The 224499-nt window shown below is 49.2% G+C and overlaps 3 protein-coding genes, 1 long non-coding RNA gene and 2 pseudogenes across 12 annotated transcripts; 3 read left to right on the plus strand and 3 right to left on the minus strand.

Annotated features, from left to right (window-relative positions):
- The first annotated feature begins 12663 nt into the window (after window positions 1-12663).
- ASAP2 (ArfGAP with SH3 domain, ankyrin repeat and PH domain 2) lies at window positions 12664-173571 on the plus strand. Of its 6 annotated transcripts, XM_066385986.1 has the most exons (29): window positions 13017-13140; window positions 51034-51155; window positions 72776-72848; window positions 90227-90372; window positions 105782-105856; window positions 107369-107418; window positions 109757-109886; window positions 114732-114817; window positions 119658-119733; window positions 120039-120125; window positions 128293-128396; window positions 128494-128563; window positions 133456-133543; window positions 137915-137963; window positions 138049-138215; window positions 141152-141285; window positions 149970-150064; window positions 151219-151408; window positions 152345-152430; window positions 153378-153493; window positions 154441-154508; window positions 155727-155840; window positions 157918-158155; window positions 161365-161499; window positions 163199-163370; window positions 168647-168696; window positions 169107-169195; window positions 169663-169785; window positions 171131-173571. In XM_066385986.1, exons 3-29 carry the CDS (start codon window positions 72794-72796, stop codon window positions 171203-171205), a joined length of 2868 nt encoding a protein of 955 aa, XP_066242083.1. In that variant the 5' UTR covers window positions 13017-13140; window positions 51034-51155; window positions 72776-72793; the 3' UTR covers window positions 171206-173571. The 6 variants fall into 6 exon arrangements, with proteins under 6 accessions (XP_066242079.1, XP_066242080.1, XP_066242082.1 ...); XM_066385982.1 differs by lacking the exon at window positions 51034-51155 and having other exon boundaries at window positions 12664-13140; XM_066385983.1 differs by lacking the exon at window positions 51034-51155 and having other exon boundaries at window positions 12664-13140; window positions 169125-169195.
- LOC136405627 (nucleolin-like) lies at window positions 19059-21267 on the minus strand (annotated as a pseudogene).
- Window positions 24694-26199, plus strand: LOC136405444 (protein LTV1 homolog pseudogene; annotated as a pseudogene).
- Window positions 173572-174648: 1077 nt separating the features above from the next.
- On the minus strand, window positions 174649-185995 carry ITGB1BP1 (integrin subunit beta 1 binding protein 1). Of its 3 annotated transcripts, none has more exons than XM_066386006.1 (7): window positions 185858-185994; window positions 181324-181427; window positions 180355-180433; window positions 178645-178781; window positions 176511-176603; window positions 175824-175973; window positions 174649-174917 (listed from the first exon to the last, which is right to left on the minus strand). In XM_066386006.1, the coding sequence occupies exons 2-7, from the start codon at window positions 181393-181395 to the stop codon at window positions 174846-174848; spliced, it is 603 nt and encodes a 200-aa protein (XP_066242103.1). In that variant the 5' UTR covers window positions 181396-181427; window positions 185858-185994; the 3' UTR covers window positions 174649-174845. The 3 variants fall into 3 exon arrangements, with proteins under 3 accessions (XP_066242103.1, XP_066242104.1, XP_066242105.1); XM_066386007.1 differs by lacking the exon at window positions 185858-185994 and adding an exon at window positions 182120-182187; XM_066386008.1 differs by lacking the exon at window positions 175824-175973 and having other exon boundaries at window positions 185858-185995.
- Window positions 185996-186104: 109 nt separating this feature from the next.
- On the plus strand, window positions 186105-219460 carry CPSF3 (cleavage and polyadenylation specific factor 3). Of its 2 annotated transcripts, XM_066385992.1 has the most exons (18): window positions 186105-186294; window positions 188247-188310; window positions 189762-189859; window positions 191854-191982; window positions 193488-193665; window positions 194351-194440; window positions 195792-195942; window positions 197146-197321; window positions 199848-200006; window positions 201615-201761; window positions 205868-206020; window positions 208463-208571; window positions 209875-209973; window positions 211879-211973; window positions 213584-213671; window positions 215658-215727; window positions 218216-218312; window positions 219092-219460. In XM_066385992.1, exons 1-18 carry the CDS (start codon window positions 186245-186247, stop codon window positions 219191-219193), a joined length of 2055 nt encoding a protein of 684 aa, XP_066242089.1. In that variant the 5' UTR covers window positions 186105-186244; the 3' UTR covers window positions 219194-219460. The 2 variants fall into 2 exon arrangements, with proteins under 2 accessions (XP_066242089.1, XP_066242090.1); XM_066385993.1 differs by lacking the exons at window positions 211879-211973; window positions 213584-213671.
- LOC136406157 (uncharacterized) lies at window positions 202477-210990 on the minus strand. Its single transcript, XR_010751632.1, has 3 exons — window positions 210817-210990; window positions 203662-203762; window positions 202477-202730 (listed from the first exon to the last, which is right to left on the minus strand). It is a non-coding gene; the product is annotated as an uncharacterized lncRNA (long non-coding RNA).
- Window positions 219461-224499: the final 5039 nt, after the last annotated feature.

Genomic DNA, 224499 nt, shown 5'->3' on the forward strand with positions numbered 1-224499 from the left:
GAACCACTTGTTCAGGGTGCACATCGGGTGGGCTCTGAGACCCCACTCAACTCAGGTGAGGCAACGTTCTCCTGTGGAAACCGGCAGCATTCCACCTGACCTGAGGCCTGGGGTCATGCTCCCTGTTTCTCGTCGCTCGAGGCTGGGCTGCCATGTCATGGTTTGAAGCAGGGCACAAAGGAGGCATTGACTGGCTGGCTCTCCTCCTGCCACATCCCCTGGTCACTCCTCTGCTGTGTCCTGTCTCCAGAATACTGGGCTGACCCAGTATGCCCAACCTGCCATTCCCACAGGTCTGGCCCAACCTTCTCGCCACATTCTGGGTGCTGCCCAGTGCAGGTTCAAGATGGGACACTGGTGGAGACTGGAAGCACAGGCCCGGCATTGTTGCGCTTGGAGCCCAATGGAAAATTTGAACAGGGCCTGAGCAAACAGCACAGCACACTTCTTGGCGTCCGTAAGAGGGACTCAGCAAAATGTGATGCAGTGACAGCGAGTGAGGTCAGCTGGGCTGAAAACCTCAAACAGAGGGGGAGAGTGCAGGAGGGGACAGAAAGGGACACTGAAGCAATACAATGGGGGAGGGGGTGGTAAGGGAAAGGGGAATTGCCCTGGTTTAAAAACAATAACAGAGCCTGACCAGGCGGTGGCGCAGTGGATGGAGCGTTGGACTGGGATGCGGAGGACCCAGGTTCGAGACCCCGAGGTCACCAGCTTGAGTGCAGGCTCATCTGGTTTGAGCAAAGCTCACCAGCTTGGACCCAAGGTTGCTGGCTCAACCAGGGGGTTACTCGGTCTGCTGTAGCCCCACAGGCAGGGCACATATGAGAGAGCAATCAATGAACAGCTAGGGTGTCGCAACGAAAGACTAATGACTGATGCTTCTCATCTCTCCGTTCCTGTCTGTTTATCCCTCTCTCTGACTCTCTCTCTCTCTCTCTCTGTAAAAAAAATAAAAATAAAAAAAATAACAGAAAAAGTAACCCTTGGAGGGAAAGTGCCTGATTTGAGCTGCCTGAAGCAGGTCTCTACATGCTGCTCCCCCAGTCAAGTTCAAAGATCTTAGAAAATAGGCCCCACTGGATAGCTCACTTGGTTAGAGCATTGTCCCAATACGCCAAGGTTGCAGGTTGGATCCCTGGTCAGGGCATATGCAAGAATCAATCAATTCATGCATAAATAAGTGAAACAACAAATTAATGTTTCTCTCTCTCTCACACACACACACACTCTTCTTCTCTCTCTAAATTAACCAAAACAACAAAAAAAGATCTTAGAAAACAACTCACAAGCCCTTTCCAAAGAGAGTCACAGATATGGCCTTGCAGACCCTGGGAATTCCACCGAACTGAGAAAATGAAGTCTCTGTGTAAAGCCACGATTCAGTCTCTGCTATGACTAAGGGTGATCACTTTTTTTTTTTTTTTTTTTTTGTATTTTTCTGAAGCTGGAAACGGGGAGAGACAGTCAGACAGACTCCCACATGCGCCCGACCGGGATCCACCTGGCACTCCCATCAGGGGGCTATGCTCTGCCCACCAGGGGGCGATGCTCTGCCCCTCCAGTGCGTTGCTCTGTTGCGACCAGAACCACTCTAGCACCTGGGGCAGAGGCCAAGGAGCCATCCCCAGCGCCCGGGCCATCTTTGCTCCAATGGAGTCTCGCTGCGGGAGGGGAAGAGAGAGACAGAGAGGAAGGAGAGGGGGAAGGGTGGAGAAGCAGATGGGCACTTCCCCTGTGTGCCCTGCCTGGGAATCAAACCCGGGACTTCTGCACGCCAGGCTGACGCTCTACCACTGAGCCAACCGGCCAGGGCCAAGGGTGATCACTTTTGAAGCTAGAAATACCCACAGCTCCAAATCCTACTGGCACACCAACCACTCCCTGGGTAGCAGCTAAGCAAGCACTTTCAGAATGACTGTTGGACACTCTCAGATCCCTTGGCAACCTTTCTGCTTTAAGACCATAATTGTTTCAATGGTTCCCTGGGGACCTGAAGGAGTTAATGTTCTATAGGAGAGGCTTGCTCACTTATATGCTGACTCACCTCTACAACTGGACGCCCCCCAGCACATTCTTAGAAAGAAATCCCAAAGTCAGACACTTGTAAGTGTCTGAGATGTCAGATAAACTTCCCAAACTTGTTTTATCTATGACCTCCTGGGGCACATATTGAAAATCCAGACTTCCAGGCCCCTCCGCATTGGGCTCCCCAGACTCTGGATTTTAAAAGAGTCTCTCGGGAAATTCTGATGACTAGGCAAGTAACAGCAATGCTTTCAAACCACAGGGGACGGCAGAGGGGATGGGTGGGCTGGCCCGTGGTCATTCCCGCCACACCCCAGCAGGAACGCAGTGACTCAGTGGGAAGCAGACCATGCTGGCCTGGGTGACCGCAGGGACTGGGTACTAGGGGACGCCAGCGCTGGGCATGAGGACAGTGGGGAGGAACGCTCCCAGGGAAGAACAGCACTCAGAACAGTGTTGGGAGGTGGCGGGGTTGCCAACCATTCTGCATTTCCTCAAAGTTTCTAAGAGATCATCCTTCAATCAGGAGTTCTACGTAAGGCCACTGAGACTGGGGCTCTGAGTCACCCACGGGAGTGTTTGGACAGGACCCATTCGGGGCTCAGTGGAAGGATGAAGTAGATTACACTGTGCAGAGAGTTAGGAGACAATGTAACTTTCAGGGAAGCTTGCCCAGCCCTTGATCCTTGGGTCATTATGGCACTGGGTCTCGCAGGTGCTCCCATGTGGCTCCGTGACCGTGCGCTCCTGTCCTGCGGACTGAAGGACACCTTGCTGAAGGGCACTAGCTAGTTTCTCAGAGTCCAGCACAAGGCCTGGAACCCATGAATGCCACCAGATGGCTTTGAATCTCATCCCTTTATACGATTAGACCTCTGGGCCTCCAGGCATTGTGATGGAGATGTCCAACTCACAACCAGAGCGGTGCTTCAGCCTTAGGTCGTGCGCATTAGCCTATGGCAGCACCCACCAGCTCTGTGTCTCAGTGACTTAGTCTCAGGGTGTCGGCGTTCACTTCACTCCTGACACACACAATGACGCAGGCCTGTCCCTCCACATGGATGAGCTGGAAAATGTGCCTGCACACAGATAGAATAACCCAAGAGCCCAGGCGCCCAAGTCCCCCGCTGCCACCGAGGGTGTGGACTCCTTCCTGAGGGGGGGGCAGCCTCTCTCTCTTTCTCTCTCTCTGTCTCCAGCTCAGCAACCTGCTCTTTAGTCTCAGCTGGAGTTCGTCAATGATACACAGAGCCAGCAGCTGAGCCTTCCCTGACAGCTTCAGTGATCAGCTCAAGGAACAAAAACAAAAGTCGGGGGAGAAAATGTCAGAGGCAGAAAAGCAGCCCAGAGTCAGGTCTTCCTGTGGAATGGATCATGTGCGAGATATGCTTTTCTTCTAAGGTTTAGCTCCATGGGGAGAGTGTACTTCCTGAGAGGCATGGCAAAGGCCTTATTTGACCACTTTAAAAAACTAAATACATGACACAAGGAAAGGTTTACCTGTGATAGACTTACCCTAGGTTTTCAAGAGAGAAATAGAAAATGTATGACTAGTAATTGCTTTTATTGAGCAACTATTATGTGCCAGGTATTTTTACCTAAATATCTCCACTTTTTTTTTTTTTTTGTATTTTTCTGAAGTTGGAAATGGGGAGGCAGTCAGACAGACTCCTGCATGCGCCCGACCGGGATCCACCAGGCATGCCCACCAGGGGGCGATGCTCTGCCCATCTGGGGTGTCGCTCTGTCGCAACCAGAGCCATTCTAGTGCCTGAGGCAGAGGCCACAGAGCCATCCTCAGCGCCCAGGTCAACTTTGCTCCAATGGAGCCTTGTCTGTGGGAGGGGAAGAGAGAGACAGAGAGGAAGGAGAGGGGGAGTGGTGGAGAAGCAGATGGGCGCTTCTCCTGTATGCCCTGGCTGGGAATTGAATCCGGGACTCCCGCACGCCAGGCCGACGCTCTACCACTGAGCCAACCGGCCAGGGCCATCTCTACTTCTTATAACAGCCCTACTAGATCAGGGGCCAGCCCTCCCTCCCTCCCTGCCTCCCTCCTTCCCTCCCTATCTATCTATCCCTCCTTCCCCTCTTTCCAATGGAGAAGCTGATGTGCCCAGGGCAATTTCCTCAAGGTAACAGTCAGAAGGTTGCAGAATCAGGGTCTGAGCTTTGGACTCTAGCACCTAGATGTCACATTTGTTTTTGTTTTTTTCTAGTCTTTAAAACTTTGATAACATTGCCCTGGCCGGTTGGCTCAGTGGTAGAGCATCGGCCTGGCGTGCAGAGGTCCCGGGTTCGATTCCCGGCCAGGGCACACAGGAGAGGCGCCCATCTGCTTCTCCACCCCTCCCCCTCTCCTTCCTCTCTGTCTCTCTCTTCCCCTCCTGCAGCCGAGGCTCCACTGGAGCAAAGATGGCCCGGGCGCTGGGGATGGCTCCTCGGCCTCTGCCCCAGGTGCTGGAGTGGCTCTGGTCGCAATGGAGCGATGCCCCGGAGGGGCAGAGCATCACCCCCTGGTGGGCTGAGCATCGCCCCCTGGTGGGCAGAGCGTCGCCCCCTGGTGGGCTTGCCGGGTGGATCCCGATCAGGCGCATGCGGGAGTCTGTCTGACTGTCTCTCCCGGTTTCCGGCTTCAAGAAAAATACAGGAAAAAAAAGAAAAAAAAAACTTTGATAACACTAATTCCTGTTTTGTTTTGGTAACAGCTTGATTGAGATATAATTCACATACCACACCATTCAATCATTTACTAATTCACATACCATGTAATTCAACTACTTAACTGTATAATTCAATGTGTTTTTGCTTTGTTTTTAGCCTGTTCAGAGTTGTGCAACTATCACCACAGTCAATTTTAGAATATTACCCAAAAAAGAAAACCCCATATCCTTTAATTATCACTGCCCTATTCCCTCCCCGGCCCTAAGCAACCAACAATCTACTTTCTGTCTTTATACAGTTGCACATTCTGGGTAGTTCATATAAATGGAGTCACACACTGTGGTCTTTTCGGCCTGGCTTCTCTCACTTAGCACAATGTTTCCAAGGTTCACCAATGTTGCAGCTTGCCTGTGTCAAGACTTCCTTCATTTTAATGGCTGAATAATATTGTAGTTTTATGGATGGAATTGTGTGTGTCCCTCCCCCCAACTCCCAAATTTATATGTTGAGATCCTAACCCCTAATATCTCAGAATGTACCTTTTTTGGAAAGAGAACATTACAGATATAATTAGTTAAAGTGAGGTCAGACTAGCGTAGGTGGACTCCTACTCCAGTATGACCAACGTCCATCATTATCAAAAGGGGAACTTTGGACACAGACACAGGCACACAGGATGAACACCAAGTGGATGAGAGAGATGAGAGGGTGATGCTTCTATAAGCCAAGAAATGCCAAAGATTGCCAGCAAGCCACCAGCAGCTAGGAGAGAGGCATGATAGAGATCCCCCTCAGAGCCTCAGATGGGACCCCTTCTGCCAACCCCCTGACCTTTGACTTCCAGCCTCCAGGACTGTGAGACAGTACACTTCTGCTGAAGCCACCAGTCTGCCCTCGCAAACAAGTACATGTTGTATAAATTGAGCACGTTTTGTGATTCATTGATTGAGTTGTTGAACTCCTGAGTCATTTCCACCCTTTGGCTATTATACATAATATCGCCGTAAACATTTGTAAATAAGTTTGTGTGTGGGCATGTGCTCTCATTTCTCTGGGTTTATATTCCTAGATGTGGAATTCCTGGGTCATAGGGGAGACTTAGGGTTGATCCTGAAAGGTGACTAACACTTGTCAGATGGGCCAAAAAAAAGAATGCTCCAAGCTGGGGGGGGGGGGTGTCTTGCAATGAGGAAATGTTGGGGAAAGGGTCATTGGGGTGGAGTGGGGCTGGAGCCCAGGGAAGCTTGGGAAGGGCCTTGGGGACCACTGGGACTTGTCCTCTCGGACACAGAGATTGAGGCAGAGCACTGTACTCAACGCACTTGATACAGAGAGTTGGGAAAAACAAGAAGTTTTGTGTGGTTAGAGTGGACACAACAAAGGATTCTGTAAAGGGACCGGTAACACACGTGTCAGGGACATGGGCTGCCAAATGTCTGTCGCAACCACTCAACTCTACCATCACAGGAAACAAAGGAACGAATGGGTGCGACTGTGAGCTAATAGAACCTTATGAACACTCACATTCAAATTTCATGTCATGTTAACGTGTCACAAAATAGATAGTCGCCTCCTGATTTTCTTCAACCATTAAAAAAAAAATGCCAAAACTGTTCTTAATACACAGTGAGGCCATCTTTGGCTTCCAGGCCACAGTTCGCTGACCCTGGCTCAGAGCGAGGCTGGGAGAAGGTTACAGTCGAGGAAGTTGGGGGAGAGCCTGGGACAGATGTGACTGAGGAGTTTAAACTTTCTTCTGAGGCCAATGGGGTGCCACTGGGGTTCTTTAGAAGGGGGATAGCCATTCAGGTGAGGCACAGGTGAAATGCTGTGTCACCTACCAGGGCTCCTACGAAATCAAAGGATGGGTCTAAATCCAGGAGAAGACAGAGAGTGTTTGACTCAAGAAAATAAATTATTGCAAGCTTTAGCAGAATCTATTTACACACAGAGTGCTAAACTGTATTTTTTCCCCATTAAAACCGACTATAGCTTCTGTCGGCACTTTTGTGTTGTCCTAAGTACTTGAAAAGAACAAGTTGCATTTTCTTAATTAGTCTAAGACTATTTTTATTAACATAAGTTGCCTTTGTGTGTGTAGTCCCACGGATTGAGGTTTAATTCTATATAGGCCTTCCCCCATCAGCATGACTCACAGTGGTCAGGTCAACACTCTGCCTCTTGGCAGGGAAGGTCCAATTACACTCAGCAGTGAGCTGGCAAATGTTTAACAACCTGTTCTCTGAAAAAAAAATGTGTGTGTGTGTGTGTGTGTGTATATATATATATATATATATATATATATATATATATATATTTCTTTTAAGTTAACTTCATTCTATAAAAAATGTTATAGTACCCCACTTATAAATAATAGCAAATTACACACGCTGCTATATTGTAAATTTCATATGGCTAATTGACTTTCACAGGATGCTCTCACTGATTTTTGCTGGGCTCTTAGATTCATTGCCGGTTGGGGTTTGCGATTCAATTATGATCTGACAAAATAAGACTACGAATAAGTGCTTGGTTATTACTTAATTCATCAAAGAAGTTGCTGGTGCCATTGACAAGTAAGGTTAGTCCCAACATCAATGTTTGGTTGATGTTTTTGTTTGTGCTAATGATTAAGATAAAAGGGAAGTCACGCCTGACCTGTGGTGGCGCAGTGGATCAAGCATCGACCTGGAATGCTGAGGTCACCGGTTCAAAACCCTGGGCTTGCCCGGTCAAGGCACATATGGGAGTTGATATTTCCTGCTCCTCCCTCCCTTCTCTTTCTCTGTGTCTCACTTCTCTGAAATGAATAAATAAAAATAATTTTTTAGCCTGACCAGGTGGTGGCGCAGTGGATAGAGCGTCGGACTGGGATGCGGAAGGACCCAGGTTCGAGACCCCGAGGTCGCCAGCTTGAGCGCGGGCTCATCTGGCTTGAGCAAAGAGCTCACCAGCTTGGACCCAAGGTCGCTGGCTCCAGCAGGGGGTTACTCGGTCTGCTGAAGGCCCGCGGTCAAGGCACATGTGAGAAAGCAATCAGTGAACAACTAAGAAGTCGCAACGCGCAATGAGAAACTGATGATTGATGCTTCTCATCTCTCTCCGTTCCTGTCTGTCCCTGTCTATCTCTGCCTCTGTTAAAAAAAAAAAAAAAAAAAAAATTTTAAAAAAAGGGAAGTCATGAAGATGCATGCTGCAAACTTCAGTCATCTATCAATAACACCAGCGACTTTGGTCCTGAATTACATGAGTTTGCAAACACTGGAAGGCTCTTACCTCAGATGTTTTCACTATTCCCAATAGGAAGGCGACAGACATGGGCACTTTTAGTTTAATCTGCACTAACATTTTCTCTTATCACTTTATTCAATTTAGACAATCAACAAAACAATAAAATGAAGTCCTGGTTTTTAGCATTTGCCAATTTCTCTAGTGTATATACTTCGCCCTTGGACAAGGTCAAGCTCCCAGAATGCGGTGTTAGGAAGTAATGTGCATAGCACACCATGAGAGTAGCATTGTGACCATACGGAAGCAATCAACAGTTTGCAAAATTCCTGAAACTCTAACAAGTCAGTTTCTTGGAGTCAGCTTGAGCTAGCTCCAGCACCGTATAGATTATACATCATCTTTTTAGAACTGAGAGGGACACCTGTAGAAATTGCTTTGTTAAAACAAACAAACAAACAAAACTATCAAATATCTTATTATGCAGTTAGCTATAAATAAATCAGTGTGTCATCTAAATATACCAGCTTAACAAAATGACAACATTCTCAAAATTAGCTTTAAATGTCATCTAAAACATGCTCATTCTCAAGCAGCTAAGCCCAATGATGAAATTCTCAGGAGCAATATGACCTTTGTAGCGGTTTTACCTCTGTGTCCAAACTAACATAAAACTTGGACCATGGAGTCACAGGGTGCCAGTGCAGGAAGGAACCTTTGAAATTAGCTAGTCCATTTTCTTTCGTTTTCAAATGAGTTGAGTCCAGAGAGGTTAATTTCCTTATTCAATGTCACAGTTTTAATTTGTAAAGTAGTTTCTGCAGGTGCTAGTCTCCCGCCCCCCTTGAAAGTGCTACGGTGAGATCACTGTGATAAATGTATTCAAACTTGTCTCAGTTTGGGGATAAATGAGTCCCTTCAGCCACACTCTTTTGTGTAGTTCAGCTGTGGAAAAGAACCTTCTGGTTATGCTTACATGTTTGCCCCATTAGGGTCGTTCATTATTGTTGCTGTTTTCTAGTTCCTTACACTGTTTACCACAGTTCTTTCAAGGCATAGATCTGTTCAGTGCAAGAATAATTATTTACAAATTAATAGCAAGTGAACTGGATAAGTCTTGTGTTAAACTAGCCAACCCCTGAGCAAATTTCGGAGTAGAACATATTTTACACTTTGATCTGAGAGTAAAAAAACTCAGGTTCTTGGGAACTACTGAGGGGAGGAAATTCCTTTGGAAAATGGGCGGTTCACCAACCTCACTGAGCTGCTGAAAATTTCATTTTTGAGAGTCGCCCCCCCTTCCCTGGAAATGACAAGTCTGAAACTCCCTGTTTCTTTTCTTTCACTTTTTTTTTTGTTTCTCAAAAAATAATACAAAACTACAACCTCTTTCTTATCTGAAAGCCCTGAGGCCAGATGTGTGTGGAATTCAAAATCTTTTAGATTTTTAAATAGGTAATATAGCAAAAATACTAATCTGTCACCCCCAGTAGGCCCTGGAGCAATCAATACTCCAAAATCAAGCACATCTATACTTTATAGCAAAATATAAATATTCATAAGAGGTGGGATAAACAAGACTATAAATAGCCTCATGTCAGTTCCTTTCCTGTTAATTTTACCACTACAAGAATTCATTTTTTTATTCAAATTGCATCAATGGTTTTTATTAAAATATAATTTCTGATACAAGAAATAATTTTAAAACTTTAGCTTATTACAGCTATTTAGATATTAATGTTCTGGATAAGGGAGTATAGGCATTATCAACATAGTTTTATCTTTATGCATTAAAAAATGTGTGTGTGGCCTGACCTGTGGTGGCGCAGTGGATGGGGCGTCGACCTGGAACGCTGTGGTCTCCCGTTCAAAAAACCCTGGGCTTGCCTGGTCAGGGCACGTGTGGGAGTTGATGCTTCCTGCTCCACCCTCCCCCTTCTCTCTCTCTCTCTCCTCTCTAAAAATTAATAAAAGAAAAAAAATGTGTGTGTGTTTATGTATAATGTTTTCCTTTCTTTTCTTTTTCTTTTTGAGAGTAGGGGAAGATAGTGAGACAGACTCCCACACGTACCCTGACCAGGATCCACCCGGCAACCCCATCTGGGACCAATTCTAGAATCAACTGAGCTTATTTTTAGCATCTGAGGTTGAGGGCTCAGACTGGCCAGCAAAGCCATCCTCAGCACCTGGGGGCTGACATTTGAACCAATTGAGCCACTGCCTACGGAATGGGATGAGAGAGAAAAGGGGAGCGGTAAAGGAAGAGAAGCAGATGGTCACTTCTCATGTATGTCCTGACCGGGAATCGAACCTGGGACATCCAGACGCCAGGTCAACACTCTATCCACTGAGCAACTGGCCAGGGCTGTAATGTTTTCTTGATCCACATTCAACTTTAATTTTATTATTATTTGTTGGAAACTACTCAGTCTCATTATACTGTCAGAGATGCATTGGCTATGTTTTGCTCTGGCCTTGATTTTGGCTTTTTCACTGGGCAGGAGTTTCTGAGATTGTCAGGGATAACAGGAGGACCACTTTGCTTTAGTTTTCTATCCCAGATGTCCTCTTTGTACTACCAATGCCAGGGACTTGGTAATAAATTACTTTCCACCAGCTTCTCATCCACTTGTAAAACAGCATGCAGCTTTGCATGTTTATTGTTGTGGCTACTAAAGGGAGCCATTTTTAGTACCTGAAAAGTTACATTAAACAAGAAACAAGAACAGGAGTCGCATATGAAGAGAGAATGGGAGAGAACAACACCAAGGTTTTGTCCTTGTAGAAGTTTTGATCAATCTGGTTGATGCTGCACTAGATGCCAAGGAAAAAACACTCCTTTCTCATCTCAAAGCCTCATAGCCTGATATATACCAGTCGTCCAAAAAACAAGGCTTGAAAAGACACCCAGGGTCTTTGCAATGTCAATGAACAAACAAAAAAACCTGTAGCTGCAAATGAGCTAGGAGGGACCAGAATTGGCCTGGTGTAGGAGGGGACGTATTAATGTAAATGATACATATAACACTTGAATTGTAAGCAAGTTGCAAATAGGAAACCACCAAAGATACTAAAAGGGTAAATAAATAAATAAATAAATGGGGGAATAGAAGAGGAAACGCTACAGTTTTTAAAATGGTAACTTATTGCTTAATGTAGCAACAAAAGATAGCCACTCATACAGCTATTTCAGAAAGCTTCACTTCACATGCAATGCTACTAAAATACCAAAGGCCATACATAACGTCTGACCCAAGCTGCCACCTCATATAGCAAATTCTTACATGGGAGCTTAAAAAAAGATTGTTTGACTGGTCCACTGTCCTGCAGTGTCAGGAGACTGCTTTGTCTGACATATTGAATTTCCAGTGTCTCTAACACTTCCTCCTTTTCAGATGCACAAAAGGTTTTTGTCAAGTTTCTCTTGGTTGTATCACTGGCAGCTACAGACACCATGCCCCAGGCCTGGTGTGGAGTTATAGGGTGTGATTTTGTTGGACCAGTGTCTTCAGAGCTTCTGGATTTTTATTTATTTATTTATTTATTTATTTATTTATTTATTTATTTATAATTTTTTTTACAGGGACTGAGAGAGGGATAGACAGACAGGAACAGAGAGAGAGATGAGAAGCATCAATCATCAGTTTTTCGTTGGGAAACCTTAGTTGTTCATTGATTGCTTTCTCATATATGCCTTGACCGGGGGGCTTCAGCAGACGGAATAACCCCCTGCTCGAGCCAGCGACCTTGGGTCCAAGCTGGGGAGCTGTTTTTCTTTTTGCTCAAGCCAGAGGAGCCTGAGCTCAAGCTGGCCTCGGGGTCTCGAACCTCTGTCCTCTGCATCCCAGTCCGACGCTCTATCCACTGCGCCAACGCCTGGTCAGGCGCTTCTGGATTTTTTTTAGAAATAACTATGAGAGTTTCCTGAAGAGCTGTTCTATGAGAAGCTGTGCTGATGCAAAGTCTTCACTGAGTCCGTTACGCATGAGATTTGCCCCCTGTTGACGTTCTCTCGGAAACCACGTGAAAAAGCTCCGTGACTCACTTATCTTCCCAGGGTGGGTATGCCCACCTCAGTACCTGCCCCGTACAGTGGTGAGGACTAGGAGAGTGTAGGTAGGTAGAGCCGAGATGCACTCATCTGCGGTCATTTCTTGTTACGGTCACAGAACCCGAGCCTGGCGGCCGGCTGCTGCCCGGTAGCGCGCAGGAGGCGTGTGTCACGCCAAGTGCGCGCCTTGGGCGCAGTGCACCGTCCGGTAGAGGGCGAGCTCCTCTCGCGTCCTCCTTCGCCCAGATGGGCAGGCCCCGCGGCTTCGGGGAACCCCCGAGCAAGATCCACAGACCAGCTGCGGTGGCGCAGGGTCGGGGACGTGGGCAGTGAGTGGCTGGGCAAGGGGGAGGGTACAAGCGCACTGTGCGCGCGCGTTCGCGGAGCCGGGATGGGATTGCGGCCTGGGACCGGCCCGGGAGAGCCCGCCGCGGCTGTGCCGGCGCCCGCTGGCCCCGCGTGGCGCGCCGTGGAACCCCAGCGCGGCGCGGGGTCCGAAGGCCGGGACAATGCGGCGCGCGGCGGAGGGCCAGCGGCTCCGCGGCCCGAGCGCGCGCCGCCTTCCTTCCTGCTGGCTCAGCGTCCCCGCGGCAGAGGCGGCGAGCGCGCCGATTGGTGGCCCGGCGCCAGCCCCGCCCCGCCCCTGCGGGCCCCGCCCCCGCCGGCCCCGCCCCTCCCCGCGGGACTCGCTGGGGGCCAGCGGCTGGGTGGCGGGCATTCCCGCCGACTCCGCGCGTCCGCCTCGGGTCTCGCTGGGGAGCGCAGGCGGCGCGGCGCTTGGCGCGGCGGGCGGCGGGCCAGGCCCGAGCTGCGCGGGGCTGCACGCGGCGCCCCTGATCCCGCTGCCCCAGTCCGCGGCCGTTCCACCCGCGTCCGGCAGCCACTCCCGCGGCGGCGGCCCGCGCCCCGGGCGCTGCTGCTCTTTGTCCGCGCGCGGGCCGGGCGAGCGGCGGCGGAGGAGGAGGCGGCGTCCGGGCGGCTGCAGGGGGCCCCGAGGCGGCGGAGGCGGCGGCTCCCCGGCGGCCGGCCGCGCGCGCGCCGCGGCGATGCCGGACCAGATCTCCGTGTCGGAATTCGTGGCCGAGACCCATGAGGACTACAAGGCGCCCACGGCCTCTAGCTTCACCACGCGCACGGCGCAGTGCCGGAACACGGTGGCGGCCATCGAGGAGGTGAGGGCGCGCGCGGCCTCCCCGGCGCGGGGCGGGCGGCCCGGCCGCAGGTAGCTCGGCGTCCGGCCCGCCGGCCCGCCGGCCCCCGCCTCGTCTCCGGCATCCCGGGAAAAGTTTCTCATCCTCCAGATCCGGACGGGGCTGGGCTCCCCCGGCCCGAAACACAAGCCCTTTGTTCCGTGGAGGTGGCTCAGAGGACATGGCTGATGGCTACCTTGGGCCTTTTTAAGACCCCCACCTCCCCCCATTTCCCTCGCGAGGCCCGGGCCGGCCGGTTCTCTCCGCGCACCTAACTTTGGCCCGAAAGTCGGGGTGGCCGATGAGCGGGGCCGGGGTCCTGGCCCGCAGACCCTCCCCGGGCGCCTGCCTCCCGACTTGTTGGAGAGAAGTGCCCCTGCCTGGAGCCTGTTCCGTGGGGCAAGTGTGCGCCACGGAGCCCTTTTCCCGGCTCCGGGTCCGTCCAGGGGAACCGGCTGCGCGAGAAGGGTGTGCACACCTTGTCCAGAAAGGCCCGAGGGGATTCCCACGGCGCTGGGGCGAGGAGTCGGGAGGGTGTGGGGAGGGCCCGGCTTCTGATCCAGAGGCCTTTGATAGCCGCCCGGGTTACCCGTGTCTTACCTGTGACTCCTGACCACCTCCCTTCCCACCAGTCTGGAAAAGGCCTGGTTTTGGTCAAGGTGCAAAGTCATCACGCCTGGTGCTCACTAGTGAGAACACTTAAGGGAACGAACGAGAGAGGCAGGCAGTGTCGGAAAAACAGAGTTTCTGAGTCCAGGGCCACGGCTGAATGGTTTGGGGCAGCTCCTTACTATCTGTCTGCCGTCATTTTCCTTACCTATCAGAAGGGACTCCTAATGCATCCTTTCCAGGGTTGTGATGCAAGTCAGAGACACTGTGTGTAAAAGAGCTTAGCCCTCTGTTTGGCTTGTAACAGGTAACTGGTTTACAAGCCGGACGTGTGCCAGTCTTGAACAGATGATTCAATTTCTCTTGGCCAGAATGTCAAGTTATAGCCTTAAAATGGGAGTATTGTAGGTGTTTTAGACTATGACTGGGCTAGAGTGAGTGAGGGGAGGTCACCAGAGAGCTTTGAATTAAGCAATGGCATTCCCCCCCCCACACTCGAACAAAGCATCTGCTGTTAAGAATTGCTTGGGAAAAAAAATCCAGAATGTTTCTCTTAATGGAAATTTTTTTTTTGTAGACACAAATAGTCAATAATAGGCTAAATCAAAAGTAACAGATTCAGCATTATGACTGTTTTAAGTGTAGTTGGGGCATCCTTCCTGCCTTCTCCCCCCCACCCCCAGTCTGGCAGCAGAGAGCTGCATGTAAACCTTTTATAGTGAGTTCTGTGATCCCACTTCACTTAATTCTACTTGTATCAGCAAAGCTTAAAAATAATGTCTTCAAATGAGGCAGATGGCAGGGCCGCAAGCAGTTTTTTTCATAAGTGCTGGGCAAGAGAAAAATTTCATAATGTTTTGAAAATACACCATTAGTAATGTGTATGGAATGATTGCAACCAAAAAGGTAGCTAGCTGATTATTTCTTAGGGGAAGGAAGCTTTGTACCCGACGCCTTTAAAAAAAACAAGCTTGATTATGTTGTTTAAAGTTCTGTTTCTTTTCCCCACTACAGTTTGTCAGTTAAATATTATTAACATTGCCAGATGTTGGAAAGCTAGGCAAATAGGAACAGCTCGTAAAGTTGGCATACCCTTCCTCTGATTAATTTTAGTTTCCAGTGCGTAATTCCAAAGCTCTGTTTGTGTGCTGCCCTGGAGCTTACCCTAGAGCTCGATTACTGAGCAGATTAAAGAGACTGGGTTTGGTCATTTTATTAAAGCGCAAGCCTGCTCCGAGTTACCCTCCCAACACAGGATTGATTAATGTCTCAAATATGAAAAAACGGAAATCCTTACAGGTCTGTCATCTCACTCGAAGCAAATCCAGTGCACATACTAGGGTGGCAGTATTTGTGAGCGTGGATTGATGAGAAGCGAATTTGAAAGTCCTTTCTGAAAGGAATCACTGTGGCTTCATTTAGGTAATGCTCTTTCCGCGGTGTTCAATGTTCATCCTCATTACCAAAACTTGTTCATTGACTGGTGATGCCCACATATTTTAGTTTTACACAAGCATCTGCTTTTCATACTGCAAAGAGGCGTGAGAATGGGTCTGGTGGCATGAAGTTACTGATTAAGCAGAAAAAATAAAATTTGCAAGCCCTTGGCCCTATGTTTAAACAGATGAGTCATGGAATTACTAAACTAATTTTAAACTGATAAACCTTCGTGAACTTATCTGCTAAAACTCGTTTTACAACTGAAATGTACTATGTGTATATATACGCACACCTGTAGCTGGACTGTTAGTAGCTGATGGATTCCTCCCCTCTGCTGTGACTTTCACATCTGTTGTGTTTATTCCCCATCCCTGCTTTCCATGATAAAATTGAGGATCAGAGAGGTTAGTTTGCTCACAATTACAGAGCTGATCAATTGAAGAGCTGGAATTTGAACTTGGCTCGATGCTCTTTTGAGAAAACTGATGCTGCTTTCTGTTACCATGTAATGCTGGATTCTCTAAATTACTTTCAAGTTCAGAGTCCACCACTTGGCCAGGTATGTGAACTGGGGTGAGCTACCTGGCCGTTTTCGCATTTCCTCAGCTTTCCAGCCTGGATGACAGCCCCTCTTTACGTCAGAAGGCCGGGGTGAGAGTCTAATGTGGAAATGCACGCAGCACAGTACCTGACAGACAACTGGTGTCGTAAATGCTAACTGCTTATCAGATGGTAGGTAGTTGATTCCCAGAACCTGGTGCTGGTGGGGTTGGGCCCCCAAATGGGATTTGCTCCAACCGGTAGGAACATAGGGAACATGAATGGTTCCATGAGCAAGAGAATGAAAAGCTACTCTGTATCTATTAGCCCATGCTTGTTTAACCAGTTTATTCTCTTGACTACAGGTCAGCACATAGCTGTGTTTTAATTTTTTTTCCCTTGATCACTTTCTCTGGGTGAAATCATTATTTTGCATAATTTTAGCATCGTCTAGTGCTGCCCTATGGAATACATCCTGTGTTTTTGGAAATAACGGAAAAAATAAGTAGTGGTGGGTATGAATCTGAAAAGTGAGCTCCCCCCCAGCCACCTTTTCAGGGGGGCTAATTTCTGTCTTTGTTTCTTTGAATCTCTGTTCACTTTTTGAAATAGCCTCAAAATAAGGAAAAAGTCTTTATATACTGAGATTTTTTTTTAAAGACAGAGTTTTATTTTTTACAGAGACAGAGAGAGAGTCAGAGAGAAGGATAGATAGGGACAGTCAGGAACAGAGAGATGAGAAGCATCAATCATTAGTTTCTCAGTGCGCATTGCGACACCTTAGTTGTTCATTGATTGCTTTTTCATATGTGCCTTGACCGAAGGCCTTCAGCAGACCGAGTAACCCCTTGCTCGAGCCAGCGACCTTGGGTCCAAGCTGGTGAGCTTTTGCTCAAACCATATGAGCCTGCGCTCATGCTGGCGACCTCAGGGTCTCGAACCTGGGTCCTCGGCATCCCAGTCCGACGCTCTATACACTACGCCACCGCCTGGTCAGGCTATACTGAGAATTTTTGTGTGTAACGTTAACCTCTCCTTCGGAGCACCATTCGGCTTGCTTATTTGGCTTGGGTACAGATAGTGTTTTAAAAATAAATTTGATGTTGACTCGTAAGTATTAAAATTTAATCTGCTTCCTTCCGGGGCCATAATTCTCGACTCGGTTGTCCTTGGTTACCTTGGAAATCTCAGTGCTAACACAAGCCCAGGGTTCTCACTGTAGGAGTGGACTGAGCATCTCGGCCACCCACAATCCCAGGGGCCTGGCTCTCCTTAGAGCCAGACGCCCCTCCCAGCGGTTAGAGTGGGAACCAGGCCTGTGGGCTTTTTAGGCAAGAATGTGGTTCTGAATCTTAGCCCTTTGTGACTTGTTTAAAAAAAACGGCTCTTCCAAATCCCAGACTAGCAGACTTTGAATCTGTTGTCAGAGGGACGTGCCCTCTTTGCCCATGTGTGTGTTTGCAAATGAGGTTCCGCAGTCAGACAGGGTCGCACTATATGATGCTGTGCTCTGAAATCTGGATTTCTGTGTTTGGAAATTTTTGAGTCACTTGAGGAAGAAAAGGTCTCTTATGCGGGTCCCACCCATTCAGTTTCTTTCTTGTGATTAACAGCAAAAGGACTAATGCTCCTGGTGGGTTCCCAGCCCTGTCATTCATCCTGTGTTTAGAGAGTCCTGCTGTGCTAGGTGATGAGATTAGAATACCAGGAGGAATGAAAGAACCTACAGCTTAGTAGAAGAGACAGACGTCCTATAAACAAGTCAGTGCAGTCAAATACTGTGAGGGTTGTGGCTACATGATTGCCCAGAGACGTGCCTAGAGATGAGAGTGCTCAGGCGTGCCTGGGGCTGTAGTTAGGAGGGCCTTGTACTGTGGTGGTGGCATGCCATTGGCTTCTGAAGTCAAGGTAGAGTCATCACATGCTTTAGTCACTAAGGTGGCTCCCTGTACTCTTCCCTGCATGCCTCCCTGCCTTAGGTAAACATTAGTCCACTCCCAGAGTGGTGGCCAGAGAGGCCTCTGGTTGGATTTTCCCGGCCACCCACTCCACAGAGCTCTGTACAGGCCAAGAATTTGGAGCAATCCTCGCTTCTTCTCGTACAGGCTACATACATTACTAGGTGCTGGTGCCGTTCTCTGTGGAGCATAAACGTGCCAGGTCTGCCTGGTCCAGTGTGGTAGCCTAAGATGAACAGTCCAGTTTCTTGGCTGCACGAACCACGATTCCAGTAGTCAGTAGCTGCACATGTGTTGGATAGTGTGGATTTAGAACACTTTCATCCCTGTAGAGGGTTCTGATGTGCGGTGCTGGGTCAGACTCTTGCAGTTTAAAGTAGGCTCCATCGACCTGGGAGCTTATGGGAAATGCAGACCCTCAGACTCACCTTAGACCTGCTGAGTCAGACCCTGTAGTTTAATAACATCCCCAGATGCCTTATATGTACATTAAAATTTGAGAAGCACATTCTAGACTGTGAGTAAACCCTGGATGCACAGGAGAATCACTTGGGGCATTTTGTAGAAAGAGATACATGGTCTCCTCCCTGAAATTCTGACTTAATCAATTTGGGTGGGGCTTGGAGCACTGCCATTTTTTTCTCCCAGCACCGGAGTTCAGGACTTTCACTTTGTCCCAAAGTTGCTGAAGCAAAATCACAATAAAATATTATTCTTTCCTTTATACGCCCCCCCCCCCAATACACACACCCAAGAACTATTTGTAGAAAAAGTATGGTTTTGTTCATGAGAAGAAACAATATAAATTCAGAACTTACAGCCTGACCTGTGGTGGCGCAGTGGATAAAGCGCCAACCTGGAAACACTGAGGTCGCTGGTTCAAAAAAAACCCTGGGCTTGCCTGGTCAAGGCACATATGGGAGTTGATGCTTCCTGCTCCTCCCCCCTTCTCTCTCTCTCTCCTCTCTCTATAATGAATAAATTTTAAAAAAAAATCTAAAAAAAACAAAAAAACTTACAGGTAAGGGTTAGTTGTATCACTCCTCTCTTTAAAAAGTCTATATGGATACCCAGTCAAAAAAACCAACAGGGTGTTCCCTTTGAAACGTTATCTATACAGGTTTTCAGGTAGACCCTAGGACTGCATGCTGTCTTGGGATGTCCTTGAAGGCTCTGTCATCAGTCAGGTAATGGAGGAAAACCCCAGAGTCCTTTCTTGCAAACAGAAGAGAGAAGGACAGGATAGAAGAAACTGTTCAAACTTCCTCTTCTTTCCTGGAGCTTGTGGTCTCATCCTCCTCAGAAGCCTCCTCAGCTTCCAAAACTTCCCTGTCCTCTGCCACCAAAGCCACCTCAGACTAAAAAGCTACCTTGACCCTTAAGCTTGGCCCAACCCAAAGTGGATTTGTTTTGTCCATTTCACCATCTTCCATGGCCTCCTTGGCGGCTTTGGTGGCTTCCTCACTGTTGATTCTACAAAACCAACCCTTTGGAAGATCCATTCTCCTGGTCGTTGACTGTCCTTGCCCGAACAGATCCATCAAATGACCCCTTCAGTGTCTCTTCTGTAGTTTCCTTAGACAGACCTTTGACAGTGTTTTTGGATGGCTGGCTTCTTGAATTAGGTGATTCCCTGGGTCCTTTCCTTTCCAGACTGATTGCTCTGCCCCTCAATTTCTCTTTGATTACAGGACTTGGAAGCTTCTTTAGCATCCTCAAAGGAAGCAAATTCTATAAATGCATACATACATACCCTTTGGATTTGCCAGGTTGGTTCTGGGGCACTTTGATAACAGTTGCCTTCTCAGCTAACTTCCTGAAGAGTTTCTTCCGTTGCTGCAGAGAGGTTGCTCAGAAGCTGAGTGTTGGATTCACAATTCCAAGTGCTATTCTTCCCATCCTCTGTAGTCTTGGCTTGGACCTTTCTCTCTGTATGACATGGAGCAAGGATCGCCCATTTATCTATCTCTGTTCCCTGCTTTGCTTCCAAGGTTTTCTCTGCATCAGCTTGTCTTTTTTTTTTTTTTTTTTAAATACTTTATTTATTGATTTTACAGAGACAGGAGAGAAAGGGGAGCATGGATTGGGAAGTATCAACTCATAGGTGCTTCATATTAGTTGTTCATTGCTCGCTTGTTGTATGTGCCTTGGCCAGGGCAGCCCAGGGTTTCGAACCGGCAACCTTGGCATTCCAGGCCGAAGGTTTATCCACTGCGCCACCACAGGCCAGGCATGCATCAGCTTGTCTTGAATTCCATATAAACCTTCCCTTTACTCTCTCCATCCTTGCTGATGAATCTGGTCTCCTTCACATCTTCAAACCCTTCTTGTAATCCATCCTGAGTAAATTTATAAGGCAGATATTTTTAGCCAAAAGGGTTCTCGCCTCTCGGTCCTTTTTACTTCCTTTTTCCTTTGGTTTTTCTATTTGAATTTCATTGCCAAAGACTTTTAAACCAGTGAGTTTCAAGACTTTTTTCCTGGTCTTCAGCAGATTCAAAATCCACGTAGCCAAACTTCCTAGACACACCAGCTCTGGCATCCGTAGCTGCAAGATCATTTTTAACAAACATGTCACTGCTGCCCGTTTTGAACTGAGAGGCCGATTTGAGAAGTTCATGCTTCCAAAGTTCTGCAGCATCCACTTTCTGTTTCTAGGCTTCAGGAACAGCTTTCTGTTTGGCTGGCCATTTCCTGCCTTTATTTCCCAGGTGCTTCTTGGACAGATTCTTCATCTTCCTCCTCCTCTTCCACTGCCTCCTCTTCTTTATCATCATCCTCTTCCTCTTCATCCTCAGCTGTGCTCTTGACCTTCACAGGAACAGCTTTGGCAGGAGCTTTCTTTCCTTTGACTGGTATAATCTCCATAGGTTCTTCTTTGGAGTCATCCCCATCTTCATCGTCATTCCCTTCCTCCTCCTCCTCCTCCTCCTCCTCCTCCTCCTCCTCCTCCTCCTCTTCCTCCTCTTCCTCCTCTCCGTCTTCCTCCTCCTTCTCCTCCTCTTCTTCCTCTTCTTCCTCTTCTTCCTCTTCTTCCTCCTCCTTCTCTTCCTCTTCTTTGTCTTCTTCCTCCTTCTTTTTCTCCTTCTCCTCCATCTTCCTCCTCCTCCTCCTCCTCCTCCTCCTCTCTCTCTTCACTGTCGTCATCACCTTCCGCATTACTGTCTTCCTTCTTGGCATCCTTGCCGCTTGGCTCCCTTGGCAGGGGCGGGTGCTGCCTGTCACCAGGGCTTGCTGCAGTGCTTTTCCCGGTGTGTCTCCCTTCTTGCCAGGTATGGCTACTGCCTTGGCTGGTATGACTGCTGCCCCTTTGCCAGGGGCAACAGCAGCTTTCTTGGCTGGTCTGGGAACCGCAGTCTTTTTGTGTTGGGAAAGCCATGGCCTTCTTCGCTGGAGTTCTGGGAGCCTTCCTGCCTTTTCTCAGAGGAAGGATAACCTCTTCTCTACTGCTTTCATCTTCTGACATTTCACATCTTCACTGTCTTCTTCTACCTGCTTGGGAGGGGGAGCCATTTTCTTGGGGTCACCTTGATTTTTTACCAGCCTTTGCGAGTTTTACCATGATAGCGGCTTACGAGGGCAGAATACATGGTGGGTGCGTGGTGCCAATGACCCAGAGGAACGGAATGCTATTGATGGTGGCCGCTGGTACCAAAGGTGTTGGTGTTTTTTAGAGCCTCTCTCTGAATAGCATTGATAATCACGGCAGTAAGTGGATAATTATGCAATGTAGTGTTAGGTAGTGATAAGTACTTTGAAGAAACGTTAGGCAAAATATGGGGATAGAAAGTGACTTTGGACATCACACAACTGGAATTAGGAAAGGTCTCTCTGAAGAGGCAACGTGAGAGCAGGGACTGGGGAGCCAACCAGGGGAGAGCTGGGATCCGAGCACGGCCCGTGGCCAGGCCCTGAGACCAGAACAGGCTGGGCATTCAGGGACAGAACGAAGACCGGGGTTCCCAGGGAGGAGGAGGAGGGGCAGGCAGGGCCCTGTCACACAGGGCCTTGTCCTGGGAGGGAACTGGATTGTGTTCCAATGTGATGGGAAGCTGTTGGAGGGTTTAGGGAATAAATTTGATCTGATGTACATTTTAAAACTTCTTGGTGGTGCCTGACCTGTGGTGGCACAGTGGATAAAGCATCAACCTGGAAATGCTGAGGTCGCCGGTTCAAAACCCTGGGCTTGCCTGGTCAAGGCACATATGGGAGTTGATGCTTCCAGCTCCTCCCCCCTTCTCTCTCTCTGTCTCTCCTCTCTCTCTCTCTCTCTCTCTCTCTCTCTCTCTCTCTCTGTCTCCCTCTCCTCTCAAAAATGAATAAATAAAAAAAAAACATTTAAAACTTCTTGGTGGTTGTTAACTTCTAGGGAGAATACGCAAGCAGGGCACGAGCTTCTGAGGAGAGGCCTCGCCGTCTGCGTTGTTTTCCGGGAGGTCGCGTGTTTGAAATGGTGCCGTTGTCCTGCGAGTGTGTCTGGGATTTCCAGAGCGTGGTTGAAGTGCTGTCAGTCACGGTGGGCTTTTCCCCTCTTGTCTTTTCTCTCTAGCATTTACCTGGCGCTTGCTGTGTGGCAGGCCGGCTATGCTTTCAGGTCTTTACGTCTATTAACTGTTAACTTGTTTAATTATTACAAACACACCCTAAGGTCCAGAGAGCCTAAGGCGCTGGACCCAGATCACAGAGCTGGGACATAGTGGAGGCAGGATTCAAAGGTGAGCGCTTTGAAAACCTGAGTCCTTTTGGAGACCTGGCCGATGGACTCTGCGGAGCCTGGGCCTGGAGAGGCCCTCCATGCAGCTGCTTCGGCCACTGGTCACCAGCATGCTCTTCTGTGTTAGCATTCTAAGTTGCATTTGTTGCATTTCTTGAGTGGACGCTTCTGGAAAATCTCACTGCTACCCTGTCTCCTCTCTGCCGCCTTGGTCCTCGTCCCTGCAGAAATGGCCCCTGCTCACTGTCTTCTCTGCTCTGCGGGCGTGTCCAGCCCCACAGAGCTGGTGGCCCTGGGCACTGTTCACAGCCTGGCAGGAGGCCTGCCATACTAACAAGATTATTAGTGATGTCATCGCTCTGCTCATGCTGAAGATGGCTTTGTCAGTGTGCTCTTTTATACACAGACGGTTGTCAATCAGATGGATGACAAAAGATAGGCCCCTCTTGTGATGAATTCCCTTGTCTTTCAGGATTCTAGCCAGGTGATCAGAATTTGGGGTGCCTCTTTTCCTAGAGTCCTAGAAATAGTCACATTCTGATTTTGTTCTGTGTTGTTCTTAAACGCCAGCCACAATGGCTGACGTTTCTTTGAGCCTTCATTCTGTGTGAAGGGCGGTGTGGTGTTTTAAATGGATTATGGCATCCTCTCGCCAGTCCTCTGAGGTCAGGCCTGGAGTTCTCTGTTTTCTAGTGAAAGAAGCCAGGCTCAGCCAAGATACATGGCTGCGAGTCCCCCTCCCATAAGTAGTAGCCACCTGAGGTCAGCGTCCTCATTGTCGTGTCCTTGGGGGTCTTACACCTGTTGGTCCTTGACTGTGCCACCTGGCCAGCTCCCGCTGGGCTCACGTTGCCTGTGAAGATTCCTCGCTGGGTGTTTCCGTGGGTCTCTCCAGTGCGGGCCCGTCTCCACTATGGCTGAGATTGTGTGCCGGCGGAGTCGGCAGACACTAACCCATGGCGGGGAGGTATTTGGTATCAGAGGTGCTTTATTAAGTGACCTAAACTGCCTAGAAGTAAGTTAAAAGGACATACTTGAGCCTTACAGAACACTGTCCCCGCTGTGGTAAAGGACCCCAAGGCCAGATGGACAGTGGTAAGATCCACGCCATCCCTCTGTGTCAGCAAGTTCATGGTGTGAGCAGCGGCCCCTGAAAGGTGAATCGCAGATGAGGCGTGTCTAAGGCAGCTCTGGACCAAGAGGTCAGTGCCCTGTTGGCAGTTAGGGAACTTTGGGGAGATGGTGAAAGGAAGAGAGAATAGTAAGTCCTAGTCTTTTCTTCATTTCTCTGACGGCCCTGACTGGTTACTAACTAGCCCTTGGGCCGTGGGCATGTGGTTTCCCTGGTCCAGCCTCTGTAGCTGTGACAAACTGCAAAGCCTTCCAGCTCATAACACTCTGTATCTTGACTTTTCCTGACAGTCTCCTCTTCTTTCTCCGGGCTATTCATAGTCATGCTTTTGAAGAGTTAGAGTGAACATCAATTTTACCTCTTTTATTCCTCCCTTTAGGGCCCCTCCCCCCCAAATGTCAGTGTGGTGTTGGCCCTGAGCTGGGATTTCACTGGGTGCACCGCTAGTCCAAGTTTGGGAGACATGGGGCTGTTTGCACCCATGTCACCTTGAAGCAGCTTTTGTAGCCTTTGCTGGATCCCTGGGTCTTGATTACTTCTTAGCTGTGCTTTGCATCTTAGAAATGAAGACTGTTAATGAGCACAGGGTTTTGTGGTCATTAAATAATGTGGACGGTTGAACTCTTAAGTAAATACTGATTTTCTTATATTAAGGTTCTAAGAGCTTTTCCCCAGGGATTGGGGGGAGCCAGTGTGTTCTCAGCATTGGAAGAGAGAGTTCTCTATTATGAAGCTGTGGTTTTCATATTTACTCTGTGGATTTGGTTGTATTTTTATGGTAAAGTGCAAAGGTCACTAGTCAAGGAGTTACTAGAGTGATTCCGGTTTTAACTGGGTCTCCACCTTGCTCTGTGACCTTGAGCAAGTCACCGCCCTGAATGTCTGGTCTCTAAAGACCATCTGTCTCGTTGATCTCTGACTGCCCACCCCAACCCCCACCTGAAAATCCCTGGTTCTTTGATTTGTAAAGGCTCTGGAGTGAGTGGTGGTAAGAAAATCAAGCAAGCAATGGTTACTTTGTAGTTTTGGAAAGAAAGTGTAGTTCTGCATTGTCTCTCTCTGCAAGTGGAGTTTAAAAAAATTTCCCTGCTGAGGCCTAAGAACGCTGCTGGGAACCGGGCGGGAGCCAGGCCGTGGGGAAGCCTGGAAGTGTTTGTCATCTCTCCCGTGCGCCTCAGAGAGTGTTGTGGCCACTCTTTGGTGTGAGTGCAGTGGGGCTGTAGCATGCCTCACAGGAAGAAAAAGCCCTTTATAGAAAAGAAGAAAGCTGTGTCTTTTCACGTGGTCCATCGGAACCAACGAGATCCTTTGGCAGCAGATGAGACTGCACCCCAGAGGGTTCTGTTGCCTACACAGAAAATAAATGATGAAGAGAGACGAGCAGAACAGAGGAAGTATGGTGTATTCTTTGATGACGACTACGACTACCTACAGCACCTGAGAGAACCATCTGGGCCCTCGAAGCTGATTCCTGCAAGTACCAGCAGTGTACCCAACAGCAGGAATGAAAACGAAACATCAATAACTTTGACCACTGGAATTAAGTTGCCTTCATCAGTGTTTGTGTCAGAGTTTGAGGAAGATGTTGGATTGTTAAATAAAGCAGCTCCTATTTCAGGACCTCAACTGGATTTTGATCCTGACATTGTCACAGCTCTTGATGGTGACTTTGACTTTGATAATCCAGCTAATTTGCTTGAAGATGATTTTGTTCTTCAGGCCAATAAGCCAACAGAAGAGGAACAGGGGATGGATGTATGGAAATCTGAGGCTGAAGATGGCAGCGAGTGGGAAGACGTGAATGATGAGAAGGAAGAAGGCCGTGATGACAATAGCTGTGACTGCAGGCTCATTGTCGGATGAGGCTTTGTCTGCCCCTGGGAAGCCTTTCAAGGTTCTAGAAAATCACTTGTTCTGGGAGGAGGAAACGAAAAGTCGCTTTACTGAATATTCTATGACGTCCTCAGTCATGAAGAGAAATGAACAGCTGACCCTACATGATGAAAGATTTGAGAAGTTTTATGAGCAGTATGATGATGACGAAATTGGAGCTCTGGATAATGCTGAACTGGAAGGTTTTATTCAAGTGGACAGTGGTTGCTTAGAGGAAGTCTTGAATGACTACTATAAAGAGAAGGCAGAGAATTGTGTAAAACTGAGCACTCTTGAACCCTTCGAGGATCAGGACTTGACAGGGAGTGAACCTGACGGGTCTGAGGAGGAGGAGATTGTCTCTGTAGTTCTTGAAGAAGTCAAAGAGAGGTGGGATTGTGAATCCATCTGTAGTACATACTCAAATTTATATAACCATCCGCAACTTATCAAGTATGAACCAAAGCCCAAACAAATCCGAATATCTTGTAAAACAGGAATACTTCTCAATGTCTTACCTAAGAAAGAATTCACAGCAAAGCAAGTTGAACTAACGCAGATGATTAATGATAGTGACCTGCCCAAAGTGTCAGCCCAGCCATGCTCTGAAACTGAAAGCAGAGAAGAGAAGAGCAAGAAAGCAAGCTGTAAGAGAAGAGTGCAAGGAACGGAGAGTAGAGAAGAAAGCTAACAAATTAGCCTTCAAACTGGAGAAAAGAAGGCAGGAAAAAGCACTGCTGAACCTGAAGAAGAATGTTGAGGGTCTGAAGCTGTGACAGTGGAACATTTAGGGTAAGGCGCATTCTCCAGAGAGGCTCCTTTTTGAGTTCAAGAATGAACGAGGATCTTCATAGACAAGACTGACCTGCCGTTTTTGTGGCAGTTATTGAAAAGAAAAGTGCGATGTTTGTATTTATACCAGCAAGCTTGTACATATTGTATTGTTCTTAAATTTAATGTGATAGCCTTAGATTTGCTCTGAACTGAATGACTTCATGGATGTGAAATGTGTGGATAAATTAAAGAAAATTGTCTTCATAAAAAAAAAAAATTCCGTGGTTTCCTTATTTTTGTTGTTGTTTTTTTTTAAAAAAATTGAGATACAATTTCTGTATCATAAAATTTACTGTTCTTACAGTGTCTATCTAATTCAGTGGTTCTTTTATAGTCACAAAATTGTTCAGCTATCACCAGAATAGGTTTATCACCCCAGGAGAAATATCACCCCTTAGCACTCACTCCCTATTCCCCTTTCCCTCAGCCCCTGACAGATACTGATCTACTTTCTGTCTCTGTAGATTTGCCTAGTCTGGGCATTTTATACAACAGAATTCATGTAATAGAATCATACAATATGTGGTCTCAGGTATCTGGCTTCGTTTACTGAGCATAATGTTTTCAGGGTTCATCTATGTTTGTGTGAATCTGTGCATTCCTTATTCTGTCTGAATAATGTTGCCTAGTGTGGATGTGTGATGTTTTGTTTCTCATTTATCAGATGATGGACATTTGTGTTGTTTCCTGTTTTGGGCCACTATGAATAGTACTGCCGGAACATTCTTATCCACGTTCTTGGTCAGCCACATGCTTTTGTTTCCATTGGGTGTATACCCAGGAGTGGAATTGCTGGGTCATGTGGTTACCCTGTGTTTATTGTCCAAATTGCCTGCACCACTTTACATTATCAGTAGCAGTGGGCAGGGTTCCATTTCTCCACATCACTGTCAACATTTGTTATTGTCTGCCCTTTTGAGTGTAGCCATCCTAGTAGGTGTGAAGCAATATCTCAGGGACTTGGTATATATTTCCTTGATGGATGACTGATGGTTCTGAGCATCATTTCATGTGTCTGCAGCCATTTGTGTATCTTCTTTGGTGGAATGCCTATTCAGTCCCTTTGCTCATTTTAAATTATATTTATTTGTCTTTTTTTTTTTTTCTTGTGGGAGAGACAGAGAGAGGAACAGATAGGGACAGACCAACAGGAAGGGAGAGAGATGAGAAACATCAATTCTTCGTTGTGATTCCTTAGTTGTTCATTGATTGATTTCTCATATGTGCCTTGACGGGGGGGGGGGGGGGGGGCTACAGCAGACTGAGTGACCCCTTGCTCGAGCCAGTGACCTTGGGCTCAAGCTGGTGAACCCTGCTAAAGCCAAATGAGCTTGCACTGAAGCTGGTGACCTCGGGGTCTTGAACCTGGGTCCTCCACATCCCAGTCAGATGCTCTATCCACTGCGCCACCGCCTGGTCAGGCTATTTGTCTTTTTAATGTTCAGTTGAAAGAGTGCTTCACAGATTCTAGAAACTAGAGACTCTCCTTAGATATACAGTTTGCAAGTATTTTTTCCCATTATTGGATAATCTTTTCACCTACCTGGTGTCCTTTGAAGAACAGAAGTTTTTAATTTTGTTTAAGTCCAGAATATCTCTTTTGGTTTCTTGTGCTTTTGGTGTCGTATCTAAGAAACTATTGCCAGATATAAAGTCACAAAGTTTTACACCTGCCTGACCAGGTGGTGGCGCAGTGGATAGAGCGTCGGACTGGGATGCAGAGGACCCAGGTTCGAGACCCCGGGGTCGCCAGCTTGAGCGTTGGCTCATCTGGTTAGAGCAAGAGCCCACCAGCTTGAACCCAATGTCACTGGGTCCAGCAAGGGGTTACTCGGTCTGCTGGAGGCCCACGGTCAAGGCACATATGAGAGAGCAATCAATGAACAGCTAAGGTGTTGCAACACACAATGAAAAACTAATGATTGATGCTTCTCATCTCTCTCCGTTCCTGTCTGTCTGTGTCCCTGTTTATCCCTCTCTCTGACTCTCTCTCTGTCTCTGTAAAAAATAAATAAATAAATAAAATTAAAAAAAAAAAGATTTATACCTGTATTTCCTTCTAAGAGTTTTATAGTTTTAGCCCTTCCATTAAAGTTTTTGATCCACTGAGTTAATTTTTTAAATTTATTTATTTATTTTTATTTTATTTTTTTACAGAGACAGAGAGTGAGTCAGATAGAGGGATAAACAGGGATGGATAGAGATGAGAAGCATCAATCATTAGTTTTTCGTTGCAATCATTAGTTTTTAGTTGTTCATTGATTGCTTTTTTTTTTTTTAATTCATTTTAGAGAGGAAGGGAGAGACAGAGGAGAGACAGAGGAGAGACAGAAGGGGGGGAGGAGCTGGAAGCATCAACTCCCATATGTGCCTTGACCAGGCAAGCCCAGGGTTTCGAACCAGTGACCTCAGCATTTCCAGGTCAACACTTTATCCACTGCGCCACCACAGGTCAGGCTAATTGCTTTCTCATATGTGCCTTGACCGCAGGCCTTCAGCAGACCAAGTAACACCTTGCTGGAGCCAGCGACCTTGGGTTCAAGTTGGTGGGCTTTTGCTCAAACCAGATGAGCCCACGCTCAAGTTGGTGACCTCGAGGTCTTGAACCTGGGTCCTCTGCATCTCAGTCCAATGCTCTATCCACTGCGCCACCGCCTGGTCAGGAGAGTTAATTTTTAATATGATGTGAGGCAGGGATCTAACGTCATTCTTTTGCACGTGAATATCCAGCTGTCCCAACACTGTTTGTTGAAAATGTATTCTTTTCCTACTGAATTCTCTTGGTACTCTTTCAAAAATCAATTGATCTTTGAAGTAAAGGTTTATTTCTAGAATTCCAACTCAAATCCACTGTTTTTTATGTCTATCCTATGCCAGCACAGTCCGGATTACTACTGTAAGTTTATAGTAATTTTTGAAATTGGAATCTGTGAGTTCTCCATCTTTGTTCTTCTTTTCCATAGGGTTTCCTGTGTTATATGAATTTTAGGATTGACTTGTCAATTTCTGCAAATAAAAATGTCAGCTGGGAGTTTGATGGGGGGAGGTATTGAATCTGTAGATCAACTTGCAAAGTATAGACATCTTAACATCTTTTTATCTGTGAACTTGGATTGTTTTCCCATTTATATAAACTTTCGTTTCTCTTGAGCATTTTGTAGTTTTCAGTGTAGAAGTCTTGGACTTCTTTTGTTAAATCTATTTCTAAGTATTTTATTATTTTTGATGCTATTGTAGATGGAACTGGTTTTTTAAAATTATTTTTATTTATTTATTCATGTTTGAGAAGAGAGAGAGAGAGAGAGAGAGAGAGAGAAGGGGGGAGGAGCAGGAAGCATCAACTCCCATATGTGCCTTGACCAGGCCAGCCCAGGGTTTCAAACTGGAGACCTCAGCATTCCAGGTCAACACTTTATCCACTGTGCCACCACAGGTCAGGCGGAACTGTTTTCTTAATTTCTGAATTGTTTATTGCTACTACATAGAAATACAATTAGTTTTTGTATATTGATCTTGTAGTCTGTAACCTTTGAACTTGTTTATTAGCTCTAGTAGGTATGGGTGTGTGTGTGTGTGTACATATGCGTATTCCTTAGGATTCTTTTATACACAGGGTCATGTTATCTGCAAACAGACATAGGTTTCCTAGAAAGCCGGCGGTCATACAAAATGACCGCTGTTCTAGATATTATAAATTGTAATTAAAATGATTTGTGCAAAGGTGTCTGCTAATTCAAACTGAATTACCCAGGGCAGGCGGCGAGGACGCCCCTTTGCTTAGTGCCCCACGGGGTTTCCCCCTTCTACTTGCTTAATTGCTTAAAGTAGAGTGCAATGAAGGAAACCACTGGCAGTACATTTCTTAAGAGCCACCGCTAGCTCAATAAATAAAGGTGATTTAAATAATAAAATGTTAATTCACATGTCAAAGATCTCTTTGTACACAACATTTCTTGTGTAGCCTTCCCCCTGACCTGCTCAATTTGCGTTCAGCTGTGGCAACTTCACCCCATTAGCTAGTACAGTTACGCAAGCAACCAATAAGCTATCGGCGACAGACACTTAAGCCGCATATAATAAAGATTTCTTCTTAAGAATCTTATTTATTTTGCCTGACCAGGTGGTGGCGCAGTGGATAGAGCATTGGACTGGTATGTGGAAGACCCAGGTTCGAGACTCTGACCCAGGTTGCTAGCTTGAGCATGGGCTCATCTGGTTTGAGCAAAAGCTCACCAGCTTGGACCCAAGGTTGCTGGCTTGAGCAAGGGATTATTCGGTCTGCTGAAGGCCCATGGTCAATGCACATATGAGAAAGCAATCAATGAGCAACTAAGGCGTCACAACGAAAAACTGATGATTGATGCCTCTCACCTCTCTCCGTTCCTGTCTGTTTGTCCCTATCTATCCCTCTCTCTGACTCTCTCTCTTGTCTCTGGGGGAAAAAAAAATCTTATTTCTTTTTATTGCTTAATTGCTGGACCAGTTCTTAATCGTCTATAAATGCCCAGTGGGTTGCACAGTCCCAAGGTTCAATGACTTTGTTGAATAATGGACTTTGGTGTTAAGAAAACAGTTTGTACCTGACTATTGGTGGCTCGGGATAGAAACATGGAACAACTCAAGTGATGCAGTTATGAGTTGATGCTCTCATCTCTCTCCCTGCCCCCTTTGCTCAAGAAGAAGAAGGAGGAGGAGGAGGAGGAGGAAACGGAAACAGTTTGTATGTACAGCTAAAATTTCTTATAATTTGTTTTGTTTCTTCTCCTTCAGGCTCTGAATCTCCTGAGAAAATGAAAGATATACCTATCTGGTCTTTAGTTGCAAAGTTAAGTTAGTGGAAATGTCACTTGCGTTGGTAGATAGGTTTCAGACATTTGCGTCACAGCCAGGTGTTTGATGGAACCTGAGAGGTGTCCAGGCAGGAGCCAGGCCTCTTCAGTCTCTGCAACAACAGCAAACTATGAGCAGCCCGTTGTTTTTGCTGGTTAGGGTGGCTTTTTGGTTGCTTCTTTCTGTAAGCACCACGTTAATTGGCTCAGCCTGGAGACCACTCAACTCTTGGCAAAAGGTCGATGTTGAGATGCCTGGTTTTCTTCTCAACTTGTAAATTCCCGTTTGCTTTTCTTTTTTTGGCAAGTGGGAATGAGGTGTGTGTACTCCGTAGGCTGTGGGCTGTCAGAACCTGTACCTCAGTTTTCCGTGGTTATAGCTTGCCAGATCATGGGCTTTTGACTTGGAAGAGGTGCCTGCGGGATGGGTCTGCCGGCAGGGAGAGGGCACAGAGACCCAAGGTAGACAAGATGGCTCTTCACCTTCTCCGCTTTCCTCCTCTCCCTTCCTGCACACTGCTGTGTCAGTCTTTTCCTCAGGGAGTAGGTTGCTTATGCTACAACCCAGGCAGTGTTCAAAGCTTAACATCCTCACCCCCCTCCCTTCCCGTGCCTCCCCTCTTCTCTTCATCCTTGGGTTGTATCTCAGGGTCCTCGGGCCTTGCGCTTTCTTTTCAAAGTAGGATATTCTGGAGGCGACTGGAGGGAGGGAGCTTGACCCTGGGGTGTCAGGCCAACCTGCCTTCCTGCCTCTCTCATCCGTCTATCACACGTCACACTTGAAACTGCAGTTTCTTTGAGGACAGTTAACGGGGGACTTTCCTGCCACATGGCCTTCCTCGGTTTTCCAGGACTGGGTTGATTGTCTATCTTTAAATAATGATTTATTATCTTCTGGAGCTTAATTTTTGAAGTACAATTTTCTTCCTTTGTGGTCAGAGCAAAAGAAAGGAGGTTTGATGGATCTTGTGACAGCACTGCTTTAGTTGGAGCTGGTAGGAAGTCTCTTAGGGCTCCTTGCTTTACTGCTATTTTCATTCACCAGCCTCCTTACATCCCTCCCGACTAGAATCCCTGCGGAGGAAGCCCGTGGCCCTGACATTGCATTCAGGGTCTTATTCCTGCTCCTCATGCGCCACCAGCTGCGGTAGGGTTCAGACACTGGGTTAGAGTTTTGGTTTGAATTAAGGAGTAGCAGTGCCAGCAAACGAGTGTTTCAGACATTTGTTATTGTCCCCCTTTCCCAGATGTAACTGTTCAGTTGAATCATTAGGGCCACTGGGCCTAGGGCAGGGTGAGGACCTGGGAGTAAACAAAAAGAGACTCTTGGAAGAAAGCAGCTCTTGAGGAGTCCATTTTGGTTCTCTGTCGTGTCAGGTCAGCCTTGGGGTCTCAGAAGAGACCATGCAGTGAGGTTGAAATAGCAAGGACCCAGTGCTCCGGCTTAGGCCTCTCTGCCCGGGGAGGGAGGAAGAGAGAGAATGAGAGCCCGCGGGCTGCACGAAGCCACAGCAGAGCTTGTTTCTTGATGTCTAAGTTGGTCCTTAATTGGGGCCAGCATCAGTGCCTTCTGCTGTCGAGTCTGTCGTCCCCCCCGGGAGAACTTTTCATGAAAATAGATTTTGAGTTTTCCTCTGTCATTTTGAAGAGCTTTAGTTCACCGGGAAAATTCATTTGTGTGGAACAACGACTCCTTCCTTCAGTATTGGCCCAAATGTCGCTCAGGATGGGGTCGGGCCATGGCAGAGTGCATCAGTACCCAGGACACACAGACTTGCATGAGGACAGCCCTGGGTCCTCAGTTAGCTGTGAAGGGGTGTGAAGACAGGTGGAATTAGCCGTGTGATTTCTCGTCTGACCTCAGAATATTCTGCCAGCTTCCTTTTTTGGAGTTAAGACGCTTCCACTTTCAGTGTCCCCCTGTTTACCATTGTCAACTGAGTGGACCCCATGCTGGGGGGTGAGGATTAAGTGTCACTGCTCTTCCAGTTCTCAGAGCCCAGCCTGGTGCCCAGCATGTGGTGCTCAGAAAATGTTGAATGTCAAGGTCCTGGTAATCTTTTTAATTCTCTGGATTTTCTGCCTTTTCCTTCAAAGGTCTTGCCGTATGTTTAGAAATAAATGTGTTTGATTTGCAAAATCCAGGTTGTCATGTCATCCTTTGAAACGATTAGAGGAACAGGAAAATCTTTTTTCAGAATTATCAAGCCCTGGCCAGATAGCTCGGTTGGTTAGAGGTTCACTTTGAAGTACAGAGGTTGCTAGTTCCATCCCTGGTCAGGCACATACAGGAACAGATCAGTGGTCCTGTCTCTTTGTCTCTCTCTCTCTTTCCCTTGCTCTCTATAAAATCAATAAAATAAACATTAAAAAGTATCAAAATCTCTGCTCTGTAAAGCATTTTAACTGAAGTATAATTTCTTTGTTGAAGAATATATATATATATATATATATATATTTTTTTTTTTTTTTTAGTGAGAGGAGGGGAGGCAGAGACAGATTCCCACATGTGCCCCAACGGGGATCGACCCGGCATGCCCACGAGGGGGCAATGCTCTGCCCACCTGGCAGATTGCTCCATTGCAACCTGAGCCATTTTTTAGCGCTTGAGACCAAAGCCATGGAGCCATCCTCAGCGCCCGGGCCAACTTTGCTCCAATGGAGCCTTGTCTGTGGGAGGGGAAGAAAGAGAGAGAGAGAGAGGAAGGAGAGGGAGAAGGGTAGAGAAACAGATGGGCACTTCTCCTGTGTGCCCTGGCCGAGAATTGAACCCAGGACTGCCACACGCAGGCCCATGCTCTACCACTGATCCAACCAGCCAGGGCCTTGAAGAATATATTAATCATGTCTTTTCTCCTGTAACACCTTCCTTAACATGCCCAGTCTGTCAGAATTGCTTTCTTTCCTAATGTCTTAAAGTAATTAGCGTCTGACTTAGTTTGTTCATCTCTTTCTAATCCATCTGTCCATTGAGCCTTCAGTCTATTGATGGATTGATTCATCTGTCTGTTTATCTGTCCATCCATCCATCCATCCATCCATCCGTCCGTCCGTCTGTCCGTCCGTCCATTCATCCATCCATCACTGGGATGTCTGCACCCTCCAGTCCTTCATTATAAGGGCACACGCCGGCTGAAGGCAGGGACGCAGGGGACATGCACCTTAAATTCCACAGTGCGTGACCCGGAGGCCCTCCCTCCCCAAGTGTCACGCAGTGATTAATCTCTCCTGAGGCCAGCGCACCATCCGCGCCATCCCCCTCTTCCTGTGTTTGTGTTCTTACTTCCTGAAACCAGGCTGCAAACTCCTAAGAGCAGGAGCTCTTTTGTTAAAATAAGCTATTATTTTTATTTACAATCAGCTCCTTTCAAAATACTGTTGGGTGGGAAGGGCCTGATGCACGTTTACAGCTGAGGAAACAGCCTGCCAGAGGCTGAGTGGCTTTGCAGAATAAGATAGTGGTCACCCTGAAACAGAAACCAGGAGTTTATAGCTCTTGCCAATGAGTAAACTTTCTGTTGCCCAGAACCATCTGAGCATGTGAGTGCCAGTCAATAATCATTTCACTGAGGGTTTTTTTTTTATTTTATTTATTGATTTTACAGAGAGAGAGAGAAGGGGAGAGAACAAGAAGTATCAAGTCTTAGTTGCTTCACTTTAGCTGTTCATTGATTGCTTGTTGTATGTGCCTTGACCGGGCAAGCCCAGGGGTTTGAACTGGCACCCTCAGCGTTCCAAGTCAATGCTTTATCCACCGCGCCACCACAGGTCAGGCTCAGTGAGTTTTTAAAAGACGTGTGGGTGTGGTATTTATGAGTCCATGTGCATATGCACAGGTTCTATGTGCTTTGAGATTTCTTTGTGCAGTGTCTTCATTTTAAGAGATATTTGAAATGTTTTGCTTATGTTGTTACTACGTTACTGTCTTTAGAAAGTACTGCTAAGGACAGATAATTTAGAAATATTTGCACATTATGTTAGAAGAGAGTTAATAGTTCCCGTTACTATTAATACTGGTGGTATTAGCTGTTCCGGGAAAAGGGACTGTTTATTCATAATAACCAGATAATAGCAGAGAGCTGGGAGAGGAAAGCCCAGATGGCATTACGAGTGCCGGTGTAATTATAATTTAAATGCAATGGGGAATCTTTAAATATCAGGTTTTTAGAGCTCCTGAATCTCAGAGTGAGGAGTAAACCTCATGTCATGTCTGTGATGGGAAGTGCTCTGTGGCTGTGTAACCTTGGAGGAGTCAATCTTGAATTATTTATCATTGGAAGGGAGTATCCTTTTGAGAGAGTCATAGCTGCCTTCAGTGTTAAAAATATGTTTCTTTCGTGTGTCATAGTGAGTATTCTAATTATACTGCATATATTTTTTTTACACCTCCTGCCCACGCACTTGGTTAACCTTGAGGAGAAGAGAAAGGTGTTTCAAGTGGTAGCGAAGTTTCTCCTCATACTCCCCATTTTTATGCAATTTCCTCATTCCTTTGGTTGCTGTGTTTTGATACTTGATTTCAGATCTCTTCTTTGGGGAAGGGTGATGGCATGGCTTCAGGGGAACTGAGCCCCTTTGGGGGCCAATAGACATTGTATCCATGTTACGCTGGACAAAGTCAAGGACCCTTTCTCCTGAGCAGAGTGCATCTGTGATTGACGATGGTGTCTTTCCATCTGGCCATCACCTAGACAGGTGGAAATCCATGGTGCCATTTGAACGTGGAATGTCTCAGAATCCCAAGGGACAACAGAATGTGTGTGTGTGTGTGTGTGTGTGTGTGTGTGTGTGCCAGCACACCCAAATGCAGATTATTTCTGTTGCTGCCTGATACATGGAGGATGTATGCTGCTCAGTGGAGAAGACAGTGTGCACTCTCTATATAGTGAGTGCGGTGTAACTGGGATCTTAGTTCCATTGTTACAGCCATGAAGTGTGTCGTTAGTCCTACTTCCTGCTGCATTTCCATGACATTTCCAGCAGCTCCCAAGTCCCTCCCTGGCTCCAGCAGCAGAGGTGGAAGATTCAGCATCTTCTGCAGAGAGCACAGCCCACTCCCCACTGAAGCCCTGGCCTGTCTCCTTCCGTCGTGGGGATGCCCCAGTGGAGGGCAGGTGGGAAGTGGACGGTGGGGACAGCAGGTGACTGGGAGAGAGGAGGAGTTTCAGGACAGATTTCAGGAGTGAAACAAGGAACGGAGCACTTCGGGAGGAAAGTTATCTTTGCCGTTTCAAAGTTGTGTCCCTCTCTTCCCTTTGGGTCATTACGTTTCAGATTCAGGGACAAACAGTCCACGCAGGTTCAAAGATGGGGGAGTCTCATCAATCGAGTGGGTCGGGGGTTGGCAGCGTGTGCTGCCTCCTACGCTGTGCTTCATGGTTGCGCTGGGCGTGGTGGCAGCGGCCCAGACTTTGCCCGTGGCCATGATGGGGGTGAGCGTTAGCCCCTCCTGTGTTGTCTGCACCCTCTGCAGTCCCTTGGGCCTGGATAGAGGGCCCTGCCCATCTGTTGGTTAATCAACCTGAGAACTGTGTGTCCAGCCCTTCCTGAGCTGGGCCCTGGGGTCAGCTGTGAAGGAGAAGGAGAGGTGAGACTGCCCTCCTGGGTGGGCTGCTAGCCTGGCAGGAGGGGTCCAGCTCATGTCTGGAGAGGGCGGTGGGACCAGTGTGGCCAAGCGTGGTTCCTGCCGGAGCCCGAATCATTGTTGGACCTGGAAGGGCAGTCAAGGTCTGGGCACAGAAGACCATCAGGGCTCTTTGTTGAGTAAGTGATGGATCAGTGAGAGCAGATGGGCATGATAGAGAGCGTTCTAGAACAGGGACACATAACAGCCTGGGCAGTGCTTGGTGAAAGCTAAGACAGTGTGGGGTCGTGAGGGGCTGTCCCACCTCCAGAGGGCTGTGTTCACCTCTAGGTGGGGGCAGGGGCAGTGTTGGGCCCTGTGGGTGTGTGGAGTGAGGGGGGGCTCGCCCTGCTCAGAGGAAGGTGTTGGTTGAGAACAGCTCTGTGATGTCTGCAGGGGTAGATGGTTCTGTTTGCTCGTTCCGCAACATCCATTGGAGGCCTGCCTGTTGTGTGCAGGCACCGCGCTGTTTATCAATGTGAACAGAGCCCTGCATTGCTAGTTCACACTCTCACGGTGTAAACAGATGCGTAAACCAGCAATTACACATGGTTTGATAAATGCAGTAAGGTACAGAGGCAGTTGCTATGGCAACACCGAGTCACTCCTAACAGCCTGTGGGAGTGAACAGACTTGCTCGCCCGTGGCACCAATGAGCCTGCCACGATGCAGGAGTCTGACAGTGACCGTGGGCTGAGCCCTGGGCCCGCACACTCTCTGGAACCAGCTTCTCCACGGGTTCCCTGGAGGGCGATCCGACCACCACATTGCAGATGGAGCTTTCCCTGGGTGGATGGAGGGTGGGCAGAGGGCCAGGAGCTGCTTCTGCATGTGGCCCTGGGCCTTGCGGAGAGCCGGGATGCCAGACGCCTTCCCTGTGTCTCCTGAGCTACATGGAGAGGATGCTCTGATTCCCATCTGGGCTGGGTGCGGGGACTGGTGTGGGCAAAGCAGGCAACAGTGTCCCCAGTAGAAGGAAGATTCTTGGGAAACGTCTGTATTTTCTCATCGCAGGAGAAGCCCTTGCGATCTGTGGTGATGGGCTCTGTGAAGGGTGTGCACTGGAGGCAGATGCAGGGCCAGGCTCTTGGGGTCCTGGGGATTGTGGTATGTCAGGGAGGCCTATGGCACGGTCCATGTGGTAGGGGACAGAGCAACTTCTTGCCTCCTGACAGCACGAAGACCTGCCTGTTTCCAGGGTGTAGATCACTGCCCAGGCCGGGTGGTCTGTGGTTACTGTCCGTCACTTTCCCTGACCACTTCCCTTTTCTTCCACCCCAGCCCTGGCCAGAGGATTTCTTCTTCCCGCCAGCAGGCTAGGCGGTGGGCATTTCTTTCTGTTGAAAGGGCTTCTGGTGGGATTCTGCCCCTCCCACCCCTCTAGCCAGGACTGGTCACCTGCAGGGGGCAGGTGACAGTCTCCCTTGGCCCCTCACTGGGTTTTTAGGATCTCTGTCTTCCTCTCCCTGAGTTCCTGGCCTCAGTCCAGGGGATGTGCTCTGGGCTTATGTGAGGCCACACCTAATTGCAAGTCCCCATTTCAATGGGCATCTAGTGTGGTGGAAGTCACCTGGGCTTTGTACAGACCTGGGTGTCAGTCAAGAGTCAGCAGATCCCAGCAAGTGGTGGTGCTGTTTTACAAAGCTGCCTCCTCCTTGAAGCCCAGGTTCTACCTGGTGCCCATTTAGAGGGCATCTGTCCCTGCTACCCACCTCTGCCCTGTTCTCACTGCCTCCTGCCTGTCTGAGGGCCACGTTCTGGGTAGTAGGGACCCCTGGAGCAGCGGACTGGCTGTCCGCCTGGCTGTGGATGTCCCCTGTGTATGCCTTCTGTACCCCCATGCTGGCTCTGCTGACTGGTCTCCCCTCCCCCATGCTGTGTGTCCCCTTTGCAGACTTCCCACTTTAACGTCTCTCTGGCCACCGTGGGTGCCAGGGCAGGGCTGGTTTTAGTCCGCTTTCCGGCAGCCTTGACCTTTCCTGCTGCAGGTAAGTCAGGGATGCTGCATCCAGCCCCGACTGAGCTGTCCCCCTGCTAGACCCTGGCTCCCTTTGGGGAGTGGCATCTGTGAGTCAGCATGGCTCAGGTTGGTGAGCTAGTGCTCTGAATCTCTCTGGCTCTGACGCCTTCTCTCCATTCTTACAGCCACACTGTAGATCCCCGTCATGTATCAACCAAATTACCCAACAGCCTCTGCACCTGCAGCAGGGTGACTGTCCTAAAATACAGCTTTGGCCTCAGTCTTCGGGGCTTTAAACTCATTGGTGTCTCCCCTTACCTGTTTTTTTTTTTTGTTTTTCTTTTTTTTGTTTAGTTTTTTTTTTGTGACAGAGACAGAGAGAGGGACAGATAGGGACAGACAGACAGGAAGGGAGAGAGATGAGAAGTATCAATTCTTCGTTGTGGCTCCTTAATTTCCTTAGTTGTTCATTGATTGCTTTCTCGTATGTGCCTTGACCGGGGGACTACAGCAGAGCGAGTGACCCCTTGCTCAAGCCAACGACCTTAGGCTAAGCCAGCAACCTTGGGCTCAAGCTAGTGACCTTGGGGCTTCAAACCTGGGTCCTCTGCATCCCAGTTCGATGCTCTATCCACGGCGCCACCACCTGGTCAGTCTGCCTGGTGCCCATTTAGAGGGCGTCTGTCCCTGCTACCCACCTCTGCCCTGCTCTCACAGGTAAGTCCCTTACCTTTTAGTTAATGACCGGACTCTGAGCTCGCAGAGCCTTCAGCGAGCTGGTTGGCCCCTGCCGGCCTCTCCAGCCAGTCTCCCATTCTCCCCCCTGCCACATTCAATGTCACGCCACTTCACATCACCGTCCTTCCTAGATTGCCGTTCCTCTGCTTGAGAACCACCCCTCTTGTCTCTGCATCTCCCGTGAAGTTCAGCCTCGGACCTGTTAGACACTTTCCCTGGCTTCTCAGAGCTGTGGAAGGCACCTCTGTCAGAGCCGGCCATCAGCACGTGTGTCCGACGGTGACCTTCCAAACTGCAGAGACCTTGCTTATCTGACCATTCATGGCTGGTATCCTGTCCACCTCACCCTAGAGTGAAAGCCTTTTCAGGAGGGACCCTGCATTGTCTTCTGTGACCTAAACGCCATGCTCTGCTCTGGCCACTCAACCCTGTGGCTGCACCAAGGGCACGCCCTTCAGAGCATTGGCCTGGCCATTCCTGTGTCCAGGGACCACTTTCTCTTCTCCCAGGGAGTCTGCATGGCTCACTGGTTTACCTCCTTCAGATATCACCTTCTCAGGAGGCTGCGCTGAGCACCGTTTACACCTGCTCCCTACTCTGCTGACCCTGTCTTTTCCCCACGACACATGTCATATCTCCATCTGGTACGTGTTTTACTTGATATGGTTCTATTTTTTAGCTCTCCTCCCCCACACCAGATCATAATAAGCTTCATGGGGCCGTGAATTTTTTATTTATTTATTTATTTTGTATTTTTCTGAAGCTGGAAACGGGGAGAGACAGTGAGACAGACTCCCGCATGCGCCCGACCGGGATCCACCCGGCACGCCCACCAGGGGCGACGCTCTGCCCACCAGGAGGCGATGCTCTGCCCCTCCAGGGTGTCGCTCTGCCGCATCCAGAGCCACTCTAGTGCCTGGGGCAGAGGCCAAGGAGCCATCCCCAGTGCCCGGGCCATCCTTGCTCCAATGGAGCCTTGTCTGCGGGAGGGGAAGAGAGAGACAGAGAGGAAGGAGGGGGGGGGGGTGGAGAAGCAAATGGGCGCTTCTCCTATGTGCCCTGGCCGGGAATCGAACCCAGGTCCCCCGCACGCCAGGCCGACGCTCTACCGCTGAGCCAACCGGCCAGGGCCGGGGCCATGAATTTTTTACTTGGATGTAATAATGTGTCCCCAGCCCCCAGAATGGTGCCAGGCACACCGTACATACTTGTTGAATGGATGAAACTAGCCTGCAGTAGGTATACCTGAGATGGCAGGCTCAAGGAGTGCCCCTGTTACTGGTTTATGGAAACTTTGTTTCTTTGGCCACTGGTGTGACTGGTTCTTAGAAACATTGTTTCTCTGGCTCCTGGTGTTATTGGTTTATGGAAATTTTGTTTCTCCAGCTGTTGGTGTTTCTCATTTATGGAAACTTGTTTCTCTGGCTGTTGGTGTAGCCAGTTTATAGAAACCTTGTTTCTCTGGCCACAGGAGACTTGACTCTTAGAAGGTACTGTTTGAAAAGTTGAATTAGTGAGTGTTGACCTTTAAAAAAGTAGGAAGATGTTTGAATGGCTCCACCAGTCAGGAAATGTACTGTGACCTAGCATACTAGGGGTGCCATTCCCTTGCCCTCTGGAGGAGGGGACTCCAGGGTTCCATGTGTGCCCAGCGACAGTCTCGTTCCAGATCCATCTCAGGCAGGGCTCCGATGATTATCTGTGTGATTCCAGTTGCTACTTATTAGAAACAGAAAACACTGCCCATCTGTGCTTCTCCTTTTTTTTCTTTATTCTTTTTTTCTCAATGGGACCCAAGTAGTTTTGAAACAGATTCAGAAACACAGCTTTGAAACTGTCTGTATCATCTAACTGTTGTCCAAGAGGGCTGGTAGGTTAACCCCCCCAGGGCTGCTTTAGTGATAATTATCATGTCCCTGTGACAATTATAGTGAAGGCTGGTATTATGTTGGGACTTTGAAGAGTCTATCAGATAGTAAAAGAATTGAGAAGCCATGGTTACTACCTGCCCTGTCAGCTGGCTCTCCTGGCTTGTAGTGTTGTCTTGTGGGAATTTATTTATTTGTTAATCTTAAAGCCTCTGAAGTAAACATCCTTAGAATGGATACTCAGATTACAGGATTACCTTGAAGAGAGGCGTTTAAGTTTTTTTTTGTTTTTTTCTTCAGGCTCTAGTAGTTCTTTGGTGTTTATAATCTCTATTTCAGAAACAGGTTTCTATAAATTTTTCTAAAAGTTGTGTGGTCGCCCAGGACCCCTGTATTTTTCAGGAATGCAGAGATGGCGGAGAAATGGTCCTTTCCAATGAGGTGTTTCTGTTGTTACCCCTGAGCCTGTGCGATGATTAGAGCATCTGCTTTGAAAACACTTGGACCAGGGCTCAAGTACCAATGTTACCAGTTAATACCTGTATGGCCGTGGGCAAATATGCTGTTTACTTATTTTTATTTAACAACCACTAACATAGCGCTTACTGTGTGTCAGGCCTTAAGTGCTTAACAGAAGGTAAAAGTGTTTGATGGTGGGACAGCCCTGCAGGGACGTACTGTGGTCACCCTCCTGTTTAAAGCAGAGCAAGCCAGGGCACAGGCTCAGGCACTCTGCCTGGACCACACAGCCAGTGCTGAAGCCAGAATTCCACCCCCAGCCTCTGGCTCAGGAACCCCCTGCTGTTCGTTGCTTTGCTTGCTGCCTCTAGGGTCCCAAGCTTGAGCTTAAATCCATAGATGGGGAGAACTGATCATATATATGACTGCAGGATTGGCCTGAGAATTAAATGAGGAAGCCTAGGTAGAACATTTAGCCCCAAGCCTGCGACATGGTGGAGGGCTCGTGGCAGCTGGCGTGGCCACAGCACGTAGTGGAGGAGGATTAGAAGGTACCCAGATTATATCAGTGCAAGGTGACGTGTGCTGGTGCCCATACAGAGCTCTGATAGCAGGGATCGCTTCCTGTGGGCACGAGGAAGCCCGGGGAGGGGGAGAGGAGGGCCCTTCACTCACCATCTGTGAAGCAGGCACCCTGCACAAGCTGGGACTCTAATCTGTTAGGAAGCCCAGAGTTTGACCAGATGGGTGGGGATGACAGATGCAGGAGGATAGATGTGTTGGGGGGGGGGGTCCAGTGGGGTGGACCCCTGTTGAGCGGGGGCAGAGGGAGATTACAGGCTGGTCACCCGCTCTGGGACCAGATGCCAGGGGGCCCCTTCCGAGCAGACTTCCGGCCTTGGGAAGGCTCTGTTAGCTTTGCATATTGTCTGGTTTTATTCTCTGTCTTTAGTTTTCTTTAGTTTTCCACCACACCTTCCTTCCAGCAGATTCCTAGAAATGCCCCGTTTTTCCTGACTCACGGATTGAACACATCCTGTTTGGGGAAGTGTGGAGGGAGAACTTGAGAATGTGTGAAGTGTGTGCCCCGCACCCCCACCCATGCTGGATGCAGGTGGGAGAAGGCTCTGCTTTTCTGCTCCCCCAGCAAAACCCAGGCCCCTCCCTGCCTTATGTCTGGCCTCCCCACGGGCTGAACTTCCTCAGACGCTTCGCTTCACTGCCTGGACCCGATGCGTGCCCACGGGACTGCCCTCCTGTATCATAGGTGGGGGTCTGTGTGCAGCTACTGAGTGGTACATGCGTCAGGTGAGAGCTGGGGCCGGGGTGTTGAACCTGACTGAGTCAGGTGACCTCTGAACCGAATAGCCGGCCTGTCTTCATAGGCACCAGGGTGCCAGGGAGGGAGTGTGCGCCAGGCGCCCTGGACAGGGTTGCTTCCAGAGCTTTCTGAGGAGCAGCAGAGGTGGCAGCCCTTTGCTCGGAGCAGACGGAGTGCACGGTGTGGAATGTTGGCCCTTTCCTCGGGACGGTCTGAGATTTCCCTGGCGCGATGCTCTTCCAGTGTTTATTGTAGGTCTTGCTTGTTCTAACAGAGGCCGGATGTGTGAAAGCCTCAAAGCCTCATGCGGAGGCTCTCTTCTGTACAGCCTGAGGCCTTTTGGCGACCAATGGAAAAGCTCACTGCTAATAGAAAAATAGGAGAGGGGGCTGGGCTGGCTGAGCGGAGCTGTGTATGTGTGTGTCTTGGGGGGGGGGGGCGGCACAGGTGTGGGTGCCACTGCAGTGTGGCTGGGCCAGTGCAGGGGAGGGGACATTGATCAGAGACACTGACCCCTGAGGGTGGCCATTGTGGCGGTCCCTGGAAAACTATTTTGAAGGATGAGGCCAGTGAAGCCTCCCTTGAAGGGTGAGGGCAGACGGATTGGCCAAGAGTGGACTGCTTAGCTGGGCAGACTGGCCCTCTGGGGGACTTTGGGCAGGGCCCAGAGATGTGCTTGAGCACCACAACTGGGCAAGCGGGCACTGTGGCATCCACAGGTGGGTGCCCTGCAGTGCACAGGTCCCTAGGGCTGTGTCGAGAGCCCTGGGCTAGAAGATTGTCCAGCAATGGTCTGCTTGGTGTGGGTGGGGAGGAGTTAAGGGGGCCATCCTCTGCCCCCTGACTGCTCCTGGGGCCCAGGTCCTGGTAAAGGAGGGAGTAGCTTGGTGGGCCTGAGTTCCTCTTCAAGTTAGACAGGATACAGATGATTACTAATTTTCATAAGCTGAAGCTTAACCAAATGCTGTGAAATAAAGATGGAGATTTCCAGGCACGTGGATATATCGAGCCCATCAAGATCTTCAAAGGGTGGCATTAAAATGCTGATCCTCTTAGGCTCCTGACGGGTTCTGCCCGGGTTCTGCCTGCCTGCCTTGTGCTGCGTGGAATGCTGATGCCCTCCTTGTGGGGTGTGTTCTGACACCTTGCTGTTCTGGTGTGCCAATTAATAAAATGAAAACTGCTTTCGTACTGACATACAGAGAGTGGACTTAATTTACTTTTATAATTATCTGTTTAAATAAAATCTAACTCAGTATATTTAAAAAATATAAAGACTTTCCACTGAAGAGATAAAGAGAAATTTAAAGATTGGTGGAATAAATAAATAAATAAATAAAAAGCAACCCATTGTTTGTGTGTGTGTGTGTGTGTGTGTGTGCGCGCGCGCGCAGGTGGTTTTGTGAATGTGTGTAGGTGTGTGTGATATATGAAACACTCACTATGTCTTTTGCTTTTTAAAATAATGCCCTGCCTTTAGAACTTAGAACAATGCTTTATTTCCAACACAGTTAAAACACCCCCCCCCCCCCATACACACACTTTTTTTTCTCTTTCTCCGTTTCTGTGTTGGAGGAAATGTGTTTATTTTGTTTGGAGGATTTCTTGACTTCTAGTTTATTTCCTAATTAAAGTTCTGCCTTACGCCAAAGAGCTTAGACTGTATCTTGTTTGTTTTAGGGAGCAGTGGAAGGCTTTTGAGTGACTAGGACAGGAACAGGGCAAGATGTGAGTCAGAAAGAGGCCTCTGAGGCTGGGAGCCGGGCAGGCGAGCAGACACACCAGGGAGAGGCCAGGGCTCAGAGGCAAGGGGATGATGAGGTCTGAGCCTGGCAGGAGCTGGGGATGGGGAAGAAGGACCAGCTTGCAGAAATAGGCCAGAGGGAGAAGTCTCAGTGACTTCTTGGCTCTCAGGAACTGAGAAAGGGAGTGAGAATCTAGGAAAACACCCAGGTTTCTGGCTTGAAGTGGGGGGAGGGAAATCCTTGTTTAGTGTATGCTTTGATTGTTAATGTTGCTCTCTGAGATTTGCTTTTGAAACGCGGAAATGGAGAAGTTGAACAATGCCTTGAGTCTTGAGATTGGATTGATTCATGTCTCGGTTACAACTCAAACTTGAGAACACACTCGATATCTTGGGAAACATTAGGGTCATTCTGCTTCCGTTCTGGCATTTAGGAAGCGTCTGTGTGGTCTGTCTACTGTATGAGTGAAAGCCTGGGCTCTAAGCTGCCAGGAAGGTTAGGGACCAGTCGGACCTGGTACAGCACGCGGCACACAGTAGGCCCACCGTATTCTGCCTGCAGTCCGGGGAGTGGTGGTCTTGAGAAAAACCAGTAGTCAGTCAGGTCTCTTGCCGCACAGGTCAAGTCTGAAGGTGTGTTTATTCCCGTGTGAAAGCGGACAGTAAGGTAACGAAGTCAGTAAGGGTGAGTGGTCCTCTGTGGCCCGTGGATGTGGTTCTGGGGGCCAACGTGCGGCTCGCTCGCATGCACTTCCTGTGGTTTTTGCCTCCTTGTGCTGGTGAGATCCATGGCTCCAGACTCCAACCACTTGGCTTGAATCCAGGGCCCAGCACTTTTTAGGACTGCCCCCCGACAGGCTGCTCAGGGATCTCTCACACGAATTAGTTTACTATTATTAGAGTTCTTTCACAGTGCACACCAACTACACCTTCAAATTCCATGGGGCTGCTTTGTGTGTGTTTACGGTCTCGTATCCTCTGATCTTTGTGGTGGGCATGCCTGTGTTCCCTTGGGCAAGTCACTTGCTCTCTCTGGAGCCTCCTTTTCCCCACCCAGAACCCCAGACAGCTAGACCAGGGAAACCCCTTGAAATTTGGCAGTCTCTGTCCTGACAGTCTAGGTTTTACAAACACATGTCACGTGTGTATAGCTTTGTTGGACTGCAGCCACCGTCACTCGAAGCTGTCTCTCTGATGCTTTATTTGACCTCGCGTGGAAGCCGTTCCATCCCTGGGTTCCTGGGTTTTTTTCTGATTTCCAAGTGAGAAATTCCCCTGAGATGGGGACACCCCACCCCTTGAAATGTTTCGGGTCCGAGTACACTGCTGCGTTTGTGGGGGGCAGGGACATGGGTGCAGCCACAGTGAGCTGCGAGGGGTCCCAGTGTTCCTTTCCTGCTTTAGTCAGCTCTGTTGTGGTCTCATAATTGACATCTTACACATTGACTAATTTGAAGAGTACAATTCGATAAACTCTGACACAGGCCACCACAGTCACGATATTAAGCATTTCTATCACCCCATGAAGTTCCTCCTGCTTTAAACTAACTTACTGGTGGTCAGGTAGCTTTTTTGGTAAAATTCCTCAGCGTGTTCTGCATAGAGGACCGCGTCAGCTGAGAATGACAAGTTTGCCTCCTTCCTTCCCAGCAGGTTTGGCTTTACTTCATTGTTCTCACTTCAGTGCACTGCCCCGGCAACCTGGTACCACCACCCGGTACCGGGCTGAGGAGCCACGGGGGTCGTGGCCATCCTTGTCTGGTTCCTGATCTTTTTTTTTTTTTTTTAAACAGAGGCTGAGATAGACAGGGACAGACAGACAGGAATGGAGAGAGATGAGAAGCATCAATCATCAGTTTCTCGTTGCGCGTTGCGACTTCTTAGTTGTTCATTGATTGCTTTCTCACATGTGCCTTGACCGTGGGCCTTCAGCAGACCGAGTAACCCCCTGCTGGAGCCAGCGACCTTGGGTCCAAGCTGGTGAGCTCTTTGCTCAAACCAGATGAGCCCGCGCTCAAGCTGGCGACCTCAGACCTGGGTCCTTCCGCATCCCAGTCCGACGCTCCATCCACTGCACCACCACCTGGTCAGGCTGGTTCCTGATTTTAAGGGGACAGCAGTTAGCCTTTCAGTGTTGAGTCTGACATCCCTTGCCGGGGTTTTGTACAAGCCCTTTATCAGATCCTCTTCTCTTTCTGGCTTGCTGAGACTTTCCATCACGAATAGGTGTTTAATTTTGTCAGATGCCTTTTCTGCATCGATTGAAATGGCCGTCTGGTTTTCCTTTTTTTTTTCTTACAGAGAGAGGGATAGATAGGGACAGACAAGAATGGAGAGAGATGAGAAGCATCAATCATTAGTTTTTTGTTGTGATACCTTAGTTGTTCATTGATTGCTTTCTCATATGTGCCTTGACCGTGGGGCTACAGCAGACCGAGTAACCCCTTGCTCAAGCCAGCGACCTTGGGTCCAAGCTGGTGAGCTTTTGCTCAAACCAGATGAGCCCATGCTCAAGCTGGCAACCTTGGGGTCTCGAACCTGGGTCTTCCACATCCCAGTCTGACGCTCTATCCACTGCGCCTTCACCTGGTCAGGCGTCCACCCACCCCTTTTTTAGCTTCTTAACATGGTGAATTACATGACACATTTAATGCTGTGACTTTTCGTATGGAAAGCTTTATGCATAGGGTCAGCACAGATTCCGTCATTGTACTGGGATTTGAGGAGAGCTGTTCTGCACGTCGTAATTCTGTATTACCTTCCTAGTCGGTAGCCGGTGTTCTACATGGAGAGTCACTACTGGGGTCTGATCTGTTTACATATGTCATTCTGCTAATCTGGTTGCTGTTTCATTATATTTTGGGTAGAGTGAAGCCATGGGGTGGTGGTGGGGGGTGTGGAGAGAATGACAACTAACCCTGTGGTCTTTATTATATGCCGGACACTAGACTTAACATAACCTCTAATTCTCCTAACAACCCAACAGCGTAGATACCTTTCCTTCCTTTCACAAAAGAGGACATTGGGGGTAGGAGAAGGAAATTCCACTTCACCTGCCCTTAACTGAGCACCCTTTATATGCTGACCATTGGAACCCATCAGCAGACACAAAACCCTGAAGTGGGCAGTGTCCTCGTGTTTGTAGGGGACAACACTGATCAGCATAAGTAACTTCCTCAAGGCCACGTGGCTGGGGACGGGGCAGGGCCAGGTATGAGTCCAGGTCTTCCATTTCCAAGTTTAGTTCTTTCCCCTCTGTGACAGCTTCAGGGGGCGGCACATGGGAAGGAATGAAGTCAGGATGAAATACCAGACAGTGTGCTAGAACAGTGCAGACAGGATTCTCACAGTTTGTCTTCACCAGGGGTCCCCAAACTTTTTACACAGGGGGCCAGTTCACTGTCCCTCAGACCGTTGGAGGGCTGGATTATAAAAAAAACTGAACAAATTCCTATGCACATTGCACATAATCTTATTTTAAAGTAAAAAAACAAAACGGGAACAAATACAATATTTAAAATAAAGAACAAGTAAATTTAAATCAACAAACTGACCAATATTTCAATGGGAACTATGCTCCTCTCACTGACCACCAATGAAAGAGGTACCCTTCCAGAAGTGCGGTGGGGGCTGGATAAATGGCCTCAGGGGGCCGCATGTGGCCCGCGGGCCGTAGTTTGGGGACCCCTGGTCTTCACAGACCTCTCTGACCATCAATCAGGGTGAGGGCAAAAACTAAGTGCACTCCTAAACTAAATGTCAGGAACTCACACAATGAGTTATTAAAACAACAGCCTTCTTTCTTAATCCAGCATGTGCCCAGGAAGGTATTTTATTGATGCCAAGCAATGATGTTGCAGAATTTTCGCTGAACTGTGAATGCATGTAAAATCATTCTTTATTTCTCCGATAGTTTTCAGTGGAAAGCTCTCTGGTGAGCCATGGCCCTGTGTCCACTGTGACAGGTATATGGTATATCATAAGATATAAGGATGGTATGGCTATGAGTTCCTTATACACAGTTATGGATGCATACACATGTGAAAATGAAGTTGATTTAAGGAAATGCTCATGCCTCAGCCAAAAGAAAAAAAAAGTACCACCATTTTCCTAATGTGGACGTGTGTATTTTCAGCTCAGCCCACATTGACTAAGCACCTACTCTATATCCATCACTGTGCCCAATGAAGGAAGGGGAGGAGAAGAGGAACGGCGGTTTTTTTTTGTTTTTTGTTTTAATTTTTTATTTATTCATTTTAGAGAGGAGAGGGAGAGACAGAGAGAGAGAAGGGAGAGAGGAGCTGGAAGCATCAACTCCCATATGTGCCTTGACCAGGCAAGCCCAGGGTTTCAAATCGGCCACCTCAGCATTTCCAGGTCGACGCTTTATCCACTGCGTCACCACAGGTCAGGCCGAGGAACGGCGTTTTGAGCAGGGCCTCCAAGGATGACTTCATCAGGCCAAAAAGAGGACTCTGGGCCTGGCAGGAGAGAATTCCCCGGTTTGCATGTGTCAGCATCCTAATAAGTTGAACACTTAGGGGAGCGTATTAGGCGGGCACCTGAAGTTCAAACCTCTGATTCCACTCGTTGGTAGTTCTGTGTCTCTGGGCAAGTGGGTTAACCCTTCTTTGCCCTAGTTTCTTCATGCAAAAAAAAAAAAAAAAAAAAAGAAGGGAGATGAAGGTACAGTGTATGTTTCCCAGGTGTTCAGTGTGTATGTGTGTGTGTGTGTGGTCTCAGAAGTGAGGCCCGCGATGTGAGTGCAGTGCTGGAATGAAACTTTTTCCGGCCAGGCTGTAGTGATGGGCGTTGCGTTTGGACTGCGCTCTGTGGAAGCATGCTCTGGTGGTTTGCAGATAGCATCTCATCTGGCCAGGACTGAGGGAAGTGCGGGTTCAGCCTCTGGCTGAGACTGGCGGTCGCTCCTCTGGCGCCCTGCCCAGTGCCCCACGTTGGCTGTGCTGAGTCAGTGTTTGTTGAGCAAATGCACTGAGGTTTTACAGCAGCAACCTCCAGCCGTCTGCTTCAATGAGCCCTTTCTTCTGGGCAGGATGTGCCCTCAGGAAATTGGGCGCCACCGCAGTTCCTAGTCCCAGCAAGGGTGGTGCAGGGTGCGGGCGTGCGGTGCCTGCGCCTGGCAGGGATTGAACATCTCGTGTTGGAACACTGCATGTGGTGTCTTTCCCACAGGCCTCAGTGGGAAGAGCAGGAGGCAGGCGCACGGTCAGTGGGAGGTGACCCTCAGGCCTGTGGCTCCTCCAAAGACCAAAATAGGTAGCGTCAAGGAGAAATCCCATAGCCGAGCACCATCATGTCACCACTTTTTCCATTTTCTCTTCTGCTCCAACTCTTCTTCCTTTTCCTATCTCCTTTATGGATGGAAATTGCCCTCTCTGGTGCCACGTGATATTTGGGACACACCTTTTGATTGTAACAATGACTGTCAGGTAAGACTGTTAACATGCGTTCAGACCATTAGGTGTGCGACCGTGGAGAGCATTGGCCTTCCGTGTGTATGGTGTAACTGAGGCCCAGTGACATCAAAAACATTTTTTTTGCTCAGCAAGGTTGCATGAGCAGCCTCGTGTGCATTCTTTATTTTGGCCTCCTTGAATGATGGCTTTAGGTGTTAATGGACAGAAGGCAAATGGGTTAGCACAGGCTTGTCATTCAGTTTCTGAGACTAGGAATGTCTTACCGTAGCAAGCCTTGAAAAAATATTTTTGTGTAAAAGTATCGGCTTAAGTGTATGTCATATAGATGAATTTAATTTAAATACTTTCAAGAACTAGTTCACTGGAAAATCAAGGGTCTGCTACCTTTTGCAGGGAGGTAGGGATTGGAGAAGGAGGGAGGGTTTCTCCTTAGAGAGGTTGGCGCATGTTTGGTTTCTAGCTAGACTAACTTGAGGCAGGACGAACACATGACTAGGTCACTGTGGTATGTATTCATTCATTCATTCATTTTTTCATTCACACGCTCACTTTTCAAGCAGTGTGATTGTAGACTGTGCTGGTTGCTGAGAATTCTACAACCATGAGCCTGCCAGGAAATAGTCTGGTAAAAAGAGCCAGCAAATCTTGTTCCCCCGAAATGATGAGAGAAGGTGGTGCATGCGTGTCCATTTTTATGAAACGTGGCTATAAAGTTTTTCCTTTTGGAAATAGTGGAAAAATTTTTCTCTTCTATAAACTCACCAATAAAAAAATAAAAATCTTTGCTTCTGTTCAGCCATTCCCGTGCAGAATACCTTAACAAGCCATTCAGATGGGACTCGGTGAAGAGGCTTGATTTTGGAATATCCAGCTACTGGTGTTCGCCACAGGCCAAGAGGGCCTGTGACACCCTGCAGAGCGAGTTCCGGGGTTTCGTGGTGGCAGCGGGACAGAGAGCCCTTTGGGAGGACACATTCGCCTGCTTCCAGCCCAGAGCATGGATGCAGCCAACACTTGCGGGGAAGGCTTGACAGCACGGGAAGGTGTGGCGCCTCTGCCCCGGCGGCTTCTACGACCGCTGGGTTAGGGGGCAGAACGACCACCTGGGCCTCTCAGGTGGTGCCACAGTGCGGACGATGCTGAATGACTGTGTCTCGAACACGTGGTGTGTGTAGACAGAGCGGGAGGTGGATGTAATCATACTCATTTACAGTGTGATGGGGATGTGTGGTGACAGGGAGGAAGACGTGTTGGTTGGCCCTGTTTAAGGCCTTCTGGAGGAATGACGTAGACTTGGTCAGGTTACTGTTCTGCAGAAATACACGGCTTATCGTGCATGGTGACTGAGTGGTGCTTGGGTTTGTTGGCCTTTAGCCAGCATTCGGTGAGCACCCGCTTGGGGGGCACAGGTTGACCTGTCGTTGGTAGTGTCGCCTTGGTTGCTCTGTGTATCTCATTCTGCAAGGTGTTCAGGAGGCTTGCATGCAATGCTCCATGATACATGTCTCCTCTAGTATGCGATGGGTGGCCAGAGCCCAGTGCAGGGTGGCAGTACTAGCATTATGGTTGTTATTAATAGAGATTCTGGGAACTGTGCTTGATTTTGAATACGCAGACCTGGGGTCTTCCATACAGGAGTTTCTGATAAGAGAGCCAGAGGTAATGGCTTTGCTGGTGGGGACGTGGTCTTGACCCTTTGCTAACTGCAGTGTGGAAGCTTGACGTTGCTGCTCCTGCTCTTCAGGGCTCTGGGGACCCTGAGGGTGAGGTAAGGTGGGGAGTCGGCCTGCAGGGCCCCCTCGGCCATTTGCTGGTCTAGGGATGGAGCCTTCCGTAAAAACAGCTCACAAATCTATTTTGGATCATTTCTCGAAGTGATGGCAGTTGCTTTTTATAACACACACGTAATTTCTGAGTTTTTTTTTTTTTTGCGTATGTTTCTCAAGGATCACCTCACCTCTTCTTGACTTCTCTCTCTGAAATAGCACCACTCTTGATGTTCCTGTGTGCTCCTTCGGTCAGAAAATATTTTTTGAGCACCTATTGGATGCAGTGATACAAAAACCCATGCCTCAACCCTGACTGGGTGGCTCAGTGGATAAAGCATCAACGTGGCATGCCAGAGGTTGTGGGTTCGACCCCTAGTCAAGGCAGGTACAAGAAGCAACCAATGAGTGCACAGCTAAATGGAACAACTCAGTGGAACAATGAGTTGATGCTTCCACCTCCCCCACTCTCTCTCAAAAATCAATGGAAAAATTAAAGATAAATCCCTGCCTTGGGGAGCCCCCACTGTCCTGCTCTTTCTTCCTTGCGGGCGGCACTGACAGGATAGCTCACTGCCTGTCTGTCCGCTGGACCGAGGCTCCCTGCTCCATGAGGGCGTGGACTGTTTTGTTGGCCACCAGCTCCCCAGTGACCAGAGGGTGCTGGGACCGGACTGGTCTCAGCCAGAAGTTTGTTGTGGTGGTTGTTGGGGCCCAGATGCAGAAAAGGTGAGCCCACCTTTGGTTATGTAATCAAGCAGATGGGGCGGTTCTCCAAGTTGAATTGAAGGCCAGGAGGGCAGCATGCCCTCAGGTGGGACGGGAGCTCTGGGTGGGTGCCAGGATGTGGGGGCCCTGGTCCTGCCCCTGGTAAATTCCCTGACTTTGGGCAATGGTGACTTTTTACATTTGTGAGTAAACAGTTGGAGAGGATTCTCTGTAAAATCTTTTCAAACCCATACTCTGTAGACCAGCAATTTTTAACCTTTTTTTAATCCCACGGCACACATACACTAATTACTGAAATTCTACGGGACACTGAAAGATCTATTTTTTGCCGATCCAGAAAAAAAGAAATAAAATGTATAATTTGGTTTCATTCACAACGGACAGCTATTGTTGTGTTGGCTGTTGTCAGTTTTTCATTTCACGGTCTATGGGAAAAGAGGTCAGTGCCCCTGACTCAGTAGTCAGGCATTGCATGTTTTGAAAACCCTTGCGGCACTCCGGGTAAAAATCGCCGCTCTGGACGTTTAGAATAAGTGGACTTCACCAAATTTTGCCTCGCATGTAACTTGTCAATAACCCATCTATGAACGATTGAGCAGATGAACCATGTGCAATTTTTAATCATTAAGCTGTGTGTGAGGTTTTATTCTGGGTCTAGAATTTTTAAAACCTGTCGATGTCTTCAGTTTCGTAACCTTTCGCACCACGTGCCTTTCTTGCTTTTTTTCTGTCCTCAGTGTCCTCCGTCCTTATCTGCATACCCAAATCATTTAGCCCTGATGGCTCTGCAGCCTGGGGGAGGCTTGCCCCAGGGAGTTAGTGGTGGCCACACAAGTGTAGGAGAGAATCATCCGGTGATATTTTAATTGAGTGGAGGTGTCTTCTGCCTGACAGCAGTTGGTCTGCTCATAAGTTTTGACTGCACAAGCTGCCTGGGTCTGGTATTGGGCAGGCAGCAGCTGGAAATCTTGATGAGGACGAACTCTCTGTTCCTCAATTAAAAAGACTGACTGTTCCTCAATTAAAAAGAGGCGCCATCTGGGGTGGTTCCAGGCTACCAGCTGCCTGGGGAGTCCCAGATGGTGCACGGTCCTCATCGGCACCAGGTGGTCAGTTCTGCTGTTTGCCTGCCCTCTGGGATGTTGGCCTTATGGACCTTGTTAACCTGGGTGCTTCTTTCTGTCCATAGCGTAGCCTTTTCTGATTTGAGTGCTTCTGTGGATTGGCCGGCTGCTTCTGTGACAAGCGTGTTTAAAAGGCAGTCTGGCTTGGTGGAAGGGACTTGGATGGGCATCGGTGTTGGTGTTTCCAGGGTTCACATCCCATGGGGGCTGCTTCCGGGCTCGTGTCTTTGGTCTTCAGAGCTCACTCAGGTGCTCAGCATGTGAAATTTGGGGATGTTACGAAGCCATTGATTAAGTGAAATCCTGTTCAGAGAGCACATAAGCCAGGGCCCGGCACAGAGAAGCTATTCGGTGAATAGGAGTGGCCGTGCTACCAGTTCCTGTTGCTCTGCAGCCTCTCTCCTCCTTACTGGACACTTGTGCTCAACTCAGCCAGTCCAGGAAAGGATTGGTTTTTGGCCCGTTCCCTACTCCTCTCCACACACACACACACGCACGCACGCACGCACACACACGCTGATAACCTCTTCACGACATGTCCACTGGCTCTTGGTTGTAATTATGCTCCACTTATCTGAAGGTCAGACTTTTAGCAGTCTCCACCATTTGGCACATATCCAGGATCTGGAAGTCAACGGAAAAGCCACAGCTGCCCGCGAGCCTGGGCCTGACAGTAGATGAAGAGGAGGGCGGGGCAGCAGGCAGCAGAAGAGCCCAGCAGGGCGGGTCCCCACGGGTCTGTGGCGGCCAGCAGTCCTGCGCCCCACACCGACCATCCTGAGTGTCACAGGCGAGGCTGTCTTCAGTTCTCCCAGTCACCCTGAGTAGTAAGGGGGCGTTAGACTCTGCATTCTCTACTTAAGAAAACAGGAAAATAAAAAATTTGGTTTTCGAGGTTAACAACCCAGTTATTTTCTTTTTAAAACCCTTGTGGTTTGGTGTCATTTTTTTTCTGGGTGGATGAGTTATATGGAACTTTTTCTCCATATAACTTTTATTTATTTATTTATTTATTTATTTATTCATTCATTCATTTTAGAGAGGAGAGGGAGAGAGAGAGAGAGAGAGAGAGAGAGAGAGAAAGAGAGAGAAGGGGGAGGAGCAGGAAGCATCAACTCCCATATGTGCCTTGACCAGGCAAGCCCAGGATTTTGAACCGGCAACCTCAGTGTTTCCAGGTTGACGCTTTATCCACTGCGCTACCACAGGTCAGGCCTCTCCATATAACTTTTGCAAGTGTGAGGGAAATGTTGGAATATAGAGGAACGACCATGGGCTTTGGGGTCACAGTCCAGGATGTGACTCTTGTTAATTCCTGCCACCTACTTGCTAGGTGACCCAGAGAGAATTAACTGTTTGAGCTTTGATTTCTTTATCTATAAAACAAAGATAATACCACCTACCTCCATGGGTCACTCAGAGCATTGGTGAGATGGTGACTGGAAGGTAAATTTTCTTAACCCATTTGACATGTAGGTTATTTATGTCAATGAGACTCTATTGTCTTTATGGTCAGGAACTTGCAGCGTGGTTTTAAGTACCTCTAAATTCTTACTGCCATTTTCAACTCTGCCACAACTCAGTGTTAGCAGTAGGTGAGTCTGGCCCTTGTGGTCCTCTGTCCTCGAGGATTCTCCCCATTCCTGAATTCAGGGGATGGAGTTTGTATTAAGCAACCCTGTCCTTTGACTTGGGTTACCCCTCCTCAACCCAGGTGTGTAGCGCCTTAGCTTCCTAGAATTTTAGATCTAAAAGAGACTTAATTTTAGCTTCCTGTGGGCAAACATGTGTTCTGAGATGGGACAGCCCAGACAGGGGCTGAGAGAGTGTCCCTTGGCAGAGGCCACACAGCCAGTGAGTGGTGGAACCAGGCTGGCCCTGGTCTGTGCGCGCTTGGTTCCAGCTTCTCCCCTCTTTGCAGCCAGCGAGATTTCATGCCTGTCCTGCTGTGAGTCTCCATGTTCTACCCTGAGGGTAGAATGTGAACTCCGCGTGGACGTGGTCAGTGCACCGGGGTCTGTGGCTTCACCCTGCCCCTTGCCCTCTCTCTGTCTGCCCAACGGGGAGGGCAGGCTTTCTTCATCTAGTAATTTTCATTTCTGCCGTGACTGTGGTGTCTGAGGGGTTTCCTACTCATAAGTGTGAGTCACATCACCCATTTGGACTTGCTGGTGCTCTGATGGCATGCGACTTGAGGGGATAACACAGGGCTGTGTCTGCCACAAGCACTCCCCTGGGAACCTCCAGGACCCTCCTGGAGGGAGGGCCTTGCTGAGATCGTATGAATACATCCCGGGAAGGAAATGATGTCGACGTGTGCGTATCGGGCCTTAGCAGACAGAGCAGTGCAGGTGGCGGTCCGGGGGACAGAAGGTGGACGGCCTGTGTGAGGCTGGAGCTGGGAGCTGGGAGCCTAAGAGCTCGACCCAGTGACACCTGCTTGTGTCCTCGCGCTGTGGCGGTCCCCCTTCTTGGCGGTGTTCCCACGTTGGCTGAGACAAGTTGGATGGGCTGCTTGCTACGATGTCCTTGTGGCCCTTGCAGGGGATGCCCAGGGGCCTTGGTCAGAGAGGGGTAGCCCTGAAAATAGACTCGAGTTTTCCGGGTCTGTGTTTGGAGCTGGTCCTGCTCCGGGTGTGTGAAGAGAGCGTAGGATGTCAGGCTGCCTTCTACCAGCCATCAGAGGCTGCGTGCTGTGGGGGTGGGCGGGGGGCACGAGGTGAGGTCAAGTCTGGGTTCACATCTCTCCCCGTCTGTACCCTTCTTCTTCTTTGGAAAATTCACCTAACTCTTCATTGAGCCTTAGTTTTACCATCTGTAAAAATAAGGGGAATAGGCCTGACCTGTGGCGGCACAGTGGATCAAGCGTCAACCTGGAAATGCTGAGGTCGCCGGTTCGAAACCCTGGGCTTGCCTGGTCAAGGCACATATGGGAGTTGATGCTTCCAGCTCCTCCCCCCTTCTCTCTCTCTGTCTCTCCCTCTCTGTCTCTCTCTCTCCCTCTGTCCTCTCTAAAAATGAAAGAAATAAAAATATATATATATATAAAAAAAATAAGGGGAATAATACCCACCCTGACTGCCTCAGAAGAGTGTGAAGAAGCTAAAATAATACCCATGATCTTGGGACAGAAACTTCCATAGTAATCACTTTTAGCATTTAACATGCTACTAACAGAAAGAGACGTTCGTAACCTGTAAGGTGTACTGCGCACATGGCAGTTGTTACTGGTGATTCAGCTGATGGCCTCTGACCACAGACTTTACGCTGGGTACCGGGAAGGAGCAAGGCATGTAAGGTAGGATCATTACTCTGTTGTTGCTAGAACCCCCAGAGCTCTTGCAGCAACCCCGGCGCCATGCACAGCTTTGGAGATGTCAGAGAGACCCCTGGCCTGGTGCAGCGACCGGGGACCTGGATCTTGAATCACTTTACAAACCTTGGAGTGTGTAAAGTGTATCCCTACTCCACAGGGGGACAGAAAGATGGAGGGCACATTGACTGGCCAGCAGGAGAATACAGTGCCATGGCCTCTCACTTAGATGGGGTCCACAAGTAGCTGTCAGACATGGTCAAAAGCAGTGACACTGAGGAGAGGACCGGTCAGTCATGGGCTTTGGCGCTCAGGAAATATCAGAGCCGGATGGAGAGAGGTGTCTCGGCCTCTGAGACGTTGCATCTCTTCTTGTTCATTGGGCTCAGAGATTCAAACACTAACTACTGTGGGGGAAAGGGGTCCTAGGGCTTAAATGAAATGCATCCGTCATGGACCGGCTGCGACAAAAGCACCGTGCCCAGCATTGCAGGTACAGAGAGAGCTGAGACGCCGGCCTCCCCTGCGGAGAACTTCACTCTGGCGGCGAAGACAGATTTTCCACGATGAACTATGAAACAAGACAGGATGACAGAAGGTTCTCTTAAAGAGGTGGGAGCAGAGGGCCATTAGGAGCACACGGGAGGGGGTGGTGACATGGAGGAAGTGGCATTTGGGTGGATCTTGAGGGTCAGCCGGTGCTTATTGGAGACACGGTGGGAGGGGGACAGGCATCACACCCAGGAACGGTATGCACAGGTGTGCGGAGCTGTGGAACCATCACGATTCCTCAGGCAGTGTTGTCTGATGGCAGTGGCGTGTGAGGGTCGATAAAGGGATCACAAGGACCGAGATGGAAAGGACGACAGGTCAGATTGTGGCAAGCCTCAGTCATCATATTGGGTCTAAGTCTGTGAGCAGAGGTAGCCCTGTGGATTTTCACCAAGTGTCTCATGTTATAGAGGAAGGAGCTGAGGTCCTGAGAACGGTGTGACAGGGGGGACAGACACTAGCTATGCACCCTTCTGTGCTGCATGGGGCACAGTGCTCTGCGCGGTGCCATCTGTGGGGGTTCGGCTCCCTGTGGGTGCTGAGACCTAGGGAGCCTGGCTGGGGGGTGACCTGCCGCCTGGGTGTGGGCACTCCAGAGCAATGGACACGCTCAAAGCAGGACCGCTCACCCCAGTGTCCCCTGAGCGGAGCGTGCAAGTTTAATAACCAGTGGGAACGTGTGTTGTTGCATCGCCTCACCTGGGTTTTTCTCTCCTCCATCCCAGCTGAGACTCGGTGACCCTGGGGAGATGGTGAAGAGGACAGTGGGGGACACTGACATTGAACTTCCAGGGGCAGACATCTTTCCCAGGGACCTTCCGTTTTGTGATGGAGGCTGGAGTGCTTGGCAGGAAGCGAGTGTGGAAAAAGGGACGCCTTCGGGGTGATGTCAGGAAAGTCACTGGAGCAGAAAGATATTACTCTCTGCCCATCCGGTGAGGGAACAGGCAGGAAGGAAGGTCGTATGTGATTAAACAGGACCAAGGACAGGCTTGTGGTGAGCTGAGAGGAGGCTTCAGAGATAGGAAGTATGGGCCAGCAGCTCTCATTCTTTCATCAGCAGTTCTATTCCCCCCCCCTCAAAAAAAAAGATTACCCTGTGTAGTTCATCGAGTTTGGTCATCAGTGTTTTGTAATGAGCTGGACTAGGTCCTTGGGGCAGACTAGCCAGTGTGTGTGAGGGTGGTGGCCTGCGGAACACACGCCCTCTGGGAGATGCTGGTCGGAGAGTTGTCTTCCACGTCAAGGCAGCTGTCCACATGCAGCGTAGACGTTGACAGGTGCTGTCGAGGGCGGCCCGTGGGGTTGGGCGGGGCAGACAGGCCATGAGGTCAGAGCTGCATTAGAAGGAATTCGGGAACCAGTGACCAGAATGAACTACGCCTGTGTGGGCACCAAGATGTTAAAACTCGGTGTATTTAACATGTTTGTGTGTGTGCGTGTGTATGCATGTGCCGCCTTCAGGTAGATGTCTGGCAACGCAGCGCTCAGGTGCACAAGAAGAGACTCCATTTACTATGGTATGTCATGGTAGTACTGCATATACATGTCGTAGCGGTTGCGGTGTGTGTTAGGTGTCCGTTGTCTAATCTGTTGGAGAGAAGGACCGCAAGAAGACATTAGGTGGCCTGACCAGGAGGTAGTGCAGTGAATAGAGCATCAGACTGGGACGTGGAGGACCCAGCTTCGAAACCCCGAGGTCGCCAGCTTGAGCAAGGGGTTGCTCGGTCCGCTGTAACAGCCCCTGATCAAGGCACATATGAGAAAGCAATCAATGAACAACTAAGGTGCCACAACAAAAAATTGATGCTTCTCATCTCTCTCCCTTCTTGTCTGCCTGTCCCTCTCTGTCCCTCTCTCTGTCTATGTCACAAAAAGAAAAAAAAAAAAGAAGGCATTAGGTGGGATTAATAGTGGGAAAGAGTTGAAGCAGATTTTTTACTCCATCTAAGCTTTGGCATTAACTTCAATAAAGAATATCTTGGGCCTGACCTGTGGTGGCTCAGTGGATGGAGTGTGGACCTGGAACACTGAGGTTGCCAGTTTGAACCCCTGGGCTTGCCTGGTCAAGGCACATATGGGAGTTGATGCTTCCTGCTTCTCTCTCTCTCTCTTCCCCTCTCTAAAATGAATAAATAAAATCTTTTTTTTTTTTTTTTTTACACAGAGACAGAGAGAGAGTCAGAGAGAGGGATAGACAGGGACAGACAGAAACGGAGAGATGAGAAGCATCAATCATTAGTTTTTTGTTGTGCTTTGCGACACCTTAGCTATTCATTATTTGCTTTCTCATATGTGCCTTGACTGTAGGGCCACAGCAGACTGAGTAACCCCTTGCTCGAGCCAGCGACCTTGGGTCCAAGCTGGTGAACTTTTGCTCAAACCAGATGAGCCCGCGCTCAAGCTGGCGACCTTGGGGTCTTGAACCTGGATCCTTTCGCATCCCAGTTCGACACTATCCACTGTGTCAGGCAATAAATAAAATCTTAAAAAAAAAAAAAAAGAGTATCTTGGGTGTTATTTATTTATTTATTTAGCTCTGTGACCATCTGTTTCTATCTCTATGTACAATAAGAATGTTCTCCGTGTGTGTGACTAAGGAAGCGCCAGGGCAAGGCCAGGTGGCTGGGGTCCCCGCTGCCTGTCTCAGATGGATGCAAGCAGCCTCATTGGTTTAATTCAGGGCTCCCCAAACTTTTTACACAGGGGGCCAGTTCACTGTCCCTCAGACCATTGGAGGGCCCAACTATAAAAAAACTATGAACAAATCCTTATGCACACTGCACATCTCTTATTTTAAAGTAAAAAAATAAAACGGGAACAAATACAATATTTAAAATAAAGAACAAGTAAATTTAAATCAACAAACTGACCAGTATTTCAATGGGAATTATGCTCCTCTCACTGACCACGAATGAAAGAGGTGCCCCTTCCAGAAGTGCGGTGGGGGGCCGGATAAATGGCCTCAGGGGGCCGCATGCGGCCCGTGGGCCGTAGTTTGGGGACCCCTGGTTTAATTGATTCAAGTTGCAAGATGTAGTGTTACAGTTTGTGTTCCAGTAAGATACTTTTTAAATCCATTTCACCCAGAGGAATTGGGTGTTAGGAAAACCACCCAGGGAGTGAATAAGACATCATGAGTCTCTCAGCTGTTGGTCCCCTCCTTTCTTCTCTTAGTTCGGATCTCTCTGCTGGACGCAGGCCCCCCAGCCACTGCAGGACCCAGTCCTGCCACCAACCTGTCCCTTTCTTCACAGTGTGACTGTTGATCTGAAGGAAGGAACACTCCCGGACAGAGCCTGTGCCAGTGGTGTTTTCTGTAAACACTAGCAGATGAGTGTGGCTTCATGGTCCCAGATTAGGAAGCATGTAGAGGTCGGCAGGTGCTGGGCTGGGGCTGGTGATTCAGAGACAAGACGTCCTGGGTCCCCATCCTGAATGGGGTTGTCTTGTCCTTTAGTTCCTGGGTTCAGGTTCTGAGAAGTTTGGGAAATTTTAGGTCTGAAAGCAGGGACACTCACAGAACCAACCCGCTGTAACATAGGCGAGGGCATTGGAAATGTGGTTGCAGGTATGAGGGGCTGTTGTTACTGCCGCCACCACCCCCGCAACTGCGGGCATCAGTTTGCACCCTGACCTCCCATTCACGGTACTGACGTGCACTTTATCGGTTCTGAGAACTCCAAGCCAGGGAGTTCTGAAATGCAGCAGAATTTTCAGTTAAATTTTTCTTTCTGCCATTGCCAAACACTTGTTTTTACAGTTGGAGTAGGATTCCAGTGTCTGTTCACCGTGTTTGTTCATAGTGAGTCAATAGTTCATTTTGTTGAGACTTCCACACAGGATTGTTAGTTTCCTTTAGAAAATTAACTCATCACATCCCATCTATTTGAATATAATTATAACCTCTCCTTGGAGAAAAAGCTGAAGTGCAAACTTTCTTAAAGACAGTATTTTTGCAGACTGGACACCTGGAGCCTCGGAGGAGAAGTGACTCACGGAGGGCCACAGTGTGGGTGGGCAACAGCGACCTTTCCCTGCCACCATAGCCACCCTGTCATTGTGCACAGCCAGTCCATCCTTTCCCATCATGGTACGGAATGTAAACCGTCCGGATTCCTAGGCCTCATGGCTTGGACAGCTGCCTTCTCTCCTGGGGACCATTGCAGTTTCCTGGAGGTTCTTGAAGAACAGTAAATAATTTGTACATAGGCTTTTGTGAGGGATAGTCCTTACTGGGCGTATTTGCGTCAAAGCAGATAGCCCTGTAGTCTAAAAAAGAAACGCAGAATATCTCTGCGTTTATATCTTACAGTTCTCTTTGTCACTCGCCTCTCCCCTTCTCCCTTCAAACTAAAGAAATAGCACCGGTAAATGCAACATAGTCTTAGGATGGGGTGTTGTAGCATGCACCAGTAGTGTGTCATGTGGATGGGATGCCTCTGCCAGCTGCTGTGTCACTGCCAGTGCTGGGGACTGGCCAGGATCTGTCCCAGGCTGTGTGAGCGGGAGGTCAGTCTCTCCCCTCAATGATGTTGGCCCAGGGAACTTGGTTCCTTGCTCCCCTTCTGTTTTGTTAGCTGGGTTTAAACTCTTTTCTTTGGACAGAGAACAGACAAAGAAAGTAAAACCAAATGGTGTGAAGCCTTTCCTTGGGGAGAAATGCTCGCATCCCTAGGTGCTGAAAATAAACAGCCTTTAATGGCCCTCAGAAGCCACGGGGTTTCTGAGCCGCCTCAGCCAAGGGCCGGCTTTGCCTTTTGCAGCATGTCCGCCCTGTCCTGCAGTCCCTTGGTGACAGGGACCCTGCTCTGCCTCTGCCCCTCGCCCCCACTGCCCGGCCCCATGACCTGCTCTTCCTGCCAAGCTGCTGCGCTCTCCGACCTCTGACAAGTCACCCCCCTCTGAAATGTCAGCCGTTGTCTCCGGCTCCCGCTGGCTGGGCCTGTCCTGCATGCCCACGTCCTTGGTGAGTGGGTGCTATTTGGGGACAGAGCTCTTCCGAGGGGAAAGGAGGCACGAGGTCATCTGTCTGCATCGCTTGAGGTGTCCTTGTCTCTGGTCCCCGCTCTCTCCTACTTGGCTCTCAGGTGTCTGCTCCGAGGCCAGCCCGCTTGTTGGGCGAATCCCATTCTCCTTGTAGCAGAGGTGTCTTTCCTGTAACTGAATGCTCTGTGCCTGATGTGTAAGATAGCCCCCATGTGAGGCTGGAGGCGGGCCCTGCTGCCAAAGTTCACAATGCTCAGCTCTCGAACCCTGGGCCCTGAGGGGTTCTGGGTCATTCTGGGGTGAAACGGAGCAGAGTGTGGAACCCGAGCTCTAAGTGCAAGGAGAGGCGTGGGCACCTGGTGTCAGCTGTCGCCTGCTCCCTGCCCTGTGAACTTCTTGGCGTGGCAAACCCCGCTTATAAAGCAGGGCCTCTGGGCAGGCCCGCCCCTCTCACACCTGTGGGGTTCTCTCCTGGACATGGTGAGTCCAGCTCTGTCCACCCTCTCCCCACAGATGGCCACCCTATGGGACAAGGGTTGTTGAACATGCAATAGGAAAGGCTGGGGAAGAAGCCCGCACAGACTCGGGTTTCTGGGGGCTTGGGTGTTCCCAGTGCTCTCTAGGAAGAGGTGGCTAGACTCCCTGCTCGTGCGCCCCCTTGATCCTCTACAGCAGCCTCCCAGGTCCCAAGGCTGGCCCAGCTCTGCCTAGGGCCAGCCAGCAGTCACATTACCTCGTTGGTCTGCTGTGCCATCTATCGGGGCAGTGGTAAGGGTGGGGGTGGGGTCCTGCCATCAGCCCTGGTACCACCTGCCAGGGCGGTACTCAGTAATGTCGTGTGGTCTTTACAGTAGCCCCATCGGATAGAGGCGATTGCCCCTTGTAAGGGACATGGGAATCAAGGCCCGGGTCTGAGTCCCCGAGCCTGTGGTCTCTCTGCTGCACCGGTGGCTCTCACAGTCCACCCGGGTCACAAGGATGCAGTGCAGGACGGGGTGGGGGGGGCAGAGTGTGTTGTTTTGAAGAAGGGAAAATGCCTGGGTGGTTCCCACATTCCCCCAGGCCCTCCCTCCATTCATCTCTCCTTGTCCCCACCCCATCACTGCATGACTGCAGTTGCAGGGGGGAAAGGCACTTTGCAGAGATGGCAGATTTGGGGATAGGGAGCTAGCTGTGAGTGGAGGAGAGGCCCCATAACCCCCATGAGGTAAAGCAGAAGGGGTGCAACGTATCCAGTTAGCCTTGTTTGTATTTCACCTCCCTTTTTGCCCAGAAAACTCTGCTTTGTTAGAGGTTGGCTTTGTGTGCGGCAATCAGATCTGGGGCCTGAACAGCCTGGTGCTTCCCTCCCTCCCTTACCCCTCCCTCCCTCCTTCCTTCTGTCTCTCCTTTCCTTCCTTCCTTCCTCCCTCCCTCCCTCCCTCCCTCCCTCCCTCCCTCCTTCCCTCTGTCTCTCCTTTCCTTTCTTCCTCCCTCCCTCCCTCCCTCTTTCCCTCTGTCTCTCCTTTCCTTCCTCCCTCCCTCCCTCCCTCCCTCCCTCCCTCCCTCCCTCCTTCCCTCTGTCTCTCCTTTCCTTTCTTCCTCCCTCCCTCCCTCCCTCTTTCCCTCTGTCTCTCCTTTCCTTCCTTCCTCCCTTCCCTCTCCCTCCTTCCCTCTCTCCCTTCCTCCCTCCTTCTCTCCCTCCCTCCCTCCTTCTCTCCCTCCCTCCCTCCCTCCCTCCCTCCCTCCCTCCCTTCCCCTCCTGCATACTGAGTTTCTGAGTTTCCATCCCCCCTACTTCCCATTCATCCTGGGGCAGCAGGGCCAGGTCTCTGGGATGGGACGCAGGAGCTGAGAAGTGACAGAGAAGACGTGGCCAGACTATAGATAGTGATCATTTACCTTTCCCTGTGACAGCCCTGGAATAGGTGGTGTAACCGGGTTGTGTGCAGAGGATGGGAAGCCCCCACCACGACCACCTCGTGTATCTACTTGTTGGCTCTCAGGAAGCTTCTGAACCCACCGCAGTTGTCACACAGGGTGGTCTGGGTGGGGACACCATGCTTTTGGTGAATGTCAGAGGCCAGCACAGTCAGGGTGACGGGCACTAGGGTAGCCGCACAGGCTGAGGAGGGACCGCCGAGCAGCTCTCTGGGTGAAGGGACTGGACAGCGTCCCTGGGGAGGGAGGACAGCACCACATGGTTTTGGCTCTGGAGGAGGGCAGTGGACAAAGCTTACAGGGGCGAGTGGGGCGTGCCCTGAGGGGATTATTTGCCCCCAACATTAGAGGAGGTGGTGGCAGAAGTCCAGAGGGTGATCCTCCTGCCCCTGGAAGCGAAGTTGTTAGCACACGGTCTGGAAGCTCCTCTCCCTTTGCTGGCCCTTCTCCTGGCCTTTCATTAGCTGAAAGCCGAATAAATAACCTTGGGGCAAGTCACTTGAACTCTGAGTCAGTCCCTCTTAGTACTCCGAGTTGGAGAAGCTGATGGTGATGTCACAAGATGTTGTAAACACGCCGTGAGACAGTGGGTGCTAACGTGCTCTGTGGGATGCTGTGATGCATGTAGACGCAGACGTGTTTTTAAACTACGCAGCTCCTGCTGTCTCTGGAACTGAAGGTATTTCTCTCAGGTGCCGAGGGCCTTATCTGGGTGACGCAGCAGTTGCACAGTCAGAGCTTTGGGCATCTTCCAGCCCTACCCCTCACTTCAACAGAGTGGCCGTTTGGTGGGGAGGTGGGGTGGACCTCGCTTGGACCTCGCTGGACAGACACGTGCAGAAAGTGGGTCCCCCCAAGGTGTGAGAGGGGAGGGGCGGGCCGGCCTAGAGCCCTTGCTTTATAGCTGGGGTTCCCCACACCAAGGAGCCCACAGAGCAGGAAGTAGGGGATGGGCTGGCAACATGTGCACCTAGAGCTGGGGTTCTGCCCGTCTAACCCCGAACGATAAAGCTGAGAGAGGACGAGTCTGCCTTCCACTCAGCTGGAGCGCATTCCCCTGGTGGCCCTGCCTTTGCCTGGGTCACCCTTTCGGAAACTCGGAGAACTGCACCGGAAGTCTGAAGAATTTATATGTTGCTGGGGAAGAAGAAGAAGAAGAAGAAGAGGAGGAGGAGGAGGAGGAGGAGGAGGGGGGAGGGGAAGGGGAAGGGGAAGGGGAAGGGGAAGGGGAAGGGGAAGGGGAAGGAGAAGGGGAAGGAGAAGGAGAAGGAGAAGGAGGAAAAAAACGTATTAGTGGAAATGAAAGGCAAGCATGAGCTACAAGTTTATTTTCCTTAGAGGTGTTTATTTTTCTTTTCTCTCTCTCTTATTATCCTAACCATTGTCAGACCTGAAAATATGTATCCTACTGCGTGATGGTGTTTCTCAACAGCTGCCTTACTTGGCACAGGGAAGATCTGGCCCTGCTGAGAACCAGGGGACACTAATGATAGTTGTCAGTGACTGCATGCCCACAGCATGCCGGGAACTGTAGTGTTCTTATCCAATGAAGCAGGTGTTAGCATTCCTGACTTAGAGATGAGAAAACCAGAGTTGGGAGGTGAACGGACTTTCCTGAGGCCGTGCCGCTCGTCAGCGGAGCCTAGCGAGACCACACCTGTGGCTCTAAAGCCCGTGATTTTCTGAACCACTGCACTCTTGTCCAGGAGGGTCCTGCGCTGAGGGGCCAGTGCCTACGAGCACATTGTATTGGGTTTTTTTTTGTGTCTTTCTGTAGGAGACATGGAGGGTGAGAGGTGTGGCTGTTAGAAGGGAACTTGGAGACGTGAATGGAATAATAGTTTTCCCATTTTCAGTGTAGGTATTTGCTGAAGGTGTTAGGTCACAGTTACAAGAGGTACTTTTTGGAAGAACACATAAAATGCAAATGTGGCAGCCCCTGCCCAGGGCCTAAAATTAGTAGAGCCCAGGTGCCAAACAGGGCGAGGGGTAGGAGAAACCCACAGAGTGGGCATGAAGGCTGGTGTCTCCCCGCTGACCTCCGGAGACCTTCAGAAGCCAAGTTCTCCTGAGCGTACCGCTCCTCGGTACGCCGCCCTAGTACTGCTTGGTACGCCGCCCTAGTACTGCTTGCCAGCCGGCCGGTGGGGCTCAGAGAGAGCACAGTCTCCTCTGCCCTGTTTATGTTACTGTAGTGGAGTGCGTGCGGCTTGATCCTTGTTTCCTGGGGAAATGGGCCTGGCTTCCATTGTCTTCTGGGACTGGGACAGATGGGGAAGGCTGACCTCACTCCCAGCTGAAGGTCACCTTTCCAGCCCCTGCAGCAGCTCGTCACCCTGGGCCCCAGGGCCTGGTCCAGTGCCGTGGCCTCCCCCTTTCTCCTCTGACTTCCATCAGCAACGAGCAAGCACCTTCTACCCTACAGTGTCCCGTCTTGTCGGTGTCTCTTCCCCTGAAATGGCTCATGTCCTGCCTTGTATCTGAGCTCTCCGGTCTGTGGCAGGGGAGCAGAGCGTGAGTGAGGTGGTGGAGGATGGGTCTGGGGATCCCGGGACAGGCCCTCGGGGACAGGGCACATGGCGTGGACTCTGGGGGAGGCTTTCTGTACGGCTGGTGTATTGGAGCTGCCAAAACTTGCCTCTCTATTTCTGACCCCCCACCCCTGATCTCCTAGAATAGCCCCCTAACTAACAGCCATGGTGCCGGGCGTTGTGATAGAGCTGGGGTTCGCTGTCGTCTGTTTCTGTCCTCTACCACGGTTCCAGTCACACACTGTGTCTGTGGCTGCCGTCGCCAGGGGCAGGGATCGCGGGAACGCCAGTGGCACTGTGGTGACCTCGAGGCTCTCCTGATGACACGGTGGCCCTACCGTCTGCTCTCTGTCCACTCACTGTGTCTGCGGAGTGACACTGTAGGAACGGTCTAGAATTGACCCCTCTGAGTGTGCTGTAGTGAGTGTGGCTGTCCTCCTAGGCCAGCCAGTTGGGTTCTCCCGTTGCTCCTCAGCAAGATACATATTCCTGAACATAAACAAGATGGTCTAATTTTGCCTATTTAAACATCTTTTATGGTATTATATTGTACGTGTACTTGTGCAGCTTGCTCTTTTTTTTTTTTTGCTTAACATCTTTGTGAATTTCATTTGTGTTCTAGGTGGGTCAGGTTTGCCTCCGTGGTTGTGTTGCGCTCTGTTATTTGCATTATAACCATTCATCCATTCACCGTCTACAGGCATTTGGGTTTATCCAGCATTTGTGAATACCCTTACCCGTGTCTTCCGGTGCTGACGCGTTTGTACTATGAGTGATTTCAGTTTTATTGGATGGTACCTGCGTGCGGCCTTCTCGTTTGCCCTGAGGCATGCAGGTCTTATGCAGCTGTGCCTTAGCGTGGCCATTGATGATCTTGATTCTTCACGACACTTCCTGTTCTCCAGGTCTCTGCTCACTTCCCAAAAGTCAGCAGGTCCATCATTGCTCTGGCTCCACACCAAGCCTGCGGCCACAGTGTGCCCCTCCTCCCAGGAGGCCTCTGGAAATACTGGACACGGTCATTGATGGGCTCCGTGACCTCAGAAATAAAGTGTGCTGAGACAGAGCTTGTGTTCGCGGGTCTCATTCTTGGCAAAGCTCTCCGTGGGGCACGGGTCTGGGTGTCATGCTATTCTGTTATTTGGTCTACAATCTTTCAGAAATGTCATCCCTTCTCAGGTTGGCCTTTCAGGGAGATGGGACAGGGTGGGAGAGTAGAGTGTGACTCCCAGGCGCCTGCACGGGGAAGCCTGCATTCTGCGGGCTTCTCTCCAGGGCAGCATCTCCAGGCATAGAACCATCACCCCCCTTGCCACCTTTGCTGACTCGAATGGAAACCTTCGGATGCCGGGGACCAAATGGTTGCTCTGGGTCAAGGCCAAGAGCAGCAGGGGCTGGCAGGGACAGTGTTGGAGAAACGTGAGTGTGGCTCCTCATGGTGATGTGTCTAGACTTTGGAAAGGCCCAGATAGTAGATGGTTTAGGCTTTCAGGCCTCGAGGCAAAATTGAGGATGTTATGTAAATACTTACACAGTAAGAAAAATAAATTTCCACAAACGTTTTTATTTTATTAGTGAAACTCAAATAATGACAGTCACGGAGTAGAATTATTTTTGGTACTGCAGTTTCACTAATGCACAGAGCGGAATTCCTTCTGGGGGGTGATGGTGTCTCTCTCTATTGGAGTTCCGGGTTAGTATTGCCCACCACCCCCTCATCACATCAGCGGGAAAGGGTTATCTTCCAGACCCTGAGCTCGAGTCCTTACAGAAACAAGCTCAGGGCTGTGTCTGGCTGCAGGCCTCAGATGCCCCCCTGTGATCCAGGCTCATCTCCTCGGAGAGACTGGAGATTGTCCCCACAGTCCAGCATCAGGACATGGGTGCAGGTGCCCACATGCCAGGGTGGGGGTCCTGATAGGGCTGTGGGAACGAAGACTAAGTCAGCCTGCTGATGGGAGACAAGTGTGTCACACGGTGATGTTAGTGTGCCAACCATGGAGGGGAGAGGGGGAGGTCACCCCCTCCCCCAGATGGTAACAGGGACTTACAAGGGGGTGGTGCCTAGGAGGGTCTGCGGGAACGAAGGAAAAGCAGAAGGGGGTGATGGGTTTAGAAACCATCATATCTGTATGTTGTGTGTGGCTGGAGCTCTCAATAAAGGTGGCAAGACCTGAGGAGCCAGATTTTATTTTATTTTTGTATTTTTTTCTGAAATTAGAAGTGGGGATATGGTCAGACAGACTCCTGCATGCACCTGACCAGGATCCACCCGGCATGCCCACCAGGGGGCGATACTCTGCCCGTCTGGGGCACCGCTCCACTGCAACTGGAGCCGTCCTAGAGCCTGAGGCGGAGGCTATGGAGCCATCCTCAGCGCCCAGGCAAACTTTGCTCCAATGGAGCCTTGTCTGCAGGAGGGGAAGAGAGAGACAGAGAGGAAGGAGATGGGGAAGGCTGGAGAAGCAGATGGACACTTTTCCTGTGTGCCCTGGCTGGGAATTGAACCCGGGACTTCCACACACCAGGCCAACACTCTACTGCTGAGCCAACTGGCCAGGGCCAGATTTTTACTTTATTAAAGTTTAATTAGTTTTACCCTCAATGTTTATCTGTGGCTAGTGGCTGCCATGTCAGACAGTGCATGTCTAAAATGGCCAAGAATGATGGACTGTGCACCCCCCACCCCCCGCCCCCGGGCCTTTACCCACTTTCAAGGGTAAATAAGAACCATGATGGGGAATGTAATAATTCAGGGATCCAAAGAGACACTTTCAAAGTGGTTGAAAAACAGTTGTTTATTTTCCACCAAAATATCTGAGACAGGGCCCTACTGCCTTGTTGACATAAGAAATTTACTCTGAAACTTGTTTTAATAGCTAAAGGTCAACTTTGGTGTAGCTCCTCAGAATTAATGAGGTTTGACCAGACACAAGCTGTTGTGCGGTTCCTATGTAGGCCCGTATTGGCTATTAGATTTTGACCTGTTGGTAGTTTTTTTACACACAAATTCTGGCCAAAGAGCTATATAGCCTTTTTTCCTTCTCTTTATTTAAGCTTGGGTAGATTTCGGGGGTGGGGTGGGGCAGAGGGTGGGTAAATTGCCTACTCTGGTTAGAAATCTAAGCCTGATTGGTAGACACCTTTGGTTTCTTGAAATTTTCTGTTGTTTTAGGATTCCAGAGCTGGTTGTGCATGTGGGTGGACAGAGTCTTAATCATTCTAAGGTCTGACCAAGGTTAACCTTAGTTACCTGTGAATACGCACTAGCACCATCGTGGAGGGTGTGGTATTGAGTGGGGAGGTAATTGCTTTTGCCCTGTTGTGGTTTGCATTTAAAAATTACCTCCACCCCAGCCTCACCTTTCCCTCCCAGCCCTGAAGCCCGGCCAGGGGCCAGCAGAGGCCTTACTGTTTATCCTGTTCCCAGCTCAGGAAGCAGCGCCTCCCCTTTAATGACGAAGTCGGGGATTCTGTCCACCTGGCATATTTTTACAAGACTTTTGTGCAGCCGGGGGTTGGGGAGGGGTGTGTCCCGTGGTATAATGCAGGAGGAAATTCTTCAGTTTGCTGGTGCTGTTGAGCGCGTCTTGTCCACAGCTGCCCTCTGCAGTGACTACCTCTGGCTCCCGCTGTCACAGCACAACTGAGCTGGACCCCTGTGGACAGGAGATTGCTCTGTGCTCTGTGGACCGCCAAGGACAGGAGAGCTATAAAATCCAGCTGGCAGAGGCAGGATATGTCACCCCTGGCCACTCACTGACTTTTCAGACTGTCTGCTGCCCTGCCTGCATGGAGCCCCAGATGGCTTCCCAGCCGTGGGTCCCAGCAGATCCCTCCGCCTTGGGTAGCCTTTCCCTGAACCTTCTTTATCCTGTCTGCCCAGCTGTTATTCCCTCACTGTGGCCTGAACGACCTTCAAGTCCAGCTCTGCCCTCTCCCTAGCTCAGAAGCCCTGGGCAGTTGCCCATTGTCCTTGGGGTCTACAGGGACACTGCTGCCCAGATTTGAGCCCCTGCCCGCCTCGCCTGTCTCATGGTCATTTCCTAAGCTGCTTCTTTTTTTTTATATAAATAAATTTTTATTAATTTTAATGAGGTGACATCAATAAATCAGGGTACATATATTCAAAGAAAACATATCCAGGTTATCTTGTCATTCAATTATGTTGCATACCCATCACCCAAAGTCAGATTGTCCTCCGTCACCTCCCCCTCCCCCTCCCCCTCCCCCCCCTCCCCCCCTCCCCCCCTCCCCCCTCCCCCCCTCCCCCCTCCCCCCTCCCCCCTCCCCCCCTCCCCCCTCCCCCCTCCCCCCTCCCCCCTCCCCCCTCCCCCCTCCCCCCTCCCCCCTCCCCCTCCCCCCTCCCCTCCCCCCCCTCCCCCCTCCCCTCCCCCCTCCCTCCCCCCTCCCCCTCCTCCCCCTCCCTCCCCCCTCCCTCCCCCCTCCCTCCCCCCTCCCCTCCCCCTCCCCCTCCCCCCTCCCCTCCCCCTCCCCTCCCCCCTCCCCTCCCCCTCCGCTCCCTCCTCCCCCCCCCCTCCCCCCCCCTCCCCCCCACCCCTCCCCTCCCCTCCCCTCCCCCCCCTCCCCTCCCCTCCCCCTCCCCCCTCCCCCTCCCCTCCCCTCCCCCTCCCCTTCCCCCTTCCCCCTCCCCCCTCCCCCTTCCCCCTCCCCCCTTCCCCCCTTCCCCCCTTCCCCCTCCCCAAGCTGCTTCTTGAGCCTCCACTTGTTGCTTTACTTAGTTGTACATTCATTGATTGCTTCTCGTACGTGCCCTGACCAGAGATTGAACCTGTGACCTCTGATGTGCCAGGTTGACACTTTTTCCCCTGAGCCACCCAGCCAGGGCTTTCTCTTTGGGGTTTTATTGGGTTAGAAGGAAATTTCACCTGTCTTTTCTGTGAATGCAGAGCTGTAATTAAACCTCCCACTTCGATGAGTCATTGAACAGATAGCGTTTGGGCACTTAGATACGAGGCTTGATACGTGATGTATACTGCTGCTGTGTTGTGCAACTGTAAATATTTGTTGACTGTTAAATACATAAGCGTGTCTATTTAATCATTCAACCTTGCAAAGCAGGTTTTGTATCTCCCGACTTCTGGAAGAGAAAGAAATCTGAGGTTTGGCAAGGATTGGGAACATGCTCTCCAAACCAGAAAACAAATATCTTTATGGGTCTGTCCAAGCCCAGAACAGGTGTGCCTTCTGCTGGCCCGTGCTGTCCGATGGCCACCCTGGGTGGGGGGTGACGTGGCATTCCACCTCACCACACGCCACCGCTCCTCCTGTGGAGCACAGACATGGGCCAGGCCTGGCAGGCTGTACCCCCAGGGCCCTGCTGGTTCATAGGAAGAACTGAGGCTTAGTCCAGGTTAACTGGTTTCTCTACTGAAGGCTAAGGTCCAGCAGGCAGTGGACAGAGGCAGCTCATATGCTGCAGGTGGATGAGGCAGGTGATGGGTGTCGGCATTTAGTGACTGCCGATCTTCGCCCATACTGAAGATTTGTCCCATGGAAGCACCCTCAGAGTGGCTCTCCCATGGCCGTACTCTGGTCCCTGTGGTCTAAGTTCAAACTCCTACTTTAATTAGTGTATTTCTCTACATTTTAGGCTTTGGATGTGGACCGGATGGTTCTTTACAAAATGAAGAAATCCGTGAAAGCTATCAACATCTCTGGGCTGGGTGAGTATGCCTACTGTCCTGGGGGTTTCTCTGTGAGAAGCATGGCATCTGGGGTCCTGCTGCCATAATGCCAATCACCCCTAATGAGTAATCACCAAATTCCCTTTCCTGAGCTTGCACGTTAGAGAGGTGAGTTGGGGTGTTTACATTTTGGAAGTATTTTTGCTTTGCATATGGTTTGGTCCTGGTGTGGGGTCGTGTTCTGCACCCCACACTGCCCCACGTTGTGCTCTCTGCTCCTGGGATGGGAGGGGAGGCAGCTGGTTTTCCTGGGGCGGCTCGGCGTGAACCAGCTTTGCCAAACTGATTGACAGTGGCACCAGCCCAGTCCTGCCTCTGTTCCTTGGTCTGCGCTGTTGGTCACTCAGAAGGCCCTCTCCATTTATCTTTCTTCCCAGTTCTTGCCTTTGTTGTTTGGGAAGAAAATTCATGAACGTAAAAAGTATAATCAACTCCTCCAAATAATATCTGATCTAGACTTATATAAGTAAGTTTCTTTAGTTAAAAAAATAAACAGGGCCACCCTTGACTTCAAGATTGCAGGCTGGCTGCACACAAAATCTTACCAAGTAATAGAAAAAAATATATATTTTTAAGTTGTTAAGTGACTATATAGTTTGACTCAAAAAAATAACCGTGGCAGCCTTAGGGGACGAGAAGCCATGAGAGATCCCCAGTGGCCGGGCCAGGGCGGCTGGGTCAGAGTGGCAGAGAGGAAGGCTCGTGGGGGTGGGCAGAGACACTGTGGGTGCCTGAGGGTGGGGGCTGGGCGGGGGGAGGAAGGGCCCAGGGTTTGCTCCCACAGAAGCTGTCAGGCCACTGGGTACATTGTCCCCTTCACCTTCACGGTCTCTCCCTTCAATGAAAGCGGCAATTGGAGCAGAAGGCCAGGGAGTGCCGTCCGTGGTCAGGATGTCAGGAGGGTGCGTTCTGAAAGTCCATGTCCACCTACCCGCTTCCCTACCTACCTACAAGTAAAACACTGTGAGCACAGGGTCCAGGAGCTCAGTTTGCCTCTCCCCACAGACGGCCGTGCAAGCCATGACCATGAGCAGTCTAGCAGGAAATCTCAGCTGCAACCATGATGTCACAATCAAGAATTGCCTGCAACCGTGATGTCACAATCAAGAATTGCCAACTATATTTAGGAAGAGATAAACAAAACCCCAAAATTTGATATTGAAAACATAGAACGCTGTTGACAGAAAATAATGGAGAGCTATATGACATATATAGGTTGGAAGACTCAGTATCGTTGAGATGTCAGTTCTCTCTGCATTGATCACTACATTCCTAATTGGAATTACAGCAGAGGAAATTGACGAAATGATTCTAAAATGTATATAGAAATGCACGGGACCTAGAGTATTCCAGCGCAATCTTGAAAAAATAATGAGTTAGAAAAAAAACTATCTGACTTCAAGTCTTGTGAAACGAGAGGAATCAAATCTCTGTGGTACTAGCATAGGTTCAACAGATAGATCACTGGAACAAAATAGAACATCTAGAAATAGACATCACCCCCATATTTAAATGCTCTTTGTATTTTCAGCAAAGTGGCTAAGGCAGTCCAAAGGGTGGTGGGGGGCTGTTTTCAACAAATGGTGCCGGGACAACCAGATAGTGTGGGGGAGCAATGAGCCACGAGCCCTGCTCACACTCCACACAAGGAGTGTGCGATCAGTCGTGGGTGGAAATGTGAAGGCTAACCCTATAAAACTTCCTGAAGAACATAGAGAAGAAAATCTCTACAACCTGGGGAAGGCAGAGGTTTCTTAAGATAGGACACAGAAAGCAATAAGCCTGGAAGAAAAGAAAGGAGTGATAGACTTCTTCATAATGAAAAGCTTCCACTAGGTAAAAGATCACATGAAGGATAGCCTAACATTTGCAAAACCCCCAAATCAAGATGCTGAAGAGCTTACACTTGTGGACACTGAATTAATAATAAGGCAGTAAGACCCTGGCCAGATAGTTCCGTTGGTTTAAAGCATTGTCCCGAAGTGCAGAGGTTGCTGGTTTAATCCCTGGTCAGGGCACATATGGAGCAGGTCTATATTCCTGTCTTTTCTCAGTCTCTCTCTCTCTCTCTCTCTATCTATCTATCTATCTCTCCCTCCCTCCCTCACTCCCTCCTCCCCCCCCCCAACAAAATAATAACAAAGACAATAAGAACAGGACTTCAGAATAAGACCATATGATTAATATCCTTACAGGAGCAGGTTATTAAGTTAAAGAAATGGGAAAAGGTAATAGCGAAAAAGAACCAGAAAAAGGCTTAGACTTTTTTTAAAAAGTCATTGTTGAAATAAAAACTAAAATTTGCTAACTGCTGCATAGGAAGAAGGAGTTAGGACGGCCTCCAGCTTCCCGAACACAACACAGGGAGTTAGGGGGACGGAGGGTGTGAAATAGAGATGGGGAGATGCGGAGACCTGACCCAGAGGGTTCCAGCGTGGCGTCCACCTAAACAGAGTGCCGGGAGCAGGAAGAGGGGGTGGAAATGCAAAGCTAACCCTATAAAACGTCCTGAAGAGAGAGGAAAATCTCTACAACCCGGGGAAGGCAGAGTTTTCTCAAGATAGGACACAGGAAGCAATAAGTCTGGAAGAAAAGAAAACGATAGACATTTTTGAAGATGTAGTAAAATTCCCAGAACAAAAGAAAGATTTAAGATCTCAGATTGAGAGAGTCCACTGAAATCTAAGCAAAACTCTGTGTGTGTGGGGGGGGGGGGGGGGGGGGGTAGATATGTGTGTATATCTAATATCTGAACAACAGGAAGAAGGAGAAAAATTTTTTAAATGACCAAGAGGTAGGGAAGAGATGCTAAAAAAAATGACTGTTTTAGAGTTTTGACTTCATAGATATTTTTCCTCCATTTGTCTTGCATGTTTTATATATAGTAATTGTACTGAGGGTAAAATGATTCAGGCAGGTATTAGGTTGTTTATGATAAGTGCCACATGAATGTGAAGTAAGTTCAGGAAGGCAAAGAAGAGATGGGACTTCTGTCCTTGACCAGGCTAGTTTCCTCCTCTGTTTGAAAGCTCTTAGGACCTGGAGTTGGTGGTGTTCACTTTGTGCCCTGGAGCAAATCCGCTAAGGATAGAATGCTGATCAGTGTCCTGACCTGTGGTGGCGCAATGGATGGAGCGTCGACCTGGGGAACACTGAGGTCGCTGGTTTGAAACCCTGGACTTGCCCCGTCAAGACATATATGGGAGTTGATGCTTCTTGCTCCTCCCCCCTTCTCTCTCTCTCTCTTCTCACTAAAATGAATAAATGAAATCTTTATAAACTAAAAGAATGCTGATCAGTTGTTCTGAGCCAGGAGGATATTGGCGGCCCCCCAAACACCCACATTTGGTCATTAATAACTGATGAAGGTGTGTGTGTGTGTGTGTATAAAAGAAATACCAGGCTCCTAATGTTGACAGTGCTGAGGTTGAGAAACCCTCATCTAGATGTTCTTTAAAGTCCTCTAAATATTTTAAAAAACAAACAGCAAGCAAAAAGCAAAAATCATCACCATGCCTGGCTTGCCCATACGTGAATATTGATGGACTGACCACCTGTCCACTGCTGTCTCTGTGAGAGAAGGGGACAGAGTTGGTTGTCAGGGACTAACACCCAACTGGAAAGAAGCAAACATTGGGAAGTCGTTATTTTATTTAAAATATTCATCAAATGAAAGAGTAAAAAATTCTCTCCATTGACTACAGCACTGAAATTTGCTGAAATGGGTGTTTGACTGTCCAAAAAGGTAATCACCTGCTGTTGGCTGTTTTTCTGCATGACGTGAGGGCAGGGAGGGGTAATGAGGGTGGTGTTTCTGGTTGTGAACACTTCCTGTGTAGCTCCTGCTTTTTCTACGTGGTGCTCATCTCTGCTATAAACCGTTTTTCGTTTACAAAGGAGGAACCTGAGACCAGAGGTTCAAGGTGTCCCCAGGTGGTCCCCCGGTGGTAGACCTTCTGTTGTGAGCCATCCTTTTGTCCTCACTGAGCAACTGTCCTCAAGACTTCAAGAAATCTGCAAGAGATGGACATTCAGTTTTGTCGACACACGTCAGGTTTCAAAAAGCATTGAAGAGATTTGTTTTTTTACTTGTTCACTTGGGCTTTTTGAGTCTATCTTTGAAGGCTCGTATACAAGGGATGTTTTCTATTCTGATCAGGGTCAAGAGTGATCTTGACATCATGTGTTGAGGAGGCTGTGCTCAGAAATAAAAATGGGTAAGGAGCTTCTTGTGCCGATGATGGGGGCTGGTGATGGCTGCTTGCTGGAGGAGGGGCCTGTGTGCCCCCCGCTGTTGTGTTGGCACTGGCCTTTAAAACAAGCGAGCCTTAGATGGGACAAGGAGGGACGCTGGTGTCGGGAAGCCAGCCTTTGCGAATTGAACACCCCGTGTGTCTGATTTGCCTTCCTGACCTTCCTGGCTGAGTGTGCCCCACAAACTCCTTTCCTGTTTCTGTCCCAGAATCCTCTTCTAAAGCGCCACCCAGTGATAGGACCGCTCTGCCCAGAACGCTGCAGGGTCTCCTCGCTGCCACGTTCCACGTTCCCGGGTCTCCCGAGGGCCAGTTCCAGAGCCTGGGGGAGGCAGGAAGGCCCATGTGGGCTCGAGAATTTTGGGGAGATTGAGGTAAACCTCAGGTAAACAAGTTTCTCTTCCCACAGGACTAGTCAGAGCTTTTAATATGCTAATGTGGCTTTTTAAGAGGACCTGCTCCTCAACCCTTTCCCGGTTTGTCTGCCCTGAAGTCCTCCCTCAGTCAGCCCTCATGAACCTCGGGTTAGTAAGTCAGCGCTGCAGGTGCTCAAGTGTATCCCGGCTCCTTGCGTCACTTGGACCCAGGCTACCTGTCCAGCTGTCCCTACCAGACCTTAGTGCCCTTCTGCGAAATAACCTGTAGCTCCCCCCACCAACCCCGAGGGCCATGTTTGGTGCCTTCGTCCTCCTGCCCATACTTGTATCTGCTTGAAAAGGCACTGGGTCTTGGGACTTTGAGAAGTTTGTTCTGGATGTTAACACAGCTCTCTGGGCACCCAGCCTCTGTCCTTTCTGAGCTGTGGCACGCACAGCAGTCTGTTAGCACGACCTTGAGGGGGACGGGGCTCTCCTGTTCTTGTCATTCTTCCACCCAACTCTCTCATCATGCTAAGTTTGAGTTACTATCAGGCCACAGGTCTGAATATTTTTAAGACCAGAGTACTGATCCTGAAGTCTGTAGTTTAGAACAAGTAATTGTCTACTTCAAAGAAAGCCACCTGGGGACACCCTGCCCCTGTCCTTGCAACGCTGCTGACATCGTTCATGGCGATTTTGGAGCTCTGTACTAGAACTGCCACTAGCAGGCACATTCTTTTGAATGTATTTAGTAGAAGACTCCAAGGGTGGATTGAATGTTTTTAGAACTAGACGTCAGAATAAGGGAGGCACAGTTGACAAGGGATTGGACCACTGGCGACAGCAGGTGGTTAGGAGCTTTGTAACGGTAGTCCGTCCAGTTCTGAGGGCGGTTAGTGCCAAGAGCAGGGCCCTGTGGGGTCTGATCTTCACAGTGTGTGTTGTTGCGTCTCTGCTCTGAGTTCTTAACCATGCCTGTGGTGCAGGAGGGACAAGCTTACCATGTCTCCGTACGCAGTATGTGTTGTGGCAGACTCGCTGCTCTGTGATGACTTACAGAGATTTCTATAGGAAGATCTGAGGTGCCATAGAGCAGCCAGCTGGGATTGCATAGCCTGTGTGCTGAGAATAGTTTTGACCATCTGACCTCGTACCTGCATGGTAACCCCAGTGTTGCCTCTTGGCCTGCAAAGCCTCTCCTGTCTGCTCTCTGCTTTTTTAAGAAACATGTTTTGCCAAACCATGCTTTTCAGTAGTGGTTCTGAAACTTCAGAGAGCTCAAAATGCCCTGGAGGTCTTATTAAAACATACTGCTGGGCTCCACCCTCAGAGTTTCTGGTTCAGCAGGGGCGCAGCTTGGAGGCTTGAGTGTTTGCTAATCAACTAAGTTCCCAGGTGATGCTGACATTGCTGGTCTTTAAAAATACTGCCTTAGAAACACACACACTCACTCTCACACACGTGTGCACACATGTGCACACAGAACCACACACTCAAACACACAACACACATGCTCACACACATGTACATACTCACACATGTACACACAACACACACACCCTGGCTTTAAACATTGGACTAGACCAAAATAGCATCCGAATGTCCCCTATGTATACAAATTAGTAGTTTTCTTACAGAATAACAAATGTATTGTGTTGGCTCTCACTTTTGAAAAAATGACAGCCCAGCTAACGATCTTTTCTGGAACAACTTGTGTGTAGTTTTGCAAAAGTAGTTATTGTAGCAATTTGTTGAGAAATTTTCTACAACAGTCTTTTCCACTCACAATAGACTGCTATCTGACCTCTTAAAAAAAAAACAAGAAACAAAAACTCAGTTCATAGTTATTCTATTTTTTTTTTAACAGACAGAGCGAGAGTCAGAGAGAGAGATAGATAGAGACAGACAGGAATGGAGAGAGATGAGGAGCATCAATCATCAGTTTTTCGTTGTTCATTGAGACACCTTAGTTGTTCATTGATTGCTTTCTCATATGTGCCTTGACCGTGGGCCTTCAGCAGATGGAGAGTAACCCCTTGCTGGAGCCAGCGACCTTGGGTCCAAGCTGGTGAACTTTGCTCAAACCAGATGAGCCCGCGCTCAAGCTGGCGACCTTGGGGTCTAAAACCTGGGTTCTCCGCATCCCAGTCCGATGCTCTATCCACTGCGCCACCACCTGGTCAGGCTATAGTTACTCTAAAATTTTTATTAGTCTAACGTTTCCCAAGCTTTGTCTCAGCCCAAAGGTGCTTTTTTCCCCCCTTCTGGGAAGTTTAAACTAATGTTTTTCAGTGGTTTGTCATATTGGTGGGTGGGAAAATTCATCTTTATCAAGAAGGAAGCAACGAGAAATGTCCATATTAACTTCTCAAGAGTGAGTCACTCAGTCTTCACGCCCTGGTGGAGCTATTCTTACTGAGAGTGGGCTGTCCCTTCTTTACCCTCCATCTGAATGTCCTAGAGACATTGTCACATCCTTGACATGAAATGTACAAAGGAAGAAATGCTCATTTCCCCTCAAACCCTTACCGTCTTCCACCTACAAAAGAAAATAAGAACCTGACCCGTGGTGACGCAGCGGATAAGGCATCGACTGGGAACGCTGAGGTCGCCGGTTCGAAACCCTGGGCTTGCCTGGTCAAGGCACATATGGGAGTTGATGCTTCCTGCTCTTCCTTCTTCCATCTCCGTCCTCTCTCCAAAATCACTACATAAAATCTTTTGAAAGGAAAAGAAAATGAAGATTAGGGGTGTGTGTGTGTGTGTGTGTGTGTGTGTGTGTGTGTTTCTCCCTGTTATCTGCAATACTAATTAGACTGTGGCTATTTGGTACAAAGAATTTTCCTGTTACAGGTATCACATACAGTTGACCCTTTAACGACACAGGTTTGAACTGTGCAGGTCCCTTATATGCAGCTCTTTTTCAATAAATACATAGTCTGCTCTCTGTATCCCCAGCTTTCACATCCTCGGATTCAACCAACCTTGGGCCAAAAACAGGATTTCCAGTTGGCCGTTGGGAATCCATAGATATAGAGGACCGACTGTAGGCATTGTTCTACACCATTTTGTATAAGGGACTTGAACACCTACAGGGGGTCCTGGAGCCAATTCCCCCATGGAAACTGAGGGATTGTAGTGAAGTGTTTAGAGAGTTTAGAGCTATCCTGGCAGATTTTTGACTGTGTGTCGGTCAGCACCCCTAAGCCCCACATTGTTCATGAGTCGACTGTAAATATGGTAGAGCAGTTCAAAAGAAACAGATGTAATAGTTTAGGAAGTGACCTTCCACTGTGCATTTGAAGGTACTCCATCTGGCATGATTTTCTACCTGTTACATGAGAAAAATAACTAAATCATAATAATCCTCAGCGTTTACCAAGAAGCCAGGGAAACTGGTGTCCTGCTACTTTGCTGTGGCATTGGGAACTGGCACCCAGAGTTTTTGAAAAGCAGATGTGTAGTGTATACCAAGAAGAAAAAATATATATCTCTAATCGGGAAGATGCTCAAAGACGCTTATTGCATGGCTTTTCAGCAGTGAGACGGGAAGCCCCTATTACTAAATGGGGATGGAGCTACTTGTTGGAATCGTGGTTTTGCAGCAACACGAGGGAGAAGGCTTGTGATGAAATCTTCAGACAGTAAAATCCAGGACATATTATACCTGTATCCCACATCTGTGTTTTAAAAATAAGAATAGGAGATTTAACCTGTGAGGAAGAAAAGAAAGAACGTCTGTATTGACGTTCATAAACTTGAGAACAAACACATACTAGAAAGCTGGCCCTCATGAAGTATTTATTATAGGCCAGGCACTGTGCTGAAATAAATAATACTTTTACGTAAATTTAGTTTCCACTGCTACTCTGCGAGTTCGGTACTCTTGGTAAGTCCACTTACAGGTGAGGTCATAGAGGCACCGTGTGTCCGGGTTATTAGCCAGTCAGGAGAGGGGCCAAGACTGAAAACCAGACCTTCCTTCAGAGCTCGCTTTGACCAGGGGGCACGGCAGGTGGTGAGGACACCTGGTGGAGAGGGACCGCGTACTGCTGTGGGGATGCCCTAGCAAGTCCCATGAGAAAACTCTGGGTGGTTCTGGTTGATCCAAGTTGAGTTAGAACCAGTACATGACACATGCGCTCCAGGGTGAGGCACAGGTGACTGTAGGGGGAAGTATGTGGTATTTTTGAGAAAGAAGGTGGTTGTCCCGTTGTTGAAGTGTAAGAGCAGCATTTCAAGAGGGACCTCAACATCTGAGAGCTGGAAAGCTCTGTGTGGGAGGACCCTGGACAGACGTGGGATGTCAGCCTGGGGACGGTGAGAGGAGACGCTTCTGAAGGCTGCTCTCCCTGGGATGAGGAAGTGAGACGTGTCATCTGTTCCTCTCCAGGAGATGGTTTTGTGAGAATGGAGTTTTGACTCAAACATGAGGGAGAGGTTAGCTAGTGAGCTGATTGTTGGAAGGGCTCCAGCAGAGGGTTGGTGGCCCGGTCTCTAAAGAAGTTGTAGGAGGAGGGAGATGCATGGTTTCTAAATGCTCGAGATGCAGTGATGAGATTCCAGTTATCTCTTAACTGCTGATGAAGAATAGTGATCAGCATTTAGACGGGTAACGTGCGGAATGCTGTCAGCTGTGACGATCGGCCTGTTCATCACGGGAGGATAGCTGACCAAACAGATCCGTAAGCACTAGGATTTGTGACTTATGGTCCCAGGTATTCACACGAATCATAGTTCAGGAACATCATATTATTTGGTGGAGAATTTAAGCTCCTCTAAGCTAGGTGATGGTTGTTTTTTTTATCTTGTGTATTGTACCTATGGACAGGCTTAAGGAGTCTCTGCATTCCAAAATTGTATGAAAAGTTATGTAAAGATACCTTTTTCTAATGAGATCATCCAAACCATTTTCCTGATTTTTTTATTGGAGTCTGTGATAGCTAAAAGATTAAAGAGCCATGGATCTAACCAAACCCCCTATTTGACAGATCTGGATGCCATCCCAGAGGGGGCTCTCTGCCTTCTTCTGCCTTACTTATTGTAAAACATTGACTGCATTATTCAGCAAAGATCTCTGAACCTGTTTGTTCATCTGTAAAGTCCCAGAGTTTTCATAAAAACACAGTAGTGCACGCACATGTGTGTGTGTGTGTGTGTGTGTGTGTGTGTGTAAAATCTCCCCTGCATGAATGGTAGCTATTGCTATGGGAGGCTTTGAAGACCATTGATTTTCCAGGGGCTCCTGTCCCAGTGCACCTTGTCCCACCCCAGGTGTCGTTGTCTCTGCTCTCTGTGCTTTCAAGGAGGGGGTGGGGGGTGGGGAGTTGTTTGCTAAGCATCAGGAAATCATGGGAATTGTAGCCTTCAGGTACCAGGAGGTGAAAACAGATGGGGGACAAGGCTGAAAGCAATTTGCAGTGACCTGACGCACTTTCTGCAATGTAGCTGATCACATGCTTTTCCAGCCAAAGACCAAGGAGTGTGTGGATGTAACTAACATTCCTAGTGGCTGGGAGCCCTCATGCAACAGTGTTGCTTCACCTCCCTGCTTGGCAAGCCAGACACCCAGACACGTGGGGAGTCTCAAGGAGAGCTCAGCCAGTTCCCTGGCCAGGTCTCTGTCCCCTTCACTAATTGGTCTTGTAGCAGCCCTAGGAGGGGGGCTTCTAAGGCAGGCAGTTCCGGGCTCAGTTCTGAGCTCATCCTAGGTGAGATTGTGACCCAGCAAAGTCCTGTGAGAAGCGTTTCCAGTCACCGGCCCCCGAGAAAAGTCCACTCTTGTCTTTGTGTAGTGCTGTGCGGTTGGTGCTGTCTTTCGCTTTCTGCAGGGCTTGCCACAGTGGGTGGTCACTGCGTGTCTGTCTCCGTCTTGCTGAATTGTGTTGGCAGGTACCAAGCCTTATTCATCTTGGCTTCCTTACATACAGATCTTACCATGTGACCTGTACTGCCTTTTGGGGGTCCCTCCATGACCTGGGATGGTGTTCTTCTTCTGTCCCCTACCCCGTCTTTCTCGCCTTGTCATCTGCTGCCTGTCCCCATGCTGTGGCCGAACCAGGCACCCAGGTCCCCCCCCCCCCCCCCCCCCCCCGCCCGTGTCATTCTCTGTCTAGCCTCTCTCTGTCTTTGCACCAAATTGCTGGGCATGTGAGTCATTCTTTCTTGGGGGCAGGGGCTCCAGTTCACAGATCTTTGCATTCCTTAGGGCTGGCTATATCTCTTAGCTTTCAGCTGATTGGGTTTTGTCCTTTGGTACTCAGGCATGTTCTTGACAGACAGTGGGCATTCAGGACTGAGTAAGTTGAATGAGTAGTGGTGTGATATCCGTCCTCTGAGCATGCACTCTGAAGGGGACAGAAGCATGCACTCTGAAGGGGACAGAAAGGACCGACGCAAAGAGACCTGTCTCAGTTCTTCACTGCTCTCCCTCTTCCTGTCCTTCCCGTGGACCACGGCAAGCGGTCGGCATCTCAGAGAGGCATCAGGGCTGTGTGAAGCCATTCACACAGACTGCCGACTGTTAGTTTTATTATTTGTTGTCATTAATGTAGGGTAGGATCAAAGACAATAGGGTGGCCACAGACAAAAGTTTTCATATTCTAATAGTCGACCCTCCCCTTGACCTGTCTGACCCCATTGCTGGCTGCCTGTGCTGGGCGTAACCAGCCCAGACACATTCCTGTGGTCCCGTCTATACTTCTGTCCGTAGGACTGCTGGTGTCCACAAAGTCAGAGAGGACGTCCTCGCGGAGACTCGATGGAAACGAGGTTTGAGTGAAGTTTGGAAAACAGAGGAGCGCGCGCAGCGTGTTGGAGAAAGTGTGGGAAATGGCAGGTGACAAAGCCAAGTCGTTTGGTCAGGAGCAGAAGGAGTTGCGGGGTCCTAGTTTGAGGGGGACAGGGACGCTGAGACTGAGACCGTGGGTCATCAGGCTGCCCAGCTCACCTGCCCACCCTCCTTTTTCTCTGGTTGTGGCACTTGGTGTTTGTGTTACGAGTGTGTGTGCTGGGCTGGGGGATTGTAACGCATTTGTGTTCGCCTTGAGCTGAGATAATGACAGTGTGGTGACAGATGAAGAAATGGTCCCTCGTGTGGTTGGCGGACCTTCAGAGGACTGGGCATCAGGACACATGCGTTCTTGTTCCAGCCCTGCTGCAAACTAGCAGCAAGCCAGCACCTTCTCTGAGCTTCAGTTTCCTTGTCTACAGAAAGAAGACCTTGGACTGGGTCCTCTTCCAGCTGAAAGACCCAGGAGTGGGCGTGGGTGGCCCTGAGGACGATGGCACATGAGGCCTGTGCTGCCCTGAGATGGTTTTGAGAGTCAGAAGCTGGAGGCAGGGCAGGGGCTTCAACACCCAGAAAGTGCCCTCGGCCCGAAGCACACGGGACTCCCTCCTGTTTCCCTGGAGTAGGCACCTTCCTGTTTCTGCTGTTTCTCTGGAGGTCCCTACCTGACCTTAGAACCCCAGCGCAAATGAACCCTCAGCACCCAGCACATTGGCTGGCCACTTTGCAGGCAGCCGCGTAGGGATCGGTCCATCTTGCTGTAGACGTGGATCACACGCCTCCTCGTGTTCCGCTCCAGCAAGGTCGTCGCACCCTGTGGTGAGGCTGGAGGTGACGAGTGAAGTCTCGGGATGGAGGTGCAGGTGGTGGCATTGATGGTGGGTCCCCTGTCGTCTTCTGGCAGTGCCGAGTTGGTGGCTTGCTTCTTTGCTGTGCCATGGCCCGTTGGGTAGGAGTAAAGGGGCCACCTCTTGTTCTTTTTGGACCCAGTGACTTCTGCTTGAAGTACATGCACTGGGCCTTCTCCTTGACTTTAGTGTTTTTAAATAGCAATCAAGTCAGCGAAAGAGCACATGACAAAACCCAGCCCGTTCCTCTAACCTCCGTATGTACACATGCTTGTTGGCTCTCATTTCACCCTTTCGAATGGATTGGTGGGAAGTGTGACGTCTGTGCCGTGGGGTGTGGGTCATGGGAAGGCTGGCTGCTGGGTTCGAACTGGGAAGAAGGCAGGTTTTTATCTCTGGTCTCAGTGACTCAGACTCCCGTTTTCCTGAGTCCCTCCCACATCAGAGTTTCTTGGGTCTGGCTCATTAATAAGAACCAGAGTTACAGATATATTTGGACACGGGGGAGGTAGGAGAGTACGCTCTGTTTGGAAAAACAGCTTTCATAACTCTGTAAATAGAAGCTGATAGCCCCAATTTGGGTTCTATCCAGAAACTTGATTCCCAAGCTATTTGTTTTAGGTTCCTAGTTTAAATTTGTTTTTTTTTTGTTTGTTTGTTTGTTTGTTTTGGCAAAAGAGACATAAAGGCTCTCAACTGCTTTCTGTTCTCTGGTAGGAAAATCTCACCAAACTTCGGGTGATCTGGAGCTGTCAGTCAGTTGGTTAATATGTATTTATGGAGGACCACTGCTCTTACGGTAGGCCTCGGCTGGAACATAATAGGAGGGCCTGGAGGGACCCAAGGAGGTAGCTTTATCAAGTGGCTTGAAATTTGTTTGCAAGAAGACAAACTTGTATTAGAAACCTCAGCTAGATCAACATGAAGAGGTTCCCACTGACCTAAGCTGAGAAAGAAGGAAAATGAGGATTGCAGCGGGTGGAAACATGTCCGGTATAAATGAGGTCATTGTTATACGTTAGGTCAGGGGTCGGGAACCTATGGCTCACAAGCCAGATGTGGCTCTTTAATAAAAAAAATAGTAATGTTAAAAAATACAAAACATTCTCATGTATTACAATCCATTCATTTCCTACCACTCATGTTCATGGTTACAGGTGGCTGGAGCCAATCACAGCTGTCCTCCGGGACAAGACCAATTTTTTTTTGTATTTTTCTGAAGCTGGAAACGGGGATAGACAGTCAGACAGACTCCCGCATGCTCCCGACCGGGATCCACCAGGCACGCCCACCAGGGGGTGATGCTCTGCCCCTCCGGGCGTCGCCCTGTCGTGACCAGAGCCACTCTAGCGCCTGGGGCAGAGGCCAAGGAGCCATCCCCAGCGCCCGGGCCATCTTTGCTCCAATGGAGCCCCGCTGCAGGAGGGGAAGAGAGAGACAGAGAGGAAGGAGAGGGGGAGGGGTGGAGAAGCAGATGGGCGCTTTTCCTGTGTGCCCTGGCCAGGAATCGATCCCGGGACTTCTGCACGCCAGGCCGACGCTCCACCACTGAGCCAACCAGCCAGGGCACAACACCAAATTATTATTGGATAATGCATAACATACACAGGTCGTTGTATGGCTCTCACAGAAAAACATTTAAAAATATGTGGCATTCATGGCTCTCTCAGCCAAAAAGGTTCCCGACCCCTGCGTTAGGTGATAGTGATGATGATGATGACAACAATAGTGAGACAAAAATCTCATTGATCACCATTGGAATTGCTGAGACCAACACATGATTTTAGATTTAAAAGGGAAATAACTTTTTTATTTATTATTTAGAAAATTAAATTGGGATGACATTGATCGGTAAGGGCACATAGGTTTCAGGTAAACATTTCTGTAGCATTTGAACTGTGGATTGTGTGGTGTGCCCATCCCCCAAAGTCAGATCATTTTTTGTCACTGTATATGTGCCCCTCTTTACTCCCCTCACCCTTCCCCTGACCTTTTTTTTTTCTAGTATTTTTCTGAAGTTAGAAGCGGGGAGTCAGAGAGACAAGACTCCCGCGTGTGCCTGACCAGGATCCACCCGGCATGCCCACCAGGGTGCGATGCTCTGTCCATCTGGGGTGTTGCTCTGTTGCAGCCGGAGCCATTCTAGTACCTGAGGCGGAGGCCATGGAGCCATCCTCAGCACCGGGGCCAACTTTGCTCCAATGGAGCCTTGGCTGGGCTGCTGGAGGGGAAGAGAGAGATAGAAAAGAGAGGGGGAAAGGTGGAGAAGCAGATGGATGCACGCTTCTCCTATGTGCCCTGGCAGGGAATTGAACCTGGGACTTCCACACGCCAGGCCAACGCTCTACCACTGAGCCAACCGGCCAGGGCCCTGGACTTTTATCTTTTTTACTGTAACCTACATCAGTTGAGAATCCCGCAAGGAGGGACAGTAGAAAGTTTGTTTATACTTGGTGCCTTGATGTCTCTTTCTCCCCTGTGCCAGGTGGGTTGACTACCCATGAAGAGAAGGTGGGCTCCTTTCTCCCTCAGGTGACCGGGGACTGGGAGGCAGCCTGTGTAGTGAACAGAGGATGTGTTTGGGCCCCGCCCCACCTCCTACCAACTGCGTGATCTTGGTAAAGCCCATAACCCCACTAAGCTTCACCTTATTCAAAAGATGACAGGGATGGCAGTAATAAACTGTTCTAGGGTTATCAGATGACATTGAGCAAGAGGCTTACAGGCCACCTAATAGGTATTCATTCCAAAAGTGAATCCCATCACCCTGCTCCCTGGGTGTTCCATTAGAGCAACTGTGGTGGTGTGGTGGGTCCAGGCACCACCGTTCTGAAGGGCTCTACGTGGCTCCTGGGGGGACCTTGGCCTCTGCTCGTCTGCTTCTCTCACCCAGTGGGGTGACATCACCAGACGTCTGCTTGTGGCTGTTGCTGCCTCCTAAAACCACACTGGAATTGCCCACATCTTTGACCACCGATTTTGAAATAGTTAAAATAACATGTGGTTTGAAAGGAACTTGCCCTTCATGGTTGACCACGGGTTCTAGAATTAAAAGTAGAACCAAACAGCTGGGACCACTGATCTGTCTCTGAAGTGGGGCTTTTAACGTCCAAAGCTTTGGTCCCTTTGGTGTTTGGTGAGGCAAGCTGTTTTTAGTGAGGAAATAGACATGGCGGTGTAGTGGGCGCTGGGGCCCAATAGACTGGCTCAGCTGGCCACTTGCAGGCTCTGTTTCCCAGCACAAGTTATTTGGTTTCTTTGAGCCCCCAATCTCTTTTTTGCGTGATGAGGCACAGTACTTGTAGAAAGCTGTTGTGAAGTAAACGGCAAGGACGGTTCTGGTCCGTGTGACGTCTGGGCTGCTGTGGACTCTCCTACCCCTCAGCACCTGTGCTGCTGTTGGGTGTGTGCTGAGTATGGCTGCACTGTGGCCCTTACTCTGTTCCTTTGGTCCATCCCTTAACCTCGTGAGTATCTCACAGCAGGCCCTGGGCCCCCCTGGGCCCTCTGAGACTTAGCCCCATTGAGAAAGCATGACTTAACCAGGGTCATCCATGGTCCGTGGAAGGCGTAGGGCCGGGACCCAGACCTTCTGAGGGTTCTTCCTGTGCTACCTCCCGGCGCCTGAGCGTGTTTCTGCTCATTGGCTGAGTGTCGTCTTAGCGATGCATTTAATTTGTGCAGAACTCTCAGTTCCTTTTCTGGAATGTCAAAATAAATAAATAGGGAAAGAAAGGGAAGGGAAGGAAAAGAGGAAGACAGTGGCAGGAAAGGGCTTGATAGCACAATTCATTTTCTCTCATGTTTGTGAGATCTGCTTAGGAATCCTCTAAGACACTGAAGTGCCACTGAAGGGCAAGGGCAAGGCGCCTCCCTGGTGGGGGAGTGGGCACTGTGTTCATTGGTCATAGAGCTCTGGCTCTGGGGCCAGGGCTGCCCCTCGCAGACAGAGGTTCCTCTCCTTTGGCACTGGTTGACCATGGCTTTACGTCCCTGGGGAGTTCACAGAGCTCACATACAAGTGTGTACTGCGTGTTGTACCCACACTCTCATACCCGTAAGGTGGCTGTTACGCTTCTAATTAAAATAGTGAAAAAAGTGGACATCGAGTGTCCATGCCGATAGCAGTTATTCATTATAGACCGGCTGGGTTCATTTAAACGACCTCGCCTATAAGAGAGGGAATCGTATTCAACCACACTGAGTTATCAGAATGACCTGAGTCCCCTGTGCCCATCTTGTTTTTGATTGGAGGAGTTGGGAACCACTGTGCTGGGGACCCAGAATCCAGGTTTGCACTCTGAAAGGTGCAGCTTTGAGGCCTAATGACAGTAAAATGCCAACAGATAAGCGACCAGGGTTTGCTCTTTATATTTGAGCAACGTGTGTGTTTCTTCTGTTTCAGGCACAAAGATGAGTAAAACCTGGTCCCTGTCCTCTATACGTATTGGGGAACATGTGTACTGGACAATTGCAGTGTAACGTGCTACATGCAAGGACGGGAAGGTGTCCCAGGCAAATACCCAGCATAGGGTGGAGTTCTAGAAGGCTTCCCGGAGGAAGGATGATCTGTGGGGATGCACAGGGGTCCGGGGAGGCAGGGCTCCTGGACAGAAGATGCACCTGAGCAGAGGCATGGATGTACTCAGCTGTCCTTTCCTGCTCAGCCCGTGCTCCAAAGACCAGACTCCTGTATTGAAAGGAGACCCTGTGGTGTGTAGTGTAGTTCTGGTTTAGAGCCGTGAGTTTTGCAGTAGACAGGAGCCTCCATCTCTTGCCGAGTTGACCTGACAGGTGACTGCTGCCGTGGTGTCGGCCAAGGAGGAGTTTAGGAGGTGTAGAAGGTGTTGGGGTGGCCTTGGCAGCCCCATCCGGTGAGCTGGGCTCTTCCCCTCCCACTCATCATGCTTGTGCTTGGGTACCTGTGGCCCTGACAATGGGATGCTGTTGCTACAGCAACGTTGTTTCTGCTCCTAGTGTGTCCTGACTTTTCTCCGATTTTTTACTCAGCTAATGTGGTCAATTGTATTCGCAGCTAAGGTGAAGCTGGTGGGGGAGGGGACAGCGAGGTCACCACATTAACGGTGCGTCTCACGTTGCTCCGCAGCCCACGTGGAGAATGAGGAGCAGTACACCCAGGCCCTGGAGAAGTTCGGCGGCAACTGCGTGTGCAGAGATGACCCTGATTTGGGAAGCGCGTTCCTCAAGTTCTCAGTGTTCACCAAGGAGCTGACGGCGCTTTTCAAAAACCTGGTACGTGGCCTTGGGCAGCTCTGGGCAGCCCGTGACACCCTGCCATGACTGTAGTTGGAGAGGTTGCTCAGAGCTGATAACTAAGGTTTGTCTGATAAGCTAGGAAAGGATTTTGTAGCTCGTGCGGTCTGTACACATTAGGTTGCTTTGGGGACGCATTTTAGAATTATGACAGTTAGCAACACGTTTTTCAGTTTGGTTTGGCGCTTTGAACATGAGCAGATGTGGGGGCAAGATGGACAAATGCATTCATCTTTTTAAGGGCCTCTGACTTCCATCTTTTGTAGTCTCAATACTGTGTAGTAGAATAGGCTGTTTCTGTTCATTATTGTCGGCATTCAAACTTATAGTGTTTAATAAACATGCTTCAGGCCCCGTTGCACACAGCAAGGTAACCGGTAATCAAAGCACAGAAATTACCAGGCCTTGTGAAAGGCCTTTTCCTCTTCCCAATTCGGTGCCTGAAGAAAGCCTCACTCTTCAGCAAGTATAAGTAGGGAGCCGTGCGTGTCTACGGTGGGTGCCTGGGAACGGGGCTGAATGGAGTTCTTTCTTGGGCTTGACAGCCCTGAGCCGAGCTCGGCCTGCTCCTCGTCCTTGGCCTGGGCTTCATCCTTGGCCTGGGCCTCGTGGTGGAAACGGAATTCTGAAGGAGTGGGCAGCCTGTGAGGGTGTTTGTGACTGCCCGGTGTTTTCTTCCACAAGGGGAGTGTCCCCTGGGACCGTCCCGGCATGTCTTTCCTGTTTTTCTCCCCAAGCATCTCCTAAAGATCATGGGCGACCAGACTAGTCAAGAGCTTAATAATGCTTTCTATATAGGTCACAAACAACAGTGTCTTCTTCTTTTTTTTTTTTTTTTTTTCCATTTCTCAGATCAGTGAGCTCCTAACAAGTAAAAAAAAAAATAGGTCCTCGTTCTTGACCTGGTGATGGTGGTGGGTTTGTCAGTCATTGTGGCCTTGGAAGGGCAGATACAGGGGAAAAAGCGTGTGAGTTCTTAACAGGACAGGGAGAACCCTGTCATTCAGGCCCTCGGTAACCGCCCCCCTCCCCTGGTAAAATATCCCAGTTGGGATAAAATGGTAAAAATCAAGAGCCATTGTTGTGCTGAAGTTTTTTTTTACTTGGCTTTGTTTGAAATCTCTTGAGGGTTTTTTCCTAGCTTCTCAACTCTACCCGCTGGTGGACACGGGCAGGCAGGCTGGCTTGTTTGGGTCTCAGCACCGAGTCAAACGGCAGCTGCTTCTTTGCCTCTTTTCTTTTAACTGGAGAAACCACAGTCCCAGGAAGAGCTCAGCCAGTGCTGATGTGGGGGGTCACACACACACCAGGGGGATCCCCCCATCCAGGGACAAAGCCAGCTGATCGCCCAGCCTCCTGCACACACACAGGGCTGCCCGCCAGCGCCAGTTGCTCCGTGCCTGGCTCTTAAATGTGAGTGAGCAGCTTCCAGAGCAGAAGAAAATGCTAAAGAAACCGTTTTTTTTTTTTTTAATTTATTTTTCTGAAGCTGGAAACGGGGAGAGACAGTCAGACAGACTCCCGCATGCGCCCGACCGGTATTCACCTGGCACACCCACCAGGGGGCGACGCTCTGCCCACCAGGGGGCGATGCTCTGCCCCTCCGGGATGTCGTTCTGTTGCGACCAGAGCCACTCTAGCGCCTGAGGCAGAGGCCAAGGAGCCATCCCCAGCGCCCGGGCCATCTTTGCTCTAATGGAGCCTCGCTGCGGGAGGGGAAGAGAGAGACAGAGAGGAAGGAGAGGGGGAGGGGTGGAGAAGCAGATGGGCGCCTCTCCTGTGTGCCCTGGCTGGGACTCGAACCCGGGACTTCTGCACGCCAGGCCGATGCTCCACCACTGAGCCAACTGGCCAGGGCCAAGAAACCGTATTTAATTCCTTAGAGAAATTACAGCAGGTGATGTACCTGGAAGGGAAGGGCAGGGTACCACTTATCATTAGAGAAAGGGGGACAATTAGCCTAAGAAAATGGAAGGTAAATGTAAGGTGAACAGCCCTTCGAGAAGTATTGGATGGATTAGAAGAAATCTCTCAGAAAACAGATCAAAAAGACCAAATGAGGCTTACTCCTCAAGGTTCCGTATCCAGTGGAGGGCTAGTCCAGAAAGAGAGAGTGGAAAAACAGAGAGGAGGACCTTGCGAATGCCGCAGGACAGAGATGGTTCCTCACGGACGTCAGAATCACGAGCGTCCAGCACAGGAAGAGAAAGGACCCACCCCATGGCTTCAGGATTAAGGACACCCCCAGTGGCCTTGGACTTCACCATGACGTGGGAACATGGAGGTCCGTCTGCAGCCAGGCTGCTGAAACCCTGGGGAGCATTCTACCCAGGAGTGACACCCAGCCCACTGAGCCACCGGAGGGGAGGGAGAGAGACGTGTCACACGTGGAAGGCTCCAAAGGTTTAGCGCCCATGCGGCTTTCTCTGCAACTCCTAAAAAAAAGGGTGTACTTCCGCAGAATGATGCGCATCACCAGGAAAGAGGAAATGTGTGAGTCAGCAAATAGCATCCCAGCCGCAGGAAGCAGGGGAAGGGATCCTAGCAGGGGGCACCGAAGGCCCAGCAGGGTGACAAGCAGGAGGCCAGGGCCCCCTAGCTCCTGGCATCTCTCTTCAGCTGATCCCCACTTGGGTCTTCTGAGCTGTAATGTGGAACTGATGATGTTGTACCTGGTTTGGGGTACAGACTGTAGCCATCTTAGTGTATGTGGTCCTATAACAACCCCATAAGGGAGTTGGTGTCATCCCCACTTTATAGATTGGATGACTGAGGCTTTGGGTGGCGTAAAGAGGTCACCTCCCTCTCCAGACGGCTCTCAGTCCTCACCAGCCTGTGGATGTGCGCCTGAAGGTGGACCAGGGTCCGTGGTGGAATCCAGAATAGACATCCTTGAATGCATCAAACAAGCAGCTGCGCAGTGAAACAAAAGCAGCCCCTTTTCTGGATATTGTGCAGCACTGAAGGCCTGGCCGGGCCAGGCCTGTGTGACAGTGAGTGCCCGCCACCCCACAGCATTGCCTCTGTGAGTACACAAGAAGTCCCTGCAGCAAGGGAGTCTTGGGCGCCACCGCTCAGTGAGCACCCATGCAGGAAGTGCTGGGCCTGGCGTGGGGGTGTCCCGGTTCCTGCTGTCACGTCTAGTCCTCCTGATGGCCATGTGAGGTGTATGTCCATCCTCTGACCGCGTCCTCAGCGACAAGAGACAGAGTATGGGCTCAGAGCCAGGTCTCACCACTCCACACCCATGTTCTTCTACGATGGTATTTAAACTCCTGAGTGGGGGGCAGGAAGGGTGGGGGCAGAAGGGGTGGCAGCACAGGAACAGGTCACAGAAGGAGGAATGTGGACTGGACCCCCTGCCACACTGCCCACAGGCTGCCCGCTGGCCTGGGCTTCCTTAAAGCTGGATGAGAAAACCACGCCCGCTCCCAGGGCCACCGTCAAGGTAAAAGGAGTAGGTGGTAGTGGTTTTTTTGTAAATTAAAACCCAACCCGCGGATAACATGTCTGTGTCATTACCATGTGCTGACTTGTTCATGACCAGGCAGCTATCCCTTTGAGCCCATGGGCATTGCTCTCAGCTTTTACTTTATGGAGTTAACGCTGTTGATCCTGTTTCCTGGCAAAGATTAGAGAGACAGACAGAGACACACGCAGAGAGAGGCAGTTTCTACAAAGTTACTGCTGAGAGAGAGTTGATTCTAGAATTCTCCTTTTTTGGTATTTCATATACCATCCTTACTCCTATTTTTGGGCACATCTCTCCTATCTCTTATTTTTAAAACCTTGCTTTTGCTTTTCCCTGGGCATTAAAAAAACAACAACAACAAAATTTTCCGTCTATGTGGCTAAGATTCTCAGTTCTACCCCTTGTCCAGAAAGGATAATAATTCCCCCTTCCTGCTCTATGGCACGGGAGAATGCTGATAGAGCAATTGGAACGTCTCCAAAGAGAGGCCCAACTTAATATGCAGTGAGACTTTGTTCCTTGGTGGGTGCGAGTCTCCCCTCCTGGAAGCCTGTGAAGTTTCTCTGCGGTTCCTCAGGATAAAGGGAGAAGCATGGCGTCGCCAGAAATGGAACATGTGCTGAACTGCTTCCCGTGCCCACGTCAGCCCCGTTTCTCAGCTTCTGACCAGACGGCTGTGCGAGTCCCGGCAAGACTTTTCCAGGGGCCCCCTCCGTGCAGAGAAGTGGCTTCTGAATGAAGGAGAGGGGCTGCATGGCAGGTTGCTCGCGGGTCTGCAGCCGGTGTCCCTCACGGCAGAGGTGTGACCTCAGACCGCAGAACCTGCCTAAGGGGACGGCAGGGGCCGGAGGAGGATACTGAGGCCAGGCCGGAAGCCCATTGTGACATCTGGGAGCAGCCCATGGTGCTGCGGAATGTCACCTTGCTCATATTGATAGGGAAACTTGAAAGTTCCACCAACCTGCATGCACGTGTCATGCATTTTTTTTGTACTAATGATTGGAGGTAGAAGACACACTAGGCACAGAATAAAGATCTAGTAAGGTTCTGTTGGGGGTGGGGAGGTTGTGTGTAGCTTTGCCCACGGGCTGCCCTCAGTGCCTGGCAGAGAGGCACGACCTGCCGCATTGGTGACATGGTGCAGCAGGAGCGCCCGTCTTGGGTTAGATGGGAGCTGATTCTCCATGTCAATAAAGCTTATCTTGGAGCCGCTTTCCACAGATATCTTCCTCCCGGAGGCCCTCACTCTCCAGTGCTTCCACAGACTTCCTTTAACTTCTTTTACTGAGAACACCTTCTATTTTTAAATATCCTAATTTTATCTCTTTTTTTGGGGTGGGGGGAGACTTGCCCTGGTTTGGGGGCAATGCATGAAGAAACTGAGCTGAACTCGAGAGAAGCCCCCAGTGTCTTGTAGGTGGTGTCTGGGAATATCTGCCCCTCGATGGATGCCAGACTCTCTCTCTGTGTTTCCAACAGCTGCTGTTTAATATTCCGACACTCTTCCCCGCTAACTGCCATCTTATCCTGCAGGGCCCTTGGAAAACAAGACGTGCCTGTCAGGCTTGTGTGCAAATAAGAGTGTGAATGGTTTGGGTGAGACGGGCTGGTGGGCTGGGGCTTCCCTGGGGGAACAGAGCTCGTGGACAGGACCCACAGGTACTTCAGACACGGCCTAGACACCTGCCACTGGCATTTTAATTTGATCTAATGCCCAGCTGGAAATTCTTTGCCTTATATGCCCAAGACTTCTACACGGTAAAATACATCTTGCACTCACGAATCTCTGAACGAAATGCAAACACATCATCCTCATTTGACCTGAACAACAGAAGCGAGAAGGCTAATGTTGACCACATCATATATGTAGATGGGACTCTTTGATAGCATTTTGGGGGAGAGGGGGAGAGGCAGTGCTGTCTCATTGTAACTCCATGGTACCCTGACTTCTGGAGGGCAGAGGAAGTGGGACAAGTCACTGGAGAGGACAGGGTAGGGCTTCGGTGCAGGAGGAGAGCTCAGCTGGGAAGGGTGACTGATTATCTCCAAGGTGTGGGGCCACATTCTGGGGCTACGCAGGGTACTAAGTGCTGACAACTCCCATCTGGCCAGAGACACATAGGCAGTTACTAGAATGCACTTCATGATGCAAGGGTCCCTGTACAAATGGCCCAGAGCCTGGAGGGTGCAGCCCCAGGAGGCGGGGCAATGACTCCTGCCCAACCCTGTGTCCCTGCATTCCTGGGTCCCTAGGGTAGAGATGGGCCAGGGCAGGCCTGTGAGCTGTCACAAGGTGTCCTCAGGTGCCTCTTGCACACAGCATGATCGGAAGGTTTATAGACGTGTCCTGCACACATTGTTAGTACTTGCCCGGCGTGTGGAGGCCGCGCCATCATTTGAAAGCGTTCAGGAACTTTAGAGAACGGTTTGCATTTGTTTTCTTTTGTCCTTATGTATTTCCTCAGTTTCTAGATATTAAAAGGCTAACTGCCTTGATGGAGGGGACCTCAAACTTTTTTTTTTTAATTTTATTTATTCATTTTTAGAGAGGAGAGAAAAAGGGAGAGAGAGAGAGACAGAGAGGGAGAGAGAGAGGAGAGACAGAGAAAGAAGTGGGGGAGGAGCAGGAAGCATCAACTCCCATATGTGCCTTGACCAGGCAAGCCCAGGGTTTCAAACCGGCGACCTCAGCATTTCCAGGTTGACACTTTATCCACTGTGCCACCACAGGTCAGGCCTTTTTTTTTTTTTTTTTTTTTTTTTTTTTTAAAGAAAGAAGATCCTTTGTCAGCCCCTAGAGGGAATGTGTGGGCAGGCCGGAGTCGAGGATGTGATCGGAGCCTGAGGACTAGCCGCGCCCCGGCCACAGAGGGGCGGGAAGAAAAACCCTGATGGGGACCTGTGGGCTTCAGGAAGCAGAAGGCTGCCGTTGACTTCTCCCTGACTGGGCCGTAAAGGCTGGGGACAGTGTCAGGCAGAGGAGGAGAGACTGTGCGTCTTTGTCCCTCCAGGGGAGGTTGAGAACGGAGGAAGAAAGTGAAAAGAGGAGGTTTTCAGGGTAAGAGAGACTTGAGCCTCCATTAGGCTCCAGGCTGGTGCTGGAAGAGGGTGGGGGGCAGGAGAGGTGCTCGAGCTGCGGGGATGTGCGTCCGGCCTCTGGGGGGGCACCAGAACGTGTATGTAGATAAACTCGGGGCCCTGGGGCTGTGCGTCCAGCCTCTGGGGGGGGGGCACCAGAACGTGTATGTAGATAAACTCGGGGCCCTGGGGCTGTGCGTCCAGCCTCTGGGGGGGGGGCACCAGAACGTGTATGTAGATAAACTCGGGGCCCTGGGGCTGTGCGTCCCGCCTCTGGGGGGGGGGCACCAGAACGTGTATGTAGATAAACTCGGGGCCCTGGCTTCTGCGTGTACGTTCCCCTTTCCTTGGGAATTTTCAGCTGTTTATCAATCATGCCTTAAAATCGAAAACTTGTCAAACCACATCCCAGATTCCAGTTTACAAGAGCTCTTGGGCCCAGTTTGTTTCCGCACACCCCCAGCACCCCGAGCCTGCACTCAGGTAGGATCACCTGGGGCTTCTTAAAAGTGCAGACTCCCAAGCCATGGCTGAGTGGTTCAGTGGATAGAGTGTTGTCCCAGTGCACTGAGGTCACGAGTTCGATTCCTGGTCAGGGCATGTATGAGAAGTAACCAATAAATGCACAACTAAATGGAACAATGAAGTGGAACAAGTTGATGCATCTCTCTCTCTCTGTCTTCTCCCCTTATTCCCCTTCTCCCCCCCCCAAATCGATGAAAAAAACTAGAGAAAAAGAAAAAGAAAAAAGAAACGCAGATTCCCAGGCCCTCTCCTCTAGGCCCATGGAGCCAGGGTCCTGGTGTTCATAAGCCCCCCCCCCCTCCAGGGCATGAGTAGGGGACGAGATGCGTTGCTCTGGAGCAGAGGTTCTCAAAGGGAGCTCCCTGGACCAGCAGCACCAGCACCCGGAACTTGTTAGAGGAAACCTCAGGGCCCCCATACCACACGCACTGAGCCCTGGTTCTCAGACTTGAGTGCAGCAGCAGCCCCTGGTCCATTGGCCTGACCACTCCTGGCCGGGTGCCACTTGCAGAGTTTCTGACTCACCCTGGGGAGACCAAGACCAGCAAAATACGTGGGTTCTCGGAAGTCATGCATTTGAAAAGGTGCTTTGCTATCTGGTTGATGACCTAACAAGAGATTTTAATGGAAGAAGTTGTGGGCTGTGTGAACCCTGTGCTCTCCTGTGTAGCCCCCCGCCACTCAAAGCGGTAGCCATCACAGTGTTTGGCATGGTTGTGGGTGGGCTCGAGTGTGCATTTCCATCATCTGTTCGCTGGGGGAAGGGGGGGGCCGAGGGCCACTGTTTCCTTGCCACTCAGACCCCACGCATGTGATCGAAGCGGTGCGCCTGCAGAGACGCCATGCTGGAGGCAGAAACCAGGTCAGCGCTCCCCACACTCTGCTAGTGTGAGAGTTCCAGGGGGTTTTGGCAACTGGCGGGTTCTGTTCTTTGAGTTTGTGTTAAACACCCAAGATGGGTGTGGGCTCCCCCCTCTCCTTCTTAATTAAACAAATAGTCAGAGTGGTCCTGCCACGAACCCAACAGGACGGGGCGGGGGGCTGGGGGTGATGGCATGCTTCCCCAAGCCCATGGGCACGTGGGTGCGGGACACGTGGCCAGGAGACCTTGGCAGTGCCGTCCCTAGCCCAAGGAAGAGGTTTCTTCACTTAGACTGAAAACGAAAGTGACCCACGTGGTTTTCCTTTTGAAAGTGTCATCATATGTCCTCGAGAAACCACTTTGTGCATCTGGGAACCGGAGGAAATGCTGATGTAGATGGCACCCCCAGGGGACACGTGGGTTCACGCTCCTGTCTCTTGCTCTGGGGTGTCAGCGGTGGGACTCACTTCTTCTCAGCTCAGTCCTCTCTGGAGGCAAACGGTGAGAAGAGCTCTGGCTCTCCCACGTCCTCAGCTCAGCACGGCTCCTCCCTAGTGGTGTGTGATTTGGGGGCAACGTAGGTGGCATAGCCCTCTGTTTCCCTATCCATCATAGGGGGATGACACCTACTTCTCAGAGTGGCTGTAAGGATTGAACAAGGTTGAATGGTTCTGTTGCCAGACTGTGATTTTACCTAGAACCTTCAGATTCTCCCCCAAATTTTCTGCCTGGGTGCCCATTCTTCCCGACAAGCAGCCTTTGGAAGGATGGGGAGGAAAGCGTTCTCGGAAGGTGCCAGGAGCACACTGGCGTCAGGCCCTGTGTCAGAATCCTCTTGGCGGGATCTTCGCGGGCCCGGCCTCACGTCCTTCTTGCTCCACTCGAATGCTACCTGTTCACAGGGCCCCCTGACCACCCTTCAAGAGTCTGTTCCATGGGTCATGTTTCAGGTGAGTCTTTGGCCGTGGTGTGTATGACAATACATTGGCCTTTTATCCTGACCACCCCAGAGGGAGTTGGACTCTATTAAGGGTCTTGGAGGAGAGCTCTAGGAAGACCAGCTCTGTTCTAGATCCGTGAGCCTGGAGTTAGGAAGGTCGCCCCCAGAGACTGCGACTTCTTCTGCTGTGATTCTTCTCAACACTGCTCTATAAAAACAGAGAGCTGTGGCCCTGGCCGGTTGGCTCAGCGGTAGAGCGTCAGCCTGGTGTGCAGGAGTCCCGGTTCGATTCCCAGCCAGGGCACAGGAGAGGCGCTTATCTGCTTATCCACCCCTCCCCCTCTCCTTCCTCTCTGTCTCTCTCTTCTCCTCCCGCAGCCGAGGCTCCACTGGAGCAAAGATGGCCGGGCGCTGGGGATGGCTCTGTGGCCTCTGCCTCAGGCATTAGAATGGCTCTGGATGCAACAGAGTGACGCCCCAGAGGGGGGGAGCAACGCCCCCTGGTGGGCATGCCTGGTGGATCCTGGTCGGGCACATGCGGGAGTCTGTCTGACTGCCTCCCCGTTTCCAGCTTCGGAAAAATGGGGGGGAAAAACAAACAAAACTGTGAAGTGGGAATCCTGTCTAGGTCTGGGCTTCTGGACGGACCCCGGGACAGGACCATCCTGCAGAGCAGACGCACTCATTGCCTAAGTCAAGGAGAAGGTGGCAGCACCCTTGTTCCCTGGGGGCAGGGAGGCAATCAGTGACCAGAGCTGAAGGAGTGGGTGAGACCATGCCTGTGTGAGCTGAGAAAGGATTGGAGGAAGGTGGGAGGAATTTAGGAGACTATGAAAGTGGCAGAGCTAGAGTCAACGGTCTTTGACATCCTCCAACAAAATCATTGGGAGGAAAATCACGGAAAGATGGCACTGGCTGGCTGTGTCTTTTCCCTACCCTCACCCCGTCTCCTGGTCTGTCTGTTTGCTAATCAGCTGTGATGTTACCATAAGGAGGTTGTTCTTGATCCTTGAGAGCCCTGTCTGTCCGACTGCCCCACCGACTGAATCATTTATTTCTCCTTGGGAGAGTACAGGCCTTGACTGCTTACTGACTCATCTGGTCAGACATAATCCAGGTGAACCCAGTAAAGCACAGACAGGAAGAGAGAGAGAGAGAGAGGAAAGTCAGGACTGTGACTTTAAAGACGGCCTGTTTGCTCTTGGTATTAGATCCACAGTTAATGATGATGATTAAGATGTTCAGATCATTAATACTGTTTTATCTTTTTTTTTTTAAGTCGTTTAATGTGATATACTTGTTCAAAGAAAGTTGGCACACAAGAGAAAGCCCAACGCTTGCTTGGCACTAAGGAAAATATCCCTGGGTTTACTCAGGGGTAATTTAGTTCTTCCCATAAATCATAAAAATGTCATTACGCATAAATTGAGGCCGGAGCTGCCGGAGCTGCCCGAACAGCAGGGCTCTGCAATAATCTTTTTGGCTGTGGTTTTCATTTCCCTGGGCTGGAACGCGAGGATGGTTCATTCGGTCGAGGTCCTGAGGCGGCCTGGGCTGCCCCAGCACACGCGGAGCAGTATGCAGAGCCAGTCTTCAGGCTGCAGGCCACTCTTGCCAAGACAGAACTTCTGAGCTCCAGTGCACACGTTCCCTGGCACAGGCAGACGAGAGCCACTGTTTCCGGGGCCGCTGACCCTGAGTCAGCGTGCTGGCACGCCGAATTGTGTGTAAGTGCTGAGGGCAGACAGGCTGATGTCTAGGAGGGTGGCAGCATTATTAGTCAATCTACTGATGGGAACCCTGTTTATTCTTGTGACAGTTTTCTTTCCAAAGACCACCTTTGTCAAGGTGTATTTTACATATCATAAAATCTACTCATCAATCCCAGCCGTGCAAGTTGGTAGTTTCTAGGAACTTGACCAAGTGGTGCAGCCATCACCATAAATTAGTTCGGGGACATTTTCTTCCCCTTAGGAAGGTCTCTCGTGTCCTCTTATAGTTAATCCCTGTCTCCCCTCCCTGCCCCCCCATCCCTTGGTAACTACTAATCTATTTTCTGTCTCTTTTGTAGTAATTTAGCTAATTATCCCCTGATTAGAGAAGTCATAGTTTTCTATTTTAGATCATTGAATAACCGAAAAGAGGAGCCGGCTGGAATGAGGGCCAGAGTCCCCTTCGCTGCTCTGCAGCCTGACTTCTCCATTCCGCCCGGACACCCCACCGCCCCATCTTGCCATGCAGAACTCTCCCTGTCTCTTCACGTTCTTTCTCACATCACCTCTAAACCAGCAGCTGTTTCTCTGGTGTCCACACGAAAAGTCGTTTTCTTTTTTTGGAAATCCCATGGTGTTTTATTTATGGCTCTTGGAGTTTCCGCGTGGCATTTTGCTTACAGAAAGCCTTTGCTTTCTCCTCCCCAGCTGAGCCACATGTCCCTGAAGTCGGAGGCTCCGTCTAATTTGTCTTTGTCTCCTAATCACTCCATGGATCTGCAGCCCTGTCTCCTGCCACTCCCCAAGGGCCCGTGTGCCTCCCCCATACGATCCATCACAGCTGTAATGACTGTTTAAAGTCGCCTTGCCGCTCGGCCACGGGCCCCGTCACTGGTGTCTAGAATGCAAGCAAGCCCGCAAGTATGTTTGGATATCCAGCGAGGTCCCCTCGTTTCCACTCTAGTCTGTCACTCCAGAGACCAACACTGAGTGTGACTGTTCTTACCAGGTCTTACCTGTCATCAGCACCTCAGTTCTAATTTGAATTAAATAACGATGAGTCTTCAGATCGATGCAGGGATCAGATTGGGACCGATGGCCCGTCCCCCATGCTGTGGAGGATCTTGTTTTGCTCACTCATTCGTGCCTACGCTCCTGCTTTCCCACACCCTTAGGGAAATCCTACTGGAGTTCTTCCTAAAACTACGATTTCTCATCTGCAAGCACCTTGCTCTTTTTTCCTGCCAACTCACCGTGAACTGAGTTGTTCTGAGCCTTTGGCTCAGTCTCCCAGCCTGAGCAGCTCTGACCTCCCTGGCCCCCACCCCCAGCTGTTTCTGTGCGCCCTTTCTTGCACGTGGCTGTCCAAGATGGCGCTGTAGCGGCTTCTCTCAGAGTCCCAGTCTGCCCGCCCTGCTGACTCCAGCCCTGCTCTCTGCTCCTTAGTTCTTCCTTGAATTAAATAAGTCTTAACATAAATGTAGGAACCCAACTGTGATCGTGTGGACGAGTAGACAGTGTCTCAAGACCCAGTCCCTGGGAGAGTCACCTTCTTCCCAGGCTCAGGCCAGCCTGCCTCACTGCTCAGGGCCAGAGTTCGTTTTTGCGCAAGGAGCCGCTGCTCTTCTGTACAGAGTAAACTGTGCTGCTTCTGATCTTAGACCTTTTGTTTACTTCTTGGTGTGTATATGTTTCTTCTTCCTCTGAGAGGACCAACAGCAGTTCCATTTATCTTTGTGGTAGCCGTTTGTCGCTTGTCTGCAAAATAGGTGCTTACTAAACATAAGATAAATGCGTGTGCATCTGCCGCGCAATGTTCGGTGTGAAGACGGTGGTGTTTGAAGCCCCCCTAGATGGTCTCTTGGTATTGGACGCTCAGAAAAACAGTTAAGCCTATTGATCTATTCCACCCACGTTGATCCAGCATCTGCTCTGTGCCGAGCCCCGCGCTCACTGCTCTGGAGGATACGAAATCGGAGTACATGTGAAACTCCCTTCAGGGTGTAGGGTGCGAGGTGGATCGCATGAATGCTGGCATCACAGGCCTTAAGAAATATTTTGAAAAGAAAATATTGGAGGGTTGGGTGAGGGCGGGGTTGCTTCCTGCTGAGAGAGTTGGGATGTTAATGGAGAAGGTGGCAGCTGAGTGAATCCTGATGGAGGTTGGAGACTGAACAACGGGGACCTGGGGAAGGCTCTCCAGCCGGGTGGAAGGAGTTGAGCAGGGGTATTGACTTGGTAGTGGAGAATAGTGGAGATCCATCTGACCGGGTGTGAAGATGAGAAGTGGCAAGAGTGCCCGGATGGTGGAGGGTCTCCAGTGTGCTAGTGAGTTTGGGTAAAGCTGATAGAGCTACAGAGAGGGGGTAGGGGCAGGCCAAGAGAGGACACAGCGGCCAGGGGCAGGGACACTGTGGCCTCAGTCTAGAAGAGCAGCAGAAAGGGCCAGCCAAGGATCGGGGCGGTAACAGCACACAGGGAGTGTGTGGACAGCAGCTGGTGTGGCTGGGCTGGCCTGCGCACACACAGCTGCCAGCAGGTGTCTTGCTTGGCAGGCAAATGGAAATTTGGACCGAGGTGTGGGGATGGTGGCAGAGCTGTACCCCTGCCATGGGCTTGTTGCTCCCATGGTGTACACTGGCCACCCCCATGTGTGGGCTTATCATCAGAGATTATTCACCAGCACGCCTTTTCCCTGTCACCCCTCCTTCCAGTCACCTGCGTGACCTCGCCTTAAACTCAGCTTCTCGGTATTTAAAAATTTAACCCTTCAGGCTGATCCTGGCAAGTCATAGCCGGTGATGTTACCCCTTGGAGCAATGCCAGGTACCTGACGAGCACTGAGTGGTTTGAACAGGACAGATGTTGCCCTCAACAAGGCATTTCTGAAATGAGAGTTATAAGCTGATCACTTATTTGTCCAGATCGGTGGTGAGTGCATGCTTTAGGATGCACCATAGCACTACTTTTTAAGGTAAATTTCTTTTTCCAGTTTCACATATAATATACTGAATAGTGTATAGAGACCAGATCCCATATTGCCTTTAAAAACCATGCCTAGTGTGACCAGGCAGTGGCGAAGTGGATAGAGCATCAGACTGGGACGCAAAGGACCCAGGTTCAAAACCCCGAGGTCACTAGCTTGAGCATAGGATCATAGATATGACCCCATGGTCGCTGGCTAGAGCCCAAGGTCACTGGCTTGAGCAAGAGGTCACTCCCTCTGCTGGAGCCTCCCAGTCAAGGCACATATGAGGAAGCAATCAATGAACAACTAAGGAGCTGCAACAAAGAATTGATACTTCTTATCTCTATCCCTTCCTGTCTGTCTGTTCCTATCTATCCCTCTCTCTGTCTCTGTCATAAAAAAAAAGAAAGAAAAAGCCACGCCTATATTTAGTCTTCCTATACCAGGGATTTTTAGCCTGACCAGGTGGTGGCACAGTGGATAGAGCGTCAGACTGGGTTGCAGAGGACCCAGGTTCAAGACCCCAGAGGTCGCCAGCTTGAGCGTGGGCTTATCTGGTTTGAGCAAGGCTCACCAGCTTGGACCCAAGGTCACCGGCTTGAGCAAGGGATCACTCGGTCTGCTGTAGCCCCACGGTCAAGGTATATGTGAGAAAGCAATCAATGAACAACTAAGGTGTTGCAACGTGCAATGAAAAACTAATGATTGATGCTTCTCATCTCTCTCCGTTCCTGTCTGTCTGTCCCTATCTATCCTCTCTCTGAGATAGACTCTCTCTCTGTCTCTGTAAAAAATAAAAAAATTTAAAAATGAGATTTTTCTCTGCTCGATTGTAAGAATGAAGGTGTGAAATTCCCAAGTCCTTCGTCTTGTCTTGCTCCTTCTGTAGACCAGTGACCCAGGTGCATGTGGTCCACAGGGACATGTGTGCCACGAGGCCCAGTGGCACCAGCTGGCAGAGGTGTTGACGTACGGGAGAGATTGACCTGGGGACACCAGAGAGGTCTCCAGTCTATGTTCTCATTGGGGAGGGACCCCCGCAGGGTTCAGAGCACGGAGTTCATGCCGGAAGCGTCCTCCTGACCAAAGCTTTGCATCCTTTGGTTTGCTCGAATCAATCGGCGGGGTGGCCTTGCTTTCCCTGAGTGTCCTCCGAGTACAAGTACGTGTCAGGAGAGCTGGATGCGACCTGATTTAATCCATGGTAACTACGGGTGAAGCCACCAGTCTCTTTCCTTCTTGCTTCAAGGAGAAGAATGAGGACTTCAGGACCTCATGCCGGTCCTTTCTCTGTCTCCTTTACCCAGATACACTTGTGTACCCAAACACGCACACACATGCACACGCATACACGCACATGCATACATGCACACTCACGCCCCTGCACCCATGCACACTCATACATATTCGTAGGAGACAGAAGCCCCTTCGTTCTGTTTTTCCTTCTGGTTCCCCCGGAATGCTGTGCTAAGTGGGTAGGTGTTTGGGAGCTGAGAATGGAACCATCAGTGAGCAGGAAGTGATGAGTCCTTCTCTTTCAGTCCCGTCAGCAGGTCTTCCGTGGATTGTGTTGAAATGTTTTTTCTCTTCATGGTAATAATGGTTATCTTTTCGCAAACTTGGCAGCTGAGAGATAGGAAGTTGTGGAGAACGGGTGTAGACTTGTCATTGGTTCTGTATGCATTTGTAAGAACGGATGAGGCTGGCATAGCTGTGCTGGGCAGGTTTGGAGTGAAAGTTTGTTATCACCCAGTTGTCTCTGGCACACTTGCTGTCCTAACTTTAGATTAAAAAGGAAACTGAAGCTCTCCTCTCTGTTTTTGTTTTCTAGATTCAGAATATGAACAACATCATCTCCTTCCCTCTGGACAGCTTGCTGAAGGGGGACCTAAAAGGCGTGAAAGGGGTATGACACGACAGATCTGCTCGGTGGGGCTGTGTCCATAGGACCACAGTCAGGTAGCCGGTGGGGCGGCTGCCGTGGGGGCCCTGGACTTGCCGTGCCGGCGCTGCCTCTGAGCCCTGACAGTGGGGACTTACGGCCTTTGTGGGCATCTTGTGGGTGCTGGGGTGAGGATCTGCAGGGAGGGAAACTGTGAATGACTTGGGGTTCCGTCTGGTTTTCTAGCTGGGATGGCGCCGACTGACCCCTAGGAACAAGATCCTTGTAAGGACGTCATTTCCTGATGGGAAAACCCGCACCAGTGGGGCTCACATCCCCCAGAGGGTGTCTGCCATTTAGGAAGGGGCCACATATAAACATCTGAGCGTGAATTGTTTCACGGGGGTGTGAGTGAGGGAGCAGGCAGGGATCCAGGGATGTTGGGGTTCCAGCTGCTGAGTGCTAAGTTGCTTTTGCACAAACAGATGTGCCCCAGTTCTCAGGAGGCTGAGCGCTTTGCCTGGATCCATGGGTCACATCTGGGCACATGTGGAAGCCCATCTTGGCTGACTTCATGGGACTGCAGAGGCCTCCGAGTCTCCGCCACAGATTGTGTGCCAGGAGAGCTGTTGGGTATGAAGCATGGGGCCCACTGAGCCGCTCAGACACCGTGGAGTTTTCCCATCGTCCTCTTGGGGCCAGGAGAACACATCAGCCACATTGGCCAGGAAAGCAGGAAGGAAGAGCACACAAAGCAGAGGGAAGAACACGCAGATACACAGTGCTTGAGGCTTACGGGGCGGGCAGTGCCCATTCATGGAGCTTCTGAGAGGCCAGGCTGCGGAGTTGAGCCCTGTCACATGGCCAGTGAAGAACCAAAAACAAAAAATTAGCCCCACCCCAAAAAGGGTTCTTTTCCAAAAGAATCCTGTTCAAGATAACACAAGTAGAAGGGAGCTGTGTGGTCGGATTTCTGGTAGCTCAGCCCATTTTTGAGCTACTCTCTGAGAGATGGTAGGAGGCCCCACCTTCCAGGCAAAAGAGTGGAATTGGGAGAAGGCAAATGGCTTTTATATTGTTGGGGCCCCCCTCGGGGTTCCGTATATTGGGGACTTCCCTGTATTAATAGGAAAAGAGAGACCAGAGAGGTAGTGGACTACTTGCCGATTAAATGTTATGTCTTTCTGGATTTAAGTTCAGAATAACCCCAGGTAGAGGATCGGGTGCGGGTAAAACAGGATGAGTTCACCCTTGCTACATTTGGGGGACAGGTACATGGAACAGTTCCCTCCCACTTTCCCCTGTGTGCATCTGGTATTCAAAAGTAACATTATTTTAAAGAAAGGGGAAAAAATGGGACACCACCACAAGTCAAAAAGCCTATGTTCTTACCTTCTTTATTTTTCACGGGATCAACAGAAACCATGTATTACAGAAATCAGTGCTCCTTTTAGGACCTGTCTGGGGGATATGTACGTGCATCTTGCGTAGAAGTTGATGATCAGCTCTGTTTAATTCATGCTTCTCTGTTTACAGGATCTAAAAAAGCCTTTCGATAAAGCTTGGAAGGACTACGAAACCAAAATGTGAGTGTTTCTCATTTAAAAAAATAATAAATAAACATAAGTCATTTGAGATTCCGATTTTACATCCAGCGCTTATTGCTTAAAGCTATTGGCTGTATAAACCCTAACCCAGGAAAGCTTCGCCTAGAACTGGGTTGTTGTGGTTTCTGGTGATGCTAGAGGCATTCGCAGCTGGTGTCTGAGTTCTGTGGTGTTAGCCTCTTGAAGCAGGGTGTTTTCCCTGTCCCTTTTATTATATTAGGGGATTAAGCTGGCTACAATTGGGCTAGAGAGTGTAGGGGTAACTGTTCCAATTATTTCAAATACTTGAGGAAAAGAAAACATTTTAAATGCTTCGTGGTTTGTTTTGCTGTGTATTGGATAACAATGTAATGTTTTCTGATGTGTTTCGTTTTGCTGTGCATTGAGTAATAATGTAACGTTTTCTAATGTTTTGCTGTGCCTTGGTTAATAGTGTAATGCTTTCAGATGTGTTTTGTTTTGCTGTGCCTTGGGTAATAATGTAATGTTTTCTGAGTGGAAATAGAAATTTTAATATGTAGCCATCAGGTGAAGTAGAAAAAAATAGGTTAAGAAAGCCATTCCAGATGTAACCACAAGTATTTAATTGGTTTTATTTTACCAGCCTGGAGTCTCCATTCAGTAGTGAAGGACCGCAAAGCTCAAACCAAGGACCATCAAACCATACGTACTCATTCCTCCCATAGAAATCTGTCACGTCCATACTCAAAGCTGCTTGGGTCCCCAAGTTCTGGTCTCACTCCTGGTGTGCATTTATACGGAAGCACAGAGAGCGTATTGATTGGAATACCTGGAAGGCCCTGAGCTTACTATCCTGGCCCTTTCGCATCCTTCCTCTGCTTCCCGCTTCAGTTCAAATAATGGGCAAAGGCTCACCCTTCCTGCTTTCAGGTGGAACCAAGGTTTGGTGGTCGCCACTCGATCCTGAGCCAGGGAAGGAAAGGGGATCCAGGGAGGATGCCAGAGAGCGTCTCCTTGTTCTGAACAGGAATAAGATCAGATTCTATAAGATCATCAGAACACATACAGATGGAGGGGAGCAGAGTGACTCCTGAAATCCCAGAATCAGAGATTGAGGGGGCAGCACCCTTTACAACTGGAAATAGTCCTGGGGGAAATGGAGGGTTGTAACTCTTTACCCATTTATATCTGAGGTTGACTTATCCCAAGAGGCCATGTCATGCATGACACACAGATGTAAGATGTCTTTGAAATTCCTGGGCACTGGTTCCCTACCCACTTACTACAGGAAGGTCTGACCTCTGGACCGTGGCCTGATCCCTTTGAGGTGGTGACAGGGGGAGCCTCTGAGGGGTATAATTGTAGCTCCAGGGACCTGAGGGCCCTCCGGTCACCTTCCCTGCTGCACGCATTCATTTAACTGTGTCCCCACCATGCGGGCACATGTTTCCTTATGTTCTTACTCCTTTAGTTGCTGTGTGCCCAGCGCTGTGCTTCAACACATACACAAAACGAGAGTGAGAAACTATATTTCTTGCCTCTTTTTAAGAACCCCTCCCCAATGATGGAGAACCCTGGAACCCAAACATTTTGTATTGGATGACTTTCTGAGAAATGCCACCTTTTGTCTCCCAGTGCCTACCATGAGATTTGCCTTTATTTATTTGTTTTTTTAGTGCTTTCTGTAGCTTTTGTTTCATCTCCTTTTCTCCAGAATAAAAACTCAAGTGTTGCTTCAAGCCCTTCTTCACTTGATACAGTCTCGTGGCTGCTTCTTGCCATGGCCCCTCTTCCGTGGACATGGTCCCATTGGTCCGTTCACAGCCTGTGCTGCACACTTGACATGTAGGTAACGCAGCCAGGCATGAGTTAAACGTGGAAAGGGGAATAGTGCTTAAAATGAGAAGGTGAGAAAAAAAACAACTGAGAAGGTAGTTTTCTTCTACAGTGGTGAGCACTGTGCTAGGCGGGACCTCCCTGAGTGATTCACAGAGGAGATAGAGAAGCAGGAACAAGCACGGGCGATGGGGAACCATGGCCACCCGTGCAGTGCCCTGTGGATGGTGGTAGGCACCAGACAGGATGCTGGCTGCAAGGAACCTGAGGCAGGGTCTCCTCTGACCAAGGTGTGGCACAGAGTCGGGGCTTAGGAAGAATTTGTTCAGTAAATACTCAACAAAGAGGCCAGGTTGGGCATTACTGTGACCACATGCGTTTCCTTTTCCAGTAAGTCCAGGGGCTGCCCTGTGTGTAGAAAGCTCAGCGAGACTTTGTTGGCCCCGCCAGGCCGTCCCGGCGGGAATGAGCACATGTGTTGAGCAGTGTCTGATTCGTCCTTGCCTTTTCCCCCCCATAGAACCAAAATAGAGAAGGAGAAGAAGGAGCATGCCAGGCTGCACGGGATGATCCGGACCGAGATCAGCGGGGCTGAGATCGCCGAGGAGATGGAGAAGGAGCGGCGCTTCTTCCAGCTGCAGATGTGCGAGGTAAGGTGGGGGTGGAGCGCAGGGTTCCCTGCATGGTCCCGTGGGCACCCCTGTGAGCTTCGTGGTGGCCTCAGAGAACCCCAGATGCATGGCAGGGCTCTGTTTGTCTGGTTTTGGTTACTGGGTGGCATAGATGGATTGAACACCAACCTTTTATGGGAGGCAGGGGGAAACGGAAATTCAGAGAGCGTCCTTCCGGCCTCGCATGCGCCCTCACTCACGCTCACCTGCACTCGCTGGTACCAGGCTTTAAAGAAAGCCCCTCCCTCAGTGGTTTAATGAGGTGTATTGGTTCTCCTTGTACCAGTGGAATCAGTGATGGAGGGAGGGGGTCAGAGGCAGCTGGAAAAGCATGCAGTCTGTTGTCCTCTCTGTGAGGGAGTGAGAGCAAGGGACAGGGCGACTGCCTCTGGAAGTGCTTCCACCTGCTGGGGGGAGGGGCGGGGAGCTCATCCAGGTGTTTAGGCAAGAGCCCCTGGTGCCAACTCCACTCGGTGCTGCCACCCGAGCCCCTGCCTTCCTAGGGGGACATGGAAGCCCGAGTGCGCGGGTGATATTGGGACAGGTCTCGGAACTGGGTTCAGCCGCCCCTGATTCCCTGTAAGCAGCCAGTAGCAAAACTACTCCAAGGGGGACTTTTTAAAATTTTGGAATGTTTGTTAATTACAGCAGGAGCGTGGCCTTTATAAATGTGTCTTAAACGGAGTCCTAGGACTCTGTTCCCTGAGCAGACTCTCCAGTGATCAGCTGCGGAGACTCGGCCCTGGGTCCAGGTTTATATTTGATAGGGGGTCTCTACTCCAGCCTTCCGTGGGTGTCTTGTTTACATGAGGTTTCTTTTTCGTTCCTTTCTCACTCTCTGTAGCTTTGACTCTAAAGTGTGCTTCCTGTAGATGTTTTGTTGGATTACCTTTTTTTACCAGTCTCCGCCTTTTGATGGGATGGTTCTGCCTCTTGCAGAACAATCTTGACATCACTGTTGATGTGCTTGCCTTTATGTCTGCTGTTTTTTTAATATATGATGTCCTTTTTTTGGTCCTCTATTCCACCTTTTCTGCTTTGTTCATTGAGTGAATACTACTTAGAAAGTTAACAAAGCTCGAAGTGTTACTGAAAATAGGGAGAGTGGCTGTTCTTGTACACATGTGTTATTTTGTACACAGACATTCCCTAGGATGTTACACCTGCCTGGTTGGAGAAATCAGCCCTGGCGATACGAGACAGTGATGAGGACACAGCTGTGTGGGAGGCAGGCACAAGGAATTGGTCTTACTTCATCAGGGTGGAATCAGGTAGTGGCGTTTAGGCAGGACAGACTCTGCAGGGGTCCAAGTGTGTGCAGCTCGTGCCCTCCTTTTGGCTAGTAAGGAGGAAGTGTGTGTCCCTTAACTCTGCAGGACTGCTTGTTGAAGGTGTTTAGTGGACGGTTCAAGGCAGTGGGCATGTTATTGGCACATCACTGAAGCAAGGGGTGCCAGCTCCAACACTGGGCACCGTCATTGCTGTCTGCCGTGTGCCCCCTGCTGTAGGTCCATTTCCTCTTCTGGGTCTAGGTGAGTGGGTTGTGGACTGGGCACATAGTCTGTTTTTTGTTTTGTTTTGTTTTCTTTTTGTATTTTTCTGAAGCTGGAAACGGGGAGAGACAGTCAGACAGACTCCAGCATGCGCCCGACCAGGATCCACCCGGCACGCCCACCAGGGGCGATGCTCTGCCCACCAGGGGGCGATGCTCTGCCCCTCCGGGGCGTCGCTCTGCTGCGACCAGAGCCACTCCAGTGCCTGGGGCAGAGGCCAAGGAGCCATCCCCAGCGCCCGGGCCATCCTTGCTCCAATGGAGCCTCGGCTGCGGGAGGGGAAGAGAGAGACAGAGAGGAAGGAGGGGGGGGTGGAGAAGCAAATGGGCGCTTCTCCTATGTGCCCTGGCCGGGAATCGAACCCGGGTCCCCCGCACGCCAGGCCGACGCTCTACTGCTGAGCCAACCGGCTAGGGCCCACATAGTCTGTTTTATTGCAGCAAATACACCATCTGGCTAATGCCTCTGCAGCAGTGCTGAGGGGAGGAATTGTCAGGCCCCTGTCTGTGCAGAGCAGGCAGGTGGAGCACCTGTGGAGCGGGCAGGTGGTGGAGCACATGCTCCTGTGTGCACATGCAGGAACGGAGGCCGGCTGGTGGTCTGCGTGGAGCTTACGGAGGAGGACGCGTCGGAGGAGGGATGGAAACGGTGGCTAAGCAGACGGGCTGGAAAGGATCTTCCATGGGGAGGGAAAAACATATGAAAAGCAGTTCCCCCAAGAACCCAACACCTGTAAAGGAATAGATAGATGCTTGCAGTTAAAATCATTTCAGAATCGCTCAGCAGTTTCCTCAAACAGACATTCTCAAGCTTTGTCAAGGCAAGGCGTTGTTTTGGTGTTAAAAGTTTTCAGCTGCCCAGGATCTAATCTGAAAGAGTGGCTTTCAGGCTTTTATTTCAAAATGATGGGAACTTTTCTTTTTTATCAGAATGAGTTTTATAAAGAAATTTAGTATGCCAAATAGGGCTTCTAAGAAGGGTGGAGGAGCGATTCTATCTTGCTTTCTTCTTAGTAGAAAAATAATGTATGCTTTTAAATATTGGTCAATATAAAATATATATAAAGACAAAATCACCCCAAATTTTGCTTCCAAAAGATGAGCACTCTGACAGTTGGCTAAATGTCTTTCCCATGCCCCGATATGTGCCTTCATAGACATGATTTGTGTGAGCAGGACCAGTCTCCGCTGGTGCTTGGGGACGTGATTATCTCCCCTCAGTACGTAGGTGCGGCTTTCCGTGTTAGAGAATCTCCGCTTTGTTGGCTCGGTGGCTACGTAGCATTTTTCGGTAGGGAGGCCCCACACTTTCATTCCCCGGTCCCCATTTTATACACTTGTATCGTTGCCATTTTTCACTTTTATAAACAAGTCTGCAGTGAACCTTCTCTCCTGTTCATCTTCTTAAACTTTATGGTTATAATCTTAGAATAAGTTCCTGTAAATAGAATTTGTAGGTCAAAGGGTACACACATTTCAAAGTTTGACACACTGCCCAGGACCTGATTCACCATGTGACCCTTCTGACGCATTGCCAAAATGCCTTATTCAAATAACAGTGAATAAATCTCACAAAGAAGGGTGAGGAGGATGTCCAGGCGGAAGTGGAGGCGGTAGCTGGCAGGTTCCAGAGCAGTTTCCTGTCTCCCTGGGCTGCGGGGTAACCCTGGGGAAGCATTTGACCATGAGTCTCCCAGTTTACAGCTGAGAAACCTGTGCGGTTGGTGGGGGGCCAACAGGTCGTTCAGGCCATCCAGTCTCAAATATGACATGATCTCGGGGTTCTCTGTGTCATATCTGGACAGTGGAGGGAGAGGGAATTTATGGAGTCTTTGTTCTAGAAACCTTTAGCAAAAGATCAGATGTATTTCCTGATGCTGATTTTGTGGATTTCAAGGGCTTCTGGATGATTTAGTGCTGGTTAATGAATTCTCCAAGTTAAAAAATGGCTTTAGCCCTGGCCAGTTGGCTCAGCGGTAGAGCGTCGGCCTGGCGTGCGGGGGACCCGGGTTTGATTCCCGGCCAGGGCACATAGGAGAAGCGCCCATTTGCTTCTCCACCCCTGCCCCCCTTCCTCTCTGTCTCTCTCTTCCCCTCCCACAGCCAAGGCTCCATTGGAGCAAAGATGGCCCGGGCGCTGGGTATGGCTCCTTGGCCTCTGCCCCAGGCGCTAGAGTGGCTCTGGTCGCGGCAGAGCGACGCCCCGGAGGGGCAGAGCATCGCCCCCCTGGTGGGCAGAGCATCGCCCCTGGTGGGCAGAGCATCGCCCCTGGTGGGCGAGCCTGGTGAATCCCGGTCGGGCGCATGTGGGAGTCTGTCTGACTGTCTCTCCCCGTTTCCAGCTTCAAGAAAGATAAAAAAAAAAAAAAAAATGGCTTTAGCCCTGGCTGGTTGGCTCAGTGGTAGAGCATCAGTCTAGCATGTGGATATCCTAGGTTTGATTCCCAATCAGGTCACACAGGAGAAGCGCCCATCTGCTTCTCCACCCCTCCCCCTCTCGCTTCTCTCACTCTTTCTTCCCCTCCTGCAGCCATGGCTCAGTTGGAGCAAGTTGGCCCCAGGAGCTGAGGATGTCCTAATGGCCTCTGCCTCAGGTGCTAAGAACTCGGTTGCTGAGCAACGAAGCAATGTTTCAGATGGGCAGAGCATCACCTCCTAGTGGGCTTGTGGGATGGATCCCAGTTGGGGCACGTGCAGGAGTCTGTCTCTGCTTCCCCTCCCCTCACTGAATAAAAAAAGAAAGAAATGGCTTTAATTCATTGCACTTTAAAAGGTGGTTTTTATAATAGTCACATATTTTTTTCAGTACCAGGGAAGCACCTTGGGTTTAGAGATAGAGTGATAAGAGTCTCAACTGTAAGAGATTAGCAGTCAGTGTCCTAATGGTGACTCACCTAAAGAAAGGGACCTGGGACCAGAGGTATGCTGAAGGGAATGTTCAGGACAGTTAAATCCCATTTCTTCTAGTCATCCTTATTCTTCTATGACTAGAGCAGAAATTCCTTCTTGGCGGGTCAGGAGACAGTGCCTTGTCCCTGGGAGTTCTTGGAACTGAATCAGTTAATTGCCTGTAGGTCAGGTAATTCACATGGCACCAAGCTAAAAGGAACATCGAGTCATGGCATCAGGAAATAGCCTCTGCTGTGAGCTCTACCCTCAGCGGGAGAGGTTATGGACACAGAAGCGATGGTCTGTCCCCAGAAGCATTTGTTAAGCTTGTATTCATTTATACCTATGACATTCCTTTTTTGTTTGTTTTTATTTTTTAACAGTATCTGCTGAAGGTCAATGAAATTAAGATTAAAAAGGGAGTGGATTTACTTCAGAATCTGATCAAATATTTCCATGCCCAGTGCAAGTAAGTTCTTTTTCCCTTTGTTATAGTGCTTTCATGTATTTCTCTCTTTACAACAAATTCCAGCACCTCGACAGCAGCAATTTTCAAACTTTTTCATCTCACGGCACATATAAACTTAATTACTAAAATTCTGAGGCACACCAAATTAATATATGTATATTGTTTTGCCTATCTGACAAATTTTTTAAAAAATAGGCATAATTTTGATTCATTCACACCAGACAGCTCTTGCTGTGTTGGCTGTAATTTTTTAATTATTATTATTATTTGACAATCTAAGAGGAAAGAGGCCAGTGATCCTGACTAAATAGTCAGGTAGTGTATGTTTTAAAAAATTTTAGCAGCACACCTGTTGAAGATCACTGCTTTGCAGTATTGTGTTGAAGGAAGTCAACACGTGTTTAAAAGTCTGGAGTGGACACGCTGCCACACGGGTGAACCTTGAAAACATGTGACGTGCCTGACCTGTGGTGGCGCGGTGTTTAAAGCGTCGACCTGGAAATGCTGAGGTCGCCGGTTCGAAACCCTGGGCTTGCCTGGTCAAGGCACATATGGGAGTTGATGCTTCCAGCTCCTCCCCCTCTTTTCTCTCTCTCTCTGTCTCTCTCCTCTCTAAAATAAATAAATTTAAAAAAAAAAAAAAAAAAAAGAAAACATGTGACGTGAAAGAAGCCAGACAAGAGGACACCTGCTGTGTGTGTGATCCCGTGTATTTGAAAGGTCAGGAATGGGCAGATCCACAGAGATGGACAGCAGCTGAGTGATTGCTGGGGGTGGGGGTGGGGGAGTGACTGCCCATGGAGACGGGTTTTGGGGAGAAATGCGGATGTTCTGGGATCAGAGAGTACTGCTGAAAGCCTGACTTTGTGAATATGCTAAAAACCACTGACTTGGATACTTCAAAGGGTAACTTGTGTGGTCTGAGAATTATATCTCAATAAAAATATATATATATAAAAATCTAGAGTCGTTATCAAATAGATTAGTTTTGCCCTTTTTTGGAGAGGGACGAGCTCTGATGTCTCCCGTAAAGCAGACGACAGCACTGAGCCCAGCAGGCTGGAGGCAGAAGGGAAAGGGAAGCGTCCACGGTCACGGGCAGCCTCCAGCACTCAGCTCGGCCGGGCTCGTGCGCCCGTTCCACCCTGGCCCTCGCCTCTCGGCCTTGCTGTCTTTCCCGCCCCGCATCCTGCTTGTACGCCCTGGCCCCCAGCCGCGAACACCAACGGATACCGCGTGTGCCAGGCACTGTCCTCGGTGGTGGAGACGGAGTACCATCCACCGCAGACCTGGTTCCTGCTTAGATCCAGAGGGGCGTGGCTGGAGCAAACGGACTTCTCACCAGACAACAGAAGTGGGTTCTAAAGTGTAGATGTCTAAGAAGGAAAAGAATAGGGGGACCTAACTAGGGTTAAGGTAGTAGACCAGGGCAGGGGTTTCTCTTCTTTTCTCTTTTTTCTTTTTATTCCTTGCTGTGTTTCCCAGCAGCCAGACCTCAGAACCTGGCTCAGAGTAGGTATTCAGGTCCTTCTTGAATTGGCTGCAGGCCTCTCTAAAGAGTCGTGCATTCGGAGACCTAAAGGGTGAGCAGGAGCCATTGCAGAAGGAGCCAGGGAGCAACCTGCCAGGCAGAGTCACGATCACAAAGCAGGAAAAAGGCCGGCGTGATGTCAACCTAGAGCGTGCGCACAGCCTGAGAGGAACCTGGGCACATGCGCGCAGGAGACCGGGGCGGCCTTCCGAGTCCTGTGACGGGTTTAGGTTTCATCCCAAATGGGCTGGGAGAGTACCTGGAAAGTTAGAAGCAGAGGGTTCATTCAGCAAGTTTGTCCTGAGCTCCCGCAGGTGCTCAGTGCCTGCGGAAGGTGTGGGCAGACGGGGGAAACCTGAGGTCCAGTTGCCACACCTGCCTGTGCCTCCCGCTGGTACCTCTGTCCGCCGAGTCCCATTATCCCGTTTCCGTAGAATGGAGCTCTGTTCCCTCTGTGCCTTCCCCTAATACCTGTCACCCCTTAAGACCTCGCTCAGATGTAACGGCTACTTTGAAGTCACTCTGCTCTTGCCCTGATGCGATTACTTTTCTTCCTGTATCTCCATATTGACAGCTTTTCTATGGTGTGATGTCTCCCCCTGAACTGTATACTCTTAAGGAACGGGGGGCCGTGCATTGACTCTTTCGATCTGAGGCACGTGGCACATTTCCTGGCTAGCCATTGCCACAGTGAATGGCACTGTTGACCCAGGCTGGACTCTGCTTTGGAATTCTCCACCCAGCTTTGGTGGCACGGCTGGGTCCTAAGGCAACTGGGGTCACTCAGCAGGGTAGATGGGCTGTGTGATTCATGCTGGGTGAAACAAGGAGCACTATACTCAGGAAAAACAGCCTCAGAGAATGGGAAAGACCTGCAAATTGGCTGACTCTTCAGGATGCAGTCTTTCACAGACTCAGCCCTGCTGGGTGATGGGCATACAAATGACTTTTTCAGCTCTTATCCTCCTAACCCTTCTGCGAGGCGGTTTAGGAAGTGGGTCGCTTCCTTGTTGATGTGTTATTTTTAAGAAGACTCTATTCTTGGATTTCCTTTTTTTTTCTTTATTTTGCCCAAACTGATCTGTTGGGTAGCAACAGACCACTTGTGGAAAAGTGAACTTGTTGGCCTTTTATGGGCATGAGCTCAGTAACCTTTAGAAATGATGTATCTGTCCATCACTTCCTCTTCAGATGAGTGAGTGGTGTGTGTGTGTGTGTGTGTGTGTGTGTGTGTGTGTGTCTACGTACGTGTGTACACACTACATGCCCTTCAAATGATTCCAGCGGCTTTCACTGTTTTAATTCATATTTTGAGGACAGAATGTGGAACCTGAGGGACTCGGCCATTAGACAGAGGAGCCTGTGGCCGGGCAGTTGCTCATCCACCTGGGGGTTCCTTTGTGCTCCCCCATTTAACATCGTGGTCTGCACCTCCCACCCCAGGGGCACGGTTGTGCTTGGCCAGCACTGTGCCCGAGGGCTGAGGTAGAGCTCCCATTCCCCCAGGCTGCTGGTCTCTGCAGGTGTGATGAGGCCTCCTGTGCGAATTGGGTCTGGGAGCCGTGGTTCGGATTCACCCTTAGTGCTACTTAGCTATGCATTATTTAGCTTTTATTTTATTTTATTTTTAGTGAGAGAAAGAGAGACAGGAAGGAAGACAGATGAGAAGTATCAACTTGTGGCACTTGTTGAGGATGGTCTCCTTGCTTCCAATAAACTGGCGGACGTAGACTCTCCTTCCTTCCCCATTAATTTACCTCATTCAGTAAATACTATGTGCTGTGCCTGAAATATTCCTGGCTGTGTGTGGACACCGGGCCCTTAACCCTCCTTAGAACTTCAGGTCTAATGGAATTATGTTTCAAATGATCACACTAATGAATACATAACGGTAGTTGTGTGACATGTTTTGAAGCAAAAAAAAAACAAAAAACAATACCAAAACGTACTGTGAGAGAGAATATAGCAAGAAGGCTGCTTTTAAAGTTGGGAATCGTGGAAGCTTCACTAACAAGGTGGTATTAACTCTGAACTTGAAGAATGAGTGGGAACCAGAAGATATGCTTGCTGCAGGGATAACTTGTTAGAGGGCAGAAACAGCATGTGCAAAGGCCCTGTGGCTGAACCTAGCAAGTGAAGGTGGTAAATGGTATAGACTGAAGTGTGGGGGCCAAACCATATAGTTATTACAGACCTTGTCACAGGTTTGGTTTTTTTTTCTTTTAAATTTTTATTTATTTTTTACAGAGACAGAGAGTGAGTCAGAGAGAGGGATAGACAGGGACAGACAGACAGGAACGGAGAGAGATGAGAAGCATCAATCAGTTTTTCATTGCGCGTTGCAACACCTTAGTTGTTCATTGATTGCTTTCTCATATGTGCCTTGACCGTGGGCCTTCAGCAGACCGAGTAAACCCTTGCTGGAGCCAGCGACCTTGGATTCAAGCTGGTGGGCTTTTCCTCAAACCAGATAAGCCCACACTCAAGCTGGCGACCTCGGGGTCTCGAACCCGGGCCCTCTGCATCCCAGTCCAACGCTCCATCCACTGTGCCACCTCCTGGTCAGGCTGTCACAGGTTTTTGAACTCTGTCCTAATCTCATTGGGAAACGTTTTCTTCTCTCTTCACAGGAGTGTGTCGTATATAAATAACATCAGCCCATTGTTGTATTGCTGCAGAAAAACTTACCTAGCTTCTGTTTTATTTTAGGAGTCACTTATTATTAATAAGTGACATCATGAGCGTTGAGTTTTGAGCTTTTAAAAAGCAAACAAACAGGTTCCTTTTGATATTTGATATCGTGTTTTCTGACCCCATTCTTGATTCAGCAGGTGGGGCATGGCCCTTCCTGTGCATCAAACTTGCTTAGTTTCTTCCTGCGTTCTTTCTCTTTCCCATGTAGCCGTCACCTGTCAGGGAAGACTTTGTATGTCTCATTTTTGTTGGCACCCCACGCTTTTCCGGCCCCAGACGCTTCCACTCCTGAACTAAAGTCTTGACAGCCTTATATCAACAGAGTCTCGTTTCCCATTATAAGCTGGAAGCTTGGGGCTCATTTTGATAGGCCCCAGGAAAAATCACAAATGTTTTGTCGTATTGCACCTCCTTTCCATTCACTTCTCGTAGTTTCCGGTGTCTTTTTATTCTTGTAGCAGTTTTCCGGTTCAGTTCATACAATCCTTTTCCTCTCTGGGAACTACATCATGATTTCAGTCACTTTCCTGTAAAGAAGTTTTTTTTTACTCCACCCAACAAAATTGTTTTCTCTTTTGTGACACGTGCTGTCTGCTTCTTCTTTTCCCCTCCTAGTTTCTTCCAGGATGGACTGAAAGCAGTGGAAAGCCTCAAACCTTCCATCGAAACACTTTCCACAGATCTTCACACAGTGAGTAATGTCCCTGCCACATCAGTGTTGAAACAGTTTCTTAATGCAACAAACGCCTTCATGTAAATGTTGCTTCTGTTTGAGCTTGTGTTTGCTGCGGGGCCACCCAGAAACTAACAGCCGGCAGCACCACCATGCGGAGCCCGAGTCCCCGTTCCCATCCTCTGTCCTGGCATGAGGGGCAAGTTTGCCGAGTGAGGGAGGCGGGTGTCTTGTTGCTATGGGGATGCCCCGTGAACTCCAGCTTCTTGGTTTTCCTCAGTCCTTCCTCTTTCTCTTTCTCTCTTTGTTTTGTTTTTATAAAGATCAAACAAGCCCAGGATGAAGAAAGGAGGCAGTTGATCCAGCTTCGAGACATTCTGAAATCGTCATTACAGGTGGAACAGAAAGAGGTGAGGGGATTTAATTTTGAAGGATAGCTGCATGTTGCTCTGTCTCCGGGGACTTTGGGACTGAGAAAGGGTGACACCCATGCCTACCAGGGGCTCACAGTTGTTTCTGGAGGCTTTCTCAAGCAGCTCTGAAATATTCAGTTTGTTCTTTAAGCGCGGTTTTCTCCAACCATCTTTTTTAGTATGTTTATTTTGTGGGGAAGCGTTTACTGTGGACATAGTGTTAGTGGCGGTGGATCAATCTTCCTGCTGTTGGTTGCTAGACGAGTAGCTCTTAGCATCTCTATCAGATAGACACTCTTTAGTTATGCCTCTAATTTTCCACCTAAATGTTGGCAGATATGGGCACTGCCCACGTGGACATCAGTAGGTAAGGGTGGCCATCTGAGGCTTCCACCCCTGAGTTCGTGTCCTCTGAAATGAGAAGAGCTAAATTCTCTTACCGCTGCATGTGGTAGGCAGAAACCGTGGGTCTCCATGGTGACGTCTCTCTTGTGTAACTACTTCTCTGCACGCGTTCATGGTGGCCCTTTGTGCGGTGGGGGCTCTTTTAAAGAAAGAAAAATTAAAAAGCAAATGTCTAAGGTAATTCTACGATATGTCTGCTACCATGTGGGTATTATAACATGACATTTAACATAAATCAATTTTCTTTGTCATTCAAGGGATGTGTCTAAGTGCACTGCTTGTAGACCTGAGATAGATCGCTCTGTTAAACTGCTTAGCAGATAGAAAGCTCACTGTTGGTAGTTTGGTCTGCTCTATTTTAAGTTCCTGTACTATAACCGAATATTGTTGTTTTTCTCCCAAATGCACTTACCTTTTGTGACCGAAGTCTAGGAGAGTAAGTAGTTCAGTATTTTAATAAATTGGAGAATTTTGCATGCTTTCTTCCTGAACTTCAGAAAATTTTTTTTTCCACATCTGTATTAACAACTAGAGCATTTTTAAATTTTAATCCTTTCTTTTTCCGTAGCAGTGGGTTCTATTAAAGGCAAAGAATTTGAATGCATGCATATTAGTGATATGGAAATTCCCCAGGTTTGCAGTTTAGCCATTTGCTGTCATTCTTTAGCAAAATGAAGCAGCCCTTCCCCACCGCCTCCCTGTGATGCATAGCTGAGTCTGACTGGTCCTTCCAGTCCACCTTAAGCCCTGTCCCTGGAGTGCTGCCTCCCTCTGCTCACACAGCCCCAGTGATCTGAGCTCATAGAGCACATCCTGTTAGAAAGACTTGTTTTTCCTGCTACGCCAAGGTTGCAGTTTTGATCCCTGGTCAGGGCACATATAAGAAACAACCAGTGAAATGCAGAAATAAGTGGAACAACAAATCAATGTTTCTTTCTCTCCCTCTCTCTTTCCCTCCCTCCCTCCCTCCCTCCCTCCCTCTCCGCCTCCTTACCTCTCTCTAAAATTAATTTTTTTAAGATTTTTAATTTAAAAAAGAAAAGCTTGTTTTGGTCACAGCGCACTCCTTCTGGATGGACTGCTGGCTGTGTCCTCGTGCACACGGATGCCTGTCCTCCAGCTGGACTGCGAGCAGGAAGAGGGTGCCCTCGCGCCTTTGGGCCTCCTGACCGCTGTCGTGGTACTTTGTTGCCCACTGGGAAGGCTCTTGGTCAACATGGATCAGCTCAACAAGAGATTGGCAGGTTGAGGTTATATGTTAGTGCTAGAAATTATCCCCAGCCTGGTGACTTCTTTCCAATCCAGAGAACATACATCCTGGCACTTGGAGACTCCCAAATTTGGCCTAGAAGGAGAAGAGGAAACAAAAAAAGAACTTGGAGTGGAGAGAATGTTGGTTTAACTATAACCAGAAGAGATAATGCCAGGTGTGGGAGCCAGACCCCCCTACAGCAGCGCGCTCCAGAGCTTCAGTTCATCGGCGGGATGGTTGACAAACGCTTTTGTCCCAGGAGGAGCATCAAGCCCAGGAAGCAAAGCTCTGGCTTAAAACACAGAGTGGAGGCTGGAGCCCAGTAGCCCTGGGCGCAGGGCACAGGCCGTGTTTGCTTTGGCTGTGTGGACTGAGGAGGTTTGGGAAAATGCTTTTGTCAGAAAGCCGGTTATTTTTAGCTTTGCAGAAAAGTAAAACAAACAGACCAGCACAGAGCCAGAGTTGTTCTGGCTTGTTATTTTGTGTTTCTATGGGCCAGCCCAGCGGCCCAGCCCAGACAGCACACAGGGGTCAAGGGAAGGTGCTGTCCTGCTCCTGCTTTTGGCTTCATGCTTGTAGCCCAAACTCACCGTTTCCTGGTTGGGAAGGTCAAACACAAATGTTCATCTTCTGTGCATCTCATTCTGCACTGCGTTCTGAAGATGACGTCCCATGAATTGGGCCATCTGTTTACACAGTTGCAAGTAATAACCAAATATGTATGTTAAGTTAAACTGTGTATTATTTAAAAATAACTTTTATGAGTGGGGCTCCATCTTGGGCCCCTCCTGCAGTGACCACAAGAACTGCCCTTATGGGCACTGCCGTTTAGGCTCCTGTGCCCCTCTTTTTGGGGTTCTCTTCTGAGACCTAGAAAACTGCAGGTGTTGGTGGTTCCCACACAGTGCTGTAAAAAGTCTAACAACATAATTGTGGTTCATAAAAGTTGGGAACGTGCCCGAGGAGGCTGCACGGGTGGTCGGCAGGAGCCACTCTCCTCGCCCCTGCCTGTGAATCTCAGAGTCGCCCTTTGGCCTCGGTGAGGAGTGTGGCTGTCTCTCTGCTGGCTCTGGGCTGCCTCTCTTTGTCACCTGGTGGCTGCGCTTTGGAAAGGAGACTGCACCATGACGATCCCCTCACACCTGCGAGTGACTGACCTCCATGTTTTGGAGGTTTCTGCTCTCACCAGGATACTACAGTTTTATTTTTTCCCATTATTTTTTTTAAAAGATTTTATTTATTTATTTCAGAGAGAGGAGAGAAAGACAGAGGAAGGGGTAGGGAGGAGTGGGAAGCATCAACTCCTTGTAGTTGCTTCTCGTATGTGCCTTGACCCGGCAAGCCCGGGGTTTCAAACCAGTGACCTCAGTACTTCAGGTCGATGCTCTATCCACTGCACCCCCACAGGTCAGGCTCCATTATTTTATTATGAAAAGTTTCAGACTCACAGAAGAGTTGAAAGGCTGTATGGTGAACCGTCTAGAAGTTGCTGTGGTTTGTTGTTTTGGTTTTTTGTTGACCATCCCTTTGCCCCATCTGCACACGGGGTCACTGCCCCCACCATAGTCTTGTACCACAGTTGGAACATTTCGGAAAGATGCCTTTTACAAGGCTGGAACCTGCCCGCCCAGCTGGTGTTGCAGGAACCTCCCTGTCCACCTTGCCTTCTTCCACCTCCTCTCACCCCCCTCATGTGCATCTGTCTCAGTGACCTTCCTTCCACAGGGACACATTTCACTGCGGGGCTGGTGGACCCCCCCCCCCACCTTGGGGGTGGCCCTGGGCTCCTCTATTCTTCGATGTTGAGCACCACCTTGTGCTGCTGTGGGGAGTACGCGGGCTCCGGGAGACGGTGTTGCAGGTCTCAGGGCTGAAACCACAATGATTTTTCCACTTTGGAGATCTCGAACACGGTCTTTCTCTTTTCCTAAGCTCTGCTTGCCCCTTGTAAAGTATCCCTGTCCAGTGAGATGTAGCCAAACAGCCGGTGCTGTCCAGGTGGCTGAGGTTCATGACGACCATGATCCTCTTCCGAGTCTGGCTTTTCTGGCCGGGGCTACTCTGGGTCCCTTGCATGCCCAAATCTGGCCTTACTCAGACCCCTCTGGCCAGGTGTCCCCTTCCCTACCTCTCCCGCCAAGCTTCTGGGTGGCCTGACACTGGCCTTCAGTTCTGCCTTAGTGGAGGACTCACTCGTTCATGGACTCACACATTTGACCACCGTGTTGTCAGCAGTTGCTAAGCCAGGCACTGCACAAACAATATAATAGATCCGTTCTCACTTCATCAGGGGCTCCCTGTCTGGGGTGGGGGCAGAAAAGTCACTGGGGTACAGTGCCCTGAGAGCTCTGGGTACTGGATGTCAGCTCCAAGAACGGGTGACTCCCAGTGAGGGGTTGGGGGTGATTCAGAGACGCACCTCCCCACCAGTCTCCTCACTGTCTCAGGGGTCTGCTGCCCGCCATCATGGCCATTCCTGCTTGCCTCACGTCTCAGGTTTTCCCAGGCACCCTGCCAGTGTGCCCAGTCACCCATAGTGCCTGGCAGGGCAGGTGGTAGTCCCCCACGTTCACCACTGGAGTCTGAGCGAGAGAGGACAGATGCGCTTGAACCTTGGTCTGTTCCACCACAAGCCTGTTCTCATTCAGTTATACCATGTGACTTTATGATCTTGTGCCAGACAGAATCTTGGAAAAAAATTACCCAGAAATATGAAAGATTGATGGTCACAAGATTTGAAAAGTGTTCCAGTGGCTTAAGGCTTAACGAGGCAAAGCCTCCAGCACCTGGTTGTGTCCATGGGCATTGGACACACCTGTCACACCGTGGGAAGACGGTCAGTGAGGTGGACATCCAGCCCTCCCTGGGCAGAGGAACTTGAAGTGTCAAGAAGTGGTTCCTTGGCCGTCCGTTTGTCACACGAATTAATGGGCTTTCTGAGGGGAGGACGGATGAAGTGTAGAAGCTTTATACGGATGTTCTAGAGTTTTAGAGAGCTCAGGGGCACTTCTGATGTTGTGAGTAAACCTACATTATGTAACATTTATAACTTCGCCATCCTTGCACCATTCCTGACAACTGCCGATGCTCGGTCTGCGGTTCTGCCAGGCGGTTTCTGTCGCGGGCCAACACTTCATAAGACCACACGAAACTTAAGAGCGTAGACAGTGCCTGGAAGATGAGAACTTGTCGGGGTGTCACCAGAGAGAGGCTCTGTGGATATGGATAGATCTAAAGAGAGACTGAAGGACCCATACATGCCCACTTAGGCTGCGTGCTTCTCACATCCGAACAGCCTGAGGCTCGCTCGGTCCAGTCCTAGTCCTAGTCCACCCTGGGCTCCCCTGAGGACACACGGAACTCGTAGGAGAGTCTCCGAAAGTCGGAGCAGCGTGGACCCCCCCCCCCATCCCGTTGCCGCTGTTCTTTAGAGTTTTCATCTCTCCAGAAAGAAAGTCTCTTTCCCCTTGAATTATAGTCCATGAAACCCAAGTCCTGGTTCTGTGAAAGAGCCAGCTTCCTTTGTCCCCCTTCATTTGAGCAGGTGTTCCATAAACACACCTGCATAAACAGGTGAAGAGAGGCTGTCTTTGTTGGGCCACCTAAAAGTCACCTTTATGATGCTAAAAATAATTTGTTCTAAAGTGGGTTTGATTTGAGTGCTCTTACGTATGAGTCTTATGTTCCACGGTTCCAGCTGTGCCTGCTTTTTTTAATTGATTCAAGAAATGCCCGGTCTGAAGAATAAAACAGTCATTTCTTCCTTAACTTCTAGTGGGGATGGGGGGAGGGGGTCCTGATTCTGTGGAAAAGAGAGTTGGGCCCTTTATTCTGTTCATAAGACCTGGGACGAGTTCTGATTAACATGCTCGACATGAGATGTCTAGCAATGCGCTCACATGATTTCCCACTTGCTAGGGCAGGGTTCGTTTCCTTACGCATCGATAGGTGTATTTCTTGGTAGTGCAGTTTCGTCTTTTGACAGGTATATGTTTAGGCTGTCACAGAGATTCGTGTAGGCGAGCAGTGTTTCTGCATTTTTCCTCCACTGCACTTATTCCCAGTGATGTTTAGAGCTGGGTATGCTCTCGATTGCTGGTGCTGAGATAGATACCTGCCCTTTTTGAGAGAACTTGGGGCTGGGGACCGTCTCATGCCATGAGTGAGCTGTTTGCCCTCGCTATCTGGGGACTTAAGTGCTGTGTGGACTCCCCTGTGGAAGGTGAGGACGCTTCTCTTTTGGGGTCAGTTTGTTCAGGCTTTGCTGTCCGTTCAATAATGGAACGCCTGAGCACACTATTGATTTCTCGGATGAGGGCTTTTTTGTGCATTCGTTTGCTTTTGCAGAGTTACCCCGTATATAGTTTAGAGTAAAAAAAATAAAAGTCAGGGCTAGACAACCCGGGTTTATGGAATGTAGGACAATAGTGTGAAGATGCCAATATTCCTCAAACTGAACTGCAGAGTCAGTGCACTCCCCGGCAACATCCCAGATGCCTTTGTGCAGAGACTGACAAGCTGATTTGAAAATTCATCTGGAAACGCAAGGGACCCAGAGTAGCCGAAACGACCTTGAAAAAGAACACCATTGGAGGACTACTCGTACACTCTGACTTTGGAACTTACTACAAAGCTATAATAATCAAGACAGTGTGACACTGGCATAGGGTAGATGTATATCAATGAAACAGAATTAAGAGTCCAGAAATAAACCCTTCCATTAATGACCAATTGATTTTTAACAGGGGTGCTAAGACAATTCAGTGAGAAAAGAACAGTCTCTTCAACAAATTATGCGGGGATCCGTAGACAGCCTCAGCAAAATGAGTGAATTTGGAACCCCTACCTCACACCGTTATCAAAAATTAACTCAAAACAAGTCAACCTAAATGTAAGAGCTAAAACTATGAAACTCTTAAGAGGAAATCATAGTCTAACTCTTCACAACCTTGGATTGAGCCATGATTTCTCAGATGTGACAGCTAACCATTAAGAAACAGTAGATAAAATTGGACTTCATCAATATTAAAAATGTTTATGCTTCAAAAATCTTCTTAAAACTGCCAAGGATAAAGGTGGCTGTAACTCTGATTCAAGCCTATCTGTTCCCTTCTACCAGTGACCACTTTATCTTTGTCCTCATGTCCCTGAAGGGTGGCCACCATTGCCACGGTCCTCGCCACGCCTTTGCATTGCCCCCCCCTCCGCCCCGCCTGGAATGCCCTCCTTATTCTCTGCCACATCTTGCTTTTGTCGTTAAAGCCCACTTCCTGCACTCCCCTGTGGATTTCCCAGTCGGCTCTTCACTTCTTGAACACGTGCATTCCCAGTTCAGACCACGTTGATTGGCACGTGTTAGTTCTCTCATTGTTCAGGCAGTGCCAGGTTCCCCCTAGGGCAGCCGTTGGCATGGCAGTGGAGATGAGGCCAGCTCTCTCTCGGGACACCCGTGGCGGGGACACATGGTATAAGGGAAGGAGCATCTGCATAGGAGCTGGGATGCCCTCCCGTGCTCCTCTCTGGCTCCAACAGGCTCTGCATCTCAACTGGATCACTTGCTTTCACTGGGCTCCGTTTCTTCCATGATGAAGTAAGCTGGGTGGAGGGTGTCCACCCACAGAGAGAGGCAGACCTTAGCCCGCCTGGTTGACCTGTGAACTCAGACGTCCTTGTTTCACTCTTCCTAGTGTCCCTCAAGTCTGCCAGAATTTCCAGTGCCCGCCCGGTACAGTCAGCCCCTCTCCACTCCCGGCTTAGGACTTCTGCTGCCATCTGTTAAGCACAATTGAGCACCTCCTGGATGCCCAGGGCTTCATTGATGATGGTCCTTGCCCTTGAGAGGTTGGAGGCTGGAGGGTCCCAGTTTTGGTGGACTCAGCCAGGTCCTCAGCTGCCCAGATGGACTGTCCACCCCAAGGCCCAGGCAGTTAGGTTCAGGGCTGTGACCCCTCTCCTGGGATTGCTGAGGTCAGGAAGTGAACATTGTTCAGGACCTGCCCTGTCCCAGGTGGTCACACATGTGACCTTACTGAAACCTCACTGTGTTTATCTTCCTTACTGGGTATTGTTTTCTTGTTTTCCAGGGAGGAAACTGTGGCAGGGCTTTAGATTTCTTGCCTCAAGTAAGAGGCCGAACATCGCTTTGCCTGCTTGTTTTGCTGGAAAGGGTTGCTTGTGCCCTGTCATAGGCTTCCTGCTGTTATCAGGAACTTAAAGCCTTGTAATGAAATAAAGCCTTGTAACTTCCAGATGGCTCCTTCTCTGGGCGGTTTGGGAATACTGGTTTTTATTATTTCCTTCTCCAGCCTAAGAGGTGGCATTTATGAGTCCCTGGATATTAATCTTTTTGTCCCTTTTTATTTAATTTGTTTTTTTGGTGTGGTGAGAAGGGGCAATTTCTCTAATTTAAAAAACAAAAACCATTTTAAGGGCGTAAGTTCCTTTTGTGTACTGCTCCTTCAGTAGGAATATGAACGGCAGTAAAACCCGCTGCTTGACCTTTGGCAGGATTCGCAGCTCCGCCAGAGCACCGCCTACAGCCTCCATCAGCCCCAGGGAAACAAAGAACACGGGACGGAGCGGAATGGCAGCCTCTACAAGAAGAGCGACGGGTATGTGGGCGGCGTGACCTGACCAGACCGGGGCGCTCACATCTCCTGCGCCCAGAATGTCCCCGCTCTAATGTGTGCTCCCCGTTTATCTCTTAAGGATCCGGAAAGTGTGGCAGAAAAGAAAATGTTCGGTTAAAAATGGCTTTCTGACCATATCGCACGGAACTGTAAGTACCTCTAGGACCTCACGGCCTCTGCTGTAGGGAGACGGGTGACAAGCTCTGTGACGTGAGAGGACACCATGGTCCTGCGTGGGTCGCTGCCTCAGGGATGTGTTGTAAAGGCATTCTCCACAGAGAAAAGCATGTTGGGGTTCCTTCTCCGTTTGATGCACCTGCTCCTCATTTATGCCTTTGCAGGCGGGTAGCGCTTGGTGAGCCTTCCTTCCCCAGCTGGTGGGAAGAACTGGCAGCGGGGACTCTGCCTTTAGAATCTGAGGCCCCTGGAAACAAACAGGAAGCCAGCACACTGCTCCCTGGCTGTCCTTGTCCTTGGACATCGAACATCGCATGCGGGACAGTTTCTAGTTCTCCGTTCAGGGAAAAAGCACTTGCGTCATCAGGACCCTCGGAATCAGAAATCGCAGGGGAGAGAGATTTCAGTCATTTCGTTATAGAAACCTGAGACACCGTGCGCAGCCTTAATCAAATCCTCTGTTGTCCCTTGTGTCACTGCCCAGCAAGGAAGTGGAACCCTCTGTGCTGGCCTCGGAAAAACCAGTCAGAGTAAAATGATGGCTGACCTCGCTTTTGGAGGCCGGGAATTGTGGCCACAGACACACACAGCCCTTCACACTGTGGTGTGCTTCTCCACAGTGGTGTTGGGCACATTGTCACCTTCCCTGATGTGATGGAATCTAGTAACTGCTGTGTAGACTGGTAGACATTTTTTTTGAATGTCTTAAAGGCAGAATTGGTTGCTAAATAATTTTTGCTGCTGATGGGAATACTGGTGATGGCTGGCGATTCAGCTCCCAGTCAGGGGACCTGGTGCTGTATGTGGGGTAGTGGTTTCAGTCCTGGGAGTGTGTGGTGGTGGAGACTCCCTGGGCCCTCCCCTCCCTTCCCCTTCCCTTCATTCTCCTCCCTTCCCTTCCCCTCCCTTCCCCTTGCCTCCTCTCCCCTCCCCTCCCCTCCCCTTCTCTTCCTTACTCGACCCTACCCTACCCACCATTCCCCTCCAATCCCTTTCCCTCCACTCCCCTCCCCTCCCTCCTGCATCCCCCAGGCCTTGTGGTGAAGGATATAGATAGGATAGGTTTAAGGCTTCTGTAGAGAGGTCATGGCTCATAGTGGCTTCCAGAGAAACAGCCTCTCCCAGCACTCAGGAACTAGAATGGTGACCCTGTGGCAGGAGCTGGGGACCCGTCATTTTCACTGAGTCTGCTTGGGGGACAGACTCAGAAGAACTAGCCTATGTCAGGTGTCATCTTTAGAGAACTCTTGGCCTAATGGATTGACTGTGCCTCTCACCTGAGCAAATACAGCTCATTTCTCTTTTCCAAAATCCAGCCTCCTTGGCCTCCTCGAGGTCACCGCGTCACCCGGGGCCTGGGCCATGCTGTTTGCACCCTGGTGTCGTGGCCTGTGCGTCTGGGTCTGAGTGCCGTAGAGCAAGGGCAGCACATTCTTTTAGTGTCCGCTCCCCTGTTGACGGGACAGTGGGGCCGGGCTCCCTGCCTGTGCGGTGCACCCGTGCTTCTGTGGTCTGCTTTGCGATTGTTTTCTGCTGGGTGGTTTGTTCTCACTCGGGCTCTGACCGCCTCAATGCAGAAAACTTCCTAAAATAAGACCCAGTTTCATGTCCGGCTTATTTACAGCTCTGAAGTCATCTGGTATTTTTGCTTCATGAAAGTGTTTGGCTAGACCCAGGGCCTCCGCATAAGCTCAGGACAACTGAAAACAGGCCTAGAAATCCTCTGCTGACCGCAAAAACTGGTTCGAGCCGCTTCTGTTGCTAAAGCTGCCTCTCAGCAGACATGGAGGCTTAGCGTGCTTTCAGTGTTGATGGATTACCCCACTGCAAGGCAGACAGGAGTGATAACCAGCTCCACTAGCATGCAGACTGCTCAGCTGGTCACACCCCTGGCATAGTAAATAAGTGCTTTGTGTTTGGAGGGAACCCTGTTCATGGGATCTCCACTATCTAGATACTGCCTTCTGCCTCCCGCCCCCGCTGAGTGGCTGGAGGCGTGGCAGGTGGGTCCCTCCCATGCAGGGCTCCTCTCTGTGTGATGTGCACACCCCGGAGGCAGAGTCCTGGCACCCGCTGGGCAGCCACAGCCACAGAGTGTTCATGTAGGGCGACATGCTTTAACCTCAGCTGAGATCAAGAGTGGAAGGTGCCCTTCTGGTTGGTTACTGTAGTGTATCTGTTTAGACGGCAGCTCCCTGGCTTTGCTGATTTACCTGGGGCGGGGGGGGGGGGGAATGATTTCTCTAAGACTTGCCTGCATACCTGGGAATCCAAACACGGCCTCTGGCACTGGGCTGAGAATTGGATCTTTGGGTCTGGGGAGCCCGGATACATTTGCGCTGTTAGGAAAGCCACTTTCTTCCCAGGAAGCCAGCAGCCCTTGGGGAATGACATCGTGTGTTCTGTGTTCTAGCACCTCCACGACCACATCCGGAATGAGTTTGGCAAAAGCCCGGGTGGTATTCCCCATTAGCCAAGGCTAGTTCTGCTTCCTGGCTCTGGGAAGACGTGGTCCTTGGGACAAAATAACTCTAATTAGGTGTCGTCTTGGCCAGATTCATAGCCTTGCCGCACAGCCACACCGGGGCCTGTGTTCAGCTGGAAGCACTGTCTCCTGGTTCTTGCATAGTCTAAATTTTTTAAAGGGATTATCAACTAAGCAGAAGGGAGACTGCAGGCTTCCTTTGAAAGGCCTGGCAGCCTGGGAGAGAAGAGAACCACATGATTAAGATGGAGCTTTGCCACTAAGCCACACTTCTGCGGCAAACACAGTCTCTAGGGTCTGTTTCCTCTCCTCCCTGAGCTCCCTGCTACACCCCGGCTTCCCAGATCGGCTCTCGGGGAACGCTGGTGTCTGGTGAATGACGTAGACCTATTCTGTAGCTGAATTAATGACACCATTTTCCACTGCAGGCTGTCCCTGGGGTACAAACGAGAGGTTCTGTAGGTTTATTCCTAAGATGAATTTGTGTGTAAGTTGGAGCAGGTACATCCACCTACTAAAGGCAGTGTAGATAGGTGTTTGTCTTAACAGAGTATTTAATTTTATCTGTCTGGGCATAGAAATACTTAAAACATTTTTGAACCTACAGAACCTGTCTCGTTTGTAACCTGGGGACTGCCTGTCTTTACCAAAGGACACCAACCCTTTTTACAGCTCCTGTGTCCAAGATTCAGTGGACGCTGGCGGTTTGCTAGCTGGCCAAGCACAACACCTATAAATGCACACGTACAGTTCCACGGTCCCGGGAGGTCACGGAGTAGGTGCAGACTTGATGTGGCCCGAGCACCTGTGGTAAAGCACTTGGGTGTCCATGGTTTGGGCTTCTATGTAGTCCTGGTGAAATACGGGGTGGGGCAAAAGTAAGGTCACAGTTGCTCATATGGGAAATAATACCATAGTTATTAACTAATATAAGAATAAACTGTGTTTTGCATACACACAGTTGCAAGCCTACTTTTTCCCATTCCTGGTATATCCTTGGGTGTGTTGGTTCCCAGACAAGCCAGCTAATTCTCTTGGTAAAGATCCCAAATCAGAAGGATGGTGTTTTTACATGGCCTTGTCAAGGTTTGAAGGATTAGGCAGAGGTTGGGGTCTTCCTGCATCAGTTGCTGATGATCCAAGGACTCTTGACAGGCATCTCCAGACCTCAGTGAACAGCCAGGGACTTTGTCTACAAGGTGAGGACAACACAGTCACATACCAGGAGAACCTGAGACAACGCTGTTTATCCAATTTCTGATTATCCAGACTTCCTTTTGTCAAACCTAGATGGTTCCCACTGCAGGGCTGTGGCCTGTGTCAGTGGGACCTTCCCCTGCTCACCCTGACACTGTGAGAGTGCAAGGAGAGGGGTCTATAAAGGCATGAGGCTCTCAGGGTCTGCCCTTGTGTAGACGTGTGTGTGTGTGTGTGTGTGTGTGTGTGTCCATTAATCCCAAATCCAAACTTTCCCAACATCATGACATGGCCAGTGGCTACAAGGAGGAGGTGGAAAATGACTGAAGTCCAAGACATGTTATTTTCTCTTTCCATTAGCAGCTTGGTAGGCGGGTAACACAAGCCCAGTCATATTTGGAATGTTCTCTAAGATTTCTGAGAGGTATTTTGCCATTCATAATTTTTTTATTTCTGGAATTCTCTTTTTACCCTCTGTCTCTTGCTTCTTTGAACAAAATGGGATATTTTTTTGAAATTGTTATAATCACTTTGACACATTCCAACAAAAAATATATCAGGATCCCTGTGTGTCTGTAGGGGGGTCGTTGGGGGATATTGTATGTGAATGAGGGTGGTTTTGTTGAAGCTTAAGTGACAGATGGCACTTAGGATTATAGATCTGTTATCTGTTATCACTTCAGGAAATAGGGAAAATTTTTTCTCTGTCATTTTTATGCCATGAGATTGCTTTTCCTGGAAGGGAGTGCTTACACTCAGAAAAATACTTGTCAGATCACCAGAAATTGAGCTGGGTGCCGAAGTCTCCCAGCCAGCTGTCTGTGCATCACTGGGAATCAGACTTTTAACTGGAGCATTTTGGTCTCAGGGAGTCCACTGCCATTGACCTCAAACCCTGCATCCCTTGTCTCCTCATCTAGCAAGGGGGGGGGGGGTCCCTCTGTCTGCCGCTGAGCGGCCCTCACAGAACAGACAGTGGCCCTCTGTAGAGTGGCACCTCAAGGACATGTTGGGATGCCCCCCTGTCGTGGGTGTCTGTGTGAAATCTGCCTTCTGGAAGCTATCTTTGCGGACCAGGGAAACCCTGTTCTTGCTACAGTTCCATAAGGAGTGACACTGGATGATGTTCCATTCCTCCCCTACCCATCTCCTTCTGTATTTATATTTTTGGTTTTCAAATAGGCTAACCGACCTCCTGCAAAGCTCAACCTGCTGACCTGCCAGGTAAAGACCAACCCCGAGGAGAAGAAGTGTTTCAACCTCATTTCACGTAAGTGTGTCTCTCAGACGCTGTGCCCCAGGGACATCATTTGGAACTATCCTCTAAGGGGGTTTGCCCCTGTTCACACAGGGCATTTGAAAGACTTAGTTTTGGAAGAGGAAGGCCTATATTTCAGGTGGCAGGCGTGTTTCTCTCTTCCCTGGGAATTCTGGGTCCTCCGGACTTGACTTTGAGGACGGCCCCGCCCTCCTTGTGGTTCTCAGCCTTGACGTGCCGTCTCCTATTTGTAATGAGGAGATTGCACCAGATCGGCCCACGTGCCTAGAATCCCTTCCCTTCCTTAGGAAAGAGGACGGGTTTGTTGTCCACGCTTCCGTGACCTGCGCGGTGTTAGAAATGCCACAGATGGACGGAGTCGCATCTGCAGCTCCCGGAACCCTCGAGGCTTTTGGTTTTTGAAATTGGTTTGTCTTTCCGGTCACAGAATTAGCCTTTCTGCTTCTGCCTGCTTTTTGTTTTTTTTGGGGGGGAGGACACACAGAAGAGTCACCATCGACTCATCTATTGTGGTGACTGTGCCCTCTCTCTCCCCCTTGGGAGAGAAGAAAAGGACAGTGGAGAGTCATAAGATGATCTGCCCTGTGTGTGTGGCCGTTCTGTGTTGGCAGGGTTATGGTTTGGGGGGAAGGAGGAGACCCGCTCCCCTTTCAAAAGGTACTCACTAGGGATTGGGGCACAGGTGCTCTATTTATAGAGGAAAACTCTCGACCGAGCATCTTAGGAAGAAGGGTGCCGTCTCATTTGCCTCTGTGTCCCCCAGCATGGAGTGGCTGCTTCGAAGGTGCTTGTTGAGTGGTGTTACCGAGGGCCAGGACTCATTTACTGTGTGGTTTATGCTCACAGCAAACCCATTTCCTCCACGGTAGGGGAGGAGACGGAGGCCCACGGTGGCTCACACTCGAACCTGTCTCCCTGTCCCCATGCGCGATGTACAAGTTCCGGGAGACCCCTGATCAGCGTGTTGTGAGGAGAGGGGACCGTGTCGATGGTTCTGTTCTGCAGATTCTAGACTGGTGTGTAAAATAAGAATTGACTTGCTCTGGATGGATAGCTCGGTTGGTTAGAGCATCATTCCGGTACCAGAGGTTGCCGGTTCGATCCCAGGTCAGGGCACACACAGAAACAGATTGATGTTTCTGTCTCAGTCCCTGTCTCTCTCTGTCTCCCTTCCCTCTCTAAAATCAATAAATAAATTATATTATAATTAGATAAAAAGTATTGACTTCATCTTCAAACCCTATGACCCTACTCAGTCTAGTAAGGTCCTCAAATTCATTAGCCTTCCCCTCAAAGCCTGTGTAGGTCCTGCATGCATATAAAATGGTGTAGACATGGAGAATGGACCATAGTTTGAAGTGCGATCACTGATGGGATTTTCTGCCTCTAGACACCAACATAAAATTCAGTTAAAGGGAGAGACTTTGGCAGTGAGACCTGCTGTCACCAGTGGCCAGGGATACTGGAGGGTTTTAGGTGGGCCCTTCCGTTCTTATAATAAGCAGAGTGTTGTTACTCAGCAGCTGCTTGGCACACAGCCGTTATAGAGGCCTGCTGGATCTGTGCCCACATGTGGGGGGGATGCCACACGTCCCTCAGCCTGCCCCCGGCCCCTCCAGCATCCCTGAGGGAGCTCCAACCTGAAGCCATATGTGCAGAAGTGTTTATTTCAGACTGTGAGCAGCTCCACAGCCGTCCCCAACCTGCACGCTGTAACGACAAGCCAGACACGGGGAGGATGAGCAATGGTTAGTGTGCCTCACTGCCTACCAAGCGTGAGTGACGGCCTGCCCTCAGTGTGGGAGGCAGTTCTGGGAAAATCTGGCTGCATGTGAACACTCTGGCAAGCTTACATTGGCCGGGATACCATCAGCGTCTTTGCTCCAGTCCCTGATGCATAACAGATAGCTTCAGGCCAGGTCTGCCAGCCTCCGATCCCGGGAGGGCTCACCACGCCTGGTTTGAGGCGCTGCTGAAAACTGACAGTTGCTGGGGAAGGTGCGTCTTTGCCCGAGGCTCTGGCTACAACTGGATATCTGCATCTAAACACATGTGTTTTCCCCGCCACCGTCCAGTTGGGGCTCTGACCCACTCTCCCATCTCCTCTTTTCTTCCCCCTCTCGTTAGAGCTGCCAGAAAGGGCTCTTGGTTCCTGGGCATCTGGGGAGAGTGTCTGTGAGGGGAGTCTTATTGGGAAGAGCCCCCCCCCCACTTCTGCAGGGTTCACCTTAGGATGCAGAATTAGCCAGAGAACGTGGGCTGAGCCCGCTCTGGCCATGGAATGGCTCTGAAATTGACGCGGGCCTCTGGCACAGCCTCTGAAGACTCTGAGGGTCCTCCTAGCGAGGGACATGGATTGTCCCCTCCCAGTCCTCTCCGGCGGGGGCTGTGCTGCCCAGGTCCAGGGTGGGAGCAGGGCAGGAGGCATCACCCCACTCTTTCCAGTGCCCGGCGGGAACTCCTCCCGACAGTCCCACTTCTATACCGCCATTTCGACCACACAATCAAGTTCATTTTTCTGAGCTTGAAACTGCAGTTCTGGCCTGACCTGTGGTGGCACAGTGGGATAAAGCGTCGACCTGGAACACTGAAGTTGCCGGTTCGAAACCCTGGGCTTGCCTGGTCACGGCACATATGGGAGTTGATGCTTCCTGCTCCTCCCCCTTCTCTCTCTCTCTCTCTCTCTCTCTCTCTCTCACTCCTCTCTCTCTGAAAATCAATAAATAAAATATTTTTTAAAAAAAGAAACCACAGTTCTCTTAAACCCCATATCTTCCTCAGCAAAGAGGGTAGGGTTCCGTTACCTTGGGGCAGTGGTTGGCAAACTCATTAGTCAGCAGAGCCAAATATCAACAGTACAACAATTGAAATTTCTTTTGAGAGCCAAATTTTTTAAACTTAAACTATATAGGTAGGTACATTCTTTATCGAGGTAGTGCCTGCACGTGGTATTTTGTGGAAGAGCCACACTCAAGGGGCCAAAGAGCAGCGTGCGACTCGCGAGCCCTAGCTTGACCAGGGCCCTGGGGTGTTGGGAGCGCAGGAAAAGGTAGGAGGGTGAGGTGGGAAGTGTCTGACCGGGAGCTGGCATCTCCCTGCCTCCACTGGCCACCTTGTTTTTCCACTTTCCTTCCCTGGGCCCCCGCCTCCGCCCAGCTAACTCAGCAGGGGCTATTCCAAGAAGCAACAAGCTCTCAGGAGTCTAAAACTACTATTGGAAAATGGGATGTTCGCTCGTTTTAAGGGACACAGGTGTTTGTGTGTGTCCCCAAGAACCATCACCGTTCCACGACTCTGCCACCTGGAGAAGTTAGCTCTCCCCCGTTTTTGTTTTTTGGGGTTTTTTTCTTCTTAAATGTAATGATTTTTGCTTTGCTTGGGGCTGACTGTAGGTCAAAAATTTCTGCATGTCCCTCTACCAGGTCCTGCTAATGCATTAGTTAACACCCTAGGTCCGTGGTCAGGTAGCGCGTGGTACGCATCGCTAGGCGTGTGAACAACTGTCGAAGCCGGGAAGCGGATGTTGACAGGATGCTGTGAACTGAGAATTTTATTCAGACCTTACAGATTTTTCACAGCGCCGCTCCTCTGTTGTGATTTCTTCTGAGCCTCCTCGGTCTGCGCTCTTCTGTCTCCTTTCCTTGATGTTCCTAACCTTGGTCCTTTTTCTGAGGCGGATTGATCAGTGTTGGGGCCATGTGTCCCTCAACTTGGGTCTCTGATGCTTTCCCACGATTGGTTGTCCACTGAAGTGATGCATTTTGTGCAAGAGGAGCACCTGATGCACCCTGACCGCTCTCCTGCCCTCAGGGTCAGTGGTGCGGCAGAAACGGCTGCTGACACCGGCCAGCCGGGCTGGCGTGAGGCTTCCTGTGCCCTCGGCATTGTTGACCAGTCCCTCTCACTGGGGCTCTGTTAGTGACAGGCCCACCCATCCCATGTTGTTGTGACCATTTTCCATAACAGTCTTTTCTAAGGAGGTCCAAAAATGCCCAAGGAGCTTTTAGTTTTCAAGGTCCTCAGCAATTACTTTTTTGGGGACTAAGTCCTAGAGCAAGTTAAAAACAAAACAAAACTAAGGCTTTTGAAAGGTTGCTGGTGGTTTGATGGGACAGCTTCAGGTTTTGGGAGTCATGTACTTTTTAGACTGGAGGGACGGGCGGGCTCACTCATTTGGATTTCGGAGCCACTGTCACCAAGCAGGGAGGGCAGGCCCGTGGAGGACGCAAGGGGATGGGTGCTCGCTTTTGTATAAAACGTGCTTCCTGGTGCAGAGTTTAGAGCGTTCCCGAGGCTCAGTCATAACTGCGGGCGGGTTCCTGGCCACTGCACTGATCTGACGGGATTCCTCTTGCCGTGCAGATGACCGGACGTACCACTTCCAGGCAGAGGACGAGCAGGAGTGTCAGATGTAAGTGCCATGGAGGGAGGCCAGGGCAGGGCCTCGGCAGCCCCCTGGGGTCCCTCACAGCCCCCCCACCCCGTTATTCCTCCAGATGGATGTCCGTGTTGCAGAACAGCAAAGAGGAAGCTCTGAACAACGCCTTCAAGGGCGACGACAACACTGGAGAAAACAACATAGTCCAGGAACTGACCAAGGAGATCATCTCGGAAGTCCAGAGGATGACGGGCAACGACGTGTGCTGTGACTGCGGGGCTCCAGGTGACCCGGTGCCCTCCGACGCCCGACTCAGGGCCTTTAGGTCCCATTCCGTGTCACAGGAATACACCATTGATGCCCCCTTCCATTTCAGACGGAAAGTTCTGGATGGCTTGGGCGCAGCTCACGCCGTCCCACAAACACCTACTGAGCTGTGTGCCAACCGTGGTGAGGTGGGGGTGGGGGGGAGATGACCTTCAGAATGGGGGCCTGTGAATTGGGCCCGATGGAGCTGATGTGAGGTCAAAGTCATCTGGCTTTTATATTTATTGGCTGCAGAGGCTTTTCCGAGGATTGACCCCATTGGCCCTTTGTAGTACGTCTGCAGTGACTTTATGACCCACCGTTCGGTTTGTGACCCTGCGAGAGCCTCTCACTCTATCAGACACCATCGTTGCTGTCCGGAGAACTGAGGGACCGTCGGGGTTGTTTACGGGTGGCTTCCAGCTGTCCACGGGCTATCGAATGGAATGTTTATTCCCTGCATTTTGGTAAAAGCCCATTAGGGCAGTGGTCCCCAACCTTTTTTGGGCCACGGACCGGTTTAATGTCAGAAAATATTTTCACGGACTGGCCTTTAGGGTGGGACGGATAAATGTATCACATGACCGAGACAAGCGTCAAGAGTGAGTCTTAGGTGGATATAACAGAGGGAATCTGGTCATTTTTTAAAAATAAAACATTGTTCAGACTTAAATATAAATAAAACGGAAATAATGTAAGTTATTTATTCTTTCTCTGCGGACCAGTACCAAATGGCCCACGGACCGGTACCGGTCCGCAGCCCGGGGGTTGGGGACCACTACATTAGGGGCTTCCTTTCTAATGGGCCCAGCCTATTGCTGTTGACTTGAACAACTGATACTATAAAAGTTTACGGGTTGACTCATCCGTTCTTAGGGTGGAATGGTCGGGCCTGGGGGAGTACGGCGCAGTTTTTTGTGAACATTTAAAGAATGAGAAAGACAGGCACTTGGCTAGAGCGATCAGGTACCTGCTCACTCCTAAGCCCATGACAGTGTTCATAAACAACCAGCAACAGACATAGAGCGAAGGGTTGAGAAACACCAGCAGGTTCTTGTGACCCTGGAGGCTCTATATGGGGATCATCTGAGGAATGACCCCATGAGGTCCTGGATGGACCCATTTAAAAATACCTTCTTGGCAGAATCTTTAAAGATCCATTTAGATCTTCTCTTTAAGGGATTGGGAAGTGGTGACATGGGACTTTTTCTTAAGAAAAGATAAGGATGGTGCTTGGACCTTAAAACACTTTCATGAAGAAGTCAAAGCTATGTGGTTTTTTTGTTTTAAAATGCTAAGACAAATGTGGGCGTTATAAAAAAGGCTGACAAAGTAGTCTAGCCCTGGTGGGATAGCTCAGTTGGTTAGAGCATCATCCTGATATGCAGAGGTTGCCGGTTTGATCCCCGGCAGGGCACATACAGGAACAGATCAGTGCTTCTCCCTCTTTCTCTTTTTCTTTCTCTCTCTCTCTCTCTCTCTCAAATCAATAAGAAAATATAATAATAAAGTAGTCTAAGTGTACACCTGTAAATACCAAGAACATGGTATACGTTATACAATAGAATAGGTCCAGTGAAATGAAAACACACATGCCCAGAAGCGTTTCCTAATAGGAAAGAAATTTTCTATAACTTGAACATTTTAAAAATAACTCTGCAATCACCTGGTGACCACGGTTGCGCCATTACCTGCTGTGCATTTCTAAGAGCAGCGAGCTGTTCTGAAGAGAACTGTACTTGTGGGCTGTGATAATGTGCTCAAGTTAAGTTTCATTTTGAATTCCCCGTTTTCGGTAAATTCAGCATTTACCTGTGAAACATTTCTCGAGTACCTATTCTGTGCCACACACATAGTAGGACGCTTTGGTGAGTCTGTCACACTGAGGAGAAGCGTGGGTTGAGCCCAGGTAAAGGCAGGGCTGCAGGCTGGCTCCATGTCCACTTGCAGCCCCAAGGGGGCCCTGCTGCTGAGCAGTGTGAGGCACCTGCCCTGCTGCCTGCTGGGGCTCTGTGTGAGTTAAATGAGGTAGTGCATGAAAGGACTGTTACTTTTTATTTTTTTTTATTTTTTTTATTTTTGAGAGTGAGCAAGAGAGGGACAGACAGGAAGGGAGAGCAATGAGAAGCATCAATTCTTTGTGGTGGCACCTTAGTTGTTCATTAATTGTTTTCTCATATGTGCCTTGACTGGGGGCTGAGCTGCAGCCAAGCCAGTGACCCCTTTGCTCAAGCCAACGACCTTGGACTCAGCCAGCGACGATGGGGTCATGTCTGTGACCCCACACTCAAGCTGGTGACCTTGGGGTTTCAAACCTGGGTTCTCAGCGTCCCAGGCCAGTGCTCTATCCATTGCGCCACCGCCTGGTCCAGCAGGACTGTCATTTCTAGAGCTCTCACAATATGAGCTGTTATTGCTACCAAAGTGTGGAGCACAGAGCCGGCATCAGTGTGTAGCACGTGTTCTCTGCCATTATTATCAGCATCTTTGTAAGCATATAGACGGTGTGACTTTAGTCCCCTCCCTCTATAGTGGTAGGCTGGCCAGCAAGCCTCGTTTTTCTCTCCCCGCTTTGCTGGTATGACCAGGTTGTCTGTGGACATGGCCACTAGAGGGCACTGTTTCTTCTTGTTCACCTATCACATCACCTGTCACCTAATAAATGAAGGAAAGACCAGGACATGGCAGGTTAGGAAGAAAAGAGAACAGACATGTGCCTGTGTATGTGTATGTGTGTGTGTTGCATGTAAATTGGTGGTGTTCTGGTGAGATGAGGGTTCTGGCTGCGTCAAGGATCAAAAAAAATTAAAAATGCTCCTGCCCGGAACTCCCTGTTCAGTGATTGTGCAAGAGAATGTTCTGACCCCTGGCCTCCTGCTTACCGCAAGCTCCAAGGTCTCTGTTCTCTTCGGCAGATCCTACGTGGCTCTCCACCAACCTGGGCATCCTGACCTGCATCGAGTGCTCCGGAATCCACCGGGAGCTGGGGGTCCATTACTCCAGAATCCAGTCCCTCACGTTAGACGTCCTGGGAACATCTGAGCTGCTGGTAATATTCTAATCCTGGTTTTTGGAGTGGAAATACACTGAGCTAAAGCTAACTTTTCATTTTAGCATTCAAATCCTTTTTTTTAGAAATTTAATGGGGTGACATTGATTAATAAGTACCCATAGATTTCAGGTGAACATCTCTATAGCATTTGAACTGTTGACTGTGTTGTGTGCCCGTCACCCGAAGTCAAATCATTTTCCATCACTGTATATTTGTCCCTCTTTATTCCCCTTCCTCCTTCCTTCTCCCCCTGGTAACCACTTAACTGTTGTCTGTGACTATGTGTCTCAGTTTTATATCCCACCTATGTGTGAAATGATATACTTATTAGTTTTTTCTGATTTACTTATTCCACTTAGTATAATGTTCTCAGGGTCCATCCGTGTTGTATTAAATGATAATCTGTCACTTCTCGTGGCCAAGTAGTATTCCATTGTATATATGTACCACATCTTCTTTACCCAGTCCTCTATCTAGGGACATTTTGGTTGTTTTGATGTCTTGGCCATTGTGAATAATGCTGCGGTGAACATGGGGGTGCATGTGTCTTTGCATACCAATGTTTTCGAGTTTTTTAGGTAGATACCCAGTAGAGGGATTGCTGGGTCATATGGTATTCTTAATTTTTTGAGGAATCTCTGTACTGTCTTCCATAATGGCTGTACTAGTTTACATTCCCACCATCAATGAATGAGGGTTCCTTTTTCTCCACAGCCTCTTCAACACTTGTTAACACCTGTCTTGTTGATAACAGCCAATCTTACATGTGGCGGTGGTATCTCATTGTAGTTTTGTTTTGCATTTCTCTAATAGCTAACAAAGATGAGCATCTTTTCATATACCTACTTGTTGTTTGTATTTCTTTGTGGCAGAAGTGTCTGTTCAGGTCCTCTCCCCATTTTTTAATTGGGTCATTTGCTTGTTTGTTGCTGAGCTTGGTGAGTTTTTATATTTTGGATATTAACCCCTTATTAGAGCTGCTGCTGTTGTTTGTGAAGATCATCTCTCGTTTGGTTGGCAGCCTTTTTGTTTTGTTGTCAGTTTCTCTTGCTGTGCAGAAGCTTTTTAATTTAGTATAGTCCCATTTATTTTTTTTCCCTTTATTTCCTTTGCTTTTTGGGTCAGATTCATAAAATATTCTCTATGGTCAAGATCCATGAGTTTAGTACCTATGTTTTCTTCTATGTAACTTATTGTTTCAGATCTTATATTTAGGTCTTTGATCCATCTTGAATTGATTTTTGTGCAGGGGGACAAACTGTATTCAAGTTTCATTCTTTTTTTTTTTTTTTTTCTAATTTATTTTTTATTGAGGGTACAGTAAAGAATATTTATTTTTTCTTTTTTTAATTTTATTTATTCATTTTAGAGAGGAGAGAGAAAGGGAGAGAGAGAGACAGAGAGGGAGAGAGAGAGGAGAGAGAGACAGAGAGAGAAGGTGGGGAGGAGCTGGAAGCACCAACTCCCACATGTGCCTTGACCAGGCAAGCCCAGGGTTTCGAACCGGCGACCTCAGCATTTCCAGGTTGACACCTTATCCACTGTGCCACCACAGGTCAGGCTCAAGTTTCATTCTTTTGCATGTGGCTTTCCAACTTTCCTTCATGGTGTGTTTTTGGCTTCTTTGTCAAAGATGATTTGTCCATATATATGTGGTTTTATTTCTGGGCTATCAATTGTTTCATTGGTCTGTATCTCTGTTTTTCTGCCAACACCATGCTGTTCTGATTATCGGGGCTCTGTAGTATAGTTTCAAGTCAGGTAGTGTGATACCTCCAGCTTCAATCTTTTTTTCTCAGGATTGCTTTGGCTATTAGCGATTTTTTATGGTTCTGTACAAATCTGATGGTTCTTTTTGTTCTATTTCTTAAAAAAGAAAGTTGACATGGGGATTTTCATCAAACCCATTTTGGTGTTTTGAAGTCCCCTGGGGCTGGCGGCTGTTGATAGTTGTCAGAGGGATTTGGGCACTCACACAGACTTGTTGCTCATTCCTCCTTCCCAGCTCCTGGTGTCGAGGCCGCTTTCTTGTTGCAGATCTTTATTCTTAAATGAATAAAGTGAAATGAAACTCACAAAGGGGCATTGGGACTGGTGTAAGATCCTGGAATAGCCGGTGGCTTCATCTGGTTCGCCCCCTTCATGACAGATGCAGAACCCAACGCCCACGACAGCTGCGGACTCCTTCTCCTCCCTGAGTCATCAGCCCATTCCTGCCAAGTCTGTGGTCACTGCTTGGCTCGGTCTTCAGTGGACTTTTTTCCTTCCCTTTAACTGTTGACCTTGGGGAGAGATACTGATATTTGCTTTTAGTGCCTTTGTTTCTACAAAAGTCTTGCAGTGTTGGTTTGGTGGTAACACGTAAGCCCTGCAGGACAGGTCGACATTAGGAGGCTGAAGCATTTTCTAGGTAACAACTTTCAGGGCATTGAGTGGCAGGACACGACGCACCCAGGCAAGTACGTTGGGACCACCTCAAGAACGCGCCTGTGTGGGCCGATTTCAAAGTACATAACTGCTGGTTAGAAACCAGCGTTTGTGTTTTTTTCTTGGGGTAGTTGGTGTCGGACAGTTAATATTAGTGGATATTGATTGCCATCGACTTTAATGTCAAGAGCAATTGTCTTGACAGAAAATCAATTATTGTGGTCCATATGCCACTCGGGGGACCATATGTTTTATTGATGACTCCTCTGGATCCAGCCTGTCTGAACTTGTAATGCGTTCATTCAAACTACCTTGTCAAATCCTCCCCGTCTGTCCAAAGAATTCCTTTGTGGTCTTGAAAGACGAAGTGGGAGAAGCAGGAGTGGACTCCAGTAGCCCGGTCAGGAACGTCCCTGATTGCTTCATGCTTAAAACTAAGCTGGCCTCGGTGAGACCCATGTGGCGAGTTCTCAGTTCCGCACTGTGGTTATAATAATGCAGGCAGCCTATGTCGGGAGCTGGGTGTGTCTGAGTGGCCCCTTGGGTAACTGATGACAATGTAGATTTGAGACTCACTGGTGCATTTCCTCAGTCAGCACCGGTGAACCCAGCCACTGCTACCCTGCCTTACTGGTTTTTTGTTTGTTTGTTTTTTGTGACAGAGACAGAGAGAGGGACAGACAGGGAAAGACAGACAGGAAGGGAGAAATGAGAAGCTTCAATTCCTCATTGCGGCACCTTAGTTGTTCTTTGATTGTGTTCTCATATGTGCCTTGACCGGGGGGGGGGGGGGGAGGCTACAGCAGACCGAGTGACCTCTTGTTCAAGCCAGTGACCCCGCGCTCAAGCTGGAGTCCATGCTCAAGCCGGTGACCTCAGGGTTTTGAACCTGGGTCCTCCATGTCCCAGTCCGACACTCTATCCACTGTGCCACTGTCTGGGCAGGCCATACTGGTTTTCATAAAACAGTGGGGGAGCGTTATATGATTCACGGTGAAGTAATAATGGCACGTTTCATCCTGGGCACTTTCTGTGTGTTACTTAGCTCACTTGCCCTTTACAAAAGCCACATGACCTCGGGTTCGATTCCCGGCCAGGGCACACAGGAGAAGCGCCCATTTGCTTCTCCACCCCTCCGCCGCGCTTTCCTCTCTGTCTCTCTCTTCCCCTCCCGCAGCTAAGGCTCCATTGGAGCAAAGATGGCCCGGGCGCTGGGGATGGCTCTGTGGCCTCTGCCTCAGGCGCTAGAGTGGCTCTGGTCGCAATATGGCGACGCCCAGGATGGGCAGAGCATCGCCCCCTGGTGGGCAGAGCCTCGCCCCTGGTGGGCATGCCGGGTGGATCCCGGTCGGGTGCATGCGGGAGTCTGTCTGACTGTCTCTCCCCGTTTCCAGCTTGAGAAAAATGAAGAAGAGAAAAAAAAAAAAAAAAGCCACATGACCTTGGTGTCTTGTCCCCACTTTACAAAGGAGAAACAGAGGCTTAGAATGTTTCATGTGCCCAAGGTTGTGTCATTACTGGAGTATCATATCTGGGGTGAGGGAACCCCTTCAACCTGACTCTGGAGCTCACACTCTTATTATGTGAGGAGTCTGGGACACCCTGGCCTTTGTGGTGGGTGGTCTTGTCCTGTGTCACTACTGATTCTGGTCGGGGTGTTAGGCTCTGCCTCCCAGAGCCTCTGTCTGTATCATCTCATCAGAGGTTCAAGTTTGGCCATCTCTCAGTTATCAGAGAGATTGAGCGGAACCTGCTGAATTAATATCTGCAATATTTCTTTTCTTGCATGAGATGTTTTAATTAAATGTATCAGGGTGACATTGGTTAATAAAATTATACAGGTTTCAGGCGTACAGTTCTACAGTGCATCGTCTGTCTATTGTATTGTGTGTTCACCACCCCAAGTCCAGTCTCCATCACAGTACATCAACACCTCCCTCTACCGTCTTCTGCCTGCCCCACCCCCTCCTTCTGGAATATCTGCAGCTATTTTCAAAATCTGGTCTGTGGTCTTGAAAGACGTCAACACTCCCCCGTCTGACTGTCCTTTTCTTTAGGGAGGTTATCAGAAAAACAAAGGTAGAAGGCCCTGAGTCACAGGAGATTTATTTCTACCCAGTGCTGCTCACCCCCGAACTCTGGCCATCTGGTTGGTCACAGGAGGCGAGCATCTCCCCATGTCTCACCCCAGCCTCACTCTCCCCCCCCAAGTGAGAAGCGGGGAGGCAGTCAGACTCCTGTATGTACCCGACCAGGATCCACCTGGCATGCCCACCAGGGGGTGATACTCAGCTCCTCTGGGGTGTTGCGCTGTTGCAGCTGGAGCCATTCTAGTGCCTGAAGCGGAGGCCATGAAGCCATCCTCAGTGCCCGAGCCAACTTTGCTCCATTGGAGCCTTGGCTGCAGGAGGGGAAGAGAGAGATAGAGAGAAAGGAGAGGGGGAAGGGTGTAGAAGCAGATGGGCGCTTCTCCTGTGTGCCCTGATTGGGAAATGAACCCAGGACTTCTACACACTGGCCCGAAGCTCTACTGCTGAGCCAGGGCTCAGGCTCACTCCTGCGTGCCAGGGGCCCAGGTGCAACGCCGTGTCTCAACCCTCATTCCTTGGCCACGGGTTCTTGCTAGAGGGAGAGTGTGCGTCCGGGGTTCGTGCCCACTCAGAGAGCATGGGGAGCGGCGCTGGCCTTTCTCAAGCTCTCGGTTATTTTATTTAATTCAGATGGTTGGAGACCCGAACAAAAGGGAGTCTAAAGCTTCCGTGCGCATGTGTGCATGTGCGTGTGCATGTATGTGTGTGGCACAGGGTAAAAACTATAAACTCTCAGCTATCATTATCTCCTCCTCCACAAGGATTCTCACAGAACCCTTCCAGAGGAGGGACCCCCCTACCCTCTTCCATCTGGTCATCGGCCCTGTTTCTGAGCCTTTCAGACTCGCAGAGCAGTGATGATGTCAGGGTCTGTGGTTTTGTTCATCATACAATGCTTTCTTTTTTCTTTCTTTTTTGTGTGTATGTGTGACAGAGAGACAGAGAGAGGGACAGATAGGGACAGACAGACAGGAAGGGAGAGAGATTAAAAGCATCAATTCTTCATTACGGCACCTTAGTTGTTCATTGATTGCTTTCTCATATGTGCCTTGACTGGGGGCTACAGCAGAGCGAGTGACTCCTTGCTCAAACCAGTGACCTTGGACACAAGCCAGATGAGTCCACGCTCGAGCTGGCGACCTCGGAGTTTCAAACTTGGGTCCTCCATGCCCCAGTCCAATGCTCTATCCACTGTGCCACCGCTTGGTCAGGCCATAGAATGTTTTCTTATACAGACAGCATTCGTTAGACCTCTCTGTACAGCAGGGGCATGACCAGGAACTTTTTTTGTTTTCTGCCTGGCATTGCATTCCTGAAAAAAAAAAAAACAGGTGCTCACCCCTGTGTCACTGGTCCTCCCTGTGGCCAGAGCACATTCCTCATGATAAAAAGCCGTTTTGCTTCATTCCATAAATTGTTTTCTGGCCTTGGGTTTGCAGAGAGTTTCCCTGGATGCTCACCACTTCCTTTTTAATGTGTCTTTTGTTTCAAAGCGTGGCTTCTATGAACGAATTTCAGTGACACTGCAGAGGGGGCTGGCGGGCAGTGGTCTCGTCTTCCTTTTGCCTGTCCTCAGAACCAGGTCTTATTCAGCGGGGGGCGACCAGGGTACCTGAAGTATTCGTTCGGTTAGCTCAGGAAAGTCCTGCCTTTTTACTTTAAAAAGATAACATTTTCTCCTTAACACAGAGGCATTGATTTTTCAGGCCATGCATAAGATAGATTTATTGGTACAGGATACTAGTATCTTATGATCAATTTCACTTTGTAAATGAAATTCATGAAGGAAATTTCATTATGAAATTGAATTTGAGTCAGTAATTTAAAAATCCCCTTCCATCAAATGGAAGAACATGGGTTATGACCCGCAGTGGAAGGTACTCCTGAGGCGGGCCTGTGTCACGGCCTCCGCCCTCCTCCTGCCCGCCGCCCTCCTCGTGGGGCTGTTTGCAAGCTGCCGAGTGGGGAGCGGGCCCTGTCCGGCCCAGGAGGCCCCCCACGGGCAGGTGCGAGTCCTGGCCCCGTCCACAGAGTGCTTCCGTGCAGCGAGGGTCTTCGCACAGGGCCCGCGCGGTCCAGTGGTCATGGGGACCCAGTAACTGCTCTGCTGACGGGCACTTGCCGCCTCCGTCCTTGTGTGCCCAGTACAGACGTCTTGTCCAGCCTTCTCACAGTCTCGTGAGACTGCGCCCCTCTAAGCAGGATCGTGAGCCATGCCCAGTGCCCCGCATGCTGGAGGACCCACTGTGCGTTCCTGCACTGACCTGCGGCCAGAGTCTGCCTCTCTGCGTGATGCAGCACTTACACCCCAGGGTCCTGCCTGGCCCCGTGTCAGCCCCGAGCCCTCGGAGTCCTGGGGAAGTGTCTGGGAGTGGAGGGCACGTGGGTCGTGGCTGCCCGCTTCCTTGTCCCCTGCCTGCTTGGCCAGCTGGGCCCCATGTGTTCTCAACGTGACCCTGCAGCCTCCGTCTGCAGTTGCTTTGCCTGTGTTGATGGTTGCAGAGGGGCTCCCTGCCGGCTGACGTGCCCATGGGAACTTGGCTCTGCCGGGAAGCAGCACATTTCTCTGCATTGGGATGAGTGTGATGCACGGACTTGGGGCTCCCTGGACCAGCTGTCCCCGCATACAGCAGCCAAGTCCGAGCAGAAGGGAAGAGCTCTCTGCTCCCCAGGGAGTTCTCCTCGCACCCCTCTTCCCTCTGCTGTCATAGATGACAGGGCGCAGTGGCCCCTCAGCCACAGGGCGCTGTGGCTTGTTCTTATCACTCACCCGAGAAAGGACACCACCTTGGCTCGGGGACGCTGTCCACGTTACGTTGAAAAGACAGGGCAATAAGTCATATCTGACTCTCACCAGGGGCTACAACCCTGAGGTTTAGTCTGACACTGACGGCCCAAGAAGTCCTTCGCAGGCATTGGCCCTGTCACCCGACGTGGCATGTCATCCTGACCATCAGCCCGTCGGGGGAAACTGCAGTGAGGAGCCTGGTGTTTGGCCACCTGTCATTGGCTTGGGGATAGGGCTCAGTGGTTAGGGCTAGTGCATTGGGTCGTCTAGGAAGCCTTGTGCACTTACCAAGGGCAAGGTGAACCCAGGCAGGCTCCTCGCCCAGCCCATACGCTATCCCCCAGGTTTCTGTGGTCCTTGGGCACCCCTCCGACCCCCTCTCACTTCACGTTACTGGAAGCTTGAGCTGTTCTAACCTGATTCCTTTGTCCCTCCACTCAGTTCCCCTGAGAGAGAGAAGAAGCCACTGAGGCAGCAGCCTTACCCCCAGGACGGCCCCACGAGCCCTCTCTCTTCCCACACCATTCCCTGAACGTAGGAAGTGGAGAAGTTCCGCCCCCCCCTACCACCATTGAGTCATTTTCAACACAGTAGTTAAAATGTTCTCCGAGCAGCCCTGGGCCCGGGGCTCCCATGGGTTTCTGAAGCTGATTGGGTGCTGAGCGGGCTGCTGGAGTCCATGAGTGACCCTCTGCTCACAGGAGGGCCAGTTGCCATCCCGTCCAGGTGGCCTGGCCGAGACACGCCGCGATGTTTATCTTAGCGTCTGCTGCATCGAGCGCAGAGCTGGGCACTCAGCCGGAGTTAGAATGTGCTCGCTCAACGTTTCACAAGTCAGAAGGTTGATTGGCAAGTGAGGACCTTCTGTTAGGCATAAATGCATTACTCCGTTACATTCTTAGTGCCTGTCTCCTGATATGCCATCCCCTGAACTGTCCTATTTGGGAGATCGCTGTTGTCCCATCTTAAGGAGGAACCCTGGAAGCTCAAGCTAATAAGAGACACCTGAGGTCCCAAAACCTGTCAGTAGAACCAAGTGAAGGTGGTTAGGTCCATTTCGGTGGAAGCCTTGGTTTTGGGGGCGTGGGTAAGGATGGAAGCTGGCCTTGAGCCAACTTGCCACTTAAGGCTGTCCGAAACGGCACCCTCTCTGGGGGTGTTTTAGGAGCACGCTGATCTGGAACGAGCACGCTGCCTCTTACCTTGAGTTCTATGGGTACCTTGGGGATTCAGGTTTTGTCCATCTTTATTAAAGGCAAAACCACTTCACTGCTCTATTTCTTAGTGGCCACTAAATAAATCATCGGATGGGTGAGTAGCACGTAGCAGCAGGCTGTATTAATAATTGAGTGCCCTGAAGTAGACTGTTGTTACAGCTCGCCAAGAATATCGGGAATGCAGGCTTCAATGAGATTATGGAGTGCTGTCTTCCAGCCGAGGACACAGTCAAACCCAACCCGGGCAGCGACATGTAAGTGCGGAACTGGCCACTCACACCTTCCAAACACGGCTGGCCTTGCACCCGGGTCCTGAGAGGCAGGAGAACAAGTTGGGGTGCATTAAATCAGCCTAAATGTTTTGGTGTTTTTGAGGTGTATTTTTTTTAAGTCACCTTACCTTTTGGGATGTTCCCCATAGAAATTTGGTGTGGCTGTTTTTCATAGGGAGAGGCAGGGGACAGGAAAGCTGAGGGGGCTGGGGTCCTGGGTATGTGAAGGGGCGTGGTGGCTGTTGCCCTCTGCTGGTGTGCCTTGGACAGCGCACTGGCCGCAGACAGCGCTGGGCAAGGGGAAGCCAACGGAGGTCTAGGGCCGGTGAACACCGGGATGGATTTGGGGGTGTTGACAGATATAGGCAGGCAGGAAGGGGAGGCAGCCGGATTTGAGTCTGCTCACAGAATTGTTTCTCTTCTATGACTCAGGACCCTCACCTACGCCCAGTCCTCCAGAACTGAACCACAGCGAGTTGTATTGTTATACTAACTTCATTGCTTTTCTCCAAAAGCCTCCTCAGCCTTTCAGAAAAACGTGGGGGCTGGGGAGGGGTAGTTAGGGCACGGATGTCACAGCAGTAAATATCACAGAGCCGTGAGCAGGCAGGCAGGCAGGTAGACCACCTGAGAGAGCACCATGGACAGGCCAGGTCAGACCGGGCAGTCCTGGTGACCTGTGAACGGTTTCCTAGGAGAGAAGGCGCAGAAAGCACTCCCTGTGGAGGGACCCAGGGAAACAGAGGCCTGGAGATAGGCACACGGGCTGGGGCGGGAGTGGCTTGGAGGGGTGGTGACACAACTTCAGGAGGGTGAGCAGAGGCGAGGCTTGCAGGAGAGGCAGCCCCACCCCTAGAGGGGTCTCGTCCACCTGCACAGCAGTACTGGGACCCTGGGTGAGGCCACGGGGCCCCTGCACTGGGCCATGAGGCCTCCTATGTTGGAAATCAGGTTTCAACACGTCTTGAACATGCTCACGGTGTCTCCATGAATGCAGGCTGCTTCCCTGCTTCTAGCCTCCTATTAAGAGTGGGGTTCGCGTTTTTTAAAAAAGAAAAACTGTTACAGATGAACGGATGTTGGGTGCTTGAATAGAGGCCCTTGGTCACTTACGAGGCAGTTGCGTTTGCTTTCAGGACCGCCAGGAAGGACTACATCACTGCTAAGTACATCGAGAGGAAATACGCGAGGAAGAAACACGCTGACAGCGTGGCCAAACTTCACAGCCTGTGCGAGGCAGTCAAGACGAGGGACATCTTTGGGTTGCTGCGAGCGTACGCCGACGGTGTGGATCTTACGGAGAAAATCCCACTGGCCAATGGACATGTGAGCATGACTTGCTGCTTTGAACCAAAGGAAGGAAAGAGGGAAAAGCATATTCAAGGCCATGGAATAGAAATGCAGATGAAGTAGCGGGATTCTCGGCAGGAGGTCGGCATAGAGCTCTGTGGGGGCCGCGTCAGCACCTCCTGGGCACTGGGGGCGGGGTGGCTGCAGCTCAGCTCCTGAGCCTTCCACCCACTGAAGGATCCCGAGTGACAGAGACATTCCCCACTCTCCTGAAGAACTTTCTTGAGAGGGTGGGGTCTCCCTGTCTGTGTGTGTCCTAACTCCTTCCACAGGTGGTTGTCTGCAAACACACACATTCCCTTGAAACCTCCTTGTCCCCAGAATGAAGGCGCACAGGGCTGAGACAGAGAAGTCGGGCCACAGCGGTCCAGGGCAGGGCATGCGCGGCTCTGAGCTGTGTCCCAGCCAGAGGGAGGGGTCTTACCTCCAGCTCCCGCACCCACCTGCAGTAATCCTCGTTTGGCCTCTTCTCCCCCACTCGCTGGAACTTCCTCTCAGAAAAGGCAGTGCTGGTCAGGCAACCCCCACTAGGAACTGAAGATGTCCCAGCTAGTAGCGTTGAGGCCTTCTCTGTCAGTGTAGAATGAAAGACGGACCTCGTTTTTTGAAATGTACACCTATCTGTATTCAGGGAGCATGTGTAAGAAGCTGGTGTCCTGGAGGCCTGGGAATCTTCCTAGAGCCTCTGAACTGAGACCCCTGCCTACTGGCTCTCTGGTATTAATACAGGGACAAGGACAGGATAGCACCCTATCTGTGAATAGCAGGTTCCTGCAGAGTCGACTGTGAGGTTGGAGAGGCGCCATGGTGAATTTTTTTGAAGGGAAGAGGAATAGGCTTTTGGAAGAGAGGGTTGTACACCAAGTGGACGGTTCCCCTGGGGGTGCTAGACCATCTCTGTTTGTTCTGCAGGAGCCCGATGAGACCGCCCTCCACCTTGCCGTCAGATCCGTGGACCGGACTTCTCTGCACATAGTGGACTTTTTAGTTCAGAACAGGTAGGTAGTCTAGGATTAGGGAGGTGCTTGATTCTGTCCCTTGGGGTTCTGAGGGAGGAGTCAGCGGCTACCTCATTGCACCTGTCGTGTGGCCTAGGTGCCGGAACTTCCCCAGGTCTGAGTGTGAGTTGTGGACGGGGAAAGTGCAGCCAGGGCAGGGTTTCCTGTGCAGTCCTACAGGAGCCTGGCGTGAGAGGAAGGACCCCTTCGCGGGATCCTCAGGGTGCAGTCCTGGTGTCTGGGACTCAGGGAGACACCGAGGCCCGGGAAGCAGACTGAGTGTGGCCCCACCAGTGGTTGAGTGGCTTGTATCTTGTCCGAGGCACATGAGTGCCTTTCTGGGATGACCTGGTCTTATTGTATGTTGCACAAACTTCTGAAATTCCTTTATAGTCCCCCCTGAGCCTGTTTTCAGGGCCAGTCCAGGACAAGCAGGCTCAGAGGGGCCTTGGGACTCCGGGCTTTGGAAAAATGGCTTTTGCCTTTTCTGATGAAAATGTCTGTAATATGATGGGGAATGCTCACTGTCTTTCTGTGGGACAGGGCGGGCAAGGCACACGGGCTCCCTGCAGCCTCTGGGCACTGGCGGGGACGCAGGAGGGCAAGGTGGGAGGGATGTGGTAGTCCAGGGCTGGCTGGGAGGGTGGTTCTCCCTTGGCCCCCTGCTCAGGTGCAGCACAGGTGCCTAGCTCCCTCTCTGGCCGTCTCCGTCGTCACTGTCAGGCCCCTGGTGGCCCGAGTCAAGGGCGCCCCAAGTCAAGGGCGCCCCATCCAGGCGAGCAGGGGTGGCGCTGGCCCCCCCACCCACGGGAGAGTCAAGAGGGGAATCCTCTCGGGGATTCTGATGGCTCGCTGCTCCTGCTCACGTCTTGGTCCCCTGCCCGGGCAGCCTGGTCCCTGGCCCGTGACTCACTGTTCTCTCTCCTCTTTCCCTGTCCCCGGGCCAGCGGGAACCTGGACAAGCAGACCGGAAAGGGCAGCACGGCCCTGCACTACTGCTGCCTGACCGACAACGCAGAGTGCCTCAAGCTCCTGCTGCGGGGAAAGGCATCCATCGAGATGGGTGAGTGGGCGCCGGCCGCGGCGGCATGGGGAGCGGTGCGGATGGGCACGGGCTCCCGTCGGGGCTGAGCACAGGGAAACCTGCCCTCTGGAGAGAAGGGCCTTCCCCGGCCACGTGCTGCGGGCCTGCCGAGGCCTTAGTGTCCAGTGGCCGTCTTCCCCCACACGTAGACTATCCATCATTGCAGGCATCCTATGGATAAGGAGCAGAGGATGGGCCCTGCGGCTGAGGGGCCTTTGGACAAGGTTTGGGGCATCTGGCCCTCCTAGGTTCAGACCTCGCCACCTGTGGCTCTGGGCTGCAGGTGCAGCCAGTCTCCTCCAGGAGGGACCCTTGCTCGGTCTGCTTGGCCCTTGCCTCTCTCTCCACTGCGGGACCCTGAGGTCCAGCTAGGCACAGGTTAGCCTGAGGGCCCCTACCAGGGGTGGGTCATTAGGAGATGTCTCTGAGGACTATTGGGAACGAGTGAGGAGGAGACTAGGAGGAAGGATGCACACCAGGGCTTGAGAGCCATGTTTCCTTTTTAAAAATGAATAATCAAACCTCACTGACTAAGGCTTATTTAGAAGAAAGCACACAATTTCAAACTCATAGATGGCTTCAGAGGAGGTGCAAAATCTGCCACTGTCTGGTGCCCGCAACTCTGTCGGCAGTGCTTCTGGTTAGAGAGTCACGAGGAACTGCTTTGTTCGACTGCGGGTTTGATATTGATTTGCATTAGTTGGTTCCTTCGGTGGTTTGATTTTCATGACTAGTGCAAACCTCATCTTGTAAAATCTGTACACAGCTGCTGTTATAAGAATAATTATAAGAGCAGTTCAGCCCCCGCCGGCTGCAGACTCACTGAAATTCATCGGTCAGGTTCAATTTAACTTAGTGCTGCTTCTCTGTGTCTTTCTTGCCTCGATATTGAGGCTTAAGATGTTTTTTGTTGCCCTGCTTTTTAGCGAACGAGTCAGGAGAGACGCCGCTAGACATCGCCAAGCGCCTGCGGCACGAGCACTGCGAGGAGCTGGTCAGTCTGCTCAGCCAAACGGCCAAGGTCACCCGTCCTGGGACAGGTTTCCTCTGGGCCCCAAGGTTTGGGTCCTGGGCAGGCCCGGTGATCTAGACGGGGCGACTTGGAAAAGGCATTTGGAGAGCCTCGGAGAGGATGTGACTGCACCCTTTCTGGTGGTGCCGGGAACACTAGCTTGTATCTGCTGGCTGGACATGTGGATAGGCACCCCAGCATCATCTGGGGCTTGTGGAGCAGAGGCCCGGGGGTTACCCAGCTTTCGTTTGTCCCCAGCCTCAAATCATTTGGGTTGTAATGCACTGTCTTTTCCTGTTCTGTCCTGTCCTGTTCTGGAAGGAGCAGCAGTGTGGCCCATGGACAGAGCCCACCGAGGTCAGGCAGACTCCAGTGTGCAAGGGGGTTTCACAGCTGTAACTAAGGACAGTCACGCCGCAAGTCTCTCTTTCCTTATTTGTAAAGTGGAGTTATTTACACCAGTTGGCAAGGCTGTGAGGATTATTGTTGTGCTCTGTCAAGCAGATGCTCAGTAGATAGAATGTTTAATGACCAATGCCCGTGGAAGTATAGGATAACTTATAGGTGCTATTCTGAGCACTCTATGTCCATTAACTCATTTAATTTTGATTACTACCTTACGGGAGGCTTTCTACTACTGTTATCTCCATTTATAGTTGAGGAAACGTAACAGAAAGGTTAAGTAACTTGCCCACGGTCACACAGCTACTCTCTGGCTATGGAGAAAATTAAGCCCTAATGTCCTAAAGCATCCAGTTGTATCTATTGAATAAACTTCTTTCCTGTGGCTCTAGAACAGAACTAGCTGTCTACCTTTCTTGAGAGAATTCAGAGAGTAGTGGTCCTCGTCATTTTCTGCAGGGCTTAGTTCTCTCCTGCAGGCTGAGAAAGGCTGGGTTAGTGGCTGTGCACACATCATGTTGGCTCCCGTGGGCAGTGGTCAGTGCATACGGGCTGATCATCCTTCCGTAGCTGTCAAATACCCCTTGCAGTTTATGGAGCACTTAGTGGGAGTGACGAGGTTTGAGTTTCATGGTCATCTGTGGATTTGGGAAGGGGGGCTTACTTACCCTGAGACCCAGAGGTCTACCCACACTGGCCGTGTCCCGGGGGGCCTCTCCTCCCCCCACCCTGCACTCTCCCTCCTTCCCGGGGCCGCATGCCTGAGCACCATCACCCACGGTCCTTTGCTCTTCCCAGCTGACCCAAGCCTTGTCTGGAAGGTTCAATTCCCACGTCCACGTCGAGTATGAGTGGCGACTGCTCCATGAAGACCTGGACGAGAGTGACGAGGACGTGGAGGAGAAACTGCAGGTCGGTGCCAGGCTGCAGAACGCCCCGAGTTTTGCCATGAGCTCCGTCCAGAGCAGCGTGGCTCCCAGCCTGTAACTAGAGCAGGAAGTGGGATCACAGAAAAGAAACATGGTTGTTGTTGTTTTTTTTGCTTCCCTCGATCTCAGCAAGTTTGGGTTTTACTCCTGCCACCTCCCTCCCAGCTCTGCACACGCTCATTCAAAGGAACGTTCATTCTGTTATCACAGGCAGCTGCTCACCTTTTGATGTGAAGGAAAGATGGCATCCTCACGGGTTTTAGAGGGAGTTACACACATGATGGCTAATGTGACAGAGCCAGCCTGTGGTCACGTTCACCTTGTTGAGCTTTAAAAACCATAACTGAGGTCATTAAATGACCCTTAGCCCTCCTTGGGTTCCACTCTTTCCTTCGCCCAATGGGGTCATTGAAGCCTAAGAGAGAGGCTGACTTTGGCCACAGCAAAGCAAGTACTTAGAGACCGACTTCGGGCCCGAGGGAGAGCTCTTGCCTCCTCGTCCCTTCTCGTGAGACTCCCTGTCATGCGCGTCGGGGTGGGGGTGGGGGGCCCCGGAAGGTGGCTGTCTTCACGCACGTCTCAGAGTGAGAGTCAGACTCAGACAGACAGCCAAGCCCACACTCCCGTCTGCAGTAGAACAAGAGGGGGAGGCTGTGTCCAGTTGTCCAGTGTGCTGTAGGACATGAATTTCCCGGTGTGTGTGGAACATGTCTAATTGTACAGGCAGCATTTCTGAAACCTGGTGGACGCCCCTAATGGGTGGAGCATTTATCATCCCTGCGTACTGGCTTTCAGAATAAGAAACTCCTCTGCTGAGTTTTCTATAAAACGGGATCAACGTGAGAAGAGCTGACTGGTTTTAGACCCTCCTTCCGTACGAAGGGAAAAGGTTTGACACACCTGCCCAGGCTGAGTGTCCATCAGGCACACACACGTCCCCATCCTGTGGGCAGTGCCGCGGCAGGGGACAGCGTCCAAGTAGAAGTCCAACAGGAAGTGCTCTGGCTAGGCACCCTGACATGCATGTACTGCATTGTGTCCAGCAGAGAGGGCAGTGTGGTGAGTTCACAAAACCATGGACTTTGTGGGAATTTAAAAGTATGTGGGAAGGGCCAGCAGCCATGGAGCTGTGCACACCTGAGTTGGGATTGAGCCGTGGGGTTGGCCAGAACCTAGACTGGGTGGATACTCCCGTGAGGGGGAGAGCACTACCTGCTAAGCTAAGTCATTAGAGAAGCCGTTCAAATTATACCCATTTAACAGATGAAAAGCAGGGTCAGCGAGGTTAAGGAACTTGCTCAGGACCGTAGCTGTTACAATGAAGCTGACATTTGAAATATGAGTCTGAGCCCATTTACCATAGTCATGAGTCCACACACACAATCTTCAGGTAGAACAGGGGTTGGCAAACTTAAAGGGGCAGATAGTAAATATTCTAGGCTCTTGGGCCTCCAGTATCAACTGTCTTAGTTGCTACCACTCAGGTCTGCCAGGGTAGCTCGGAAGCAACCATAGATAATATGTCAATGACAGGCATGACTGTGTTCCAATAAAACTTTATTAACAAAAACAGATGGCAGCCCATGGGCCATGGTTTGCCGAGCCCCAAGTTAGAGGTGGCTTGGGAGCCCCAGTTCATATGGGAAGAGAAGGTTGCTCTTGCCTGAATTAGCCCTGTAGCGGCTGGGGACTGACTGCCGCTGCGTGCCCAGAGCAGCTTTGTGCTGTGCTGTTCTATAACCTCAGGACGCAGGGTTATGAACAGGACATGCAGGGGTGGGTGGAGATAACTCTGGCTAGTAACAAGTAGCTTCTACTTTAAATCTTCTACAGAAGGAAGAACCATAAGAGGTCAGTTGTGGCTTTTTTGTTTGTTGTGTGTGCGTTTCCATCAGGAGGGAGTTTTAAATCTCGTGGCTCTCAGGCAACTGCTGAGAGTCCAAAGCACCGTAACCAAGTAGAAGGGGCGTGGACCTGAGGTTGTTGCTGGTAGACTGGACGCTGTGACCGAGAGGTCAGAGTGTCTGCGTTTCACACACCTGCTCCCCACCCCTCTGCAGCCTAGCCCCAGTCGGCGAGAGGACCGGCCAGTCAGCTTCTACCAGCTGGGCTCTAACGCCGCGTCTTTGGCCAGAGATGCCGCTGGCCTGTCCAAGGACAAGCAGAGGAGCTTCGTGCCCAGCCTCTTGCAGAACGAGACGTACGGAGCCCTCCTGAGCAGCGGCCCGTCGCCCGCCCAGCCCATGGCCCCCAGCACCTCCAGTGCCCCCCCGCTGCCCCCACGGAACCTGGCCAAAGGTACTGAGCTCCCAGTAGCCCAGCCAGCGCACAGCAGGTGTGGCCCGGGTTCTTGTTTGAGGAAGTGTGTAGTTGCCCTGCCCCCGATGAGGTGACATTTGGGCCAGCATCAGGATGGTGTGTGTCATCTGCCGGAAGGCCTTTGTTCAGTAGTCACATTGTTTGCTTCCTGAGGGAACGCCATTGTGCGTAGGGTGCAGAACAGCAGTACAGCGTCTTGACTTGGTTCTTGGTCTGGGCAGAGGTACTGCCTCTCTGTGACATGGAGGATGTGGGTCTTCTCCAGCGTAGGCCTGAGCAGGTGGACTGGCTCCTGATGCTGGTCCATGAGCTGTTTTCCTACCAACCTTCGTTATGGTCCCTTTCTCTCTGTTTTTCACCATGCACGTTCCCTCCCTTGGCCTTCACCCTTTTCTGTTCCTCCCCTGCCGGCACTGGGCCATCTGGTGGCACCTGGCACCTTCTTATATCTGCGATCCCCAGGAGATGAAGGGTAGAAAGATGCTAACTTGGAGACAATTGTAAAAAATACAAAATGGTCCCTGGGGTGCCCCCAGGTCCTGAAGGACCAAAGCCTACTACTCCCACTCAGTCACTGTGTCACCACGTAGTGAGTCTGACTCAGCAGGTGCTCGTTTTGTTTTTATGAAAATGGAAAATGAAGCCCCCATCCCCAAGTTAAGTGATTTGCCCAGCACTGAAGCCAGCTGGCCATGATTCTGTTGAAGGCAGGTCCAACAAGTGGCCATCGATGGCCAGTAGTCTTGGGGGGCTTCCCAGGGAGGGACAGGAGCCTCAGGTGGAGCATGGTCCAGGCACTGCGGCTGCTGTGGTCTACCGGTGGTCACAAGAGAAGTCCCAAATCGCATTGGTGTGGCAGCTGCTCCTGGGAGGGGAGTAGAGGTGAGCGGTGGTGGCCTGGGCACGGAGTGGTCAGTAACGTGCCATCACTCTGGGTCTCCGTGTGGCTGACCCCACCTCTCCCTGCTTTTTGGGGCATCTAGCAGACCCACCCACCCAGCTCAGATGGGTCCAGAGAAGGCCGGTGAGCCTGCTGTCATTATCACTGAGTCATACCCTTCAGGACTCTACCTGCCAGGCAGGGAGTAGACCCTGAGGCAGGCAGGCCCTGGAAACCAGCCCTCACACCTCGCCAGCAAAGCCCACCTACTGCCCACACCCCAGGCTTGATGGGAGTTCCCTGAGCTGGAAGGAAGCCGTGAGATCAAGTCCCGCAGCTGCTTGTTCTCCCTGGCGCCCTCACCGGCTGGCTGGGACAGGCCCAGGGCAGGAGAGAGCAGCGGTTGTGGTTGGGTCCCTGGAGTATCTCCCTGCCTTCCCCCATCCTCCTCCTGTGTCCAGGTATCCGCATTAATTCTGTCATCTCTGCCCCGTTACGGCCTTTGTTGATTGTGTGTGCCATGTCAGGAGAGTTATGTGTTTTATTTTTGAGAGAGAAACAGGAAGAGAGGGAGAGAAGAACACAGGTGAGAAGCATCAACTCCTACGAGCTTTGCTTTATTTGGTTGTTTTTTTTATTGATTGCTTCTCATGTGTGCCTTGACTGGGGTGCTGAAGCCACACCAGTGCCCTCTTTTTCAAGCCAGTGACCTTGGGATCGTGTCACTGATCCCGCCCTCAAGCCAGATAAGCTGCACTCTAGCCAGTGAGCCCACGCTCTAGCCAGAGACCTCGGGGTTTTGGATCGGGGACCTCAGCACCCAGCTCAGCGGTCAGTCCACTGCAGCCCCGCTGGTCGGGCAGGAAGAGCTGTGTTTTGCTCTCTTGGGTTTAGAAAAGGAGTGGAAGCTCTTCATCTCTATCTGTCTCTCGCTCTCCTAATGGCTAAGGACAAGCGGTCTGGTTTCCTTTCTTCCCGTATCCTTTTGTGATCTGGTGGTTAGCTTCATTTCCTCCTGTGATGACTGTAGTCCACCCTTGCCAGCGCCTCCAGAGGGTCTCCTCATTCTCCCATCTAGTCCACACTTGGTCCAGGATGGAGGCCCCATACAGCACCTAGAGAAGGGAGTGGACACGGTCCTGCCTGCACCGGGCAGACCTTGTCCATGGCAGACATGCTGAGGCTCCCCCAGGACATGGGGCCTGCCCTGCGCAGTGAAGTCCGTTCCAGCCCCGTGGGAGCTCTGCGTAGCCTCAGACACAAGTCCCCCATGCATCTGAGCAGACACCACCCAAGAGGAAGAGCACCAAGCCTGGTGGGGCATTGGAAGGACTGTGACTGAGGCAGTGCCATCTCCCTGGTGTGTCCCCTGAGCTGTTTAGTGTCACCTCGCCCAGCAGTATGTTTGTGGGAGGTGGGAGAGAGCCCTTCCCTGGTGTCTTCCATTTGTGCCCTTCTCCCCACATGCTCTATCTGAGGACAGGTGTCCTCCTCCCGTGCAAGATCATGACCCCCGTTCCGCCCGGGCCAGAGGGAGGGCTTAATGGACGGGTAAGATGCCAAGGTTCCCTAATCATGGGCCGTGCTCAGGACGTGTCATGGCGGGTACTCGTTGTCCTCTTCAACAGTGGGTGTATTTGAGAAACACAATCAGTCAGGCTGAGGAAACCAGCTGGGCATTGCCCCAGAAGCACTGTGTGTCTGGTGTGTGTCAGGGGTCTGTCTTCCAGACACTAGAGGCAGGAATTGTCCTTATTTCTTTTTTAATTGAGAGATGGGGAGGCTGAGAGACAGACTCCCACACGCACCCCTACTGGGATCCATCTGGCAAGCCCCCTATCAGGCGATGCTCTGCCCACCTGGGGCCTTTGCTCTGTGCTCGGCAACCGAGCTATTAGCCACTGAGGCAAGACCCTGGAGCCATCCTCAGTGCCCCAGGGGCCAGCTTGCTCAAACCAATCTAGCATTGGCTGGGGGAAGGAAAGAGAGAGAGGGAGAGGAGGGGGAGGGGAAGGGGTAGAGAAGCAGATGGGCACTTCTGTGTGCCCTGACTGGAAATTGAACCCGAGACATCCACATGCCAGGCCCATGCTCTACCACTGAGCCAACCGGCCATGGCCAGGAATTGTTCAAAATTAGCCTTCTGTCCATGGTCTCGATGCTAGTCTAGAAGGTCATCTTTACTGTTTTCTGAGGGAGAGGATCAATAATGCAGTATTCTGTTTCTGTTTTTGTTGTGTGCGTGCGCACCTGTGTGTGCATGCCTGTGCGTGCATGTACCTGCGTGTGCATGTGCGTGTGTGTGCAGTTCAGACCGCCTCCTCCGCTAACGCCCTGTGGAAGACAAACTCTGTAAGTGTGGACGGTGTCAGCAGGCAGCGATCTTCGTCAGATCCGCCAGCTGTCCACCCACCGCTGCCCCCTCTCCGTGTGACGTCTACCAGTACGTTTTGTTTTTCCTTTTTCCTTTCTGCCTGTGGGCTTTGCAGATCTGGATGCCCTGGGTGGGGGCAGTGCTGCGGAGCCTTGTGCCCACCTGCGCAGACACTGTGGGTGCTTGGGCTTGCGTGGGGGACCGTGGCTCTTCCATGTCCCCAAGCCCTTCAGCCTCCTCCTCCCCGGCCACAGAGTGCCATCTGTCTGGCCGCCGCCCCAAGGGGCTCGCTCACAGTCTCTTCTGTCTCCCCAAGTATGTCGCTGGTTTAGCTCTTCCTTTCCCACGCTAGCCCAGAGCTTTGCCTTTGCCCATTTGGCAGCTCTCGATATTTGAGCACAGTCTTTTTGGGTTGTAATCTGGTATCTGTTTCTCTTCGGTATCCACCTGTGGGTGAAAGTCCCGGACCCTGGGGGAGGGGCTGGGAGAGGAGAGGTTTTCCCCAGCGAGCAGAACCGAGGGCATTTCCTAGGGTGGTGAGGCCAGCCCTGGACCCCGCTCTGGCCCTGGAGAGAGGCACCCAGCCCCGAGGTTTGCCTTTAGGCCTCATGAGATTCCCCTCTGTCCTCCGACCTTCCTAATCTCAGTTATGATTAAAGAAGCCCAGGCCAGGTACAGGAGGTGCCCCGGGGGTGCAGCAGCTGTGTCTAGGGGGGGTCTTCCGGAGCCCGAGGGTGAGACAAGGGTCTTCCAGCTCAGACATATGCAAATCAAATAGTGAGGGGGCACTGGGAAGGTCAGAGGGGGACACAGTAGGTCCTAGGTGGCACCAGCAGCTTCCAGAGGCCCACTTCCTGCCTCTCGGTCTGCCATCCCTGGGGCTGTAGATTTGCATGCTAGAGTCTGCCTTTTGACTTTTCCTTTAAAGCAGAAAAAGGAAACAAGAATGGGGAAAAAAGACAAGAAAGGCAGGCTCTCTACTGATTCCCACCTTAGTGCCCCCCCCCCCAGCTGTCCCAGGAGCGGTGCTGCTTGATTCCTTGGGTGCCAGCGTCCTGAGGCAGGTGTCCATCTCAACCAGGACACGGGATGAGAGGCGGGAATTGAGGGAGAGCCCTGATGTCTGCCGGGGAGGGAAAGGGGGGAGGGGGAGGCCAGGAGGGAGACGTGGGTCCCGGGCCTGGCTCCCTATCCCGCCAGCTCAGTGACCCTTGGTGAAAGCATGTCCTATCGCTGAGATGCAGCCCCCCTGTCTGTGACATGCTCTGTCCCCTCACAGACTGGAGCCTACACTGGGTCAGTTCTTCACCACCTTTGCAAAAACTGCCCTGCTTGCAGCCTGGGACACAGGCCGAGCCCCTGGGTCTGGGGACAGAAAGAGGATTGACCCAAGAAGGCCCAACTCCCCCCGGGGGCAGGACATGGCCAGAGCCCGGCCGGGGCCTCCACCTTGGCTGCTGCTGCTGCTGCTGGTTTCAGGGTGGAGAGCGGAAGACCAGCCATCTTGGCTTCTCTGCAAGAATGCCCTAGGAGAAAACCAGGCTTATGGGAGCCTGGTGGTAGTCCTGACTCGAGGCTGGGAGGGACGCCCCTGCCCATACTGCTTACTGAACATCTACAGTAAAAGTGGGCTTTTCCTTACAAAATAGCAATAGAGGAGGGAAAAAAAGGGAAGCTCTTAATGAAAGAGTCTTGGTGGGAAGAAGGCTGGGAGGTGTCACCTGAAGTCTGACCTGACCCTCCCTGTTCCCCTCTCCTCTCTCTGCAGATCCCCTGGCGCCCACACCGCCCCCTCCAGTAGCAAAAACGCCCAGTGTGATGGAGGCCTTGAGCCAGCAGAGCAAGCCAGCCCAGCCTGGGGGCCCACTGGGCAAAGTGACAGCCCCACCCCTGCCACCCCAGCCGCCCAGTCGCCTCCCTCAGAAGAGGCCTGCGCCCGGGTAACAGCCTCCCGCCCGCGTCCCCATAGGGCCTGGCCACCCTGGCCGTCCCATTACTTGATCTGCCGAGATTTCTGTGCAAACATTGGAAATCACTCGTGTTTTTATTACTGTCATGTCTGAGATCAAGCAATATATAATTTGGTTTCATTGGGTTTCAAAAAGTGTCTTAAACATAATTTGTCATGAGTTTTTGAACTGTAAAAATGTCATACAGATGTCTGTCTTACCTCCACATGATGAATTTAGATTTCTCTTTAGTGCAGACAGTGGGATTTGGGGAGCTGAAGTCCTCAAGGCACAAGTCTTCTGGGTTCTGTTTGTTGCCCTCTCACAAGGTGACTTCCACTACATGGACCCTCTGCAGCAGGGTGTACATCTACAAACAGGGATGTTCTGGGGAAATGCACTACAGCCAGCAAAGTCAGGAGACTGACATGGACAGATTAGTACCTTCCAATCCTCAGAGCCTATTCAAGTTTCGCCACTTGTCCAAATAACATCCTTTACTGCAGAGGGAACTACTTCCTGGCTCTCAGTCTGAATCCTTATCTGGGAAAATGGTTCCTTTTCATGGAAATGATGTTTAGAAGCTAAGATCAGGGTGCTTTGTGTGCTCAGTGTCTCCAGGCTGGCCTTCTGAGTGGTTAGAACCATACGCACACACACACACACATGCATGCACACACACACACACACGCACAAGTATATTTATTTCTATATCTCTGTTTCTGTCTATATTGAAATCCAGGAGTTCTCACTACCTCCAGTTTTGATTGTTCTAGCAACAAGCCACACCAGAACTCACTGACATAAGATAGTCCTTTTGTTGTGCTCATGGGCTCTGTCAGGAGTGTGCCCCTACCCAGTGGGAATAGCTTGTCTTTGCTCCACAACATCTGGGGCCTCAGCTGGAAAGACTGGCACGCTGGAGGTGGATCGACACAGAGACTAGTCAGCTTGAAGCTAGTATCACCAGGGACCTCTGCACTGCACGCATCCGATGGGGGCCGCTGGCCGACAGCTGGAACCCCAGCTGGGCTGCTGGCTAGAATACTTACCCGTACATGGCCTCTCCGTGTGGCACGTGGCTGGGTGGGCCCAGGAACAAGTCCCTGTGGATAGGCCTGGCCCTGGAGACTTGCAGGGTGTCCCTTCTGTCATATGTTACTGGTCACGCAGTGGCAGAGCCAGGCTCAGTAGGTGGTGGGGTAGGTAGTGGGCACGGTGGTCACAGACTCCCGTTCTCCGTGAAGAATCTGGGGCCAGTGTTCTGAATGCATCACAGGGTTTATTCTCATTTCCCCCATCTCTGTACTCGTTCCCTTGCTCTCTCATGAGAAACCTGGCCGCCACGTTTACCTGATTGGTGTTAGTACGCCGTGAAACCAGTCTCCTGCCTCTGCCTCCTGACCTCTGTGCAGAAGCCCCTCTCCCTGCTGAGATTGGGGATCCCACGTGCAGATCACCTTTACCCTGCTGGGCTCTCACCCCCCCACCAGGTCACCCCCATCCTCTGTCAGGTGGATGCCTTCCTCATCCCACCGGGGACACCCCGCCCTGGACGCTGCTGTCCTCTCCCACCCCAGGGTGGGTCTATTTACATCTCCTGCTACCAGGTACACATGGCGAATCAACCCTCAGGATATAAACTACATCCGTTAGTGCTGAGAAATTTCCTTGATTAATTTTAATACCTTATCTGTCTTTTTTTCCCTGTTCTCAGTTTTAAAATAATTCCTGTTGTTCAGCTGTCCGATCTTCTTGGCATTTCCTTTTTCTATGAGCGTCCGCTCACCGGTTCAACACCTACCCTTGAATCTTTGTGGCTTAACCCCTGAGAGTTGACTTCTTGCCCCCGCAGAGTTCTGTCTGTGTTCTCGCTTGTACAGCGGTCCCAAGATGTCAGCTGGAGACTTATAACCCATCTCTTTCTGACTGCACTGTCCTTATCCCCTGGGCCCAGGGTTACTTCTGAAGGGAAAGAGAGACTCGGAAGGTGAGCTAACCTCTGAGGCTGGAGTGATGGATGCTCAACCTCCAATGACCATAGCTGGTCCCGTGGCCCCACCTTCAGGCGGGGGCTGGAAGTGCAGCTCCCTGCAGCCTAGCTGGTTTCCATTTCTGTGTTGTTTGCTTTTTAAATTGACTCTGGGAGATTTTGCTCAATTTTTTTTTCTATTGAGTTTCCATTTCTACTGTTATAATTTTCAAGGTAATAATGTCCTATTTGTTCCATGGGGTCATTTTCTCTCGATTCAGACTATGAATGATGGGTTTGGGAAAGTTTTTCTCTAGCTTTTGCTTTTCTGCATAATTTGTTTTTTCCCTGTTCTTTTCTCTTTGTTTTGATTTATGTTGAGTTAGAGGCTTTTCCCTTTAGATGTCCTGCTCCCTGCCTGTAAGTTGCCACTTCAGGGGAGGCATTAAATACTGACAATAGACTGCATGCACCCCAATGTGCAGAGCTGCCAAGGTGAGTTTTATTAGGGAACCCTGACTTCGGGCCTTTTTTTTTGTTTTATTGGACAATTCAGGTCCCTTAGAAATCTGTCGTCCCATCTCTGCCCTGAAAGGAGCGGGTTTTCTGGGAGCTGAATATAGAAATAAAGTTAAGTTTTTATTTAGTCCCTGTGTTTTCCAAGGTACAGCCAACAATGACACCAGGCACGCCCGAGTCTGGACTTTGTTCTGCCCTCTCCAGGAATAGAAGCTTCTGGTCTTCTGTGGGGTTAGAGGAGCACAGTCACTAGGCTTTCCAGAGTTGGGGCTGGAATCCAGGGACGTGGCTCCTTCGGGAGATGGCAGACTTTGGCCAAGGCTTGTGCTTGTTGCTCTGCCCGCCCCTCCCGCCAGCCTGGGGGCTCAAGCCCTCGAGTTTTCCTCTCTCAGTGGGGCTAGGATGCTTATGACCCATCCCTCCACTCCCAGCTTCCAAAATTGTGTTTCCTCTTCCATTCTCTTTGTTCTTTTTGTTTATTTTTTAAAATTCTTTTCCATGGGAAAAAGTGGAAATCAATCATTTCAGTCAGCTGTTTTTACCCAGAAGAGTCTCAGGACTTTGTTAATGCTGCTTTCTCTGCCAGTCCTCTTTTTTTTTTTTTGTATTTTTCCGAAGTTAGAAGCAGAGAGACAGACTCCCGCATGCGCCCAACCAGGATCCACCCGGCATGCCCACCAGGGGGCGTTGCTCTGTTGCTGCTGGAGCCATTCTAGCGCCTGAGGCAGAGGCCACGGAGTCATCCTCAGTGTCCAGGCCAACTTTGCTCCAATGGAGCCTTGGCTGTGGGAGGGGAAAAGAGAGAGAGGAAGGAGAGGGGGAATGGTGGAGAAGCAGATAGGCGCTCCTCCTGTATGCCCTGACCGGGAATCGAACCCAGGATTTCCACACGCTGGACCGACACTCTACCACTGAGCCAACTGGCCAGGGCCTACCAGCCCTCTTTCTAAACTAGAACTGGGCCCAGATGGCCAGAGCATCGCCTCCTGGTGGGCATGCTGGGTGGATCCCGGTCAGGCGCATGTGGGAGTCTGTCTGACTGCCTCCCCGTTTCCAACTTCAGAAAAATACAAAATAAATAAATAAATAAAATAAAATAAAATAAACTAGAACCGACCCCGCCTTGCCTTCCTGGTCTCACATACAGCAACAGGAACCTGACCAGCAACCAAAGCGTGTTAAGGGCTGTGCTCCCAGGTCCATGGAAAAGCCATAGGCTCGCTTCTCCTGGTTCCTGGTGCGCCCTCCTGCTTTCTCCTCTCTTCCCTGGTAACACCCTCCAGGAGACAGAATCCATGTTGAAGTGTAGACACCTTGCTGGCTGCCAGGGGCTGTGGAATGCACCCGTGTTCTCGGTATGAAGACAGCCGCCCCTGGCCCTAGCTTTACCCTGGGGAGGAATCCGATTTCATGTTTGTGCTCTCAGAGAGAGGAACCACACCCGCAGGCCAGATCCGGCCGCTTCCAGTATTGGTAAATAGCCCTTGACTTTAGAGTGGTTTGTATCTTTTTAAATGATTGAAAAAAACTAAAAGAAGACTATTTCATGATACATGGACATTGCATGAAATTCAGATTTCAGTGCCCTTCAGTAAAGTGTCATTTGAACCCAGCATGTTTTAGGTATTACCTATGGGTGTTCTGACACCACAATGGTAACTTTGAAACGTCATGACAGAGACTTTGTAACCCACAAAGCCTCAACATTTACTCTCTGGCCCTTTAAAGGAAACGTTTCCTAGAGGATCAGGACCCCCCAGTAAACGCTGCCTGGTTGGCTGATGGCGAAGGGGTCCACAGGGTCCGCATGATGAGAGTTCTGTCGACATTGATGGAATTCAGGAGGCAGGACTGGTTAGCTTGGAGGGGCCTCCACTCGTTCTGCCTTTAAATCGTGTTATGTGGTCTTCACCTTCCCTGAGAGACTGCGCCCCGAGACGGGTTTGTTCTGGGCAGCAAAGGAAGCATGCGGCCGGCAGTGAACCTGCAGTGGAAAGATTGTGTCTCCCCTACTTGTCCCCCCCAGCCCTGCTCCCTCCAACCCCTCTCCCATTGTCGGGTATCCGCCCCCCAACCCTGCCCTCTGTATGCCGTGAGACTCTGGTAAACTTGAGATAGCACTCCTCTCTCAGCTCCTCATAGACATTCTGCCCCTTGTCCCTAGTTTGAGAGTTGACAGAACTGATGTCATATCTTCTGCAGATGAAGAGTCCAGCTCAGAGAGGCCCGTTTATCCAGAGCAAACTCCGGTCTGCTGGCCCTGAGAACTGCTTCCCCTACCTGTGTGTTTCTGCCTGTGGCCTTGGGATAGGCCACTCCTGGAGGCTCACACATCAGCCCTGAGCCAGGGTTGGCCACAACAGTCACAGGCAGCAGGGACCACAGGACAGAGGCATGGGTGACGCTGACCGATGGAGCCCTCAGACCCTGGGATTGACTCCGCCCTGCCCTTCTGAGACCAGGGCCCCTGAGGGGAAGGGACTGAGCGAACTAGTCAGGCAGCAGGTCCTTGGCTTCCAACTGTAGCCCCACGTCATGTCATGCAGGCCCATGGGGACAGGAGCACTTGGGGATCTTTGGAGTGGCACTGTTCTCTGGGCCTCTCATTCTTTTTTCAGAAAAAAAGGAGGGGGGAATAGTTGAATGACTAATGATTGAATGATCTCACCCATTGTAACTTGAGCATAGACCGCTTTATAAAAGCGGGTGAGGTGTACTGGCACGTTAACATGCCTTCAGGCCTGTTATCAGTAAATCTATTTTCCCTTCTTTGTAGGACTGACAAGTCAGCCCCACTAGTCAACAAAGGCCAGCCAAGAGGACCTGGTAATGATTTCATTTGGAACTGGGCTTCTATTTCCACTGCGTTGGTGGAGGCACAGGGTCAAGGGGAAGGGAGTGTTTCCAGCTGCCGCAGCCCTGCGCCAGGGCTCAGCTGCCCTCCGTGCAGCCGTCACGCTCCTGTGTCTTCTCTGTACTGTATCCTGCAGTCCTGGTTCCTTCCACTGCTGGGGGCGGGGGCAGTCTGTCTCAGTCTGTGACACCTGCACACTCATGGGTGCATGGAAGTCACCAGGTTCTTTGGCCTTTGGGGGACTTTTCCCTCAGCAGATGAGAAAATCTCAGGGAACAAGCCTCTCAGACCTGACACTACGGCTTTCATAGTAACTGTTTCTATCTCGTGGTTGCGGCTGAGGAGGCACGTTGTGAGTTGATTCATTTTGGCCCTAATGCAGTGGATCTCTCCGGAACAGAAGCTCTGGGTTCCCTGTCCAACACTGCGGGCATTCAGCCCCCCGCGCCCATGCCCAGGAAGTCACAGACAGTAAGTGGACGAGCCCCTCCTGCTCCACCTCTTTGCTCCAGCCATGCGCATCTGAGTTATTCCTGAGGGCTTGGATGAAGCAGGTCTATCCCTCATCCCTGGGGTGGGGGGTGGGCAGCTCCTTCCTGAGCACCCAGTCGTTCAGGTCTGGGCAGGCCATGGCCCCAGAACTCACTTGCTGCAGCCTCAGGACACAGCACTGCACATCAGGCACTGGCTGCCACATCCCCACGTCCCACTCAGCTGGATCTCTCCCCTTCCCCTTCCCCTTCCCCTTCCCCTTCCCCTTCCCCTCCCCTTCTCTTCTGCAAGTCCTCTGGCCTGTGAGCTCCACTGAGCTGCCCCTTTGTGACTTGACACCCATGGGCTCCCAGGCCTGAGGTCAGGACCCCAGGGCCCAGTTCTCTGCCCAGGCTCTGGTGCTTATCTGCCGCACTAACTGCCGAGTCCTCCTCTCCTCCACGCAGGCCAAGCTGAAGCCCAAGCGGGTGAAAGCCCTGTACAACTGTGTGGCCGACAACCCGGACGAGCTGACCTTCTCCGAGGGGGATGTGATCATCGTGGATGGGGAAGAGGACCAAGAGTGGTGGGTGAGTTGGGGCCTGGGCCCAGAAGGGGTGGGTGGGGGCCCCCTGGCCTGCAGTCTCTTCCCAGGTGAGGCCCTCAGCGGGAAAAGTGGTGCCGTGTCCATGTACACCCACTCGGGAGTGGGCCTGATTGATCCCCATCAAGGGGTGGGGGGTCCTCCCTTATTAATGTGGGCAGGCCACTCGGGCTGCCGTTTCTAGGGCAACTGAGGGGTCTGAAATGTTCCCCTGAGGGCAAGGCCCTGAGTTTCTAGGTGGGGCACCACCTGCATGGCCGGTCTGTAGTGAGGCTTGTCCAAAGCTGAGCCCAAGGGCACGTCCCGGCTGTCCGTCATGAGATGAGCTGCAGCATCCAAGTGGGAGCTGGGACGGGCTGAAGGCAGTCTTCCCTGGCACCCCGAGCCTGCAGACGCAGCATTTGCAGGCCAGGGTCGCTGCCCCTAGAGGCCTGTGAGGGCCTGGACATTTCACTCCGTCCCCAACCACACACCTCTCTGAAGACCTGAAGCCGCTCTCTGGCTGTCACACATGCGTGCACCCGCCCTCAGGATGGAGCACACACCTTACAACAAAAAGTGCCTGTTTGTAATGTCATGCCCCCTCCACACAAAAAAATGTATTTTGGCGATATTTTTATTTTTATTTACCTACATACTTTGCATTGTTGAGATCACACCTAGTGTATAACTTACCTGGTTTACCCAAAGAGAAATTACATCGATCGACTGGAGTCTTACTAATTGCATGACTACATTTAAACAGAGCCAAGTCACATTTGCCACTTGCTGTGATTTCGCAGCCCACAAACTTCTGACACTCAATTTCTTACAGTTAAGGGAAAAAATGGGGGGGGGCTTGTGGGAGCAGTAGTCCCAGAGCTACTTCTCTGCCCCCAGGACTGCCAGGACGCAGTGGTGAGGGCTTCAGGCAGACACGTGCGTACCTGTATCGGGTTCCTTACGGAACACAGGCCCACGCTTTGAAATGTGTGTCAAAGAAGCCCAACCAGGTGGTGGCACAGTGGACAGAGCATCAGCCTGGGACACAGAGTACCTAGGTTCGAGACCCCAAGGTTGCCGCTTGAATGTGGGCTCACCAGCTTAAGTGTGGGGTCGCTGGCTTGAGCACAGGGTCACTGGCTCAGTTGGAGTCCCCCAGTCAGGGCACATAGGAGAAGCAATCAATGAACACCGAAGATGCCACAACAAAGAACTGATGCTTTTCACCTCTCTCCCTTCCTGTCTGTCTCTCTCCCTCTTTTCTCTCTCTCTCTCTCAAAGCCACAATGCCCTTCAAAGTTTCCAACATTTGGAATTTCTCTAACAACCTAAACCTCTCTCCATTTTAGATCGGCCACATTGACGGAGATCCCAGTCGCAAAGGAGCATTTCCTGTCTCTTTCGTGCACTTTATTGCTGACTAAATTGCTACTGAACCCAAACATGTAACAGTTATTATGTTCCTGCTTCATCATCGGGGCCAGACTCCTGCCAGACAGCCAGGTTCATGAACTGTATGGTGACCCACTTTCTCTAGTCCACTCTTCTGTTTTTACAACTCAAAGGCAATTTGTGTATACAGACATAAATGAATCGTTTTTTATCATTTGTGATTTTCATGAAACATTGCTATACTTTTATTAGGAAAAAAACTGAATTGCCCATAAAGGTGAACTGAAAACGTCCTTTTTAACCACATCATCAAGATCCTGAATCTACAGAATTAGCTGAACCTAACATCTGAGTGCTGGAAATTCTGCTTTCTTTTGCCCATTTCTGGTGTCGGTGACCCTCGGCGTAATGATTTTGTTTAGGAAGCCGGTAAATTAACTGCAATCAGTTCACCTTCATACTTTTTTTTAAATACATTTTTAAGACTTCCTTTGAAAGCCACCCAGTGTTTATTTAAAGCAACTTGGAAACCTAACACAACGGTGTTGTACTTTCCAACCCTAACTCTCATTGTATTCTGCATGTGTATGTGTGTGTAGCCTGTGGTGAACCGTCCTACTCAATAAGACTACCCCTAGTTTATCATGGTATACAATCAGAGGAACAAGTCCATTCAGTTCCAGGTTACAGAAAAACTGCACTTCCTGAATTGGGTTAGAAACTAAGGACTATGGATGGCGCAGATGTTCCTTCACCTTGTCAGCTGCAGGGGTTTCGGAAATGGCCTTCTCCCGGTCTGTCATCACGCAGACAGCTCCGAGGCGCAGACCCTGCCCGCGCCGTGCTGTTTCCTGTCAAGTGTGCCACTGCCTTCCCTTTCTAGCTCACAGGGACATCGACCCAGTTTAGTGTCTTGTATTTATATAATATGCCAACAGGAATGGTAGCTACACTGTCTTGAAATTGAACCTGTCTCCCTCTGCTTGTAATCAAGAGCATATCAGAAATCCGTAGGTCCCGGGTAATGAAACACTCCCAAACTCGTCCCAGTTTTACTCTTGAAGTCATCGTATCCTTCTTAAACTTGAGTTACTGGGGCTGGGGTGGGTGGGGGTGGGGGTTAGGCCGTATATGATAAAAATCAAAATTCGTTAGTTTAATGAACTTGACTGTCATACCTATATGTAGCCATTGTGAGCATAAGTTCATAGGAGGACTATTAGAAATCTTGGCGCTCTGAGAATAAAAAGGCATATTAATGCCTACTGGGATTTTGACCAAAAGTGAAGTGATAAATTTAAGGCTAGGCTTGAAAAGTGAAGGGACAATGCTTTGATTGCATTTGATATGATGGTATATTTGATTGAAGCAGCCTGTCTTTATTAGGGAAGACTTCTTTTAAGTGCAGACTTCTTTTGTTCTTTAATTGCATTGTAATTTTTGTTGTTGCTATTCTAAAGGAAGACAGAACAAACTAGAATGATGTTGTGTGGCAGTTGCTCTCTGCCTTTCAAAGTTCAGGGTAAAATGTGTTAGATGTATAATTAGAGTTTTAGTGTTTTTTTTAAGCACTACATCTGTTTTCACTAATTATTAACTTCTATGGTTGGAAAACCCTCCATTTAGTTCATTCTCTCGTCGATCAAAGAAAGTAAACAGACGTATTTTGCACAGTGCACTTATTGCATATATTTTAACACAATCCTCTCGCATCTGAATCTTGAAATAACCAGACTTTTGACTCCTTGGTGCCAGCTATATCAGGAATTCAAGTTGATTCCTATCAACATTTAAATACCACTGCCAAACTACATTATCAGGTTCCCTGGTACTTAAATATCTAGTAAATATTTTTTCCAATCTACAATTTGGTGGTGCTATTGTGCAGTAATTAATACAACTCTTGTCAGAGGAGCAATTATAGTAACCTTCCTGCTAACATCCTTTCCTAGTTATTTGCTCTTGGCAAATAAAAAAAAGGAGAAAAAAAAGCAACTCAGAGAACGGAAAACCTCTGTAGATTACCTACATATTTATATTTCAGGTTTATGTTTCATGAACTTCGCTGCCGGATTCGGGCACCTTGTGTGCCATTCCCGTCAGATCTGACTTCTAGGGATGAGGGCTTGGAGGCGTGTGCGCACAGACCCACGGTTGCTGCGGGGTCTGTGAGGGCGGGCGACCTGGTGTGCAGTGGGAAATGCTCCTTGAGATGTATGATATTCGGTTCATTCACTTGATTACTTTCGTCTAGTTGCAGCGCAACTGTATATATTGTATAACCTAAATCAATTATTTTCATTGTCCTTAATGCAGTGATTTATAATTAGAGCATGTTTAATAAGTTTACTCTTAACTAGTCATTTGACTAGAAAAAAATAAAATACTTTTAAATGGACATGGTGTTATTTTTCATTTCCTTCATCCTTCAAGCAAAATAGTCCTTTAATGCCTGACCAGGCGGTGGCACAGTGGATAGAGCGTTGGACTGGGATGCGGAGGACCCAGGTTTGAGACCCCGAGGTAGCCGGCTTGAACGTGGGCTCATCTGGTTTGAGCAAAGCTCACCAGCTTGGACCCAAGGTCGCTGGCTTGAGCAAGAGCTTACTCGGTCTGCTGTAGCCCCACGGTCAAGGCACATATGAGAAAGCAATCAATGAACAACTAAGGTGTCTCATCGAAAACTTATGATTGATGCTTCTCATCTCTCTCCACTTCTGTCCGTCTATCCCTCTCTCTGACTGTCTCTCTGTAGATTAAAAAATATATAGTCCTTTAAGAAAATACACTGAGTTGGCCCAGACCAGTGGCTCAGTAGTAGAGCATCATCCCAACATATGGATGTCCTGGGCTTGATTCCCGGTCAGGGCACACATGAGAAGCAACCATCTGCTTCTCTCCCCTCCCTCTCCTTCTCCCACAGCCAGTGGGTCATTTGGTTCACGCATCAGCTCCCGGTGCTGAGGATAGATCCATTGGACCACATGAACCCCAGGCACTAAAAATAGCTTGGTACTCTGGTATCGACCCTAGATGGGGTTGCGAGGTGGATCCTGGTTGGAGTGCATGCAGAAGTCTGCCTCACTGTCTCCTCTCATCTAAAAACAAAAAGTAAAAGAAAGTACACTGCGCTACTGTATACATGATTCTTTAAATACTACTCTTAACACAAGCAGTAATCTTTTAAGGTTCTCTCAACTTTGAGGTAAATACTGTGGCTTACTAGCATGTTACCCTGAAAATATACTTTTAAAGCTTTACTTTTTATGTTGAGTTGGCAGTGTCAACACCTCCAACCAGCAGGGCCCGTGTCCCTGGTCCTGAGAGACCAGGGCATTGGGAGGGCCGCAGAGCAGACTGCACTGGTCCTCCTCAGAAAGTTCTCCGTGTTTCTTAAGGGGTTATACTTATCTGTGTTTAAAAGCAACAAATAAGGTTTCCTTTTTAGTCCTAATACATAGATCACTTCATTAACTCACTGTTAATGAGACACATTTTAATAGGAAAACAAATGATTGCTACTTTATACATTGCAGTTTTTCCGCCAGAAAATCTAAAGCAAAGGATCGCTTCCTATTTTCATACTAATTCAGTGTTGCAGGTTGAAAACAACTATTTAGAAAGCAGCTGAACTCGCGTTCACGTGAGGTCGACTTCCACTTGGCGACAAATTCAAGCCTTCTCAGATGTCAACACCGAGTCAAAAGCGGTGGATAAGACTTTGCAGATGGCTTGTGCCTGTTCCTATGTTAAGCAAAAAGGTATAGTAGGAGAGTTTGTAAATCTATTCCTGGACTTCACTTGACCAGCAAAGGGGTATTTCTGCCCATCTTAAAATCTCTCCTAGCCTTACATGTCACACCGAGGGCCTGGGTTACAGCTTGTCCCACGTGCCTCAGGGAACGGCAGGTGTAATGGCACAGAGGACTGTGGCCTTGGGAAAGGGCCATCACCAGGCGGTAAGAACCCATGTAAAGAATGCAGGGGCCCTTGGCCCTTAGACGACACACCACCCACCCTCACCTGCTCAGTGTTTACCCTGAACCCTCTGATCCCGACACATAGTTCAAAACCTGTAGTATGGACAGCTGGCTGACCGGATACTTGCTTCTTATAGGAAGCCAGGTTTCAGGGAGTAAAGAGCATCTCTTCAGCCTTGAAGACTGTGTAGAGTCTCTGGTTTTGCCACTTAGTTTGATGACTAAGAGGCTAACCACGACAGCGTAAAACCTCACCAGGCAGCCCTGGCCAGTTGGCTCAGTGGTAGAGCGTCGGCCTGGCGTGCAAGGGGTCCCGGGTTCGATTCCCGGCCAGGGCACACAGGAGAAGCGTCCATCTGCTTCTCCACCCCTCCCCCTCTCCTTCCTCTCTGTCTCTCTCTTCCCCTCCCACAGCGAGGCTCCATTGGAGCAAGGATGGCCCGGGTGCTGGGGATGGCTCCTTGGCCTCTGCCCTAGGCGCTGGAGTGGCTCTGGTCGCAACAGAGCGATGCCCCAGAGGGGCAGAGCATCGCCCCCTGGTGGGCAGAGCGTCGCCCCCTGGTGGGCGTGCCAGGTGGATCCCGGTCGGGTGCATGCAGGAGTCTGTCTGACTGTCTCTCCCCGTTTCCAGCTTCGAAAAAATACAAAAAAAAAAAAAAAAAACCCTCACCAGGCTGCTGCACTGATAAACCCACAGGCTGTATTCTTCATTGCGTGCATCGGTGGTCTTCAGAGCCAGCAAGCTTCTTCCAGCCCCCAGACCATCATCATAGCACACCATCCGGATGATCAAATACAGGGCGTGCCTGTGTAATACATCCTGCGGAGGTCAGGAGAAAGAGCGGGCCTATCTTACATGTCTCTCCAGCCTTCATAACACATATATTCCGTGCAGAATTTATCGTGACGCTTGAAAGAGTGTGTTCGTGGATCTGTGAGGAAGTAGTTTTACAGGCTTTTCACCCAAAGGGACATTCCAGTCTGCTCGGTTATGGGGCAGGGCAGTCTGTCTCCAGGATTAGAGCTTGCTCCTTCAATTCCCCAAAGACGGGAGTAAGACGGTCTGAGTGTACTACCCAGCTCTCCGTATGCAGCTCTGAGCTGACAGCTGTTCCCAACTGGCATGAGGGCCTAAGTTGAAATGCATTGTGGGCCAGCAGTGAGGTGTCGACCGGGGCCCCACCACACAGTAGCAGGGAAGCTCCTGCTCATCCCTTATGGAATGGGCCATTTCTAAGACTAGCTGCCAGGAATGTTTACAAACCCACACCCTGTGCAAACAGGAGCAGACGTAACTACAAGTGGGCCCTTAACTCCCCAATACCTAAAACACATTTTTCCTTAATAAATTACTTACATACTGATCTGATGTCGATACTTTTATACCATACTTGGAGACTCCCATAATAAATTCTTCTTCCAGGGGAACAAAAGGCAACTTTCCATCTTGCTTGAAGGGAAAAATAATTCCATGATAATATGTTAAACATTGTTACTTGTTAAGTCTGATTAATCAGTTTCAGTACCTCGCTGTCACAAACCCCAAGCTCTTTAGAGAATGTGGCACACACAGTCACCCAGCAAGAATATCCAGAGAGAAAAAAATCCTCCTGTCCCACCTTTTTTCTTATAGTCAACAAATCTGAGCAAAATTCAGATCAATGCACTAGAGGGATATTATTCTCTCTGTCTGGGATTAACCCAAATGACAAAGTCAAGTACTTCTCACAGATCCCAGTGAGGCTGAATTATTCACATTAGAAAAATAAAGGTCTTTAAATACTCAAAGCTTTTACCAATGTCAGCACATGGTCAGGAAACATGCCTCAGGACCCACTGTTCTCAGCATTTGATATCTTAGCCAGGTGTTTGATGTCTGTTATCCCCGGGCCCCAGGGCTTTGGGCAAGTCAGTGTTGCTTGATGAATGGTTACTCCCGCTCTCAAACATATCATTAGTATTCTGAGCTCTTCAGAAACAGGCATAACAGCAGACAACGCCTGAGGGTTCCGCTAGCGAGTTACAGTTCTGTCCGCCAGGTCAGAACCCTGCCTCCTGGTCTCTGAACTGAGGTCCCGCCAGTACTGCAGACTGTAAGTCTGTGGAACCACCTGCCTGCATTAAAGAGACTGGGAAGTGAGCTACCTCCACCTGCCTTCATTCTGGGGTGCTCATGGTACTAAGGTAACCTCTTGCCAATCACTCTCACCGGGGCTTTAAGGCAATCCCAGGGATCAAAAGACAGGATAACAGTCATGCTACTGGTGATCATTTTGACAAGCCTAATTTCTATGGTGATAGAAATTTAGCAGTCCTTATCAGAAGGAAAATTATCCCACTGGAATTTGAGGGTAAACATTAGCAATCTTTCAGTACAATACTTAGATTAGTTGTTCGCACATTGTTGGAATGACTTTAGATTCCAAACTAAACCTGGGATACTAATCATCGACCAAGAGTTCTCTGTTAAGTAGCAAGTTAGATTGGCCGATTTCCTCAGACAGATTAGACATCCTTTCAAGAGAATATGAAACGTTTAATAATCCCACTCGCCATGATTTCAGAGAACATATATTCTTGAGAGTGACCAACACTATGAACTGATAAGGGAATCTGTCCATTGCCCTAATATCCCTTTGTTAATGAACACAAGGACGTAACAATTCCATTTTCTAGCTTCTTAACCTCAATTCTTATTGGAAATGATATGAATAAATAAATACGTTAGGTCGACACCTACAAACATGATTATTCAAAGAGCTAAAACGAGTTCAGTGGAGGAATAGTAAGATTGCCAGGCTTTTAAAGACAAACCTAAGGTGTGTAACCAAGCCCCACACTCAGCTCCTCATTTAAATAAGCAGGTCCGTCAGCTTCAGATACAGTAAAAAGGACTGTTCTAGGAAGGAACTATGTCTGTTCCCGTGTGACCCAATCTCTACGGCACCTTGTACTTCCTGTGACCGATCATAGCACTCAGTAACGTTGTAACTGTGATACAAGCGTGGCTTTGGGACAAGGCAGGATATCTGGACAAATGTCACCTCTCTCCAGGCCCTAGCTGGTTGGCTCAGCGATAGAGCATAAACCCAGTGTGTGGAAGTCCTGGGTTTAATTCCTGGCCAGGGCACACAGGAGAAGAGCCCATCTGCTTCTCCACCCCTCCCCCTCTCCTTTCTCTCTGTCTCTCTCTTCCTCTCCTGCAGCCAAAGCTCCATTGGAGCAAAGTTGGCCCCGGGCGCTGAGGATGGCTCCATGGCCTCTGCCTCAAGCGCTAGAATGGCTCCAGCTGCAACAGAGCAACGCCCGAGATGGACAGAGCATTGCTCCCTGGTGGGCATGCTGGGTGGATCCTGGTCAGGTACATGCGGGAGTCTCTCTGCCTCCCCGCTTCTCACTTCAGAAAGAAAAAGAAAAAAAAAAGGCATCTCTCACCAAAGCCGTGAGTTTACTCTTAGAATCTTCTAAAATTTGACTTTCTTTTTTCTTACCTGGGCAACATCTATATAATTTATCAGGTCGAGTGGCCCTTCAAGACTTTTTCCTTCAGAGAGTTTCAGTTTCTCAATGGCGCCAACATATTTTATTCGAAATTCTGCGCAGGTATCTGAATTATTGTTGCTTTGCCCTCCAGGTGAAAGAAAAATCGTGGTGAGACTTCCAGGGACATGGCTGTGTTACAGGGTATCCCCAGTCCCTCCCCAGATGCGAACAGACGGTAACAAAAAGACAATTTTCTTACAAAGCGACTTTGTCATAGCATGGGAAAGCATTGAAAATTTCACTAACCTTTCCCTCAATTTCAATATGCTAAATATAAATATCTAAATAGGAATAAGTTATTGATATATTTTACCAGAACCTAACTATCCACTGATATCCTTCTTTTGAAACAAAAACAAGATGTCAACTAGATAATGATTGAGTTCCTTTATGAGACATAATGACATAATTATTTCTTGGTTTCTTCTCCCTCTTTTATCATGTTAACACTGAACTTGCTTTTCTGATTCAGGAAACCTGATCTCCCTCTTCCATTCTGCTAGAAAACACTTATTTTTTTTAATGTAAGATAGAGTGAAACTGGAAAGAAAGTCCCTTAACATAACCGATGGTAACAGGTTGAAAAGCCGTGCAAGCTGTCAAACCTAGTCTTCTACATCATGTTTCTTCTCTCCCTGCCCCCACCTCTTACAGACTGGCTAGTCTATGATCCTAAAGGGAACAGTGGGAGGAGTTTAGACAAATGAATATGGTCTATTTCCAATCAGACAATAGCTGTTGGTGGGTTAGAAGCCATCTTTTAATTTCTCAAGAGCCACTCATTTCGGTGACTGCATAGATGTCTTCCAGTGTCTGATGCTGCCCTTAATTACCAGGTGCTCCTGACATTTACAAGCTGGTGTATCTTTAGGCAAGGCTCTTGAGTTCTCTTCATCAGCACAGCACCTGTCCACCCCCCATAAACAAGGTAACTCATGCTCTGTCACCCCATTTCTTAAAAACCTATTTTGAGGCCCTGGCTGGTTGGCTCAGCGATGGAGCGTCGGCCTGGCGTGCGGGGGACCCGGGTTCAATTCCCGGCCAGGGCACATAGGAGAAGCGCCCATTTGCTTCTCCACGCCCCCCCCTCCTTCCTCTCTGTCTCTCTCTTCCCCTCCCGCAGCCGAGGCTCCATTGGAGCAAAAGATGGCCCGGGCGCTGGGGATGGCTCCTTGGCCTCTGCCCCAGGCGCTGGAGTGGCTCTGGCCGCGGCAGAGCGACGCCCCGGAGGGGCAGAGCATCGCCCCCTGGTGGGCAGAGCATCGCCCCTGGTGGGCGTGCCGGGTGGATCCCGGTCGGGCGCATGCAGGAGTCTGTCTGACTGTCTCTCCCCGTTTCCAACTTCAGAAAAATACAAAAAACAAAACAAAACAAAAAAACCTATTTTGAAACTTCTAAATTGTCACCACAAGGTTTGCCGCGTGCTTTTGCTCTAGGACCTGTTAAGAGCAGTTTGGCCGCATGCCCCAGTCAACCTCCCAGGTGGTGGCTTTGCCAACCACTGCGCACCCCCAACCCACATCCCACCAGATCTTGGGGCATTTCTAAACTCTTACCAAAAATGGCAGAGAAGGGAAAGAAAACACAAATACACAAGAACTCTTGCCCCCCGGTAAAACCATCTGTGCCTCAGAAGAGAAATGATCCCTTCCCTGTACCTGAGCTCTTGGTAGAGTCTGTATCGAGGCTGGCCACAGTGCTGGATCGGGAAAGGCCCCCCAGGCTGGAGTCTACAGACTGAGAAATGACACACACACAAAGTACTTATACCTAATTAGAAGCTCTGTCTTCTCTCAAGTTCTCTACACAACATTCAAATTACCGACATATTATGATCGAAATCAACACGTAATCCCAACAGTTCTTCCCATAACAATACTGAAAAAGTGGTGTCAACATGGCCAGTCTAAATCAAAGGCAGTACCTCTGTCTGCTTACAAGACACCTGATCATTTATATCACATGTGAAAATCTACACCTTGCTCTCCCATTATCTCCAGTGAACCCACAAAGAACCCATACGGAAAGCAGGCCAGGAGCACTACCTGTTTAATAAATGAGTAGAGAGACCCAGAGAGGTGGACTGATTTACCCAGGGTTACAGCTAGCCCATACCCCAGACCTCCAATCAGGCAGGGTTCCTGATTCCGATCCCTGGGCTTCTGCAATTATTCCTACTAGCACAAGTTAACACACAGGTCAACTGGCAGACCAGAACCTAAATATCCATGTGAATTGCAAAGAAAAACCAACAAAACTATTAAGCAAAACACAAAACATCACACATGTTAGTGTAGAAGTATAGATACCCACACATACCACAAACCCTAGAATGCAAGTAGTTCAGCCCCTTAATTGCATGCAATTTCCATCACATAAAAAAATGTTAATAGCAGTGTTCATTCCAATGAGACTGTTTACAGGTCCTGTCCCACCTAGGTTAGTGGACTTAGGAATTTAAGAAAATCTTCCAAAACAAAATTAAATCAAGCACAGTGTGTTTCTAGTGAAAAAAAAAAAAAAAAGGTTACAACACACCTAGTTTGAAGACACTGCCACTGATTAGATCCTTCATGCAATATCAGAAGAAACAAAATTTGCACAGCTTGGCAATTCCATTCACCTACCTTGCTCTTAGTACTGATTTCGCTACTTTGGGAACTGCTACTACTGTGTCGTTTTTTGCCTTTCCGAAACATTTTTCAGTAGAGCTTGATCCAGACGAGCTCCCCTAGAAAAACAAATGTTCAGTTATAGCAAGAAAAGCAACTTAAAATCACTTTATGCAGGCCCTGGCTGGTTGGCTCAGTGGTAGAGCGTCGGCCTGGCGTGCAGGAGCCCCGGGTTCAATTCCCAGCCAGGGCACACAGGAGAAGCGCCCATCTGCTTCTCCACCCCTCCCCCTCTCCTTCCTCTCTCTCTGTCTCTCTCTTCCCCTCCCGCAGCCGAGGCTCCATTGGAGCAAAGATGGCCCGGGCACTGGGGATGGCTCTGTGGCCTCTGCCTCAGGCGCTAGAGTGGCTCTGGTGGCAACAGAGCCCAAATGGGCAGAACATTGCCCCCTGGTGGGTGTGCCGGGTGGATCCCAGTCAGGCGCATGCAGGAGTCTGCCTGACTGCCTCCCTGTTTCCAGCTCCAGAGCAATACCAAAAAAAAAAAAAAAATCACTTTATGCATAACAGCAGTGAGAATCAGCAATCCCTTTTCAGCAATCCCTTTTCTTTGACCATGGAATTTGGATATTATTCTTTTTTTTTTTTTCATTATTTCTTTTTAAATTCTCCCATCCAAGTACTAACCAGGCCCCACCCTGCTTAGCTTCCAAGATCAGACGAGATCGGGCGCATTCAGGGTGGTATGGCCGTAGACTCTTTAAATTCTAAAAATCTAACCCGGAGAACCAAAAGGGTAGAAACCTTGTACCTAGAGATGTGAAAAAGCATTGTTTTCAGAAGGAACAGACATATGTCATTAAGTTCTCAAAATATTCAAGTGCATTCTCTTTAATGAATTCAAAAACTGAGATTCATTCAGTTCCTGTCTCAGGCTGACGTTCTGAAAATGGTTAATAGGGTTTGGGACAAAAGACATATATAGCTGTCAGAAGTGTGCATTTTCCCTGAAGTCTTCAATTGTCTTCAGTGATCGCTGACATAAAAACACTGTTAGGTACTAGCTCGCACCTCCTCACTCCAGTAAGGCCAGAGAAGAAGGTGACCTTAAGTTTCCCAGTTAGTCAGTCTTATCTTTTTTAAGTAATTAATGCCTTGGAAACAAGATTTATCTTGCACATTTCATAGAAGCACCTCTCTTATACTTGGAAAATTATTATCAACTAGCCTGTAAAACACATTGTCTCATTTTATCCTCAGAGCAACCAGATGACACATTCATTTGCTCCATGTTTCTCTCTAAGGGCCTTGTCTGTGCCAAAGACTATGCTGGGGCTCTAGGCCCCCCACTCTCAAAGGACGTACAGAAAGTAGGTTATAATCTGCATTTTACAGATGACAGAATTGTGACCTATCTTCCAAGAAGTTTTATAAGGTAACCTAACATGTTTCCAAAGATTGGATTCTACAGAGGGGACAAGAGAATCTGCTTACTGTAGGACGAATACTTTTTGTCATCTTCAAAGCTCCACAGACAGCAGTCTGCACAGATTGTTTCCTTTCGTTCTGACACGGTCAGTTCTTTTCAGAAAAAATCTAATGTCCCTGGGCGGTCCAGGCCCCACATCTGATCAAGCATCAAGATCCACTGAATAGACCACATCAACAGTTCTCTCATCCACATTGTTAATGGCCACATCATCATTAGACCATTGTTCTCTATCAGTACTTTTAAAAATTATCTGATGAGCCTGACCAGGCGGTAGCGCCAAGGATAGAGCACTGGACTGGAACCAGGTTTGAAACCCCAAGGTCACAGGCTTGAGCACAGGCTCATCCGGCTTGAGCACAGGGTAGCTGGCTTGAGCGTAGGATCATAGACATGACCCCGTGATTGCTGGCTTGAGCCCAAGGTCACTGGCTTAAGCAAGGGGTCACTCACTCTGCTGTATTCTCTCCCCTCCCCCCCCCCATCAAGGCACATATGAGAAAGCAATCAATGAACAAAGAATTGATGCTTCTCACATCTCTCCCTTCCTGCCTGTCTGTCCCTATCTGTCCCTCTCTCTCTGACTCTGTCAAAAAAAAAAAAATGAAAGCAGGGTTCCTCAACCCATTCAAATGTACAAAGTTTGGCATACAATTTCAAAGATTTCATGTCCCAACTGGATTCCTTGCCACTTGAAATCTACCACCAAGCTGCAGCTCAAGGCTTTCACTGGCTCCCCAAAGCTCTTTGCCAGGACTTGCGAGGTCCTCTGTGACCAGGTGTACCTACCTTCCCAGTCTAGCCTGCCACACCCAACCTCACAATTACTCTCTAATGCAGCGATTTCCAACCTTTTCCATCCTATGGAATATATAAACTAACAACTAAAATCCTGTGGGCCACCTAAAGTATTTTTGGGCAACAACAAAAAAGGTATAATTTTGATTCATTCACACTAGATGGCTATTGTGTTGACTGTTGTCAATTTTTATTTGACAATCTAGGGGCAGAAAGGTCAATGACCCTGACTAGGCAGGCACTGTGTGTTTTAAAAATCCTTGGCCCAGGCCTGACCTGTGGTGGCTCAGTGGATAAAACGTTGACCTGGAAGGCTGAGGTTGCCGGTTCAAAACCCTGGGCTTGCCTGGTCAAGGCACATATGGGAGTTGATGCTTCCTGCCCTTCCCTTCTCTCTTTCTCTCTCCACTCTAAGATGAATAAATAAATAAAATCTTTAAAAAAAAAAAAAAAAAAAGCAGCCCTGGCCAGTTGGCTCAGCGGTAGAGCGTCGGCCTGGCGTGCGGGGGACCCGGGTTCGATTCCCGGCCAGGGCACATAGGAGAAGCGCCCATTTGCTTCTCCACCCCCCCCCCTCCTTCCTCTCTGTCTCTCTCTTCCCCTCCCGCAGCCAAGGCTCCATTGGAGCAAAGATGGCCCGGGTGCTGGGGATGGCTCCTTGGCCTCTACCCCAGGCACTAGAGTGGCTCTGGTCGCAGCAGAGCGACGCCCCAGAGGGGCAGAGCATCGCCCCCTGGTGGGCAGAGCTTCGCCCCTGGTGGGCGTGCCGGGTGGATCCCGGTCGGGCGCATGCGGGAGTCTGTCTGTCTCTCCCCGTTTCCAGCTTCAGAAAAATACAAAAAAAAAAAAAAAAGCATACAGTGTGTCCGTAAAGTCATGGTGCACTTAAAAAAAAAAAAAATTCTTGGCCCTGTCCAGGTAGCTCAGTTGGCTGGCACACAGAATCATTGTGCCAAGGTTGCAGGTTCCATCACCAGTCAAGGCACATACAAGAGTCAACTGGCCCTGGCCGGATGGGTCAGTGGATAAAGCATTGTCCCACTGAACGAAGGTTATGGGTTCTATCCTTTGGTCAAGGATGTAACAAAGTCAATGCTTTTTTTTTTCTCTCTCTCTCTCAATGGAAAAATAAAAAGATAAAAAGGTCAACCAATGAAGGCATGAATGGACAGAAAAACAAGTAGATGTTTCTCTCTCTCTCTAAAAAATTCAATAAAAATTTTTTTTTTAATTCTTGTTGACACACCTGTTGAGAACCACTGCTCTAAGGAGTGCAAGCTGCTCCAGGTTGTCAGGGTGCCCTTTGCGAGGCTCTTCCGTGGTTTGCTGCCGCATTCCTTGCGCCTGGAATGCTCTTCCCCTTCTCCGGACTCCTGTTCAGGCTTCTTCTCTTCCAGAAAGCCTCCCCTGGACTTCCAGGTTGGGCTAAGGGACATGCCCTCCACAACATAGCATTCATCCTGGCCACAGCCTTATTCTGCTGCTATCTATTTGTGTAACTCGAACTGTGAGGTCGTCAAAGGTGGGGGTCTCAGTCGTTCCTCTCTGTCTACCCAACGCCTGACACAGCCTGGCAGAAGTCATGCTTAGCGAACTGGAGAACTTTCTTGGAAAGTAACATCCAAAAAACAACTCCCACGTGCCGCCCTGGGCTAAGTGCTCTACCTGCCCGTGACCATCCAGGTTGCAGTGTTAAAGCCCTTTTTGAAGGAGGCGGCCGCTAGGCAGATCTGGCTCCAGAGCTCTTCCCAGACCGCACGCTGCCTCCCACGAGACCCTCCGCGGCGGTGTCGTATCCGCCATGTGCAGGTGCGCGGGACGACAGTAAGCATGACGGGCACTACCGCCGCCCTGAAGCGGCAGGGAAACAAACCCACGAGAGCAAGAGTGAAGGCAGGGGCTCCTCCTCTCCGTGCCGCCCAGCATCGACGCACGCGGGCGGCAGCCCCGCAGCGTCCCCACCTCCCTCGCCCTCGCGACGCGACCCAGGCACACACGACCCTGAAGTGGCAGCAGTTGCAGAATCGGCCCCTGGGGACCCTGCATGCTCCCGCAGGCGCGGCCCGCTCTCCGGCGCCACCGCCCCTCACGCACCGCTTCGGGGCCCGCGTTCCGGTCCCATAGAGGGCGGGTCCCCGCGGAGACTGCGGCCCTGCGGCTCCACCCATCCGCCCGGTCGCGGGCCTCCCCCGCCCGTGCTGCCGCTGGAGCCCGCGCTCCCGGGCATGCTTCGCCCAGACGCGGCGAGGGCCGGGTCCTCACCTCATAGCCGCTGCTCCATCCCTGGGGTCGCCTGCTGTCGGACACCCGCCGCCCAGCAAAGCCAGCGCGCGGACAGCCACTCCGTTAGAATTCCAGCGCCAGTTTTTCCGCCGCCCTCCCCCCCCCCAGCCCGCCTCCAAGACGTCGCGCAGGCGCACTCCTGACCGCGCCCCAGGCTTTCAGATTCTTTTGAGGAGGAACCTTTCCAGCCTGCGATCCGACCGAAAGTCAAGGGGAGGAGCCTACTGTCGCGGGCTCTGGAGCGCCGGAAGTTGTGCTCTGGGTGGAGGGGTTACTTCCTTCTCTGCTTCCCCGTGGGTATGCTTCCACTGTAGAAAGGCTGCCGCGACGTGTGCCTCGCCCCTGCTTCGCCTTCAGATTCCCAAGATGTCTGCGATTCCGGCGGAGGAGAGTGACCAGCTCCTGATCCGACCCCTGTAAGGGTCCAGCGGGAAAGGGAATGAAGCCACCGGCTGTGGGAGGCGGGGCGGGGGGACTGGCTGCCTCGATCGCCACTCGACCCTGCCTCCCATTCGGCAGCCTACCCGTGGTCCGCGGTGGGTCAGAGGCGGCCTACTCTGTTGAATGGGATTTTTACTTCATTTCTTCAGTCTTAGGGACGAGAATGTTGGGATTGGGAGGCGGGGAGGCCTGTGGGGGTGCCGGGTGCTTTGCTGTGCGGGAGAGAGTGGCAAACCCTGCGGGCGCGGGCAGGAAGAAAAGGAAGTAGGAACTACAGGAGATCAGAATTAAAGGGTTGTAATTTTAGGATGAGAGCAGCCACAGCATTTTAGGATTCTGACGGTAAAGTGGATGGTAAGGGACATGGTGATAGAGCATTATTCATTTCCTAAGGGTGGGGGGGTGTACAGTGGGGGACCATGGGGGAAAGGTTAGCCTCAGACGAGAAGGGACGTCTGTTCTGTTGTTAGGGAGGAATGGAAGGAGACAGAAACAGGTGGGTTGGTAACTGAAGTAGAGGAGATTGATAGATGAACTTTTGATGCAGAGAAAACCCACGCCTTGGGTGAAGAAGAGGATAGAGGATTGGGAGTTAAGGAGAGAAAGTTTGAAACAGTTGCTGTGGCCCTGGCCAGTTGGCTCAGTGGTAGAGCATCAGCCCTGTATGTGGAAGTCCCAGGTTTGATTCCCAGCCAGGGCACACAGGAGAAGCGCCCATCTGCTTCTCCACCCCTCCCCCTCTCCTTCCTCTCTGTCTCTCTCTTCCCCTCCCGCAGACAAGGCTCCATGGGAGAAAAATTGGCCCAGGTGCTGAGGATGGCTCCATGGCCTCCACCTCAGGAGCTAGAATGGCTCAGGTTGCAATGGAGCAACGCCCCAGATAGGCAGAGCATCACTCTCTGGTGGGCATGTCAGGTGGATCCCAGTCAGGCGCATGCAGGAGTCTGACTGCCTGCTTCTAACTTCGGAAAAATATAAAAAAAAAAAAGAAAAAAAAAAAAAAGAAGGAAACAGTTGCTGTGAAGCCTATAAGGGAAAGCTGAGCTAGGGACATGTAAGAGGGTGCATAGAGGTCCAGTCACAGTTGAAGGCCAGAAACCCATGGTAGCTCCATGGTGGTTTGTCTCTACCAACATCCTGCTCTGGGATAGGATCTCAGTTTAGGGATTGATCCATCTCACATCTATCTCCTCGTAGGGACTGTGAGGTCCTTGAGGGCAAAGTCCTGGTATTGGGCATTTCTAAATGCTGGACACTTAATGCAGCAGTTGGCAATAGAAGCTGCTTGCTTCATGTTGAATGAATGAGTATCAGGATCTAGAATGGTTGAGAAAAGCATTAAAGGAGGTGAGGAATTTGAAGAACGTGTGGTTTAGCTTAAAGTGTCTGTGACAATTGGAAATCAAGAATGTTTTATTTAAGAGGAAAAGGAGATTAAGTACTTGGCATCAGATGTACTGAAATTACAAGTTGGAAGAAAAATTACTGAGATTCCCAGGTATAAGAAGTTATTTCAACCATACCTACATATTTGGGAAATGCATTTTAAAGAATTTTGAAGTGCTTATAGGTTTATACTTAAGCTCTGAGTCTAAAAGTATTAAATAATCTACATCACTTATATAGCTTATATTTTTGATGCATCATAATTTAACCCTAACATTCAGAGGTTGAATTTAGCTGTTGGGCTTCTTGGGTCTGTACCACCTCTCACAATTTTAACACCTGCAGACTCCCTGCACTCCCAGCAGCCTCTGTCCCCCCCCCCCCCCATGATGTGGTTCCTCCCCATCTTTGTAATTCTGTGGAAATATCATCTGCCTTAGTGAGTGCTGGCATCAGATGGGACATCATATAAGTTGAAAAAAGTTTGACTTCATTGGGCTTGACTTTGATTGTTTTTATTTCTCCCCTTGAACGTTCACAGTGGAGCTGGGCAAGAAGTAGGAAGATCATGTATTATCCTGGAGTTCAAAGGAAGAAAAATAATGGTAATTGTTATTCTATAGTCCGGTTAACAGTATGGCTCTATCTGTATTGGGTGTGACATCTTTTCTAGTATGGTGGTTACCTGTTTAGCTCCCAGAAAAATGTCTTAGTTGGTGTATGTAGTCTATGCTGCAACAACGTTAATGTGAAAAACTAATACACACTTCTACGTAGTAATTTGATAAAACCTTAAGTAACCTGAGAAAACATATTCTAAGAGGTAAAATTGTCAACAAGATCTCCGGAACTGTTGCTTCCACAAGCTCCCTCTTCCACTCTTGGAGGGTGTAGCCATACCAACTGCCCCAATCCCAGTGGAAGGGAAACCTAAGTTAGCAGTAAGACCACTTCCCTGAGCCCATTCCCTCACCTGAAAGACGGGGGTTGGAAGATGGTCGCCGTGGACCTCATTAGAAAGGCAGCTCAGTGGCTTGTGATCCTTTCTCCTAGTATTAAAAGAGCAGGGACATGTCACACACAGTCATTTCACTTGTTTGTTGTGTTAATTTTGTGGATCAGTAGAAATAGCCCAAAATGAGTATATAACTCATTAATGACTGACTCTTAAGAAGTTGTCCCCAAATACCTTAAAATACTTACATTGTCCTGGTCAGGAAAGTTCCCCATTTCTAATCATTGTCTTCTCCCAACAATCAAGTCTGGTAGTAAATCCATAAACTTAAAATGCCCACCATCTTCTGATAACAAAGTTCTTGAAAAAGAGTTGATTCACTGTTAGAGTGACTACAAAAACTAGTTGGAAAGATGGTGTGTCCTGTATTTTGTGTCTTGTGATGCTAAGTATGGGAGCTGTATTTTAAATTTGTTTGGAAAGTTAGATTTGTTAATAGTGTATTTCCGGCCCTGGCCAGTTGGCTCAGTGGTAGAGCGTCGGCCTGGCGTGCAAGAGGTCCCGGGTTCGATTCCCGGCCAGGGCACACAGGAGAAGCGCCCATCTGCTTCTCCCCCCCCTCCCCCCCTCCTTCCTCTCTCTCTCTCTCTCTCTCTCTCTCTCTCTCTCTCTCTTCCCCTCCCGGAGCGAGGCTCCATTGGAGCAAAGATGGCCCGGGCACTAGGGATGGCTCCTTGGCCTCTGCCCCAGGCGCTGGAGTGGTTCTGGTCGCAAGGCAGCGACGCCCCGGAGGGGCAGAGCATCGCCCCCTGGTGGGCAGAGCGTTGCCCCCTGGTGGGCGTGCCGGGTGGATCCCTGTCGGGCGCATACGGGAGTCTGTCTGACTGTCTCTCCCCGTTTCCAGCTTCGGAAAAATAAAAAAATAAAAAAGATAAAAAAAAAAAATAGTGTATTTCCCGCATTTAATGAAAATTGCATTCCAAATGCTGGGGTATAGCATCCACCTTGATCGTGTGTGTGGTGGATCAGTTATGATGTCTGTTTACCCAGGGAATTAATAAAATGTGTAGGAGGTGGTGATCTTTTTGTCGTCTCTCCCAGCTCGACTGTGGGATCCACCCTGGTCTGGAAGGAATGGATGCTCTTCCTTACATCGACTTAATCGACCCAGCTGAGATCGATCTCCTGCTAATTAGTCAGTAAGTTTCTTCCTCATTAACGACACTGTTTTTCATAGACTTTTACTATAAAAAAAAAGTCATTCTTTACCAGATACTGAGATTCCGGAGTTTAAAATAGAGTGTTTTCTACTAGGAAGCATCTTGTTGACATCTAAGTCTAAGACAGCACACCATACTTTCATCACGGGTTAGAGAAACTAGCTATGAAAGTATTGCTTTCCTACCTCTGGAGTAAGAAAGGAGGAGATAGCGGATGTCTTGGATCATTGTAAAACGGGAGACCAAGAAAGCCCATTCCCAGAATGTCTCCTTGAGGTCACTGTCTTGTCACATTCTGCAGGAGCTTCATTTATAAACAGTGGTATTTCACCTTCGTACCACTGAAGTGCTTGTTATAATTAGGCTGCCAAAAGTAGGTTTGAGTATATTCTTCCTTCTCTAAATCATCATTGATGAAGTTGTTGTTTTTTTAATAGTGTGTCCGTAAAGTCATGGTGCACTTTTGACCGGTCACAGGAAAGCAACAAAAGACGATAGAAATGTGAAATCTGCACCAATAAAAGGAAAACTCTCCTAGTTTCATACCTATTCAGTGCAGTTCGATGTGGGCTCACGCACAGATGTTTTAGGGCTCCTTAGGTAGCTATTTCGTATAGCCTCTACAGACTCGTCACTGACTGATGGCCTACCAGAATGGGGTTTCTCCACCAAACTGCTGGTTTCCTTCAACTGCTTATCCCACCGAGTCATGTTATTCCTGTGTGGTGGCACTTTGTTATAAACGCGCTGATATTCACGTTGCACTTTGGTCACGGATTCGAATTTAGCGAGCCTCAGAACACACTGAACTTTCTCTATACCGTCCACATCTCGACTGGCATGGCCGTGGGCTGCTCTGCTGTATACACGGTGTAACGTCATCATCTGTGCATGCACACATACTGCCACATCATCCTACAGAAACTGGGAAGGTTTTCCTTTTCATTGGTGCAGGTTTCACATTTCTATTGTCTTTTGTTGCTTTTCTGTGACCGGTCAAAAGTGCACCATGACTTTACGGACACACTGTATATTCCCCCTCAAGTGAGAAGTGGGCAGAAGGGAGACAGACTCCTGCATACGCCCGGCCGGGATCCAACCGGCATGCCCACCAGGGGGCGATGCTCTGCCCATCTGGGGCATTGTTCCGCTGCAACCAGAGCCATGTCAGCATCTGAGGCGGAAGCCATGGAGCCATCCTCAGCGCCCAGGTCCACTTTGCTCCAATGGAGCCTTGTCTGTGGGAGGAGAAGAGAGAGATAGATAGAGAGGAAGGAGAGGGGGAAGGATGGAGAAGCAGATGGGCACTTCTCCTGTGTGCCTTGGCCAGGAATCGAACCTGGGACTTCCACATACTAGGCCAACGCTCTACCTCTGAGCCAACTGGCCAGGGCTCACAGATAAAGTATTTTGATGTTTAAAAACACTGTCGCCTGACCGGGCGGTGGCGCAGTGGATAGAGCATCAGACTGGGATGCGGAAGACCCAAGTTCAAGACCCCGAGGTCGCCAGCTTGAGCGAGGGCTTATCTGGTTTGAGCAAAAGCTCACCAGCTTGAGCCCAGGATCACTGGCTCCAGCAAGGGGTTACTCGGTCTGCTGAAGGCCCGCGGTCAAGGCATGTATGAGAAGGCAATCAATGAACAATTAAGGTGTTGCAATGGGACAACGAAAAACTAATGATTGATGCTTCTCATCTCTCTGTTCCTGTCTGTCTGTCCCTATCTATCCCTCTCTGTTTCTGGGAAAAAAAAAAAAAAAGGAAAAAAAACACACTGTCAATATCTTTTTCTTACTAGGCCTGGCTGCACTGTTTCTTCCCTCTGCACATAATCTGCCTTGGTGTGCTGAGTCTCAGTATGTAATTATTACTTAGAACTTCTCAGTACAGTTGGCAGGAATTTCATTACATATATATAATGCATAACATTTTAATTAAGAATTGACAGAATCTCTTTGTTTCATTTTGTTAAGTTTCCATTTGGATCACTGTGGAGCTTTGCCCTGGTTTCTACAGAAGACAAGTTTCAAAGGAAGAACATTTATGACTCATGCCACAAAAGCTATTTATAGATGGCTTCTTTCAGATTATGTCAAAGTCAGGTAAATTATTATTAGATTCTATATAATACATATGGTTCAATATATGGACCATTTTGTTTTATGAAGCAAACAAAAAAACATTTTTATTTACAGGGATGTCGCTAATTTAGTCATTCAGGTACAACCCATCAAATAACCCACTGTGTACCCAGCATCATCTTAGCCTTAAAGTCTTTATATAGTTTTAACACTCTTTTAAATCTTTGTAATTCAGGTCAGTTATAAGATATGATGATATTCTATAAAAGTTAAAAACACCAAACACATTATACAGTGATGTATCCTGATATCTTACTTTAGATTATTTCACCCTGGGGAAGTTTTTTCCAGTTGCAAGTGAAACCTACCCCTTTATCAGAAAGTTTGGAGAATTTTTGTGATACCTGTAGCACAAATTATTAGCCTTCAGAAGTTTTCTGTTTAATGTGCCTATGCCAAGGGTTGCTAGGATGCCATCTGTTAGTCTTCATATATACAGACCAGAGAATGGAAGAGTTATCCTTAGTAATAAATATACTAGTCTAAAACACTTGCATGATGCTTACCACATGCAGGCTCTGTCCTCGGTTCCTAACGTGGGTAACTCGTTTATCTTCCTGTGAGCCTTGTAGTAGGCTCTGTTATGAATCCTTTCACAGGTGGTGAGAAATGGATGGTGGAGAGGCACAGGGAGATTGGGTAATGGACTCGTGATGGTCACATAAGAGACAAAGTTGAGATTTGGACCCAAGCAGTCTGGCTGCAGAGTCTGTCCTTGACCGCAACTCTTTTGCTTTTCTTGGGAGTCCATTAGCATTGTTTTCAGAAGAGACCTGCTACACTTGGTAGAAGAATCATTTCCCATCATGGTGTTAGAATCTCTGTCACGGTTCAGTGTACATGAGTGGGTTTATCTCTCAGGGCTGTTGGGGTAGGAAAGAGCATTGAGAAATACTATCCGAAAGAGTACTTTGCCTTAATTTACTGTGTGCTTTGCTTAAAATTACACTCTGTGGCTGTACACACTAAACATTTTAATTATAATTATAAAGCAAAACATGCACAAAGTGTCCAAGACATTCTAGATCAGTGGTCCCCAACCCCTGGGCCGCGGACTAGTACCAGTCCGTGGGCCATTTGGTACCGGTCCACAGAGAAAGAATAAATAACTTACATTATTTTTGTTTTATTTATATTTAAGTCTGAACGATGTTTTATTTTTTAAAAATGACCAGATTCCCTCTGTTACATCCGTCTAAGACTCATTCTTGATGCTTGTCTCAGTCACGTGATACATTTATCTGTCACACCCTAAAGGCCGGTCCATGAAAATATTTTCTGACATTAAACCAGTCTGTGGCCCAAAAAAGGTTGGGGACCACTGCTCTAGATAACGCAATCCATACAATATTATTTGAAGAAATAATTTCATGGATATAGGTATCATCCACAATTTCTCCGAGTTCAGATACCTTTTTAAAAAACTTCACCCCTAATTCTCTTTGTTGACATCCTGAAAACTTTAGTAATATATCAGCGGATGACATGCTGTACACGGAGACAGATTTGGAAGAGAGCATGGACAAAATCGAAACCATCAATTTTCACGAAGTCAAGGAGGTGGCAGGGATCAAGTTCTGGTGTTACCACGCGGGCCACGTTCTGGGAGCGGCCATGTTCATGATCGAGATCGCCGGTGTGAAGGTACTCTCGCCCTGGCCGTTTCCATCACGAGAAGTCAGTGCAGGGCTAGGCACCACCCAGTAGAGCCAGAGCCTTCCCCTAGGACGTGCAGAGCATCAAGCACTGAACCTGGGGATTAAACAGAGTTGACACTTTTTCTTTTAAGTCTTGTAGTCCTACCCCCCAGGCCCTCAGTTTCTCTGAGAAGGTGGAGGAAGAGTAAAGTGAGCGTCTCAGAGAGTCAGGTCTCCGCCCACCACCAGTGGCTCAGTTCCTCAGTGCTCGTTAGAAAGCCGATAGGGGACGAGCTCTCGGTGTGGCCATGTCCACTTAGCGTTAGAACGTCATGTGCCATTACGTTTCCTTGGTCTAGGGTTCACACAGGAGCCCATTGTTAGTGAAGGGAGACCCAGAAAGGACCTTGGTAGAAGTCTCAGTATGCTTGAAGGTGTTCAGACACTTCCCAAGTTTGCTGAGACACCAATTCTCTGTGGGGTGATCCTGGAAGTGTACTACCCATCAGTTAGACCACCTCATTGAAATGCTGGATGGCTTAGGGCCGAACTGAGACACCATCACTGCATCTAAATTTCATCACTTGTCGGCTATTTTTTCTCTTTATTTTCACTCTCAGATTTTGGGCTAAGTATGTTTACTAATACATGAAGCCCTCCCAGACCCTAACCTAGCTCTGTCTCTCTCACAGCTTTTGTACACAGGTGACTTCTCCAGACAGGAGGACAGACACTTAATGGCGGCGGAGATCCCGAACATCAAACCCGACATCCTCATCATTGTAAGTATTAGCAGGTGTGCCAGACTCGGGGTGATGTGAGCAGAATTTTCTCTAGTGCAGAAAAATTCTGTGTTCTCATTTTGATAGGTTTTTATTTTTTATTTTTTGATAGGTTTTTAGATAGGAATGTCTTTTAGTGTAAAATTGAATTTTCTGACTTCTCTTTCGAGTGTAGCTCCACTCTCCTGCTGTTGAGTATATCGACTAGTCTCGAGTCAGAGATGCTGGGGTATCTCCTCAGTGCTTTTGTCTAGGTGAAATACTCCAAATTTATAGATCATCTTAAAGGTTGGGCAGAAATGGTGTGGCCCCACGAACTTTGCCTTGTTGACTATCTTTTGTCATGTGACACCTGCTAATTTATATGTGTGTATTCTGTCTGCCTTCTGGGTCGCAAGTCCCAGGAGAACAAAAGGACTGTACGGAGCTTTGGAGGGGTGAGCTGAAGAGCACATTAACAAATGTGTGCGGGTGACAGTGAGGTCCGGAATCGGGAGAGTGCTCTGGATCTGTGATATTTGTAGGAATGTCACGTACATTTATTTCAGGGAGGAGGAGCTGTCTGTTCTTCCCTCCCCACCTGCCCAAGTGTAAGGGATCAGTGTGCGCTGCTGTGCGTAGGCAACATGTGAATGAGTTCAGTCTGGCTCAGCTCATGGTATACCCAGCATATAAACTGACATGAATTTAAAGGAAGTTTTGTTTAACCCTCTGAAAAAATTTATTTCCATTATGTCTGGTGTTTAGAGCGGTACTCCACGAACATTGATGTGCTCACATATCATCTGGGGATATTGTTAATATGGACTCTGATTCAGGGTGTCTGGGCTGGGCCTGAGGTTTGGCACATCTACTGAGCTCCTGCCGGTGCCAGTGCTGCTGATCAGCTGGCCACGTGTCGTAAAGCTGAAGGGTCATTCTTAATAGAACTACAGAAACAGTATCTGTTTCTGGTTTATAAGCTTTGACTTATCACCAGTGGGAGAAATATCCTTTATATATATTATGTATATATTGTATATGTAATGTGTGTGTGTGTGTGTGTATGTATATATTATATATTATATATATATATATATCACATAAAGACATAGCAGAGTTATCTTAAGCAGGGAAAAAGATACATTTTTAGACTATTTCCTGATTGCATTTTCTAAAAATGTCTTACTACCCAGCCAGGTTTTAATTCTAACATTTGTTCTTTCCAGTTTGTTTTATAACAGTATATGTTCAAGTAAATAGTGCGTTAATGGAGAAATGAATCACTTTGCTTCTGCATTTCATTGATGTTTAGTGTTTGTATTCTCTGGAGTTGTCAGTCGTGGTCTCACACTTCTGACGTGTCCTGCAGGAATCTACTTACGGGACCCACATCCACGAGAAGCGTGAAGAGCGGGAAGCACGGTTCTGTAACACCGTCCACGATATCGTGAACAGAGGGGGCAGAGGCCTCATCCCCGTCTTTGCTCTTGGAAGGGCTCAGGAGCTGCTCTTGATTTTAGGTACGCCTTTTCCTCTTTATGTGGGAGATTCTTAAAATCTCGGAGTGCCTGGCCTTGGATATGTCCTCTGCCTTTCTGATTGTCAGCATCAGAAGTCTTAACAACATGCTACCCTTTGACCCACCCCTTCCACCTCTGAGAAATAAACGCGGGGCACAGTTTGTCAGTAAAGGTATAATCACTTTAGTATTTTTAAAGAACTGTCTCAGTAAATACCACATTGTAGAAAGAATCACGTTCCATGTTTTCATATAACATGTTAAGTGAACAAAAAAAAATAGGGTTCAAAACGGTATGTACACAGAGTCTAGTGAGATAAAAATGCACTGCCGACCGGAAGGGCTCACTGCAGAGTAAGGAAGTGGTGACTGCATCTGCGTTTTCCGCTTTTCTCCACTTTCCAAATACCTCGGTGAGCACGTAGGACTTTCGGCGTAAGAGGACCGATGGTGTCGATTTCTGTGTGTATTTGCATTGAGCGATTCATTGGGGGAACGCACTCTTTGAAGAATGAACTATGAGTGCCTCGCAGGTCTTGAGCTTCGTGGGGGCACCCGAAGCCCGTGCTCTAGGTTCTTGTTTCTGCGATGGTGGAACGAGCACTGTCCCTGTCACTCGGAAAAGGGAAAGCAGGAAGAGGAACACACAAGCCTCGACCAAAAGCACGTGTCAGAGGGACAGAACTCTGTAATCCTGATCCAGTCTGATTTACTCCTGGTCCTGACTTGGTCCTACTCACTGCAAGTCCCATTGGGACTTAGCTTGAAATGGAAACTCTCCGTGGCAGAGAAATCCAAAGAGCAGTAAATCAGGAGGGCGAAACTGTGCCATCAGCATCAAACGGGGTTGGCAGATACACATTTATTCAGAACCATCACAGAACTTAGTGCCCCTCTGATGTAATTAGGTGTGGTCTGTTATTTGGTGTGAACTTACACTGAGTCATTGTTAAACACTTCCAAATCTTAGAACTGTGATTACAGTGTTCTTACTAGGTCGCGCATTAGTGTTTAGAAATAAATGTCAATCTTGTAAGTTTAAGTTATTACTAACTTAATTTTTTTTATTCTCTTTAAAATACAGTTATATGCTGGAGTTTATTTCTTGGTTGTCTAAATTTTAAAGTTTCTATGTATCATTTATTATTTGAGCTGTTTGCCCCACATAACAAAGTGGTGTTTGTCTCCTGTGAAACCTCTCCAGATGAGTACTGGCAGAACCACCCAGAGCTCCACGACATCCCAATATACTACGCTTCGTCCTTGGCCAAGAAGTGCATGGCCGTGTACCAGACCTACGTGAATGCTATGAACGACAAAATCCGCAAGCAGATCAACATCAATAATCCTTTTGTCTTCAAACACATCAGCAACCTCAAGGTGAGTGCCTGCAGAGGTGGGGGGGGGGGGTGGAGAGGAGGAGGAGGACACAGACACCCCAGGAAGTCAGGAGCAGTGGAGACGCCTGTCCTGCATTCTGGCCAAAACCTGCTCATTCTTGTCTTCCCTTTTGCTCCAGCAGACGTCACTTTACCAAAAGAAATAAAAAATTTAGCAACTGGCATTCTTTTTTTGCTTTAAATATATTTTGCCACTCGTTCAAGTCCCCATACACTCTTCTGCATCCCAGTCCAACTCTTTATCCACTGCGCCACTGCCTGGTCAGGCCCCATACACTCTTAATATTTACTATTACTAAGTAACCTGGGTCATGGAAATAAACGTCCTACTAAGAAAAATACCTTGTGTTAGGTATTAGGTTTTCTTGTTCTTACTCAGACCTAATTGTCTTTTTGATGATTAGTGCTATAAATTCCACATATGAAAATATTCAAGCCCTGGCCGGTTGGCTCAGCGGTAGAGCGTCGGCCTAGCGTGCGGAGGTGCGGAGGACCCGGGTTCGATTCCCGGCCAGGGCACACAGGAGAAGCACCCATTTGCTTCTCCACCCCTCCGCCGCGCTTTCTGTCTCTCTCTTCCCCTCCCGCAGCCAAGGCTCCATTGGAGCAAAGATGGCCTGGGCGCTGGGGATGGCTCTGTGGCCTCTGCCTCAGGCGCTAGAGTGGCTCTGGTCGCAACATGGCGACGCCCAGGATGGGCAGAGCATTGCCCCCTGGTGGGCAGAGCAACCCCCTGGTGAGCGTGCCGGGTGGATCCCGGTCGGGCGCATGCGGGAGTCTTGACTGTCTCTCCCTGTTTCCAGCTTCAGAAAAATGAAAAGAAAAAAAAAGAAGAAAATATTCATGTTTATTTTTCCAGAGCATTCAATAAGTCTGATTTTTCTTTAATTAAAAAATATATATACATATATGTGTGTGTGTGTGTGTGTGTGTGTATATTGTTTCATTCAAACTAATGCTCTAATCATAATAAAATAATGCCTCAAATCACTCAAGGTACAAGTGGTCTTCCAGTTATAAATAGCCTCTGTTTTTAAGTTAATTGCTTAGAAAGTAGAGCCAAGTTTTCCCTAGAAAGAATGTTAAATATTTTGGTTAGATTTCTAGGCCAGCTCAAAATACCCATGAAGTGTGATGAGCATTGTGAGTCTCTTGGGAGCGTTTTGCAGAGTCCATTTTGCATGGCTAGAAGCCCACCGGGCTCTTCTTGTATGTTTGCCATCCTGCTAAGCGCTGAACGTGGTCCTAACGGCCCTTTAGCTGCCCGCAAAGGATTTGAAGGTCAAAGAAAACTAACTGCTTTTTATCATTTTTTCTTTCATTCCTAGTCCAGACTGTTTAGGAATTTAGAAATTGGACTAAATGCTTACTAGTCTTGTCAAGACCTTTTCAGTCATGATTAATTTCTGTTTACCTTGCTTTTCATTACTTTTATTTAGATTTTATTTATTGGGTTTTCAAGGAGAGAGAAAGAAAGTGAGAGGGAGAGAGAGAAGGAGGGGGAGGAACAGGAAGCGTCAACTCATAGCAGTTGCTTCCCGTTTGTGCCTTGACCAGGCAAGCCCGGGGTTTCAAACCGGCAACCTCAGCATTCTAGGTCGACAGTTTATCTAGTGTGCCACCACAGGGCAGGTTCTTTACGTTATTTTTTAAAGGTAAGGAAAGGCCCTGGCCAGTTGGCTCACTGGTAGAGTGTTGGCCCAGTATGTGGAAGTCCCAGGTTCAATTCCTAGTCAGGGCACACAGGAGAAGTCCCCATCTCCTTCTCCACCCTTACCCTTGTCCTTTCTCTCTATCTCTCTCTTCCCCTCCCACAGCCAAGGCTCCACTGGAGCAAAGTTGGCCCAGGCGCTGAGGATGGCTCTATGGCCTCTGCCTCAGGCGCCAGAATGGCTCCGGTTACAACTGAGCCCAAATGGGCAGAGCATCGCCCCCTGGTGGGCGTGCCGGATAGATCTCAGTCAGGGCATGTGCAGGAGTCTGTCTCTGCCTCCCCTCTCAATGAATTTTTTTTAATTATTTTTATTTATTTATTTCAGAGGGGGGAGAGAGAGAGAGAAGGAGGGGGTAGCAGGAAGCATCAACTCCCATATGTGCCTTGACCGGGCAAGCCCAGGGTTTTGAACTGGCAACCTCAGCATTCCAAGTCGACACTTTATCCACTGCACCATCACAGGTCAGGCCTCTCAATGAATTTTAAAAAATAAAAAATAAAAGTAAACAAAGCTCGCCTGCCCTGTGGTGGCACAGTGGGTAAAGCATTCGACTTGGGACGCTGAGGTCACTCGTTCAGAACCCCAGGCTTGCCTGGTCAGGGCACATATGGGAAGCAACTGCTACGAGTTGATGCTTCCCACTTCTCCCCACCACTTTTCTCTCTGTTTCTCTCTTTCTCTCCCCTCTCTCTAAAAAATCAATAAATAAAGTCTTTAAATAAATTTTTTAAAATAAGGAAAGCTTTGTCCAGCCCTGATACGTAACATGTTTTTCCCTTCATCTCTCCCAGAGCATGGATCACTTTGATGACATTGGGCCCAGCGTGGTCATGGCCTCTCCAGGCATGATGCAGAGTGGCTTGTCCAGGGAGCTCTTTGAAAGCTGGTGCACTGATAAGAGGAATGGTGTCATCATAGCAGGGTACTGTGTCGAAGGGACGCTTGCCAAGGTCAGTTGCAGTCTTAGACTGTTGTGTCATCCCGCATCACAACTGCAGAAGTGTCACTGTCTTTCTGGGTTTTTCATGGAAGTCGTTTTTTCAATAGTATGGGTTTGGTTTCTTTCAACGAGGGTAGAAATAGCTAGCTGGAGCTGTTGGTAAGGCTGAGAATTGAGACAGGTGCTGAATGGCGCAACCTGGTCCCCAGGCGGTTGGTGGGCACATTAAAGTTTGAGGAGCACCCGTCTGGTTGCAGTAAAAATAATGGAAAGGAAGCCATTCGGGACAAACACACGGATGCCCTCATCAGATGCAGACAAGAGTTACTTACGGGTGCTCTCTTGAAGAGCTGTGAAATGTGTTAGGGCTGACTGCCCATCTTCCTAGTGATATAAAACGATTAGCGTTGCCCTGGCCGGTTGGCTCAGCGGTAGAGCGTCGACCTAGCGTGCGGAGGACCCGGGTTCGATTCCCGGCCAGGGCACATAGGAGAAGCGCCCATTTGCTTCTCCACCCCTCCGCCGCGCTTTCCTCTCTGTCTCTCTCTTCCCCTCCCGCAGCCAAGGTTCCATTGGAGCAAAGATGGCCCGGGCGCTGGGCATGGCTCTGTGGCCTCTGCCTCAGGCGCTAGAGTGGCTCTGGTCGCAATATGGCGACGCCCAGGATGGGCAGAGCATCGCCCCCTGGGGGGCAGAGCACCGCCCCTGGTGGGCGTGCCGGGTGGATCCCGGTCGGGGCGCATGCGGGAGTCTGTCTGACTGTCCCTCCCTGTTTCCAGCTTCAGAAAAATGAAAAAAAAAAAACAAAACAAAAAAACAAAACGATTGGCGTTGACTCTCAGGGATGCGGACATCAAGGTGCAAACCTTTAGAGCAGGGGTCTCAAACTCAACTCAGCATGTGGGCCGCAGAGCAAGATCACAGCCGTTTGGCGGGCTGCACTAGGTCTACAAAAGGCAACTATTACGCAACACTTTTCTCACTGCAGTTGAAAACAAAAAAAAATCAGTACAACAAACACAATCCTCCATGCAGTTTACTCAGTGTCACAAAACGACCAGAAACTGTAGTTCACATCACAACTGCTGTTAACTAAGCTAATATCTAGCTAGGATGCTAGAGAAATGAAAAATACAAGTAGGCCCCTAGGCTTACATTTTATCCAAAATATTTTGAACTTCGTGGATTAGTCTGCGGGCCGCACAAAATTGTTCGGCGGGCCGCGAGTTTGAGACCCCTGCTTTAGAGGCAATTCTGACCGTCCAGGTGTCATGTTCTCTTACCTCCTCTTATCGATAACTTTGTTATATTTTTTCAATACATTATACTTTCCTATTTTGATTATTTTTATTACTGTTCCTTATTCTACAGTCATTTAGACAATGTTAGCTATGTATTTCAAGTAGATTTTCAGAATAGAAGTACATCTGTCTTTTTTATAAATCCTCTCAATTAGAAAACAGTTACTTGATATTTACTATGTCAATAATGTTAGAATGATTTTTGTGCTGAAGATCCTAAATTTAGCATGCGTTTATGGCTACTACACATAAAAATAGAAAATGTACCTTTTCTAATCGGATTATTTATTTTGTTTATTTTTCTTTGTATTTAACAGCATATTATGTCTGAACCCGAAGAGATTACTACCATGTCTGGACAGAAGCTGCCGCTGAAAATGTCTGTTGATTACATTTCTTTCTCCGCTCACACAGATTACCAGCAAACCAGTGAATTTATTCGTGCTTTGAAGCCACCTCATGTGGTGAGTCCGTGTATTTGATTCAGTGTGTTACAGGGAAAGCGTACCCACTTTGTGGCAGCTGGTTCTCAAATCAGATACCACCTTCTGTTTATGCAGCACTCTAAACAGAGTGCTTGCACTTGCACTTGGATCCAACCTTTCAGCTCCCCTTTGAGTCAGGCAGGCTGTGCACTTGGGTTTTTCCACTGACACAGGGTTCCCTGTTCGGTACTACCAGCCCCAGCGCCGCTGTTCTTTCTGTTACTTTCTGCTGTGTCCCAGTAACGGAAGAGCGCAGCTTTGCAGTGTGGAGGTTTTGAATCCCAGCTCCCTCCCTTGCTTGCTGTGTAATGTGCTGGGCAAGTTTCTTAACCTCTCTGTGCCTCATTTGTCAATAGGGATGATAATACCTCAGAAGGTTATTGTGGGGACTAAATGAATGAACATATACCCAAAGCCCATCATACAGTGCCTAGCAGGTAGGAACTGCTTAATAGTGTGGAGAGAGGAGAAAGACAAGTCATATAACAGTGAGAGTTACAGGTGCAGATAGATATGGAATACTGCACATAGCTCCTTACTGATGTGATTTGTCTGTATTTTTAAGTTTCAAGTCATTAGGAAAGTAACAATTATATTTTGGTAGGACCAGAGAGAGAATAAGCTAAAAACATGTATATATATTTTTTAATGTTTACTGTATTGATTTTAGAGAGAGGACCGGAGAGGAGGGAGAGACAGGAACATCAATCTGTTCCTGTCCAGGGATTGATCAGGCAGACTCTGTGCTTCGGGACGATGCTCTAATCATCCAAAGTATCTGGCCTGGGCACAAATGTACATGTTTAATTGGAGGGACACTGAGGGAACGTGTGTCCACAGATGCAGGGCACGGCTCGTGGTCTGTCCATCTGGCCATGACTGATGGTTCCTGTACCAGTGGCTGACTGGCTGGTGGCCCTCAGCTTCAGGTCTTGCAGACAGAAGTGCCTGGGGGAAAAAATAAAAACAAAAAGCAGATGAAGTATGCTTTCTGAGTGAACTGAAAGTAGTTTAGAGGAAATGGCCTTTTGTTAGGTTTTTCTTTTCCTTCTTAAATATATTTTATTGTAGTAAAATATGTATAACATAAAATTCGTATTTTTAACCATTTTTAAGAGCACGGGTTAGTGGTACTAATTATATCCACAGTGTTGTGCAGCCTTCTCCACAGTCTGCAGAATTGTTTTATCACCACCCACAGAAACTGCACCCATTAAGTAAAATTCCCCATTCCCTCCACTCCCCGGCTCGTAGTAACCTCTAATTTAATTTCTGTCTCTAAAGATCTGCCTCGTCTAGATATTTCATATAAGTGAAATCACATTCCACGTAATAATGTTTTAAAGTGTCATTCATGCTGTAGCATTTGTCAGAACGTCAGCCCTTTGTGCAGCTGAGTAATACTTCACTGTATGTACCACACTTGTCTACTCATGTTGGTGGACACGGTGGCTCCCACCATTTGGCTAGTGTGAACACTGCTGCAGTGAAGGTTGGTGTGGAATGTCTGTCTGGGTCCTTGTCTTCAGTCCTCTCGGGTCTGGCCCGAGTGGCGTCGCACGATCACCGTGGTGATTCTCTTTAACTTTCTGAGGACTCGCTGGACTGTTTTCTGTAGTGACTGCACCATTTCACACTCCTGCCGGCAACGCATGAAGTCTCAATTCTCCATATTCTTGACAATACTTTCCTTTTTCAAATTATAGGCATCCTCGTAAGTATGAAGTGGGTCTCCTTGTAGTTTTGGTTCTCATTTTCCTGATGACTAATGTGCACAGTTTTGTGTGCTCTTGTCAGTTTCCTGGTTCTTTCTGGCATGATAGTCCCCACAGGTACTTGGCCCTAATGAGTAGAGTCTTTGGTGGGGAAAGTCACTCACCTACTTAGCATCAGCCGGTCGAGTTGAGTTACAGCGTAAGCTGCTCACGGGTGTTTTCCAGTGGATGGGGTCAAAGGATATGCTCCCAGGTTTGAAAGAATCTGAAAATTTGATTCAAAAAGAATTTGAAAGAAAGAAGCTGTACTGCCTGCCCTCTCTCTGTGGAATCACCACCTCGGTCCCGTTTGTTGCTCCCCAGCCTCTGTCTGCTGTCAGTTTAAATTTCGGGACTGAATTTGATGCTTGTCTCCCTCCAGTAACCAAGTCAGCAGAAGTATATCTGCACCATAAAGTAACAACAGTGTTGGTAGAAATAATCAATGACAGCTAGTACACCGTGTGCCGGGCACGTGCTGGTGTTCTTGAAGTACCAGCCTGCTTCTCCTCCTCACCGACAGCTGTTCTGTAGGTGAGAGAACAGACACGTTAAGTACCTTGCCCACCATTCCCCAGCTAGTTGGTGACAGTACAGGGTTTGTGTTCAGGCAGCCAGGCCCTTCACCGCTGGGCCAGGTGCCTGTGGCTGAGTGATCTGCAGCGGCCCCTGGCCCAGGCGGGAGACCATCTAGCCGTGGTTCACAGGTTACATGTTGTCTGCTTGTAAAATACAGGTTGCTAATGCGGACAGAAAGGCTGGTAGCTACTGCAGTAGTTGTAAATACCCCTCAAAAATAATTCCATGTGGTTCTGAAATATTTTATTTGATACTTCTTTAAAAAAAAAATAATCAGGTGTTTCTTTTTCACAAAAAGCTTCTTTGGAGAGCCTTGTATTAAGAAACCTAAATAAAACAATGGGTATTTTCTGAGACAGCAGCTGTAGCAATATGTCAGACAAGAATCATGCATTTAAGCTGGTGGAGGCCCTGGTCAGTTGGCTCAGTGGTAGAGCTTCAGCCCAGAGGATGAAAGCCCTGCGTTCGATTCCTAGTAAGGGGACACATAAACACCTATCTGCTTCTCCACCCTTCTCCCTCTCCTTTCTCTCTAGCTCTCTCTTCCCCTCCCACAGCCAAGGCTCCAATGGAGTGAAGTTGGCCCAGGCGCTGAGGATGGATCCATGGACTTCACCTCAGGCACTAAATTGGCTCCAGTTGCAGCAGAGCAATGCCCCAGATAGGGAGAGCATCGCCCCCTGGTGGGCATGCCGGGTGGATCTCGGTCAGGCTCATGCGGAAATCAGTCAGTCTGTCTGTCTGTTGTCCCCCCTCCATCCCCACTTCTCACTTCAGAAAATACAAAATAAAAGGAAGCTGGTAGAGTGCTGCGCACCAACCAGCGCAGCTCCTAATAACAGTGCGGAATTAAGGAAACACACTTATCAAAACAAAAACGATGGGACTGGGAGGGAGGACTCTTCAAAATGCCTGGCAGTATCGGAGTGCCCCATAGCCCCAGTTTGCTTTATTATATAGCCATATGCAAATCAAGTACCTTGATACAAAGTTGCACATCCAAGGCTAAGACAGGAACTCTCCCAATGAAAAAACAGGATACATTAGTGAAATCTACCAACATCTGAAAACAAAGAGTCAAAGGAAGGGCATATAAATTGCTTCCAGCAACCCAAGGAAGCAAGTGGAGTGAGTGCAAATACGCAGCATCATAACCTATATGGAGGTGAAGGAGGGTGAACTTAGCCTTTTGCTAAGCCTCGAATCTACAATGGCTTTTTGCCATTTACAGTCCACAACAGTAGAGCCTGACCTGTGGTGGCGCAGTGGATGGAGCATTGACCTGGAACGCTGAGGTCGCCAGTTCGATACCCTGGGCTTTCCGGTCAAGGCACATATGGAAGTTGATGCCTCCTGCTCCTCCCTCCTTCTCTCTCTTCTCTCTCTAAAAATGAGTAAATAAAATCTTTTAAAAAATAAAGAAAAATAAAAGGAAGCTGGTAGAGACTCTCAACCTGGTCCAGTTTGAGCGCAAATGTCACGGAAAATTCTGGCTTCCACAAATTGTGTACCTCGTTAGTGGCAGAAACCAGAGTAGAAAAGACATTTCTTAACACGCTCTCGAAATAGTTCTACATAAGGCAGTTTCATGTAGCCAAACAGAATGGGACTGTCATACAAGGTTACTGACGGAGATCCTTTTCAGTTAGTGAAGTCTCTCTTTGGTGTGTTTGACTAACCCAGACGCATGCAGGCCGCGTTAATCGGCACTGAGGACGTCTCCCTGTGCTTTTGTTGCTGTGTCTCGTGCAGATTTTAGTCCACGGGGAGCAGAACGAGATGGCCCGGTTAAAAGCAGCCCTGATCCGGGAATATGAGGACAACGATGAAGTTCACATAGAGGTCCACAACCCTCGGAACACGGAAGCAGTGACACTAAACTTCCGAGGAGAAAAGCTGGCCAAGGTAGAGGAGCTCCTCACCCCGTCCGTGCCTGTTCTGCAGGGGACGGACATGTTTTAGGAGATGTGGCCCTTTCTTCACCCAGTGAATGTAAGGGGCTGACGATGGTTTTGGTCTGCTCAGGACACTACAGGGGTGTTATCCTCACACCTTTAAAGCTTCTTCTGGTTCCCCTAAATTGTTTCTTCACACGGAAAATTTTCAGATAAATTAGACCTTAATACAACTGAGTTTGATTGCTGTTTACCCCACATGCCCCCTTGCTTTTCAGTCCCGTGTCTGAGGGCACAGAAGTGTCCGTCACTGTCAGCCTACTGTGTCTAGCACAACACTCCGCCCACCCCTTGTCATTCTTCCTAAAACAAGACAGGCCCATATTTCAAAACATACGTTTTGTAGATATGACGGAATTTATAAAAATTTGTCTTTTTGAGAATTAACCATTTTTGGTGGTGAGATCCTATTTTCAGACTTTAAAAGCCAGTAGGAAGAACCTCATCTGGGATGTGAGGGGTGCTGTGGGAGGCCCGCGTGGTCACCTCCGTGACTGGTAACCCTCAGATAACTCTGAGGATGCTCAGTAATGAGCTGAGGTTTGAGGCATCAGGCGTGTTAATGAGCAACCACACAGCGTTCTTTTAATGCGTAATGAGTGAGACAGTGTGAGGAAGCTAACTGATAAATAGCCTTTCTTGCAGCTGAAGTTGAGGGGAAGAGTGTTTACAGAAGTTAGGATGTGAGGCTTTTGCTGCCAAAGAAGAGCAAATGGTTGTATTTACTCCTGAACCTTCCCGTTCACAAAGCTTCCCGGGAGCCAGTTTGATGGAACGGGTCTTCTACCCACAGAGAAATATATTCGGTTCAGAATCCACTGTACTTCCCGAACTCTGCTGGACGTACAGTTGAGGAAGAAAAGGAGTTTTGCAGTCAGACAGTTTAGGAGAAGCTCAGTTGAACAGAACTAAGCTAAGTTTGCGGCAGCTTTTTCCAGAGTCTTTATTATAGGTCTTCAAGAAACAACTAGGCAGCATTTAGAAAAGAATTTTTTTTAATTGACTTTAGAGAGAGAGGAAGAGAAAGAGAGATGGAAACATTGAGCTGTTCCCGCATGTGCCCTGACCAGGGATCAAACCAGGAACCCTTGTGTATCAGGCTGATGCACCACCAGCCAAGCTATCCAGCCAAGGCTGAAATCTGTTTGTAGAACTGAGAGCACACTTGAAGTATATGTCATTTTTATCTTTATTTGTGCATAGAGACACTATTATCCATATCTATTTCCCCAAATATTTAATTCACAATGGAGTGTGCCATAATTTTAGTTCTTTAACATCATTACCTAGAAAAAAAGAAAAACAAAAAATAAAATCATTCTCTAGTTATTTTTTTCCTCAAGTGCAGTCACCTTATTTAGGGGGAGGTCAAATTCATGGGGACCATCCTTAACCATGTAGAACAGAAACTGAGAAGGAGGTAAGGAAAATCAGAACTATCAAAAGCCCATGCACTTTACTTTCTAGAAATGCCAGGCTAACCAGCTGTATGTGTGTTAATAAATCAGTATGTTGGAAATCAGCACAGCCTTGGCAGAGAGAAACCACAGCTGGGGCTGAACTCAAGACGAACCAGTCTTGTTCGCATCAGTACTTTATTCACAGGCAGACAAGGGTCCCCCCTGCTACCACCGAGGACTCCGTTGTGGTCCAGCCAGCCTCCCGCCAGCAAAGCTCCTTTTCACTAGGTCACCAGCATTTAAGGAGAAAATAACCTCCAGAAATTGTGTGAAATAGCGTTTCTCCCATTACAGTTACGGAACATACGTTATCACTGCCTGGTTGTCCTTTGCCCTGACTTAATTTAAGGTAGATAAGTATGTCCTCTTTGAGTTCATTTATTTGTAGTTGAGAGAAGTTACATTTTTACATGTCAGGTTTCATGTTTATGAGGTTTTTCTTTATGTTAATGTTTGAACAGTCATTACTCTCTTCTCTTAAAATAGTGCCCCTGAGTTGTATGAGCTACTCCATACTTCCCTTTATTGACCTCTGTTCAGAGGTGCTCTGGCTTTGGGGGGAGCCCTGTGTCTAGTGGGCTCCTTCAGGGACGAGGCGATGGCCAGCCTTAGGCAGCACGCGCCCTCTAGTGGCACCTGCAGCCCTGCTCACAGGAGCTTCTGAGAGCCATGCTGAGCTGATTGGAACTGAATGGAACCTTGCAGTTCTTGCCAGTTTGGTGCGTGACTGCTCCCTTTGGTCTTGTACCCTTGTTCTTGCCCTGGGCATAAACACATATAACACTTCCTATTTTCCATATTTAATTTCATGTGTTGTTTCCATAGTTCAAATGTCTAATGGTCATCAAGATTGAGTACCTGAATCATTACATTTTATAAGATTGTGTTTTCTTCAAGTGATTTTGCATTTTTTGTTTGTTTGATTTTAATAGGTCATGGGCTTTCTAGCCGACAAAAAACCAGAACAAGGTCAGCGGGTCTCAGGAATACTGGTTAAAAGAAACTTTAATTATCACATACTTTCTCCTTGTGACCTCTCCAGTAAGTATGCTGTTAAATGTCGAATATGATTTGATTTAGCACTAAAATCTGCGCAAACTTCTACCTTGTAGCCATATTCTTTAAAAAACCAAGTAATAAAATAGAAACGTGAAAATTAATCATCCAGTTGGCTTTCTGGGGGAAACAGTCTTCCTTGAACTATTGAAACATTTGAATTCTTTGTGAAATAACTTGTCATGGTTGGAAGCATCCGTTTACCTCTAAGAGAGAGACTGCTGCTGCTGACCCTTGACCAGGCTGTTTCTACCTTCCATGGGTTTATGTCCTGAAGTAATGCCGGACTGCCACACAAGCATTTGGACTGTCACTCATGCTCTGTGGTTTATGTCGCTTGCTGAGCCTTCGTGTTGTGGGCCTGTGTAAAAGCCCAGCCACTGTTACTTTTGCAGTCACTGTGGTGTTCTCTTCAAGGGATTAGCTGCTCGGTTCTGTTCTGTAGCCCTAATGAATTCCACGTGCCCCGTGAAGGGGTAAGCAGCAGCAGCTGTGTTGAGGTGTTCACCTGCAGAACAGGCTGCTGCTGTCGGACCCATGGGGCACGTGAGGAGAGAGCCTCAGGGAGCTGGGAAGGGCTGCGCCAGTCAGGTGTGGGTGCGCTGGATGCTGAAAGGCTTGTCAGCAGGTGCCAGCCTGAGATGGCGGAGGGCCACCAGCCTGCAGGTTGGGGGTGTGCGGGGCCCTGCTGTGTTCAGAGGTGCGGGGGCTTTCTTATGGCTGCAGCGAAACCATGCGGAGGCATAGATACATGAAGACAGGCACAGGGTCAGGAGCACCTTGTTGGCCTGAGACACCTGTTCTCATTTACTCTTCTCCTTTCTTTCTTTTTTTTTTTTTATTTTTATTTTTATTTATTTATTTTTTACAGAGACAGAGTGAGTCAGAGAGGGATAGACAGGGACAGACAGACAGGAATGGAGAGAGATGAGAAGCATCAATCATTAGTTTTTCATTGCACGTTGCAACACCTTAGTTGTTCATTGATTGCTTTCTCATATGTGCCTTGACCACGGCCTTCAGCAGACCGAGTAACCCCTTGCTGGAGCCAGCGACCTTGGGCTCAAGCTGGTAGGCCTTTGCTCAAACCAGATGAGCCCGCCCGCGCTCAAGCTGGCGACCTTGGGGTCTCGAACCTGGGTCCTCTGCATCCCAGTTCCAATGCTCTATTCACTGCACCACCACCTGGTCAGGCTCTTCTCCTTTCTTGACTCTTGGGTGTTTATAGGTTGTATTTTGTGGGCCCAGTATTGTTTCCTAAATATACTTGTTCTCTTTTCCTTCTCAGATTACACCGACTTGGCCATGAGCACCGTGAAGCAGACCCAAGCCATTCCCTATACCGGTCCCTTCAATCTGCTCTGTTACCAGCTACAGAAATTGACAGGTGTGTGTGTTTATTGTCAGTCACTGAATTATATGTGTTTTTGAGTAAGGTAATGATATCTCTAGGAAAGGATATTAATTTTGGTAAGTGTCTCAGAATTGCACAAATTTTGTTTGTACTTGGTCATATCACATTTAGGTAAAACTTTTAAAAATTTACTCATCAACTTTGTTTTTTTTTATGACAGAGACAGAGAGAGGGACAGATAGGACAGATAGGAAGGGAGAGATGAGAAGCATCAGTTCTTCGTTGCAGCACTTTAGTTGTTCATTGATTGCTTTCTCATATGTGTCTTGACCAGGGGACTACAGCAGATCAAGTGACCCCTTGCTCGAGCCAGCAACCTTGGGTCCAAGCTGGTGAGCCTTGCTCAAACCAGATGAGCCCGCACTCAAGCCAGTGACCTCGCAGTTTTGAACCTGGGTCCTCCGCATCCCAGTTTGATGCTCTGTCCACTGTGCCACTGCCTGTTCGGGCTACTCATCAACTTTTTTTAAAATCCCATTTATCCTTAATCCTTTTAACCTTAATCCTTTTATACCTTTTATCCTTAATCCACTTAAAAATTTTTTAAAATTTTGTTTCTTATGTTTAAAATCTACTTTAGTTTCCCTGGCCAGGTAGTTCAGTTGGTTCAAGGGTTGTCCCCATACACCATGGTTGCGGATTCGATCCCCAGTCAGGGCATGTACAAGAATCAACGAGTGAATTCATAAAAAAGTGGAACAACAAATTGATGTTTCTCTCTCTCTTCTTTTGTCCAGGAAATCAATCAATTTTAAAAAATTATAATAGTTCAAAATCATTTTTAAGAATAAATAAAATCTACTTTAGTTTACTTACCCAAATTTTATTTACTTCTTTCTGTTCAGTGAAAACTTGTCTGGTCCTATTAGTGCCACGGTGTAGAGCAGGATTGGTAAGAGCGCTTGGCTGGTGTGGTAACGACATGCGGGGCGGGGGCCGAGTGAAAAGTCAGGGACACTTCCGACTATCAGTCCCCTTCCTAGTGCCACATTCTTCATGATTCATAAGGGAAACCAGCGGAAAGAATCTTTTTACCTCAGAACCACACATTAGAATTATATAGTTCATGCCTGACCAGGCGGTGGCGCAGTGGATAGAGCGACAAACTGGGACATGGAGGACCCAGGTTCGAGACCCCGAGGTCGCCAGCTTGAGCGCAGGCTCATCTGGTTTGAGCAAAGCTCACCAGCTTGGACCCAAGGTCGCTGGCTTGAGCAAGGGGTTACTTGGTCTGCTGTAGCCCCACAGTCAAGGCACATATGAGAAAGCAATCAATGAACAACTAAGGTGTAGCAACAAAAAACATGATTGATGCTTCTCATCTCTCTCCGTTCCTGTCTGCCTGTCCCTATCTATTTCTCTCTCTTGACTGTCTCTGTAAAAAAAAAAAAGGAATTATAGTTACTAACAGAAAGTTGATCAGTATGTTGAGTTAGTCCTTAATGAAGGTGACTAGGAAAATCAGAAAAGTCTCACCTTGGGCAATAGACTTGCCCTGTGGGAGGAGTGACCCTGTGGAGACAGAGGCGGAAGTGACTCTTCATGGTTGACTGGTGTTTAGTGTTAAAATTAGGTGCTGTGGTAGGGCTCTTGTGCAAACATCGATGTTTGACAGTCACCAGAATGTGCTGCGATAAAATACCTAATGTCCAAGATAGATCCATTCTAGGTACATGAAGTTTTATAATACATGTGATCTTTCAGTTACTATACGCAATTAATATAAAACTTACTCTTTAAATCTGACTATACAAAGGAGTTACTAATTGCTTTCATTATGTGTCAGCCTTATTTCAGCTGTGTCTGTAAACAAATGAATCATTATGCCCCTGGGAGGTTCTCAGAAAATTCTACACATCGTATAATTCTGTCTTTCAGGTGATGTAGAAGAATTAGAAATTCAAGAAAAACCTGCTTTGAAAGTGTTCAAAAATATTACTGTAATACAGGAACCTGGAATGGTGGTATTAGAAGTAAGATAAGATCATTTACCCAAACAAGGAGAAAAAAAAGTTTTAAGATTTTAAGAGTTCATACCTGGAGACTTGACTTCGGGTGGTGAACAATAATACAATATATACAGATGATGTATTATAGAATTGTACGCCTGAAACCTGTATAATTTTATTGACCAATGTCACCCCAATACATTCAACTTTTTTAAAAAAAGAGTTCACATGTAATTGTAGAAAAAATTAGCTTCTTCCCAATCAGGAAAAAAATTATTGGAAAATATTGTTTTCTTTCAAGATCAGTTTTAAATATAGTATAACTAGGCATTTTCTATATAACAGAAAGTAGCAGCAAATTAAGGCTGATCTTTAGTGTGTATAATGTGCAGAGATCTCTCATGATCACATCTGAGCTGATGTTGTAGTATCCCAGGAGGCCTTCAGTTGTATCAAAAGGTCTCCGAATTCTCAAGATAAAAATCTCATTTGTTACATTAATACAAACTTGTCATACAGCGCTTCTTAAGAGTGGAATTTGGAAGACTCAAATAAGCAACATTAATATGACCCATATCCACAAAGGCAAGAAATCATTAATTAGGTAAATGTGGTTCCTACTGGTAGAATTTTAAATTCCTGCTGGTAGAATTTGGGACCCAGACCCCAAACAAAGAAGAAGGTTAATTTTGATAGGTCGGTGTTTGTTAAGTTAAAAGGACTTTTCAAAACGAATCCTGGAACCCAATGATCCAAGGAGGTGCCTTATCGGTTTCTCTGCCTCAAGGTTGTAGGTAAATTGTGTGCAGATCTTCCAGATCTAAGGTCCACTGTTTTGTTTATACATACTGTTTTAAAACAAACAGAAAAGACCTGTTAGCTCTGGTCCCACTGCCATTCTGTGATCTAAGTCTAAAATTGTTTCCTAAAGCTAGAAGTAACAAAAGAAAGAATCAAAAAGAGCAGTTACCTAAGAAGTTACATACACGAATACATAAAACAATATCCAAGAGAGAGGACAACTTATTGGAGACATTAACTGAAGTGAAAGTTTTTCAGGTGCCTCACCTTGCTTATGGACAGAATCTTTGCAGAGAGAATAAAAAACAGGAGAACACTGGCTGCTGAAGTCGTTTTACTGGTCTCCCCTCACCAGGTGGGCGTGGGAGGCTTTCCTGCAGCCATGCCCCAGGCATGTGACAGACTGTTGGGCATCACAGGCTTCATAGGAGAAGCAAAAGTACATGTTTAAAAATAGTACTTTTTCATTCTGCTTATGCTACTAAAACACAGTGGTTAGGAATTAGAGTTGGAGTTCCAGGACCGGCGATGACCACTTGTGTTATGTGCAAGTTACTGTTCCGCTCATCTCCTCCTGTATAAAATGGAGGTGTTAGGACAACTGATTGAGATGATGCGTATAGAGCATTGGCCACTGCACTGTATTCTTTATTAAGAGTAAATTAGAGAAGCGCAGCATGATTGATTAATTGCAGTGAACAATGAGTTGGTTAATTTTAGTGAAAATGCTAGAAATGGGTTACATGTGTACAGTCCATGGAGGGGTGGGTGACACTCGTGGCTTTTGTGGTTGGCCATAGTTGCCCTTCCTAACTCTGCCCTTTGCTTTACAGTGGTTAGCAAACCCTTCCAATGATATGTATGCAGATACGGTAACAACTGTCATCTTAGAAGTTCAGTCAAACCCGAAAATAAGAAAAGGTACAGAGCTGTCATGTTTTACTCCACATTTACTTCTCTGTTGGCTAGCTCTCTCACTTCTCCTCATAGTTCTTTGAATTAAAAAGCATCAAGTAGAATCCTAGGGAATTTGAAGTCTCCTGATTTTTTTCATTTCTTTAACCTTTAAGACACTAAATCTATATATATATAACAGTGTATATTATAATATTTTACTTTTGTCCTGGGTCTTTAAAAATCTGTTTGCAGCCTTAAAAAAAGAAGAAGAAAAAATCTGTTTGCAGCTTGACCAGGCGGTGGTGCAGTAGATGAGAGAATCGGACTGGGATGCAGAGAACCCAGGTTCGAGACCCCAAGGTCGCCAGCTTGAGCGCAGGCTCATCTGGTTTGAGCAAAAGCCCACCAGCTTGAACCCAAGGTCGCTGGCTCCAGCAAGGGGTTACTCGGTCTGCTGAAGGCCTGCGGTCAAGGCACATATGAGAAAGCAATCAATGAACAACTAAGGTGTTGCCGCGCACAATGAAAAACTAATGATTGATGCTTCTCATCTCTCTCCATTCCTGTCTATCCCTCTCTCTGACTCACTCTCTGTCTCTGTAAAAAAATAAATAAATAAAACATAAATAAATAAATCTGTTTGCAGTTAACACTAAGAGTCCATCTCTTAGTGATAGTCCCTGTAAAAACTAATCAGAGGTTGCCCGGTGTGGCCCTGCCGAGCCAGCACAGTGGGCAGGAAGCACATACACTGCCGTGCTGGTGTTTGATAAAAACCTGTTGAATCAGTGGAGTCTCTCTGTGGTTTACTAAGTAGCACTTTCCAACTAAAGAAAACACCAGGGAACTATTTTGTGTTACATCTTTCCAGTTGGGTTTTTGTGTCTTTTTTTTGTATTTTTCCGAAGTGAGAAGTGGGGAGGCAGAGAGACAGACTCCCACATGAGACTGATCAGGATCCACCTGGCATGCCCACCAGGGGGCGATGCTTTGCTCATCTGGGGCGTTGCTTCACTGCAACTGGAGCCATTCTAGTGCCTGAGGCAGAGGCCACAGAGCCATTCTCAGCACCTGGGCCAACTTTGCTCCAGTGGAGCCTTGGCTGCAGGAGGAGAAAAGAGAGGGGGAAGGGTGGAGAAGCAGATAGATGCTTCTCCTGTGTTCCCTGCCCTGACCAGGAATCGAACCTGGGACTTCCACATGCCAGGCCAACATTGTACTGCTGAGCTAACCGGCCAGGTCCAGTAGAGTTTTATTTCATATGCAGTTCAGTATAATGTGTATCTTACACAGCATCGTTGGCATAGAAGGTGCCCTCTTGCCTCTGGGGAAGAAATCACCCTGGTTGGGAGGACTGCCAGCCCTTCCCCTTCCTGGGGCTGCAGGTTTTGTACTCCAGAGAGGACTCTTACTAAAAATAAAAAAAATAAATGAGCAAGTAGGTATTACTTTGATTTCAGGAGAAAAAGGTTAGCTGGCTACTTTGTAATCCATCTTCTCCTATAACTAGCCAAGTCTGTATTATGAAACAAACAAATACCTAAAGAAATCAGTTACTGGCAAGCATTTGAATTTGTTTTGAGCAGTAGTAAAGTATAGCTCCTGCTCGTAATCGGTCCGAATACTTTTGTTTTGGGGGGAAAGCTAAGTAATCGCACTGGTGAGTGATTTTAGATATTAATATTATGAAAACAATTATAGGTCCATTATATATAGTAGAATGTTAACTTTAGATAATGGCTTGGATAAAACAAAAGACTGCAGAGAGTTTTGAGCTTGGATGTTCCCCTGAACTCCTGGAGTTAATGTTGTTTTTGTGGTTCTTTGACAAGAATGTGAATTCAAGTGATGAAAATACCAGTTTGCCTCAGCAGATAGGTGATGGGTATACATGTTTGTCACTTAAAGATTCTATAGTCAGTCACTTGTCAGTAACTATGTCCTGATTATTGATTTGGAAAGTGTTCCAAGTAGGAATTTGGAAGCTGAACTCTGTTGCTTTTCCCCCAGGTGCAGTACAGAAGGTCTCTAAAAAACTAGAGATGCACGTGTACAGCAAGAGGCTGGAGATCATGCTGCAGTGAGTGCTGCTGGGGGTGTGGTGCAGTGCAGTGCAGTGCAGGGCGAGGGGGGCAGGGGAAGCCACTCGGGCCTGGGCCTGGGCTTGCGGAGCCTTTTCCTTGTGGAATACGTCTTACTATTATTTAATACAGAGCCTCAGCATGTTTTTACACGGGATGCCCGGACAATAGATTGATTGAAACATTGTTATCAAGGACAAGTTCTCAGATCCTAACCTGGTGTTAATATGCCTTTAAGAAACGTCTTACATACTTGTTACATGTGAATTCTACATTAAGGATGGTTTTCTTCTAGGCTCCTCTCAGACAGTGTATGAACCATGGATCACCTTGAAACTCAGTCTATTTCCCTAAACTGCAGACATTAGGTCTTTCTGTTCTCAAAAACCCTTTAAGCCTGACTCCAAAATGTCTTCCCAAATAGAATTACCACGTAAAACTGCTACTGAATGGGTAACTACAGTGTAAGCTTATGTATTGTATCCCCAAAAAAAGGGAACATAAGAAGATTTGAATTAAGTTTTATAATTTCAGCATTGAGCACAGAGCCTTGAACTCTGGCATCTCTCAGACACTCAGGCAGTGAACGGCTGCTTCTGTTTTCAGCTGAAAGTCCCCTAGCTAGACAGTAAGGGAGCAGGTGCACTGTGCCGCTGGGAAGTTTATGGTAATATTTTAAAGCAGCCATGTAGTGACTTTAACAGTGGGTCATAGGCTTTAAATGGTCATTTTGCTTACAGAACTGGTCACACATCATCAGTGCTGTGTTCTTGGTGCTGTCGTTTTGATTTTTTAAAAAGTATCCCTGCCGTAGAGTCTGTAACCAGGTGACAGTGCAGAGACAGTGACCTCCATGCTGTGAGAGAGGCAGCAGGCTGGCTCCCGCTCCGCCCAGCACTGCACACTTTCGTGGGGGGCTTTCCCTGCACCTCAGAGAGCCTGGCCTGCGAGCCTTGGGTTCCGAATGGCTTAGTCCTTGTATAATAGATCGTTGACCCCTTGGACCCTCGGTTAAGGCTGTGGGACTTTTCCCAGGAGAGAACGCATGCACATGCACACACACACACACACACACACACACACTCACACTCACACTCTTAGGACCCCAGGTGAAAAAGCCCTTCTTTGGAAGACAGGTGTCTGCACTCCTGGGTCCACCCAGGGAGGGTAACTTGGCAGCTCTGCGCCCCTGGGTCCTCCCGGGGAGGGTTACTCGGTGGCCCTGCACCCCTGGGTCCCCGGGGGGCGGGGGGTAACTCGGCGGCCCTGCGCCCCTGGGTCCGCCCGGGGAGGGTAATTCGGCGGCTCTGCGCCAAGCAGCTCTGTGCCGGGCAGCTCTGCTCCGGAAGTGGCCACCTCTTCCCCCGCTCTGTGGGACGGTGGACATGCGCAGCTCTTCCGCTGACGCTGTCCGCGGCGGTCTGGGAGAGGTTGCTGGCCTCCCTGCCGGCCTGACACCTTGTCGTCAGTGCTGAGTAGGGCCGCCAGTATCTAGACCTTTTAGATTTACTGACTTTCCTTAGCTCACCCGCCCTGCTGATGGGACCAATGTTTACAGAGGTCTGTGTCCCTGATGGGGACAGAGTGGGATGGAACATTTGAACCAGGGCCCTTGCAGCCGCCAGTCCGGGGTAGAGTCTTGCTCAGAGGCGGAGTCTGGCGCAGCTCCGAGCAGCCGGCAGAGCAGCAGGTAGCCTGCAGCTGGGAGCCGCATCAGCTGAGAGGCCTGGGCGTGGGTTCCAGCTCCCCTCCCACCCACTGCGGGGCTCCAGGCCTCACTTCACTGGGTCTTGTTTGCCCGTGTGCAAAGGGACTCCTCACCAACAATGTTACAGGTTAAGTTCGCGTCTGTGAAGTGCCTGGTGCAGTGCCTGCTGCGTAGGGCACTCGTAATAACTAACTGCTATGTATTTTACCTGTTTTACACAATTAACATGCAAAGGTAAATTATTAATAAGTATATCTCAGGATTATAGATACAAGTCTTCTACTTCAAAAGTAGGGCCTAGGTCCTGGCCGGTTGGCTCAGTGGTAGAGCATCAGCCTGGCATGCGGGAGTCCCAGGTTCGATTCCTGGCCAGGGCACACAGGAGAAGCGTCCATCTGCTTCTCCACCCCTTCCCCTCTCCTTCCTCTCTGTCTCTTTCTTCCCCTCCCACAGCCAAGGCTCCATTGGAGCAAAGTTAGCCCGGGTGCTGAGGATGGCTCTGTGGCCTCTGCCTCAGGTGCTAGAATGGCTCTGGTTGCAACAGAGCAACGTCCCAGATGGCCAGAGCATCTCCTCCTGGTGGGCATGCCGGGTGGATCCCTGTCGGGCCCATGCGGAAGTCTGTCTGACTGCCTCCCTGTTTCCGCTTCAGAAAAACACACACACACACACAAAAAGTAGGGCCTAGTTTCAATTTTATTTTCCCCAGAATATATAGAACTGTACTTCACATGTTTATAGATGCATTTCTGCTGATGCTGTGTCTCTGTGTGTTGAAGGGACATATTTGGAGAGGGGTGCGTGAGTGTGAAGGACGGCTCTGTCCTCAGCGTCACCGTGGACGGGAAAACCGCCAATGTCAACTTGGATACGCGGGTATGGAGCTGTGCCTGTGTTTCAAGACATTTAGGAAAAAATAATAATTCTCCTCTTTTCACTGGTGCCCAAGTATGGAAAGGTTGACAACCACCGGTGAGGGTGTGCTTTTACACATGGACCACTGTATGTGCAGCCGTCAGGGGTGCACACCCATTAGCGTGCAGACTGTCCACCTGCAGTGCCAAGTGGGCAAAAAGCTACACAACAGCAAGTGTGATAAATTATCCTGTTTTTGTTTTTAAAAAATCTATATGTATGGCTAAAAGTCTAGAAGGTTATACAATGGAATGTTAACAATAGTTATCATTAGGTCATAGAATTATGGGTGTTTGACTTTTGTCAGTTTTAATATGAGGAATATTTATGGTAGGATAAAAAGTATTTAAACAGCATAGAGTAGTTTCCATTTGAGAAGTAACTAGAACATTATCAGTAAGTCTGAGTCAGGGTTAGCGCCAGCCGTTGAGTAGAGACCACATCCATTACTTGGTAGGTAATCTGCACTGCAAAGACTCAACTCTTGGAGTGTTACTTACTGGATCAAAAAAGGGACTTTGAAGTAACTATAGTCAGTAGACTTTCCATTTATTCTTTTTGTCCAAAATTCACCTCTAATGACACCCAGTCATTGTGTTGTCAGGAGCCACCGTACAACCACACACATGCCCACAGTGCAATGCACATGGAGTGTGGGCGGTGGGCGAGTCTCCCCCCCCCCACGAGTGTTCTCGAAGGCTGTCACTCATCTGTGTATAACACTGTGCTTCTGCCCGCAGACTGCAGAGTGTGAGGAAGGGAGTGAGGACGATGAATCTCTCCGGGAGATGGTGGAGCTGGCCGCGCAGAGACTGTACGAGGCCCTCACGCCCGTTCACTGAGGACCTGGCAGCGCTGTGAATGCCGAGAACTTTTTGTAATGTTTGCATTGGCTTCTGTTACTTAAAGTGAAATACATTAGTTCCTCTGGGCTAGCCTGTGTACTTTTGACATCAAATGGGTTTTATGCCAACAGCTTGCACACCCTAAGTTCCCAGCTGATGTGTCTGTTGCTGCTGACTAAAGTTCTTTAAGAGTATATTGATCCCACTTCTAGGCATGTACGCCGCTCCCAATAAAGCCTTAAAAATCTGCTCATGGCAACTGTACCACAATGTCTGACTATACTTTTTAAGAAAATATACAACTTGTGTTTTCAGATCCATACTCTGAATTTGAATGACTAGTTTGCCATGATCACTTAAAAGTTTTAAGCCCCTTTCTATTTCCTCCCTCCTGATACTCTGGCCAAGTTCCTTAGTTTTTGCATTTGTAAAATTATGACTTTTGGGGTCCAATAAAATTTTGTTTAATAGCTACATATTTTTTATAGCCATTATTTAGATTTCACCAGGTTTTTTTGGTTTTTTTTTTTTTTTTTAGGATTTTATTTATTCATTTTAGAGAGAAGAGACAGAGAGAGAGAGAAGGGGGGGAGGAGCAGAAAGCATCAATTCCCATATGTGCCTTGACCAGGCAAGCCTGGGGTTTTGAACCAGCAACCTCGGTGTTCCAGGTTGATGCTTTACCCACTGTGCCACCACAGGTCAGGCAATAGCTACATATTCAATTCAGAGATGCTTAGTATATAATGTTCATGGCACCTGTTTAATGGCCTTCAGGCGTCAGTTGTTGAAGTGTATCAGATGTGAAGTAATCGATAGTCCAGTTTCCTGCCATACATGCCGTTCAGGCTTGCAAGTCACTAGACACTGGCATGTCTGCACTGTTGCTGAGGGCGCAGGGTGGCCGCCAGGGGCTCACCTGGCATCACTTCAGTGGGCAGGTCTGGGGCTCACCTGGCATCACATCAGTGGACAGGTCTGGCTGACTACCACTCTGGGCATGAGCGAGACCCTGCCCTGCGCAGCCCAGCTGGAGGCTTCTTCCACTCGCTGTCGAGCTAAAGACGTCGGCTTCCAGCCACCAGATTCCACCAACACTGTTTGGGCTTCATGTGGCCTCACCTCATGGTGACTTATGACCTGTATTCCTTGACCACGCCTTCTAACTTCAGTACATGACTCTGACTTTTCACATAAAATGAAATACATTTGTTTTTATAATGTAGCCTATTTATTTTGTCTTTGGCCCAGAAGAGGGTCTAACAGTCATAAGATTTTTTAAATTTACTATAATGGCTTTTAAAACCTTTTTACGCTATAAGAAATACAGTTGTACTGTCTTAATACAGAACAAGTGTGGCAGAAAGAGGAAGTGTCCTTTCCCTTTGTCCCTCTTCCAGAGGCCATGATCTGAGGTCCGGGTCCTGACTCATTCTGGAATCCACCTGTCTCCTCCACACGGCAGCTCTGAGTCCACATCCTGTCTTCCGTCTTCTTTCTGCCACAGCCTCCCCTCTCTGCACATACAGGCGGACCTTAGAGATACTGTGTGACCACCACGTTCAAGTATCAGAATTGTTTCGCCAGTGGAGGGTTGTGCCTTCAATTTAGAAAACATGCAACATCTGTGGAGCGCAGTGCGGCAGAGTGCGAGAAAATGAGGTCTGCCTGGGGCTGAGTTCTCAAGCACGAGCCTCCCTGCCGGGCCCTGCAGCTCCACTGGTCAGGGTGAGGCGCACCCACCTGGCCCTGGCCCAGCAGGTTTCGGCCTTGCACAGGGAGGCACCTGGGGAGCATGAAACCCGTACTGCCGCCCACGTGCTACCCCCACAGGCTCCATTGTTCAATGTGGAGAGGGGGGCCTGGCAGCATGTTTGTATGGCCCCCAGATGATTTCCCTTGAAGCCAGGGCTCGGCCCGCCCGAAGGCTGAGTCAGGCCTGGGTAAAGGCACACAGGAGACGCAACTCCTGCGAGTTGTTTCCCATTCCTCCTTCCCTCGTCTCCTCTCTGTCTCTCTCTTCCCCTCTCTCCTCATCTCCCCTCTCTCTCTTTCTCTCTCTCTCTTCCCCTCCCTCCCACCTCTCTCCCGTCTCTCTAAAATCAATACCTAAAGTTTTGTTTTGTTTTGTTTTACAGGGACAGAGAGAGAGATAGATAGGGACAGACAGACGGGAACGGAGAGACATGAGAAGCATCAATCATCAGTTTTTCATTGCAACACCTTAGTTGTTCATTGATTGCTTTCTCATATGTGCCTTGACCATGGGCCTTCAGTAGACCGAGTGACCCCTTGCTCAAGCCATCGACCTTGGGTCCAAGCTGGTGAGCATTTGCTCAAACCAGATGAGCCCGCACTCAAGCTGGCAACCTCGGGGTCTCGAACCTGGGACTTCCGCATCCCAGTCCAACGCTCTATCCACTGAACCACCTCCTGGTCAGGCTAAAGTCTTTAAAGAAAACAAAAAGCAAAACTTCACTGGGTCGTGCTTTGCATCCCCCTCCCTGCCCAGCCAGCTCCAGTGTGTCTCCCGCCAGACGCCCACGTCCATGCCATGGGACAAAGGTATGTGAGCGTTTCTATCGCGCTCTGCTCCCCTGGCCCTTTTGGGTTTCACTGTAAACTCGGCGGTTTCGAGATGAACTTCTGGTTTGTTTCCATGACCATTGTATTCCGTCGCATGGCTGAGCTGACAGGGACTCCTTTGAGCAAACCTGAGTCAGGTGCCTTCCTCTGAGGCTTCTTTCTGAAGTGGCCCCCACCTTGGGCTCCCCTTGGCCCCCTTCATACAGTGTTAGCAAGAGTCCTAGTGGGTCGGCTTAGGGAAAACCCCACATCCTTGGTCTGATCATGAGGGTCTCTGCTCAAATTCCTGCTTCATTCCCCACTCCCCATGTCTTACCCGCTGGCCACCCTTTGTCAAAAATCCCACTGATGCCTGACCTGTGGTGGCGCAGTGGATAAAGCGTCGACCTGAAAATGCTGAGGTCGCTGGTTCAAAACTCTGGGCTTGCCTGGTCAAGGCACATATGAGAGTTGATGGTTCCAGCTCCTCCCCCCTTCTCTCTCTCTGTCTCTCTCTCCTCTCTCTCTCTCCCTCTCTCTCTCCTCTAAAAATGAAAAAAAAAAAAAATCCCGCTGAGTCCAGCAGACGCTTGCCCTCCCTCTGATATTACATCACCCTGTCCTCGGCGTGTGTCCCTGATCTCCTCTGTTATGTTCAGAGTTGAACCTGTTGTACCCAATTCACAATTCCGCGGTTTTTGTAGAGACACCAAGTCCAGGTGAGTTTTTTTTTTTAAAGGTTTTATTTATTCATTTTAGAGAAGGGGGGAGGGGGGAGGAGCAGGAAGCATCAACTCCCATATGTGCCTTGACTGGGCAAGCCCAGGGTTTCAAACCGGCGACCTCAGTGTTCCAGGTTGACGCTTTATCCACTGCGCCACCACAGGTCAGGCAAGTCCAGATGAGTTTTTGAAGAGTTTTATTAAAGGAGGAAATTGATTAAATATGTCGGCCGCATACAGCTTACACAAGGCAGCAGTCCCAAATCGTGTGTCTGATTAATAATCTAGGGGCTGGTTATATACCCTTACTTATACATGGGCGGAGAAAAAACCTGACATCCTGGCATAAGCTTAACCTTTGTTTAGAGATACATACATTATCTATGGGCTTTCAGGAGGGGAGGGGTAGTTTCCATGGGGACAAATGCCTGTAAATGGTCCATCAATATAAGAAAAGGTTTAATTTAATCCTTCTCTTCCTGCACCTGGCTATTCACTCGCTTCCTTATAGGTGTGGGGGGAGGTCAGAGAATCCAAATCTCCTTTCCTCTGCATTTACAATACAATGCTATTGGCTATCCTGGTTTTGATGCTAATCACACAAGTACAAAAATTATATACAAAATCTCTCTTCTCGCCTAGCCCAAATTAATAAAATGTTCTTTAAGTTTCCTAAAATATTAATATTAATTCTGTAACTTTTGGTACCTTCCACAATCCCCGCTGGTTTTATTTCCTAAGTCAAATCCTTGACTTAGTTTACTGAAGAACATGAAGCTGTTGTGTACAAAATATTAACTTATAATATGTAACAGATACTTAACAGCATTAATAGCAATATAGTCCACTAAAGAAACAAATATTGGCCCTGGCCGGTTGGCACAGCGGTAGAGCATCGGCCTGGCATGCAGGGGACCCGGGTTCGATTCCCGGCCAGGGCACATAGGAGAAGCGCCCATTTGCTTCTCCACCCCACCCCCTCCTTCCTCTCTGTCTCTCTCTTCCCCTCCCACAGCCGAGGCTCCATTGGAGCAAAGATGGCCCGGGCGCTGGGGATGGCTCCTTGGCCTCTGCCCCAAGCGCTAGAGTAGCTCTGGTCGCAACAGAGCGACGCCCCGGAGGGGCAGAGCATCACCCCCTGGTGGGCAGAGCGTCGCCCATGTGCCGGGTGGATCCTGGTCGGGCGCATGCGGGAGTCTGTCTGTCTCTCCCCGTTTCCAGCTTCAGAAAAATACAAAAAAAAAAAAGAAATATTACTGATTGATTTCATATAAACTGCACAAACCTTTTGTAACTTATATAAAATTAATTGGCTTTTATAATAATTTACTTTTAGTCAGAACTCTTAATTTTAAAACTTTTAACCTTTAGGGACAATTAAGTTGACTTTCTTTTTACCCTAGCTTCCCTTTTTCCAAGGTCTGATTTTAAAAAACGTCCTTAGTGAGTTTCTTCATACATTTGCCGTACGTATACCAACCAGCTTATGGTTTGTGGTTGGAGTAGGGCACACCATTTTTCTACCTTAGCAGCAATGGGAGTTGTCAAGAACACAGTGTGTGGACCCATCCACGTGAGAGTCAGTCCTTGGGTGATGTACTGGATCTCTTGGTAATGTTGGAAGTGCCTCTCTGACAGCCTTTTGAACAGTTTTCTGAGTAACCTGTAAATTCTGTAAGTACTTAGGGAAGGGGTGGTTACGTTTCTTTTACTATTTGATTCATGTATTTTATTTGCCCTAACCTTTTGGTGCCTATGGACACAATGTAACTTCAAATTAGTTTCTAATTACTATTGGGTTCCTTTCCTACTAGCTTTAAGACTGTGGACACAAATGTGCAGGTCCAATACTAGAATGGGCAAGCTAAACCTGGAAAGAATTCTATATAGCAATTTCCTAACAATTGTCAATTATTTTATTAAAGTATTTTAAATGTTTACTTGGGAAAATTCCTTTTTTCTGTTTTTTTTATATAATTTTCTTATTTTGTTTAGTATTCACTTGGGCATAAACTA

The sequence above is a fragment of the Saccopteryx leptura genome, chromosome 5, assembly GCF_036850995.1.
Source record: "Saccopteryx leptura isolate mSacLep1 chromosome 5, mSacLep1_pri_phased_curated, whole genome shotgun sequence".
NCBI lineage: Eukaryota > Metazoa > Chordata > Mammalia > Chiroptera > Emballonuridae > Saccopteryx > Saccopteryx leptura.

Bases quoted from the DNA above. Each gene is read 5' to 3' on its own strand.
- ASAP2 (XM_066385982.1), top strand. From the start codon at position 13,015: ATGCCGGACCAGATCTCCGTGTCGGAATTCGTGGCCGAGACCCATGAG. The intron at 150,065-151,218 runs GTAAGTGCGGAA...GTTTGCTTTCAG, and splicing joins CCCAACCCGGGCAGCGACAT to GACCGCCAGGAAGGACTACA. The intron at 155,841-157,917 runs GTCGGTGCCAGG...ACCCCTCTGCAG, and splicing joins ACGTGGAGGAGAAACTGCAG to CCTAGCCCCAGTCGGCGAGA.
- ITGB1BP1 (XM_066386006.1), bottom strand. From the start codon at position 181,395: ATGTTTCGGAAAGGCAAAAAACGACACAGTAGTAGCAGTTCCCAAAGT. The intron at 176,604-178,644 runs GTAAGAAAAAAG...TTTCCCTTCAAG, and splicing joins ATTATATAGATGTTGCCCAG to CAAGATGGAAAGTTGCCTTT. The intron at 174,918-175,823 runs GTGAGGGTTTTT...TGCTTAACATAG, and splicing joins TTTATCAGTGCAGCAGCCTG to GAACAGGCACAAGCCATCTG.
- CPSF3 (XM_066385992.1), top strand. From the start codon at position 186,245: ATGTCTGCGATTCCGGCGGAGGAGAGTGACCAGCTCCTGATCCGACCC. The intron at 193,666-194,350 runs GTACTCTCGCCC...TCTCTCTCACAG, and splicing joins TCGAGATCGCCGGTGTGAAG to CTTTTGTACACAGGTGACTT. The intron at 194,441-195,791 runs GTAAGTATTAGC...CGTGTCCTGCAG, and splicing joins AACCCGACATCCTCATCATT to GAATCTACTTACGGGACCCA.